This window comes from Nyctereutes procyonoides, unplaced genomic scaffold (assembly GCF_905146905.1).
Source record: "Nyctereutes procyonoides isolate TBG_1078 unplaced genomic scaffold, NYPRO_anot_genome, whole genome shotgun sequence".
NCBI lineage: Eukaryota > Metazoa > Chordata > Mammalia > Carnivora > Canidae > Nyctereutes > Nyctereutes procyonoides.
The window spans coordinates 54,980,255-55,268,612 of NW_026575125.1; the positions used below are offsets into that span (position 1 = coordinate 54,980,255).

General features: G+C 39.6%; 1 protein-coding gene and 1 pseudogene across 8 annotated transcripts; one reads left to right on the forward strand and one right to left on the reverse strand.

Moving 5' to 3' along the window:
• Positions 1 to 14,249: 14,249 nt before the first annotated feature.
• On the forward strand, positions 14,250 to 222,707 carry ARHGEF9 (Cdc42 guanine nucleotide exchange factor 9). Of its 8 annotated transcripts, none has more exons than XM_055338827.1 (11): positions 14,251 to 14,385; positions 91,685 to 91,864; positions 123,925 to 124,116; positions 151,653 to 151,832; positions 162,407 to 162,639; positions 168,289 to 168,418; positions 180,842 to 180,973; positions 190,367 to 190,610; positions 199,765 to 199,833; positions 219,399 to 219,558; positions 220,728 to 222,707. In XM_055338827.1, exons 1-11 carry the CDS (start codon positions 14,356 to 14,358, stop codon positions 220,780 to 220,782), a joined length of 1,605 nt encoding a protein of 534 aa, XP_055194802.1. In that variant the 5' UTR covers positions 14,251 to 14,355; the 3' UTR covers positions 220,783 to 222,707. The 8 variants fall into 8 exon arrangements, with proteins under 8 accessions (XP_055194807.1, XP_055194802.1, XP_055194806.1 ...); XM_055338828.1 differs by lacking the exon at positions 14,251 to 14,385 and adding an exon at positions 57,685 to 57,847; XM_055338829.1 differs by lacking the exon at positions 14,251 to 14,385 and adding an exon at positions 57,685 to 57,836.
• On the reverse strand, positions 112,574 to 113,829 carry LOC129518640 (lysine-rich nucleolar protein 1-like; annotated as a pseudogene).
• Positions 222,708 to 288,358: the final 65,651 nt, after the last annotated feature.

Sequence of the window (288,358 nt, forward strand, 5' to 3'; positions counted from 1 at the left end):
GGGTGAATGGGTGAGGGGCACTGAGGGGGGCACTTGACGGGATGAGCACTGGGTGTTATTCTGTATGTTGGCAAATTGAACACCAATAAAAATAAATTTATTATTAAAAAATAAATAATAAAATAAAATAAAATAAAATAAATAAAATAAAATAGGTTTTCCACTTTAGTGGTCCTTTTGTTTTATTTCGATCTAATCTTTGTTTTCAATTTCTGGTCTCTGACCTCGACAGAATCATCCAGGGTGAAATTTACTTAGCTTGTGGTTGATATTCTGGACTCAGCCTACTCATACAACCACTCTGCACTGAGAAAAATGACTAGAAGGAAGATGTCACCACAAAAGAAAATAGCAGAAACAGTACTCTCTGTCAAAGTACAGAATATGGATAGCAATTCGATGTCAGAAAGCCAATTCAGAAGCACAATTATAAAGCTACTGGTGGCTCTGGGAAAAAGCAAAAGGGATTCAAGAGACTTCATGACTGCAAAATTTAGATCTAATCAGTCTGAAATAAAAAATCAATTTAATGAGATGCAATACAAACTGGAGGTCCTAACAAAGAGAGTTAATGAGGTGGAAGAAAGAATGAGTGGCATAGAAGACAAGTTGATGGCAAGGAAGGAAGCTGGGGAAAAAAGCAGTAAACATTAACAAACCATGAGGAAAGGTTAAGGGAAATAAATGACAAACCCCAGAAGGAAGAATCTATGTATAATTGGGGTTCCAGAAAATGCTGAGAGGGTCAGAGGGCCAGAAAGCATAGTTGAACAAATCATAGCGGAGGATTTCCCTAACTTGGAGAGGGAAATGGGCATTCAGATCCAGGCTATAGAGAGTTTCCACCCCCCAAAATTAATAAAAACCGTTCAACACCTCAACATTCAATGGTGAAAACTAAAAATTCCAAAGATGAAGAGAAAATCCTTAAAGCCATGAGAGAGAAAAGATTCTTAACATATTCTCCCCATAGGGATAAATATCAGATTAACAGCAGACCTCTCCACAGAGACCTGGCAGGCCACAAAAGGCGGGAAGAATATATTCAGGGTCCTAAATGAGAAGAACATGCAGCCAAGAATACTTTGTCCAGCAAGGCTGTATTCAAAATACAAGCAGAGATAAAGAGCTTCCAAGATAGACAGAAACTGAAAGACTATGTGACCACCAAACCAGCTCTGCAAGAAATATTAAGGGGGAACCTATAAAACAAAGGGGAAACCCAAAGAAATAATCCACAAAAACAAGGACTGAATAGGTATCATGATGACACTAAATTCATATCTTTCAGTAGTAACTCTGAACGTGAATGGGCTAAATGATCCAATCAAAAGATGCAGGGTTTCAGACTGGATAAAAAAGCAAGACCCATCTATTTGCTGTCTATAGGAGACTCATTTTAGACCGAAGGACACCTACAGCCTGAAAATGAAAGGATGAAGAAATATTTACAATTCAAATGGTCCTCTAAAGAAAGCTGGGGTAGCAATCTTCATATCAGATAAATCAAAGTTTATCCTAAAGACTGTGGTAAGAGATGAATAGGGACACAATATCATACTTAAAGAGTCTATCTAGGGCAGCCCGGGTGGCTCAGTGGTTTAGCGCCACCTTTGGGCCAGGGAAATCCTGGAGACCCGGGATCGACTCCCACGTCAGGCTCCGTGCATGGAGCCTGCTTCTCCCTCTGCCTGGGTTTTGCCTCTCTCTCTCTCTCTCTCTCTCTCTCTCTGTCTCTCATGAGTAAACGAATAAAATCTTAAAAAAAATAAAATAAAAAATAAAAAAGCATAGAAAACTTACTATATTAAAAACAAAAGGGTATTTAACAAGAGGACCTAACAATCATGAATATTTATGCTCCTAATGAGGGAGCTGCCAGGTATATCAATTGATTAATAACCAAAGTAAAGACATACTTAGATTTTAATACACTAATAGTAGGAGACTTCAACACAGAAGTTTCTGTAAATGACATATATCCTAAGCACAACATCACTGAAGACACAAGAGCTTTAAATGATACACTAGACTAGAGGGATTTCACAGATATACACAGAACATTCCATCTGAATGCAACTGAATACACATTCTTCTCAAGTACACATGGAACTTTCTACAGAATAGACCACGTACTGGGTCAAAAATCAGGTCTCAACTAATACCAGAAGATTAGGATTGCCCCTGCATATTTTTCAGACCACAATGCCTTGAAACTAGAATTCAATTACAAGAAGAATATTGGAAGAAAATCAAACACTTGGAGGTTAAAGAGTATCTTGCTAAAAGATGAATGGGTCAATCAGGAAATTAGAGAAGAACTAAAAACATTCATGGAAACTAATGAAAATGAAGATACAACCATTCAAAATCTTTGGGATACAGCAAAAGCAGTCAGAGAGGGAATACACTGCAATATAAGCTTCCCTGAAAAAATTGGAAAAAAACTCAAATACACAAGCTAACCTCCCACCTAAAGGAACTGGAGAAAGAAAAGCAAGTAAAACCTACACCAGGAGAGGAGGGGCAAGATGGCGGAAGAGTAGGGTCCCCAAGTCACCTGTCCCCAACAAATTACCTAGATAACCTTCAAATCATCCTGAAAATCTACGAATTCGGCCTGAGATTTAAAGAGAGAACAGCTGGAATGCTACAGTGAGAAGAGTTCGCGCTTCTATCAAGGTAGGAAGACGGGGAAAAAGAAATAAAGAAACAAAAGGCCTCCGAGGGGGAGGAGCCCCGCGAGGAGCCGGGCTGAGGCCGGGGCGAGTGTCCCCAGGACAGGAGAGCCCCGCCCTGGAGGAGCAGGAGCTGCACCAACCTTCCAGGGCGGAAAGGTGCCCTCAGGGAGTTGGAGCAGGACCCAGGAGGGCGGGGATGCCCTCGGGCTCCCGGGGACACTAACAGACACCTGCGCCCCGGGAGAGTGCACCGAGCTCCCTAAGGGCTGCAGCGCGCAGGGGCGGGCCCGGAGCAGCTCGGAGGGACTCGGGAGCGCTCCACGGAGGGAGCTGCGGGGCGGGAGCGCGAATCCAACAGCGCAGGCCCCAGAGCACAGGGCGCCGGGACACAGCCCAGGATCCGGCCTCCCCCGGGACAGGCAGAGGCCGGGAGGGCCCAGGACAGCAAGGACACTCCTGCCCCGAGCTGAGCACATCACCAGCCCGCCCCGGAGCCTCCAGGCCCTGCAGACGGAGAGCCCCCGTAGTACCTGTGGAGGCTGAATCCAGGCTTCCAGAGTTGCCATAGCAACTGCGGCTGTTCCTCCTGGGGCCTCACGGGGCAGACATCAGCAGAGGCAAGGCAGGGGTCTGTAAGCAGGGACTCTGGCTCTAAAGGAGGCAGCTGTCATCCAGCTCCAACTTATTGTTACAAGGTAGGAATACTAGCCCAAGGCTACCGGATCTTCTGATGTTTTAAAAGAAGCTGGAATTCTGGGCATCCCCGGTGGCTCAGTGGTTTAGCGCCTCGTTCAGCCCAGGGCATGATCCTGGAGACCCAGGATTGAGTCCCACGTCGGGCTTCCTGCATGGAGCCTACTTCTCCCTCTGCCTATGTCTCTGCCTCTCTCTCTCTATCTCTGTGTCTCTCATGAATAAATAAATAATAAACAAAATCTTTAAAAAAAGCTGGAATTCTAGATTATTATATATATCCTTATTAAAATTATATATAATATAATATAATATAATATAATATAATATAATATAATAGTAGTTTAACATCCAACAAAATTAAAACACCATGATGGACTGTTAGCTAGATTTTCTGTTTACAGCCTCTGATGTAGTCTAGGCTTGTTTGTTTTTAGCAGCAGAGACTCTTTATGTAATCACAGTCTTACCTGAAAGCCTAATGTATTAAGCATATGAAAAGAAAACCACTCTGGTTGAAGTGGGGCCCAAAGATCTTCCCACTTAGCCTTCCCTATGCCCTATAAGGCAAGGAGTAGCCTCTGAAGGACCTTCCCTACATTCTATAGAAGCACAGGTCAAAAAGCATTGAGAAACTCTGACAAGACCATTTGACAGATGAAGAGACTGAGTGTCCTGTTCAAGGTCACACAGCAATTTAGCAGTCACCAGAATTCCAATCCAGTGCTCTTCTCATCTTGGCTCACTGACTTCTTTGCATGGTTCTCTAGCACAGCCTTCCATTGATGGAGGATTTACTCTATAGCATCTCTAGTAGGTACTCTTCCAGACTTGGATGACTTCAATGATGGGAAGCTCATCATTTGATAAAACTGGACATTAACAAGTGAATTTGGCTTGCCCAAGAATCATTAGGCAGATATATATTGTTTGTAAGTTCTGCAGGTCCTGAAATCTGCCCAAGTGTTTTAAGTAACACCTCAAACCAGATTTGGGTTAAATCTGCTCATCTAATTGAAACTCCTTAGGAAGTTATTTCAGCTCCTGCCTTTGTACTGAAAATAAGTAGTGGACTGAATAGCAAATTCCTTGGATAGACAGGAAGTCCTTTGAGGCTGAAGGCATGGCATGGGAAAAAGAGAAGAGAAAGCTAAAGAGGAAAGGGGTGACTGCTAGGAAAAGGGATGGGTGAGGTGAACTTGAAGTCATTTATACTAACTTGAGAGAAAAGAACCCATGGAGAGCTTAAAGGAAAAGAATAACTAATGGGTCCCTAACCATAGTAGAGGGAATATGATTTTCACTGTCTGGTCCCTATGATCAAGCTGAAGTGGCCCTGCAGGAAAGTTGTTGGGCCAAGGCCCTCTGCATTCCAAGTGGTACTTTCTGTAGCAGGCCACTAAGCAGCATCTCACTCTATTTCCACACTTTGCCTGTTGAGGCCTGAAGAAAGACATAGTATAGCTACCTCCTCCCTGTATTCCCCTGAGCTGCTTGGAGCTTGCTTCAAATGCCTGTAGGGTCTATTGAGTCTTTTCTCTGGCCTGGGTCTACAAGGCCAGATAGCTGCTTGGGCAATCTAGGGATAAGAAATTGTATTCCCAGGTGAATGACTGTCTTAGCTAATATCCTCACAGAGAAAATGGGAGTCCCTATGCCCAGCAAACCTTTTTCCCCAAATTAGGAACCCTGACTGTCCTCAACATCTTTGACTATTAATCTTCTACAGATGAAGATGTTTCTTATTCTTTTTTGGGCAAAGAAACTTATCTCAATGACTCCAACATAGTGACATTAGTTTGGTCTAGAGCTGGGCTTCTTACAATTTAATGTGCATGTAAATCATTGGGAATTTTGTGAAAATACTAATGCTAGTTAGTAGGTCTGAGGTGGGCCTTGGATTCTGCCTTTCTAATAAGTTCCCAGGTGATGCTACTGCTATTGGTCTGAGGCCCAAATTTTGAGTAGTAGCTAGGGGATAGATGACCTTAAGAATTCATCCAGCCAGATTTTACTTTTCAAAGTCTAAAATAGATTGCATTTAATCTATACATACTTTTACTATTACACTAACATCTTGCTTTAAATTCTTTCCTGTGTTAGCTTATTTGGAATGACATCTATCATGTTTCCCATTTCTTTATCTCCTGCCTTCACAACTCCCAGCTTCTTGGAAGCACATGCCATCTGCCTCTGCCACCCACTATATCTCTTCTTTTTGCTTCCATCTCCTGACATTCTTGCCCTGCCTGCTTCTCTGACATCATCTACCACCACTATATTATCCTCCACCACATTCTGCCATGCTGACCTTATTCTGTTCCTTGCACATATCAGTCTCATTGTCATCTCTGAACCTTTGCATTTGTCACTCCTTCATGTCTGGAATGCTCTTACCGTAGATTTTTGCATCACCGATTTCTTCCCATCATTCTGGTATCAACTCAGATGTCACTTCCTAAGAGAGGCCTTCCTTGGCTATTTGGGTAAAACAGTGTCTTTTTTTTTTAAAAAAGATTTATTTGTTTATTCATGAGAGACACAGAGAGAGGTAGATACATGGGCAGAGGGAGAAGCAGGCTCCCTGCGGGGATCCTGATGAGGGGCTTGATTCCAGGACCCCTGGATCACTACCTGAGCCAATGGCAGATGCTCAACTACTGAGCCACTCAGGCTCCCCAAACAGTGTCTTTCTTCCTCAGTTACCTTCTATTATATCAACTTATTTATTATTTTTGTAGCTATTCAATACCTAAAATTATTTATTGGTTTTGGATTCAATGTCTAAATCCCTTCATTAGAATATATGTTCCTTGAGGAAAGAGACTTAGTCTATCTTGTTCACTACTGTGTTCCCAGTACCTAGAAAGAACTTGGTAAATAGCAGGTATTTTATTTTTTTTCCTTTTTTTAAATAATAAATTTACTTTTTATTGGTGTTCAATTTGCCAACATACAGAATAACACCCAGTGCTCATCCCATCAAGTGCCCCCCTCAGTGCCTGTCACCCATTCACCTCCACCCCCCGCCCTCCTCCCCTTCCACCACCCCTAGTTCATTTCCCAGAGTTAGGAGTCTTTATGTTCTGTCTCCCTTTCTGATATTTCCCACACATTTCTTCTCCCTTCCCTTCTATTCCCTTTCACGATTATTTATATTCCCCAAATGAATGAGAACATTTAATGTTTGTCCTTCTCCGATTGACTTATTTCACTCAGCATAATACCCTCCAGTTCCATCCACGTTGAAGAAAATGGTGGGTATTTGTCATTTCTAATGGCTGAGTAATATTCCGTTGTATACATAAACCACATCTTCTTTATCCATTCATCTTATTTGCAAATGATGTATCAGATAAAGGTATTTTACACATAACTCTCGGCTGACAGATTGTCTTTCTGGACATTATTCCTCACTCATTGAAAACTTTAGCTCCTGGATCATCACTGTCTTCATCTTTCTTTTGTCTCTCTAACCTCAACACTCCCTATTAGATGGCCTATTCAACCCTGGCCTTGCTTTCAACAACCTGTTTCTTTACCTCAGTACAGTCAGAAAAATCCTGTGGTAATACCCTGGATTATGTCATAGTGTATGAATAACTGGATTTCCTCTAGAATCTTGATTTCAGAAATCTCTTATCTGATCACTGCTCTGTTCTTCGAGCTCACTTACTCTGTTACCTCTATTCCAACAATTCTTCTATACCATAAAGATCCATCATTAATCCCACTGTTCCGTTAAGCCGAGATCATTACTAATCATACCTCTTCCTGTAATCTTTTCTTCTCTGTCCAGCTTAGATCCCTTGGTCCATTAATATCACTTCCTTGAAAATATTTGCAACTCTATTGTCCATTTATTTTCTCATTGTATTTTTCTGGAAAATCTCCCCTAGATTCCACCCAACCACCTACCTTCTTTATGCCGGTGCTTGAGCAGCAGAATGGGCATGATAAAAGTCTCACATCTTGGGCTGATTGATTTTGCTTTGCCACTCAACAAGCCTTGGCACTCAACACTTCCTCCAAACCCTACTGTATGTCACTAACATGTTTGCTTTTCCATTCTCTCTAAGACAGTGGCTCTCAACCCTAGTTGCATATTTAGGATTATCTAAGGATCTTATAAAATCCTGATGCACAGGCAATACCTCACTCTTATTAAATCATAATTCTTGAAGGTGGGATTTATTTACTTATTTGTTTATTTTTTAAAAGATTTTATTTATTTATTCACGAGAGACACAGAGAAAGAGATAGAGGCAGAGACACAGGCAGAGGGAGAAGCAGGCCCCATGCAGGGAGCCTGATGTGGGACTTGATCCCCAGTCTCCAGGATCACACCCTGGGCTGAAGGTGGTGCTAAACCGCTGAGCCACCAGGGCTGCCCTATTTATTTATTTTAAATTATTTATTTATTTATTCATGAGAGACACGCAGAGAGAGGCAGAGACACGGCAGAGTGAAAGCAGGCTCCCTGCGGGCAGCCTGATGTGGGACTCGGATCTCAGGACCCCGGGATCACAACCTAAGCCAAAGGCAGATGCTCAGCCATTGAACCAAGTGTCCCTTGAAGGTGGGATTTAGACAGCAATGATTTATCAAAGCTCTCCTGGTGATTCAAGTGTGCAGCCAAGGTTGAGAAACACTGTTCTGAGAGGACTATTTCATACCTGTTCCTCTCTCTTATAACTTGCAATGACTCCTTCCATATTCCTCTCTCAACTTTGTCTCTTTATTGAAGAAACTGATAAGACTTTAGGCAAGTTCCCTCCTCTTTCATTCACTAAATCCATAGGCCCACTGGCATTTGTACCCTCACTCTCTCTGTCTTCCTTCCTGCTAGAGTGTAGGAGGTAGTCCTGTTTCTGTCAAGGGCAAATATTTTCTCTTATGCTCTGGACCCCATCCCCTCCTACCTTCTCAAGGACTTTGCTCCTGCAAGCATTCTCTTTGCTACACCCAATGCTTCTCAGACTTTGATGTACTTGCAGATCACTGGAGGATCTAGTTAAAATGCAGATTCAATAGGTTTGAGATGGGGCCTGAGGTTCTGCGTTTATAACAAGTGCCCAGGTGATGATGATGCTGTAGATCTGTAGAACATCCTTCAAATAGTGAGGTCTTATATTGTCAGCTCCTTCTCATTCCCATAATCATATAGGCATGCTCCTAACTATCTGTTAAAAGAAAAATTGCTTCCTTGATCTCATATACCCATTCAGATATTACCCTCTTCCTCTTATTCCTTTCAGAGCAAAACTTCTCAAAGAGTTCTCTATACTTGTCTCCACTTTACCTTCATTCACTTCCCCCCCATTCACTCTTCAAGTACTACAGAATGACTTCTGTTACCCTTGTTCTGATGAAGTTACTCTTGTTAAAGCTATCAATGGCAACCATGTCGCCTATACAATGGACGTATCTGTCATTATCCATTCAACTTCTCAGTTCCATTCCTCAAAACTTTTTTCACCTGAATGTTATTTCTTCTGGTTTTCTACCTCACTGACCACCACCTCTTGATCTCCATTTTTACCCTTCTTTTTCTATTCAACTTTAGTCTAATTGTTGGAGAGCCTCAAGACTTGCTTCAGGGCCCTTTTCTATTTATACTCTCTCCTGAGATGATCACATCCTGTTGTATGACCTTAAATACCATTTCTATGATGATGACTCCAAAATGTATGTCTCCAGGCAGATCTTCTCTTCTGAGCTCCAGGTTTGTATATTCAATTGTCTTTCTTAAATCTCCTCTAATATGACTAATGGACAGTTCACACTTCTTTATACATCCCAAATGGAAGTCTTGGTTTCTTCCCCTCCTCAAACCTGCACATATTCCACTCTTTCCACATCAGCAAATGGTGCCACCATCTACTCAGTTGTTTAAGTGAAAAACCTGGAGTCATCTATAATTCCTCTTTCCATTCCCTCACACTCCACGTTCAACCCATCACCAAGTTCTGATGTTTCTACATCTAAAATATAGCCTAAGGATATTTACCTCTGTCTGTCATCTTCATTGACCTTCCAGTCCATTTGCATCATCTCTCTCCTGAATGACTACAACTGCAACAGTTTCAACCCTTTGGCTCACCTTTAATCTGTTTACCACACAGCAATTTATGTTCAACAAGTTTAAATCAAATCTATTTATTCTCTTGCTCAAAATCACTCAGTTCCTTCCCCTCTGTTTCTGTTGTCCTCAGATTAAAATAAAAATTTTCTACTATGACTTTCAAAGCTTTATGTGACCTGTTTCCACCAAATTTGTCTCCTATAACTTTTTCCCCTTTCTCTCTAGGTTTCAGCCTCATTGTGCTTCTAATTCCTGGAACACTAAGCCCATTCAATCTTTGGACTTTTGGACTTTCTGTTTTCTGTGTCTAGAATACTTTCTCCCTACCTCTTTATTTGGCTGGCTCACTTTAAGCCTGCAGGCCTCAACTAACTGTCATCTCCTTGGAGAATTCTTCTTTATCTAAATTCTCCCCCCCACCCCGACTATCTTTTCACTTTCTTCCACAGTACTTATTACTTATCATCATCTGTATTGGCATATTTATTTATTTACCTTATTTAGTTATTTATTATTAAATTTATAAATTAATGAATAAGAATAGGTAGTGATCTATGTACTAAATAATACTTTTTTCAAGACAACATGGGTTATAGTGTAGATGTTAGCCATAGGCTCTCAATACTGGCAATATAATAGTTGTGTACTTGTAATTTTTATCCTTTTTTTACTATACCATTCCACTCTTGAGAATTAAGAGTCTGAGTTTTCAATCCAGCCCAGCCACTAACTTACTTTATAACTTTGGAAGTCCCTTTCATTTCTAGGAGCTATATTTTCTCATTTGTAAAATAAGAATGTTGGAGGAGAAATCTTAAAGATATTTGCCAGCTCGGATCTATGGATAAGTGATTGGTTAACACTATTATGGTAAATAATAATTAGTGTGTTCATTATATGGTTGGGGAACCTAAGATGTAAAGAAATTGGGTACTGTCCCAGGTTACTCATCAGTATTGATTTCAGTTCTTCACTCATCTCTGCACACAGGTAGGGACCAGTTTGGGCTGGTGCCTCTGGCCCTCAGAAGCCCGACTCTGAGCTCCTTGAATCACTATGGACTCAAAGAGAATGTGGTAGGCAGGGGACTTACCTAAGACTGTCTTTCTCCTTAAGCTACTCATGGCTGAAAAGAGGACAACATTTGGCACTTGTCCACTGGAGAGCTGGTGCCAGTCTAAGTATCAAATAGGCTTCTAGGAGATCACAGGGCTTCAGAGAAGTATGGGGCAAGGAGATTGTGGAAACCCTTTTCCAAATTTCTACTATTCTGTCCTGAATGTTTACTGGTTGCCAGACCCTGTGGTAAATGCTTTTTTCCCATGGATGAATTGATCAAATCTTATGAAGCAGGCACTATTATTATCCCTATTTTACAGATAAGGAAACTACCAAGATACAGGACATTAAATAACCTTCCCAAGTAAGTAGCAAAGCCAATAATTGAATCCAAGCAGTTCTGGCCCCAGAGTTCATACTCTTATCTACTACACTATATCATCTCTAACTGCTCATAGGTACACAAGGAATACTGGATTCAATAGCCTCTATGCCTCTGGGATCAACATTTATTCTTTTGAAAGAATTTCTAGGCACATACATTAACACAGGGTTGTCTGGTCTCAGGTTCCTTCTCCACTCTTCATCTACACACTAAATTTCTTAGGGTCCCTTATTGTCTCACTTCTTTTGTCCAATGGGAGACACTTGAGAGAGATTTGTGAGCAGGTGGAAGGGAGGTATTTTCTTTACTCCCCACCTCTATTGCTTCAGAGAGGTGTACTCTGGAAATGGTTGTATCTCCTACATGATTCCAGCATCTGTTTAACTATTCCTCCATTCATAGCTTCTGAACCATCAGGCCACCCACCCATGCTTTTAGCTTCCCTTTAGCACCGGTTTCTGGATTCTGGTAACATTATCTTTCTCATTATCCATCTATCCCTAGGGGTGGTAATAGTTTCCTGTGGTTGCTAAATGCTGACTTTCCTCACAATGCTCTGTTTGACTTTCTAGCTCTGCAGGCAAGATGTATTTCCTTCCTTCCTTCCAGGTAAGATCTAGGGTAGTTTCTATTTTCTTGACTGGATTATGATTGATATAGACAACTCCCATAATCCTAGACTACTCATTATCACATAAATTAGTTTATAATCCTTCAAAACATATATCACAATCTTTAATTATCTTGTTTGTTTACTATTTGTTGTTTACTTTTCCTCCACTCAAAATAGATTGTAAAGTCCATGAGGAAATTTGTCTTGCATATTGAGCATCTATCACAATGCTTGGTACATAGGGGTTCAATAATATTGTTGAATGAATGTATCCATCAAAAAAATCCAAGTTTTTATTGGATATCTCTTATGTGACAGTCACTATTGTAGGGAAATACTAAGTAAGTGATTCATTGTCCCTGACTTAAGAAAATACTTATAATTCCATTTAAATTACAAGACATAGGGATCCCTGGGTGGCGCAGCGGTTTAGCGCCTGACTTTAGCCCAGGGCGCGATCCTGGAGACCGGGGATCGAGTCCCACGTCTGGCTCCTGGTGCATGGAGCCTGCTTCTCCCTCTGCCTGTGTCTCTGCCTCTCTCTCTCTGTGACTATCATAAATAAATAAAAAAATTAAAAAAAGAAAAGAAAAAAATAAATTACAAGACATAGAAAAATGTACACATGACCAGTGTATTAGTTTGTCAGGGTTGTCATAACAAAGTACCAAAGACTGGGTACCTTAACTAACAGAAATTAATTTTCTCAAAATTCTGAAGGCTAGGAGTCCAAGATCAAGGTGGTCTCTTCTGAGGCCTCTCTCCTTGGCTTGCAGATGGCTACCTTCTTCCTTTCTTTTCATATGGTCTTTCCTCTGTACCTGTTTGAGTCCAAAATTCCTTTTTATAAGGACACCAGACATATTGGAAAAAGGTCTATCTTAGTAATCTTATTTTAGCTTTATTATCTCTTTAAAGATACTATTTCCAAATAAAATCACATTATGAGGCATTGGAAGTTCAGACTTCAGCATACAAATATTAGGGGGACACAATTCAGGCTGTAACAAGCAGTAAGTAAAAGATTATTTTCAATTGAGAGAGATAAAAGGTAGAGCTATAGGAATTAGACAAAAGATAATAAAACCAGGGCCTGGAATATTCCAGGAAAGCTTCCTAGAGGTGGTGTGCCTAGTGCTGTATCTTAAAGAAATCTAAGAGTGATAACAGCCGACTGGCCTGGTTGGCAGGGGAGGTAAATCCAAGAGGCTTAGTGTGATTGAAGGCTCAGAGATGAGAAAGTGAGGAGACAATTGTAGAATTACAAGACTATCAGCCTTGGGAGGAAGTTGAAAGGCTACCTAGGCTAAGCTCCCATTTGATTCAAGAATCCTTTGCCAAAGGACCATTCACCTTCTGCTTTGTATCCCTCCCAGGATTGAGTGCTTATCAAAGCAGCTGCTTAGATCTTTGGCCAGCTCTGTCTGGCCAAACACAATGGCTTGGATGAAATGGGGGAAAATCTGCTAGAACAGAGGAAAATAAATTTTGTGTGTAAAATGCCAGTGATGTCTTCATGCCAATCACCTTCAGGCACTTCTTTCTGCTGTCATATTTTAATTCCCTCTTGCTGAAGCTGCAACAATTGTTTTTGTAATCCCAATTTTGCCTGACCTGCCCTGTGGGTCAGGAGACTTGGATTCTTCTCTTGTTTAGCTGTACTACCTTAGGCAATGTTTTTCAATCTTTGGGCTTCAGTGTTTATGTGTGTAACAGGGGGATCATTAACATTCCCTGTCATGTTCTTCTTACAGGGTAATTGTAAGGACTATATGGGTTTGAATGTGACCAGCAATGTCAACATTCAGCAGCTGTAAGGGTGCCAGCCTGGATTGCACTGCCCAGATTTAGGGACATCATGAAGAGGCGGGTGGTTTCTCCGTTTGCCTGTTTTGCTGATGTTCTTTTGACTCATTCTCAGAAAAACAAGCAAATGGAAAATTCATCCATCAACAAGCTACCTTTCATATTCCTGAGGATGTGAAGGAGAATCCTGGAATGGTGTATATGTGCGTGCTCGCGCGCGTGCGCGGGGGGCGCGCGCGCACTTGCGTTAGCAAAAAGAGGCTTGGAAAGCTGCAAAGGGTAAAGTCAAGGCTTTATCTTTTTATGTGACCTTAGATAGGTCCCTTCCATCTTCTAAACCTCCATTTATTTATCTGTAAAATGAAGATACTAATGCCTATGTTCACAGAGTTGTTCTGAGAAGCGAAAGTAAAGAGGATGAAAGCCCCAAGAGTACACAATAGAAGAGAAGATCGGAGGGGAGTATGCAGAGGGAGGGCTGGGGGAAGGGAGGGAGGAGAGTATCGGCGTGGCTCCACTGGGGCAGGATCTTATTATTTCGGAGGTTGGCCCAACACCTCTGGCAACTTTGGAGGGGACTTTTCGCTGACTCGACACAATTGACACAACTGGGGAGCCCCACAATAAACAGCATCTAACTACAGCACGGGGAGGGGGTTCAGGCAGGAAGAGGTGGCCTCCGCCTTCTCCCGGGTGAAGGTCATTTACCCCCATCCTCTCCCTGCACCCCACCTCCCAGTTCTGAAGCCTTGGCTGGGGACAAAGGCAGTCGGTTGGGACCCTCCTCCTACGCTTCTCCCAGCCAAGCACCCCTGGAGCTGCAGGGCGGAGAGGCAGAGCCTGCCAGCTGGGATGGAACAACCTGACTGAAGGGGAGGTCCGGGGCGGAGGGGATTGGGCTTTAGGGCTGTGGAGGAGGGGAGGCGGAGGGGGCGCTAGGGCTTTCGCTTGATCCAGCCCTGCCAGCCCAGCCTGCCTGAGACAACCCGCGCCAGCCACCCAGGCCTCAGAGAAGACGGACTTCTCGGGCACCATGCAGTGGATAAGGGGCGGATCAGGAATGGTGAGTGCATATAACCCCAGTTTACCCTGCCTGAGCCTCAGTCCCCTAGCCCCATCCCAGCTCCTTCACCAGAGGCTCTGCAATGAGCCCCCTGGCTTCTGCTCACCGACCTCTCCGGCACTGCCCTTGAGACAGTAGCGAGCTTCCTGTGGCCATTTTAGGAGTCCTTGCTCACTCGCCTGCTGAAGAAAGACCCCTCCCATCCCCCTCCGCATTCCTACCTACCTTCCCCCATTGGGGTAGGGTGAGAGTGGGGGTCACCTGGAAGGTCAATGAGGCAAGGAAGGCTGGTAGAGGGTCTCTCTGGGAATAGTGAGGCTCGAAAGCGCCGGTGAGCTGGTATGGATTTGGGAGGGAGAGAGTAGTCAAAAAGCCTGGGATTGTGGAGAAGACAGTATTGGGAGAGCTTCATGGTCCCCTAAATAGGCTGCATGCACCCCTTCACCCTGGCCAGTCTCAGGGCTTGAGGGCCAGGGAGTGACTCTCAGGGAAGCTGCATAGGGGGGCCCTGGAGCCCTTCTTTGCCTGGGCTGGAGACATCCTGTACACACTTGGGATTTTGTAAAGGAGAGAGCTTCAGAAATCCTCATCTTGGAAATGGGTCTGAGCCCCATTCAGTTAGGAGAGCTCTTTCTCATCCCCACCCCCCATCAAGGAGTGTGTGCTTGTATGTGTGTTTAGTATTATCCTTCAACAATTCATTGTATGCTATGGTGCTCCCTTCTCCACCTGGAGACCTTGGAATGACTTCCCTTGAAGAGAGGAAGTGGTGGCTGCTTGTTGATGCCTTTCTGACTCAGCCAGGGGTAGCTCAAGTCTAGTCAGGGACTGGGGTCAGGGTGGGGGAGTGGGGGTTGTAGGAGGCAAGAGGGTCTTGGAGGGCAGTTGTGTTGGGTCAGCAGGCGCTGATGGCAACCCTAGCCCACACTTCTGCACTCCCAGTCACAACCCACAGCTCAAGGAAAGTAGCCTGAAGCAGTTGGGTAAAAACTGATGTTTAAATCTTTTTTGCTCCTGTTCTGGAAGGGAAGAGGAATTTGGTATGGATTAGGACTGTATTCAGAGGAGCTGTCCTCCTCCTTTCCTCCAGGTTTCCTTAGAATTCTGTTTCACTGATTCTTAAAGGCATCCAGTTTATATTCCTATATGCCAGAGCTTTGAGAGACTTTCTCAGACCTCTACTTCCCTGCGGTCCCATCGAAACTGTTTCAGATGTTTGTAGAACCAGAAAAGGTTACATCAGGAAAAGACCTTCAAGTCCTTGTCATCCATCCAGGAAACCTGCAACCCAGAGAATGGGAGAGACTTGCCCAGGGCCACACAGCTCCATGAAGGCAAAGCTGAGTCTAGCACAGGAGTCTTCTATCTCTTCATCATTGTCCCTCCCCACTGCTTCACAGAATCATCAGTTCAAATGGTGCTGAGAGGCAGAAAGAAACAAACAGTCATGATCTTGGGAAAGAATTTCTTTCAGGATGAACTAATGCCATGAAATTTGCCTGAAAAACAAAACAAAATATGACAGTCCTGGTATTTCTGGAAGATGAGTATGGGTGAGACCTCCCACCTCTTCTATATATATTTTAGTATAGGGGTCCAGAGCCACCCATTAAATTAATAGAGAAGATTAAAGCCACAGATTAAATTAATAGAGAAATCTGAAATTTTGCCAATTGTGTGTGAGAGAAAAGAGAGAGTAACAGAAACCTTGTAGAGACTATGAAATTAAAGATTGATTGATAGGGAATTCTTATAATATTTTTAGGGGATTTAAGTGGTGATAAAAGCATTTATTTAAAAATTTGCCAGAATTTAAGAAACTTTATTCTCATCTGGAGGCAAGAAACCTCTAGTCTTGGCCCTGCTACTGTTCTGATAGGAATGTTTGGAGACTTAGTTTTCTCACCTGTTAAATGGGGCTATTAATGATCACCAAAATTCATTGGAGGTCTGAGATTCTCAGATTCCTAGAAGTAAATGTTGGATAAAATGTAACTAGTGGCTCATTACGAAAAAAAATAGAGAATATTTATTTAGCCACCATTTTTTAATGAGGCCATTCTAAAGGTCTTTACTCTTTCATTTGCAAAGGGCCTGTAATTTATATTAGGCTTTTTATAATAGTGGGATTCCTTTTTAGAACATTTGATTGTTTTAACTGATTGCAAGTGTCACTTGCAAATGAAGGTCTTTGAACATAAAAAACACCAGTAGGGATTTTACAGAATAAGATTTATCTCAGTAGAGAGTGTCAAAAAAATTGTGAGTTCACTTTTGATGGTAAATTGTAGTATATTTATTCATAACTTCTTTTTTTAAAAAAGGTTTTATTTATTTGAGAAGGGGAGAGAGAGAGAGAGAGCATGAGAGTGCAAGAGCAGGGGAAGGGAGAAGACTCCCTGCTGAACTCTGTCCCAGGACCCCTGGATGCTGGGACTGTGATCTGAGCCAAAGGCAAAGGCTTAACTGAGCCACCCAGGCTCCCCTTATTCATAACTTCTGTTTACAATGTAATTTGTGCTAGGTTAAGCCTAGAGTGGAGAGAACTCTGGTCTCAGAGTCACAAGTCTGAGGTTGAACGCTGGTCTCAGAGTCACAAGCCTGGCTTTTATACTTCTCAGCTCTGAAACACTTGCCAATTGTCAAACTTTTTAAATCCTCGTCTATAAAATGGGTATAAAATAGCTTATTTCATAGGTGCTATTGAAGTTGTTAATTCATTAAAAAATAGAGTATCTACTATGAGTGCACTGATTTAAGTGCTGGGGAGACAGCAGTGAACAAAAACAAATCCCCCATTCTCATGGATCTTATATTCTGGGGGCTAGGAGCTCACTATACAATGACACAAATTAATATACAATATGGCAGGTGGTGCTAAGCACTAAAAAGAAAAAGAAAACCTGGCAAGAGAAGAGAGAGAAATAGGGGGTGGGATGATATATTAGACAGATGACTCAGAGCCTCTCTGATTAAGAGACATTGGCACAGAGATGTGTAGGAAATGAAGAAACAAGCTCTGTGCAGATATTTAGGAGGGTTCTAGGCATAAGAAACAGCCGAGGTGGGGGGGGGAGAGAGAGAGAGAGAGAGATTGAAGGAGCAAAACTGATTTGTTTAAGGAACAAGGAAGCCAGTTTCCCTGGGGCATTTAATCTGATTGAGATTGGGAGATTTTGGAAGGTTTGAACATGTAAGGGACATAATCTGATTTAAAATTAAACAGAATATAGTGGGGCAAAGGAAAAAGGTGTAAGGAGGCTCTTACAAGAGTCCAGGTTAGAGGTGATGGTAGTTTGGACAAGGGTAAAAGGGCTATACCTAGCATCATTTGCAGATAGTTTGTGTCTTTCTCCTTTCTGATCACCCATCTGTTTCTCATATGGTTGAGTGTGGGGGTAGAATGAACAAAGAATGGGTATATGTAGGCAAGGACATTTCACATCTAAGTCAATGATCAAATGATCTGCTTTGGGCTCCTGACCTCTGATGGGGCTAATTGAGGATTGGTTCTATGTGAATTACCAGTGAGCCAGTTCCTTGCTTTCTAGAATTCTGGACAATAAGATTAATTAGATTATTACTACTTTAGAGATCTAGTATACTTAGCATTTATGTGAGAGCTGAAATAACTAATTTTTTATACTCTCAGCTATTTGACAAAATTATTTTTAATAGTAATCTGTACTATTTATTATTATTATTATTTTATTTATGATAGTCATACAGAGAGAGAGAGGCAGAGACACAGGCAGAGGGAGAAGCAGGCTCCATGCACCGGAAGCCTGACGCGGGATTCGATCCCGGGTCTCCAGGATCGCGCCCTGGGCCAAAGGCAGGCGCCAAACCGCTGCGCCACCCAGAGATCCCTTTTGTTTTGTTTTTAATTTTAAAATAATTAGTAATGAAAAAGAGGAATGAACTTAAATTTAAAAGATATTTAAATTCAGTAACATCTCACATTTAACTGTAAATGTGCACTTACTGAACAAAAATAGTACACATTGCAGTTTGTATTGTTTTTGCTGTTTTAAATTTTAAGCATAAATAAAAATTGTAGTTGGTCAAATAGAATGGCAGAATTGAAGACACTTACATTCCGTTTCTTTGACTTTACAATATCTGTGCTATCATTGTTTACTTTGAGCCTACAATTTAAATGATGGAACATATATTACCAGAGGGATTGAAGCCATGAAACGCACCCAAAGCTACCTTAAATGATTTTAAAGCTTTGCAAGTGAAATGAACTGAAGAAACACCTGTAAAGTCTGTGTGTGTGTGTGTGTGGGGCAACTAAATCCACATCCATGTAAATACAGTGTTATTAAAGGATACGTAATACAAGATGCTGATTTAAACCTCAATAGTAATAACAATTGCTTAGAACTTTGACCAGTAAAAGGTTTTATTCAGGGAGGAATATTTTATTACTGACATTGTTTAAAATTGCTGGTTCATGGTGATAAGAAAATACTTTGACTTTTCATCTATAAAAAATCTCTATAGATAGCACACTCCTTCACTGCCTGCACTAAGGGTTGTTTACTTCTATTGTCACACCCTTGGTATGCCACTGCTTTGAAGAAGAATATGAAATCATGGGATAAATTTCATGCCAAATTTCATGTGACCTTTATAAAAGCCACATTGTTGGATTTGGTGGAAATCTCTGCATAGGCAAAATAAAATGGTCAATTTGTAAGTTTAATAGTTGACTTGAAATCAGAGAGGATAATCATTATATGGTTTCACTCATACAGGGAATATAAGAAATAGTGAAAGGGATTATAGGGGAAAGGAGGGAAAATGAGTGGGAAAAAATCAGAGAGAGTGACAAAACATGAGAGACTCCTAACTCTGGGAAACGAACAAGGGGTAGTAGAAGGGGAGGTGGGCAGGGAGATGGGGTGACTGGGTGATGGGCACTGAAGAGGGTACTTGATGGGATGAACATTGGGTGCTATACTATATGTTGGCAAGTCGAACTTTATATATAGTTGACTTGATTCTGCTATGAATCAGAGATATATCTACACAGGCTTAAAGCATACAGGTGTTATTCCACATAAAGGAAGTCAGGAGATAGGCATATTAGGGCCAGTATGGCAGCTTCATGAAGCGTTTATGAACTTCTCTGCTCTACCATCCCAGCATTTGGCTTTAATTGTTGAGGTTGCTTAATCCAAGATTGGTCCAAGATTGGTATGGAAGTTCCAGAACATCTGTTAACATCCACATTCTAAGAAACAGGAAGGTTAAAAGAAGAGGAAAAGGATTTGACCATCCTTTTTAAATAAATCTTCTTAAAGGTCTTATTTAATATTTCTACTTATGTCTCATTGGTCAGAATTGAGTTGCAAGGGAAACTTGGGAAAGTAGTCATGTAAACGGGTGACAATGTGTATAGCCAACAATCGGAGCAAGGTTTCTGATACCAAGGAAGAAAGAGAGAATGGGCTGTGGGGAGACAACCTGCAGTCATTGTCTCAGTTAACTCACATCTATGTATGCCAGTGTAAAAAATGCAAAATCTTAGGACTTGAATTTGGCTTTGGACTGTGGCCCATAGCTTGATGGATGTGGCCAGAGTAAAAATATTGCTATCAGTCTGGTGGAAGATCAATCAAGATGTGACATACCCTAGTCTTCCTTTGCTTCCTCCCAGTGACAGAGTCTTCTTATGAGACCAAATGAATGGTGAGATCTCCCACAGAAATGGGGAATGCAAAATGAGGACCAACGTTTAAGGAGGGGGTGGAATGAGGAGATGACAAGTACACTCTGAGCCATGTTGAGTGAGATGCTTGGACAGCCTTGTATGGGGCATATCCAATAGACAGTTGGTGATCTACGTATTGAGCTCAGAGGACTGGGAGGCATTAGTGACAGTTAAAGTTGTGACAGTAGATGAACTACTAAGTAGTTCAAAATGTAGTTCAGCCTGGGTAAATGAGAAATGAGAACAAAACTTGAGCTTTCTCCGTTTTTGAGGCGTTCTAACTTAAAGCAGACCCAGTTCACTCTGTTATCTATTTTCCAGAATTTCATGGCAAGTATAGTTTCAGGCTTTATCCATGTTGCATATGGGCTGCCTCAGCTATAATGTCCAAGCTGAGGATATTGGGAATAAAAATTTAGTCCAACACTTTAGATCAGGGGTCAGCAAACTACGGTTTGCCAGTCAAATCCAGCCTACAGGCTAAGAATGGTTTTTATATTTTTAATATAAAATATATTTTTTTATATTAAAATATATAGGCTGGAAAAAGATTGGACAAAAAAGAGTAATATCTTGTGACACATATATGAAATTATATGAAAATTTATATGAAATTCAAATCTCAGTGTCCATAAATTAAGTTTTATTGGAACATAGCCATGCCCATTCTGCCTTTATGATACAAAGACAGAGTTGAGCAGTTGTGACAGAGACCATATAGCCTGAAAAGCCTGCAATATTCACTATTTGACCCTTTACAGAAAAGGTTTGCAGACCCCTACCTGAATGCCCTAGAATTACCATGGCAGTGCCTCAAGGAAAGGAGATGGGCAGGGGCAGCCAGAAATTTGGGTCTCCTCCTTTTGATCTATGAAGAGTACCTGCATTTCTGCATCATATGTTGGATTGTTGCTTAAGGTTTTGGAAAAAAGTTTTGCTTGCTCTGCATTTCCCCCTTCCTGCTACAAAAAATGTGAATACTATTCATTTTATAGATTGAGAAAACTGAATGTCAGAGAGGGAGGGTGCTTGACACAAGACCACACAGCTACTCAGTAGTGGGAAATGGATCCACATATCTCAATTCGCAGTTAAGTATGCCTTCTGCAACCTTCATTACTAGGGGGCAAAGGAAGGGAAATTTACCTGTTATATGCCAGTTATACTAAATATAATCTCAATCAATCCTTTCATTAGCCCCTACAAAATGCTTTTTAATGTCAACATTTGTTAGTTTATAAGTTCATGTAACAAATATTTGCTGAGCACCTACCATGTGACAGGTACTCTTCTACTCAAGTCATTGGGGATACAGCAAGGAATGAAACAGAAAAATGTCTCTACCCTCTGGGAGTTCATTGCTTAGTTCATCTTAGAAACAGGGATAGAGAATTTAAGTACCTTGCTCAGAGTTAAAGAAAGGGCAGCATCAGATTTCAAATTAAGATCTGATTTAAAAAGCCTTATTCTTAAAAAAAAAAAGCCAGCTACAACCCATTCACCCCATCCCTCTATCCATCCTTCATCCACTCACTGATATACTTACTAATGCACATATCCATTTATTTGGTCCATCCATCCATTTATACATTTATCCAATGTATTTATTGGTTATTTATAAACTGCTAGGTGTGGGTAATATAGCAGGCAGAGTTCTCTAGCTTTCATCATTCAGTCTTGGTATTAGAAACATTGTATAATGTTTAGGAGCACCCACCCTGGAACCAGATTCCCTGCATTCAAATAATTGCTCTGGCCACTTATTGTCTGCATTGTCTTGGACAGCCTGCTTAACCCCTCAGGGTCTTCATTTTTAAAGTTGAGAAGATAATAGTACATCTCCATTTGAAAATGTTGTTGTGAGGATTAAATGAGTGAATGCATGTAAGATACTTTGAAAAATGCTTGGAGCAGAGTAAAAGCTATATAAATATTTATTGTTTTTATTTTTATATTCTCTTCAGAGCCAGAGCCCATCCCAATTGGCTTAGAACCACAGCTTCATTTGTTTGTGATTGCCACCTAATTGTATTCCATTCCTCAGGGTCCTTTCTAGCTAATCTGAAAAAGAAATTTATGTCAATACTTAATGACAACTCCTTCCCCATGTAATAGATGCATGACAAAATTTATTTATCCTGAATTGGTAATAAATGCACGTGGTGCAAAATTCAAAGAACGGGAAAGGATTGAGGTAAAAATTATGTCTTTATAAGTTTTTTTCCTGCCCCTGGTCTTCAGTTGCCCAGCCTAGAGACAGCTACTGTCATAAATTTCTTAGGTATTTGTATAGATATATCCTATGCCTCTACAAGCATTTACTTATGTACATAAACACACACACACACTCACACACACACACACTTTCTTTTCTTCATATAGTTAGTATATTCAGCAGTTCTGTGCTTACCTTTTTTAAACTAATAATATTCTTGGAGATTATTCCATATCAGTGAATGCAGACATGCCTTTTTTTTTGTATGGCTACATAGGATTCTATTGTGTCTTTTACTGATGGCCAATTAGTTTGTTTCCAGTCATTTGCCATGATAAACAATGCTGCAACGGATTTTAGCAGGCCATTTAAGAAAATGGATGTTTATCATGCCGCTACTTTTTCCGGGCACTATCGCAGGCTGAGGCATGGGATAGTCAAGACAAGGTGTGGACAGGGCTTCCTAGAATAGATAGTATTTAAGCTGTACTGTTAAGCCTTTCAGATAATAGAGTCGGCTTGGTGTGGAGAACAGGCATGGTAGATGAACCAAAAAGTATTCCCAGCAAAGGGAGCAACATTAGATAAAGAATTGAAGCATGAAAGGGTAAGTATGTTCTGGAAATACAATATGGGTGCTCTGGTGTGGCTGGATCCAGTAATTATGGCAAGGTGAACTGGGGCCACATCAAAAAAGCCCTTGAATCCTTGAATACCAGGCTCAAAAGCTTTTCCCTGTTAGAAAGGGCAATGACATAAGATTGAGTGGTAGAGGGTTCCTTTTGTAGTACAGATAGGATAAGAGGAGGGAAGAGGTTGCATTTGATAGCTAGAGGCAACACACCAACACACAAACACCACCCCCCATCCCACCACCACACACACACACAATATGTCCTAGCCCAAGCTGTCAGGCAGGAGAAGTTCCCTCTTACTTAGCCTTTTTGCTTTATTCAGGTCTTCAATTGATTGGATGGGAAGCATCTTTGGAGAGGACACTCTGCTTTATTCAGTCTATGAATTTAACTGTTAATCTCATTCAGAAACACCCAGAATAATGTTTGACCAAATATCTGGGTATCCTGTGGCCCAAGTTGATACATAAAATTAATCATCAGATAGCTTCACTTATCTTCTGAGGCTACTGTGAAAATCAGATGAATGAGTAGACAGAAAAGGGCTGTGTGAACTCTGCTATTCTCTACCCATATAGGGATTAATTAGTATTTCTGATGGGACAGAGGGATCCATAGTTGGGTGGGCAGAATATGATCTTTTCTTTTGACCTGAATTCAGACCTCAGAAGACCAGACCTAAATTTTTGCTGAGTGCTGTGAGATGCAGTAAGAATTTCATTCACAAGGAACATATCCCCCCACCCAAGCCTTAGGCTTCCTGAATTGTCTGCTTGAGGAGAAACTGAGAAAGGCCCCAAACACATGACATGATGAGAGGAACTTCTTAGGAGCTCATTGCTCGTCATGCTATTTTTGGTACTATTTTTGGTGTGTCTATGTGTGTGTTAGAACATGACTAGTTCTGCAAATGATTAAGCTGTTTGGTAATGGAAACCAGGCAGGGGTGGGGGGAAATAAATGCATTCAGCTAGGTTTAAGAAGCCTGATTGTCATGAGGAAATATTTTGCCAAAGAGCCTGCCTAGCATACCTAGGGAAGTGACATTATGTTGAGTCAACATGTAGAGATTTGAGGAAAGATCCTAACAACTTCGGATTACAATAAAGAATAAAGAAGGAGACAATGAGGTTTGTCGGGAGTTTGGGAGAGGCAGCAGGAATAGCATGTGCAAAGTCCTTGAGGTTGAAATAGTCTATGCTTGAGGGATAGAAAGAAGGCCAGTGTGACTGTAGCACAGGAAGAGAGGGGCAAGTGGCATGATAGGAAGCTATAGAGTTAGGCAGGGACCAGCTCACATAGGACCCTGTAGGCCTAAGGAGTTTGTAGGCCGTGGGAGAGTGTGCATTAGCTATCCTCAAAGGCAGCTATCCATGGTTGCATGGTTAATAGCACACACTCTGGAACTAGACTGCCCAGGTTCAAATTCTGACTCTGCTATTTCTTAGTTTTGTGACCATGAGCATGTTACCTAAACTTTCTGTGCCTTAGTTATGCCCTCTTAAAAATGGGGATAATAATGGTACTACTCATAGTATTATTATGAGGATTAAATAAATTAATATGCTCACAGTGTAGGTGACAGTGTTGGACACTGGCAAGGGCTATTTATTCTAAGTACGATAGGAAGCATTTGAAGCAGTGGAAAGATGTCGTTGATTTATTAATCTGAGAAGTTGACTTTTACAAACTCTTATAGACAGTGAATTGAGGAGGACAAAAGTGAAGATGTCAAGCTCAATTAAGAGACTGCTGCAGAAATGAAGTCAGTGAGATTGGGGAGAAGAGGGAAGACAACATCAGTTTTGGAGATAGAATCAATGGTAATTGCTGCTGGATTGATTGAAAGAGGTGTAGGACAGGAAAGAAAAAAAGAAGATGATCCTTAGATTTCTGGCTCTGCCACTGACTAGCTGTGTAATTATGGACAAGGGATTTAAACATTATAGTCTTCAATTTTTTTATATTTTAGTCAGGGTGTCCAGAGAAATAGTAGTAACAGGGTGTATGTGTGTTTGCGTGTGTGTGCATGTGTGTGTGTTTGTGTAGAGGGAGAGGGAGAGGGAGAGATATTTTAAGGAATTTGTTCATGTGAATATAGAGGTACAAGTCCAAAACCTGCAGAGTAGGCCAGCAAAGAAAGCTAAGAGTTGCAGTCTGAGTCCAAAGGCAGTCTGCTGGCAGAATTCCTTCTGGAATTCTTTGCTCTATTAAAAACCGTCAACTGATTAGATTAGTCCCACTTACATTATGAAATATAATCTGTTTATTCAAAGTCCACTGATTCAAGTGTTAATTTCATCAAAAAATACCTTTGCAGAAATATTCAGAATAATATTTGACCAAATATCTGGGCATCTTCATCCCCTCAAGTTGACACATAAAATTAACCATCATTCCTTATCTATGAAACTTGAATAATAGTAGTACCTGGTTATTGGTACTATTGTGAGGGTAAGATGATTTAATCTATGTAAAGCACTTGGTACAGTGTCTTTCACATAGCAAGGGCTCAATTAATGATAGCATTTATTATTTTAATACAATAATAATCCTTCACATTTGTTTGGTGTTTTGCATTTTCAAAGTACCTTCACTTATGTGAATTCATATAAGTCTCACAACAGTGTTTTATTTTAAAGTTGAGGAAACTAGGGGATTCCTGGGTGGTTTAGCAGTTTGGTGCCTGCCTTTGGCCCAGGGCATGGTCCTGGAGTCCCGGGATCGAGTCCCACATCGGGCTCCCTGCATGGGGCCTGCTTCTCCCTCTGCCTGTGTCTCTGCTTCTCTCTCTCTCTCTCTCTCTCTCTCTCTCTCTCTGTCTCCCATGAATAAATAAATTAATAATATTAAAAAAAAATAAAGTTGAGGAAACTAAACCTGGAAAAGATGAAATATCTTCTTCACACACCTCTCTCCAAATGGCAGCAGGACGAGAAATAGGTGTGTAACTTAATACTAACTCCTCAAGCATTACTCTTCCCACTTGCCAGAAATGGATATTTGCCTGGCCTCCTTCATTCCAGAGGTGAAGGGCACCAGTAATAGGATCATGAATGCAATAAGGCTTGAGAAAAATAGCTAATATTTACCAAGCCAGCATTCATTTTTGCCAGGCACTTTTCTAAGTGTTTTGCATGTGCATCTAATTTAATTTTTCCAGCCATTGTATGAGGTAGACACAATTCTGTGGGACTTTCAGCCCACATGCTGAGAATTAAAATAACTTTTTCTCCTTTCTCCCTCACCATTATATAGTCCAGGGATGGTATACTTTGTGTACATAGCAGAAACTCTGAATATTTATGGAATGGAAAAGTGTACTGATGAAGGAGTGAACCCCAGTTTACCTGTAGCTACCATGCCTGGAGCTAGCCCAAGAAAGGCATTTGTAGTAAATGTTCCCTTTGCCCAGGTAAGATATCTCTGAATCAGTCAGGCAGTAAAGTGAGGGCTGAATTGGTGAAATGAGAAACTTCAGAAGTCCTTCCTGGGAAAAATTAACTTCTCTGGATATTAGTTTACTCATATGCAAAATAGACCGTTCTCTCTGTGTCTCCTTGTCTCTGTCTCTCTCTTTCTACACACACACACACACACTTAATCATTCATTTATTCAGTAACATTCACTGAGCTTCTGCTATGTACCAGGCACTGTTCTAGGCACTGAATGGTGAACAAAACAAACAAAAATCCTGCCCCCATGGAATAAGGAAGATACATGCTTAGCAAATGATTACATAGTACATATTATGATAGTTCTAAGTACTAACAAGAAAAAATACAGCAGGAAAGGGGAATAAGTATATGTGTGAATGGTTAAAATTTTCAGTTTCTATTTCCTGCTGTACTTCTCTCAGAAGGTAGCCATGAGGTTTAAATACCATAAAAGACCACAGTACTTAGGAAGTTGTGAAATTCTATCTAAATGTAATTTGTAATTATTCTTGGAGGAATAATTTTCTCCTGGTCCTTATTGCTGTTTCCTTTTATGTCATCAGTGCAGCAAGAGTTCTGATCTGGAGGACAGGAAATTTGGGTTCTAGGCATGGCCCTGGCATGACAGTTTCTTAAAATCCCAAATGTATAGAACTTTACAGATTTTAAAGCACTTTTTCCAGAACTTGGTCTTGTGACTCTTAATCCTTTATTCTTTCCATTCTCCTAGGAAGTTGTGAGAGCTAGGTAGGGTAAGTTGCTTTCCCTCTGAGAAGCAAAATGTTCATCTTCTATAACATGGGAATGATTACTCCTCACCCCTTGACAGCCTTCTTGGGCTATTATGAGGTGAAAATCATATGATGGGGATAAAAGGGTATTATATGTCATAAAATAAGCCTGTAAAGGCAGGTCGCCAAGATTTGGAGAATTTCTACTCCTGCTAATGTGAATGGTATTGGACTTTGTAAACTGATTATATGTGTGGAGGGTGGAAAGTGAGACTTCAGGACTGAGTACCACTTACTTTCCTTTCTGAGAAGCTTCTAAGGATGGTGGGGGCATCACTGAACTTCAGAACCTCCTAGAAATAGGAACAATTACATGGGAACACTTGGCATCTTACAATGGAGTGGCAACTACTGGAAGGAGACCCCTTTTGCCCACTCTTCATTAGAGAGGTGGAAACCAGGACTCATCTTCTGATATTTAATATACAAATAACTCATGAAAAACAAACAAACAAACAAACAAGCCAAATACCTCATGGCCTTTAAAGACCTTCACTTGCCCTTTGCATGTGATCTCACCCAGAATGCTGTAGGTGGCTGTAAGGAGCCTTGCATAGGTAGAATCTCCATTTAATTTGCCCCGTAACTTTTACTATAAATAATTCTTCACATTTTATTTTATTTTAATTTGTATTTAAATTTTAGTTACTTAACATACATAACAATATTGTTTTCAGGAGTAGAATTCAGTGACTCATCACTTATATACAACACCCAGGGCTCATCGCAACAAGTGCCCTCTTCAATATTCATCACTCATCTACAGCATCCCTCACGCACCTCCCCCTGTCAACCCTCAGTTTGTTCTCTATCATTAAGAGGCTCTTATGGTTTGTTTCCCTCTCACCTTTTTGTTTATTTGTGTTTTTGCTCTTCTCAATATGGGCATCTGTTTTGCTTTTTAAGTTCCACATATGAGTGAAATCATATGGTATTTGTCTTTCTCTGACTGACTTAGTTCACTTAGCATGATACTCTCTAGCCCTATCCATATTGTTGCAAATGGCAAGACTTCATTCTTTTTGATGGCTGAGTAATATTCTACTATATACATATGTGTGTGTGTGTGTGTATGTGTATACACATCTTTATCTATTCATCAGTTGATGGACATTTGGGCTCCCTCCACAGTTTGGCTATTGTTGATAACACTGCTATAAACTTTAGGGTGCATGTATCCCTTTGAATCTGTATTATTGTATCCTTTTGTAGTCCAATTGCTGGATAGTAGGGTAGTTTTGTTTTTAAAATTTTGAGGAAACTCCCTACTGTTCACTGGAGTGGCTGCGCCAGTTTGCATTCACATGAACAGTGCAGGAGAGTACCCCTTTCTCTGCATCCTCACCAACATTTATTGTTTCTTGTGTTGTTAATTTTAGCCATCCTGACAGGTGTGACATGGTATCTCATGTCATAGCTTTGAATTATATTTCCCTGATGATGAGTGATTTTGAGTATCTTTTCATGTGTCTGTTAGCCATCTGGATGTCTTTTTTTGAAAATTGTCTATTCATGTCTTCTGCCCATCTGTTAACTGGATTATTGCTTTTTGGGTATTGATTTTGGTAAGTTCTTTATAGATTTTGGATACTAACCCTTATTAGATATGTCATTTGCAAATACCTTCTCCCATTCTGTAGGCTGCCTTTTGGTTTTGTTGATTGTTTCTTTGTCCAGTCCTGAAAGTTCATTTTTGCTTTTGTTTCCCTTGCTTCTTGTGATATGTTTAGAAAGAAGTTGCTATGGCTGAGGTTAAAGAGGTTGCTGACTGGGTTCTCCTTTAGGATCTTGATGACTTCTTTTTTCAACCATTTGAATTAATTTTTGTGTATGGTGTAAGTAAGTGGTCCAGTTTCATTCTTTTGCATGTTGCTGTCCAGTTTCCCAACACCATTTGTTGAAGAGAGTTTTTTCCATTGGTTATTCTTTCCTGCTGTGTCGAGATTAGTTGACCATACACTTCTGGGTACATTTCCGTGTTTTCTATTCTGTTTGATTGATCTATCTTTTTTTTTTAATTTTTTATTTATTTACGATAGTCAGAGAGAGAGAGAGAGAGAGAGAGAGAGAGAGAGAGAGGCAGAGACACAGGCAGAGGGAGAAGCAGGCTCCATGCACCGGGAGCCCGACGTGGGATTCCATCCCGGGTCTCCAGGATCGCGCCCTGAGCCAAAGGCAGGCGCCAAACCGCTGTGCCACCCAGGGATCCCTGATTGATCTCTTTGTCTTTTTTTGTGCCAGTATCATACTGTCTTGCATGACTACAGCTTTGTAATAAAGCTTGAAGTCAGCAATTGTGATGCTTCCAGCTTTACTTTTCTTTTTCAGTATTGATTTGGCTATTCAGGGTCTTTTGTGGATCCATACAAATTGTAGGATTGTTCATTCCAGCTCTGTGAAAAATGCTAGTGGTATTTTGAGAGGGATTGTATTAAATGTGTAGATTGCTTTGGGTAGTATAGACATTTTAATAGTGTTTTTTCTTCTAATCCATGAGCATGGAATGTCTTTCCATTTCTTTGTGTCCTCTTCAATTTCTTTCATAAGTGTTCTATAGTTTTCAGAGTATAGACCTTTTACTTTGGCTAAGTTTATTCTTAGGTATCTAGTTTTTGGTGTAATCGCAAATGAGATCAATTCCTTGATTTCTCTTTCTGCTACTTCATTATTGGTATACAGAAATGCAACATATTTCTGCATGTTAATTTATATCCTGTGACATTACTGAATTCATGTATTAGATCTAGCCAATTTTTGGTGGAATCTTCCAGTTTTTCAACATAGAGTATCGTGTCATCTGCAAATAGTGGAAGTTTGGTTTCTTTCTTGCCGATTTGGATGCCTTTTATTACTTTTTCTTGTCTGCTGAGGCTAAGACTTCCAGTACTATATTAAATAGTATTGATGAGAATGGAAACCCCATCTTATTCCTAACTGTAGAGGAAAAGCTGTCAGTTTGCAGATGAGCTGTGTGTCTTTCATATATGCTTTTTATGATGTTGAGGTATATTCTATCTATCCCTACTTTGTTGAGGGTTTCCATCAAGAATAGATGTTGTAATTTGTCAAATGCATTTTCTGCATCTATTGACAGGATCATATGTTCTCTTAGCCTTTCTTTTATTACTGTAGTGTATCATGTTGATTAATTTGGGAATATTGAACCAACCCTTCAGCCCAGGAATTAATCCCACTTGATCATGGTGAATAATTCTTTAAATGTACTGTTGAATTCGATTTGATAGTATTTTATTGAGTATTTTTGCATACATTTTCATCAGGGATATTGACCTGTAAGTCTGCTTTTTAGTCGGGTCTTTTGTCCAAATTTGTAATGAAGGTAATGCTGGCCTTACAGAATGAGTTTGGAAATTTTCCTTCCATTTCTATTTTATGGAACGGTTTAATAAGAACAGATATTAACTATTCTTTAAATGTCTCATAGAATTCCCCTGGAAAGCCATCTGGCCCAAGACTTTTGTTTTTTTGGGGGGAGATTGTTGATTGCTACTAACTCATTTTTTTTAAAAAACATTTCTCTTTTTTTAAATTTTTATTTATTTATGATAGTCACAGAGAGAGAGAGAGGCAGAGACACAGGCAGAGGGAGAAGCAGGCTCCATGCACAGGGAGCCCGATGTGGGATTCGATCCCGGGTCTCCAGGATCGCGCCCTGGGCCAAAGGCAGGCGCCAAACCGCTGCGCCACCCAGGAATCCCCTAACTCAATTTTTTTGCTGGTAATTGGTATGTTCAAATTTTCTATTTCTTCCTGTTTCAGTTTGGTATTTTGTACATTTCTATGAACTTGCCTATTTCTGCAGACTTATCAGTTTGGTGGCATATAATTTTTCCTAGTATTCTATTATAACTTTTATATTTCGTGGTGTTGATTGTAATCTCCCTGTTTCATTTGTGATTTTATCTATTTGGATCCTTTCTCTTCTTTTTGATAATCTGGATAGAGGTTTATCAATTTTATTAACTCTTTTGAAGAACCAGCTCTTAGTTTTGTTGACCTGTTCTACTGTTTTTTTTGTTGTTGTGCCTATAATTGTTTTTCTGCTCTAATCTTACTATTTCCCATCTTCTGCTGGCTCTAGGCTTTATTTGCTGTTCCTTTCTAGCTCCTTTAGGTGTAATCTTACATTGTGTGTTTGAGACTTTTCTTGCTTCTTGAGGTAGGCCTGTATTACAGTATACTTCCTTTTTCAGACTCACTCTTTTTGCTACATCCCAAAGGTTTTGGACTGTCGTGTTTGCAATTTCATCTGCTTCCATGTATTTTTTTAAAAAAAATTTAAATTAAAAACAATTTTTTTCTGTAATTTCCTGGTTTACCCATTCATTTTTTTTGTAGGATATTATTTATCCTCCATGTATTTGTGGTCTTTCCAGATTTTTTCTTGTGGTTGACTTCAAGATTCACAGAGTTGTGATCAGAAAAGATGCATGGCATGACTGATCTTTTTGAATTTGTTAAGGCTTGTTTTGTGATCTATTCCACATATACTTGAAAAGAGTGTGTATTCTGCTGTTTTAGGATGGAATGTTCTGAATGTGTCTGTTAAATCCATCTGTTCCAGTGTGTCATTCAAAGCCACTGTTTCCTTGTTGATTTTCTGTTTAGATTATCTGTCCATTGATGTAAGTGGGGTGTTAAAGGCCCTACTATCATTGTACTATTATCAGTTAGTTCCCTCATGTTTGTTATTCCCTCATGTTTTATATATTTGGGTGCTCCCATGTAGGGTACATAAATATTTACAATGGTTAGATCTTTTTAATGGCTAGACCGTTTAATTATGATATAATGCCACTTTTCATCTCTTGACACATCTGTGTTTTAAAATCTAGTTTGTATGTTGTAAGTTTGGGTACTCTAGCTTTCTTTTGACCTCCATTGGCATGATAGATCATTCTCCAGCCCCACACTTTCAATCTGCAGCTCTCTTTAGATTTAAAATGAGTCTTTTATATGCAACATATAGATAGATCTTGTTTTTTCTTTTTTCTCCATTCTGATACCCTGTGTCTTTTGATTAGAGCATTTTAGTCCATTTACTTTCAGAGTGATTATTGAAATGTATGAATTTAGTGCCATTGTATTACCTGTAGAGTAGGTGCTTCCAGTGATGTTCTCTGGTCCTTTCTAGTCTTTGTTGCTTTTGTTACTTCTTTTCTCCATTCAAAGAGTCCCCCTTAAAATTTCTTGCAGGGCTGGTTTAATGGTCACAAACTCCTTTAGTTTTTATTTGTCTGTGATACTCTTTATCTCTCCTTCAGTTGTGAATGACAGCCTTGCTAGATAAAGAATTCTTGGCTACATATTTTTGTCTGTACAGCATTTTGAATATATCATGCCACAGTCTACTGCCCTGCCATGTGTTTGTGGACAGATCTGCTGTGAATCTGATCTCTCTTCCCTTGTAGGTTAAGGACTTTATTCCCTTTCTGCTTTTGGAATTCTTTCCTTTGCTGTGTATTTTGTTAATTTGACTCTGATATGCCTTTGCAATGGTCGGCTTTTGCTGAATTTAATGGGAGTTCTCTGTGCGTCTTGAATTTTGATATGTATGTCCTTCCTCACATTAGGGAAGCTTTCAGCTGTAATTTTCTCAAATAAACCTTCTGCCACTTTTTCTCTTTCTTCATCTTCTGCGACTCCTATAGTACGAATGTTATTATGTTTTGATGTGTCACTGAGTTCCCAAAGTCTACCTTCATATTCTATTACCTTCCTCTCCCTCTTCTGTTCAGCCTCATTATTTTCTATAATATGTTTGCTTTCACTGGTTCGTTCCTCTTCATCCACCTTCATTTTTTTGGCCTCCACTTGGGATTTCATCTCAGTTGTAGCATTTTTAATTTCAGCCTGACAAGGTTTTAGTTCTTTTATCTCTGCAATAAAGTATTCTCTAATGTTTTCTATGCTTTCTTCAAGTCCAGCTAGTATAATTATAATTATTTTATTTATTTTTTTTAAATTTTTTTAAATTATAATTATTTTAAATTCTAGTTCATATATCTAACTTATATCTGTATCAATTAAATCCCTGGCCATTACTTCCCTGGCCATTAATTCTTTGTGTTCTTTTCTGGGGGTGGATTTCTCAGTCTCATCATTTTTTCCAGAAAAGAAAAGAGGAAAGAAAAAACAAACAAACAAACAAAAAAATCTAGATCCTGGGTGTGTTTTAGTCTGTTTATTGAAAGAATTTAAATCCAATAATAATAATAATATACAGAAAATTAAAATAAGCAAAAATATAGAAATTAAAAATTGTAACATAATTATTTGTTGTTATTCAATTAAGGAATTGAAAAATTAAGAAAAAAACTGAAAAAAATAATTAAGAAAATAAAAAATATATAAAAGTAAATAGGAAGGTATTTAGAGCTGAATCTTTGCATCACTCTATCATCAGTAGACTTGGTGTGACTGAGTTGTTTTTTCTGTTCTTCTGGGGGAAGGGCTTGTTGTGCTAATTCTCAGATGGACTTGCTATATTGGAAATGTCCCTCCAGGGTGCAGGAGGGCGTGGCTTGGCGTATGTGGCTCTGGCCTTCACTAGGTGATGCTGTTTTGCCCTATGAAGGCTTTCAGTGCTTATGAGCAGGATGAATGTGGCAGTCCCCAGCTCTCTAGCCCTGGTGCTGGGAGTTCATGCTTCCCACTCCTCAGGGAGCCCTTACAGAAGAGCAATCAGTCACCCTTGCTTATGTTCCAGTTTTTGTCAGAACCTTGTGTTCACCCTGCCTGTGTCCAGGCTTTTTTATCTCAGGTGCATGACTGAGCTTCAAACTTCCAAATTTTAGGGACTCCTATTGTGTGGACCCACAATAATCCTCTAGGGGAGGGTCTTGCCATGCTTTTTCAATTTGCCAGCCCATCCCAGTAAAGCAATTATGTGACCACACAGCAGTTCACAGTTTATGGTAAAACAGAGCAGAAAGCCAGCACGAAAACTTGTTATTCTCAGCTGGAATCTCCATTCCTATGCCTGGGAACAGCATGTTGGCACCACCCATTCTTCTTGCAACCCAAGGGATCCTCAGATCATGGTGTGAGTCCTGGGATTCTGCCCTGCTTTGCTGCATGAGTACTTTCAAGCCAGGCATGTCCCCCATGGTAGTGGACTTCTAAAAGTTTAGATTTTATGCTCTGCTCCATTATTACATTTGGTGGTAGCCTCCATAAGCAGGGCTCCCCCTGCCCCACCATAATACCCACAGTTATATCTCCCCCAAGCCAACTCTGCACCTCTTACCTTCCAAAAGGTGGTTGCTTTTCTATTTGTAGACTTGCATTCCAGGGATGAAACAAACTTAGTGTCCCCCTACCTCCTACACCCCCACCATCTAACTTCTCTAATTCTTCACATTTTTAAAAATATTTTTATTTATTTATTCATGAGACACACACACACAGAAAGAGAGAGAGAGAGAGAGAGAGAGAGAGAGAGAGGCAGAGACACAGGCAGAGGGAGAAGCAGGCTCCATGCAGGAGCCTGACGTGGGACTCAATCCCGGGTCTCCTGGATCACACCCTGGGCTGCAGGCGGCGCTAAACCACTGCACCACCGGAGCTGCCCAATTCTTCACATTTTAAATAAATTTTTATTCCACAGAGCACTTTCAGATCCTTTATTTCATTTTCTCCTTGGTAGGTAATATTTGTTTCTTCTCTTTATAGATGTGGAAACTGAAGCTCAAAGAATAAATTATTTGTCGAAAGTTAAGGGCAAAGATAGTATTCAAGCCCTCAGATTATAGTATTTGTTAGTATTTACTTAGCATTATTATGTACCAAGCATTGTCCTAATTGTTTTGTATGTATTCACTCTTTAAACCTTCATCAACAACTGTATGAATCTGTTTTTCACAGATGAGGAAACTAGGGTAGTGAGTATATGAGGCTTGCTCCAAGTGAAGGACATTATACCATTCTCTACATTTTCAAGATTAGAAAAGTAAACCTCAGAGACATTAAGTAGAGAGAGAGGGAAAGATGGCAGCAGAGTAGGAAGACCCTCGTCCCCCTTCATCAAAGGAATATAACTAGATAACAATTAAATCATTATAAATACCCCCAGAAATTGACTTGAAGACTGGTAGAACAAACTTCACAACTAAAGGTAGAGAACAGGCCACATCAAAGAAGGCAGGGAGTGCAGAGATGTGGAATGGGAGAAAAGCAGATCACGGCTACTGCAATGGGAGGGAGCTGCAGTTGCAGAGAAGGGCAAGAGACAGACTAGCACACAGGGGAGGACAAGGATGATGATTCATCATAGAAATTAGCTTGGAAACTGAGAGGGGCTGAATTTGGTCAGTTCTTGCAACCAGCAGGGCTTAAAATCTAGAGTTCTAACGGTCAATTGGTTGGCTTGGGGAGAGCCTGAAGGGCATTGGGGCTGCTCTTGGAGAGAAAACACTGCAGCTCACAGACATACAGCTTGAAAGCAGAAATTTGAAGAGAACCTGGGGCACGCAGTGGGGATATTATTTACTCATCTTGGAGTGTGTCCCAGAGAGCCAGTATTCACATAAAGACCCCTCTGGGAACAAAGGAACTCACCTGCACCACTTCCCTCCCTCACACCTTAGCAGGCACAGGGCCACCTGTGAGCACAGCACTGACACTCACTACTTAACTTGCTTACACCAAACCCCCTTCTCCCTCATATACTGGTTGAACTGCCCTTGCCAGTTACACTGGCCTCAGTCTCAGTGCAGGGGCCCTCTCCCCAAGAAGATCAGCCCAAAACCCTGCTTACACTGCATTTCCTGATGTGGGAGTTTGGCAGAGCCACGGTTCCAGTGGCAGTGGCAACAGGTCTCATCTCACAAGCAGACTAGAGCACACCTAGTTAAAACTCACCACATTTGGGCCACGGACCAAACACTGCCCATAACAGGCAAACAGAGCCTCTGCAGACACCTGGCCTGAAGGATAAAGTGGCCAGGACACAACAGCAGAGCACATGCAACATACATTGGAGACACTCTGGAAAGCATAGGCCCTGGGGAACAGGGAACACTACAGTTCAGGGCACTATAAGACTCTTGTTAATAAGGCCATTACCTTCAAGAAGAGGAGACTTACCTGCTTTTCCTAACACAGAGACTTAGACAAAATGAGAAGACAGAGGGATTTGTTCCAAATGAGAGAACAGGACAAGGCCATGGCCAGAGACCTAAGTGAAACAGATATAAATAACATGCCTGATGGAGAATTTAAAGTAATAATCACAAAGATGCTGGACTTAAGAAAACAGTGAGACCCATAACACAGAAATAAGGGAAAACATAGCAAAGATAAAGGGCTAAATAAACAAAATGAGAAACATGCTTGATGGAATAAACAGCAGGATGCAAAGAGCAGAGGAACAAATTAATGACCTAGAAGACAGAGTAATGGAAAGTAATCAAGCTGAGCAAAAGAGAAAAAAAATAATTATGCAAAATGAGAATAGACTTAGGAAACTCTGTGATTCCATGAAAGGTAATAGCATTCATTATAGGAGTTCCAGAAGGAGAAGAGAGAGAAAACAGGACAGAAAATTTATTTGAAAACAAAATACCTAAAAAATTCCCTAATCTGGGGAAGGAAACAGGTATCAGATGCAGAAGGCTAAGAGAACCCCCAACAAAATCAACAAAAGAAGATCCGTAGCAAGACATATTATACTTAAATTGTCAAAATATAGTCATAAAGACAAAAATTTAAAGCAGTAAGAACTGAACAGTTACATACAAAGGAAATCCCATAAGGTTATCAGGGGATTTTTCAGTAGAAACTTTCCAAGACAGAATGAGGTAGCATGATATATTCAAAATGCTGAATGGGAAAAATCTGCAGCTAAAAATAATTCTATCCAGTAAGGCTATCATTCAGAATAGAAGGAGAGAGATTTCCCCAGTCAAACAAAAACTAAAGGAGTTAATGACCACTAAAACAGTCCTACAAGAAATATTAAAATGGATCTCTGAGTGAAGGAAAGCCCAAAAGTAAAAGTATGAAGGTAGGAAATACTAAAGCAGCAAAAATGAATGTTTTTGTAAAATATCAGTCAAGGAACTCACAAAACAAAAAGATGTAAAATATGACACCATATACCTAAAACTTGGGGAGAGAGGAGTAAAGAATGGGTTCAAACTTAAGTGATTATCAACTTAATATAGACTGTTTCATGCAGAACAGGTTCTATACAAACTTAATGGTAACAATGTATCAAAAAAACAGTAAATATGGAAAGAATAAAGAGCAATAAATTCAAATATATGACTAGAGAAAAACAGCAAACCATAAGAGAAAGACAAGAAAGGATCAGAGAAAATCTTCAGAAACAACCGCAAAACAAGCACTAAAATGGCAACAAATGCATATCTACCAATAATTACTCTGAATGTAAATGGCTAAAGGCAATCTAAAGACATAGGATGTCAAAATGGATTAAAAAAAGACCTATCTATATGCTGCATATAAGAGACTCATTTTATAACCAAAGACACCTGAAGACTGAAAGTCAGGGGATGGAGAACCATCTATCATGCAAATGGATGTCAAAACAAAGCCATAGTAGCAATACTTATATCAGAAAAGATAGAATTTAGAACAAAGACAGTAACAAGAAACAAAAGAAGGCACTATGTAATAATAGAGGGATCAATCCAACAAGAAGATATAACGACTGTAAATATTTATGCACCCCACATGGGAGCACTCAAATATATAAAACAGTTAATAACAAACATGAGGGAACTAATTGATAATAATACAATGATAGTAGGGCCTTTAATACCCCACTTTCATCAATGGACAAATCATCTAAACAGAAAATCAACAAGGAAACAGTGGCTTTGAATGACACACTGGGACAGATGGATTTAACAGACATATTCAGAACATTCAATTCTAAAACAGCAGAAAACACATTCTTTTCGAGGGTATGTGGAATAGATCAAATATATGCCCACAAAACAAGCCTTAACAAATTCAGAAAGATCAAAGTTATACCATTAATCTTTTCTGATCACAATTCTGTGAAACTAGAAATCAACCACAAGAAAAAAATCTGGAAAGACCACAAATAGAGGGAGGTTAAATAAAATGCTACTAAACAATGAGTGGGGGATGCTTGTGTCACTCAGCAGTTAAGTGTCTGCCTTGGGCTCAGGGTGTGATCCTGGAAAGGAAACAAATCCCACATTGGGCTCCCCTCGGGGAGCCCGCTGCCTCTCTCTGTATGTCTCTCATAAATAAATAAATAAATAAATAAATAAATAAATAAATAAATAAAATTTCGAATGAATAAATAAATAAATAAATAAAATTTTAAAACAAACAATGAGTGGATCAACTAGGAAACAAAAGAATAAATTTAAAAAAATACATGGAAACAAATGAAAATGAAAATCAAACGGTCTAATGCCTTTTGGATGAAGCAAAAGTGGTTTTAAGAGGGAAATTTGTAGCAATACAGCTTTACCTCAAAAAGAAAGAAAAGTCTGAAATACACAACTTAACCTTATAGATCTAAAGGAGCTATAAAAAGAACAAGAAAACCTAAAACCAGGAGGAAAGAAATAAGTACTAGAGCAGAAATAAATAATATAGAAATTAAAAAAATAGAAGAGATCAATGAAACCTGGAATTGGTTCTTTTAAAAAAATCAATAAAATTGATAAACTCATACCCAGACTTATCAAGAAAAAAAGAGAAAGGACTCAAATAATATCACAAATGATAGAGGAGAAATAACAACACCACAGTAATACAATTATAAGAGAATATAATGAAAAATATACACCAAAAAATTGGACAACCTAGAAGAAATAAATAAATTCTTGAAAAAATATAACCTACCAAAACTGAAAGAAGAAGAAACAGTAAATTTGACCTTACTTATTACCAGCAAGGCAATTGAATCAGTAATCAAAAATCTCCCAACAAAGACAGGTCCAGGACCAGATGGCTTCCAAGTTGAATTCTACCAAACATTTATTTATTTATTTATTTATTTAAATAAATTAATTTTTTTTAAAGATTGATTTATTTACTTTATTATTTTTTTTTTGCTTATTTTATTTTATTTTTATTTTTATTTTTTTTATAAATTAATTTTTATTGGTGTTCAATTTACCAACATACAGAATAACACCCAGTGCTCATCCCGTCAAGTGTCCCCCTCAGTGCCCGTCACCCATTCACCCCCACCCCCCGCCCTCCTCCCCTTCCACCACCCCTAGTTCGTTTCTGAGTTAGGAGTCTTTATGTTCTGTCTCTCTGATATTTCCCACACATTTCTTCTCCCTTCCCTTATATTCCCTTTCACTATTATTCATATTCCCCAAATGAATGAGAACATACACTGTTTGTCCTTCTCCGATTGACTTACTTCACTCAGCATAATACCCTCCAGTTCCAACCACGTTGAAGCAAATGGTGGGTATTTGTCTTTTCTAATGGCTGAGTAATATTCCATTGTATGCATAAACCGAATCTTCTTTATACATTCATCTTTCGATGGACACCGAGGCTCCTTCCACAGTTTGGCTATCGTGGACATTGCTGCTAGAAACATCGGGGTGCAGGTGTCTCGGCGCTTCATTGCATCTGAATCTTTGGGGTAAATCCCTAACAGTGCAATTGCTGGGTCATAGGGCAGGTCTATTTGTAACTCTTTGAGGAACCTCCACACAGTTTTCCAGAGTGGCTGCACCAGTTCACATTCCCACCAAAAGTGTAAGAGGGTTCCCCTTTCTCCGCATCCTCTCCAACATTTGTTGTTTCCTGCCTTGTTAATTTTCCCCATTCTCACTGGGGTGAGGTGGTATCTCATTGTGGTTTTGATTTGTATTTCCCTGATGGCAAGTGATGCAGAGCATTTTCTCATGTGCATGTTGGCCATGTCTATGTCTTCCTCTGTGAGATTTCTGTTCATGTCTTTTGCCCATTTCATGATTGGATTGTCTGTTTCTTTGGTGTTGAGTTTAATAAGTTCTTTATAGATTTTGGAAACCAGCCCTTTATCTGATATGTCATTTGCAAATATCTTCTCCAATTCTTTAGGTTGTCTTTTAGTTTTGTTGACTGTAACCTTTGCTGTGCAAAACCTTCTTATCTTGATGAAGTCCCAATAGTTCATTTTTGCTTTTGTTTCTTTTGCCTTTGTGGATGTATCTTGCAATAAATTACTGTGGCCAAGTTCAAAAAGGGTGTTGCCTGTGTTCTCCTCTAGGATTTTGATGGAATCTTGTCTCACATTTAGATCTTTCATCCATTTTGAGTTTATCTTTGTGTATGGTGCAAGAGAGTGGTCTAGTTTCATTCTTCTGCATGTGAATGTCCAATTTTCCCAGCACCATTTATTGAAGAGACTGTCTTTCTTCCAGTGGATAGTCTTTCCTCCTTGTCGAATATTAGTTGACCATAAAGTTGAGCGTCCACTTCTGGGTTCTCTATTCTGTTCCATTGATCTATGTGTCTGTTTTTGTACCAGTACCACACTGTCTTGATGACCACAGCTTTGTAGTACAACCTGAAATCTGGCATTGTGATGCCCCCAGATATGGTTTTCTTTTTTAAAATTCCCCTGCCTATTCGGGGTCTTTTCTGATTCCACACAAATCTTAAAATAATTTGTTTTAACTCCCTGAAGAAAGTCCATGGTATTTTGATAGGGATTGCATTAAACGTGTAAATTGTCCTGGGTAACATTGACATTTTCACAATATTAATTCTGCCAATCCATGAGCATGGAATATTTTTCCATCTCTTTGTGTCTTCCTCAATTTCTTTCAGTTTTTAGGATATAGATCCTTTACCGCTTTGGTTAGGTTTATTCCTAGATATCTTACGCTTTTGGGTGCAATTGTAAATGGGATTCACTCCTTAATTTCTCTTTCTTCAGTCTCATTGTTAGTGTATAGAAATGACAATGACTTCTGGGCATTGATTTTGTATCCTGCCACACTGCCAAATTGCTGTATATGTTCTAGGAATCTTGGGGTGGAGGCTTTTGGGTTTTCTATGTAGAGTATCATGTCATCGGCAAAGAGGGAGAGTTTTACTTCTTCTTTGCCAATTTGAATGCCTTTAATGTCTTTTTGTTGTCTGATTGCTGAGGCTAGGACTTCCAATACTATATTGAATAGCAGTGGTGAGAGTGGACATCCCTGTCTTGTTCCTGATCTTAGGGGAAAGGCTCCCAGTGCTTCCCCATTGAGAATGATATTTGCTGTGGGCTTTTCGTAGATGGCTTTTAAGATGTCGAGGAAAGTTCCCTCTATCCCTACACTCTGAAGAGTTTTGATCAGGAATGGATGCTGTATTTTGTCAAATGCTTTCTCTGCATCTAATGAGAGGATCATATGGTGCTTGGTTTTTCTCTTGCTGATATGATGGATCACATTGATTGTTTTACGAGTGTTGAACCAGCCTTGTGTCCTGGGGATAAATCCTACTTGGTCATGGTGAATAATTTTCTTAATGTGTTGTTGGATCCTATTGGCTAGTATCTTGTTGAGAATTTTTGCATCTGTGTTCATCAGGGATATTGGTCTGTAATTCTCCCTTTTTGGTCGGGTCTTTGTCTGGTTTTGGAATTAAGGTGATGCTGGCCTCATAGAATGAATTTGGAAGTACTCCATCTCTTTCTATCTTTCCAAACAGCTTTAGTAGAATAGGTATGATTTCTTCTTTAAACGTTTGATAGAATTCCCCTGGGAAGCCATCTGGCCCTGGACTCTTGTGTCTTGGGAGGTTTTTGATGAGTGCTTCAATTTCCTCCCTAGTTACTGGCGTGTTCAGGTTTTCTATTTCTTCCTGTTCCAGTTTTGGTAGTTTGTGGCTTTCCAGGAATGCGTCCATTTCTTCTAGATTGCCTAATTTATTGGCGTAGAGCTGTTCATAATATGTTTTTAAAATCGTTTGTATTTCCTTGGTGCTGGTAGTGATCTCTCCTTTCTCATTCATGATTTTATTAATTTGAGTCTTCTCTCTCTTCTTTTTAATAAGGTTGGCTAATGGTTTATCTATCTTATTCATTCTTTCAAAGAACCAACTCCTGGTTCTGTTGATCTGTTCCACAGTTCTTCTGGTCTCAATTTCGTCGAGTTCTGCTCGAATTTTAATTAACACTCTTCTTCTGCTGGGCGTAGCGTCCATTTGCTGTTTTTCTCTAGCACCTTTATGTGTAAGGTTAGCTTTTGTATTTGAGTTCTTTCCAGTTTTTTTTAAATTTTTATTTATTTATGATAGGTACACAGTGTGAGAGAGAGAGGCAGAGACACAGGCAGAGGGAGAAGCAGGCTCCACACACCGGGAGCCCGACGTGGGACTCAATCCCGAGTCTCCAGGATCGCGCCCTGGGCCAAAGGCAGGCGCCAAACCGCTGCGCCACCCAGGGATCCCCTCTTTCCAGTTTTTGAATGGATGCTTGTATTGCGATGTATTTCCCCCTCAGGACTGCTTTTGCTGCATCCCAAAGATTTTGAACGGTTGTATCTTCATTCTCATTAGTTTCCATGAATGTTTTTAATTCTTCCTTAATTTCCTGGTTGACCCTTTCATCTTTTAGCAGGATGGTCCTTAACCTCCACGTGTTTGAGGTCCTTCCAAACTTCTTGTTGTGATTTAGTTCTAATTTCAAGGCGTTAAGGTCTGAGAGTATGCAGGGGACGATCCCAATCTTTTGGTATCGGTTCAGACCCGATTTGTGACCCAGTATGTGGTCTATTCTGGAGAAAGTTCCAGGTGGACTTGAGAAGAATGTGTATTCAGTTGAGTTTGGATGTAAAGTTCTGTAGATATCTGTGAAATCTATCTGGTCCAGTGTATCATTTAAAGCTCTCGTTTCTTTGGAGATGTTGTGCTTAGACGACCTATGGAGGGTAGAAAGAGCTATATTGAAGTCACCAAGTATAAGTGTATTATGATCTAATTATTTCTTCACTTTGGTTAATAGTTGGTTTAAGTATTTGGCAGCTCCCACATTCGGGGCATATGTATTGAGGATTGTTAAGTCCTCTTGTTGGATAGATCCTTTAAGTATGAGATAGTGTCCCTCTTCGTCTCTCACTGTAGTCTTCGGGGTAAATTTTAGTTTATCTGACATAAGGATGGCTACCCCTGCTTTCTTTTGAGAACCATTTGAATGGTAAATGGTTCTCCAACCTTTTATTTTCAGGCTGTAGGTGTCCTTCTGTCTAAAATGAGTCTCTTGTAGACAGCAAATAGATCGGTCCTGCTTTTTTATCCAGTCTGAAACCCTGCGCCTTTTGATGGGGTCATTAAGCCCGTTCACGTTCAGAGTTACTATTGACAGATATGGGTTTAGTGTCATCATGATATCTATTCAGTCCTTGTTTTGTGGATTGTTCCACTTAAGTTCTTCTTAAAGGGGAATTTTAAGAGTTCCCCTTAAAATTTCTTGCAGAGCTGGTTTGGAGATCACATATTCTTTCAGTTCCTGCCTGTCTTGGAAGCTCTTTATCTCTCCTTCCATTTTGAATGAGAGCCGTGCTGGATAAAGTATTCTTGGTTGCATGTTCTTCTCATTTAGGACCCTGAATATGTCCTGCCAGCCCTTTCTGGCCTGCCAGGTCTATGTGGAGAGGTCTGCTGTTAATTGGATATTTCTCCCCATATAAGTTAGGGATCCCTTGTCTCTTGCTGCTTTAAGGATCTTCTCTTTATCTTTGGAATTTGCAAGCTTCACTATTAAATGTCGAGGTGTTGAACGGTTTTTATTGATTTTAGGGGGGGATCTCTCTATTTCCTGAATCTGAATGCCTGTTTCCCTTCCCAGATTGGGAAAGTTTTCATCTAGGATTTGTTCAAATACATATTCTGGCCCTCTGTCCCTTTCAGGACCCTCGGGAACCCCAATTAAACGTAGGTTTTTCTTCCTCAGGCTGTCATTTATTTCCCTTAATCTGTCTTCACGGTCTTTTAATTGTATGTCTCTTTTTTCTTCAGTTTCCCTCTTTACCATCAACTTGTCTTCTGTCACTCACTCATTCTTCCACCTCGTTAACCCTCGTCGTTAGGATTTCTAGTTTGGATTGCATCTCATTCAATTGATTTTTAATTTCTGCCTGATTGGATCTAAATTCTGCAGTCATGAAGTCTCGTGAGTCCTTATTGCTTTTTTCTAGAGCCACCAGTAGCTGTATAATAGTGCTTCTGAATTGGCTTTCTGACATTGAATTGTAATCCAGATTTTGTAACTCTGTGGGAGAGAGGACTGTTTCTGAATCTTTCTTTTGAGGTGAGGTTTTCCTTCTAGTCAGTTTGCTCAGTGCAGAGTGGCCAAGAACAAGTTGTATTGGGAAAAGGAGAAAAAGAGAGAGACAGACGGAAAGAAAAGAGAAAAGAAAAAAGAAAAAGAATAAAAAAAGGAAAAAAGAGAAGAAAAAGAGAAAGAAAAAGAAAGAAAGGTGAGAAAAAAAGGGGTGGGGGAAGCAATCAGAATCAAAAAGAAAAAAAGAGAAAAAAAACACGTGGGAGTATCTTCTGATTCTGTATACTTTAAGTCCCTTGACTTCCCCTGGAACTGGTCCCTCTAGCTGGTCTTCTGGGGGAGGGGCCTGCTGTGCTGATTTTCACGTGTTAGCACTTGTGGGAGCTGCTCTGCCCCCTGCCTGGTGCAGGGCTCAGTGGGCGTTTTTTACCCCGTGAGGCCCCAGGAGGAACAGCCTCAGTGGCTATGGCAGCTCCGGAAACCTTGAGTCAGCTCCCACAGTAACTACGGGGCTCTCCGTTTGCAGGGCCTGGAGGCTCCGGGGCGGGGCCGCTGATCTGCTCAGCTCGGGGCAGGAGCGTCCTTGCTGTCCTGGGCCCTCCCGGCCTCTGCCTGTCCCGGGGGGAGGCCGGATCCTGGGCTGTGTCCCGGCGCCCTGTGCTCCGGGGACTGCGCTGTTGGATTTGCGCTCCCGGTCCCGCAGCCACCGCTCTGTGGAGCCGCCCGAGCCCCTCCGAGCTGCTCCCGGCCGCGTAGCCCCCTCCGCGAAGCCGCGCCCGAGTCCCTCCGAGCTGCTCCGGTCCCGCCGTGCGCGCTGCAGCCCTTAGGGAGCTCGGCGCACTTCCCGGGGCGCAGGTGTCTGTTAGTGTCCCAGGGAGCCCGAGGGCATCCCCGCCCTCCTGGGGTCCTGCTCTAACTCCCTGCGGGCGCCTTTCCGCCCGGGAAGGTTGGTGCAGCTCCTGCTTCTCGGGACGGGGCTCTCCTGTCCTGGGACACTCGCCCCGGCCTCAGCCCGGCTCCTCGGGGGGCCCCTTCCCCTTGGAGGCCTTTTGTTTCTTTATTTCTTTTTCTCCGTCTTCCTACCTTGATAGAAGGGCGAACTCTTCTCACTGTAGCATTCCAGCCGGTCTCTCTTTAAATGCCAGGCCGAATTCGTAGATTTTCAGGATGATTTGAAGGTTATCTAGGTAATTTGGTGGGGACAGGTGATTTGGGGTCCCTACTCTTCTGCCATCTTGCCCCTCCTCAATTTCTCTTCATTTTCTACCAAACATTTAAACAAGAGTTAATACCTATTCTTCTCAAAATATTCTAAAAAATAGAAAAGGAAGAAAAACCTCCAAATTCATTTTCTGAGGCCAGCATTACCCTGATACCAAAACCAGATAGAGACACCACTAAAAAAGAGAACTGTAGGTCAATATCGCTGTTGAACACAGATGCAAAAATCCTCAACAAGTATACACACACATACACACGCACACCCACACTAAAATATCATTCAGGCATAAAAAATAATGAAATATGGTCATTTGCAAGAAGATGGATGGAGCTAGAGAGTATAATGCTAAGTGCAATAAGAGAAATATAAATACCATATGATTTCACTTGTATGTGAAGTTTTTAAAATAAATGAGCAAAGGAAAAAGAGACAAACCCAGAAGTAGACTCCTAACTATGGAGAACCATTGATGGTTACCAGAGGAGAGGTTGATGGGGGGATGAGTTAAATAGGTGATGGGGATTACAGAGTGGATTTGTCATGATGAGCACCGGGTGATTTGTGGAATTGTTGAATCACTATGTTGTACAATCACTATGTTGAAGCTAATATAACACTGTATGTTAACTAACTAGGATTAACATAAAGACTTTTTTTAAAAAAAGGCATTAGGTATCTTGTTCCAGGTCACACAACCAGCAATTGTCAGAACTAAGGTAGAACCTCAGTAGGTTGGCTCTAGTGCCTGAGTTCTCAGCTGTCAAGCTATACTGATTCTAAGTCTAGGGCTCTTCCTGGCCTACTTAACTGAAGCAGAGAGTGAGGGGGGGAAGAGATGGAGTGAGAGGGGGAGGAAGGGAGACTATGAGCAAAGTCTCATGCTTAATTTGATGATGAGTGCTTTCTGTCATGACTGCCCAGTAGTTTACTGTTTAAATGAAGCCTATAGGTAAATAATTTGGAAATGGGGGTCATAGGGTACAGCTGGTTGAATGAGTCACGAGGCCCCAAAATGGAACTATCCAGAAGATCAGGCTCCAAAACTAAATACTGGGCCTATACTAAGGGAAGCATTCGCTGCCCATGCCAGTTTTGAATTGATGTATGATTGGCTGCCCCAGAAAGATCCTGAGCCCAATAGGAAAGCATTGTACTTCCTCTGAAGGGGCTTTTAGATCCTTGCTGCTCTTTTCCAACCAGTCCTTTCTACCCTGAGTACAGGCAGGTTGTCTGGTCCACTGGCTTACTTAAAATAGAACTGAAATAAGTCCCTTTGGCCTCTCTCCTCCTACAAAACAGGCCTGAAATAAATCCATGTAAAGGAACAGGAAGAAATTGCTATTCCTGGGTATTTATTCAAATATGTATTCAGTCTTTGGCCACATGAGGTCGGTATAGGCAGTGATTCCTGAGGGAAGGGCTTCGGGTGGTGGTTTAGAGTGGAGTATGTGCCAATTGGGAACAGAAAACCGAAGAGGTCTGAAATTCTAAGCCTATAATTGGAACTCTTATTCCCTTATGGAGGAGTACTAACTACCAAAGGCCTTTTGGTGGGGGAGGGGCAAAAGTTGATATTCACAGGCTGCAATAGAGAATATTTTCCATGACTACATCCTACATCCTAAAAACAGTTATGCCTTCATTCATTCATTCATTCATTCATTTATTCATTCATTTAGTTATTCAGTCATTAAAAAATATTTGTTGAATATCAAGTACTGCTCTATGTGCTAGAGATGTAGTAATATCAAAATGGTCTCTGCCTTCGTGGAGCTTACAGTTTATAAAGGGAGACAATAAATCAATAAGCAAATAATTATATAATTTCTCATATTGTGATAGGGCTAGAAAGAACATCATGATAATGGAATTTAATAGGATAGTGATGCAGTGGTATACTTTCAAAGAGGGTGGTCAGGTAAGGATTCCTTTTGAAAAGATGAAAGAGCTAAACTTACAGAGAGCTAGGAGAAAAGTCTTCAGGCAGAGTCAAATTTTTAACCCTATGTCTGATTCCCCCCCACCTAAAACTCCACCCCTCACAGCCAAACAATTCTGTGCATCCTTATTTAATTTAAGCAAATCACTCATCACCTTGTCCTCAGGTTACCCTACTTGGGACAAACTTCATGCCTTACACCTTTGGTAAGGCAGTTGAGATTTTAAACTAGTGCTTTATGTTAAGTTACAACTGAAACAAGTCATAGCCTTTTGACCTTTAAGGCAGTTAAGAGACTTGTTTGAGGTCACACAGATACCAAGAAGCAGAGGTTGGACTTATATCTGAAAGTTTTAACTTTTTATTCACTGCCTTTTTCACTTTGCCATGAGCTTCTCAAGGCATGCTGGGGACACAGCAGCACACATGAGCATCATACATTTTAGGTGAACATGAGCTCACAGGTAGTTCTTCTTAAGGACTAGTGTTTAGAATAAGGGAGATGATAATCCCTCTCCCCACTGTCACTCCCACGTGGATATGTGTTCTGAGGTATATTGGACAAACTGATGAGCAACCAGCCTGGAGAAAGTTGCATACCATGCCACAAGGAAGACCTTAAAGACATGGTCACATTTATCTTGGAGAGTAAGTCGTGTGTGTGTGTGTGTGTGTGTGTGTGTGTGTGTGTGCCTATGTATACAGGGGGTGGGTTGTTAAGGAAGAATCAGAGTTTGAACCCATGATAGATATTTTGAAACATTTTAAGAGGACTATTGTTTAGGACTTGGATTTTTTTGTATGGCTTAGAGGATAGTGTTCTAACAAATGGTTGAAACCAGCTCAAAACAAATAATGGCTTTGAAAGCTTCAGAGTGAGCTTCCTGTTACTGAAAATATTCCAGCAGTTGCTGGATAGAACTCATCAGAGCCAGTAGGCTTTGAAAATATATCTTACCTGTATGGCTAAGGGTAATTGATATAAATATTCTGAACCTTAGTTTCTTACTCTTTAAAATAGTGATAACAATTCCTTCTTTTCAGACTTCTGGGGAGGATTAAATAAAATGGTATGTTGAAAGTCCTAGCACCATGTGTGCCCAAAGTAGGTGTTTCCTCCTTCTTCTTCCATTCCCCCTACCTCATCACAAAATATAGAGAGGATTCCTATGTAGGGAGGTTGGGAGAAGATGACTTTTATTCCCTTTTTGAGTATTAAATTATATGATTCATTCTATAACCATCAACAATTTTATTCATTATTTGATTATGCTTAGGACACTTTACTGTATGACATGCAAATTATGTGTGTTTGTGACTATGTCTCCCACTAGACTATAAGCTTCCTAAGAGCATCTCTATACCCCCTCTGCTATCAGAATAAGTGCTTCTTGGGGCACCTGGCTGGCTCAGTAGTGCATGCAACTTTTGATCTCAGGGTCATGAATTTGAGCCCCACACTGGGACAGAATTTACTTAATAAAAACAAATTAATAATAATGAAAAAAGAATAAGTGTTTATTACATTTAACTGATTTTGGAGGAGCAGTGAAGCTAATTCTCTTAAATAGAGTGGACATGCACAAATATGCAAGAGTATTTAGTCATATAACTGGCCAAAACAATGAGCATACAGGATTCAATATCTTCAGACTGTCTGTGGCAAGCATTGGGGATTATTAGGGGGTTGGGGGGGGAGCTGAATGGCAATAAGTGAATAGCAGAGGGGTCAGGATAAAATTTGGAACTTTCCTTGGTTATGATTCCTAGAAGAGGTGTGACTTTGGGAACCATTTGAACCATGAGAGGCAAAAGACAACTAAGCATTGGCTTTTCCCTGAGATAAGGCAAAGATTTAAGACTTAGATATCTTGTACCTGGGAGGTAGACCACTGGGATTCAGATCAGAACACTGAAATGGTTTATTCCTGTGACCCAGGAGACATCTTGTCAGATGCTATGGGAAGATAGGACATGTATTATTTAGTGGCATTTATAAAGCACAGTGTCTCATTGTATAGGCTTTAGAGTCAGACTGCCTGAGTTTTCATCTGGGCTCCACCATTGACCAGCTATATTACTTTGGGCAAGTTATTTAACCACTGTGGCTCAGTTCCCTCATCTGTAAAATAAGAACAACAAATAGTATCTATCTCATAGGGTTTCTGTGAGAATTAAGAGTTAATATATGTAAAGGGTTTAGAATAGTGCCTGGTATAGAGTAACCACTTTCATTTTTTTAAATAATAAATTTGTTTTTTATTGGTGTTCAATTTGCCAACATACAGAATAACACCCAGTGCTCATCCCGTCAAGTGCCCCCTCAGTGCCCGTCACCCATTCACCCCCACCCCCCGCCCTCCTTTATAAGTGTTCATTATTACCTAATGAATGATCTTTAGATCTTGAGAAATATACTGGGTGCTTATAGTAATTTCGTGTGAGTTTTGGAGCATTTACATTCCAGACCAGCATTTACATGGAATGATTAGCTTCTCATCAGTGGTTGTGGTAGAAGTGGTGATAACATCTGGCTCAGAGAGATGCAAGAACTTTCTGCCAACTGAGATTGTCCCAGAGATGAATGGACTGTCTTAGGAGAGAAGAACCTCTTCATTGCTGTTGGTGTTAGAGTTTAGACTGGATAATTATTTAGTGGGGATATTGCAGGAGGGATTGAAGGATGGAAGTAGGATTTTGCTATACCCCAAATTCTGATTTCTTAGTACTTGTCATCAGAAGAGTTGGCTATGGGGTGGGGATGCTGCTGCTTGAAATACGGGAGACTCGTCTTTTTATTTTTTTAATTATGAGCAGCATTGGGTGGTGACTTCATTCAGAATGCTAACTGCACATGGATGGAGCTGGGATCAAGTGTCATGTACAATGGTCTGAAATCTCTCAAAAGTACTTTTGAGATTCAAGAAATAAGGATTTTGGTTTCTACTTTGCCAGAAATTAGCTGTGTAACCTTGGGTATGTTGCTTCCATTCTCTGGGCTTCAGTTTTCTAACCTAGAACCTAAGTGTTTAGACTAGGTTTTCTCTGCGGTTTCATCATGTCTTACTTTATATTCTTGGGAGATATGATTCTCTGAGTGGAAACAAGTGGATGAAGAAGACATCCATGCATTTAGCAAATGTTTATTAAGCATCTGCTAAGGGTTAGGCAGTGTGCTGGGCTTGGGAGAGAAAGCAGTGAACAAGACAGGAGTGGTCTCTGCCCTTTTGGCTCCAAAGTCCGGTGCAAGATACAAACAAGAAAAAAAATTACAATACAGTTTAATAAATGTTCTAAGAGGGTAAAATGCAGGATCCTGTATGATCCAGAATAATTTTGAAAGAAGACTATCAGAGAAAGTCTTCTGGAGGAGGTGGCATTTGAGTTGAGTTTTGAGATGGGAGCTGGGGAAGGATACCAGCAGTTGTGTAGCTCTCGAGGCAAGAGAACCTGATAGTTATGAGAACTATGGTAGGCTCTGTTTAGCTAGCTGGAGAGTGGAGAATGAGAGGGCATTGATGAAAGCTGAGGTTAGAAAGACAAAAAGACACCAGATTGGCAAGGTTCAGAATTTGTCATAAAGGCAGTTGGGAGCTATGGAAGGCCTTTAAGCAAAGAAGTTATGTAAGTCAGGTTTCAGCTGCAGAAATTAAATAATTCTAGTTATTCTCAGCAGAAAGAGTCCTAATACAGAAAATCAGGTGCTTCTAAAATTGGTAGAAGGGTGGCAGGGGCAACCTTTAGACTAGGCTTCCAGGAATAACTCCCAGAATACCAGGGAAGATGTTTTCTGTGCCATAAACAGCAAGGTGAGGCATCAGGGGCTTTGGAAACATCACCTTATCTGAAGTCTAGGAATCAAGAATTTGCCACTGCCTTAACTATTGACTAGAGTATCATTATGCCTTCTAGATCCTCACTGAGAAAAAATAAAGATAAAAACAAAAACAAACAAAATAAAATAAAATCATCCCATTCTCTGGTTCCTCAAATACACAAGGCCAGTGACCAGACACTGGGGCCTATGGAAAAGTAACATGGCTGCAGAAAACCCTAAAATCTCCATCACTGCTTGCCAACAGAAGCAGCAGAAATATGACTTTTGCGTCATTACCTACTTCCAAATATTGTGCGAGTGCATATGATTACCAGAAATAAATCACATCCAGAACGCTGGATGCAAAGGAGCCTGATAAATGACAGGCTGTTGTAGGTTTTTGGTTTTAAGCTTTTCAGCAATATAGAAAGGAAGGCTAGAAGGAGGGTGGCATGGATCCTAAGCAACCAACCTACAGTATCCACCATAGGATTGATAAGAGTAGAACTGTTTTTGATAATTTGGGCAGGAGAGTAGAGGCTGAATTGGGGGGAGAGAGCAGCACAAAAGACCAAGTAATGGATGTTAATGGAATCAGAGATGATGAGGAACTGATTAAAAATACCAGTAGCAGGGAGACAGAGGAAGGACACATGAGAGAGATTAAAGAGGAAGAGAATTACCAGGACTTAGAGGACTGCTTGGCCAGAAGCAAGATGAATGAGAAGCAAGACTTAGGGACATCTCCTAGTTTTTTTTTTTTTTTTTTCAAGGAGACGTTCTTACAAGACAGGGAACTCAGGGGAAAGAGGAAGCTGGCAGGGATGGGAGATTTCAATTTTAGACTTATTAAATTTGAGGTTCTTGTGACATATTCAGGAAGAGATATCCAGAAGGCAGTTGGAAAATCATCTCTGGAATTCAAGAGAGCTACCTGGGACTCATCAGAAAAGAACTGTTAGCTGTATGCAGGCAATGGCTTTGTTTCCTCTGGTGTTCAGTACTTTGTTGAAAGGAGGTGCACCAGTGTGTAATGTAGGTGATAATTCAAACTTTGGGAATGGATGGGTCCACCATTCAATGCAAGTGCGGAATGCGAAGAAAAGGGGACTGAGATTAGAAGAACCCTGAGAGATCATGGTTCATCATCAGTGACTGAATGAAGAAGAACCCAGACAGGAAGTATAGATTATATAACCAGACAGGTCATGTGGATGGTGTTGTCATGGCAAAGGGAGCATTTCAGAAAGGAGAAAGGCATTAATTGATTCAAGAGGGAGAGAAGTCAGGGAAAATAAAAATGGAAAATTAGCTATGCCATTTAGTAACAAGTTGGTTATTTGTTTATATTCACGAGAAATTCTAGTTTTTTATGAGATGATGTGAGTGAAAGCCAGGCTGCAGTGGATTGAAGAGTCAGTAGACAATGAAGTGGAGATAGGATACAACTGCACTTTCAAAGGCAAGGAGAACAAGAAACAATAAGTGTTGGCAAGGATGTGGAGAAAGAGGAAACCTCTTGGTCTGTTGGTAGGAATACAAACTGGTGCAGCCACTACCGAAAACAGTATGGAGATTCCTCAAAAAGTTAAAAATAGAATTACCCTACATTCCAGCAATTGCACTACTAGGTATTTACCCAAAGAATACAAAAATGCTAATCCAAAGGGAAACATGCACCCCAATGTTTATAGCAGCATTATCTACAATAGCCAAATTATGGAAATAGCCTGTGTCCATTGACTGATCAATGGATAAAGATGTGATATAATGTGATATATTTTGTTAAGCAAATTGAGTCAGAGAAAAACAAATACCATATATTTTCATTCACATGTGGAATTTAAGAAACAAGTGAACAAAGGGAAAAAAAGAGAGAGAGGCAAACCAGGAACCCAACCTTAACTATGTGGAATAAACCAAGGATCACCAGAGGGGAGGGGTGGTGGGTGGAGGGACAGGTTAAGTATGTGATGGGGAATAAGGAGTGAACTTGTGATGAGCACTCTGTGATGTATGGAAGTGTTTAATCGCTATATTGTACAGCTGAAACTAATATTACAGTATACGTTAATGAACTGGAATTCAAATAAAACCTTAAAAAAAAGAAACAAAGGCAAGAAGAAAGAGTCTAGTTGCTTACGATATGGTACTGTCCTGATCACTAGTACCTGTCTTAACATAATCTAGCAGAGTAGCTTTCAAATTATTTAGACATTACCTGCTATAAGAAATACATCTTATGGGGCCCTTGGGGGGCTCAGTTGGTTAAGCATCTGACTTGGGCTCAGGTTATGATCTCAGAGTCCTGGAATTGAGCCCCATGTTGGGCTCCATGCTCAGTGGGTAGTCTGCTTCTCCTTTTCCCCCTGACCCTCCCCCAACTTGTGCTGTCTAATAAAAAAAATCTTTAAAAAATAAATTTGACATCACAGTCTAGCACATTTATATTTATATATAAATGAAACAAAAGCCTCATTAAACTTTAATTATATGGACATTTCATATAAATGGCATCATACAAAAGTCTTTTGTGTCTGGCTTTTTTACTTATAATATTTTCAAAGTTCATCTATATTGTTGCAATAATAGTACTCCAGTCCTTTTTATGGCTGAATAATAATCCATCATATGACTATTACCACATTTGTTAATCCATTCACCAGTTGATGGACATTTGAGTTTTTTCCATCTTTTGGCTATTGTGAGTAATGCTATTATGAATGTTCATACACAAGATTTTGTGTGGACATTTTTTTTCACTTCTCTTAAGTATATACATAGAAGTGGAATATAACCCTATGCTTAACTTTTTGAGGAACTACCAGACTGTTTTCCAAAGTGGCTTCAACATTTTGCATTTTGACCAGCAGTATTATGAAGGTTCTGATTTCTTCACATCCAGCTTTTTTATTATAACCATTCTTGGGGTACCTTATTACAAATATTGTTATAGTAAATATCCTGCATTTGCATTTCCTGCATTTGATTTGCATTCTTCTGATGGCTAATATGTTGAGCATCTTTCCCTGTGCTTATTGACCATTTCTTTGGAAAATGTTATTGAGAACCTTTGCCAACTTTTTAATTGGGTTATTCTTTTTATAATTGATTTGTAAGAGCTTTTTATATATTCTAGGTACAAATTTCTTATCAGATATGTAATTTCCAAATGTTTTCTTCCATTCTGTGGGTTGTCTTTTCATACTTTGGATAGTATCCTTTGAAGCACAATTTTTTTAAAAAAAGATTTTATTTATTCATTAGAGACAAGAGAGAGAGAGAGAGAGAGAGAGAGAGAGAGAGGCAGAGACACAGGCAGAGGGAGAAGCAGGCTCCATGCAGGGAGCCTGATGTGGGACTTGATCCCAGGACTCCGGGATCACAGCCTGGGCTGAAGGCAGGTGCTAAACTGCTGAGCCACCCAGGGATCCCCTGAAGGACAAAAGTTTTTAACGTTGATGAAGTCCAATTTATATATTTTGTTGTTGTTGCTTGTGTTTTTCATGTCATATCTAAGAAACCATTGCCAGGGGATCCCTGGGTGGCGCAGCGGTTTGGCGCCTGCCTTTGGCCCAGGGCCCGATCCTGGAGACTCGGGATCGAATCCCACATCAGGCTCCTGGTGCATGGAGCCTGCTTCTCCCTCTGCCTGTGTCTCTGCCTCTCTCTCTCTCTGTGTGTGACTATCATAAATAAATAAAAATTTAAAAAAAATTAAAAAAAAAAAAAGAAACCATTGCCAAATTCAAGGTCACAAGGATTATTCCTATTGCCCCCATTTTGTTAAACTTTGCCACAATATCGTTATAACAGCTAAGCAATTAATAGTTATTCCTATTAAGTGTTCAGTCTGTTCAAATTTCCAGTTGTTTCTTGAATATCACAAATGTGTGTGTGTGTGCACAAGCACACAGACACACAAAGTTCCATCTGAGTCAAACTTTTGTTTATTTGTTAAAAATTCAGGTTGTTGGTCCTGTATTTAATTTTTTTCTGTACCTCCATATGCAGTTTAATATGCAGTTTAATATGTTTTTCTGTCCTCTGTGTGTTCCATAAATTGATAATTGATCTAGAAGCTTGATCTGATTCAGGGTTTTATGTTTGTTTTGGCATGAGTCATTCATAGATGGTGTTATAAACCCAAAACTTTGAAGTTGGGACTTCTTTGGGTTTTATTCTGTCTTGTAGGGCTAGGAGCCATTTTGTTTATGACCTGCATTCATTCAGAATTTTGAGTCATCTAGTTAAGATGGGTGACTGTTCTAGCCTCAACTATTTCTAGAGAATAAATAGCAATTCTCATTCCTCTTAGAGTCGATGGTATTCTAGGAGTTCCAGAATTTAATTTGTTCTATTCCTGGCTAATCTATTTTCTGCCTCCCTCCACAAATATCTATCTGTTCACTTTTACAGTCCTAGGATGTAAGAGGAAGACGGGCCCTTAGAGATCTGTATAAGGGAGTCTTGGGTTTTTGAGGGCCCTGAAGCCTGTTGAAATTGCATATATTTTTTCTGAGGTGAGGTTTCAGAGGTTTCACTGAATTTTCAAGTAGGTCTAAGTCCTCATGTGACAGAAGGGAGATGGAGGCTAAGAGAGGGGAAAAGAGTTGCTGAAAGTCATAAAGCAAGCTTGAAGTAGGGCTGGAAATAAATCTGAAAACTTTCTGTCTTCTAGTCCAGGGCTTTTTCCCTAGTTCCAGACACAGGGTCAAGATACAGAGTACAGCAGTGATTTCAGGCATATTACAAATTTTGTAGAGGCTGTTTCAACTGCGAAGTTGGCTTCTCTTCATAGTACCCAGTTTGTTGAAGAATGTGAACAGTCATAGTCTAAAGAAGCCATAAAAAGGAAAGGAAATTGACCTGCAAGTACAGGGGTCTCAGAGAAAGCCAAACAGAATTGGATTTTGGATAACTTGTAGTCTTTCCTTGTGGTTCTGTGACAGCAATGTTTTTTTGAATGTGTGTGTATAGCTAATTATGAGTTGCCTGCAAATACTTAGGGAGTGGCCAAAGAAACCTTTGCTTTCTCCTTGGCCCAGACTCCAAAAAAACTGGGTGCTAAGGCATGGCTCCTCCCCACATACCTATCCCTTTTTTCCCATTCCTTGTCCCTCTTCTTCAACCTTTTTTCCCTTATTTTCCTTCATCCTTCTCTTTCTTCACCTATCCCCTATCTCATCTCCATCCTTACCTTTTTTCCTTCTCTTTTCCCCTGCTTTCCATAGTCTTCCCTTTATTCCTCCTTCCCTCCCTCCTTGTCACGCCCTCTCCTTTCCTCCCACTTTTGTGCGCACCCTCCCTTTTCCTCTCCCAGTGTCTCTGTCAACCCACTCCCAACAAGCTCCCCACACCCACGTTAGAGCCAGCCATCATTAGCTCGCGCTAGTGGGTCGGGGCAGGGGAAGCTTTAGTTCTCTGATTGGCTGACTGCGCTAGCACGCCAGCTGAAGTCCCGCCCCACCCAGCGAGTAAACGCGCGACTATAGCATCAGCTATTGGCCGAGGGAACTGTCAGCAGCTCCGGCCGCGCCCCACGCAGGCGCCCACAGTCACTAGGTGAATAAAAACACCGCCTACAGGCTGGGGGGTGGGGAGAGGAGAGGGAGAGAGCCAGCGAGGCAGGATTTAAATGAGAGGCTGGTAGCTGGGACCCCCGCGGAGAGAGCAAGCAAGCAAGCAGGCTAGAAAAACGAAGGAGCTAGGAAAGCGAGCGACCTAGAGGGTGTAGGGGAGACCGAGACTGACCTGTAGCCAGGCAGGTGGACAGACGCACGTCCGGACAGACAACCGAGCCAGCGCCGGAGAACCTCGCACTGGTTCCTCCCGCCTTTCCCTTTGAAAGCCAGAATTTTGCCTTTTCCTTGGCGCCCGAGAGAGAATGCTGGACTCTGCTGACTTCAGCGCGAGCTAAGATTTCTCAGCTAGGGAAGAAAGATCAGCTTAATCCTGAGGAGGGAGAAAGCAATCTCCCCTGTCCCCATCCCCCCACCCCATACCAAACTCGGGCGCCAAACCCAGCCCTTCCCCAACCCTCAGACTTCCTCCTCTCCTTTCTAGCATGGTGGCTGTATGGACAGTCTGACAGAACAGAGACTGACATCTCCCAATCTGCCGGCCCCCCACTTGGAACACTACAGTGTTCTGCATTGCACCATGACCCTGGATGTGCAAACTGTAGTTGTTTTTGCCGTGATTGTAGTCCTCCTGCTTGTCAATGTCATACTCATGTTTTTCCTGGGAACGCGCTGAATGGAGACCAGCTTCCTGAGCTGTTGCGAACTCTCGCTTTGATTTCATCCCGAGACCACCGAGAATAAAAAAGAGACAGAGACAGGGAAAGAAAGGGAAAGAGCAAGAATTTTTACTCAGGGGGGAAAACGTTTTGAGCTTCAACATGGCCTCGCTGTGATATGTATGACGTTGGTATATTATCTCTCCCTAAATCTTTTGTCATGTCTTGTCTTTTAAATATGCCTGTGAATGTAGTTGCTTATTGCTTGAGTAAAATTGTTGATGAAGAAATGCATTCTATTTAAGTCTGCATGTGTGTGCATTCTCCATCTATGTGACGTTCATGGAGCAAGATCTGCATCCTTAACAGTGGCCTTGCTGTTTGTGTTTTGTCAATTCATTTTCTTGAAAGCTACCTTTAAATTCCATCAGGAAATTCTGGTCAAAAATTGTCTCTTGCCATCGGGAGTGAATTTGGGTTTGTTTTTGGACAAGGATTGTTGTGGGAAGAGCGTGATGGATTTTTGACATTTTAGGAAAGAGTCCTACATTGGATGTTAAGAGGAAAAAAATTGATACAAAGAATGAGTTTAGGGAAAATGGTTCTTTAGTTTCTAATGAGAAGTGAGAATTTGAGAAGTGATATAGTGGGGTGCATTGAGCTGGCAGTTGGTGATTGTCCTTTGACTCAATTTGCTGTCCATGGTTCAATTCATAGTTTCCAATTTGGAAAAAAGCCACCTTTAAAAACATTTTTTAAGGCATTAAATGTCAGTTTCTTTGGAATTATGGACTGAGACATAGAAGCCTTCTCTGATCTTTATGAATTGGCAAGACGAGACACTGACAAGAGCTGTTTGGGTTCTTTTTCCCAAAGAAGATTGTACCCCTGGATTTGAGTTTGTGGATTTTCTCTGTGTGTCCTCTAACAAACAACAAAAGCTAACTCTTTACCCACCTTGGGAATAATAGTATTTGTATATGCCTCTTTTGGATAATCTTATTTGCAATGATGTTCCTGAACTGCATTTAAAATAGAATTTGCTAGTGCTAATGAGAAAGTGGTGGGTTTTGTTTGCTTCCTTGTTCTTTAAAGATCAGAGGTCTCTCTAATTGAAAGATTTCCATAATAAAATGAAAGTATGTATCATGCTAAATTAAGAGTTTTGAGAACTCCTCCCCACATCCCCCCCAAAATCTGGATGGAATGGGATGAGAGCTGGGGAAAACATGATTTAGAAACAACATTCAATTTTGACATATATTTGCTTGTCTGTATTAGATGATAGTGGTGGTGGTTGCTGTCATTATTGCTATTATTTTTATTTTTCTCTTTTTGCTGAGAAAGCGCCTTTGGAAAAGCCAGGAAAAGATTATCTCTGCTGCCAATGTGCATGATATTTATTATCCCCCTACCCCCATCCGCTAATTGGCAGGTATTCTCATTCTGTGTTTACCTGACTTGAAATAGTGCTGTTTCTGGCCCATGTAGCAATGAATCAGGTGCATACAGTCTACATGCATGTTTCCCCTACACCCGTGTGGGTGGCTGCTCATGTGTGATGTACAAATCTGCCTGCATTGTGCTGTCAAGTTCCATGTCCTGTTGTTCAGTTTCTTTGGAAATGATTATGAAGGGAAGGGAACTGTGAAGGGAGCTCTTGAAATTGTCCTGATCTCAGAACCCAGAGAGGATTATTTAATGGTCTCAGAAGAGGTTTTGAGCCCCAGGGTGTGCTCTTGGCTCTGTGTGGGTAAAAGACTTAAAGACTTTTTTTTTTTAAATTCTATTGGTACCATGGTATAAGCATGATCTGGGAAGTTTGGTGGTATTGATTCTTGTTATTTACTCTTTGGTTCTTTTGTTGGGAGTGGGGCTGGATTGAACTGAACTTGTTTCTTTGCAAAGAGAATCTTGTGATCCCCCGTCCCACTACATACCCTTACCTCCAGAGATATTCTATAAAGTAAGCTTTTATTTTGGTTGGGCACTTTGTTTAGAGACATGTTGGACTAGAAAATATCTAGGCTGATCAGCTACATACTTGGGTTCTCTCTTTTGAGTAGTTATTTTACCTTGAGCATTTTTTTCCTTCTCAATGTGTTTGGGGTTCCCTATAACATTGGCACTTGGGGATGGTTGGACTAGGTGACCTCCAGGTTATTGCATTCAATGATTTTGGGAGCCCATAGGCACTTGAAATCAGAGGAAGATGAACTGGAAAGAACAAGTAAAAAAGAAAATGAAATATTAATCAATGAGTGATGGGGAGGGGGAAGAATACCTGGTTGCTGGTATCTGGAGAAATTTAAATTGTACCTAAGAGACTTTTTTTTATCTAGCTATGTGGGAAGAAAACTGGACTACAACAATGGAATGCTTTTTGCTTTTTTTCCCCTTTAAGGTGACAAGGGTTCTCTAAGGCTAGTCTTTGAGCCAGGTTTGTGGCAAAGTAGTGTCATGAAATGCCACAACCTTCGTCTCTGAGTGCCTGACAGACCCTTGGCAGAGAAACTTTGGAAATGTATGTGTGTAGGATATGTGGCAGTATGTTTGTGGGTGTGTATGCACACCCTTCTGTGTGTATGGAGAGGAGAGGGTGCACACTCTTGAATGTGGGTAGGGGTTGGTTGTGCTAAGAATGAGGAAAAGCAGCAGGGCATGCATTGAGTGTTCCATAGTTCTGAATGGCCTCCTTGTGCTAGGGCCTATAAAGATTTGACTGGCACCAGAATGGATGGGTATTTTCCCTACAATACTTTGCCCCCACCGCACAACCCCTTAGGCTAAAGGGGTTGCTTGACTGAGCCTTTCCATCTGTAATTTAACTGACAAAATGGGTAAGCATTTTTCAAATTAACTTATCTATAAGTAAATAAGGGGATGTTGCTAGCCAGATGGCAGGCCACCCAAGAGCAGCTAAAAGGGAGTTTGGGAAGTAGAGAACCAAAGTTGGCAGTGTGACTTTTTACTTGTGTGAATCCTAAAGGTTTGGCATTTCTCCTTCAGACTTGTGAGGATATGCAAAAAGAAAAGAGTGGGAGAAAATGAAAAATGCATCCCAGAGGAGTGGAAGGAACCTTCTACATTTTAACTTTTTATTCTTCCCTCTCCTTTCTTCATTTATTCTCCCCTCTGATAACAGCCTCCTCTAGCCTGCCCCCATCCCTGCTCAAAGTGGGCGGGTGGTGGGAGAAGGAGGAGTAGGAAGAGAAGAGGATTTTTCATCTCTGATTGTCCCAACTTTTCCCAAGTTTCTAGCTTCCTTTCCTCCTCTCTGACCTCCTTGGATAATGGATAAGCTTTTGCTTTTAGGACAAAATTCCAGCTCAGAAATTTTCCCTCCCCGCTCTCCTCCTGGGGATTCAAGAACAGCCCTTTATCAGTATCCTAGCAACCTCCTACGTCACTCAGCTCCTGCCGAGCTCCAGAGCCCACCCTTTAAAGGCCCAGGCAGGAAGGCCTCTGGAGAAAGGGCGCTGGAGCCTATAAAGACTTGGAGAGATGCTTTTGGGGAAGTGGACAAAGAAAAAGCAAGAGCCTCATTGCCTGCAAGTGCCTAGAAAACATATCCACAGAAGGCATACAGAGCCTAGCCTCATTCCAGCCATGGGGACTGTTTATTGGAAAATTCCTGGGTTCAAATTCCTTTCTCCTTTCCTCCAAACGGCTTCTTAAGATTGACTGAATCATTTCACAGTCGAGCTTTAATGCAAAGAAGTCTGTAGACCCTGAAAAATATTTTTTTCACTCTGACTTTTGGCTGAGGCAGGGAGGAGGTGAAGGGATAGTATGGTGGGGGAATAAACTGAGCAGTGCTTTCCCCCCATTGGTGGGGGTAGGAAGCAGTTGCCTAGTTTGCCCCAATTTTGTTTGTGGCTTAGGGAACCCTGCCCAGGCAGACTGCAGTGTGGAATTTGGGGGATTTTGTTTCTATGTCAGTGGTCTCTGAGTAGTTTCCAAATGGGAAGGCTGGGCAAATTAGGAAGGCCATTTTGATTGTGGGCCTGGTGAACAGGTCTTGGGCCTTGGCTGATTCTCTCATTCACTTGTGTGGGTGATTAAGTTTTTAGGGAGTTGAGAGATCCCAGTGAGCCTCTTCTGCCCTGTGGTGAGGCCCAGATTGAGAGTGCCTGGCTATGACTAGAGAGCACAGTCTCACAGTTGCAGGAATGGAGCCAAGCCATGTCTTCCTGGCCTTTGTCTGTTATTGTGGCCCCTGCTCCCTTTGGCTTGTGGAGTGTTTGCTCTGGACAAGGACATAATTGAGAATTGAAACTATCCTCCCAAATTAACTATGTCCTCAGAAGATCTTACACAAAGCTTCTGGATCCAGCCCTAGGAGCTTTGCCCCAAGAAGTGGGATGGATGCAAGGAATCTTATACTCTATAGCCCTTAGTTCTAGTTCTGCAACTTGTTCTAGGCAAGCTGAGGCTCTGGCTTTCTAAGAATCCTTGATCAAAGCTAGTTCTTCTGATATCTGCCCAGAGTGTCTCCTGTCATTAGGTGGGTCTAGCTCTCAAGAACATTTAGTTAAACATGCTTTACCCTGGCACCAAAGCACAATATGGCTATTAAGGGAAAAGGGCCTAGAGGATAGAGAAGACTTGGGATACAGTCCAGTAATAATAGTACTAGTAATCCCTTGTCAGTGCATGAGTCTGTGGAGCTTACATAGCAAGTTCACGTCTTTTCTAAATTTTGTGCATCACATCAGCCTTGTGAAGTGTATAAGGGATGATTGTTATTTCCTGCTTTACAGATGAGGTAAATAAAGGTCAGAGACTTTGGTGGGATGCCTTTCAAATAGAGAGTGGGGAGAGTCAGAGTTGATCATTCCCAGCTAGTGTGAAGCTGAATGAAGTCAGGTGGAGAGGGAGGTGTGTGAGTCACTTCTGAAGTCATACTAGCTTCCTCAGCTTACTCACATTTTTAGTTCTTTTTCATACTTTTCATTCTTAGAGCAATTTTGCACAGAATTCCATATTCAGTAAAATGGTTTTTTTTAAATCTTGAATATATATAAAAGAGTTCCCTTTAGTCTTATGAAAACTCAATATTTTGGATCTTTAAAGAGAAAGGCAGTGTGTATTGGTGAAGCCTAAAATACAGAATGTTTTGAAGGAATTGCAGTTTTCATACAATTGTCTTTCCTTTCAAAGTAACTCTTATTTTTCTATATTTCTTTAAAAATATGCTGCCCACAACTGATTATGCTACTCCAGGGGCTACTTGATCAGGATTAAGTACAAAGGGACTTTGATCTGTCTGTGAAATATCTAATAATGTTGCCTTCTACTGGTTCTCAACCCTCCCTGAACATTCAGATCAGTTGGGGGGTTTTTAAATATCCATGCCAGTTCCTCACTCTGAGAAATTCTGATTTAATTGGTGTAGGATAGGTCTCTGGCAGCTTTTTCCCCCCTAAATTAAAAATTTAAGGCTCCCCAGAGTCATGCAGTCAGCATTAAGAACCACTATATTACCTTTTTGGACTATAGGCTGAAACGCTTTGCTGTCTAGTCCAGGCTTCTATTCTGTTGTGGAATTGGGTTTTTGAGGGTTTTTTTGAGCCATATTCATTAAATTTTATTTTGTTTGGTTAGTCAATTCTAGCTTCTTATGGGCTTTAAATTTTTTTCTTTATACTGTGCAACAAATTAACAGTCCCTTCTAGTATTGCATCAGTTAAATTTTATTTCATTTGGTTGGCCCATGTTTTTTTTTGGGGGGGGAGGGTTAATTACTTTTTCTTTATGCCATGAAACAAATTAGCAGTTTCTTCTAGCATTGCATTGTTTGGAAACTGAATAAGTATAATCTGAATTATTGATCCAAAGAAATGTTCAATATGTTGGAGTTAATTTCACCCAGAGTCCCGTCTTGGAGTTACAGTCTGTTAATTTTGTATATATCTGGTCAGCAAGTGCAGAATCCACTGGATTTTACCATCATTTATCCTACTGATGTGTTAATGAGGATAATGTGGCATGAGAGATTTGCTGTATGCTCTGTAGACATCAAGTGTATACTAGGTTAATAGTAATCATCTACCAAACCAATGACCTCATCAGAAAAAGGAGTATGAGTCAGTTGGCATGTTAATCCTGGTAAATCCTATTGCAGGCTCCAGAATTCCCTATTTTCTTTCAGTACCCAGAAACTATATGTTTCTTTTCTTTTTTTTTTTTTAAACTGTGTTTCTTAACTGGGCCCAGGATTTGCTGAGGGCTAGTGCACACAACTGTAGATTCTGTGTACCATCAGTTTGTTTTCCCCTTTTTGGAAAAACAGGACATCATAGATGTAGCTTTAAAACAATATAATTGGTTTTCAAAAAGTTCAAGAAAATGTTTGTGCATGTTTCCCTTTGTTGGCGGAATTGTTTCTATTAACCAGTGGTTCTCAACCTTGGCTACACATTGGAATCACCTGAGAAGTTAACAATACTAACAATTCACAGAATCTCTTGGGGAGATCTGATGAGGCCTTGGCATCAATATTTTTTAAAAGCTCTGTGAGGTGACAGGAATACATCCAGGGATGAGAATGACTGCTATGTTGAAAGGAAATGTCAGATCAGCCTGAATCTAGCTTATCACACATGTGAATAGGCAGACTTTGCAGATGGTGAGATTTTATTCTAGGATTGTGGAGGCCTTGACAAATTTGAGGGACTCGTACCCAGTCTGAAAAGGACTCAACCCTAAAGAGTGAGTAGTCTGGGGACCTTTTTGGATTTAAAATTGTCAGCCATGAGATTGTTTGAACCATTCAGGAAAAAGTCCCTGTGCATTTGCTTTAATAGTGGGGGAGATTCTGTTCATTTGCTGGGTGACCTTGGGTAAATTACTTCTCCCCTCTAAAATTTGGATTCCTCATCTGCAAATAAGGCTAGGAGGATTAGATAGCTTCACAGATTTCTTCTGGCTCTAATGACATATGCTTACTTTGTAATTAATAAAAATTATCAAAATGATTAAGAATATTTTTATTCAAAACCGGCAGGTAATCCAAAGATCCCTTTTAGCAGACTTGGAATATATAAGGTAATTTTGGGGGTATTAGACTTACCTTCCTTTTTTTTTTTTTTAGACTTGCCTTCCTAATTGTATTTGGCTCTGTTCTTATGTTGAATCCACTCCTCATTATAATGACGTGGAAACTGAGGCCTAGTGGGGAAGGGCCTTGATCAAGTTCTGGCAGCAAGGTTGGAACAGAGCTATAGCTATGCCTGGCATCCAGGGGTTCTAAGACCATTTCCAGTGTTTTTATTTCCTACTGAAGGTCTGCCTTCCATACACTATGTCTCTGCTATAGATGCATAACTTGCCCTCTTCTCTGCTACCAACTCTTGACCTTGATGCTCAAAGACCAAATGGCCAATTTTTGTCAGGGGGAAACTAGCACAGAAGAATGATAAGGGCAAGAAAGAACTTACCTCAAACACACCCTTCCCTTAATATTTCCTTTTCCTCCAGGTTGGCCCTTTCCCCCTTTCTCCTAAGCTTCCTGAACTGCCTCTTATAGATAAAAGATTAAGTGTTTTACTCAAGATCACACAGTTCAGAAAGTGGTAGATCTTGACCTAGAACCCAGGACTCTTGATACCACATCCTGCACTTCTTCTAGCTTAGTCTGCATAGTGGACCCTGGTCATAATGCGGTCATGACTCAGAACTGAAAGGGTTCCACTAATAGAGAGGGAAACTCAGGAGGAAGCTTAGAAGGTAAGTTCAAGAGTGGATTTAATGAGGAGTGGATTCAACAGAATAACCATGTTCTCAAATGAAATTTGAGCCAGAAACTTCTATATAGAACAGGAAAAAGCAGAACTAATATGGTTGAAATGGGCCTAGGGACAGAGGTGGAAGACAGAGTCTTGAGGTAATCATCTTGCCAGTGCAGACCTTAGTTACTAGGGAAATTGGGATTAAGAGAGTAGGGATGGCCCTGCTCAGTGCAGACAGACTGCTTGGAAGATAGGACAGCTTTGGTGGGGTGGAGAGGGTTCTTTCATTTAAGTGGCCAGCATTCACAGAGAATCACAGAGAGACAGAGATAAGAATGCCTTGGAGATCTGCAACATGCCTCCCTTTCCCTTTTCTATTTCCTATTTTATAAGTGAGAAAACTAAGGCACTGAAGGGAAAAGGGACTTGTCCAAGGTTTCAGTGATGGGCATGGGTTCCTGACTCCTCAAATCAAGCCTTTATCCTCTGTAACCTGCTACCTCTGTTATAGGGTGCTGGCTCAGGGCTCTTTTGGCTGGATCAGAGACCTGAATAACCTCTCAAATCTGGCTGGAGAAAGCAAGCTGACAGAGAAACTGGGAAAACAGTAGTATTATATAACCTCCTGGAGGAGAGCAGGCCTGTCAGTAGCCCTTGGGGTACCAGGCAGTGAGATGAGGAACGAGGAATCATAGAATTTCCTGCAGACAACATTAGTTCTCCTGAGCAGGGGAGCCCTAGATGCAGCTCTGTTCTGTGCAACCATCCACCCTCAGGGCCCAGAAGAGGCCAGCACTGCATATCCATAGCCAGCTCTGGGACTAGTTCTGGCAGCTCTGGTCTCTGCCTGCCTGCCTTCATTAGAGGAGGGGGAGCCATGCACCTCCATGCCCAGCTGGCTGCAGGAAGGATGTGCTAAGAGCCCACCCTCCACCCCCTCAGAATGTGGTGCCTAAAAACAGCAGCTACTTTTAGCTGTACCTCCCACAGCCTCTCCTCCACCCACTCTCTTCCTTCCTCCTCCCTCTGTGAACCCTTCTGGTTGGCAGGAGGGCTGGGCAGTAGTGGGTGCTTTGGCATTGGGAAAGAGGCAGGCAGGAGGGAGCCAGGCATCCCTAGGAGAGGCTGTGGTAGACCTAGTATAAAGGGAGGGCTCAGAACAAAGGCAAAATTATGCTTAGGGCCCAAAGGGAGTAGAAGGACTTCTTAATTTCCTTTGGATCTTGCAACCAGCGAGGTGTTTGTCTTAAGAATCTAGGTTGAATTGCACAGGAGGGCTCAGGAAGATTTATTGCACAGAATGCACATAGACACTTTCTGTACTTGGATTTAGAGAAAGGCAACTGGAGCTAGTGATGCTCACTTGATTCTTGACTCTCCCTCTTGAACATTGTCTTACACTGATCATTGGGTTTTACAAATTATCTTGCTTGATCTCTGTGGCCCTGTGAAGTTGGAAAGGCAGGGATTATCATTTTACAGATGAGAAAAATGAGGCTCAAAGAGTTATTATCATGTAACTGATCTGGGTTCAAACTCTGGAAGTTAGTGCCATTTAAAGTCATTCCAGACAGCTGTATCTTCTAGAAAAGAAGTATTGCAGCTGTTCTGAATCTAATTCCCTCATTGTGGAAGCTGGAAAACTAGGCCCAGAAAGAGAAGGGACTTGCCCAAGGAAACACAGTATGTTTGTAGTAGTACTAGAACTAGAACGTTGCCTAGCAAGGATGTGAGTTTCTGGGCCTGTGACTTACAAGCTGCTCTTGACTTTCAGGGATGGTGAAGGAAACCTGTGTGGTGTGATGGGAAGCAAAGGGTGACTGAACTAGTAAACTGTCATATTTTAGCTCTGTGTCCTTGGACAAGGTACTTAGATTCTTTGAGTTAGTTTTTTTTTTTTTTCTGTTAATTGGTGCTGAAAATCCCCGAGAACTCTCTGGGGCAGAAATCTGTGTGACTGCTATAATGGAGGGAACTGACACTCAGTAGGTCCTTTTTAAAGGTTTGTTAATGAAAGACATACACATAAATTAAGAGGGGCTTGCAAAGATGAACTTAGTTACTGGGTGACCTTGAACAAATACCATTGTATTTTTGCCTTATTTCTCCATCACAGCATGAAGGACTCTATTTTACTTCCCTCACTTAAAAGTATAAAAGTCCTATGACCTGGCACATGTCTTAGGTCCTTGGTGGATAGCTGGAATTTTTTTTATAGGAAGCTTTCTTTTATTTACCCTCAGCTCCATCTCCCCCACTAGGCCACACACATATTGCTATGAATAGCAGACTGGCTTTCTCTCTCCCTGTCTCCTGCAAAACTAAAAGAGGAGCTTGGAAGAAAGCCAGAATTAGCTGTGTTTTTATTTAGTGCCTTCTCAAGTCCATCAAATCAAAACCATCTAGGCACTTGGCAATTAAAAATCAATTCTTGGCCCCTAAGTCCTTGGCTAGGATTTATGATGAGCAGGAGTGGGTTCTCATGATATGATTAAGATTTGTTTTAGAAATTGTAGGCTTCTCGCAAACGACCTACTTAGAACAAATAAACACTCTTCACCATTGTCTGCATCATTTTGTTTGGAAGATTCTTATTGCTCCAGGGGGCAGAGCAAGAAGGTAAGAACTATTGTATAGTCCTGCCACATTGTCCTTTCTCCACAACCGTATAAAGTGAGCAAGGCCAGGATTATGTCCCATTTTATGGCTAAGGAAATTGAAACTCAGAGAATTGCTCATATTGACTCAGATCAGTGCTGCCTCTTAAAAGCAGAGGTGTGCAAGGAAGAGCTTAGCATGTAGTTAACTGTTATCAATCCACCCATACCAAGTGGTCTTGGGCAAGGAGATTGTTCTAAAGATGCCTTTTGCACTTTGATTCTATCTAGGTCTTATTATAAAAGCTAGTCAGTAGCAGATAAAACCAGACAGATGCCACTAGATAATTTTGGCTAGGTTGGCATTGAACTAATTGGCAATTCAGATACATCTATTTGACCTATGGTATGTCCACTCAAAAATCATATCATCCAGGAATGCATGAGAGGCCTTGCCAAATGCAGAAGTGTGGCCATAGATGCTATGGTCCTTCATGTTCAGTTTGGAGGTTTTCTTTCTGTGAGGTATATTTGGGAGGTATATGGAATACACGTGTGGAGTACACTTTCACACTGACATGCTTGGAGCATACACATTTAGTTAACCATGGGATATACTCATACTTGGACATACTCCATACAGGCATGGTATACACACAAAGACAAACATGATGCGTTCTTATGTAAATTTGTATGTGTAGACATGCATGCATGCATGCATATAAAACACAACTACACACCCAAATATACATAGGGCATGCTGAGATGCACATTTAGATATGTTCTACTCCCAAGACATACACTCCTATCCCTGAGATGCACTTTTAAGGACTTACTTGGACAAACCACCCTCTCCCCATGAGACACATTTGAACACACCTGTGGTACACATCCCGGTGGGACACACGCTGATCCAGAACATATGCTGACCCTTAGGCCAACTTGCTGTCCCAGCTTTCCAACTGGGCACAAAGGGCACTGGCCTCATCTGATGGGCCTTTATCAGTTTGCTCTGGCTTTCCTTTCCTTTATCCCTGAAATCAGGCTTCAGAGGGCAGTGAGCTCAGGAATAAAATGAATACAAGATGGCATGTGTTATAGCAGGCTCTTCAAGGCAAAAGAAAATTTATAACTAAGCCCTCAGATGTTGAGCTAATAAGCAGATGGAGGAGAACAGAGAAGATAAATTGTTACTGATCAATTAAGAAAACTTGAGCCTGCTCCTCTATCCCCCAATCTACTTACAAACCATCATGGAATAATATAATTATGAATAATGTCCTAGAAAACCTAAAGTGACTGAATATTAAACTTCATTTTTTTGGGAGTAAAGTAACAATTTACACCAGAGCAAGTATATCTAAGTTATGGGTGGGATGATGTGAGAGGAAGTGGTGGGATGCATAAGGGGAGTGCAGAGGCCCAACTTCTCCTGAGTCAGTGGTGGGTAGAGAGAACAACCACATTCTTTTTTTAAAACTTTTATTTGCATTTATTTTATGCAGAATTTACTATTTACTCTCAGACCATAAGTTTTTGTTTCTTCCATTTCTTCTGGGATATCTTTTTCTTCTGTGCAACCTCTTCTTCTGGTTTAAGAACAATCTTCTCTTTTTCAGTAAGGATCATCTCAATGTGTCATGGAAAGCTCATGTATGGGTTAATCTGACTGTGAGCCCTATAATTTCTATGCCACATCTTAGGGGGGTTGTTTACCTAGGTATGCTCAATGACCAGAGAATCTGCATCTAAGCCCTTAAGTTCAGCATTACTATCTGCATTTTTAAGCATGTGCAGTTAAAATTCAGTACTCTTTTTGGGCCACTGGCCCTGTGTCCAGCCCCTCTGTTTGACCTGGACCCCCCTACCAAGTCAATCACTGTAGTGAGTGGCATCCTTCAGATACTTGGTGACTTTTCAGATATGCATATCCTTGATGGCCTGGGCAGTTTCATGTGTGTTCTTGAAGTGAACACAAATATTTGAACGTCTTGCTTTGCATGATTTTGTAGGGTTTTCTGGGTCAAAAGAATAGTGAACCATTTTCAGAGATCACCTCAGGCCTCTTGAATAGCCACTTTCTTAATGACCACAGCCCTACCCCTAGGCCATAACAGCTTGAGCCATCTGGCCCCACTAATGAGGACCTGCTATTTTTAGAGGTTCTCAAGCTGGAAACCAGGTCAGGATGTCCTGGGGAGGCCTTTCTGGCCTTTAGTAACCAAAGGCTGGAACTGGAAAGAGAGAACCCTAGACTGGGTCTGGATTGAAGGGCATGAAGCAATGAAACAGGTGGTTAGAGTGTGCCAGGTCTGCTGTGGCAGACTTCAAAGCAGTATCCTCAGAGCTTCTTGGGCAGGATACTGTTGACTGTGACAGGCTTATGCTCATTTCTCAACTTTGGACTTAAGATCAAGAAACATGAATTCATTTACTATTCTGCAGCTTAGGGTCTACCTCAGTCAGGTTTCCCTCCTCTGTCTGGGTCTTATTTGATCTATGGGCAAAATAGCCAGTATATCCCTCAGATGCTTGCAAGACTCATATAGACTAAGAGTTGAGAAAATGCTTTGCAGATATACTTATTCTTCAGCCACAAAGTTGTACCCCCATCCTTAATCTAGTGTCAATGCCCATGAACAACCAGGCCTGACTCCTATCACAGTAGCCATAGAAAGAAAAGTGAGTCATGGGAAGGAAACCTCATGGTATTGGGTTGGGCAAAGCTATGCTGGGATCACTCTTACCCTTACAGACGCCTTTCAATGCTGGGCCAAACTTTCCCCAGAAATCAGGTTTGCAACATTTAGGTGATCATATAGTTTTGGCTCCTCAGGAACCCTATAGGCAGTGAGGAAAAGTGGAGAACATCAGGAGCAAGGACTTCTTCCTAAACTAGGAAAAGCAAGGTCAGACCACCTATACCTGCCACCTGCCAGAGGAAGCAACTTGGAATGGCAGTTCTGACCCTGAGAGAGTATATTATTTCATTTTATGCTCAGGGTCATTTCACCTGCTTTGTTTAAGGGAGTGGGTCAGGAACTACAATATGTAGCTCAAGTTCAGGTTTTTCCTTACCCTATACATTGTGGGCAAAGTTCTAAGGCTCAGTTCTCTGGTCTGTAAAATGGGCTTACATGTAAATCTTAGGATTCTTGGGTGCAAGAATTCATTATGGCAAAGGATGTGGAACATGCCTTGTAAAATGTGTTGCTCCTGTTTGGATTGTTAAGAATCCATCCAGGTCATTATTACAGATAGTTTAGGTAATTCAGGAGCTTGTCTTTGCTTTATTTCTCACTCCTTCCCTCTACTCTTCTTTTTAATCAGTATTGGCTCCACTTTACAGTTGGGGATACTGAGGTCCAGAGAAGGGAGGGACCAGCCTGAGGATATAGGAATAGGCAGTGGTGGATTCAGGATTAGAAACAATGCTTTCAGATCTGTTCAGTGTTCCTTCTATAGTCCCAAGTTACTAGCCAGAATTACAGTGCCAAAGGAAGCTGCTGGTGGCAGCTTAAGTTAATATGTATTAAAAACTTAGGTTTATCTCTGACACATAGCAAGAAAATGGGGTGCTACTTGGGGCCTACCCTTCCCAGCAGTGCCCTGCTTGCCCATGAGAGGCACACTGACTGACCTTTCATCCTTTCTACGGCAGCTCACATCCTACTCGTCTCCTGTATGTTGGAAGTGGTGAAGCATTGGAGAAGATTCTAAGCTATATTGTAAGAGGCAATTGTTCTGCCCACTTAAGCTACTTCAGAAGGGTCCCTGAAAACACTTGATCCACCTTGGCTACCTCCACCTTCTCATAGCTTCCTGGGTATAGAAGCTTTGTGTGGCTGACCTGCATAAGGGTTTAGGTCAAAAGGTTATCTGAGAAAATGTTTGAGGGCCTTGATCTGTGGAGTATTTTACCAATTCTTGAGGGATAAGATAGAGGAAATCCAAGAACCAAAGCTGGGAGAGTCCCTTGAGACCATCTTGGCTGATTCTCACCTGGCCTTGATGTAGATTAAATCTCAGCTGAGCTGACTTTTTCTCACTTAGTGTGTTCTTCCTTGTACACCACAGACTCTTGAGGTGGGCCAGATTTCCTGGAGCCTTTCTAGCTTGTTTATTTTTGCCTTTCTGAGCCCTGGAGAGATACACTGAGACTGAGTGGTGAGAGGAAGGATATGGAATAATTTGTGGAGCTCATGCATTGGGTGTTAGACACTGGGGAAGATGGCCTTTTGTGTCCTTCTTCATCTGTCCTGCCACTACTTATTTTCTTATGGCCCCCTGATTGGCTTAGGGAGCTTAACTGAAAGTGTTGTTTTTCACTTGTGATGCTAAAACCTATTGGATGACTATGGTATTGTCTGGGGGATTAGACAGTTTCTAGAGTGGGGAAACTAGAGGAAAAATGAGAGACACCTTCTGTTCTTCATGTTTGAGAGTTTAAAGAGGTGGCTAGGGAAGGCTGAACTGCCGAAGTCCTGCCAAGAAGCAGCCACACAGTTTCCCCAGCCCTCTTGACCTTCTCCGATTGACTTACTTCACTCAGCATAATACCCTCCAGTTCCATCCACGTTGAAGCAAACGGGGGGTATTTGTTGTTTCTAATAAAATAAGATACTTTCTCAGGGTCAGAACTTCCATTCCAAGTTGCTTCCTCTGGCAGATGGCAGGTATAGGTATAGGTCTGACCTTGCTTTTCCTAGTTTAGGAAGAAGTCCTTGCTCCTGATGTCCTCCACTTTTCCTCACTGCCTATAGGGTTCCTGAAGAGCCAAAACTATATGATCACCTAAATGTTGCAAACTTGATTTCTGGGAAAAGTTTGGCCCAGCATTGAAAAGCATCTGTAAGGGTAAGAGTGATCCCAGCATAGCTTTGCCCAACCTATTTTATTTTTGAATAAGAAATACATTCACATGATCAAAATCTAAACGATGTAAGTGGGTGCACAGTGAAATACTTCCCTCCTGCTCCTTCCCTCCAACCATTGGCTTCCTCTGCATAGGCATCCAGGGAGTCCTTCCACAGAAATGTTCTATGGATATATAAGCATATATGTATATATTCACTTTTCTCTTTTTATGGTAATATATACACTGTTATATGCCTTGCTATATCATGGAGGTTCTTTGATCCTGTGGGGCATGAGGACGTGCTGTGGAGAGCAGAGATTAAGAGCACTGGTTCTTTTTTTTTTTTTTTAAAGATTTTACTTATTTACTCATGAGAGACACAGAGAGAGGCAGAGACGCAGGCAGAGGGAGAAACTGGCTCCCTGCAGGGAACTTGATGTGAAACTTGATCCAGGACCCCAGGATCACGCCCTGAGCTAAAGGCAGACGCTCAACCACTGAGCCACCCAGGCAGCCCAAGAGCACTGGTTCCAAAGTCAAATTACTTGGGTTTTCATTCTGGCTCTCTGTGACCTTCAGCAATCACTTCATCTCTTCACACCTTGGTTTCTTCATTTTCAAAATGGGGATCAAATAAGTTAGTATATGTAAAAACTTAGATTTACCTCTGACACATAGAAGCACTCAGCCATTTTTTTTATTAGAAGAAAAACATTTTTTGTACTGTGAGTTGGAAGATCTAGGTTCTCTTCTGGCCTCCTCTCCTGGGATAGTTGAATGAATTCCTTTGTCTAAGCCTGTTTTTTCTTTCTTTCTTTCTTTCTTTCTTTCTTTCTTTCTTTCTTTCTTTCAGTAGTGAAACCACTTTATTAATAGCCACTTATTTTGCTGTAGGGTTCATATAAATGAACATGCATGTGCCATGGGTGATGGAAACCACAATCATGTGGGAAGAACAAGTAGAAAAGGCTTTTTTTTCTTTTTTCTCTGCTGGATAGATGGAAATCCTAAAATTGTTTTGATAATATAAGATAGAATTACACACATAAGGGTCAAACTGAGGGTCAGCACAGCACAGATTAAAACAGCCTGTTCCATGGGCCATGTGTCTGAACATGATACCTTCAGGAGGGGAGCAGCATCACAGAGAGAATGATCAATGAAATGGGAGTCACAGAATTTCAGATTTAGCCCCAGAATAACTGGGAAGATTATGACCAACAATCCAGCCAACCAACAGCAAAAAATATGAATTCTGCAGACTCTGCTGCTCATGATGGTTATATAATGCAGGGGCTTGCAAATGGCCACATAGCAGTCATAGGACATGGCAACCAGCAGAAAAAATTCTGTTACAGCAAAGAAGTCAATAAAAAACACTTGGATGACACAAGCATTATAGGTGATGACCTTGTTACCTGTTGCTATGTTATACAAGTACCTGGGAATACAGGCAGTTGTGAATGAGATCTAGGAAGGAAACATTTTGTGAAAAATGGTACATGGGTGTTTTAAGGTGAAGATCCACAAAAGTGAGTATGATGATGGTCAGATTTCCAGTTACATTCAGTGTGTAGGTGAGAAATAGAATAAAATCAGAACTTGTAGCTTAGGGTCATCTGTCAGTCCCAGGAGAATAAATGTTGTTATGGTATAGTTTTTCTTTTTTTTTGTATATTTTTTTATTAGAGTTCAATTTGCCAACATATAGCATAATATCCAGTGCTCATCCCGTCAAGTGCCCCCCTCAGTGCCCATCACCTAGTCACCCCAACCCCTGCTCACCTCCCTTTCCACCACCCCTTGTTCGTTTCCCAGAGTTAGGAGTCTCTCATGTTCTGTCACCCTCACTGATATTCCCACTCATTTTTCTCCTTTCTCCTTTATTCCCTTTCACTATTTTTTATATTCCCCAAATGAATGAGACCATATAATGTTTGTCCTTCTCTGCTTGACTTACTTCACTCAGCATAATACCCTCCAGTTCCATCCACATTGAAGCAAATGGTGGGTATTTGTCGTTTCTAATGGCTGAGTAATATTCCATTATATATATATCCCACATCTTCTTTATCCATTCATCTTTCGATGGACACCGAGGCTCCTTCCACAGTTTGGCTATTGTGGACATTGCTTCTATAAACATTGGGATAGATGTTATTATATTATTTAGGTGTCCTGCCGTTTCACTGCATCTGTATCTTTGAGGTAAATCAAAGTGCAATTGCTGGGTCATAGGGCAGTTCTCTTTTTAACTCTTTGAGGAACCTCCACACAGTTTTCCAGAGTGGCTGTACCAGTTCACATTCCCACCAACAGTACAAGAGGGTTCCCCTTTCTCTACATGCTCTCCAACATTTGTTGTTTTCTGTCTTGTTAATTTTCACCATTCTCACTGGTGTGAGGTCGTATCTAATTGTGGTTTTGATTTGTATTTCCCCGGTGGCAAGTGATGCAGAGCATTTTCTCATGTGCTTGTTGGCCTGCTTTCTTATCTTTAAAATTAAGGTCTTATTCTTACTCTGCTTATCTTCCAGAGCTGCTAGGAGGACACAGTGAGCTTATGAATGTGAAATGATGTGAAAGCAACTTAGAAACTGTAATGTGCTAAGCACATGGAAATGGTGCTGCTTATTCTTTTCATAGAAACTACTTTTGATGTGGGACACCTGAGTGGCCCAGTGGTTGAGCATCTGCCTTCAGCTCACGGCATGATCCTGGAATCCTGGGATTGAGTCCCACACTGGGCTCTTTGCGTGGAGCATGCTTCTCCCTCTGCCTGTGTCTCTGTCATTCTCTGTCTCTCTGTCTGTCATGAATAAATAAATACAATCTTAAAAAAAAGAAACTACTTTGGATGACTTGAACTCAATGGCCTGAGCTGGATGGAGAAGGCATTGCCCTTTCTTCTGGAAGTAGAACACAAAGGCCATCCCTGAGCTGGAGCTCTATTCTGAGTGGAGGTGGTTCATGGTAAAAATTCAAGAGTCAAGTTTTGTCTTTGACCTTTTTATCTCAATGCATACCTCTTCTGACTTCCTTGTTTCCATGTTTTGTTTTGTTTGCCTCCCTTCTATTCCCTTTACCTCCCCTCTGTCTCTTGTCAAAACTTGCTTTATTTTATTTTATTAAAAAATTTTAATTTATATTCTATTTAGTTAACATATAGTGTAATATTGGTTTCAGGAGTAGAATTTAGTGATTCATCACTTACATATAATATCCAATGCTTATCATAACAGGTGCCCTCCTTAATACCCATCACCCATTTAGCCTATCCCCCAAACACGTCCATATCAACCCTCAGTTTGTTCTCTATCATTAAGAGTCTCTTGTGGTTTGCTTTCCTCTTTCTCTCTCTCTTTTTTCCCCTTCCCATATGTTCATCTGTTTTATTTCTTGAATTCCACATGAGAGTGAAATCATATGGTATTTGTCTTTCTCTCACTGACTTATTTCACTTAGCATAATACAATCTAGCTCCATCTATTTCATTGTAAATGGCAAGATTTCATTTCTTTTGATGGCTGAGTAATATTCCTGTGTGTGTGTGTGTACCACATCTTTTTTTAATAAATTAATTTTTATTGGTGTTCAATTTACCAACATACAGAATAACACCCAGTGCTCATCCCGTCAACATCTTCTTTATCCACTCATCAGTTGATGGATATTTGGGCTCTCTCCATAGTTTGGTTATTGTGGACATTGCTGCTATAAACATCAGGGTGCATTTACCCCTTCAAATGTGGATATTTGTATCCTTTTGGTAAATACCTAATAGCGCAATTGCTTGGTCATAGGGTCTAAAAATCTAAAATCTTTTAGATTTTTGAGGAACCTCCATACTCTTTTCCAGAGTGGCTGCACCAGTTTGCAATGCCACCAATACTGTAAATGGTTTCCCCTTTCTCTGTGTCCTCCCCAACATCTGTTGTTTCCTGGATGGTTAATTTTAGTCATTCTGACAGATATGAGGTGGTATTTCATTGTGGTTTTGATTTGTATTTCCTTGATGATGAGTGATTTTGAGCATCTTTTCATGTGTCTGTTAGCCCTCTGGTTGTCTTCTTTGGAAAAATGTCTATTCATGTCTTCTGCCCATTTTTATATGTTTTTTTGGGTGTTGAGTTTATGAAGTTCTTCATAGATTTTGGATACTCACCCTTTATCATATATGTCATTTGCAAATATTTTCTTCAATTTCATAGGCTGCCTTTTAGTTTTGTCGATTGTCTCTTTCACTGTGTAGAAGATTTTTATCTTGATAAAATTAGAAGAGTTCATTTTTGCTTTTGTTACCCTTGCCTCTGGAGATGTATATAGTAACAAGTTGCTATGGCCAGTGCCAAAGAGGTTGCTGTCTATGCTCTCCTCTAGATTGTGATGTTTTCCTTTCTCACATTTAGATCTTTCATTCATTTTGAAATAAATTTTGTGTATAGTGTAAGAAAGTAGTACAGTTTCATTCTTCTGCATGTTGCTGTCCAGTTTTTGCCAACACCATTTGCTGATAAGAGAGTCTTTTTTCCATTGAATATTCTCTCCTGCCCTGTTGAAGATTAGTTGACCATACACTTGTGGGTCCATTTCTGTGTTTTTTATTCTGTTCAATCGATATGTCTGTTTTTGTGCCATACCATACTATCTTGATGATTACAGCTTTGTAATATGGCTTGAAGACCAAAATCACGTTGCCTCCAACTTTTCTTTTCTTTTTCTGTATTGCTTTGGCTATTTGGGGTCTTAAGTGGTTCCATACAAATCTTAGGATTGTTTGTTCTAGCTCCATGAAAAATTCTGATAATATTTCGATAGGGATTGCATTAAATGTGTAGATTGCTTTGGGTAGTATAGACATTTTAACAATGTTTTCTCTCCCAATCCATGAGCATAGACTGTCTTTCCATTTCTTTGTGACCTTTTTAAATTTCTTTCATCAATGTTTTATAGTTTTCAGAGTACATGTCTTTTATATCTTTGGTTAGGTTTATTCCTATGTATATTTTTGTTTTTGGTGCAATTGCAAATGGGATTGATACCTTGATTTCTTTTTCTGGTGCTTCATTATTGGTATATAGAAATTCAAGAGATTCTCTATGTTGGTTTTATATTCAGTAATTTTGCTGAATTCATGTATTAGATCTAGCAGTGTTTTGGTGGAGCCTTTCAGATTTTCTACATAAGAGTGTCATGTCATTTGTGAATAGTAAAAGTTAGACTTCTTTCTTGCCAATTTGGATACTTTTTATTTCTTTTTGTTGTCTGTTTGCTGAGGCCATGACTTCCAGCAGTATGTTAAATAATTATGGTGAGAGTGGGCATCCCTGTCTTGTTCCTGACAGTAGAGGAAAAGCTCTTAGTTTTTCCCCATTGAGAATGACATTAACTGTGGGTCTTTCATATACTGCGTTTATGGTGTTGAGGTATGTTCTGTCAATACCTACTTTGTTGAAGGTTTTTTTTTTTAATCGTTTTTAAAGCTTTTATTTATTTATTCATGACAGAGAGGTAGAGACACAGGCAGAGAAAGAAGCAGGCTCCATGCAGGGAGCCTGACATGGGACTCGATCCCGGGGCTCCAGGATAACACCCCAGGCCGAAGGTGGCGCCAAACCACTGGGCCACCTGGGCTGCCCTGTTGAAGGTTTTTTAAATCAAGAATGGATCCTGTATTTTGCCAAATGCATTTTCTGCATCTGTTGAGAGGATCATATGGTTCTTATCCTTTCTTTTATTAGTGTGAAACCTGCTTTTAGAAGCAAGGCAACAGCATCTTTCAAAGATGACCCCAACTTTCATTTGAGGTAACCTAATCCAAGTAGCTCAGAGAGAATCTAGATCTGCCCAAGTTCATACCACAAATCAGTAACCAAACCAGCCCTGGAGTCCATTCTTCTCATACCATTGTTTTTTCACTAGCATTTGCATTTTATTTTGTTTTAATTTAAAAAAAAATTAAATATTTTATTTATTTATTCATGAGAGACAGAGAGAGAGAGAGGCAGAGACATAGGCAGAAGGAGAAGCAGGCTCCATGCAGGGAGCCTGATGTAGGACTCGATCCTGGGACTCCAGGATCACGGCCTGAGCCGAAGGCAGACACTTAACCACTGAGCCACCCAGGCATCCCGCATTTGCATTTTAGTATGAATTTAAATTTGAAATTCCTTAGGAAAGATATTTGGTGGTGAGAGAAATTCTGCAAGTGTCTGTGTTTAGCCTTCAAAGTGAGGTGTTCTTACCCCTTAATTAACAGGGTCAGACTTTTATGGAGCCCTGGGAGGTAGGAGAGGCAGTAATTGTTATAGTACTGAAGGGGTGATATCTGTAGAGCAGAGGGAGGAAAGAGGACAAGAAAATGTCTAAAACAGTGATCTTCAAAGTGAAGCTAAGGGGAAAGCATGAGAAGTTCTTTATATATTAAATTGCTAATCTCATTACTTAATCTCTATTTTTGTGTAAATTTTATTTAAAAAATAGTAAATTAGTAGTAATTTAGAAACTGGGATAGGTATTCCTTTTTTTTACCAATTGATGATTTTTTTTACCCAAAATAATTGACAACTATCTTTCTGAAATACTGTAGGCTTGGTTTCTAATCTTGGCTCTGCCATTGACTAGATTTACTTGTTAGGTAACTTCTCCTCACTGGAACCTCAGTTTTCTTATCTGTAAAATGTTGGACTGAACTAGGTGTGCTAGTTCTTGAGAATCTCCAGTCCTGAGCTTCTCTAAGTATAAGAATCCACCATCAGGGTCTTGAACCTGGGATAGAGTCAAGAAGCATAGGTTCAAATTCTAGCACTGTACTGGATGCTTTGTCCCTCATTTAGTTGCCCTGGGCCTTCCCTTCTCTGCCCTCATCTCCTTCACCTAGCCCAGACAGATAAAAGGTGTCTTACTTAAGCTTGGCTGACCTACTTGAAATTCTGTTGTTATAAGCAGAACTACTTTTCCTTCAGACAAAGACCCAATGCCATCCCTCACAGGCCTTGAGGGTGGGTCTGATTGTGCTTCTCATGTGTCCTCTTTGACAGCCTCAATTTAGATGTATCCCTTTGTTTGAAGGGAAGCCAACTCAGCCATTCAATCTCCGGGGCCTGATCTAGTGGCTGTTCCCTGAATACCACTGCCATCCACTGATCCAGTATTTACCATGTATGCTGGGAACCCCGGATTGTGCTAGGCTTTGCTATAAACATGGCTCATCTCTGAACAGGAAGAACTGCTGACAGGGACCAAAGGCACTGCATAGTGCCTTGGCCAATGTCTTTTCTCTCACTGTGAACCAACAGGCAGAGGGAAATCAATAAGCCACTGGAAACTATCTTCCCCTTTCTGATGGGCTGTTTAAATGCAGATTTCCTTTCTGGATTGTAAGCACTCCCCAGGAGATAATTACATTGTCTTTGGAAAGGCTCAGAACCTTTGTAAACCTGTGTCCTTGGTGGACATGCTTAGTAGACTTCAAGGTGGTTTAAATTGATTGAAATATATGTATTTTTTCTTTTGTTCTCTAGATAAAGGAACAGGTCAAAATGCTCCTATAAATTCTGTTTCTGTTCTCATCATCTTAGAGCAGATGGTCATGTTTAAAGACCACATTAGAACCATTAGTTCTAACCTATCTCCTCCTCTGCTCCTCCCCCCACCTACAGCCCTCCTTCCCCTACAATATTTTAACACGACATCTGTCAAATGGATAAAAAATGACTTTCCTTTATTCGTTTTGCCTTGCCCACCCACCCTCTGGCTGTGGTGTTGATGAGTATAGAACTATGCATGTGGGAGGCATGGAGGACAGATTCTTCATGTGGTTCTAGTCCCCTCCCCCTCCCCTTCTGTAAACCTAGAGAAGCCCCACCCCCACTTCTCCAGAAAGTCCAAGGCTGGCCTTCAAGTCACAATCCAGGAAAAGTTAAGGATCCCAGGGTTGGTCCCAGTAGAACCACATGAAGAAATTCAAGAATCCAGATGCAGATTCCTAGATAGGTCTAGGTCACCTCAGGGACTGGGGGCTCTTTGAGCTCCCCACCTCTTCCCTAGGTTTGGCCTGGCCATCTCTCAAGGTTTGAAGGCAACAAAGAGACTCCAGTGGGTGGCTGGAAATTAGTACTCACAGCAAGTCCAAGAAGCAGCTCACAATGCCCAGGACAGGAGTATTTTGGAGATGGAGCCCAAGCTGACTCAAGAGACAGGTGGGGTCAGAGTAACCTCCAGTTTGGAATGGTATGCTTCTGTCTCAACTCATGGAGAGAGCATTCCTGAGTCATTCTCTATTTGTTTTACTAATAATTTGTCTCTTAGAATATTAGAGTCTGACTTGAATAGACTGAGCACAGCTCTTGGAAATTGCTTCTAGACTATAGGATAGAGACATGCTGTAAGGATTTTTTTCATTAGGGCCACTAGGGCTAAAGGTCAGGGCAGGGGCCAGAGTAGAGGTACAAGAGAACAGGTACAGATAGCCTCTCAAGGCAGACTGAGAAGATCCTCCTGAACAAACTACTGTAACTGCTTAACCTGCCTGGAATCTAATACAAGGAGAAGCCAGGAGACAGAGTTTCAGAAATTCTGGTTTCCTCGAAATGATCCAGCGCAGTAAGATGAAATTCTTGTATTTCAGACTCTGGTTCTAGTAAGTTTAAGATGCTTGGTTTCAATATGATGTATGATTCAGGATCACTTGGGCTGCTTTTTTAAGAAGTCTGTGGTGATTTTGAGCAGCAGGTCTGTGGACCACACATTGAAAGACTAGTCTAATGGATCGGAGACATCTGGGTAATGCCAAAAGATCCTAGAATAACTTGACAGTAACTATTATTTCCAGTATTTTGGACATTCAGGGTAATGTTTATCATGTTGGGAGATGCTCTGGGTGGGAGACTTCTCTAGCCAACAGAATCATGGTTGGTTGGTGGTCCAGAAACATGTCTTTTCCATGATCTGCCCAATCCTTGACCTATTTGGCTGCATTTTCTCTAAAGGACTTAATTCTTCAACAAGACCAGACTCTTAACATCATGAACTTTGGGGCAGTAGCTAGGTCTCACTTTACTAACTCCTGGGCCTGTTAGGTTGAGCTAGTGGCTGAGTTTCATGTCAGAAGAGTCCATTGCGAAGGTCCAGACCAAGCAAATAACTCCCCTTCTTTCATATATGTTTGGTCACTATTATAGCTAAGATCACATGTAGCTTCTTTGGAAGAGCTACAGAAAGGTGTAGCCTTTTGTTATTAGTCTATAATGAATGAGGAAAATGTCCTTCATACCTTAGGAAGCTCATCTAGGATTCCCAAACTTTTAGGTTCTGGCTTATTTTTTTTTATGATAGTTACACACACACACACACACACACACAGAGAGAGAGAGAGAGAGAGAGAGAGAGAGAGAGAGGCAGAGACACAGGCAGAGACACAGGCAGAGGGAGAAGCAGGCTCCATGCACCGGGAGCCCGACGTGGGACTCGATCCCGGGTCTCCAGGATCACGCCCTGGGCCAAAGGCAGGCGCCAAACCGCTGCGCCACCCAGGGATCCCTAGGTTCTGGCTTATGACCAAAGTATATATTGGCCTTTGGTTCAGGTGATACATTTTGCTGACCTGACCCTCATCTAGGCCCACCTTTCTAAATCAAGCCAGTCCAGCTAGGTTTTGTGTCTGTCAGGTGTTACTGAAACTAACCATAGATATTTTATTTTAAAAGATACTTTATTTTATTAAAGTGAAAAATGGATGGTACGATGGGACATTGAAGGAAGCCAATGTCCAAATCACATGAACAAAGTAGGGAAAAAATGATCATGTCATGAAAAGATGATATTTGCATACTTCCTTTCAGTACATTTAGAGCCATAATCACTTAAATTCATTAATTATTATGCTCAGAAACGAAATTATTTAGTGGGTGATAGCAACACCCAGATTAAAGCCAAAATCAACTTGACGGGATGAGCACTGGGTGTTATTCTATATGTTGGCAAAGTGAACACCAATAAAAAATAAATTAAAAAAAAAAGCCAAAATCAGCCAGGTGTGAACTATTAAGTCATCAGGGAAAAAAACCAATTGGAATTTAAAAAATATTCATAGTGGTGTTTTTCTTACTGGGAATCTTTTCTCTTTTCCTTGATGACCATCAAGCACCTGTGTACATCTTCAGCAAAAACCAGCAGCCCACCCCACAAACCACCTGGCCATAAATCCTGTCAACAACAGACTGTTCTATAGGCCACCTGGTACATATTTTGTAAATAATTTTCTTAGCCCCATAGTATGTTCTGAGACCTGACAGAGATGCTAATTCTGTTGTTGTGATCTGCCTCAGAACTTGCCTTATTTTAAGGCTTAGACTGTAGAGGCTAAAAACAGTGCTGTTCATTATGAATTAAGCAGATTGTTTAGATCTACTGTTCACAAGTGTATACTCTGGTTGTTTGGAGAATAACACTCTGGTTGACAACTTGAATAAATCCATATTGCCTTATTTTCTTTTTATCCTACTTAGAAATTAGTGAAAGAGGCAAAGGGAGAAAGGATACAATCTAGTCATCAGGTGAGGGATTAATGAACAGGCAAGTCAAGATCACACAACTAAGAAGGGGCAGCCTAGTTCCAGTGTTCCTGTACTTAACCATGGATATAACTTTGGGTAAATCAGAGGCACAGAAGTAGGAGTATATCTGCCTGCAAGAGAATCCATTGGCCAGAGTGGAAGGTCCTTGCCAGGGTCAAGATAAGGGCTGGATCCATAGGCGGGGCTTTGCAAGACTGACAGGAGAGAGTTGTTGAGGCTTCTTGAGTGTGGATAGTTTCACAAGCAAAGAAGTTCTGAGAAATGCATCATTAAGGAGTTGCTTGGTAGCAGGAAGGCCAATTGGGATACAACTTAGGTGATAAGGGCTGGACCTAGGATGGGAGGTTGGATATAGAAGGTCATATCTGAGAGACATCTGGAAGGAAAAATCAGCAAGCCAAGAAGAGGTATCAGAAATGGGAAAATTTAGGAAGGAGGGGAATGGGGGTATATGATGAGTTTTACATATGTTTTATTGGAGGTGATAGCAGGCCATCCAGTGAAATGAAGAGCAGGAAGTTTGAAATATGAAAGTGGAGGTAAGAGAGCTGATGTCATGAGGAAAATGATTTGTCTGACTTTTAGTCAAGAGCTAAAGTGGTTTCTCAGCTTTCCCAGCCAGTCTGACTAGCCTGTCACCAGCAATGCCTGAATGAGTTATATTCAGGAAGGGGCTAGTTAGCTCCAAGTTCTCATTTTCCTAAGAGCAGTAAAAGCATCCTATCATGCACACAGGAGGGTAAGAAAAAATATGCTGTAATAATGAAATATCTGTCCTTTGAGAAGCTGAAATGCTAGCCTCAATAGAAAGCTAGAAGTGGAAGCAAATTAAGAGGTTGTCTGTCTGGTTCAAGTCTGTAACTTGACTAATAAAGAAACCGAGACAGGTAAAGGATTTGCCCAAGATCATTCAATGAGCAGAGCTTCTTCCAATAGCCAGTCTTTGCTGCACATCATGGTGCCTCCTAGCTGTTGTTGGAACAGCCCAGGTCACACCTTTCCAGAAGTGGGGGAGATTATTGTCCTTGAACACTTTGAGCAATATAGCCAGAATCTGTTTATAAGACTGCATTAAAAAGGCTATTCAGGAGAGAGAATAAAATCCCATCCTATTTTAGATGTGCTTAAAAGGAACAAAGGAAAGGATTTTGCTCTTGTCCATGCCTAGCTGTTGAGGGAGGGGACCTTCTGAGAGGATGGGGCAGGTACCAATGGAGAAAACCGTTTAGAGGCAAAAAAAATGCCTCAAGTACCTTCTTATCCTCCTGTGAAACTTCTCAGAAGGAAGGTCCAACTCAGCTACCTTCATGGCAATTGACACATTTGCTATTCTGCCCAACATATGTTTATTTTTTAATGTTTTCTGCTACTCCTTGCCATTAAAACTCTAATATTTCTGGTAGTCACCTAGGCTAATTAAATAACTATTTAGGGGTGGTACTGTTCAGCTAGAGGGCAAAAGCAAAAAATGGAAGACAAGTGCTATGTCTCTGGATAACCTGGGATCCCAGGGTTTTTTCTATGTTTGCAAGGCCTGGCATTATGCATACTCCTTACATGACCCAGAGTATCCTTTCTCAGACTTACCAACCACTGAGGAAGACTTTGAGGATCGTCAGGGAGCCCAACTTACAGGGTAACATGGGAATCTCTGGGAATAATGAGGCACCAAGAGAGTCAAGGGTGAAACCTAGACTATGAAGGTCCTCCAGGGCAGTGATTCACCAAGTGTGTCTTTGAACCAGCAGCATAGGCATCACCTGGAAACTTCTACTTAAGACCAATGAATTGGGGCACCTGGGAGGGTCAGTCAGTTAAACATCTGCCTTCAGCTCAGGTCATGATCCTGATCGCAGGGTGCTGGGATTGAGCCTCATATTTGGCTTCCTGCTCAGTGCGGAGCTTGCTTCTTCCTCTCCCTCTGCCACTACCCCCAGCTCATGCTTTGCTGTCTCGATCTCTCTCTCTCTCTCTCTCTCTCTCTCTCTCTCTCAAATAAATAAATAAAAATCTTTCTTTTTAAAAGGCCAACTGAATCAGAAACTCAAACTTGGAGGTCTAGTAATATATGTTTTAACAAGCCTTCCAGAGGTTGAGAACTACTACTCAAGATCATTCACAGGATGTGCTGATATGCCTGGAAAGAGAAACCAGCTGGGAGCCTTCTCTCTCTGCCTTCTTGTGGGTGACTGGCAAAAGCAAAGCTATACAGTAAGGCCTACTAAAGATTCAAATCTGCTCTACCACCTGTAACTGAATGACTGTGAGCTACTTGGTTAATGCCACAGGTTATCTTCAGTTAAAAAATAGGGTTATTAATGTTTACCTTGGAGAGTTAGAGATTGAGATCACAAAGTCCCTTGCCCAGTGCTTAATACATGTTTTTTTAAGATTTTTATTTATTTATTCATGAGATACACACACACAGAGGCAGAGACACAGGCAGAGGGAGAAGCAGGCTCCACGCAGGGAGCCCAATGGGGGACTCGATACAGGGGCTCCAGGATCACGCCCTGTGCTGAAGGCAGGCACTAAACCGCTGGGCCACCCAGGGATCCCCCTAACATATGTTTTCAACAAATATGTTTATTCCTCCCTCCGTCCTTTTCTTCCTCCCTGTTTTACTTTTTTTGTCACTTCTTCCCTGCCTTTTTTCCTTCCACCTAAAAGGGCCCCCAGCCTACTCCAAGTTAGCTGTAGACACATGCCACATTGTTGACAAGAGACCAGGCTTAGAAGTCAGTCTCTTAGAGGTCAGTGCCTCTAGGGTGTGGTGGTCATATTTCCAGGGTAAAAATCAGGAAACATGGGTCTGATAACAGATGTATCTACTTGTAGTATCGATGGGATAGAATGTTTGAAATTAGGATTATCCTGGGAAACCTAGACAAAAATAAATAGGATATCATCTTTTAAGAAATATATTATGACTCTTCCCCCTCCCCATCTTCTTATTCATGTCCAAAAAGGTCTTTGGTGTACGGGTGCAGAACACTGTGTGTCCCACTCACTGGCAAGTCTGAGCAAGAGCCAACCTATATTTGGTGCTATACCTGAAATGTCCTGGGGATTAGGAATTATTCTGTTAGAAGTCATACCAGCACTTTCCCAAGGCCGGGAGCTATTGGGGTACCTATTTCTTGGCTTTATATTGGGCTTGTAGGATGAAGGGTGGGGATAATTGGGAAATTTAAGGCTTTTGCTTAGGGGAGGAATATAAACTAGTTTAAGATATAAAGAATTTAACCCCTGATATAGCCACTCTCAAATGGCCTTTTCTTGGCTTTCTTCCTTTTATAGCTCTGTACCATTCAATAATATCAGCTCCAGCTACCTAAAACTCTTGTCCTTCACCTTTGCAAGATTACACTCCGTGGTGTCCTACTTATGTACCAAAAGCTTCATTTTGGGTTGTTTCTCTGGCTTCTCTTCTCTTCCTGACCTCTCATTGTTGTTGTTTCCCTAGGTTTTGGGTCTTCTTTCTTAGCACTTTGTTCCAGGGCAAACTTCCTTTATTTCCACAATTTCTGGGCCATTGATTCCAAAACCTATACAACTATCTCTCCTGACATATCTTGAACTTCAAATATGCCTTCATGTCCTTCTGGCCCCCTATATTCAACACATTGAAGAGAAAATTTGTCACCTCTTTTTACCCTCCCAAATGAGCATTTCTTTGTGTAGTTTACCCTCATGCTTTAATCATCACACTTTGACTTGAAACACCTCCTCCACCCCTAAATCAACTTTGATTTCTTCCTTTTCCTCAAATTAAATTTTAGAGCCTTCAAACAGAACTCCTGCCTACCTTTCAAGCTTTCCTTCCCACACCCCAAGCCCCTCTTCCCAGCCCTTTCCAAACTCTATTACCTCTTTGCTATCAAATTACCTGTAGTCCTTACCTTTGAGAACTTTTGTAGTCTCACTCCTCATTTCTCTGCCTCAAATGCCTCTATCTGTTACAATCCTACCCATTTTTTAAGATCTATCTTCAGTGTCCCACACAATCATTCTAGAGCCCAATAGGCACATATATTACTCCCTTCCTCTGAAGCCTTGTACTAGGCCAACATATACTAAGCGCTGCAGTAGGCACTGCATATCTAGTGCTCAGTTTACCCTCTCTACAACCCTGAGGCAGGTATTATCCCCATTTTGTCTATAAAGAAACTGAAGCCCAGGGTTGTATAGCTTGAAACTATTGTCCTTGGCTTCTGTGATATTGCACTTCTCGGTATCCTGATTACATGCTGAAAGTTCCTTTTTGGTTTGTTTCTCTGGCTCTTCCTTTCCTCACCTCCCATTGTCACTGTTACTTTCTAAGGTAGAAAAGCCAAGAATTGAAGCTAGTTTTGCTTGTCTTAACCATATTTGCATATTGCTTGAAAGACATTCACTGTTGGTTCTTGAAGGGTCTTTGATCTTCAGTTGTGGACTGTGTCTGAATCACAGTAAGAAGACTCCTGTATATAGATAGTGGGGGTCACTGAATGAGTGTTGGATGGAAAATGGATGAGCAAAGTGCATATTTATTTTAAAAACCATAACAAGTTAAGTCAATCCTGTACAAAAAAAGGGAGATTTGAGACCAATTTCAAACCCAGATTTAATTCACTGTTAAAACAATCCAGAGGATGGGTGAGTAGTATCCCCTTATTCCTGCTTCTGTTTGTGATTGAAGAGCACAGGAGCCCCATACAACTCCTTCTCTCGTGTATTAGCCCTTCTTTCATGTCTGCACACATATCCATCAAGTCTAGGTTTAGTATATTAAAATGGAAACAGGTAGATATGTAGAATTATCCATGTTTAACAGGTAAAGAAACTGATCCGGGATGCCTGGGTGGCTCAGCAGTTTGACATCTGCCTTCGGCCCAGGGCATGATCCTGGAGACCCGGGATTGAGTCCCACGTCGGGCTCCCTGCATGGAGCCTGCTTCTCTCTCTCTGCCTGTGTCTCTGCCTCTCTCTCTGTATCTCTCATGAATAAATAAATAAAATCTTTAAAAAAAATAAAGAAACTGACCCAATGGCACCATAGTTTATAAGAGCAGATACTCTAAAGCCATACTGTAGCTTCATTTGAATTATATCTTTAATACTTACTTTCTATGTAAATTTGGGAAAATTATTTAATCTCTCTGAGCTTCAGTATCCTTATCTATAAGATAGGAATAATAATATTATTTCCTCAAAGGGCTTCTGTGAGGCTTTAATGGATTAATGTGTGTAAAGTGCTTGGAATAGTGCCTGACATAGAGCAATACTCTATATTGACTAATATCATCATCATTATCATTACACCTTTAGCAAGTAGCAGAGGAAGGTCTTAAATCCAAGTGTTCTTTTCTACCTTCTCTATCTATGATGTTACTTTGGGGGAACAGTGGTCCAGGAAGCTGGCCATCGTATGACTGTAGGCAAGTTACTCCTGCTATATCATACCTGATCTATAGAATGAAGGCTTATGGGTGATGGTCTTTGAAATGCTGTCCAATTCTTACTGTCTTTGATTCTATGTAGGCCCTGACAATAGGTTTACAATTGGTTTATGACCACTGGATCCTAGATTGGCCTTGTCTAGTGTATAGCTGGGCTCTGTGATCTGAGGGCCCAGGCAGGTCAGCTGGACTAAATGGGGACACGAGTGAGCCAACTGCTCTTGAGAAAAGCTGAACATAAAATTGCTAAAAAGATGACTGTACTGTAGAAAGAGCACAGACAGTGAAATCAGCCAGACCTGGGCCTAGAGTACCTCAGACAGCATCACAGGTAGCATCATGAGCAGAGGATTGGTAATTGATATTAAAATATGCTTGACCTTTGGTAAAAAGTCGAGGATATAGATTTAAGCCATAAGCCTTCATGGTGTTGTGAGTTGGGGCTGTATATTCTTTTTTTAAGATTTTATTTATTTATTCATGAGAGACACAGGCAGAGGGAGAAGCAGGCTCCACGCAGGGAGCCCGACGTGGGACTCCATTCCGGGTCTCCAGGATCATGCCCTGGGCTGAAGGCAGCGCTAAACCACTGAGCAACCCAGGCTGCCCGGGGCTGTATATTCTTATTGAACTCTAACAACACCAGCTGGAACATATCTGTCAGGAGAGGGAGATTTTCTTTATGGAGATTTATTTTATTGAGACCAGTAACCAGCAATTCTCCACTGAGGCCAGAACAAGAAGAAATTGACTTTTAGTGCAATTGGAAGAAAGCAATTTCAACATAAAAAAAAATCTCATAGACAGGGCCACTGGTGGGCTAAAGGTGGCTGTCCATATCTCCTTCTCTGTAGTTCCCTATGAATAGGAGTCATCTGCTTTGTAATATTAGGGATGGAGTTCTATGAATTCAGTATAGCTAATGAGTAGACATTGGTAGTATCATGGGTGTTAGAGCATATGCAGTCAGAAGGCCAGGCTCCATAATTTTTTATTTGTATGACTGGACAAAGGACAGGTCACCTCTCTGAGCCTCAGTTCCCTTATCTTTAAAATGTGGGTAATAGGGCAGCCTGGGTGGCTCAGCGGTTTAGCACTGCCTTCAGCCCAGTGTGTGATCCTAGAGACCTGGGATCGAGTCCCATGTCGGGCTCCCTGCATGGAGCCTGCTTCTTCTTCTGCCTGTGTCTCTGCCTCTCTCTCTCTCTCTCTGTCTCTCATGAATAAATAAATAAAATCTTTGAAAAATATATGGGTAATAGTGAGATGTAGTCATTCAGTAAGGATTAAGTGATACAGTAGATATGAATATATTTTTGTAAATAGTGAAGCATGAGGTCATTGAAAGGGGTGTTATAAAAGCCCTGTTGGAAATCTTGTTTGCATCCATGGTGCGGAGCTCCCAGTATGCCTTACCTGACCAACAGAATGACTTAACTAAGTCAAATTCAGTATGGGGTGTATTTTCCTATGTATGTAATGTGTTATGTGTTAATTTCATGACCATAGGGTTATTCTTCAGTTGGTATATTGAAAGGCAGACCTATGTGAGAGGATGCATGTTACATATTCTGTCTCTGTTGTCTTTGAACTGTTGCCTTTGGTCTTGTGGAGCTACAGTTACCTTGGGGAATCAGTCCTTCATCAAAGCAGACTGATGGAAAAGTTGACTTCTAGACAACATATTCAGAAATTTAGTTCTAAGGGAAAAGTTCTTAAATCTTTTGCCTCGACAGGCCATATGTTCTCTGTTCTGGGATCTGTTTCTCTAAATGCTAGGAAGATTGATGGCCTATATAGGCTGGAACCAATTGGGGAAAAAGGAAAACGAACAACACAGGGGTCAGGATGGCACCCAGAAAGAGACAGACTATTCCCCCACCCTTATCCTTATCACTATGCTTAGGCGAATGTTATGAGTGTGTGTGTGTGTGTGTGTGTGTGTGTGTGTGTGACATGGCACTGGGATAGATGTCTTCCTGTTGTTGTGTGTAGCCCAGTCCTGCTGGTCACAAAGTTTAATGACCAGGGTTAAGGTCTTTGCACAGCCCCTGCCTTGCTGGGTGATCCTGAGCTCACTCTTTAACTTCCTTATGGCTCAGTTATGCCATCTATCAAATGCAGGATTCAACCTAGACTCCATATGTATCTCACAGGGTGGTGGTAAAAAAATCACTGAGTAAATCTGTGCCAAGGTTGAGTAAGGCATCACAGAAAGCCATATTCTTTCATACCCATGACTTCTCTGGATGGCATAATGTGTGGGTGAGAAAAAGAGTCTGCAGTACTGGAGTCCATTGTGTGTGAGGAATGCCATGGTCTGTAACCCTTTGGGGGTGGGGTACAGTGGTGTTAAATAATGTAACACCAATTCTCAATTGGTCATTTCCAACGAGGAGGAGAAAAAGGGGAGGAACACAGAGAATTTAGAACAAATATTTTTGAGCTTCATTTTAGCTTTTGATTTCAACCTCTTCATCCATTCCAGACCTAGGACTGCCTTGAAGCACCAAGGGAAGATGCACTGGAACCTTCTTTCTTCTCTGGGGAAGGAGCTTATGAGTAGGAATAAAAGCATGAGGCCTGTGTAGTCCATATTCACATTCTGGGTCATCCCACCCACTGGCTAATGGAAAGTTGACAAGTATTGTTTGTCTTGTGGTCCAGTGGAGCTTGTGCTCCCAGTGCCATCTCCCTCTCCCCAGCCCTTCACCACTAATATGTCAGCTTTTCCATAAATAGTAGAGTTGTGTGGGTGGGGTAAAGTGCAAGTAAGGTAGCCAGCTGTGTGGACTGAACACATTCTCATTTTGTCTCCTAAGCTGATCACTGGAGATTCCATCGTTAGTGCTGAGGCAGTATGGGATCACGTCACCATGGCCAACCGGGAGTTGGCATTTAAAGCTGGCGACGTCATCAAAGTCTTGGATGCTTCCAACAAGGATTGGTGGTGGGGCCAGATCGACGATGAGGAGGGATGGTTTCCTGCCAGCTTTGTGAGGGTGAGTGTCAGCCTTCACTCTCCTCTCCTGTCTCCTTGGCTACCTGCCCATGGCTTTCCCCTCACCAGCCTCTGTTTTTCTGCTCATTTCTCTTCCGGTGGCTCCTCTCACATTCCCCCTACCTTTTTTTGTTTTTGTCTTTTACCCAGGACTTAGGCCTTCTTTAATCTTTTCCCTTCTAATTTTGAGTCTTTTCTTTTCTTTTTTTTCCCCCTTATTTAATTTAACAATCCCCATATTCTGCCTCCTGACTCTGACGTGTTGTGACTTTGTACAAATCAGTTCCCTTTTGGTCTGGATGGTTTTTGAAGACTCTTTTAACTCTATATTGCTTTGAACTTACTTTTCTTATCTCTTTTCTTTTATTACTTTCCTTGTCTCCCCTTTTTTGTTCTTTCTTTTTATAGATCCCTCTCTTTCCTTCCCCTCCTTATTCCTCTGTCTGCTTTGCCTTCTTTCTCTTATTAGGGAAGTATGAACACCCCTGTGTGTTGTCTTCAGATGTTAATGTATGAGTGTGGGCTCCCTACCCTCTAGGGGCTACAGTTTACTGACTGCAGATCTTACTTTGAGTCAGGTAACTGGGATCTAAAATGTGTTGAGGGTTGGGAAGCGGGCAGCTTGATGCTTGTAAGACCTTGGCCCTTTTGACAGTGCACCATGAAGAACCTAGCCCCTAATAGAAGGGGCGCTTGAGAAAAGGTTACTTAGCAATTTCTGCTCCCTCTGGGTCACCAATTGGCAGGATGCTATGATGTAAGAGCACTGGCCTGGTGTGATTTTTCCCCCATTCACAAAATGGTATTGATAATTCTTTCATGCCAGTGGATATCACAGTGAATGAAATAATTCACATGGTGGCAACTTTGGCAGTAGAAGTACCAAAGCTATATCAGGATGTTTTATGATCATCTTTACTATAGCCTATCACCTTTTGTTAGTTTATTCTGTAAGATATCTGATGTCCAACAAAAGATCAGATTGGTTTGGGCTCTTGGAAGATGAAAGCCCACAAGACTTCAATGATGACATTGTGACATAATTGAAGGAGCAGGTTATTCCCGGAATTAGACAACTCAAAGTGCAATTTCAGCTTTACTATTTCCCAACTCCATTGCTTTTGGCAAAATTTTCAATTTCCTGAACTTTGATTTCATCATCTGAAAAATAAGGATAACAGAATTTTTATGATGATTAAATGAGATCACACAAAGGAGTAAAGTGATTAGCACAGTTCTTGCCACACAGTGAGTACTTGGCAAATGATAACTTGTTTTATCACCATCATTATCCTCCTCATGGTCACTGTCACCAGCGTATTAGCCCCAAAAGATCTTAATGGTTAAAAGAGACTTCCTTCCTTGGAGGGCTGTAAACCCAGAAAACACTGTTATCTGGTTGGAATGATTTAGATGAAGACAGTATTCAAAAGCAGAGAAGTAAACAAAATGATTTCTAATCCTCTGATCCTGAGAATCTCCAAATGAAATATCCAATCCTTTTTCTTCTATCTGTATGACATCTTCCATCAGAGTCTTCAAATTCTAAATTTTAGATAGTTAACATACAGCACAATATTGGTTTTAGGACTAGAATTCAGTGACTTATAACTTATATACAACACCCAGGGATCATCACAATAAGTGCCTTCTTCAATATTCATTACTCATCTAGACCATCTCTCACACACCTCCTCCCCATCAACCTTCAGTTTGTCTCTATCATAAAGAGACTCTTATGGTTTGTTTCCCTCTCATCTTTTTGTTTGTTTGTTTTTCCCCTTCTCATATGGCCATATGTTTCGTTTTTTAAGTTCCACATATGAGTGAAATCATATGGTATTTGTCTTTCTCTGACTGATTTATTTCACATAGCATGATACCCTCTAGCCCTATCCACATCATTGCAAATGGCAAGATTTCACTTTTTGTAGCTGAGTAGTATGCTGTTTACACACACACACACACACACACGCACGTACACACACCACATCCTCTTTATCCATTCATAATTTGATGGACATTTGAGCTCTCTCCATAGTTTAGCTGTTGTTGATAATGCTGCTATAAACATCAGGGTGCATGTATCCCTTTCAATCACTGATTTTGTATCCTTTTGGTTACTATCTACCACTGCATCTGAATTATAGGGTAGTTCCTCTATTTTTGAGGACCTCCTTACTGTTTTCCAGAATGGCTGTACCAGTTTGCATTCCTATCAACAATGCAAGAGGTTTCCTCTTTCTCTACATCCTTCCCAACACCTGTGATTTCCTGTATTGTTAATTTTAGCCATTCTGACAGGTGTGAGATGATATCATATTGTAGTTTTGATTTGTATTTCTCTGATAATCAGTGATATTGAGCATCTTTTCATGTGTCTGTTTGCCATCTGTATGTCTTTGGGAAAATGTCCATTCCTGTCTTCTGATAATTTTTTAATTGGATTATTTGTTGTTTGGGTGTTCAATTTTATAAGTTCTTTATATATTTTGTATACTAACCCTTTATCAGATATGTCATTTGAAAATATCTTCTCCCAACCCTACAAGTCACCTTTTAGTTTTGTTGATTGTTTCCTTTGCTATGCAGAAGCCTTTTATTTTGATGAAGTCCTGATAGTTTATTTTTACTTTTGTAGGAAACCCAGATTCTTTCTTCAGTTATGCTATTAAATGTGCAACTTGAGCAGTTTCTTATACATCTTTGAAACTCCGTTTTCTTCCTTGTAAACTGGGGATAATTGAGTCTTGTGAAAATCCTTTGTGACCTGTGGTATGTTGGTTTCCTATAATTAGGAATTTTGATACCATTTTGGCTGCTTTACAAGAAATTGCTAGTTGTGTCTTCTACACAGTCAAATATCTGCCTCTCCTATTGTTCAGACTTTTATTCTGTGTGTGTGTGTATGTGTGTGTATGTGTGCATTCATGTGTGTTCTCAGATTTTCTTCCTTCTGAACTTGGGATAAAGCTTCACAAGAACATTGCAGGAGTTGATGTACCTTACTAGCAGTTGATTAGGTTATGTAAATTACAGCTTGCTGAACATTGGTCCCCATATCTAGCTGTTGACATCTCCAGCTGCTATTCTGGGCTGATTTCCTCCCTGGGAGCTGAAAGCAGACTGCTGGCATATGAAAGTACTAGATGTAGCAGATCCCACCCCTGTGGTAGTCATCCTTTTATAAGTTGTTCCCTAATCTCACATCATTCAGGCTTTTTTAATTTGTCACTGTGTAAAATGCAGCTTTGTTTCTGACTCTGAGCCATGGCCTGGGGAGGACTTATTGCCCACTGAGGGCAGGATAAGTACAGGACACGTGAAGTCTGTGTGATAAAGCATGGTTTGGGTCAGAAAGTAAAGAGCCCATTCAGATGCCATCAGCATATATTTTCCTTGTTTCCTCAAATTCTAGATTTATCTGGTTTCTGGGCAGACTTGAGGCAGAAGATGAAAGGATGAGCTAATCAGGTCATTATTGTCATTCCTTGCAATTGTACAGATCAGATGTCACAGAAATAAAACTCCTGTTATAGGGAAGCTCACTGTTTCAGAGTGTTACTTGGATTTTAATTATGTAGAGTCTCTTGGCTACATTTTGGGAAGGATTTTCACTTGTATGAAAGCCTACACTCATAGTAGATTTACAGCTGAAAAGACTTATCTTGGTCAGCAGTGGCCAACTTAAATGTTTATAAGGTCTAGGCCACTAATTTATTTGAGTAAAGCAATTTGAGACTAGGGTATGTCTGGTTCTGCATCCAGTTGGAAAATCTATGCAATCTAAAGTGAACAAAAGTAATTTGGATGGTGCTTATTGGTGAGGTAGGGTTTAAGAAGAAGGAAAGTCTAGTAGCTTGATATCTTCCAGTTTTTTTCAAGAAAATCCAGAAATTGGATCTTATGTAAAAATCTCCATATTTTTTAAATGTTGACCAGTGATTCACTTTTTTTAAAGAAACACTCTGAGGGACAAATGAAACATATCTGTAGTCTAAATTGTCTCTCCAAGTCCCAGCTTGTGACCAGTGATCAGCCCAAGCTCCTCATTGTATAAATTTTGAGGAGACATAAATCCAGAGAATGGAAGTGACTTGCTTACTTATGTAGAGAATTGGTGACAAAGGCAGCACTTGAACCTAGACCTCCTGAATCTTAAGATGGTTAAAATCTTTGTCTAATAAGTACAATGTCTGGGCTTCCTCTCATGTAATTCCTATCATTTTTTCCCCATGGATGGACCATAATTTCCTGTTTCTTTGTATGCCTTGTAATTTTTTTGTTGTTGAAACTGAGCATTTTAAACATTAGAGTGTGGTAACCCTAGGAATCAGATTCTTCATCTTCCCCAGGGTTTGCTATTGTTGGTTGTGGAGGGCTGTCATTGTCTTTTCACTTAATGTCCCGTTCCAGGCTAATGGCAGCAGTGTTTTGCTTTCTCGTGATTAGTTCATTTATGCCAGCCCTTATTTGTCCACTCCAGCTTCAAATGAATATAGGACTTCAGCTTTAACCATCTATGTAGATAGTCTTATTTGTGGCCCTAGAGGTGAATCATTATAGGATCTGTGAGTTGAGGTTAACATTAGCAGGAAGGACCTTTCACCCTAGATTATAGAGATAAATCTTTTCCATAGTAGAATTTCAAATGGCATTATTAATACTTATATGCATTCACATAATCCATTTTAATGGCATCTCACTATGTACATGTTTTGGATGAGATCATCAGTGTATCCTTTGGCTAATCGGAAAGGTTTTTTTTTTTTTTTAATATGGAGCCATCTTCAGCTCAGAGAAAATCTTAAATCTTGTTGTTGTTGCCTGACCTAGGTGATTTCCAAATTCAAGTCTCTCTTAGAATCACCCAAATTTAAAGCAACCTTTAAGATAATATGATGTGTACTGTAGCCATCAGGCAGGATTTATAACCTAATCACCTGGAACTTCTGAGAACTGGCCAGCAGTTGTCAGGAAAACCTGAACTACTTTTCTACTTCCTTGTTTAAAGCTGATAACCCTTATACTGTAGTCTAAGCTAATTTCTTGAAATATGTTGCTTTTTGCAGTAGGCAAATGCAGTAGGCAAATTTAAGAGTTGGCACCAGTAGAAGACACTTTGTATTGTTCTCTTGGTGGTGGATCTTTCCTTCTGAGGCCCAGTTGTTGATCCATGAAATGAATCAGTGATTTGATTGGCTACCTGAGTTGAAGGCTGTGATCTGGGACCTGTGGCTTGTTTTTTCTATCTGTAGCCAATCCCCAGGGTTCATTTGAAGATTACCTTGGGCCTCCCTAGTAAAATGTCTAATCTGCCTTAGTGGTCTTCATCACCTGAGGAAAGAAAGACCATGATTGATTGAGTGCTCTTTGGGAAGTATGAAATTTTGGAAAATAATGATAATTGTATATATAATTTTCTTTTTCAACAGTATAGATATCATTATGAGTCAGAGTAAACCTCTTTTTCTCCTCATGGCTTCTCATTGATAGTACTATAAATATCTCCTTGCCAGTACTTACTAAGCACCAAACAAAAGTGACTATCTAGCACTTAGCACAGCTGCCTTCTTGAGCCAGGTAGACAAGGGCTAAAGCTATCTGGTATCTTGAAAGGACTCTTTCCAGGTATTCTGCCCTGCTTATTGGAGGATCGCCAGAGAAACCATACTTAGAAACCCATGGGTTTCTCTTCTTGTTTTAAGAAGTGAGTCTTCTTGAAGAACCTTGATTTGGGATGCCTTAGTGTTGAATGAAAAAAATTGTTGTTTTCTGTTCCGAGAATGGATTTAATTCCTCAAGTTAACACAGGGTACTAATTTCTGGAGGACATGAAGGCTGAATGCAAATCTCTAGGATATCAGTCATGAGACAAAGGGTTCTGGGGGCTCAGTCCTTATGTGGACTATTCCTATTAGAGATCCAGCCATGAGAGTCTGACATCTAAATATATATAGGTGCCATATCCTTTTAGAGACATGTAGGGTACCATTGCCATTCAGAGTATCTGGATAAAGCAATGTATATGAGAGCTTTAAGCAAGAAGGCTGGACTGATCAATTGAACGTGTCAGTCCTTAAAGGACATAACCATCTTCCCCTTTTCTTGACTAAGACTGGTACTCAGACCCAGGGATACTTGAATTACAGGCTGACTTTTGCTAAGTCTTTTGTCTTAGAGAAGCCAAGAGGGTAGGTAGATGATGCTAAGAGGACAAGAGAGGGAAATGAATAGGGAGCTTTAGGCAGAAAATATGCTAGCCTTTTGAGGTTGAATGGTTCTTCTCTATTGGAAATATGCCGCGTAGGCATAACAAAGATCAGTTTGTATGTGTTGAGTAGGGGGCATTCTCTGTAGAGGAATAGGGAATGGTGGAGTTCCTGGGGATGGAGAGAGAAAACATTAGACAGATTATCGTGCAGAAAGAGCACAGTGAAAGTAGCAGGAACATTGGGCTGAGAACTCCGAGACTTGATTTGAAGGGCTAGCTCTGCTGCCAATTCTCTGGGGAATGTCAGGCAGGGACCTTTCCTTTCCTGGGCCTCAGTGTCTCAACTGACAATTCAAGGAGTTGGACCAGGTGGTTTCTAAAGGCCCTATCTGCACCAGTCTGAAGTTCTTTCATGATTCTAGAATCAGGATTACCTGCGTTTACCATTCTGCATCCACTGAGAACAGTACATTCAAATTGATTTGATGGAACTGCCCAGTGGAGCAGGAAGGATTTGGCTCAACACTACAGTTGTTGAGTAGAGGGTAGGGACCATTGACACATTAATAGGTAACAACTTATCGCCAGGCGATGAGGTTGTTTCTGTGAGGTACTAACCACTTGGTACTTCATGGGAAGGTGCCACAAGGTGGCATGATGAAACAATTCAGCCCAGAAATGGCCTTCCTGTACTTTGAGCATCCAGACCCTAAGTTAAAAGACAGTTTCTCTTGATCTCTGCCAAAGTTACCACATCCACTAAGTAGGAAACTTCCAGAGGTGTAAATATCTAGGTTCCAAGCTCACCTCCTTATATATGCCTCTCCTACTGTCTCTCTGAAGCCAGGATGCTCTTTATTAGGAATCATAGACTTCCGTTTATAATTACAACTTTGTTTTAGGATACAGACCCCTTGAGAGAAAATAAGTGAGTATTAACTTTAGCCTATTAACCTATTAAGTCTGAAGTATATATAAATGATTGATATCAAACCTTTGCCTGAGAATGATTTGGAGGGGGGAAGGGACCATGAGAGAAGCAAGGAAAGGAAGTAAGCAAAGAAAAAAAGAAAAAAGGTAGATATAAATAAAAAGGTTCACAAAGACACCATGGGAAGGGAGGGGTGTAAGCATATACACTTCCCCAGCACCTCCATTTCGATGGGGCTGGCTCACCCTCCATAGGGACTGGCTCCTAAGGCTCTGTGCCCCTTAGGAAGTACTTGAAATTCTTGAAGACTGGCTTGAGAGAATACTGACTTTACATCTTATATCCAGTGCTTGTGAGTGGTGTGATCTTCAGCATAGTTCTTCATAGCTTTGAACCTTTAATTTTTCTCACCTGTAAGATGGGGATATTGAGCCCTGCTTTTTCTCAAATATCAGACCCTGACATTTGAAAAGCATGCTACAGGTTGATATAGTCTTTCCCAACATGGCCTTGATTTACCCTCTCTCATATACAGAATTCTAAGTTTAGCAGAATAGGGCAGAGGGGTGCAAACTCTGGTTACAGCTGATTACTAGAGCACAGAGATCTAGTATTAGAGACCTAAGCTACTTAGAATAGGACCTGGAACCTGGGCTTCTTGGGGCTCACAGTCCAATGCCTTTGCCGTTCCCCAGGACCACTGTGGGGCTCAAAAGATCTACTTGGTGTGAAATGAGGTTAGCAATCCTGAGGTCTATGCCCCCACAAGAGATTATACTTCTTCCCTTGAAACAGAAGCTTGAAAGTTTGGTTGGCTTTCTTGAGAGGGAGAGACCACAAAGAAGGCAAAGGATCAGGTCAGTGCAGAAGACAGCCACCCAGGAAAGGAGTGCCACTGGTACTGTCAGGGCCATGAAATCATGATGGTTTGGCCCTGGCAGTTCTCTTTTGGTTCCTTCTTGTCCTGAAGTTCTAGTTCCGAGATGTCAGGGTTATTAGCTCTCTCATAATGGCATGTTTCTCTCCTAGTCTGGGGCCAAAAGTACCCCTGGCTAAACCATACAAAATCCGGGCTTGTCAGTAACATTGCCTAGGCTGCTGGTCTCCAGGCCTCTTTATGACTCTACAAGGGCCAGCCTCTACCTTTCCTGATCCCCTGAGAGAGATCTGGACACACCTTAGATAGACCTCAGCTATGAAATCTCCAAGTCTACCAAGTTCAGCTTTATGTCTACTTTCTTATCTTCCCTTCCCACCCTTGGGCCCTTGGTCTTAACCACTCCCCAGTCATTGAGATAACTAGTTTCCCAGGTCACTGCATCCAGTCAAGTGATATACTTTCCTATGTGAATACCAAAATTGGGTGTGGACTGAGTTAGCACAGCAGTATGCCAGAACAAAGGGTCAGCACTAAATCTCTGTCAATCTCAAAGATCTAGAATTTTAATCCCTGGACAGCACTTACTGGTTTAAATTGGGGCATCTCCTGAGAATTCTTGAATTTCCTAACTGACCCAGAACACACAATAGTCATAAGATGCCATTCCAAGGAGTTATATCATAAAGAGACACCTTAGCAAACAATATTCTTCCCTTTGGCCTTTATTACTTTTCCAAAAGCTTTAGTTCTAGCCTATACTTGCTCCATTTCTCTTTCTTTAAAAAATGATTGATTGATTGATTGATTTCAGAAAGTGAGAGAGACTCTCAAGCAGATACCATGCTGAGCACAGAGCCTTACTGGGGCTTGATCTCATGACCCTGAGATCAGGACCTAAGCTGAAATCAAGAGTCAGATGCTTACCAACTGAGATACCTGACCATCCCTTCTCTTTCTTGACTGGGGGAGATTAGAGACTATTCCTTGCCTGTCCCCAACCTGCATCCCCAAATACAATCTTTCACCTCTGGAACAGAAATAACTAGAGCTCACAGGTCAATCCACTCAGCTTAATTTCTGTTTCTTCGCAGAAAACATTAGACTGCACATTAGGCTGTTTTTGGATGAGGTATGATGGAATTGAGAGGGAGACTGGGAGTAGCGTTTTCTATAACAGCATATCTAAAGTGGTACCAGGCCTAGGTACTTCCCCCTTGATCCTTCTTATAGGAATGGTACTACAGAAGGCAAAACAGAAGTCTCCTTCAAGTGCAGATGATTTCTTGAGAGGTAGAAGGAATGCCTCTCCTACATCATAAATGGCCAGTTCTCTGTTTCACTTTTGATTTTCTCCCTTTCTGCTGAGAAAATATGCAGCTATACAAGGAAAAATCTATTTGGGGTGATTGGAGCTCAGAGTTCTTTGTTAAAATGTAGTTAAAGATAACATTTGGGAGATCTAACTTTCCTGACTACTTCCTTTCCACCACTAGCACTTCACAATCACCCACATTACCACCCATCCACTGACCCCTGTCCAGCAGCAGAAGATGTAGAAGGTGAATCTGCCCCTTAACAGATAACACATAACAGATTACTAAACAAAATTACTGCACCAGCTTTTTTTTGTCTTGTTAAGTACAAGATAGAAACTAAACAGATAACAGGGAGAGGGGTAAGTAATGGGAGAGCAGAGCCCAAGGGAGAAAGGAGGGAAGGAATGGGAGGAGGAGAGGAAGAGGGGAGTTCTCTCCTCTGGAAGGACTTTCATCACTCACCATTTTTATCATCACTACCAATTGCTTAGAGAGCCCCTTCTTATATGTGCACTCTCCGTGGCTTTAGCATGCTCAATTAAAAGAAGTATTTTTTCAACCTGGAATCCCATACTGTCATTACTTTTACTAGCTAAACAGATGTCTTAATGGAGAAGCCTGTTTTGTTATGATAGTTCCTTTCATTACCTAGTGGCTTTCTTTAAACTTTTATGGATCACTTGACCTGTCCTATCTCATGAAAGCCTCTGGTCACCAGCATTTCTCATCCCCATTGCAGAAAGAGGATGAGAGAACTGAGGCCTCAAAATGGGATATAGTTTACCTAAGGTTATATAGCAAATTAGAATTGCGGAGCATAACCAAATCTCTAATTTAGCCCTTCTGGTTGTTTAGCTCAATGTTTTTTCTTTGACTTCCACTAGGTTGCTTACTAGGAGTTCTTGCTGTTTGAAGATGCTTAGAAACAGGCTTTAAAAAATAGGATGAATATTACTACAATCTCACTTGTGTTAATAATATGTCTTGTGGACCTTTTTTTTTTTTTTTTTTAAATTTTTTTTTTAATTTATTTATGATAGTCACAGAGAGAGAGAGAGAGAGAGAGGCAGAGACACAGGCAGAGGGAGAAGCAGGCTCCATGCACCGGGAGCCCGATGTGGGATTCGATCCCAGATCTCCAGGATCGTGCCCCGGGCCAAAGGCAGGCGCCAAACCGCTGCGCCACCCAGGGATCCCTCTTGTGGACCTTTTATTTGCCTCCATGGATTATCATACAGAGGCTTCAGCATTGATGTTATCAGTATGTTGTTTGTATTCATGCTCTAGGTATCATTCCTTGTGATTGCCCATGGGCCCTGCTTAATGAAAGAAATTCTGGCTGAAGTTTGTGTTTGACTGGACTTGAATTGGATTCAGCCAAAAGATCTGTGAACAGTGGTTGTTGACTTATACAGCCAGGACATTTTAGGGCTTAGGTAGATTTTAAAATTCATCTATTGTGGTTCCATACAAATTTTAGGATTCTTTGTTCTAGCTCTGTGAAAAATGCTGGTGGTATTTTAATAGGGATTACATTAAATATGTAGCTTGCTTTGAGTAATAGAGACATTTTAACAATATTCCTTCGTTTAATCCATGAGCACATCTTTCCATTTTTTGGTGTGTCCTCTTCAATTTTTCCATTAGTGTTTTATAGCTTTCATAGTACAGGCCTTTCACCTCTTTGGTTGGGTTTATTCCTAGGTATCTTATAGTTGTTAGTGCAATTGTGAATAGGAATTCCTTGAATTCTCTTCCTGCTGCTTCATTATTGGTGTATAGAAATGCAACGGATTTCTGTACATTGATTTTGTATCCTACTAATTTACTAACTTCATGTATTAGTTTTAGCAATTTTTTGGTGGAATGTTTTGAGTTTTCTATATAGAATATCATGTCATCTGCAAATAGTGAAAGTTTCATTTCTTCCTTACTGATTTGGATGCATTTTATTTCTTTTTGTTTCCTCATTGCTGTGGTTAGGACTTCTAGTATTATGTTAAATAACAGTGGTGGAAGTGGACATCCCTGTCTTATTCCTGACTATAGAGGAAAAGTTCTCAGTTTTCCCCCATTGGGGATGATATTAGCTGTGGACTTCTCATATATGGCCTTTATTATATTGAGATATGTTCCCTCTAGCCCTACTTTGCTGACGAATTTTATCATGAATGAATGTTGTACTTTGTTAAATGCTTTTTCCGCATCTATTGAAATGATCATATGATTCTTATTCTTTCTTTTATTAATGTGCTGTATAACATTGATTTGTGAATACTGAACCACCCTTGCAACCCAGGAATAAACCTACTTGATCATGCTGGATTATTTTTAAAAATACATTGTTGGATTCAAATTGTTGTATCTTATTGAGAATTTCTGCATCCTAACAATCCAAAAATTTGTATGGAACCACAAGACTCTGAATAGTCAAAGCTACCTTGAAAAAGCAAAGCAAAGCTGAAGGTACACAATTCCAGACTTTAAGTTGTATTATAAAGCTGTAGTGATCAAAAGTTTGGTAATGACACAGAACCAGGCACAGACCCATACAGTCAAAGATGAACCACTAATTGCAGGTGGCTCATGGCATTGCCCCCGATGGCGATAAGTGTACATTTCAGTTGATGATTTGAAAGGCCTTCAGGTTTTAGGGGTGTTTCCCTTCAAGAATGGAATTAGAGACCAGTGGATGGGAAGAAACTCCCTTAAAGACACTCTCACCTGAATAAAGGACTTTCCACTAATGAAATTGCACTGTTGATCCCATCTCATGGGGAAAGGCAATCTGTGGGCAGCCAGGCTTGAACATTAGTTTGCTAAGATTTGTGTTCATTGCCCCTCTTCTTTCTCCACATACCAAGGAAGTATAGATGAGAAGCACTATCAGCTGGTTTGAAAATTCAACTTCAAAGTGATTCACATCCTGCCTTTCTTGGCAGAAGTCAGACTTATTAATATACCTAGATTCCAATACTGGCTTTTCTACTAACTTGCTGTGTGATCCTGAGCTAATTGCTCATCCTCTCTGTTGTTGTTGTTGTTTTTAATCTCAAATAAGATGTAACTAGAATAGATAGCATCTGAGAGTGAGAAGAGTCTTAGAAAACATCGAGTCCAATTTCTGACTTTATAGATGATGAAGGTAAGTTTTAAAGGAGGAGAAGCGACTTAACCTCTGATTCCAGAAGTCTTTAGACTCTAAATTCTAAGCAACTCATGCAATAGTGTGGAGAGCCAATATTAGACCCACAGAGACAACCTGGCCCAGCAGGTTCAGATTCTTCCTCAGATGTGCCTGCCAATAATGAAGATGGAGCCTGAACAAAGCCTTCAGAAGCCCGTTCATTTCCCTTGAACACGTCTCTGCCGTCAGGCCGTGCAGGGTGAGGAGGAAAGATAATGCAGTTGCATCCAATTCTCTCCCCAGCTGATAAAGAAGACACTGGTGACAGGGATCAGCAGCCAATGTGGCATGTGGATGGGTAGAAAGAGTTTCCATCTTCCTAAGCCAGACAGCTCTGGTACTACTGAGTGGTGAGCTGCATTCAATTCTGGGTTATTTAATAGAGGCAGCAGGTAAGTGTGGGAGAGGGAAGTGTGGGTGAGAGAGGAACAAATAGTAGAGAGCACCCCACTATCAGGAATCTAGGGTTCACCTGACCTAGCAAATTGTGGCTCTGGGAGGAACAGGATGTTCCTGTGTCCTCCAACTCCTATGTACAGAGAAATATCTTAATAAATACTTTTGGAGTCAAACTGGAAAAAAAAAGTTTGGTAATGACAAAAATAGATAAATAGATGAATAGAACAGAATAGAAAACCAGGAAATGAGCCCACAACTATATGGTCAATGTTTGACAAAACAGGAAAGTATATCCAATGGGAAAGACAGTCTCTTCAATAAATGGTGCTGGGAAAACTGGGCAGCAACATGCAAAGAAAGAAACTTGACCACGTCTTACACCATACACAAAAATAAATTCAAAATGGGTTAAAGACCTAAATGTGAGACATGAAACTGTAAAGTCCTGGAGGAGAATACAGGCAGGAACCTCTTTGACGTAGCCTGGAGTAACTTCTTTCTACATATGTCTCCTGAGAGAAGGGAAACAAAAGTAAAAATAACCCATTGGGATTTCATCAAAATAAAAAGCTTCTGTGCAGTGAAGGAAGCAATCCATAAAACTAAAAGGCAACCTATAGAACAGGAGATATTGTAAGTGACCTATTCTTAATTAATTAATTAATTTTTAATTTAAATCCTAGTTAGTTGACATACAGTTCAATATTGGTTTCAGGAGTAGATTCAGTGATTCATCATTTATATATAACACCCAGTGCTCCTCATAACAAGTGCCCTCCTTAATACCTATCAACCATGTATCCCATCCCTGACCTACCTCCCTCCATCAACCCTCAGTTGACTTTTTATACATAATAGCCTTTCATGATTTATTTCCCTTTCTCTTTTTCATCCCTTCATAAATTCATCCATTTCGTTTCTTAAATTTCATTTATGAGTGAAATCATATGGTATTTGTCTTTCTCTGATTGACATATTTTGCTTAGCATAATACATTCTAGCCCCATCCATGTTGTAACAAATGGCAAGATTTCATTCTTTGTGATGGATAATATTTCAGTGTGTGTGTGCGTGTGTGTGTGTGTGTGTGTGTGTGTATCTTCTTTATCCATTCATTCATCAGTTGATGGGCATTTGGACTCTCCATAGTTTGGCTATTGTTGATAATGCTGCTATAAACATCAGGGTGCATGTACCCCTTTGAATGTGTATTCTTGAATCCTTTGGATAAATACCTAGTAGTTGAAACTGTTGGATCAGAGGGTAGTTCTATTTGTTAGCTTTTTGAGGGACCAACACACTGTTCTCCAGAGTGGCTGCATCAGTTTGCATTCCCATCAACAGTTCAAGAGGTTTCTCCTTTCTCCACATCCTCCCCAACACCTATTGTCTCTTGTATTATTGATTTTAGCCACTCTGATAGGTATGATGGTAATATCTCATTGTAATTTTGATTTGTTTCCACGATTATCAATAATGTTGAACATCATCTCATGTATGTGTTGGCCATCTGGATGTTTTCTTTGGAAAAATGTCTAATTATGTCTTCTGACCATTTCTTAACTAGATTATGCAAATGACATATCTGACAAAGGGTTAGTATCTAAAATCTGTAAAGAACTTACAAAACTTGGGATCCCTGGGTGGCGCAGCGGTTTAGCGCCTGCCTTTGGCCCAGGGCGCGATCCTGGAGACCCGGGATCGAATCCCACGTCGGGCTCCCGGTGCATGGAGCCTGCTTCTCCCTCTGCCTGTGTCTCTGCCTCTCTCTCTCTCTCTCTCTCTCTCTCTCTGTGTGACTATCATAAATAAATAAAAAAAAAAAAATTAAAAAAAAAAAAAAAAAAAGAACTTACAAAACTTAACACCCAAAACAACTTTATCCTATCCCTCAATATCTGCTTCCTGCTACTCCAACATGTATATAGCTAGACAGAGGCCATTTGACCAGTAAAAGCTTCTGTTTCTCTTATTCAGTCACTTGTATGAGGACATGGGCTATAGGGAAGCCTGAATAGGCTGATACTGCCAGGCTTACAAAACTAATAGAAATGGTGTTGCAACTAATGAGTCTGCTGAATATGCAATTGAAACGGCGTACTGCTACTCTGGCTTCTACCAACAGTCATAACATTACTGGGGCTATATATCAGAGAGGGTGGGTCTTTGTACTTCTATATTTATTTTTTTTAATAAATTAATTTTTATTGGTGTTCAATTTACCAACATACAGAATAACACCCAGTGCTCATCCCGTCAAGTGTCCCCTCAGTGCCCGTCACCCATTCACCCCCACCCCCCGCCCTCCTCCCCCTCCACCACCCCTAGTTCATTTCCCAGAGTTAGAAGTCTTTATGTTCTGTCTCCCTTTCTGATATTTCCCACACATTTCTTCTCCCTTCCCTTATATTCCCTTTCACTATTATTCATATTCCCCAAATGAATGAGAACATACACTGTCCTTCTCCGATTGACTTAACTTCACTCAGCATAATACCCTCCAGTTCCATCCACGTTGAAGCAAATGGTGGGTATTTGTCGTTTCTAATGGCTGAGTAATATTCCATTGTATACATAAACCACATCTTCTTTATCCATTCATCTTTCGATGGGCACTGAGGCTCCTTCCACAGTTTGGCTATTGTGGACATAGCTGCTAGAAACATCGGGGTGCAGGTGTCCCGGCGTTTCATTGCATCTGAATCTTTGGGGTGAGAATGGAGAAAATTAACAAGGCAGGAAACAACAAATGTTGGAGAGGATGCGGAGAAAAGGGAACCCTCTTACACTGTTGGTGGGAATGTACTTCTATATTTGGATAGCTTAACTAGAAGTCTTCTTTTTCTTTTAGCCCATACAAAATGCAAATAAAGGAGATGCAGAATGAACTTTTAAAGTTCCTGGCAGTCAATTATTATGTATATATCTCTACATGAAAATATTCGTTTTCTGCCACCTCCCCCCAAGAACACAATATCCTATACGTAATATTGTGAAGTAAATCCTGGGTAATTTGATAAAATTTGACCCAACTGTTATTTTTGTGACTATTTGACTAATATAAACCTAAATTTTATCAAGGTCTAAGCAGGCGATAGGCCCATGCAAACCAACTAAAAGGAGAAGACTTAGGTGTAATATGGAGCATAATTTGTTTCAGAGACATTTAGTGGGTTTTTTTTGTAACAATTATACATTATAGATTGGAATAGATATTTGAATATATACATATCAAATATGTATACCACTGAAAGTATTTGAAACATGGGTGTTTGCTTAATTTGACTTGAAATATTTTTTCAACATTTAAAAAATTATTTATTTTTGACAAATAAAATTATATGTATTTAAGGTGTACAATATGATGTCTTGGTATATGTATACACTGTGAAATTATTATCACAAACTAACATATCCATCACTTCCCATAGCTAACTATTGTTATTACTTTTTATGATGAGAGCACTTGAGTTCTAATTCTCCCCACAAGTATACAATATATTATTATTACCTATACCCAATATGCTACATGCTAGATCTCCAGAATTTATTTATCTTATAACTAAAAGTTAGTACTCTTAGATCAATATCTTCCCTTTTCCCTGATAACCATCATTCTACTTCCTAGTACTATGAGTTTGACTTTTTTTTATATACCATATGTAAGTTAGATCAAGTAATATATTTATCTTTCTGTATCTGGCTTATTTCACTTAGCTCAATACCTTATAGGTTCAACCATGTTGTTGCAAATGACTCTGTTCACTTTTTTTTTAAAAAGATTGAGTAATATTTCATTATTAATATATATACTATAATATATATATATGTTGTTTCCCTATCCTGACTATTATGAATAAAGCTTTAGTGAACATGGGAATATAGAATTCTATTTGAAATAGTGATTTTATATACTTTGGATATGTACTGAGAAGTAGAATTGCTGGATCATATAATAGTTCTACTTTTGATTTTTTTTGAGGTACCTCCAAACTGTTTTCCATAATGACTGTACCAATTTACATTCCTACCCATAGTTCACAAGGGTTCACTTTTCTCCACATTCTTACTAATTTGTTATCTTTTGACTGTTTGATTAGCTATACCCTACATGGATAAGGTAATATCTCATTATTGTTTTGATTTCCATTGTCATTAGAAAAGATATTTAATATGATTTCAATCTTTTTAAATTGGTTAAGACTTGTTTTATGGCCTGACAACACATGGTATATCCTGGAGGGTGTTCCACAAGCACTTAAGGAGAATGTGTATTCTGTTGCTGTTGGATGGAATCTTCTGTGTATGTCCATTAGATACATCTGGTCTAAAGTGTAGTTTAGGTCCAGTGTTTCCCTATTGATTTTTTGTTGGATGATCTGTAAATTGCTGAAATGGGATATTGAAGTCCCCTACTATTAATATATTACTATTTCTCCCTTCAGATCTGTTAATATTTGCTTTATATATTTAGGTGCCTTGGGTGCACATGTATTTACTGTTATTATTCCTCTTTATGTATTGACTTCCTTATGATTATATGACTACCTTTTTATCTCTTATAGCTTTTGACTACTAAACTTTTTTTTTCTGATATAAGTATAGCTACTCCTACTCTCTTTTGGTTTCCATTTTCATGGAATATCTTTTTCCATTAACTTTACTTTAAGCCTGTACATATCCTTTTGTTCTTTTACTTTTTAAATTCAAGTATAATTAACAGTGTTATATTAGTTTCAGGTGTACAATATAATTCAAAAATTCTGTATATTTATTAGTGTTCATCAAGATAAGTGTATTCTTGAGGTGCCTGGGTGGCTCAGTTGGTTAAGCCTCCAACTCTTGATTGCAGCTCAGGTCATGAACTCAGGGTCCTGAGAGCAATCCCTCTCTCCCTCTCCTCCTTCCCCACCTCTGTTCTCAACACCTGCATGTGTGTGTACATGCTCTCTCTCTAAAAAAAAAGCTAAGTATATTCTTAAGCCCTGTTATCTATCTCATAGATAACATACCCACCTCTCCTCTAGCAATCAGCAATTTATTCTGTGTATTCAAGAGCCTATTTTTGTTTGTCTTTTTTCCTTGTTTTTTTTTTTTCATTTGTTTTGTTCCTTAAATTCCTGAATAGATAATTCTAAAGAAGACATACTAATGGCTAATATACTAATGGCATGAAAAGATGTTCAACATCTCTAATCATCAGGGAAATGTAAATTAAAACCACAATGAGATATTACTTTACACCTGTCTGAATGGCTAAATTCAACAACACTAGAAATAAGTGTTGGCAAGGATGTGGAGACAAAGGAACCCCTTGTACAGTGTTGGTGGAATGCAAATTTGTGCAGCCATTGTGGAAAACAGTATGGAAGGTTTTCTCTTGCTCTCTTCCTTTATGATTTGATGATTTCCCATACTTGTATGTTTTGGTTCCTCTTTATCTTTTGTTTATCTACTATAGGTTTTTGTTCTATTGTTACCATGAGGCTAACATAAAACATCTTAAGAGTTTTTACCAGTCTACTTTAAGCTGATAACAACTTAGGTTTGTCCAAATACAAAAACTCAACACTTTTACCTCCACACACATCTTATGTTTTTTATGTCATTTCTTACATCTTTTCTTTTTTAAAGTTTTTATTTAAGTTCCAGTTAATTAACATACAGTGTAATATTAGTTCAGGTGTACAATATAGTGATTCAACACTTCCTTACATCTTTTTATATTGTGTATCCATTCACAAAATATTCTAGCTATGGTTATTTATAATTTGTCCTTTAGGCTTTATACTAGAATTAAGTGATTTATATACCACCATATCACAGTATTAGAGTATTCTTAGTTTGACTACATATTTACTTTTATTAGTGAGTTTTATACTTTGATATAATTTTGTATTAGTAGTCAGCATCCTTTCTTTACAGCTTGAAGAATTCCCTTTAGCATTCCTTGTAAGACAGTTCTACTAGTGGTGAACTTCAGCTTTTACTTACCTGGGAATGTCTTTTTCTCTCTTTCAATTGTTTTTGATGGCTTTGCTGTGTAAAGTATTTTTGGTTGGCAGTATTTTTCTTTCAGTAATTTGAATAAAGCGTCCGTCCCACTTCCCTGGTCTGCAAGGTTTCTGCTGAGAAATCCACTGATAGCCTTATGGGGGTTCTTTTGTATGTGATGAGCTCCTTTTCTCTTGCTGCTTTCAAGATTCTCTCTTTGTCTTTGATTTTTGACATTTAAAAAATATTTTATTTTTTTATTTGAGACAAAGAGAGAGATAACATGAGCTATGGGGAGGAGTAAAGGGAGAGAGAGAATCAAACTCCCCACTGAGCAGGGAGCCCAACTCAGGGCCAACTCAGGGCCCAACCCTGGGTCCTGGGATCATGACCTGATCCCAAGGCAGATGTTTAACCAACTGAGCCACCCAGATGGCCATGACTTTTTATATTTTTATTGTAATGTTTCTCAATGAAGTCTTTGGATTGAACCTGATTGGGAATCTGTCAGCTTCATGTACCTGGATGTCCAAATCTTTCCTGGGAAGTTTTCAGCCATTGTTTCTTTAAATAAGCTTTCCTCAAGAGACATCTAGTTCCTATCCTCAGCACATTTTGAACACTTTTGTTTTCAATTTTTTTAATTTTTAAAAATGTACTTAGAGAGAAGGGAAGAGAAAGAGGAAGAGGAAGAGAATATCAAGTAGACTCCCCACTGACCACAGAGCCTGACATGAGGCTCAATCTCATGACCCTGAGCTCATGAACTGAGCCAAAATCAAGTGTCAGACACTCAACTGACTGAGCCACCCAGGCACCCCACTGTCATCAAGTTTTTCATGCATGCCAATCTGTTAGCTATAAAATATCATCTTGTTCTGGTATTACTTTACATTTTTAATATTTCTGAACAGATTGAACATATTTTGATATGTTTATTAATCATAATTTCTTATCTGCAAAGTGTGTCTCAAGTTTTTCTCATTTTTTCCTAATGTGTTGTTGGTCATTCTTTCATTTATAAAGACCTTTATAATTTTGAAAACTAATCATTTGTGCAAACATCTCCTGACACCTAATGTCTGGCTTGTCTTTCACTTTATCTATGCTACCTTTTTAGAGAGAAGTTCCTACATAAAGTGGTCAAATTTATTAATTTCTTTCTTGTTTGTGATAATTTTTGTTTCTTGTTTAAGAAATTTTATCTCAGGCTATAAAGTCATTCTTCTAAGTTGTGTTTTGAAAGCTTTTATAGCTCTGGTTTTAATTTTAAGTATTTAATCCCTTGGGAATTTATTATATATGGGGTGAGAAAAGGATCTGATTTTATTTCCTCCGTTTATTAAACATCTTCTTTTTTTTTTTTGAGTGAACCCAGGCAATTTTATTACTTCATCCCTGAACCTCAGTTTCCTCATCAGTAAGATGGGGATAATAGAACCTATTTCATAATTACTAACTACATTAATGCAAGGGAAACACAGTATGCTTAGTATGTACCTGGCACATACTAAGCACTCGCAAATCCAGCTATTATTTATATATGCTGATGTCTTCAAACAGGGATGGGATCTTAATACAGAAAATAGGAGGTGTCAGCCACTCATATGTTCTCTTGGCTTCTGAAACATGAGCTCCCTGACCCCAGTTCATCCAAGCACATGGGCATAGTTTTCCTTAATCTCTGCAGAGGTGTGATTTGAACAGTTGTCAGATGGCTTCCAACTGCATAACTGAATAATAAAAGCAATTTTGGCTGTTTTGAAGAACTAGACAGTAGACTTTAATCTTAAAACTTGATGGACTTGGAAGCATTCCTGTCAATATAAAAGATTTTGTCTGGAGTGGAGGAGAAGCCGAGGCCAGCACCATGCTTGTACTTCCAGCTCATGGCCTGATCATAGTCCTGCTGCAGGTTCTGCTGCAGGGTGTCAGCTGCCTTCTTGTTGAGAGCCATGTTGGGCCTTCCAATTGTGTTAGGGGGTGGCTGAATGAAGGGGACATGTTTTTAAAGCCACCCATAAGTTTGAGAAATTTCAATTTCTGTTCCTTGTTTTCAAAACCAGCAGTATCCCACTGGCCAAACTGAGTTCCCTACTCTACATGTGCCTCATCCATGTTGCCTTTCTTTTCCAACACCACTTCTAAGTCTGTGTCAGGCTCCTCTTCCCAAGATTCTCCTGCTACTCTTCTCTTTCCCCTTCTTCTTTTTATTCCTCTTCAGAGCTGGTTCCTCAATCCCTGGCTGCTCTGTCTTTTTCTTGGACTTCATTTTCTTCTTTGCAGGGGGTTTGGGGTTATATCCTATTGGGATATATTCTGGAGCCTCAATTTTGACTAGCTTCTTACTTCCTTTCCTAGGGCTTCTCTCTACGGACTTGGAGCACTCAAGGTGCCCTGGAGAAGTATCTCCCTTCTGGTAGATTTTTTTTCTTCTTCATCTTCACATTGCATTCTCTGGGCTCCCCTGCTTTCATTTCTGCCCTGAGGTTGCCTGCTCCTCACCATCCTACCCCACTGAACAAGTGTATAGAGCATCCCCAAACTCACAGAACCAAGCATCCTTGGCTGAGGAGGCTGTAGCCTCCTGGGCCTTTTTCTCCTTCTTGTGTTTTTTGGGTTTCTTGCCAACTCTGGTCACCTCCTCGTCCTCTCTGGGGTCTGGGGAGGTCTTCACTCTTGAGGCAGGGGGCATGGCCAGAGGCCGTAAGGACTTTCTCTTCTTTTTCTTCTCCCCACCTTGGAACTCAGATGAACCAAGAGCCTGCTTCCTCTGTCCATACAGCACGTAACACAGTCTCAGGTTCTAGGCACTCCTCACAGAGGGTGCTGTGGCCCTTCTTTTTCTTCACTAGAGGCATCTCAGATGCCTGCTCTAGGACCACACCCTTTGAGGGGGATGTGGCTCTTGTGGAACAGATCTCACTGAAATAATTCTCATTGTTTAAAACTGAGTATTGAGTCTCTGGTTCTTTGACCACCTTCTTCTTCTTTTTCTCTGGGAGACCCAAGGCCCAGGTCTCCTTTGTGGGTTTTGGTGATCATTTCTGTAGGCCAATCTTCCCGGCCTCCACGTGAAAGCCCATATTCTTATTTTCTCAATAATTTGCAATAATTTTGTGAATCACATTCTCTCTTTTTCAAAAGATTTATTTATTTATTTATTTATTTATTTATTTATTTATTTAAGAGGGGAAGAGAGGGAGAGGAAGAGCAAACAGAGGGAGAGGGAGAAGCAGACTCCCCACTTAGTAGGGAGCTCAATGTGGGACTCAATCCGAGGAACCCACGATTGTGACCTGAGCCAATGCCAGATACTTATCTGACTGAGCTACCCAGGTGCCCCCCATGGATCATATTTTTTGAATTTCTGGTACTTTGTAATTGGTCCCATTGGCTTATCTTCATTACTATATTTTTATTAATTCTTTGTAAGTCTCTTCACTTTAATTTTTTTCAGGCATGACTTGGCTATTCTTTTCTCTTTCTTTCTTTCTTTCTTTCTTTTTCTTTCTTCTTTCTTCTTTCTTTTTACTTATTTGTATACATTTTATAAGTGTTCCAAAGTTCCTATTGAGATTTTGGTTGGAATAAATGTAGTCACTAGATCAAGTTAAGGAGAATTGAGAATTTTATAATATAGAGGCTAGCAAAAAGCATGGTTTCAATCTCCATTATTTCAATTTCAATGTCTTTCCAAAAAGGTTATTAATTTTCTTCACAAAGAGTTTGTGCGTACTTTCTTAGGTTTACTTTTAGGATTATATATTTCATAATTATAAATGATATCTTTGTAAAATCATATTTTTCCCTAGATGATATCTGTTAAGTTATAGAAACTCTGTTGACTTTTCTATATTGATCTGGCATCTTCCAACTTTACCAAAGGCATCTAGTTTTGTTGGATAGGAAGAATTATGTCATCTATTAAGTATTTTACTATATCCACTCCCATTCTGGCTTGAGCACTCTCACTTTAGGATGCCTTATCACAGGCAAAGGATGTCAATATCCCTAACCCAGACTAAGTCTCCTTTAATGTGAACTATTTAGACTCTGCCTGTCAAGGAAATGGCATTTGGAATGTGAGAGATTTATGAAAATTACAAGGCAATTACAAAAATACTTCCTAAATAAATACCTTTCCTGGCTAGAGAGAACAATTTTTCCCAGATGCCATGTTTCCATGTGGATCTCAGGCAGATGGTGTAAACTTAGAGGATAATAATAATAATAACAGCTAATATTTGACTCTGTGCCAACGGCTGTTATAAGGGTTTCATATGTATTACCTTGTTTAATCTTCATAACAGCCCTCATGAAGTAGATTGATATTATTCTCTATATTTTATAGCTGAGGAAACAGGATCATAGATATTAAGTAACTTACTCTACATCACTCAGCAAAGCAATCTGTAGAGTCAGGATTTGAACCCAGGCTCTGAAGTCTATACTCTTCAACACTGTCATAGATTGTCTCTCTTAATTTTGGCCTGAGTCTCAAGACTTTTGCTTGAATCCTGTTTCTCGTTCACTGTGAGGCATCCCTCTCTGTTCTTGGATTTCTCATCTAGAATGTAGGACTAATAAAGATATAAGATATATTTGTCTGCCTTGCAGGGTTGTTTTGAAACAGGAAGACACTGTTCTTGAACTAGGCTTTCAGAAAAGCCAGAAACAATGGAAGAATGTTAGAAAACTGTAGGGAAGGTCCTCTTGTACAGAAGGTGGAAGGCAGCCATTAGAAGGAATAAGTAGAATGTATTGGAATGATCAGCAAAAGTGGCCTGACTGATGTTACTGGTCTTTATTAGGGAGGAGTAGAATTTATGGGCTAGGCCCATTCTAACATGTTTGTAACCATGAATGCTGAGACAGGATATCTACACAGGTCTTGTCTTGTATTTTATTTTATCTTTTCCTTTTCTGTCCTGTTTTTCTTTCTTTCTTTCTTTCTTTCTTTCTTTCTTTCTTTCTTTCTTTCTTTCTTTCTTCTTCTTCTTCTTCTTCTTTCTTTCTTTCTTTCTTTCTTTCTTTCTTTCTTCCTTTTTCTTTTTTCTTTCTTCTTTCTTTCTTTCCTTCTTTTTGTTAGCAGCCTTATTATAATGATCTTTCATGTAATTAGTGACAGTTATTAAATCTCTCTCTTGAAGAGAAAAGAATGTTTTCTGTGCTTGATTATACATGCCATGTTGTTTGGATTTGTGCCAGAGAGGAATATAAAATGTTTCCTGGCATGCATGCTCAGAAATCTATAAGCATACCAGATTCTCCTGGAAGCTGGGACTGAGGCTCCAAACCAGAGGAGGGTATATGTACGCAAGAAGTGGGAGCTGTGCCTACAGCATACCAGGTTTCTTTCAGTTCCCCACATCTACTTTTATAGCCACTTTGCCATTGCTTAACTGTTGTGGCAGAGAAGGGTGTTTCAGTGACCTGTATCATAGGAAAAGTTCATTTCCTCCAATCCCATTCTCTTTATTTTTTTTATTGAAGTTTGATTTGCCAACGTATAGTATGACACCTAGTGCTCATACTATTCTCTTGTCTGTATTTTGCCCTTTTGCTGAGATTTTTGGCTGGTGCCTTCATAAAACAGAGGCACATTAGAGGGCCCTGCTTATGATTAGAGTTATCTGAAAAAGGAAGGGGCTGCCTTGGGAAAAAGCAATCTCATCACTTGTTGTATTCAAGCAGAAGGGCTGGGCAATTGCTGGCAGCAGATGTTGTCTAGAAAGTTTTTGTGCTGATTAGGGGCAGGGAGTATTATGGACTGGATGACCTGCTATTTCCTTTATAACTCTGATTTGACGTCTCTGAGATTAAATTATTTAATGGGACTGGCAATAACCGTTCACTTTCTCAGAGGATAGCTCACTTTTTTTTTTTTTTCTCTCTGGCTGACTGAATTTGACCTTTGAAGATACTGAGGTGACATTTAGACAATATTGCTTATTCCTTCCCTTCTCAGAAAAATCATACTGCTTGAGCCAGGGGTAGGCTGACTTTCTGTGACACTGCTTAAGCCCCTGTTGAATTCTTCATGGATGCCAAGGCATCACGCTGGGATCTGAGAGAGCTGGATATTTATGGCACCCCTCCTTTAAGAATTGCTAAACCACTTGCAGGGATAGGCTACTAAAGATGTTGAAGTGTGTACCAAGGGATGAATTAGCATGAGTTTAACATGTGGAACAATGAATGAATTGTAGTGGAACAATGAATTTCTCTGTATTATCTGTATAGGTATATAAATACATGAGGGAAAGTTAGCAAAAATTATACAAATCAATTTATAACCATAATTTCCTTATGAAAGGTAGAAATAACTAGGATGAGGTGTAGTCAAAGGAGAACTTTCACCTTATCTAGACTAGTCTACCTTTTTATTTTTTATAGAGATATATCACATATGCCAAAAACTTACCATTTTAAAGTGTACAATTTAGTAGGTTTTAGTATAGTTGACCCTTGAACAACATGGGTTTAAAACAGTATAGGTCCACTTATACATGGGATTTTTAAGATAAATATAGTACAATACTGTCAATATACTTTTTATGCTTTTCTTATTTTTTCTCTAGCTTACTTAATTGTAAGGATATAGTATAGTAGATGATACATACAAAATACAAAATGTGTGTTAATTAACTGTTTATGTTATGGGTAAGGATTCTGGTCAATAGTAGGCTATTAATAGTTGTTTCATTTTTTAAAAGATTTTATGTATTTATTCGTGAGAGAGAGAGAGAGGGAAAGGGAGAGGCAGAGACAGAAGCAGGCTCCCACAAGGAGCCCAATGTGGCACTCGATCCTGGATCCTGGGATCAGGACCTGAGCTGAAGGCAGACACTCAACTCACTGAACCATCTAGGCATCCCAATAGTTCAGTTTTAGAGTCAAAAATTATACACAGATATTTTTACTATTTGGGAAGTTGGCACCCCAACATCTATGTTGTTCAAGGGTCAACTGTATATTCATTGTGCAACAATCACCACTATTTTTTCCAGAACATTTTCTTCACTCCCCAAAAATAACTCTGCAACCATTAGCACTAACTCCCCATTTACCCCTCTCCCAAGCCCCAGGAAACCACTAATCTGTTTTCTGTCTTTATGGATTTGTCTATTTGGGTTATTTCATATAAATGGTGTATATAATATGTGGTTTGAATAAATAAATAACATCTTTAAAAAAGGTTATTTGTGTGTCTGGCTTCATTTACTTAGCATGCTGTTTCTGAGATTTATCCATATTGTATCTTATTCCTTTGTATTGCTAAATAGTATTCTGTGTTTCTGTGTATGTGTGTGTGTGTGTTCACATACAAACCACATTCTGATTTATCAATTTATCAGTTGAAGTTTTGGATTGTTTTCACATTTTGGCCATTATGAGTAATGCTGCTATGAACATGTGTATACCAGTTTTTGTGTGAACATGTATTTTCAGTTCCCTTGACTATATACCTAGGAGAACTGCTGGGTTACATTATATGGTAACTACACATTTAAATTTTTGAGAAATTGCCAAAATGTTTTCCACAGTAGTTTTACCAATTTACACTCTTACCAGTAGTCTATGAGGGTTCCAATTTCTTCATATCCTCATTAACACATGATATTGTCTTTTTTTTATTATAGCCTTCTAATTGAGTGTGAAGTGATATCTCATTGTGATTTAGATTTGTATTTCACTGGTAGCTAATGGTGTTGAGCATCTTTACATGTGTTTATTGGCCATTTATATATCTTCTTTGGAAAAATGCTCAGTTGCTTTGCCCATTTTTTTAAAATTTTTATTTATTTATGATAGTCAGAGACAGAGAGAGGCAGAGACACAGGCAGAGGGAGAAGCAGGCTCATGCACCGGGAGCCCGACGTGGGATTCGATCCCGGGTCTCCAGGATCGCGCCCTGGGCCAAAGGCAGGTGCCAAACCGCTGCGCCACCCAGGGATCCCAGCTTTGCCCATTTTTAAGTGGATTATTTTCCTTTTTGTTGTTGAGTTCTTTATATTCTGGATACTAGATCCTTACCAGATATTGTATATGCAAATATTTTCTTTCATTCTAGGCATTGTTTCACTTTCTTGATGCTATCATTTGTAAAGCAAAGTTTTTAATTTTAATAAAGTCTATTGTTTTCCTTTGGTTGCTTGTGTTTCAGGTGTCATATGCAAGAAACTATTGCCTAATCCAAGGTCACAAAAATATGCTTCTGTGTTTACTCTGACATATTTTATGATTTTAGCTTTTACATTTAGGTCTTTAATCCATTTTGAGTTAATTTTCATATATAGTGTGAGGTATGGGTCCAAGTTTATTCTTTTGCATGTGGATATCCAGTTTTCCCCACACACCATTTATTGAAAAGACTGTAAGGTTCCCCTTTGAATTGTTTTGACACCTTTGAAAAATATCAATTTAGTGTAAATATTGAGTATTTCTGTACTCTCATTTATTTCGTTGATCTTTATATCTGTTCTTGTGCCACTACTACATTCCCTTGGTTACTAAAGACTAATAGTAAGTTTTGGAATCAAGAAGTGTGAGTCCTCCAACTTTGTTTTTTTTCAAAATTGTTTTGGTTATTCGGGGTCTTTTGAATTTCAGTATGACGTTTAGAATCATCATGTTAATTTCTGCAAGCTGAGAGGTTTGATAGGGATTATGTTTAATCTGAATCAGTTTGCATAATAATACCATCTTAACTATATTAAATTTTTTAATCCATGAACATGAGACATCTTTTTATTTAGTTAGGTCTTATTTACTTTCTTTCAACACTGTTTTGCAATGTTCAGTGTACAAGTCTTACACTTCTCTTGTAAAATGTAATCTTGAGGAATTTTTTCTTTGTGATGCTACTTAATTGGGATTGTTTTCTTAATTTTATTTTCAGAAAAACAATTGACTTTTGTATATTGATTTTGTATCCTGTAACATTGCTGAATTCATTTATTAATTATAATAGGATTTGTGTGTATATTTCTGTGTACGTGTTCTTTAGGAATATATATATATGATTTTATATATATATATATATATATATAAAATCATGTCATATGTGAATAGTGTTAATTTTTCTTTTCTGAATGCTTTTTTCTCCAATTGTGCTAGCCCTCAGTATAGATGTTGCATGGAAGTGATCTTTGTTCTTGATTGTAGGATGAAAGCATTGAGTCTTTTACCATTAATTATACATTAATTAAGGATGTTCCATAAATTTCTATCAGCTATTTGAGAAACTTTCTTCCTATTCCTAATTTATTGAGTGTTTTCTATTTTTTTTTAACCATGAGAAGGTATTGGATTTTGCCAAATGCTTTTTTTTGTCTATTGAAATGATTATGGTTTTTCAAACCTTTTTTGCATTAATAATTATATATTACATTGACTGATTCTCATATGTTGAACCAATCTTGCATTCTTGGCATGAATTCCATCTGGTAAGGTGGATTTTTTAAAAAATATATATCTTACTGGATTTGGTTTGCAGATATTTTATTGAGAATTTCTGCATTTCTATTTTTTGAAAGTTTGTGAAAGATTGATTCTTTAAATGTTTGGTGGACTTCGTGAGTCATGCCAACTGATCCTGGCTTTTTATTTTCTTTTTCCCATGGAAGAAGTTTTTAATTAGTCTTTACTTGCCATAGGTCTATTCAGGTTGGCTATTTCTTCTTCAATTATTTTCTGTAGTTTTTATGATTCTAGGAATTTACTGATTTCATTGGGTTATCTAATTTTGACATACCATTGTGCATAGCATTCTCTTTAATCCTTTTTATTTTAAAAAAATATTTTATTTATTTATGAGAGAGAGAGAGGCAGAGACACAGGCAGAGGGAGAAGCAGGCTCCATGTAGTGAGCCTGACGTGGGACTCGACCCCGGGTCTCCAGGATCATATCCTGGGCTGAAGGTGGCGCTAAACCGCTGAGCCACCCAGGCTGCCCTCTTTAATCCTTTTTAAAAATTTTGTTAGACTGGCAGTAGTATTTACTCTTTTATTCCTAATTGTAATAATTTGAGTCTTCTCCTTTTTCTCTGTTTTCACTTTTTACAAAGCAAAAGTATTCCTGTATCTATTATGTAACATAAAAAATAGAAAAAAGGAAGATACATAAAAAATAGAAAAGTATATTAAAATGGGGATCTTGGTAGGTTGGTAATTCCCTGGCATTATTTTTCCTGTATGTGCCCAGGTTTCTTCATCAGGAAGTTGAAATGTTGGTTCATTTTTGCTGAAGTGGTTGAAATTCTCTGTACTCTATTTTTTGCATGATCAAGTGTGGGATTAAAAAGACCATAGTTGGGAATATTTGTCGACAGAAAATAGACCAGTTTGGGAGAAACCAAGTATTCCTGAAGGACAGAGTAGAAACTAAGGATGGAAATGCAAATTGAAGCCAGATTATGGTAATGTTTGAATTTCAGGGTAAAAGATTTGGACTTGGTAATGGGTAACTATTGAGGATTTTGGAGTGTGAGAGTAGCCATCAAAGTTATAGCCAAGGGGATCCCTGGGTGGCTCAGTGGTTTAACGCCTGCCTTTGGCCCAGGGCGTGATCCTGGAGTCCCGGGATCGAGTCCCACGTTGGGCTCCTGGCATGGAGCCTGTTTCTCCCTCCTCCTGTGTCTCTGCCTCTCTCTCTCTCTCTGTCTGTCTATCATAAATAAATAAATAAATAAATAAATAAATAAATAAATAAATAAATCTTTTTTAAAAAAAGTTATAGTCAAGGAAATTGGCCTGATAGTGGTATACGGGAGGTAATTAGAGCTGGGAGATAACCTATGGGAATCATCTAGGGAGTGGAGGCCATGACAATGAGAATGGAATAGGAAGAGATGAGAACCAGAGATATTCTTTGATTTGGAAAGGACTCCCTGGAACCAATGAGGCAGGAGAGAGGTGGGAGGTGTTAATAGCTCATCCTTGTGTCTCTAATAGAGGTGAAGTAAAGAATAGATACAAAATAGGTTTTTGTTCAATTGAGTTACATTAACCCAGCTTTGCTTTGAGTTCAATAAAGGCTGAAGAAAATAGTCTTCAAGTACTCTGAGAGGATTTCCTGGAATGTCTTCCAACTTGCCACGCTCTAGACATTGCCTGTCTGGACCCTACCCCCACAGATATCTTGTGCTCCTTCCTACTGGAACTGTTCCAGAGAGTCATCTCATTCCAGTTATCCAAAAGCCAGTATTTTGAATTGACTCGTCTTAAACTCCTGAGAAAAAAATAAATGTTTTGTTTCATTTTAAATCTCTTAAAGACTTGCCTATGGAACCCTTTTTATAGCAAAGTTTAGCTTGCTATATGAAAATCTGGGAAAAGCTAATGAATTATTACAGGATGAGGCCTTCATTGTTTCACATATATGACATCATGTATATGTTATGCTTCCTTCAATGCCTTAGAATCACCTTTTTGAACAGATCTGTTCCTTGATTAATCATCCCTTATCATTGTCTATTGCTGGTATTAAAGAGCAACTGTTAACATATTGAAGACACAAAGTTGACCTTTGAAAGATGGAAAGAGATTTCCAATAGAACATTTGGAGGATGATAGGTTCTGAATGGAGATGGATTTTTGCACATTTGGCTGTGTATGAAAATTTATTAAAAAGAGATGAGACCTAATTGCTTTGGCCTGTGGCAAATAAGTAGACTATATTGCTGGTGACATTTCTAGGTTTGTTGGGTGATAACCATACCCCTCATCCTCTGTGAAGCAAAAAGAGGGGAGAATACACAGAGTTGAGAAATAACTACTGTTCCTTTAGCTCCATCCCAAAGCCTCTGACCTCCTAAGGCCACTCACCAACAGGCCTTTCTGATGGCAAAAATAGTGTTGCATCTAAATTGATTGATCTCAGCTTCTTGAGGCAGGAAAATGGAAAAAGCTGGGGGTGGGTATGGAAGGGAAAGATGGATTGTTGATTAAAACTGTTAGACAACTCTTTAGCTCTTTGGCTAATTCCCCTGGCAGATTTTACCACTCTTCCTAAGGTTCCACCCTTCCTTTTTTTCCTGACCCTCTCTCCTTCCTCCTTCCTAGGACCAGGGTGAAATGAGCCATCTTCCTGATGTAAGCCATCATTATAGATACAGAAACATCTCACTCAGCCTCCCCAAAGGACGTTTTCCTGCATCCCTTTGCCTTTATGTGTTAGAATGTATAGTTTCAACATTTACCAACTGCACCCATTTCTAATGATTTTGATAATTCTCAGCTCACCTAAGCCCAAGCCCTTCTTTACTCTTTTCCTGTTTTCCTTAGAACCAGAGGTATAAAGATGCTAGTACAGTGGTTAAGACGTAGGCTTTGAAGTCAGACCACCTGGTTCCTATCCTGGTTCTTCTGCTTTCCTAACTGAGTGACTTGGGACAAATTCCTTAATTTTTCTGAGCCTCATTATTCTCTTACATCAAATAGAGGTAATAATGGTACATGCCTAGCAGGACTGAGTAATACAGTTCATTGAAAGCTCTTGGCATAGCGGTTGCTATATTAAGTGTTCAATCAGCTGTTGCTGTTATGTGGTATGGAAATATTCTGTCATCTTTACTCCAACTTTGTAGATGTAGAGATCATTACATACCCGAGGCATTTTATAGTAAAATTTTAATAATTATTTGTACATATTTTGATGTAAATAAACACTGAAGGTCCTGTTTTCAGGATACTCACACCAGTATTCAACTTTGGTCTCCATGCTCATAGGTGTTGTGTTTGATCCAGCTGTGACATATACCCAAGATATATAGCTTAGTCTTTTTTTCTTTTTGATGTAGCTGGGCTACCTAGATATGTTCAAGCATGAATGAGTTCTGTTTGCCATAACTCTTCTCTGAAATCTTAGACATCTTAGCCTCTCAGATATGATTTAGTTGTATCCTTCTCCATCCTCCATTTTACAGATATGTCATGAGAGGCCTAGAGAAGATTAAATTCCTGCATAAAGCCAGCAAGTCACCCTAAAGCCAAGCCTGGCATTCAATTTACAGGGGCCTCTGGTTGAATGTTCTCTGAATACTTGAAGAATTTAGTTTATCATTTTTCTACTTGACTAGAAAATTTTCAAAGAAGAAAACTACTCTATTATTATTCTTTTGCCTGCTTCCACAGCTCTGGGTGAACCAGGAGGATGGGGTGGAGGAAGGGCCCAGTGATGTGCAGAATGGGCACCTGGACCCCAACTCAGACTGCCTCTGTCTGGGCCGGCCACTACAGAACCGGGACCAGATGCGAGCCAATGTCATCAATGAGATCATGAGCACTGAACGTCATTACATCAAGCACCTCAAGGACATTTGTGAGGTAGGCCCAGCTGTGATAGTATATGTGGGGGTATCCAGGGTGGGGTAGAGGGCATTTTCATGAAGAACCAACAACTCTCCTGAGCTGTACCTGTGACAATCCCAAGATATTGGAAAGAGCAGCTGGACTGGCCTCCTACATTCTGCTAAGTGGGTGAAACAGCTCCGTTGGAGCTTCTCAGTCCTTATATCAGTTTCTCTCTTTCCTTAACTTTTCTCTTTCATTTTTATATTCCTTCTCTCTCTATCTCTCCCTGATTCCATCCCCCATCTTTTCTTCCTTGAATCTCTACCCTTATCCTATTGGCTTCTGATTTGGTTGTTACCACACCATGTAAAGGCCTGACCTCATTCATTAAAGCAAATCACTTCTTCCTACAGCTTGTGGTTCACAAACTTGAATGTGCACTAAAGTTCCTGGAGTGGCTTGTTAAACATACAAATTCCAGCCCCTTCTGCCTCCCAAAGTTGTGAAATCTCAGTCTGGGTAAACTACAGGCATCTCTATATTTAACAGGCATTCCTGGTGAAACTGATGTTATTGGTCTATCTTCTTTCACTTGAAGAACACTGGTTTTAGGTTTGAGCAGAAAAGAGCTTAGGGGAGGAATCTATAGGAGATAAAGACTGAGTGGACAATTCTAAGCTCCTTCAGTATATGCCACTTAGCTCCCCAGGAGCTGTGGCTCCACATTCCCTAACTCCATCTCTTCCATGTCTCTATCCTGAGTAAGGAGAGAGCCCTTTTTCTCATTCTCTCTTGAGCTCATGGGACTAGTTGACATTTTCAAAAGGCATTTTACTAAACAATAACATGGGAATACCAATGGGAAATAGCAGAAAGCATGTTTCTAAAAGATTCTTTCTCTCTCTCTCTCTCTCCCTCTTACACACACACACACACACACACACACACACTAGCATTCTACTTGACTCAGAGAAAACTCTACTTTGAATATGTTTATATTTTTTCCAGATGAGGGGTCAGGTCCTACTTTCTGTTCTTTAAGTGCTATTGAAGCCAGGGCCCACTCTGGAATCAATAGTATAGCTTTAAAACTTTTTAAAGTTCTTGTTTCTTTAGAATATTGTTACCCAATAGAACTTCCTATAGTGATAAAGTACATCTGCATTCTCCAACAGAGTAGCCACTAGCCAGCCATCTGTGGTTACTGAGTGGTTGAGATATGGCTAGTATGATTGAAAAATGGGATGGAGTTTTTTTTGTTTTTATTTTTTTAATTTGAGTTCAATTAGCCAACATATAGTACATCAGTATTTTCAGATGTAGTGTCCAATAATTTATCAGCTGGATATAACAGTGCACATCACATCACATGCCTTCCTTAATGTCCCTCATCCAATTACCACATTCCCCCACCCACCTTTCTTCCAGCAACCTTCAATTTGTTTCCTATAGTTAAAAGTCTCTCATGGTTTGTCTTTCTCTCTGATGACTTCCCATTCAGTTTTCCCTCCCTTCCCCTATGAGAATGCAACCTGGTACAGCTACTCTGGAAAACAGTATGGAAATTCCTCAAGAAGTTAAAAATAGAGCTACTCTATAACCCAGCAATTGCACTACTAGATATTTACCCCAAAGATACAAATGTGATCCAAAGGGGCACCTGCACCCCAATGTTCATAGCAACAATGTCCACAAAAGCCAAACTATGGAAAGAGCCAAGAAAAAAAAATAATAAAAAAAGGAAGAAGCTGAGATGTCCATCGACAGATGATGGAGATATATATACATACACACACACACACACACACACACACACAATGGAATAGTACTCAGCCATCAGAAAGGATGAATACTTACCATTTACATCAGTGTGGATGAAACTGGAGGATATTATGCTAAGTGAAATAAGTCAGTCAGAGAAAGACAATTATAATATGGTTTCACTCATATGTGGAATATAAGAGAAATGGAATTTTAAATTTAATAGACATGTGACTAAATGGCACCCACGTTGGACAGTGCAGATCTAGAAAGACCAAGGCCAAGGATTATGGGCCTTAACTTTCTTTACCTCAACTCATTTTTTCATCCCTTCCAGGAAGGTTAAACATTATCCCCACTACCCCATCCATGAGGCAATAAAGTAGAGTGGAAAAAACAAGGGCTGTAGGTATGTGGAATGCTGACTTAGTCACGTAGGCACACTGTGGCCTTGAACTTGCCCCTTAACTCCTCTAAATTTTGATTTTTCTATTTTGTCCAGTGGGCTTCAGTATACCAAACTCTTAAGTTTGTTAATGAAATTAAGTAAATATATTTGTAAAAAGTTAGTTTTCCTTTTTTTCCTTTTTCATCTATTCACCCATCCATCCATGTCTCTCTTTATCTTTTCCTCTTCCTTACCTCCATACAAATGGCTAAATATTACCCTCTGAAATGTGCTATGTGGCATTGGACATCAAACGACTAATGTCATTCATTCAGCAAACATATAATAGAGTTGTCAAGCTCCATGCCAGCATTGGACATAGCTCCTACCCTCAAAGTGTTCTGCTCTGGCCTAGCATCTGAATCACCTGAGAGTTTGTTAGAAATTCAGGATCTTTAGCTCCACTCCAGATTTAATAAGTACAATTCTGCATTTTAACACGGTTCCTATTTGACTTATATTATATATTAAAGTTTGAGTAGCACTACTGTAAAATGGTAGGTGTCTTATAATGTCATAAGGTCTATAATATAAGTATAGTCTGTTCTTTACCTTGCAGCTGAGGGTTGCTATCAAGATCTAAGTTGGAAAACAAAAAAAGATCTAAGTTGGGTCATATCACTCCTCTGCTCAAAACCATCTGATGGCTAACAATCTCTCCTTGAATAAGAGCCAAATTCTTAAAAAAAAAAAAGAGCCAAATACTTACTATTATTTACAAAGTTCTGTGTAATCAACCTATTCTTACCTCTATGACTTCATTTCCTTCACCTTTCCCACATTCTGTCCCCACTCCAAATAGTCGTGGCCTCTTGCTGTTTGTAAAAAATGTCTGGCATGCCCCTCACCACAGATTTTGCATTGGTTTTTCTGTCTAGAACAGTCCTGCCCCATATATCTTCATGGCTCCAATCTTCACCTCTTTCATGTCTTTACTCATATATCACCTTCTCCTTGATATCTTCCCTGACTTTTCTACTTAAAATTGACTGTCTCCCCCTCTTTCCTGCTTTATTTTCCTCTATTTTACTTTTTGCTATCTGACATATTACATGTTTTGCTTATATGTTTTCTTTACTGTTCTTCTCCCCACTAGAATGTAAATTCCATGAAGGGTAGGGGATTTTACTTGTTAATTTACTGATATATCTCTAATACCTAGCACAATGGTACATGCTCAATAAATATCATTGAAAGTCAGAATTAAATTCAAATGCTAACATGCACATATTAACTTTAGCAAAGTACATTCACATGTGATTTGATTTTCAGATGGGGTAGAGGTATTAGTATTATTCCCATTTTCTAGATTAATAGACTTGAGTCTCTAAGAAACAAAATTACCTTCTCAGCATTCTTTCAGACACTGGCCAAGTGAGAGTCCCTTAGTCTTAGAAGGATCGCTGGTCTCAACTCCCAAACATCTTGGCCTCTTCTTACAGGGCACAAGCTCAGGACACCAATAGAAGAATTCATCAATCTAGAAGAGGGAGTGTTATGTCCCTGCTTTAAGAACTTGCCCAATCCAGCCAAACCAAGTAAAGCTTTGTTAGTGATCTTCTGGTTCCATATTTCTCAATTATTCTTGGTACTGAAGTTAGGGGTTTAAATGGGAAGAATATCTTTGTCCTATCCTGCAACCACCGTGTCAGAAGGTGTAGCTAGGAAAAAAAGGATGGAGAAATCTGTGTTTAGCTGGACCAGAAGACAGTATTTTAGCCCAGGATTGTGGCACCTCTAAATCAAAATATGTTTTAACATAGAGAATACCAGACTCAGAATTGAGTCCCAGGTTTAGGAACCATCTTGGTCACTGATGAAAGGTGAATGATTTCCATCATGGGCCTTGTTTCCCAATGGTTATTTTTTGTTGTTGCTATTTAATTTTTTATTTTTTATTTTTTATTTTTTTTGGCAGTTGTGGCGATTTATTTTTTTAAATAAATTTATTTTTTATTGGTGTTCAATTTACTAACATACAGAATAACACCCAGTGCTCATCCTGTCAAGTGCCCCCATCAGTGCCCGTCACCTAGTCACCCCCACCCACCTCCCTTTCCACCACCCCTTGTTCATTTCCCAGAGTTAGGAGTCTCTCATGTTCTGTCTCCCTTTCTGATATTTCCCACTCATTTCTTCTCATTTCCCCTTTATTCCTTTTCACTATTTTTTATATTCCCCAAATGAATGAGACCATATAATGTTTGTCCTTCTCCAATTGACTTATTTCACTCAGCATAATACCCTCCACTTCCATCCACGTCGAAGAAAAAGTTGGGTATTTCTTGTTTCCTAAAGTTCTTTTTTTTAATTTTTATTTATTTATGATAGTCACAGAGAGAGAAAGAGAGAGAGGCAGAGACATAGGCAGAGGGAGAAGCAGGCTCCATGCACCGGGAGCCCGATGTGGGATTCGATCCCGGGTCTCCAGGATCGCGCCCTGGGCCAAAGGCATGCGCCAAACCGCTGCGCCACCCAGGGATCCCTATTTCTTGTTTCTAATGGCTGAGTAATATTCCATTGTATACATAGACCACATCTTCTTTACCCATTCATCTTTCGATGGACACCGAAGCTCCTTAGACAGTTTGGCTATTGTGGACATTGCTGCTAGAAACATCGGGGTGCAGGTGTCCCGGCGTTTCACTGCATCTGCATCTTTGGGGTAAATCCCCAGCAGTGCAATTGTTGGGTCGTAGGGCATATCTATTTTTAACTCTTTGAGGAACCTCCACACAGTTTTCCAGAGTGGCTGCACCAGTTCACATTCCCACCAACAGTGCAAGAGGGTTCCCCTTTCTCCGCATCCTCTCCAACATTTGTGGTTTCCTGCCTTGTTAATTTTCCCCATTCTCACTGGTGTGAGGTGGTATCTCATTGTGGTTTTGCTTTGTATTTCCCTGATGGCCAGTGATGCAGAGCATTTTCTCATGTGCTTGTTGGCCATGTCTATGTCTTCCTCTGTGAGATTTCTGTTCATGTCTTTTGCCCATTTCATGATTGAATTGTTGTTTCTTTGCTGTGGAGTTTAATAAGTTCTTTAGAGATCTTGGATAATAGTCCTTTTTCTGATACGTCATTTGCAAATATCTTCTCCCTTTCTGTAGGTTGTCTTTGAGTCTTATTGACTGTTTCTTTTGCTGTGTAAAAGCTTCTTATCTTGATGAAGTCCCAATAGTTTATTTTTGCTTTTGTTTCTCTTGCCTTCATGGATGTATCTTGCAAGAAGTTGCTGTGGCCAAGTTCAAAAAGGGTGTTGCCTGTGTTCTTCTCTAGGATTTTGATGGAATCTTGTCTCACATGTAGATCTTTCATCCATTTTGAGTTTATCTTTGTGTATGGTGCAAGAGAGTGGTCTAGTTTCATTCTTCTGCATGTGGATGTCCAATTTTCCTAGCACCATTTATTGAAGTGACTGTCTTTTTTCTAGTGGATAGTCTTTCCTCCTTTGTCAAATATTAGTTGACCATAAAGTTGAGGGTCCACTTCTGGATTCTCTATTCTGTTCCATTGATCTATGTGTCTGTTTTTGTGCCAGTCACACACTGTCTTCATAACCACAGCTTTGTAGTACAACCTGAAATCTGGCATTGTGATGCCCCCAGCTATGGTTTTCTTTTTTAATATTCCCCTGGCTATTCGTGGTCTTTTCTGATTCCACACAAAACTTAAAGATAATTTGTTCCAACTCTCTGAAGAAAGTCCATGGTATTTTGATAGGGATGCATTAAATGTGTAAATTGCCCTGGGTAACATTGACATTTTCGGAATATTAATTCTGCCAATTCATGATCATGGAATATTTTTCCATCTCTTTGTGTCTTCCTCAATTTCTTTCTGAAGTGTTCTATAGTTTTTAGGGTATAGATCCTTTACCTCTTTGGTTAGGTTTACTCCTAGGTATCTTATGCTTTTGGGTGCAATTGTAAATGGGATTGACTCCTGCATTTCTCTTCTTCAGTTTCATTGTTAGTCTATAGAAATGCCACTGACTTCTGGGCATTGATTTTGTATCCTGCCACACTGCCAAATTGCTGTATGGGTTCTAGCAATCTTGGGGTGGAGGCTTTTGGGTTTTCTATGTAGAGTATCATGTCATCGGTGAAGAGGGAGAGTTTGACTTCTTCTTTGCCAATTTGTATTCCTTTTATTTCTTTTTGATTCCTGATTGCCGAGGCTAGGTTGAATAGCAGTGGTGAGAGTAGACATCCCTGTCTTGTTCCTGATCTAGGGGAAAGGCTCCCAGTGTTTCCCCATTGAGAATGATATTTGCTGTGGGCTTTTCATAGATGGCTTTTAAGATGCTGAGGAAATGTTCCCTCTGTCCCTACACTCTGAAGAGTTTTGATCAGGAATGGATGCTGTATTTTGTCAAATGCTTTCCCTGCATCTAATGAGAGGATCATATGGTTCTTGTTTTTTTTCTTGCTGATATGATCAATCACATTGATTGTTTTACGAGTGTTGAACCAGCCTTGCATCCTGGGGATAAATCCCACTTGGTCATGGTGAATAATCTTCTTAATGTATTGTTGGATCCTATTGGGTAGTATCTTGTTGAGAATTTTTGCATCCATGTTCATCAGGGATATTGGTCTATAATTCTCCTTTTTGGTGGGGTCTTTGTCTGGTTTTATAATTAAGGTGATGCTGGCCTCATAGAACGAATTTCGAGGTATTCCATCTCTTTCCATCTTTCCAAACAGCTATGGTAGAATAGGTATGGTTTCTTCTTTAAACGTTTGATAGAATTCCCCCCAGGAAGCCATCTGGCCCTGGACTTTTGTGTCTCTGGAGGTTTTTGATGACTGCTTCAATTTCCTCCCTGGTTATTGGCCTGTTCAGGTTTTCTATTTCTTCCTTTTCCAGTTTTGGTAGGTTGCGGTTTTTCAGAAATGCGTCCATTTCTTCTAGATTGCCTAATTTATTGGCATATAGCTGCTCCTAATATATTTTTAAAATTGTTTGTATTTCCTTGGTGTTGGTGGTGATCTTTCCTTTCTCATTCATAATTTTATTAATTTGAGTCTTTTCTCTCTACTTTTTAATAATTTTCGCTAATGGTTTATCTATCTTATTAATTATTTCAAAGAACCAACTCCTGGTCTTGTTGATCTGTTCCAGAGTTTTTCTGGTCTCTATTTCATTGAGTTCTGGTCAAATCTTTATTAACTCTCTTCTTCTGCTGGGTGTAGGATCTATTTGCTGTTTTTTCTCCAGCTCCTTTAGGTTCAAGGTTAGTTTTGTATTTGTGTTCTTTCCAGTTTTTGGATGGATGCTTGTTTTGCGATGTATTTTCCCCTCAGGACTGCTTTTACTGTATCCCAAAGGTTTTGAATGGTTGTATCTTCTTTCTCATTAATTTCCATGAATTTTTTTAATTCTTCTCTAATTTCCTGGTTGACCCTTTCATCTTTTAGCAGGATGGTCCTTAACCTCCACGTGCTTGAAATCCTTCCAAACTTCTTCTTTTTTTAAATTTTTTAATAAATTAATTTTTTTGGTGTTCAATTTACCAACATACAGAATAACACCCAGTGCTCATCCCATCAAGTGTCCCCTCAGTGCCCGTCACCCATTCACCCCCACCCCCGCCCTCCTCCCCTTCCACCACCCCTAGTTTGTTTCCCAGAGTTAGGAGTCTTTGTGTTCTGTCTCCCTTTCTGATATTTCCCACACATTTCTTCTCCCTTCCCTTATATTCCCTTTCACTATTATTCATATTCCCCAAATGAATGAGAACATATACTGTCCAAACTTCTTCTTGTGATTTAATTCTAATTTCAAAGCATTATGGTCTGAAAATATGCAGGGGAGTTTCTGAACTTTAAATGATTGGATTGGAAGATTTGCTCTTTAAGTGCTCTGTGGATCTTATTTTCTATGATTCTGTACAATCTCAATATTTCTTACTAAAGAAAGCCGTGGTAGTGATCCAGGTTACTTTTGCATATTCTTTTTTAATTTAAATTTAATTAGCCAACGTATAGTACATACTTAGTTTCAGATCTCATGTTCAATAATTTATCAATTGCTTATAACACCCAGTGATCATCACATCAGGTGCCCACCATTTTTTTATAAATTTATTTTTATTGGTGTTCAATTTGCCAACATATAGAATAGTACCCAGTGCTCATCCCATCAAGTGCCCCCCTCAGTGCCTGTCACCCAGTCACCCCCACCCCCCACCCACCTCCCCTTCCACCACCCCTAGTTCGTTTCCCAGAGTTAGGAGTCTCTCATGTTCTGTCTCCCTTTCCATCAGGTGCCCTCCTTAATGCCCATCACTCAATTACCTCATCACCCCCCCACATCTCCCTTCCAGCAACCCTCAGTTTGTTTCCTATAGTTAAAAGTTTCTAATGGCTTTTCTCCCTCTCTGATGGATTTCCCATTCAGTTCTCCCAAACTTAACTCTGTGGTCCTCTACTCTCTTTCTTATATTCTACATATGAGTAAATCCATATGATAATTGTTTTTCTCTGACTGATTTATTTCACTTAGCATAATATCCCCCAATTCCACCCACATCAATATAAATGACATTCTGATAACTGCGTAATGTTTCATTTTATATATACATGTGTGTGTGTGTATTGCTGCTATGAACATTGGGGTACAGGTGCCCCTTTGGATCATTATATTTGTATCTTTGGGGTAAATTCCCTGTAGTGTATAATTGGTGGGTCATAGGGTAGCTCTATTTTTAACTTCTTGAGGAACCTACATACCGTTTTCCAAAGTAGCTGTACAAGATTGCATTCCTACCAGTAGTGTAAGACTGTTCTCCTTCCTCTGCATCCTTGCCAGCATTTGTTGTTTCCTTCGTTGTTAATTTTAGCCATTCTGTTATAAGGTGGTATCTCATTGTTGTTTTGATTTGCATTTCCCTGATGCCAAGTGATGTGGAGCATTTTTTCATGTGTCTGTTGCCCATTTGTATGTCTTCTATGGAGAAAGTTTTGTCCATGTCTTCTACCCATTTTGTGATTGGATTATTTGGTTTATTGGTGTTGAGTTTAATAAGCCCTTTATAGATCTTGGATATTAGCCCTTTATCTGATACGTCACTTGCAAATATCTTCTCCCATTCTGTAGGGTGCCTTTTAGTTTTGTTGACTGATTCCTTTGCTGTGCTGAAGCTTTTTATCTTGATGAAATCCCAATAGTTAATTTTTGCTTTTGTTTGCCTTGTATTTTTAGGTGTGTCTAGTAAGAGGTTGCTGTGGCTGAGTTTGAAGAGGTTGTTGCCTGTGTTCTCCTCTAGGAGTTTCGTGAAGTCCTGTCTCACATTTATGTCTTTCTTCCATTTTGAGTTTATCTTTCTATATGGTGTATGAGAATGGTCCAGTTTCATTCTTCTGCATGTGGCTGTTCATCTTCCCAACACCATTTGTTGAGAAGACTGTCTTTTTATCATTGGTTATTGTTTCCTGATTTTTCAATATTTGTTGACCAATATAGTTAAGGGCCCATTTCTGGGTTCTCTATTCTGTTCCATTGATCTGAGTGTCTGTTTTTGTGTCAGTACCATACTGTTTTTATGATTATAGCTTTTAATATAGCTTGAAGTCTGGCATCATGATCCCACCAGCGTTGGTTTTCTTTTTTCAGCATTACTTTGGTTATTCAGGGTCTTCTCTGGTTTCATACAAATTTTTGGATTATTTTTTCCAGCTCTGTGAAAATGTTGATAGTATTTTGATAAGGATTGCATTGAATGTATAGATTGCTTTGGGTAGCATAGACATTTCAACAATATTTATTCTTCCAATCCATGATGGATTATTTTTCCATTTCACTGTGCCTTCCTCAATTTCTTTCATAAGTGTTCTGTAGTTTTTAGAGTATGGATCCTTTGCCTCTTTGGTTAAATTTATTCCCAGGTATCGTGTGGGTTTTGGTGCAATTACAAATGTGTTCGATTCCTTAAATTCTCTTTCTTCTGTCTCCTTGTTAGTGTATAGAAATGCAACTGGCCTCTGTGCATTGATTTTATATCCTGCCAGTTTGTTGAATTCCTGTATGAGTTCTCACAATTTAGCGGTAGAGTATTTTGGATTTTCCCCATAAAGTATCATGTCATCTGCCAACAGTAAGAGTTTGACTTCTTTGCCTATTGAATGCCTTTTATTTCTTTTTTTTTAATTTTTATTTATTTATGATAGTCACAGGGAGAGAGAGAGAGAGAGAGAGAGAGAGAGAGAGAGGCAGAGACACAGGCAGAGGGAGAAGCAGGCTCCATGCACCAGGAGCCCGATGTGGGATTCAATCCCAGGTCTCCAGGATCGCGCCCTGGGCCAAAGGCAGCCAAACCACTGTGCCACCCAGGGATCCCCGAATGCCTTTTATTTCTTTTTGTTGTCTGATTGCTGAGGCTAGGACTTCCAGTACCATGATGAACAACAGTGGTGAGAGTGGACATCCCTCTCATGTTCCTGACCTTAGGAGCAAGGCTCTCAATTTTTCCCCATTGATGATGATATTCATTGTGGGTCTTTCTTATATGGCTTTTATGATGTTGAGATATGTTCCCTCTATTCCTATACTGTGGAGAGGTTTAATCAAGAAAGGATGCAGTCATTTGTCAAATGTTTTCTCTGCATCAATTGAGAGGATCTTATGGTTCTTGTCCTTTCGTTTATTAGTGTGCTGTATCATCTTGGATGATTTGTGAGTGTTGAACCACCCTTGCAGCCCAGGAATAAGTCCCACTTGGTTGTGGTGAATAATCCTTTAAGATACTGTTGGAGCCTATTGGCTAGTATCTTGGTGACAATTTTTGCATTCATGTTCATCAGGAATATAGGTCTGTAATTCTCCTTTTTGATGGAATCTTTGTCTGGTTTTGGGATCAACGTAATGTTGGCCTTATAGAATTATTTTGGAAAGTTTCCTTCCTTTTCTATTTTTTGAAGCAGCTTCAGAATAGGTTTTATTTGTTTTTAAATAGTTGGTAGAATTCCCCTGGGAAGCCATCTGAGCTTGGACTCTTGTTTTTTTGGGGGAGGGAGGGAGGGTTTTGGTTACTGCTTCAGTTTCCTTGATTCTTATGAGTCTGATAAAATTTTCTCTTTTTTTTTCGGTTTCAGTTTTGGTGGTTTATAAGTTTCTAGGAATGCATAGATTTCTTCCAGGTTGCCTAATTTGTTGGCATTATAGTTGCTCATAATATGTTCTTAAAATTGTTTGTATTTCCTTGGGGTTGGTTGTGATCTCTCCTCTTTCATTCACGATTTTATTTATTTGGGTCCTTTTTCTTTTCTTTATTATGAATCTGGCTAGGGATTTTTCAATCTTTTTAATTCTTTCAAAGAACCAGGTCCTAGTTTCCTTGATTTGTTTTACTGTGGTTTCTATTACATTCCTTTCTGCTCTAAGCTAATAATAAATAACCTTTATTATTTTTCTTCTCCTCCTTGTGTTAGGCTTTATTTGCTTTTCTTTCTCCAGTTCCTTTAGGTATAAGGATGGAACTGGAGGATATTATGCTGAGTGAAATAAGTCAATTGGAGAAGGACAAACATTATATGGTCTCACTCATTTGGGGAATATAAAAAATAGTAAAAGGGATTATAGGGGAAAGGAGAGAAAATGAGTGAAAATATCAGTGAAGGTGATAGACCATGAGAGACACCTAACTCTGGGAAACAAACAAGGGATAGTGGAATGGGAGGTGGGCAGGGGGTTGGGGTGACTGGGTGACGGGCATTGAGGGGGGCACTTGACGGGATGAGCACTGGGTGTTATGCTATATGTTGACAAATTGAACTCCAATAAAAAAATCTAAAAAAGTTAGCTAGTGTAATTGAGATTTTTCTAATTTTTTAGAATGTCTTGTATTGCAATGTACTTCCCTCTTAGTATCACCTTTGCTATATCCCAAAGGTCTTGAAAAGTTTTGTTTTTATTTTCATTTGTTTCCATGAAATATTTAAAATTCTTCTTTAATTTCCTGGTTGACCCATTCATTCTATTTAACCTCCACGTGTTAGCTTTCTTTTCAACTTTCCTCTGGTGATTGAGTTCAAGTTTCAAAGGATTGTGGTCCGAAAATATGCAGGGAATAATACCAATCATTTGGTACCAGTTGAGACTTGATTTGTGACCCTGTATGTCATCTATTCTGGAGAATGTTCCTTGTGCACTTGTGAAGAATGTATTCTGTTGCTTTAGGATGGAATGTTCTGTATATATCTTTGAAGTCCTTCTGGTCCAGTATGTCACTTAAATCCCTGTTTGTTTATTGATATTCTGCTTAGATTATCTGTCCATTGCTATGAGTGGGGTGTTAAATTCCCCTACTATTATTGTATTATTATCTGTGTTTCTTTAATTTGGTTATTAATTGGTTTTTATAATTGGCTGCTCCCAAGTTAGAAGCATAAATACTTAGAGTTACCAGATATTCTTGTTGGAGAGACCCTTTAAGTATGATTCAGTTTCCCTCTTCATCCCTTACTACAGTCTTCAGTTCAAAATATAATTTGTCTGATATGAGGATTTCTACCACCACTTTCTTTTGAGGTTCATTAGCATGATAAATTGTTCTCCACCCTCTCACTTTCAATCTGGAGGTGTCTTTAGGTCTAAAATGAGTCTCTTGTAGACAGCATTTGGATGGGTCTTTCATTTTTATACAATGATACCCTATATCTTTATATTGGAGCATTTAACCCATTTTCATTCAAGGTAACTATTGAAAGATATGAGTTTAGTTACATTGTAACACCTGTAAAGTCCCTCTTCCTACAGATTGTCTCTGTTTCTTTCTGGTTTATGTTACCTTTGGGCATCTCTTTACTTACAGGATCCCTCTTAATCTTTCTTACATCTTTCTTACAGGGCTGGCTTGGTGGTCACATATTCTTTCAGTTTCTGTCTTTCCTGGAACCTCTTTATCTCTCCTTCCATTCTGAATGACAGCCTTGCTGGATAAAGTATTCTTGGCTGCAAATCATGCCAGCCCTTTCTGGCCTGCCAGGTCTCTCTGGATGGGTTTGTTGCCAGTCTAATGTTCTTACTTCTGTCGATTAAGCACCTCTTGTCTTGACCTGCTTTCAGGATTTTGTTTACCTCTGAAATTTGCAATCTTCACTATTATATGTTGTGGTATTGATATATTGATATATTTTTATTGATTTGGGGAGGGATCCTCTCTACTTCTTATACACGAATGCTTCTTCCCTTCTCTGGATTAGGGAAGTTTTTAGCTATGATTTGCTCAAATATACCTTTGTCCCTTTCTCTCTCTTTCTTCCCCATCGAGGACCCTGATAATTCTTAATATTGTTTTGTTTTATGGCGTCATTGATTTCTCAAAGCCTCCTCTCATTATCCATTACTTGTTTTTCTCTCTTTTGCTTAGCTTCCTTCCTTCCCATCAGCTTGTCTTCTATTTCACTGTCACTTTCTTCTGCCTTATTTATCCTAGCTTTTAGAACATCCAATTTAGACTGCATCTCAGAGTGTGTTTAATATTGGCCTGATTATATTTCATTTCTGCACTAATAGATTCTGTAGTGTCTTTTAGGCTTTTTTCAAGCCTAGGTAGTAACTTTATTATTGTTATCTGGAACTCCAGCTGTGACATCTTGTTTCTATCCATATCATTCAGATCTGTGGCAGAGAGTATTACCTCTGGTTCTTCCTTTTGTTGTGAATTCCTCCTTTTAGTCATTTTTCCTAGAGAAGAATGGAAGGAGGAGAGAACATAATCTCCCAGGTGGACAAAATAGTGTGATCCATTTGCTCCTGAATGTGTTTTGGTCTGTGTCTTAGAGGATACTAAATACCAAAATTGTAAAGAAGGCAAAAGATATATATATATATATATATATATATATATATATATATATATATATATATATATAATTTAATACAACAAAAGGAAGCCAAAATGAAGCATATATCTATAAAATGTAAATAGAAACAATGAAAGTTTTTTTAAAAAGGCTTAAAAACAAAAGTTGATAAACTAGTTAAAAGTGGAATAAAGAAAAAGAAATGGAAAATTTATACTGAAAGATAAACAAATCATAAGAAAAAAACTCAAATTCTATATACTATTTTCCCCTAGTGCTAGAGTTTTACAGTCCTCTTTAGTCCTTAACCTTGCTGTTCACCTGTTTTCCAGCTGCCTTCAGGGGAGGGGCCTGCTATGCTGATTCACAGGTGTCCTTGCCTGGGTTTAATTGCACTGCCCCTTGTCAGAGAGCCATGCTCAATGTAAACTGGTTGCTCTGTGTGACTTTTGTTCCCTGAAGGCTTTCAATGCCTCTTTAGAGGGTGAAAATACAAATGGCCACACCCAGATCTCCAGTCCTGGAGTTAAAAGTCAGGTGTGTGCTAAATTCTGCAGACTCCTGTGGTGTGTGCCCACACAAATCCTCCCTGAGGGAAGGCTAAGTGTAGCCTATTTGTGTACTTTATAGGGCCATGACACAGAGAGTGTTTGCCTGATCTTGCACGTACCCACTCTGCCCCTCCTAGAGAAAGGCAGAAGGTAGCCCTGTTTCTGTCCTTTATTGAGCCCTGACACAGAAAGTGTTTGCCCATGCAAACATGCATCATACATGCACCCACTTTGCTCTTCCAGGGGAAAGGCAGAGGGTTGCTTCGTTCCAGTCCTTTTCAGGGCCCCAACATGGAGAGCAGTTACCCAATGGGGCCATGGTTTGCAGTTTATGGCAAACAGACCTGAGAGGCCCCTCCCAGGCATGCTGTCAGAAACCTGTTTTCCTGATCTAGTGCTGGGGAACTCTGTTGGCTCATGCACCTCTGTTGTTTTTGTGCCTCTGGGGATCTTGAGACCCCACTGTCCCTACTGGGATTCTGCCCTGCTTCACCACTGATCATCTTTCAGGCAAGGTAGTCTCTCACTGGAACAGATTTCTAAAGATTCCAATTTTGAATTCCAAACCTTATCACTTTACAGTAGCTGGCTATGCAGGCTCTCTCCTCTGTCATATGTCTTCTGATATAGCCCCAGTTTCACTTCTTCCTGCCTTGCAAAAAGTGGTCACTTTTCTATTTGTTTAATTCCATTCATTCTTTTCTTACATCCCAGGTTGAATTCATAGGTATTCAGGATGATTTGATAGTTATCTAGCTAAATTCAAGGGACTAGATGAAACGAGGTCCCCTACTCTTCTGCCATCTTGCCTCCCTCTCTAAGTGCTTTTGCATTTTCTGCTTACTCAGGCATGAGTGTGTTAACATCAGGCATGAATGTGTTCACATGGTGTAATCTACTCATTTTGTAAATTAAGAGAGACCTCCCAATACTTTCCACTCTTGTGCTTTTCAGAAGGAAATGGGAGACACTGCATTCAGTATAAAAAAGGGTCACATGTATTAAAAACTATACATACATATATATTTATTTTTATATATCCACTAATCTATAGTAATATTTGTGGCATATATGATTAAATGCGATATATATAATATAATTTATAATGTAATTATAATATTATAGATTATAAATACCATATATATTACATATATATTTTCTCCTGGGAACAGAAAATACTTTACAAACATTTAAGTTACGAGACCTTCATTTGACAAATGAGAAAATAGGAAATAAAGTATTATTTATCAAAGTCATTCAGTGAGGCCTGTAAGGTAAAAGATCTTTTGAATGAGTTCTTTGCAAAAATGACATTTTTCTTTCTAAATCTAGACAGTGGGATAAAATAGCCTTGATTCAGTTCCAGGTCACCTTGAAAAGTGATTGGTGGTATTGTCTCTGGTAACCTTAGAACTCATAGTATTTTTAAAAATTTTTTATTTATTTATCCATGAGAGACAAAGAGAGAGGCAGAGACATAGGCAGAGGGATAAGCAGGCTCCCTGCAGGGGGCCCTATGAGGTACTTGACTCTGGGACTCCGGGATCATGCCCTGAGCTGAAGGCAGATGCTCAGCCACTGAACCACCCAGTCGTCCCTAGAACTCATAGTATAATCAGGGAAACTGAGACAGCAAAGTAAGGAGATATTAAGATTCTTTGTAAAGTTGCCTAGTAATGTCTCTATTAAGGAAGATAATCTCAGTCATCCCGTAGCTGTGAAATAAAATGTTCTCAAATGCCTCCAGAGAAGCTGGACTAGTCTTCCTCAGTCATTAGTATTAGTGTCTCATATCCTACACCCTTAAAAAATTCTTCCTTAGGTCTAATTGAGTTTAACATGCTACAGCTTCAAGTTATTTCCATTTAATATGCTTAAGTCTGGGGTTATTCATTTGGGTTTTCCTTTCTGTGAATTACCTATCCTGATGCTTCTCAATTGTCTCTTCATCTGTGTACATATAGGAAATAACACATTGTAAAATGGTAATGTTTGTATAGCATAGTAAGATATAGGGATATGGCAGCTTAGCAACTTGAAGTGACCATCCCAGGGTTTTCTGGATACCCTATGCCCTCCCTATTCATCTGATATCACCTGGACACCCCAGGCCCTGTTCCTATCCTTTGCCCATTCTCCTATAGTTTTATATATATATATATATATATATATATATATATATATATATATATATATAGCCCTGTTTAGTCCTTAACCTTGCTGTATTTATATATATTGTAAAATATTGTATATATACATATATTTTTTTGCTGACTTACAGTATTTCCTCATATATTCCAGTTATTAATCCCTTGTCAGTTTTCCATGTTGCAATATCTTCTTCCTGCTACTCTCTTGTTTTTTAATTGTCTTATTTCATTTGAAGAAAGGATTCCCTGGCCCAAAAAAATGAAAAAAAAGAAAAGAAAAGAAAACCTACCAGTATAAACATTCTGCTTCTAATTTAGCTTTTTTCATCATTAGATGAAAAGAGCTAGTCATTTTGCAGTTATTCAACATATATTTATTGGACATCAGCTATATTCCAGGTACTGTTAAACTCTGGGATACAGCCATAAACAGAATAACCATGATCATAATCCTCTAATTTTCTTAAAATTATTTTCAACATGTTTATCAAGTCCCCCGTCAGTCCTCTCTGGCTTCCACACAAAACAATGTATGAAATCTCTGGAAATTCAGAGCTGAAAGGGGCCCCAGAAATCTTTTCTGTTAATTTTAGAGACAGAGACAGTGAGGTCCAGATTTGTACAGGCCTTCCCCTAAAGGACTTCCCAAACCCTAGGTAACCTGGAGGTTCTTTGGTCCGTTTTACTTCCCTGTAGTCTTTGGGATCTTCCCTGGAGGTAATGGCTGTGGTTTGTATCCCATTATCAAGGCACTAATTTTAGCTCAATGCACTAGATCTAGCCTTTTAGATTAACTCTTGTGGATTTAAGAACAGAGTGAAATAGGCAGGCAACCTTCCTTGACTGTTACTATAGCAATTCCAGGACTAATTTATACCAATTGTTACTAATTTGATAAACTCCCATAGTCCTTTTAATTAATATGTGGTCTGCCTTCTCACCCATGCCTACTTTACTCCTAGAAGGCAGAAGTGAAGCTCCCAGATATTGCCTCTGTTCAGTCAGTTCACACTACTGCCATATCACCCTATTCTTTCCTACCATTCAGTGGGGTAGCATCTGATAGCATTAGAAGCATGACTGACAGTAACAACCACAGACCCCCTTTTGTTCCTTCTGCCTTGTGTTTCTCAGGCCCCTGTCTATCCTGCTTATTCCTCTCTGACTCTGTACTATTTTCTTCAGTTTCTTCTTTTTTAAATGATTTTATTTATTTATTCATGAGAGACAGAGAAGCAGAAACATAGGCAGAGGGAGAAGCAGGCTCCCCGTGGAGAGCCTGATGCGGGACTCCATCCCAGGTCTCCGGGTTCACACCCTGAGCTGAAGGCAGACACTCAGCCACTCGCTGAGCCACCTAAGTGCCCCTTCAGTTTCTTCTGAAAACAGGGCTCATGATTGAATGCTGCTTTCCTGCATTGGTATAACATCTTCCTATCATTTCTCTCATTCTATCCTCTCAGTCTGGTTTTTTTTTTCCCTCCAACATAAACTGGTTATTAGGTTTTTTGGCAGTCACATTCCACTGCCAACTCATCTTAAGTTTACATACCCTAAAAAATGAGTGAATGAGAAGAAACAAGTACTGATTGACTCCTAAGCCAAGCATTTTTTCACCACTGCTGTGGAAAATGTAATATAGTCACCAGGTCAGCCAAAGGAAGAGGATGAAAAATAAAAGCAAGACTCTAGGGACTAGTGATCTCTCCTGGCCATTCTTTTCTCAGAATCCTAGATAGTTGTGTTGGGTAGGGGCTAAAGATGACATTTTGGGGTTCTCTGACTACTCCCATAGTCTTATGTCCTATTTCCTTGATAAGGTCAGTTTATGTTTGTAGTCCCTTAAGCAAGTCATGTATCTTAAACACTAGGGCTGGAGACTTTTGAGAAAATATTGGATTTTCCCTCTTTCCTTGATAATATTGTTCTCAAGGCAGACTTCTTGAGATTACAATCTTGACATTTACTCACAAAGACCTTTTCCCCCATTTTTAATCATAAAAACATTAGAGGAAGTTCAAAAATAGGAAAACAGACCGTCATAATTCAAATATAACAAAACTGTCTGCATTTTTTATAATTGCTTAAAATCTGTCTATGTGTATATGTATTTACAGAGTTATAATTATGGTGACATACCATTTGTTTTCTGCTCTTTAATGTTATTTAATTTAGAACTATTTCAAGTTTCTAGAGTGTTTTTTGAAAGTTTTTATTTACATCCCAGCTAGTTTACATGTAGTATAATTTAAGTTTCAGTTGTACAATATATTGAATAAACACTTCCATACAACACCTGGTACTCATCAGAACAAGTGCATTCCTTAATCCCCACCACATATTTAACCCATTGCCCTACCCACTGTTCTTCTGGTAACCATCAGTTTGTTCTGTGTAGTTATAAATCTGTTTCTTGGTTTGCCTCTTTTTTTTCCCCTTTGCTCATTTTTTTCAGTTGGTTTCTTAAATTCCACATATGAATGAAATCATATGGTATTTGTATTTCTCTGAATATTTCACATAGCATAATACTCTCTAGCTCTATTCACATTGTTGCAAATGGCAATATTTCATTCTTTTATGGCTGAGTAATTTCCCATTGTATATATGCATAGCACATCTTTATGCATTTATCAGTTGATGAACACTTGGACTGTTTTCATAATGCTTCTATAAACCTAGGGGTGTATGTATCCCTTTGAGTTAGTATTCTTGTATTTTTCGTGGTAAATACCTACTAGTGCAATTGCTGGATTGTAGAGTAGTTCTATTTTTAACTTTCTGAGGAACCTCCATACTGTATTCCACAGTGGCAACACCAGTTTGAATCCCCAGCAGCATTGTAAGAGGGTTTCCCTTTTTCCATATCCTTGCCAACACTTGTTATTTCTTGTGTTTTACCATTCTAATAGGTGTGAGGTGATATCTCATTGCAGTTTTAATTTGTATTTCTGTGGTGGTCAGTGATTTTCAACATCTTTTCATGTAATCTGTTGGCCATCTGGATGTCTTAGAAAAATATCTATTCATAGCTTCTGCCCATTTTTAAGCTGAATTATTTATTTTTTTGGGTGCTGGGTAATATAAGTTATTTATATATTTTGGATACTAACCCTTTATGAGATATGTCATTTGCAAACATCTCCCATTCTGTAGGTTGCCTTTTAGTTTTGTTGATTGTTTCCTTCACTGTACAGAATCTTGTTATTTTGAGGAAGTCCAAACAGCTGATCTTTACTTTTGTTTCCTTTTTCTCAAAAGGGACATATCTAGAAGAAGTTGCAATGGCCAATGTCAAAGAGGTTATTTATTGCCTGTGTTCTCCTCTAGAATTTTGATGGTTTCAGATCTCACATTTAGACTTTAATCCATTTTGAATTTATTTTTGTAAATGGTGTAAGAAAGTGGTCCAGTTTCATTCTTTTGCATGTTGCTGTCCGATTTTCAGTACCATTTGTTAAAGAGATTGGCTTTCCGATTGAATATTCTTTCCTGCTTTGTTGAAGATAAATTGACCATTTAGGTTCATTTCTAGGTTTTCTGTTCTGTTCCATTGATCTATTTGTTTATTTTTGTGCTAGAAATATACTGTGTTGATCATTACTGCTTTGCAGTATAACCTGAAGTCTGGAATTGTGATGCTTTTCTTTTTCAAGATTGCTTTGGCTATTTAGGGTCTTTTGTGGTTCCATAGAAATTTTAAGATTGTTGGCTCTAGCTCTGTGAAAAATGCTGATGGTATATTGTTAGGGATTGCATTATACGTGTAAGTTGCTTTAGGTAATAAAGACATTTTAACAATTTTTTCTTCTAATTTGTGAGCATGGAATGTCTTTGCATTTCTTTGTGTCATCTTCAATTTCTTTCACAAGTGTTTTATAGTTTTCAGAGTACAAGTCTTTCCCCTCTTTGGTTAGGTTTAATCCTAGGTATCTTATGGTTTAAGTAATTGTAAATGGGATTGATTCCTTCATTTCTCATTCTGGTGCTTTATTACTGGTGTAGATAAATGCAACAGATTTCTGTACATTGATTTTATATTCTACAACTTTATTGAATTTCTCTATCAGTTCTAGTAATTTTTTGGTAGAGTTTTTAGGGTTTTCTGTTAGAGTATCATGTCATCTGCAAGTACTAAAAGTTTGACTTCTTCCTTGCTGATTTGGATGCCTGCTATTTCTTTTTGTTGTCTGATTTCTGTGTCTAGGATGTCCAATAGTATGATAATAACAGTGGTGAGAGTAGGCATCTCTCTCTTATTTCTGACTGTAGAGGGAAAGCTCTCAGTTTTTCTCCATTGAGATGATAATTTAGCTGTGGATTTTTCATATATGAACTTTATTATGTTGAGGTATGTTCTCTTTATTCTTACTTTGTTGAGGGATTTTACCATGAATGGATGTTGTACTTTGTCAAATGCTTTCTCTGCAGCTATTGAATTGATCATATGATCTTGACCTTTCTTTTATTAATGTGGTATAATTATATTATATATATATGTATTACATGATTACACGTAATCATTATATGATTGATTTGCAAATATTGAACCACTCTTGCAACCCAGGAATAAATCCCCCTTGATTCTGCTGAATGAATCAACTTTTTAAATATATTGTTGGATTTAGTTTGCTAGTGTTTTGTTAAGAATTTTGCGTCCATGTTCATCAGGGATATTGGCCTACAGTTCTCTTTTTTAGTAGAATCTTTATCTAGTTTTGTTGTCAGGGTAATGCTGACTTCATAAAATGAATATAGAAGTTTCCTTCCTTTTATATTTTTTGGAATAGTTTGAAAAGTATAGTTTTTAAGTCCTCTTTAAATGTTTAGTAGGCTTTGCCTGTGAAGCCATCTGATCTTGGGCTTTTGTTCTTTGGGATATTTTTAATACTGATTCAATTTTTTTTGTATATTATTAGGCTGTTCAGGTTTTCTATTTCTCAATGTTTCAGTTTTGGTAGTTTATATGTTTTCAGGAATTTATTCTTTCTTTCCCCAAGTTTTCTGATTTGTTGGCATTTAGTTTTTCATAATATTCTCTTATACTTGTTTGTATCTCTGTGATGTTGGTTGTTATTTCTCCTCTCTCATTTGTGATTTTATTTATTTGAGTCATGTCCTTTTTCTTTCTGATGAGTCTGGCTAGAGTTTTATCAATTTTATTAATTTTTTCAAAGAACCAGCTTCTGATTTCATTGATATGTTCTATTGTTTTAAGAATCTATATCATTATTTTCTGATCTAACCTTTGTTATTTCCTTTATCTGTTGACTTTAGGATTCATTTGTTGTCCCTTTTCTAGCTCCTTTAGATGTAAGGTTACATTGTTCATTTCAGATTTTTCTTTCTGCTTAAGGTAGGCATGTATTGCTCTATACCTCCTTCTTAGGGCCACTTTTTCTGCATTCCAAAGGTTTTAGACCACTGTGGTTTCATTGTCATTTGTTTCCATGTATTTTTTTTAATTTCTTCTTTGATTTCCAGAGAATATTCCATAGGTACCTGAAAAGAATGTGTAGTCTGCTGTTTTAGAATGGAATATTCTCATTCTATCTGTTAAGTCTATCTGTTCCAGTATATCATTCAAAGGCAATTCCTTGTTGATTTTCTGCTTAGAAGATTTGTCCATTGCTATGAATGGGGCATTTAAACTCCCGTAATATTATTTTATAATTATCAATTAGTTCATTTGTGTTTGTTATTGTTTTATATTATTTGGGTTTGCCCATGTTGGAAGCATAAATATTTACAATTGTATCTTCTGGATTGTCTCATTTATTTTATATGGTGTTCTTCTTTGTCTCTTGTTAACATTCTTTGTTTTAAAGTTCAGTCTGAAAAAAAATTAAAAAAAATAAAGTTCAGTCTGTCCAGTAAAACTATTGCTATTCTGGCTTTCCTTTGGCATACATTTGTATGGTAAATGTTTCTCCGTCCCCTCACTTTCAATCTACAGGTATCCTTAGGTCTAAAATGAGTCTCTTGTAGGCAACATATATATAGGTCTTATTTTTATAATCCATTCTGACACTATGTATGTTTTGATTGGAACATTTAGTCCATTTACATGCAAATTAATTTTGGTAGGTATGTATTCACTGCCATTTTTTATTAGTTTCAGAGATAGAATCCAGTGATTAACCAATTGCACATAACACCCAGTTCTCATCACATCAAATGCCCTCTTTCATGCCCACCACCCAATTACCACATCTCTCTACCCACCTCTCCTCCATCAGCCTACAGTTTATTTCCCATAAGTAACAGTCACTAAAAGTTTGCCTCCCTCTCTGTTTTCATCTTATTTTCTTTTTCCTTCCCTTCACCTACATTCATCTGTTTTTTTACTTAAATTTCACATATGAGTGAAATTATATGGTATTTGTTTTTTTTGACTGACTTATTCCACTTAGCATAATAGCCCCTAAATCCATTCACATCATTGCACAGGGCAAGATTTCATTCTTTTTGATGGCTAAATAATATTCCACTGTAAATATCTGCCACATCTTCTTTGCCATTCATTTGTTGATGGGCGTCTGGCTCTTTCCGTATTTTGGCTATTGTGGACATTGCTGCTATAAACATTGAGATGTATATGCCCCTTGGAAACAATATATTCATACTCTGAATAAATACCTACTAGTACAATTGCTAGGTAGCTCTATTTTTAACTTTTTGAAGAAGCTCCATATTTTTTTCCAGAGTGGCTGCATCAGTTTGCACTCCCACCAACAGTGTAGGAGCATTCCTCTTTCTCTGAACCCTCCCCAACATCTGTTGTTTCTTGACTTGTTCATTTTAGCCATTCTGACTGGTGCGAGGTGATGTCTCATTGTGGTTTTGATTTGTATTTCCCAGATGCTAAATGATGTCGAATATTTTTTCATGTGTCTGTTGGCCAGGTTTTCTTTGGAGAAATATCTGTTCATGTCTTCTGCCCTTTTCTTGACTGGATTTTTTAAAATTTTTTTGCGTGTTGAGTTTCATAAGTTCTTTATACATTTTGGATACTAGCCCTTAATCTGATAAAACATCTGTGAATACCATCCCCCATTCTGCACATTGACTTTTAGTTTTGTTAACTGTTTCCTTTGTTGTGCAAAAGCATTTTATCTTGATGAAGTCCCAATAGTTCATTTTTGCTTTCGTTTCCCTTGCCCCTGGAGACATGTCTAGCGAGGTGTTGCTGTGACTGAGGTCAAAGAGATTGCTGCTTGTGTTCTCCTCTAGGATTTTGATGGATTCCTGTCTCACATTCAGGTCTTTCATCCATTTAAAATTTTTTTTTATTGGAGTTCAATTTGCCAACATATAGCATAGCACCCAGTGCTCATCCTGCCAAGTGCCCCCTTCAGTGCTCATCACCCAGTCACCCCAACCCCCGGCCCACCTCCCTTTCCACTAACCCTTGTTCATTTCCCAGAGTTAGGTGTCTCTCATGTTTTGTCACCCTAACTGATATTTTCACTCATTTTCTCTCCTTTCCCTTTATTCCCTTTCACTAATTTTTATATTCCCCAAATGAATGAGACCATATAATGTTTGTCCTTCTCCGATTGACTTATTTCACTCAGCATAATACCTCCAGTTCCATCCACGTCAAAGCAAATGGTGGGTATTTGTCATTTCTAATGGCTGAGTAATATTCCATTGTATACATAGACCACAACTTCTTTATCCATTCATCTTTCGATGGACACCAAGGCTCCTTCCACAATTTGGCTATTGTGGACATGGCTGCTATAAACATCGGGGTGCAGGTGTCCCGGTGTTTCACTGCATCTGTATCTTTAGGGTAAATCCCATGCAGTGCAATTGTTGGGTCCTAGGGCAGATCTATTTTTAACTCTTTGAGGAACCTCCACACAGTTTTCTAGAGTGGCTGCACCAGTTCACATTCCCACCAACAGTGCAGGAGGGTTCCCCTTTCTCCACATCCTCTCCAACATTTGTGGTTTCCTGCCTTGTTAATTTTCCCCATTATCACTGGTGTGAGGTGGTATCTCATTGTGGTTTTGATTTGTAGTTCCCTGATGGCCATGATGTGGAGCATTTTCTCATGTGCTTGTTGGCCATGTCTATGTCTTCCTGTGTGAAATTTCTGTTCATGTCTTTTGCACAGTTCATGGTTGGATTGCTTGTTTCTTTGCTGTTGAGTTTAATAAGTTCTTTATAGATCTTGGATACTCGCCCTTTATTTGATAGTTCCTTTGCAATTATCTTCTCCCATTCTGTAGGTTGTCTTTTAGTTTTGTTGACTGTTTCTTTTGCTGTGCAGAAGCTTCTTATCTTGATGAAGTCCCAATAATTCATTTTTCCTTTTGTTTCCCTTGCCATCATAGATGTATCTTGCAAGAAGTTACTGTGGCCACGTTCAAAAAGGGTGTTGCCTGTGTTCTTCTCTAGGATTTTGATGGAATCTTGTCTCACATTTATATCTTTCATCCATTTTTAGTTTCTCTTTGTGTATGATGTAAGAGAATGGTCTACTTTCATTCTTCTGCTTGTGGATGTCCAATTTTCCCAGCACCATTCTTTCATCCATTTTGAATTTATTTTTGTGTCTGGTATAAGAAAGTGGTCCAGTTTCTTTCTTCTGCATGTGTCCAATTTTCCCAACACTGTTGGGAGACTTCTAATCATATTTAAAGCTATTAAATTAGCTTTTAAGAAAAACAGTTGACAGAATACTGTAGGGTCTCCCCGTCCTATGGACAGTTACATTTCTCCTCATATATCGCTCATATTCCCTTGCTACAATACATATACTCTAAGAGAAAGAAAATGATGTTCTTGATAATGGCAATAAACAGCATATTTAGGGAATTAAGAAGCTGCACTGACATCTCTATCAGTTCTTTCTTTACCAGAACCCACTCTTTTCTTTCTTCTTCATTTCTGTTATATTCCATAGCAATGCTGAGTTCTAACATCCCTCCTATATTTTGGGGATGTGATGCTAATTTGTTATTTCCCTGAGATCTCTCAAATAGGAGCAGTGAACAAAACTAAGTATTTTTTTAACTTACTTCTCAGGGATTGAATGAGCTCTCCAGCCTGGCTTCTTATGTCTTCCAATGTGGTTAGCAACCAATACCTACTACTTATCCAGAAATGACGTGCTGATGTGACATTGTTACCAATTTTTTTCCAGCTGTGCTCACAGGCTTATCTTAGGGAGGAAAATTGGGAGTGGGATTAGGAAATCTATCTCTCTTCGCCTAGTGTCAAGATGGAAATGTTCCTGCTAGATTATATGTTCCCTTCTCCACTATAGCTGATACACTTCTAAAGGTGATAGGGTGAGAGAGAGAAAGAGAGATGGAGTATGGAGACAGAAGCATGGAAACCCTGGGAGTTACATATTAGGCAGGGAGTTTATTCTTCTATCCTTAGTCAAAGAATGCTTTCTAGGGAGGCAGAGTTTGGGGAGCTACTATAGTAAAGGGAGTATCATTTAGGGTATTCTGGAAATAGAAGGCATCTTCTTCCTGGTCAGGAATTGGATATGAATGAATATAGGACATCTTGAGCATGTCAATCAAAGAAAACAGTAGTCATTAGTTAAATGCCAATGCAGGCACAGACTATTAATTTACACATTGTTGAAAGACACTTAGTATTTGATGGCTGAATTGGAGGGTGAGAAGTGAGATTTTGCTAGGTGTTGATAAATGGCTTTGAAGCAAGGGATGAGGATGCCTAGAGTAATGGTTCCATTGGAAGTTATATTAAGAGGAGACCAAGTGGAGGAATAGACAGTTGTTAACCCATCACTACAATGTTCCTTATTAAGGCCTCAACACTTAAGGTGTTACAAAAATTATATTTCACTTTTAGATGAAAGCAAACAACCATAATTTAGTCTTACCAAGAATATTGTCATGTGCTAATGATTTCTAATGAATACGGTGGCCATTAAAAATTTATATCAGTTGGTTCAGAATGGAATGATGATGGCTGGTCTTTCTGTCTCTCTCTCTTTCTCTCTCTTTTTCTCTTTCTATCTGTCTCTTTCTCCTCTTTTCTCTTTCTTTCTTCTTTCCTTCCTTCCTTTCTTTCCCTCCCTTCCCTTTTTTTATTTCCTTCCTTCCCTTCCTTTCCTTTCTTCTTTCCCTGACTTACAGTGTGCCCTGAGTCTGGTTATATAATCTTAGTAGTCTCATATCAGATCAAGAATATCTTTCATTGATTCTACTCTTTCATCAGTGACTAGCTGTATTAATTCATCTGTTTATTCATGAATGTGTCCTGAGCACTTACTATGTTAAAAACACCATGCCTGGGCATTTGTGGACTTGTTGGCCAAGCTTATCCAAATGGTCTTTGCAGTCAGCTATCTTATATGGTTAAGACATTGTCTTTAAGGAATTTTTAGGCTTCATTAATTCATATTCCCTTTTGGGAATTTTTCCTGACTTGGCTTGTTTCCAAATTGTTGTCAATGTTATTAATACATTTTGGATTGGTCCTATAAGAAATGGGAACTTTTGAGATTGTGAATGGATCCAGCTAAATAAATATTGACTAAAAGGAGTAAAAATGCTTGTGCTTAATCAGCTTCTGAGAAAGGGCCCTATGACTTTTGCGTTCTTTTTCACAGAGAATGCTGGGGAAAGCTTTATACTCTGGATTCTGCATCTCAAGAACTTTGCTTATGATCCAGCTTTCCTAATTACTCACTGGTAGAGTGACTTACTTCTCTCAACCTTAATTTTCTTATATGAAAAATAGAAATGATTATTTCCTATTTCATAAAATATTAATGAACTTTCTTAGGGCTTAATAAATGATAAAGCCCTCATGGAGTCAGGAACATCCTCATCCTGGACTTTACCTTTGTATGCAGGGCTACCTGAAGCAATGCCGGAAGAGAAGGGACATGTTCAGTGATGAGCAACTGAAGGTGATCTTTGGAAACATTGAAGACATCTATAGGTTTCAGATGGGCTTCGTAAGAGACCTGGAAAAACAGTACAACAATGATGATCCCCACCTCAGTGAGATAGGACCCTGCTTCCTGGAGCACGTAAGCATCTTCCCCCTTGGGAAGGGTTTTGAGAGGAGTTAGGAAAAAAAAATGGAAGGAGTGTTTGAACTGTCTGGTCCCGCCCAGTTTTTTGTCCTGTGGTGGAGGAATAGATTCCTATAACCCTGATGAAACCTCCTTGCCAAGGTATGAGAAATTAGGAAGGGTACTGTGATTTGGCCTAGGACTCTTTACCATTGTCTTCCCTTTTTTCACTCCTTCAAGAAAGCTACCAGTAGGGTTTTCTTCATTTTCTTTTTTCTGTACCTGTTAGGTTCAGTTTCTCTAGGAACCATTGTTTTGCAAAAGGCTCTGAACATATTCACTGCATGGAAAATCTAAGAATCTAAGAAATGTAGTCAGCATTAAAGTAGGCCCCTTCAAGGTATTTAGAAGAGAGCAATAAGGTAGAGGAAGTGACAAATGTAGGAAAAGGGACCTTGTGACCTAGAGGAAGGAACACTAGGAAACAGCCAAGCAAGGATTTGAGTCCTGTGTCTGTAATGATTGTTTAGGTAATTTTGGGTAAATCCCTTACCTTCTTTGTGCTTCCTTATCTGGAATACAAGAAGGTTTCATTGTACACTTCTGTGGTTCTCTATCTTTTGGGTCTCATTCCCAGATGAGTTAGTTGTTCTGACAACTCTTCTCCTCCTTTGTATAAAGTATGTAAAGGTAATATGTGCTCATGGTACGAAATTCAAATGACACAGAAAAGGTGCAACTTAGGAGTAAATCTTTTTTTAAAAGGTTTTATTTATTTATTCATGAAAGACACACACAGTGAGAGAGGCACAGACACAGGCAGAGGGAGAAACAGGCTCCATGCAGGGATTCCGACGTGGGACTCAATCCTGGGTCTCCAGGATCATACCCTAGGCTGAAGGCGTCGCTAAACCACTGAGCCACCGGGCTGCCCAGAAGTAAATCTTTTTGCAAATTCCCCCTAAGGGATATTTGTTGGGGGACTGTCCCTAAGACCACTCTTATATTAGGTGATTACCTAGAAGGACTCACAGGAATCAGCATATAGTCATACTCATGGTTATGATTTATTATAGCTAAAGGATGCAAAGCAAAATCAGCAAAAGGAAAAGACACATGGTGAAAAGTCTGAAGGAAACTAGTGATAAGCTTCCAAGACACCTCTCCCAGTGAAGTCACATAGGATACATTCAATTCCCCTTACAATGAGTTGTAACAACACATGTGAAATGTTTTCTATCAGAGAAACTCATTAGGGAATTAGTAACCAAGTTTTTTTATGGGGGACTGTTCATGTAGGCATGCTCTGCCTAGAATATACCAAAGTTCCAGACTCCCGGAAGGGAAGCAGGTGTTCAGCATAAATCACATTGTGTATACAAACTGTGTAGACACAGTGAACCAGTCTTGTCAGGGAATGGTAAGAACCCTCCTGAGATCCAAGTTCAAAGATACCAGCTAACAACCAACCTTCCAAGCAGGTCTTTCTAAGAATAGTAGTCTTAGGCCTAATTAATTAGCTTTTTCTGCACAGTGTTTAAAACGGTTCAGCCATTTCAGAAAGCACCTGGGTGATATTTATCAAAGCTAAACATATGTATGACATAGTGTTTCCATACAGAGGTTCATGAGGGAACATTTGCAAGGCTGTTAATTGCATAGTAATCTTGTTTGTGGTGGAGTGCAATTAGAAGCAATTTAGGTATTTACCACCAGAGGATGAATAAGAAACATATAGAGTATGCTTACTATGGGGTATTGTGTTGCAAGAAGCAACAGACTAGATATATGTAGTTATAGTAACAAATAATAGACTAGATGTATGTAACTTATAGCAATATGTATTGATATCATAAACAATAATTATTGGGAAAGTAGAATATAGAATAGTGGTTCTCTGCCTTGTGCATGATAGTGTGTTTAACAGCATTCATGTACTCTACCCACTGAAGGCCTGTAGTACCCCAACACCACTGAATTGTGACAACCAAAAATGTCTCCAGACAATATCAAATGTCCCCTGGGGGACAAAAAGTACCATTGATCTGTTGAAATGATCACATGCTTTTTTACCCCTTAATCTATTAAAGCTGAAAATTTGCATTAATTTTTTTATGTTAAATGAGCATTATATTGCTGGAATAAAGCCTACCTAATCATGGTACATTATCATTTTTTTTACATGTTATTTTGCCTTTTTAAAAAATTTGATGGTTTACCCTTTTCTTATTCAGTTCTACAATGTCATTTTTCTCAGCTTTGTTTAGGTGTAATTTACATACAGTAAGATTGACCAATTTTTAGTTTATAATTTGATGAATTTTAACAAATGTATATAGTTGTATAACTACCATATAATCAAGATACATAATATTTCTATCATTTCAATAGGCTTTCTTATTCTCCCTCTGAAGCCGATCCCTGCTTTCACTCCTGGCCCTTGCTAAATACTGAGGGCCATAATAATTTTACCATAATTTTACTTTTTCTGCAGTGTCATATAAATGGAATAATATAGTAATAGTCTTTGTATTTAGCTTCTTTTACTTAACAGAATGCCTTTGATATCATCCATGGTGTTCTATGTATCAGTAGTTGGTTCTTTTTTATTACTTAGTAATATTCCATTTTATGAATATATCACCCATTCACTAGTGCATTCCAAGATATCTGGGTTGTTTACTAGGTTGTTTGCATCTGGGGTATTACTACATGGTAATAGTTTCATGGTAGTTTGTTTGTTTCTTTGTTTTTGTTTTTGTTTTTTGCCATTCTAATAGGTATGTAGTGGTATTTCCTTGTAATTTTAATTTGTATTTCCCTAATGGCCAATAATGTTGAGCATTTTTTCATGTACTTAATTCCCATCTGTATAAAATCTTTGGTGAAATATCTGTTCATGTCTTTTTTCCACTTCTAAGTAGGTTGTTTATTTTCTTATTGTTCAGTTTTGAGAAATTTTTAATTTGTCATTCCTAAGTTATTGGTCAGATATGTGATTTGCAAAGATTTTTCTCCCAGTTTGTGGCTTAGCCTTTAATTTTCTTAACACTGTTTTGAATAGCATAAACTTTTAATTTTGTTAAAATTCAATTTATCATTTTTTTCTTTAATGGTTCATGTGTTTTGGGTCTTATTTAAGAAAATTTTGCCTAACCCAAGGTCACCAGATTTTATCCTGTTTTCTTATAGAAATTGTGTAGTTTTGTTTACTATATAGGTCTATGATTTTATTTTCAGGTAAATTTGGCTCTTATTTTGTACCATATATAAAAATTACTTTATTTGTTAATTTGTTTTCAGACGTATATCTAGTTGTTCCAGCACCACTTATGAAAAAACTTAGCTCCTACATTGAATTACTTGGACACGTTGATCAAAAGTCAATCATATATGTGGGTGTTTATTTTTAGGGACATTATTGTGTTCCAGTGACATATGTGGGTATTCATATTCAAATACCATACTGTTATTTCTTGTTGCTATTTTTTATTGAGATATAATTGACATATAACATTAGTTTCAGGTGTACAACATAATGATTTGATATTTGCATATATTGCAAAATGATTACGAAAAATATGATCACAATAAGGCCAGCTAGCATCTATCACCATACATAGGTAAAAAAAAATTTTTTTCTCATGTTGCCTTGATTAATGTAGCTTCATAGCAAGTCTTGAAAGCAGGTAGTTTAAGTGCTCCAAATTCATTCTAATTCAAAATAATTTTGGCTATTATACGTGATTTGTATTTCTATAGAAATTCATCCCATCAAAGGTTGTAATATTTTCTCTTCTTTTTTTTTTTTTAAGTAGGCTCCACATTGTGGAGCCTGATGTGGGACTTGAACACATGAGCCTGAGATCGAGATCTGAGCTGAGGTCAAGAGTCAGACACTTAACCGACTGAGCCACCTAGGCACCTTGTTCTCTTATCTTTATTGTAACTATAGGAGATGATGGATGTTATCCTATTACAGAGTCATTTCACAACATATATAAATCAAACCATCATGGTGTATACCTTAAACTATTACAGTGATGTATGTCCATTTTTTTCTCAGTAAAACTGGGGTGGGGGGAATCAGCTTGTTAAGTTCTACCAAAAAACAAACAAGGAAAAAAAAACAAAAAAACACTGCTGCCATTTTGATTAGGATAGAATTAAATCTGTAGACCAATTTTGGGAAAATTTATAGACTTTCAGCTCTATGACCAAATATCTAAGTTTTCTACAATTTCTTCTAGCATTATTTCTAGTCTTCATTGTATAAATATTGCCGTTATTTTTAAAAAATTATTTCTAGGTGGGTTTTTTTGCTGCTACTATAAATGTATTTTTATTTCAATTTCCTATAGTTTGTTGCTGTGATAGCTAAATACAATTGATTCTTGTGTATTGATGTTGAATCCTGACACATTACTGAATTTAATAATTGGTTATAATATTTTTTGTAGATTCCTTAGGATTCTATATACTTATAATCATATGTTATTTCTGAACAGTTTATTTCTCCACTTTGCTTGTTTTTTTTAATTTTTAAGAATCGTTGACACACAATGCTACATTAGTTTTTATTTCTTCATATACAATCTATATGCCTTCTCTTTCCTTTTCATGTCTTATTGCACTAGTCAAATGGTAAAAAGCAAGCATCTTTTGTTCTGTACTTGATCTTAGGGGCAAGCATTCCATATTTCAGCCTTGAGAATGATATTAGCTTTAGGATTTTCATAGTTGGCCCTTATCATATTGGGAACATTTCTTTCTAATCATAATTTACTGGTGGTTTTTTATCATATATGATTTTTTTCAAATGCTTGTGTATCTACTGAAATGATTATATGACTTTTCATTTTAATATTTTTTTAATAATAAATTTATTTTTTATTGGTGTTCAATTTGCCAACATACAGAATAACACCCAGTGCTCATCCCGTCAAGTGCCCCCCTCAGTGCCCGTCACCCATTCACCCCCACCCCCCGCCCTCCTCCCTCCCACCACCTCTAGTTCATTTCCCAGAGTTAGGAGTCTTTATGTTCTGTCTCCCTTTCTGATATTTCCTACCCATTTCTAATATGTTAATGGACAGCAACATGCAGTAGAATGAAACTGGACTACTTTCTCACACCGTACACTAAAGTTAATTCAAAATGGATGAAAGGCCTAAATGTGAGAAAGGAAACAATCAGGCAGCAACCTCTGTCATTGGCCAAAGCAACTTGTTACTATACTCATCTCTGGAGGCAAGGGTACCAAGGCAAAAATGAACTCTTGAAACCTTATCAAGATAAAAATCTTCTGAACAGTGAATGAAACAATCAACAAAACTAAAAGGCAACCTTTGGAATAGGAGAAGATATTTGTAAATAACAGATCTGATATGAAAGATCTTATCTATAAAGAACTTATAAAAATCTATAAAGAACTAGAAAGAACTTATCAAACTCAATACCTAAAAAAATTAATCCAGTTAAAAATTGGCAGATGACATTAATAGACATTTTTCCAAAGAATACATACAGGGATCCCTGGGTGGCGCAGCGGTTTGGTGCCTGCCTTTGGCCCAGGGCGCGATCCTGGAGACCCGTGATCGAATCCCACATCGGGCTCCCGGTGCATGGAGCCTGCTTCTCCCTCTGCCTGTGTCTCTGCCTCTCTCTCTCTCTCTCTCTCTCTCTCTCTCTCTGTGATTATCATAAATAAATAAAAATTAAAAAGAAAACAAAGAATACATACAGATGGCTAGCAGATAAGAGATGTTCATCATCTCCCATCATCAGGGAGGTATAAATCAAAACTACGAGATATCACCTTACACCTTCCAGAATAGCTAAAAGTAAACATAAGATACAACAGATGTTATCAAGGGTGTAGAAACAGGGAAACTTATACTGTTGGTGGGAATGCAAACTGGTGTAGCCACTCTGGAAAACAGTATGGAAATTCCTCAAAATGTTAAAAATAGAACTACCCCAGGATCCAGCAGTTGTACTACTAGGTATTTTCCCAAAGTTTACATTAATACTAATTAAGATAGATACATGTCCCTGATGTTTATAGCAGCATTATCACTACTAGCCAAATTATGGAAAGAGCCTAAATATCCATTGACTGATGAATGGATAAATAAGTGAGATGATGATAGATAGATAGATGATAGATGATAGATAGATAGATAGATAGATAGATAGATAGATAGGTAACTCAGCCATAAGAAAGAATGAAATCTTGCCATTTGCAATGACATGGATGGAGCTAGAGAGTATTATTCTATGTGAAATAATTAGTCAGATAAAGACAAATACCATATGATTTCACCTATATGTGGAATTTAAGGAACAAAACAGATGAACAGAGAGGGGAAAAGAGAGAGGCAAAATATAAAGTTGATTCTTTTAACTATAGAGGACAAACTGAGGGTTGGTGGAGGAGAAGTGGGTGATGGAATGTGTTAAGTGGGTGATGGGTATTAAGGAGGGCACTTGTGATGAGCACTGGGTGTTGTATTTAAGTGATGAATTCCTGAGTCCTATTCATGAAGCTAATATTACACAGTATGTTAACTAACTGGAATTTAAATAAAAGCTTGGAAGAAAAAAAAACTTAGAATTTCTTAAAAAAAAAGATAGAAAGTTATTCAAGCTCAAGTGAGGACAGCAGCCCAGAATACACAGTCTTAATATGGAAGAAAGTGCTCCAGAAAAGGAGTATTTAATACAGGGGTATATATAGCTTTTTGTTACATTAAGTCACAAATCATCATGATGAAGGACATTTCAGAAGGTTACAAATGTTATCTTATGCTTTTAGTATATGCAAGGTTGCAGGTTTCAGAGCTATGGAAATGGAACTAAGAAAATTTTTACTCTTATCTTTAGTTTGAAATGTTTCTTTTTTGTTATTTGCTACAAAGTAGATGTACAGTCTGTGCTCAGCACAGATATAGAGCCCACACTTTGAAGTTTGGTGAAGTCATTCTGACCATGATAAAAGTATAGCTTCCCTGGGAGCCCAGGAGCAAGATCCACAAACATTGAAAATTGAACATTTCCTTTATAACTAGACAAGAAAGAACAAACAAAATCCAAAACCAGCAGAAGTAAGGAAATAATAAAGATGAAAGCAGAAATAGATGGTATAGAAACTAAAAAAAAATCAGTAGAACAGATCAGTGAAACCAGGAGCTAGTTCTTTGAAAAGATCAACAAAATTGATAAACCTTTAGCCAGATGAGACAGAGAGAGAGAAGGGAGAAAGAGAGAACTACAGGTCAATCAATATTCCTGATGAACATGGGGCGCCTGGGTGACTCAGTGGTTGAGCATCTGCCCTCGGCCCAGGGTGTGATCCTGGAGTCCTGGGATGGGGTCCTGTCTTGGGCTCCCCGCGTGAAGCCTGCTTTTCTCTCTGCCTGTGTCTCTGCCTCTCTCTCTATGTGTCTCTCATGAATAAATAAGTAAAATATTTTAAAAATATATTCCGGATGAACATACATGCAAAAATACTCAACAAAATATCAGCAAAGCAAATCCAACAATGTTTTAGAAATCATTTACCACAATCAAGTCGGATTTATTCCCAGAAAGCAAGGGTGGTTCTATATTCAAAAATCAGTCAACATCATATATCACATCAGTAATACAAAGGATCAATAAGACATATGATCATTTCAATAGATGCAGAAAAAGTGTTTGACGAAGTACAACATCTAGTCATGATAAAAGCCTTCAACAAAGTAGGTTTAGAGGAAATATATTTCAGCATAATAGAAGCCACATTTGAAAAACCCACAGTCAACATCATACTCACTGGGAAGAAACTGAGAGCTTTCTTCCTAAGGTCAGTAACAAAATAAAGATGTGCTCTTTCACACTTTTATTCAACATATTACTGATTCCCTAGCTACAGCAGTTAAACAACAAAAAGAAATAAAAGGCTTCCAAATAGATAAGGAAGAAGTTAAACTTTCCCTATTTTTAGATAACATGATACTCTATATAGAAAACCTGAAAGACTCCACCAAATACCTGCTAGAACTTATAAATGAATTCAGTGAAGTTGCAAAATGTAAAATCAATGTGCAGAAATCTGTTATTATTTTTATATACTAATAATGAAGAGGCAGAAAGAGAAATTTTAAAAAATCCTATTTATAATTGTACCAAAATTAGATAGCTAGGAGTAAACCTAACCAAAGAGGTGAAAGACCTATACTTTCAAAACTATAAAACACCAATGAAAGAAATTGAAGATGACACAAGGAAATGCAAAAACATTCCATGCTCATGGGTTGGAAGAATGACTATTGTTAAAATGTCTCTACTACCCAAAGCAATCTACATATTTAATGCAATCCATATGAAAATCCAATAGCATTTTTCTTTCAACTAGAAAAAAAAACCTGAAATACATATGGAACCACAAAAGACCTCAAATAGCTAAAACAATTTTGAACAAACAAAGCAAAGCTGGAGCTATCACAATTCCAGACTACACATTATACTACAACATGATAGTAATCAAAATAGTGTGGCACTATCACAAACATAGACACATTGATCAATGGAACAGACTAGAAAACCCAGAAATAAGCCCATAATGATATGTTCAGTTAACCTTTGACAAAGCAGGAAAGAATATCTAATGGGAAAAAGTCTCTTAAACAAATGGTTTTGGGAAAACTGGTCAACTACATGCAAAACTATGAAACTAGACCACTTCCTACACCATAGACACAAAAAACAAATTAAAAATGGATTAAGGGCGGGGGGTGGGGGTGACTGGGTGGCGGGCACTGAGGGGGGCACTTGACGGGATGAGCACTGGGTGTTATTCTGTATGTTGGCAAAATGAACACCAATAAAAAATAAATTTATTATTTTTTAAAAAAGGACCTAACTGTGTAACAGGAATCCATCAAAGTCCTAGAGGATAACACAGGCAGTAATGTCCCCAACATCAGCCATAGTAACATTTTTCTAAGTATGTCCCCTGAGGCAAGGGAAACAAAGCAAAAATAAACTATTGGGACTATATCAAAATAAAAAGCTTCTGCACAGCTAAGGAAACAGTCAACAAAATAAAAGGCAACCTACTGAATGGAAGAAGATATTTGCAAATGACATATCTGATAAAGGGTTAATGTCCAAATTATATAAAAAACTGATACAACTCATCACCTCAAAAACCAAATAATTCAATTTAAAAATGGGCAGAATACATGAACAGATATTTCTGCAGAGAAGACATACAGATGGCCAACAGACAAATGAGAGGATGCTCAACATCACTTATCCTCAGGGAAATGTAAATCATAACTACAACGAGATACCATCTCACTTCTGTCAGAATGGCTAAAATAACACAAGAAACAACAGGTGCTGGCTAGGATGCTGAGAAAAAGTAACCCTCTTGCACTTTTGGTGGGAATGTGAACTGGTGCAGCTACTGTGGAAGCAGTATGGAGGTTCCTCAAAAATTTAAAATTGAACTACCCTATGATCCAGTAATCACACTACCAGGTATTTGCCCAGAAATTCTAAAAACATTAATTCAAAAGGATACATGCACCCCCTACATTTATAGTAGCATTATTTACAATAGCCAAGATATGGAAGCATCCCAAATGTCCATCAGTAGATGAATGGATATGGGACACCTGGGTGGCTCAGCGGTTAAGCGTCTGCCTTCAGCTCAGGATGTAATCCTGGAGTCCCAGGATCGAGTTTCCACATCAGGATCCCTGTATGGAGCCTGCTTCTCCCTCTGCCTATGTCTCTGCCTCTCTCTCTCTGTGTGTCTCTCAGGAATAAATAAATAAAATCTTAAAAAAAATAGATGAATGAATAGAGAATATGTGGTGTATAATACACGCAGATACACAGACACACACTGGAATATTATTTATCTGTAAAAATAATGAAATTTTGTCACTTACAAAACATGGATAGAGATGGAGGATACAATGCTAAGCAAAATACAATATTTCACTCATATATGAAATTTAAGAAACAAAACAAATGAGCAATAGTAAAAAATAAAGGAGAGAGATAAACTAAAAAACAGACTCTTACCTATAGAGAACAAATTGATGGTTACCAAAGGAGAGAGGTGGGTGGGTGAATTGGTTGAAATAGGTGTGGGGATTAGGAAGTACACTTGTGATGAGCACTGGGTCATCAACTGGAATTGTTGAATCGCTATACTGTACACCTGAAACTAATATAATGCTATATATTAACCAACTGGAATTAAAATAAAAACTTAAAAAAATAAAAATAAAATCCAATGCCAAAGTTTTATTACTGTAGTGTCTTCACTTTTGTCAAGAGCAGTGTTCTGTCATGACTCTTCTTTTATGGAATTTCATTACAATTCCTACGTATTTTTTCTATACAAATGTTTAAAGTTTGTCTACTTCCCAAATAATTCCTCTGTTTTATTATTAAACTATGAATCGATTTAGGAAAATTGACATTGTTTCCCATATTAGGAGAGGATCTGTTTTTTTCATTTCTCCAAAACTTCTTTTGGAATTCTCAGTAGACTTTTTTTTTTCTCTCCATTTTTCCTGTGCTCATAGCAAGATGGATTCTGGATATACTCTGAGTATTGTAACAACCACCTGGATGCCTGCATGGAACTCTCCAAACTTATGAAGGACAGCCGCTACCAGCACTTCTTTGAGGCCTGTCGCCTCTTGCAGCAAATGATTGACATTGCTATCGATGGTTTCCTTTTGACTCCAGTACAGAAGATCTGCAAATATCCCTTACAACTGGCTGAACTCCTCAAGTATACTGCCCAGGACCATAGGTAAAAGATAGAGGGAAACAGGAGTTAGAACCTCATCTACATGTTGGTCTTTATTAAAGATACATGTCCTTTAGCCTTTTCTGAGCCTCTGTTAACTTATCTGCACAATGGGATGGTGATATATTTTTGATTACCTCACAGGGTTATTGTGTGTATAAAGCAAAGGAATGCTTGTGAGAGTTTCTTATAAAGCTGGGAATCACTATGCACAAAAAGTCACTATGCAACATCATTACTGCAAAACTTACACCCTGCCTTCAGGGAGCTTAACTGGGTTCTTAGTTCTGAGTTTAGCTAAGTGAAACAATCCAGATGGAGTAATTTTTCAGCTGTCTATTCTGCACTGTTCGATAGATTCAATATCCTAATAACAGCCTACATAACTTGTATTTACTTTAGACTTTTTCTGCAAGGCTATAGCCCTGTTATTCTTCAGTCTTCTCCACCCTCCTCTGCATCATCCCAAATGTACCTTCCCTTTATACTCAAAGCATGACTAGGGAATAAACAGACTTGAAACTTCTCCTCGAATTTTTTTAAATTGTTCAGTGTTTTAACGAAAACCAACCCAAAAATGGTCAAGAAGGTTATCTCTCTCTGAATGGAAATGATCTACCAGGAAATGAGCCTACCAGTAAGGCATATGCTGAGAATCATCTCCAACAATAAGTGAACCACCTCCCACTCTTTCACATGCTTTACTTTATGAGCTAGAACCCTCATCATTTTTATTTATTTTTTTATTTTTTTTAATTTTTTTTTATTTATTTATGATAGTCACACAGTGAGAGAGAGAGGCAGAGACACAGGCAGAGGGAGAAGCAGGCTCCATGCACCGGGAGCCCGACGTGGGACTCGATCCCGGGTCCCCAGGATCGCGCCCTGGGCCAAAGGCAAGCGCCAAACCGCTGCGCCACCCAGGGATCCCTATTTTTATTTTTTAAAAGATTTTTATTTATTCGTGAGAGACACAGAGAGTTCTGCCTCTATTTCCCTCATCATTTTTATAGCCTTCTTTAATTAGTATTAAATCCCTGATCTTAGACTTACTAGTTCAGCTCTCTTCCTGACTGAACCTTCCAAGAAGAAAGAAGACCTTTGTCCAGTTTCCCTTAAGCTTTCTGCCTAATTCTCATTAGGCCCACTTCCTACTTTCACTTGGCTCCATTGTGTGGTTTCCTCAGAGCTGACTTCCAGACCTAGTTGTGTAAGGCCAATTGTATTAGCCAGTTTGTTTTGTTTATGCTAATCTCAAGGCCAATCCCTGAGTTCATTTTTAAGTTGATGCTGTTTCTTTAGCAAACCATGGTTATGTGCTTCACTAGTTCTAGAGCCTTGGGCAAATTTATGATTTGAATCCAAATGTGGTAGCACTTGATTCTCCTTTTGTGTAATACCACCAGTGATAGCTCTGCCTGCCATGCTGTGTTGGCTATGAGGGAGGCAGGTAGTGAAGGCCCCACAAAAGGGGATTCTGTTCCCTCCTCTCTGAGTCTGGGCAATGCTGGGCATACTCATTGGACATGAAATTTGGAGGCGACTAAATGTTATTTTAGAAGACTTAATACAGGGGCACCTGAGTGGTGATTCAGTGGTGAAGCGTCTGCCTCAGCTCAAGTCATGATCCCAGAACCCTGGGATCGAGCCCTACATCAGGCTCCCTGAGCCTGCTTCTCCCTCTCCCTCTGCCTGCCACTCCCCTTGCTTGTGAACACTCTCTCTCTGCCAAATAAGTAAATAAAATATTTTTTAAAAAGATTTTATTTTTATTTGTTCATGAGAGACACACATAGAGAGAGAGGCAGAGACATAGGTAGAGGGAGAAGCAGGCTCCATGCAGGGAACCTGATGTGGGACTCAATCCTGGGACTTCAGGATCACATCCTGGACTGAAGGCAGGTGTTAAACCACTGAGCCACCCAGGGATCCCTAAATAAAATCTTTTTTTTAAAAGAAGACTTAATACAGACCATTGCTAGAACTGAGCCCCAAATTTTCTAAGGATACAGTTTCTTGTGAGAGCTAATAGGACAATGAAGAACTCCCACTTAAAATAGAATATTTTAAAAACAAAGATGGAAAATATTTATGGCACTTAAAATGGAAAGCCCTTAAAAGAAAGTCTTTGAGTCAGACTTCCTCATTTTATGGCTAGAAAGACTGAGACGCAGAAAGCAAGTCTGTGTGACAAAGCAGGGATGCAAAGTGTGGACAGTGGCCTGTGAACCTAACTTTGTAAAAAGCCATCCAGGGAATTTTCATGCCCAAGAAGGTTTATGAACCATTGTACTAACCAGTCTGTAAGGCCTCTTCCAGTTCTGCCCGCCTATGATGTCATGAGCCTAAATGACCTCCACGGTTATACTTCATGGTGCTAAGTGACCAGAAGTGATCACGATTATACCTAAATCTCAGAGTAGCAACCTTCTGACCAATGGTTTTTAAATCAGGATATCCAAAGAATGGTTCTCAAATTTTTTTATATTACAGCTCATCTCTCACCTACTCCTGAGTATCTATTCATGGAACCTAGCAGGAGGCTCTAAAAATCATACTTGTGGGCTGATTATATTAATAGGTAAATTATATATTATACAATTGCTTTTAAGAGCCCCAGAAAGACCATTTTCAAAGCATAGCCCAAAACTATGTGTTTCTTTTTTTAAAATTTAAATTCAATTTACCAACATATAGTACATTATTACTTTCAGATGTAGTTTTCAATAATTCATCAGTTGTTTATAACACCTAGTGCTAATCCTATCACTATGTGATTTTCTTAAGCTAAAGCAACCCCAGGACTTTATTGGGTTTAGTTGGAGCCAGTAAGATAGGATATCTACCTGTGATTTGCCATCCCTGTGGTCCTTCATGCTGTGATTGGAACTGCTGCCTCAAGGTCTTCTTGTGCTCTGGGTCCCTGGTCCCCTCACTTTCTACCACCTGGGCTCCAGGGACCTGAGAGAGTGGTTCAGGCATTAGCAGGATACATGAATACCTGTCCCCCAGGCCATGGGGCACCTCTTTTGACAGGCCTCAGGGAGCTATATTAAGATGACAGCTCCTGCGATGCATGTCAGAGTAGCTTGGATTTGAAGTCATTTAGAGGTTGCTGTCATTCTGAAGGCTTAGTCAGATAGATGTTCAGACAAGTAAGTATGAAATGCAAGCAGTCAGAGTGGCCTCTAAGGGAGAAGATTAGATGGATGGAGAACAATAAATGGATAATAATACTGCCTTTGCTTACAGAAGGGTGATGTGTCCCCACCCTACCTTCCAACCTTTCTTAAGCTGACAGGAAGGAAGACTCTATCTGAGAAGGAGGGTAGCTGATATATCTGGAACAAGACAGTCTTGGCTCAGTAGATCTTATCAAGGGGCTGGGCTCAGACCCCATCTGAAGGCCTGGGGGCTCTGAACAGGGTTTAGGTGAGACCACAACTATTCACTTCTCTCACCCACCCTTTTTTTTGTATATGTTTTTATTGGAGTTCGATTTGCCAACATATAACATAACACCCAGTGCTCATCCCGTCAAGTGCCCCCCTCAGTGCCCATCACCCAGTCACCCCATCCCCCCTTTCCACTACCCCTTGTTCGTTTCCCAGAGTTAGGGGTCTCCTATTCTGTCACCCTCACTGATATTTCCCACTCATTTTCTCTCCTTTCCCCTTTATTCCCTTTCACTATTTTTTATATTCCCCAAAAGAATGAAGCCATATAATGATTGTCCTTCTTCATTTGACTTACTTCACTCAGCATAATACCCTCCAGTTCCATCCATGTTGAAGCAAATGGTGGGTATTCATTGTTTCTAGTGGCTGAGTAATATTCCATTGTATACATATACCACATCTTCTTTATACATTCATCTTTTGATGGACACCAAGGCTCCTTCCACAGTTTGGCTATTGTGGACATTGCTGCTATAAACATTGAGGTGCAGGTGTCTTGGCTTTTCACTGCATCTAGACAGCAAATTTTAAAGAGACTTAGGAAGCATTAGTCAACCATGAGTTCAACATAAGTCAGAAGTTGGATCCAGAAGAAAAACTTGTAATAGCTAACATTTATTAAGGCTAAGAATAAATAAATAAATCAGAATAAATAAATAAGAGGTTTTTTTAAACAAAGTTGTCTTGAGACAGAATAAAATTGTTAGTGAGCGTCACTGGAGGTGATAAAATTTAGTTATATTTGAAGACTGATCTGGCAAGTGTTTAGAGAACACAAGGAGGCCAACTAAGAGGAGGTGCTACATGGTGTCTGACCTGTCAGTTAGAACTAACTTCCCTGTCCCTATGATTGGTCAACAAAACTATACTTCAATGTATTAGGAAAGAAAAAGACAGTTGCCATGTATCTTTGTTTTTCATCCTTTCTTCTTTCTAATTCATGCTGGGACAGTGACCAATTTACTAACCACTAAGCCTGAAAAGTTCAACTTAGAAAAAGTTCAACTTTTCTAAGGAAAGGTTAGTTAAGAATGAATCATAATTCATTCTCTTGGCCTCTTGGTCTATTGTAGCTCCACTAAATGACTGGGATCTCACTTTCAATCTGCCTTTCACAGGAACCATTTGATTGGAAATCAGATCAGATAAGCAGAAAAAACTGGGCAAGATGGTATAACCTTCAACAAGTAGGGAATCCAAAGTCCCAGGAAACTGCCTAAAATTTGCACTTCCGGGACTAGATGTTTTGAGAGGCAAACTATGTGGTGTCTATACTAGAGAAATGTTTGATTTGTATTGATAATACTACTAACATTTACTATAGGCCAATAGTAAAACAGTTTATGTGGATGATTATACCCTCAACAAACCTCCTATAATTTTCCTCATTTCACATATGAAGGAACTGAGTCATTGAGAGAATCAGTGAGACTTACCCAAGGCCACTAATCAGTTTTGTCACACTTTGGGTTTGAGCCCAAAGAGTGTGGATCCAGAATCTGTTCTTAACCACTGTATTATATCCTATCCCTATATCATACTGGAGATAAGGAGTGGATATTATTTCACAGTGACTTTGGGCAGAGTTCTCTAGAAATAAATGGTAGAAGGCATGGTAAGGCTCTGGACCATGCCATGTAGAAGGTTCCCTTCTTGATTACTGGCTGGTTGTATCAGATTAGACACAAAAATAATGCTATAAAAAAACATAAGGGTCTATTTCCATTTCACATGAAAAAAAGTCTGTAGTTGGGCAGTCTATATCTACTATAGTAGTCCTATGGTCATCAGAGAGTTGGGCTCCTTCCAATTTTCTGTTATCCTATCCCAAGGAGTAGGGACCTTTTTCTTATGGTCCAAGATGGCTGCTAGAACTTCAACCATTACATCTACGTTCCAGGCATCAGGATTGAGTAAGGGCCAAAGAAGCGTATGCTACCTTCCTTAAAGGAGGTTTCTGAAAATCTCTGCTCAAAATTTCTATTTACATGTCACTGTACTAATCACATAGGTATTCCTTAATGTAAAGGAAGATAGGAAATATAATCTTTTACTCCATGTGGTATGGGTTACACCTGAAAATCAGGGCTCTGTTACTATGTAGGAAGAGAAGAATGGATGCTATGGTTGGCATCCAACATATTGTTTTTCTAACATATTGATTCATCCAACTTGTACTTTTGTGTCTTCACAGTGACTACAGATATGTGGCAGCTGCTCTGGCTGTCATGAGAAATGTGACTCAGCAGATCAATGAACGCAAGCGGCGTTTGGAGAATATTGATAAGATTGCCCAGTGGCAGGCATCTGTCCTAGACTGGGAGGTAGGATCCTTACCAACAGGGGTACTGGGAAGTCTGAATAACTTAGCTAGAATATCACATCTTAGTCAAAAATGAAATTGAAAGAGCAGCAGAAAGGATGTAGATTAGAGCCAAGGCAAAACGTTCTACTAATGGGAGGCATTGTGTACTTGAATAGCTTTTTAAGAAGGTTAGAGAAATCTTTGAGGCAACACTTCATTAAAAAAGGTTCATCTCTCTGGATGATGCCAGGAAAAAAATGGATTGACTCAATAGACTTTCAAGCCTCTTTCCACTCCTGGAGTTTTATCACCATTAGATGAACACTTGAATAAGAAATAGTATATACTAATTCACTCCCAGACACAGAATATAAAGTTGGTTCTATGGTGCAGGCCAACCAACATACTTCTTTTTACATTGGTAAGATTACCCTGACACATTTACTAGGTCTACCCAAGCTTGCACACTTGAGGTCAAAGTCATCACTCCTTCCCAATCGAAAGACTAAATTCTGCTTTTTATCATCTGCTTATAAAAATAATTCCTGACAGCCTCCTATTTCATTGGAAACAGCCATGACTTCTCTGAACTAAGAAAGTCTTTAGTGAGTAAAGTCACTAAAGTGTTCCTTTCCTAAGATACTCACTTGCAGAAGATATATACAACCTAACAAATAAATATAGCTATTGCTTCTATAATGCCACTACTCTGTTGAGGTTCTTGGGTTTCTGTTCGATAGAAATAGCTGTGAATTATAAGGCCCCACAGGTATATGTGTTGAGTACACCATTTAGCATTTGTTTCTTGTGCCCACCAAGAGAACCAGGGGTCACAGTATTTCACATTTATCTCTCAGACCCACATAGTGAAATCTGACAGTGTACAGGCTAACATAACCAAGATGAGAAAGGCTGATCATGTTACCAGGGAGAGTGTGGCAACCTTAAGCTTCATAGTCACAGTGTAGAAGTTGAGCCAGTTCTCTATTTCACTTATCTCAACTTAGGTATCGTTCCCTGTGATTGAGAGGTAGTATCTCCCTAATATTTCAAGCAGTTTAGCACATTCTTTTTTTTAATTTTTATTTATTTATGATAGTCACATAGAGAGAGAGAGAGAGAGAGAGAGAGAGAGAGAGAGACAGGCAGAGACATAGGCAGAGGGAGAAGCAGGCTCCATGCACCGGGAGCCCGACGTGGGATTCAATCCCGGGTCTCCAGGATCGCGCCCTGGGCCAAAAGCAGGCGCCAAACTGCTGCTCCACCCAGAGATCCCCAGCACATTCTTTTTTTAAGATTATATTTATTTATTCATGAGAGACACACACAGAGAGAGACAGAGACATAGGCAGAGGGAGAAGCAGGCTCACTTTGGGGGACTGATGCAGGACTCGATCTGGGATCACAACCTGAGCCAAAGGCAGATGCTCAACCCCTGAACCACCTGCGCATCCCAGTTTAGCACATTCTAAAAAGATTAAGCATCATTCTTCTTTTAAAGATTTTATTTATTTATTCATGAGAGACAGAGAGAGAGAGAGAGAGGCAGAGACACAGGCATAGGGAGAAGCAGGCTCCACACAGGGAGCCCAATGTGGGATTTGATCCTGGGTCCCCAGGATCAAGCCCTGGGCCAAGGCGGCACTAAACCGCTGAGCCACCTGGGATGCCCAGCACCATTCTTGCAAACAGCTATTTTACCAAAATCTAGAAAAAAATCATCTTTCCTTGTTTCTACTACTTCTGATCTTTCTTAATGTAAAAATGACTGGAAAAGACCAAAATTCTGAGTTTTTGCTATACTTTTTAGTCTTAATTGAAGGATAATGTCCCCATAAGAAAACAGCAGTGATTGTTTGAGATGAAGAGAGAAGAATGCATCTATATTAAGAGATTCTGTTGCTCATAAGAGGAAACCAACACTGGCCCAAACTTATTAGGGAATCATGGTTCCTCCTTCCCTTGTGTCTGGCTTACTTTGTCCAGTTGCCTGATCAGAAGCAGAAGGCTGGACCAAATCACCTCTAGCAAGCCCATCAACTCTAAGGCACTCTGAAATTGTGGCTGATTAGCAGGCCCCTTTCTCTCTACCCCTGCAGGGTTCTCTGTAAAAGGAGGTACCCAGCAGTAGTTGTCTTCATATTCCCTGGAACATCTTTCCTCTTCTCAATGCCTAGATCTTCTAATTCCTCTATATCCTCTGGGCTTCCAGTCATTGAAGCTGGAGCCATAGAGGACCAACATTTTTGAAATTCCTTGGCCTATCCAGGGAGTCTCATTAATACCAAACTCGAAAGCACTGAACTATGATTTAAAGACTCAGCACCTAAAACGGAATTTCAGGTGTGTTTCTCTGGACATGGGGAGGTAGGAAACAAAAAGGCAATTTTGAGCCAGGATTGATGGGAGAACAGTTACTCTCTGCCTCCTTTGTTAGCATGATTGATTGGTCTTCTAATCTCAACCAAGCCCATATGTACAACCCTGACACCTTGCTGCTTGGTGAAGCCCTTCTTTGTCTAGTTTGGTAAGAAGAAAAATTCCTCATGGTTCCCTTTTCAGACTCTGGGGTCACTGTGGAACTTACTAGCTCTAGAAGAGTTGTCTTCTTGGAAGCTTTTCTCCAGCAAATCCTGATGGGTACATTTCAGAGTACAGACCTAAAGTGTCATGTTTGTCATATCTAGTCTTCAAGACTTCTAGAATGTCAGTCACCAGGGCTTTTAAGGGACTACCCTTCCCATCAACAATTCTGGCCATGGTCATGCAAATGTGCATGTATACACCTGCGTGCACGTGTGCGCACGTACACACACACATACTCGTTATAACGATAGTGAAAGTCTGAGAAGTTTATTCCTTACCAAGACCATGAAGCTCAAATTTTAATCTGATTTCCAGGTTCTCTCTGTGGTATTCTTTTCACTGCTGCACAACATCTTCTTTAAACCTTCTGCTTCCCACAGCCCATTTTCTTTTCTTTGTGATACTACAGGGACTTGTTTTGGCAGTAAAGGCAGTAAAGTCCATATCTAAGCAAGGCAGCAAGACTTCCTTTGGGGGAGTATCCAAATCCTAGTATGACTAGAGGTTGTTGAATGCTAGAGGACCACCCCCCAGAAGGCAATAGGATATGTCCACTCCATGGCTTGCTAGCTATTGACATAAGTGGCCAAACCTTACTGGTTCCCTGGTATAGGTTCTCTGTATGTTCTACCTGTCCAAGCAGTTGCACAAGCAGAGAGAGGTCCTGCCAGCTTGCTGAGGGCTGCTTTGGACAAGCCTTGCAAATCAAGAAAAATGATTTCTTTCCCTCCCCTAGATGTTTGAACAAATACAGTGGTTTTCAAAGCATCTACATAATAATTTAAGCTTAATTTGTCAAACTAAAAAGAAGAGTCATAGGGGAAATCTTCAGAGCTTAATCTCCTTTGAAGAGGAATTGTGAAAGACGGTTGAGGGTTGATAGCATACAGGTAATTGGTACCTACTCAATAATTCAGAACATCTTGCTAGAGATTAGGAAGCCTTGTATTATATTCAGACCTGACCCTGCCTCAATTAATTCCATAAATATTCCGGGATTTTTTTTTCAACTCCAGTTATCATCCCTGTTCCCTGCCCCCCTATGAGGACTGGACTTCATGAAGTACCTCCTCTGTCCTACCACCTAGGATTCCTAAAAAAATACATGGATGAGTGAAAGTATCACCCACACCTCTAAGTAATAATCAGTACATTAGAGCATCTTAGGGGAACAATAGGGAGAAGAGCCTGTTCCCATGGACTATAATTTCAGGGAAATTTACATTTCTAATTTCTCTGATGCTGATGTTTGATTGAGCTGTCACATTGCTGCCCTTCACACTCATTAGATCCACTTGAAAGAAAGGGATAAGGACTATATTCCTGGCAGCTTCCTTTTAACCTTTTTTTCCCTTGGAGATTTTTATCAGGAGCCCAAATTTGCTGCTCATGTTTAAGAATTTGACTATATATGATTGTGGTGGTACCCCTCCCATAACAGCCTGCTTGTGTAATACCCAAAAACCTGCAAAAACATCTATTTAAGAGCTAAAGTACCTTCCCTTCCCTTCCCTTCCCTTCCCTTCTTCCCCTTCCCTTTCCCCTTCCCCTTCCTCTATTCCTTCCCTTCTTGGTGGAGTTATGTGTGCCAAGTACTTAAAATAAGAATGTTCCTGACTGGTACAGTGGTTATAACTTTAAAAGTAATCCTAAAAGCAAATCATCTTAGCCAAGTTTCTTTGGCATTGGCCTGTTTTTATGGCTTTTATTCACTTTATACATATTCAAAATGGACTGTGGCACATATTTCTGTCCTGCCTCAGGGTGGGACATGGCAGACTGGTACCATTCTCAGCTTCCCATGCGTCTAACAGGAAAGCCCACACAAATTCCTCACCCTGAGAGCTTGCTCTCCCAGAAGTTCTGTGTTAGTATGTGGGCCCCGCAGAAATGAATGGTTACTCAAGTTCCAAGGTACCCCTGAAATGGAGTCTGAAATCACAGTAGTATCTCTGAGCTTTATTTTTGAGGTTATATTATTAAAAAAATATTTCTACTGAGCTCCCCTTTTCCTTCTCACCCCATAGACTGCAAAAAGTGGTATTCTCAAGAATGCCATTTCCAGCTACTCCTCTCTTTGGCCCATTGCCATGTCTAGGCTGTTGTGATTATTTCTAGGAAGATGCAGGGAACTCCATCTCTAATCTTGACTTGAAACTTTTGGGTACAAGGCTGAGATATTAACATGGAGTATCAGGGCTAGGACCTTGGAGATCATCCTCATATACCACATTTAACATCTGGAAAAACTGGAAAAGTTTGGTAGAGGCAAGATGGTGGAAGCGTAGGGTCCCAAGTCACCTGTTCCCACCAACTTACCTAGATAACTTTCAAATCATCCTGAAAACCTATGAATTCGGTCTGAGATTTAAAGAGAGAACAGCTGGCATGCTACAGTGAGAAGAGTTTGCGCTTCTATCAAGGTAGGAAGATGGAAAAAAAATAAAGAAATAAAAAATCATCCAAGGGGGAGGGGCCCCCGTGAGGATCCGGGCTAAGGCTGGGGGCAAGTGCCCCCAGGACAGGAAAGCCCAGGCCTGGAGAAGCAGGAGCTTTACCAATCTTCCCGGATGGAAAGGCACCTGCAGGGAGCTCAGGCAGGATCCCAGGAGAGGCAGGGATGCCCTCAGGCTCCCAGGGGCACTAACAGTGGAACTGTGCCCCAGGGGAGAGCATGCCACACAGTGCGGGCCTAGCTCCCTAAAGGGCTGTAGCCCACGCCCGGCAGGGCCCGGGAGCAGCTCAGGTGGCAGCTCAGGCGGCGGCTACATGGAGGGGGCTGCCGGCCCCCCAGAGGACGATTACAGTGGTGCAGGCCCCAGAGCCCAGGGTGCCAAGGACACAACCCAGGATCCGGCACTCCCCCCGGGACAGGCAGAGAGCAGGAGGACACAGGACAGCAAGGGTGCTCCTGCTTCTGGGTAGCCCCTACCTATGCAGATCGGCACTCCCCGCCCCCCGGAGCATCCAGGCCCCTGCAGACTGACAGCTCTGGTAGTTGCTATGGGAGCTGACTCCAGAGTTGGAGAGCTGGCCGCCACCACTGTTGTTCCTCCTAGTGTCACCTTGTACCTGGGACTGAGCAGGGGACTCACAGGAAAAACAGCTCCCACTGAGCCCTGCCCCTGGCAGGGGGCTGGGCAGCTCCCCCAGGTACACACACCTGAGAATCAACACAGCAGGCCCCACCCTCAGAGCACCAGCTAGAAGGACAGGATAAAAACAAGTTATTGACCAAGCAGCGCTGGAAAAGTTCCAGGGGAAATCAAGGGATTTACAGTATATACAATCAGAGGATACCCCCCTTGTTTCTTGTTTTCTATTTGTTCCCCCCTTTTCTTCTTTTTTCCCCTTTTTTCTTTTTCTCCTTTTTCCAGTACAACTTGTTTTTCACCACTCTACACTAAGCAAAATGACTAGAAGGAAACACCACAAAAGAAAGAATCAGAAACAGTACTGTCTCCTACAGAGTTACAAAATTTGGATTTCACTTCCATGTCAGAAAGCCAATTCAGAAGCACTATTATAAAGCTACTTGTGGCTCTAGAAAAAAGCAAAATGGATTCAAGAGACTTCATGACTGCAGAAATTTAGATCTAATTAGGCCAAAATTAAAAATCAACTAAATGAAATACAATCCAAATGGGAGGTCCTAACGATGAGGGTTAATGAGGTAGAAGAAGGAGTGAGTGACATAGAAGACAAGTTGATAGGAAGGAAGGAAACTAAGGAAAAAAGAGAAAAACAATTAAAAGATCATGAGGATAGGATAAGGGAAATAAAGGACAGCCTGAGAAGGAAAAATCTACGTTTAATTGGGGTTCCTGAGGGTGCCGAAAGGGACAGAGGTCCAGAAACTGTATTTGAACAAACTGTAGCTGAGAACTTCCCTAACTTGGGAAGGGAAAAAGGCATTCAAATCCAGGAGATAGATCCCCTCCTGACATCAATAAAAACCGCTCAACACCTCGACATTTAATAGTGAAATTTGCAAATTCCAAGATAAAGAGAAGATCCTTAAAGCAGCAAGAGACAAGAGATCCCTAACATTTATGGGGAGAAGTATCAGAATAACAGCAGACCTCTCCACACAGACCAGGCAGGCCAGAAAGGGCTGCCAGGATATATTCAGGGTCCTATATGAGAAGAACATGCAGCCAAGAATACTTTATCCTGCAAGGCTCTCATTCAGAATAGGAGAGATAAAAAACTTTCAAGATAGGCAGAAACTGCAAGAATATGTGACCACCAAACCGGCTCTGCAAGAAATATTAAGGTGGACCCTGTAAAAGAAAGAGAAAGTCCAAGGAAACAATCCACAAAAACAGGAACTGAATAGGTATCATGATGACACTAAACTCATATCTTTCAATAGTAACTCTGAACATGAATGGGCTTAATGACCCCATCATAAAACACAGGGTTTCAGACTAGATAGAAGAGCAAGACGCATCTATTTTGACTACAAGAGACTCATTTTAGACATAAGGACACCTACAGCCTGAAAATATAAGGTTGGAGAACCATTTACCATTCAAATGGTCCTCAAAAGAAAGCAGGGGTAGCCATCCTTATACCAGATAAATTAAAGTTTATCCCAAAGACTGTAGTAAGACATGAAGAGGGACGCTATATAATACTTAAATGATCTATCTAACAAGAGGACCTAACAATCATCAATATTTATGCCCCGAATGTGGGAGCTGCCAAGTATATCAATCAATTAATAAGACATACTTAGATAATAATACACTTCTACTTGGTGAGTTGAATATGGCACTTTCTACAATCGACAGGACTTCTAAGCCCAACATCTTCAAAGAAACAAGAGCTTTAAATGATACACTGGACTAGATGGATTTCACAGATATTACAGAACTTTACATCCAAACGCAACTGAATGCACATTCTTCTGAAGTGCATATGGAACTTTCTCCAGAATAGACCACATACTGGGTCACAAATCAGGTCTAAACCTATACCAAGTATTGGGATGGTACCCTGCATATTTTCAGACCATAATGCTTTGAAAGTAGAACTCAAATCGGAAGAAGTAGTTTGGAAGAATTTCAAACACGTGGAGGTTAAGGACCATCCTGCTCAAAGACGAAAGGGTAGACCAGGAAATTAGGGAAGAATTAAAAAGATTCATGGAAACTAATGAGAATGAAGATACAACTGTTCAAAATCTGTGGCATACAGCAAAAGCAGTCCTGAGGGAGAAATACATCACAATACAAGCATCCATCCAAAAACTGGAAAGAACTCAAATACAAAAGCTAACTCGCACCTAAAGGAGCTGGAAAAAAAAACAGCAAATAGATCCTACACCCAGCAGAAGAAGAGTTAATAAAGATTTGAGCAGAACTCAATGAAATAGAGACCAGAAGAACTGTGGAACAGATTAACAAAACCAGCAGTTGGTTCTTTGAAAGAATTAATAAGATAGATAAACCATTAGCCAGAATTATTAAAAGGAAGACAGAAAAGACTCAAATTAATAAAATCATGAATGAGAAAGGAGAGATCACCACCAATACCAAGGAAATACAAACAATCTTAAAAACTTATTATGAGCAGCTATACGCCAATAAATAAGGCAATCTAGAAGAAATGGACACATTTCTGGAAAACCACAAACTACCAAAACTGGAACTAGAAGAAATAGAAAATCTGAAGAGGCCAATAACCAGGGAGGAAATTGAAGCAGTCATCAAAAACCTCCCAAGACACAAAAGTCCAGGGCCAGATGGCTTCCCAGGGGAATTCTTTCAAACGTTTAAAGAAGAAATCATACCTATTCTACTAAAGCTGTTCAGAAAGATAGAAAGAGATGGAGTACTTCCAAACTGGTTCTATGAGGCCAGCATCACCTTAATTCCAAAACCAGACAGAGACCCCACCAAAAAGGAGAATTATAGACCAATATCCCTGATGAACACAGATGCAAAAATTCTCAACAAACACTAGCCAATAGGATCCAACAGTACATTAAGAAGATTATTCATCATGCCCATGTGGGAAATATCCCCGGGATGCAAGGCTCGTTCAACAGTCGTAAAGCAATCAATGTGATTGATCATATCAGCAAGAGAAAAAACAAGAACCATATGATCTTCTCAATAGATGCAGAGAAAGCTTTTGACAAAAGACAGCATCCATTCCTGATTAAAACTCTTCAGAGTGGAGGGATAGAGGGAACATTCCTCAGCATCTTAAAAGCCATCTACGAAAAGCCCACATCAAATATCATTCTCAATGGGGAAGCACTGGGAGCCTTTCCCCTAGATCAGGAACAAGACAGGGATGTCTACTCTCACCACTGCTATTCAACATAGTACTAGAAACCCTAGCCTCAGCAATCAGGCAACAAAAAGAAATAAAAGGCATTCAAATTGGCAAAGAAGAAGTCAAAGTCTACCTCTTTGCAGATGACATGATACTATACTTAGAAAACTCAAAAGTCTCCACCCCAAGATTGCTAGAACTCATGCAGCAATTCAGCAGTGTGGCAGGATACAAAATCAATGCCCAGAAGTCAGTAGCTTTTCTATACACTAAGAATGAGACTGAAGGAACAGAAATTATGGAGTCAATCCCATTTACAATTGCACCGAAAAGCATAAGAACGCCAGGAATAATCCTAACCAAAGAAGTAAAGGATCTATACCCTAAAAACTACAGAACATTTCTGAAAGAAATTGAGGAAGACACAAAGAGATGGAAAAATATTCCATGCTCATGGATTGGAAGAATTAATATTGTGAAAATGTTTATGCTACCCAGGGCAATTTACTCATTTAATGCAATTCCTATCAAAATACCATGGACTTTCTTCAGAGAGTTGGAACAAATCGCCTTAAGATTTGTGTGGAATCAGAAAAGACCCTGAATAGCCAGGGGAATATTTAAAAAGAAAACCAGAGCTGTGGGCATCACAGTGCCAGATTTCTTGTGGTACTACAAAGCTGTGGTCATGAAGACAGTGTGTTACAGGCACAAAATCAGACACATTGATCAATGGAGCACAATAGAGAATACAGAAGTGGATCCTCAACTTTATGGTCAACTAGTATTTGACAAAGCAGGAAATACTATCCACTGGAAATAGGGCAGTCTCTTCAATAAATGGTGCTGGGAAAACTGGACAGCCACGTGTAGAAGAATGAAACTAGACTATTGTCTTACACCATATACAAAGATAAACTCAAAATGGATGAAAGATCTAAATGTGAGACAAGATTCCATCAAAATCCTAGAGGAGAGCACAGGCAACACCCTTTTTGAGCTTGGCCACAGTAACTTCTTGCAAGATACATCCATGAAGGCAAGAGAAATAAAGGCAAAAATGAATTATTGGGACTTCATCAAGATAAAAAGCCTCTGCACAGCAGAAGTAACAGTCAAAACTCAAAGACAACCTACAGAATTCAGAAGATATTTGCAAATGACGTATCAGATAAAGGGCTAGTTTCGAAGATCTATAAAGAACTTACTAAACTCAACGGCTAAGAAAGAAACAATCCAATCATGAAATGGGCAAAATACATGAACAGAAATCTCACAGAGGGAGACATAGACATGGCCAACACACATATGAGAAAATGCTCTGCATCACTTGCCATCAGGGAAATACAAATCAAAACCACAATGAGATACCACCTCACACCAGTGAGAATGGGGAAAATTAACAAGGCAGGAAACCACAAATGTTGGAGAGGATGCGGAGAAAGGGGAACCCTCTTGCACTGTTGGTGGGAATGTGAACTGGTGCAGCCACTCTGGAAAACTGTGTGGAGATTCCTCACAGAGTTAAAAATAGATCTGCCCTATGACCCAGCAATTGCACTGCTGGGGATTTATCCAAAAGATACAGATGCAGTGAAGCACCGGGACACCTGCACCCCAATGTTTATAGCAGCAATGTCCACAATAGTCAAACTGTGGAAGGAGCCTCGGTGTCCATCAAAAGATGAATGGATAAAGAAGATGTGGTATATGTATGCAATGGAGTATTACTCAGCCATTAGAGACGTCAAATACCCACTATTTCCTTCGATGTGGAAGGACCTGGCAGGTATTATGCTGAGTGAAATAACCCAATCAGAAAAGGACAAACATTACATGGTCTCATTCATTTGGGGAATATAAAAATTAGTTAAAGGGAATAAAGGGAAAGGAGAGAAAATGAGTGAAAATATCAGTGAGGGTGACAAAACCTGAGAGTCACCTAACTCTGGGAAATGAACAAGGGGTAGTGGAAGGGCAAGTGAGCGGGAGGTTGGGGATACTGGGTGATGGGCAACAAGGGGGGCACTTGGCTGGATGAGTCCTGTATGTCATGCTATATGCTGGCAAATTGAACTCCAATAAAAAAATTAAAATTAGAATTAAAATAACATCTGGAAAAACTGAGACCCAGAGACAGGAAGGGACCAACTAGCCTAGAGACAACATAATGTAGTGGCAAGAGTGAGTATACATACTTTCTGGAGCCACAGAATTGGGTCTGTGTTATGGATATCAATATAATGAGCTGGATGATCTTAGCTGATCATTTGACATCTCTCTACCTTGCGCTATAAAATGAGAGTAAGAGTATCTACCTCCCAGTATTCTTGTGTGTCTCAGAAGAGATAGAGTGAAAGTATATAGCACAATGTCTGATGCATATAGGTGCTAATATATTTTTTAGAGAGGAGGAGAGGGGTGGCAGAGGGAGAGAGAGAATCTCAAACAGACTCACAACACGGGACCCAGTCTTACAGCCCTGAGAACATGATCTGAGCCAAAATTAAGAGTCAGATGCTCAACTGACTGAGCCACCCAGGCACCCCTATAGGTGCTAATTTTAATTCTCCTGAGTCTTAGACCACTGATTTTTATCCCTATCTTCATATAGATTCTGGAACACACAGCCCTGTGTCCAGGGCTTTGGTGTGGTTTGCCTCCTGTTCCATGAATTTTGTGCACACCTACATTAGTTTCCTCCACTAACCATAAGCTCCTTGAGAACAGGGGCCAAGTCTGGCTTGGCATATCACATACATCCCCACATATCTGTGACCTAGCAGAGTTACTGTGAAAAGGAGGCCTTGGTAACTCTGTAGAATTGAATTAGCTAGTCAGATATGTTCGTACTTTTTTTGTCTGAGTATGTAGCAAGGAGAGGAAGTAGTCTCAGGCTATGAATTACAGACCAAAGAATCATGTAGTTGTGAAGTTTCCTATTTAATCAATATATTTTAGTGAACTGAGAGGAGAAGAAAAAATTCAAGAGAGTGAATATATTCTCTTTTTCTCCCTCAATCATTATCTCCTTCTTGCTCTCCCTTGTCCCCTTTTTTACTCATTTGGGAAGCTGAGAGACTTCTATTATTTGCTTGGGTTTACTCTTCAGGTATAAAAAAGGGACTAAGAGATGAGATCTGGGATGAAGGACTGATACAGAAAGAGAAAAATCATAGAGAAAAGTGAGGAAGGGAGAGAGAGAGAGAGAGAGAGAGAGAGAGAGAGAGAGAGAGAATGAGAATGAGAATGAATATAAGAATGAACCTCATAGAACCAGAATGAGCCTTGGTGCTTGTAGGAGGCTAAAGAGAAGCTAGCATAGAGACTATAGCAGTCCTGGGTGGTAGGGTTCATTTGGCCTGAGAGTAAACAAGACCATGAGTCTTTCCAGCTCACAGAGCCTTTTAAGGATTCCCAGGAGTCCTTCTCTCTATCCTTCTTTCCCCACCTGGCCTTTTCTGTACTCCTCCTGCCCCAGTATATACCCAGCTTTAGGTGCTTCCAGGCAGGTGACACGGCAATCCCTCCTGCCTGGCTGCCTCTCACTATCACATGTTCTTCCCAGGGTGAGGACATCCTAGACAGGAGCTCGGAGCTGATCTACACTGGGGAAATGGCCTGGATCTACCAGCCCTATGGCCGCAACCAGCAGCGGGTCTTCTTCCTGTTTGACCACCAGATGGTCCTCTGCAAGAAGGTAACCCCAAACTCTTCTTTCCTGAGGGAGATGGGTACCTCAGGAACATCAGCCCCTCCCTCTCCATCATTCCCAATTCCCAATGAGGTAGTTATTATAGTAGATGGGAAAAGATGCCAGTGGCTTCTAATTTTGTGATCCATTCTTAAACTTTTGCTGATTTCCCTCTTTGTCAATTTTCTTTTAAAAAAAATCTAGAATAAGACTCTTTGTTCTCTTTCTTCTTGTCTCCCACGAAGGCTGTCTCTACTATGCATCTCATTGCCCTGTTATTTTAGTTATGTATGTGTTTTGTTATTTTCTTCCTGAGATGATTACACTGGAAATTATTTTGCTGCTTTGGAAAATTTTTCCTTTTTTTTCCTTTCCTTTTTTTCTGAGGAAGAGTGGAGATCCCCTTTCCTCTCTCCTCAGTCACCCACTAATGTTCCTACAGCTCTGAAGCTGTCCCAAACAGCTTTTTCCCTGTATCCTTTGTTTTTAATTATACCAGTCTAGACATACTCTGTTGTCCTATGTGTCACAACTACTAGTTATTTATGTTGGTTTAATTGTATTCTGGGAGGATCAGGAACTAAATAGAGTATAATAATGCTGGAGAGAAAACTTCTCCTATTCCAGGAACTTTGGGCTTTTATGCCATTTTTTCTTGCATTAATGACCCAGACTTCGAGGATGTACCATTTGGGACTCAGAAATGCAACAATAGCAACAGAGATTGGGGATGGAGCAGAAAAGAGATGGGGATTTGAAACCAGAACACCTGAGTCCTAGACTCTACTCTCTCTAACCTTGAACCAGTTTTTTTAAGGTCAAGGTCATGTCCTTATTTTCCTAAGTACCAAATCAGGCTGATGATAGAATTCATCTCTGGAGGCTTTGAGGAGGAATACCTGAGGTAGTGGGAAACAGTGAAGTATAGTGTTAAGAGCATGGCTTCTAGGGCCAGACAAAAGGCCACCAATTACCTTTTTTTCCATGAGCTATGTGACCGTGGGGAAATTTTCTGTGTCTAATATCATCTCATTTGCAAAATGGAAATCATAATGGTATCTACATAGAAGAGAGGTTGTGAGAGTTAAATGAAACAATACAGTTGCAGTGCCTGGCACACAGTAAGTACTTAGTAAACGTTAGCAATGGATTTTATTGCTGTATATTTGGTGTTACTATTCATTCATTCAGCAAATCTTTATTGGGAGACAGTATATACAGTGGTTAAACAAGCACAGATTTTAGAGCCAGATAGTCTGGATTCAAAGCCCAACTCAACCATTTGGTAGCTTTTGTTCCTGAGTAAGATTCTTAACTGTTTTATGTCTATAATTCCTCATAAAATGGGATTATAATAGTACCTACCTTGTAGGATTGTTGGGAAGATTATTTAAGTTAATAAATGCAAAGCATTTAGCTGCCAAGGGATGAATGCATAAAGAAAATGTGACACACAACACATACACTCATGCACACACAGACATACACACACTGAGGAATATTATTCAGCCTTAAAAAAAGAGTAGCTCCTGTCATTTGTGACAATATGGATGAACCTGGAGGACATTATGCTAAATAAAATAAAATAGAGAAAGGCAAATACCATATGATTTCACTTTCTTGTGGAATCTAAATCAGTTGAAGTCATAAAGGCAAAGAATAGAATGGTGGTTTCCAAGGACTGGTGGGGATTTGGGGAAATGGAGACATACTGGTTAAAGGGTGAAAACTTTTCATTATGCAAAATAAGTAAGTTTTGGAGAGCAAATGCACAATATGATGCCAATAGCTAACAATACTGTATTGTATACTTGAAATTTGCTAAGAAATTAGAACTTAAGTGTTCTCATCACAAAAATAAGTAACCGTGTGAGATGATATATATGTTAATTATCTTGATTGTGGTGATGATTTCACAATGTATACATATATCAAATATCACATTATATGCTTTAAATATATATAATCTTTATTTGTCAATTATACCTCAGTAAAGCTGGGTGGGCGGAAATCCAAAGCATTTGGAATAGTGCCTAGCATATGATAAATGCTAAGAGTCAATTGTTGCCATTGTTGTTGCTGTTATTATTTTTTTGTTTATTTTATTCATGAGGGACACAGAGAGAAGGTAGAGACATAGGCAGAGGGAGAAGCAGGCTCCCTGCAGGGAGCCCAATGCTGGATTCGATCCCGGAACCCAGGGATCACGCCCTGAGCCGAAGGCAGATGCTCAACTGCTGAGCCACCCAGACGTCCTCTTATTATTTTGTTATTATGAAGGTACTCTAGATGCTGGAATGCAATAATGAGAAACATAAGCCCAGTCCTAGCCCCATGTGCCTTTCTCAGGCTCTGTAGAGAAAACTCATGGTGCTCAAGGCTAGGAGTGGGCAGTAACTAGGGTGCCTCTTTAAAGAGGAAAGACTTTAAAGGGGATCCCTGGGTGGCTCAGCGGTTTGGCTCCTGCCTTTGGCCCAGGGCACGATCCTGGAGTCCCGGGATCGAGTCCCGCGTCGGGCTCCCGGCATGGAGCCTGCTTCTCCCTCCTCCTGTGTCTCTGCCTCTCTTTCTCTCTATGTCTATCATAAATAAATAAACAAATCTTTAAAAAAAAATAAAGAGGAAAGACTTTACTGACTAGGGAGTGAGACAGGCTGCAGTCCTTAAGAGTTACATTCCCCCAGATTGCAGCATCTGTCATTTATACAGAATGTTTTACAGTGTCTTAATAACTGACTCTCATGTTCTGTCACCTTCTCTGATATTTCCCACTCATTTTCTCTCCTTTCCCCTTTAACATGACAGACTCCTAACTCTGGGAAATGAATAAGGAGTAGTGGAAGGGTAGGTGGGTGGGGGGATGGGGTGACGGGGTGACTGGGTGACGGGCACTGAGGGGTCACTTGATGGGATGAGCACTGGGTGTTATACTATATGTTGGCAAATCGAACTCCAATAAAAAAAATAAAAATATTAATAAACCCCATGACTACCCAGTAAGGCCAAATTCAATTATCTCCCAGATGTTTGAATTATGCAATGTCAGAAACTGGAGTAGGCTCCTTGCTGGATCCCTGGCTAGGCTCAGTGCTTGTCTGCAGACTGCCAGGAACTTTCTGGAGAAGCACTAGTTCCCTTAATATCCTCCAAATTGGGTGGTTGGAAGAAAAAAGAAAGAAGGTTAGCATGCTATTAGAAACTAACCCATGTATGCAGGGAACTTGTGATGACCCAAATAGCATCTGTGGTGAGTACCTATTCACCGTGTCCCTATGAAAGCACTTAGACCACCATTACCAAGTGGCATTTGGGCAGCTTGGTCCCAAAAGGACCTCAGGCAACCAGGGCTGTAGAGGACTTTGTCCCCTTGCCATGTGCAGAAGCTGAGCAGAGAAACTTCTGAGGCTTTGCCAGCTGTCTTTCCTTGGACAGCCCCTGAGTAAGGCAGGAGCAAGGAAGGTGCACTACTGGGCACAGCTTCAGTAGACTGAAGATAGACTATAAACTGTGAAACAGAACTAATGTAACTCAGCAGTGTGGTGACTGAGTTTAAATTGGGTAATGGTCTTCATTATCAGTGCTAGCATTCAGAAAAGGGAAACTGCAATGACTTGAGGTAGAAGATGCAGTCAGGAAAGACTTCTTTGAGGAGGAAGAATGTGTAAATTTGACTTTGAAGGCTAGAATGATTGGAATAGAAAGCATTGTTGGGGCAGAGAGAACATATTAGTGTGAGCCTAAGTATAGATGTGTGACCGCTGCCTCCCTGAAAAGGTATATGGAATTTCCAAGGACATAGAACTAGCTATGTAAATTTTAAAATATTCAGTTACTTTTGCTTTGATTTATTTTTGTCACAATATTTAACTTATTTTGAAAGTTTAAATGTACTAAAGGAGGCAGTGAGATTTTTAGGTTCATTAAAGGAGTTTTAAAAGCCTACAAAAAATTAGTCTGGGACCAAGAAAGCTCAGCACCACATTTATCAGATAAGGCTGGCCTCATGACTTGGAAACTGCATGTTTAGATTTGAGCTTTACAACCATTTTACAAGGTAAGGATTACTTGTCTAGTTTCATAGTCGAGAAAATTGGGGTTCAGAGAGATAAAATGGCTCGCCCAAGACCACAGCTGGTAGGAGTTTGTATAACTCACACTCTTTCTGTGCATGTTGCATGCTGCTTTGTGGCCTTAGCTACCATTTCTGATGGGGTTTTTTGAACAGTAGGTCATTCTTAATCATTCCTATTCTATCACATCCCTAAACTTGGCTTTATAACCAATCTGGTACCTGAAAACTCACATTCAACCCTCTGGAGAGCTAGAAAGAGTAGGCAAAGGGAGAACCTTAATGATATATTTCTCTAGTCCTGTTCCCCTACCACAGAGGCAGAATTCTCTCAAGTTTCTTGTTATCCTTAAATATCTAAAGAAACAATAGGAGTTTCAGTTGATGCTTTTAATTTAGCTCTAAGATCATGTATATCCTTTCCAGTTTTTGGAAACTAGTTAGTACCAGTTTTGAACCTACTGTAGTAGTTTTGAACCTACTGTTCAAAAAGGTTTTGAAGGCTGACAATGATTATAATACACTAACTTAGAGTCAAAAGAAGCTACAGGTAATGCTGGCAGGCTGGGTTCAAGGACCCAAAGGGGGTCCTGCAGGACCATCAAGAGCATTCTTGGCTTCATGAAGGATAGAAATAAAACGTGAGCCTGCAGGAGGTGAAAGCAGAGTTTACTGAAAATACAGAGAGAGCAGATACAGACAGTGTCTGGGAAACTCAGAAAGGAAAGGAGGGAGTCTCATCTTAGTTCAAGGTTGGGGGGCGGGTAAAAAAAGGTCTGGGGGGTTTTACTGAGGATGATAGTCTGTTATATGTGTCCCCATAGTCTTCTAGGTACTAGTTTGAACAAAGATGAGGGCCTAGGTATTATTCCTTGGAACCAGGGGATCTTGGCATTGAGATACGTAGCTACTATTGTGCAGAATATGCACATGATAGCTTTGTCTAGTCATTCTCACCTGATCTCTCCTTAGATGTTACCTATTCTAGAAAAATCATTAAGTCCTGTCCCTTATAAGGAGGACATATGCTGCTTGCATTATAAGACATATGTGTAAGGTGAGGTGGGGGTGCAGTTCCTAGCAAGAATAGAAGCAGGAAAAGAAAAAAAAACAGATTTCTATGGAGCCTTTCTGTTTCTCTGTCTCATAAGCTGAAGCTAGGAACAGTGGGAGGTTAAGGCTGCCTATTCTAGTTAGATAGATGGGCATCCACCTATTAGCTATGTGATCCAGACCTGGCTTCCCAGTTCTCTGTGTATTTGTATTAAGTATTTTAAGTCCAGTTTCAGGCCTTTATGAGATCAAACTAGATCACATCAATCCATTCTCCTTTGCTTGTCCTGATTTTGTAGTTAGACTGACAAGGCCCACTTTTTATGCATATATCTCAAAGTATTCCTGAGGATTGTGGAAGTCAGTGCATGGGAACTACCCCATCCTTTTGGCCAGGATTGAGCTTGTCCATTTCGAGCATGCTAAAAGGAACCTAGGCTCTGAATCAGGCTTGGAGAAACATTGGCCTACTCTATAGAGTTGACCTTTTTCTCTCCTGTGAACTTGATGCCAGGGGCACCCAAAAGATCAGAACCCATCTGTACTCACAACCTACTTATATGCATAATTATTATGGAAGGAAAAGAATAATGTAGAGGTTTAATTCAACAACACCTGTATTTCACAACCTGGAGGTTAGAGATTGATAGAGCAATGTTGGAAATTCTTAAAGACAGCCTTCCCCAGACATACCAAAAAGCTCAGTTTACCAGTGTGAAGAGTTAGGTTTTCTTTTTTTTTTTTTAAATTTTTATTTATTTATGATAGTCACACAGAGAGAGAGAGAGGCAGAGACACAGGCAGAGGGAGAAGCAGGCTCCATGCACCGGGAGCCCGACATGGGATTCGATCCCGGGTCTCCAGGCTCGCGCCCTGGGCCAAAGGCAGGCGCCAAACTGCTGCGCCACCCAGGGATCCCAAGAGTTAGGTTTTCAAAGGCAAATTCTTTGCAAGTAGCCTGCAGCTGAGAACAGACGCATGCAAGGCAATTCAGCAGAATGGGAATAGTTTAACCAAACTGTATAATGTTAATAAAAACTAGTGAACATTTCTGATTCTGTGAAATTATCTAAAAGGCCAAATATAAGAAGAAGGGAGGTAGAGTTGGTCAGAATGAGTTGGCTAGTAGAAGACATCTATTAGGATGCGGCTCATGGGACCTTCTTGGCCAGTCTCAGCCATACCACAGGTCCCAACAGTAGATGTGTGTCATGAGCATGCTATGAAGGTATACACATGAGTTGAATCTTTCCACAATGTCAGCTTTATTCAATCATAAAGCTAAGTTAATCACAATTATAAAGCAGGTTCAGGATTCCAAACTCAATGATATTTTGCCATATGATTAAACTTGGCTTCTTACACAGCACACAGAGCAGGACATAAGACAAACCACATGACAGGGTAACAGAAGAGTATAGGAAGTTAATGAACCAAACTCAAAGTTAGTCTATGGGTATGCAGTTGAGATAAGACCTCAGTCCAATCCAGGTCAGCTCTTAGCACTTACTGCTTATTATGTTCAAGTAGGGAAAGATCTCAGTTCTGTTCATAGATCAATCAGAGCTTTCAGTGGCAGTTGCATTTTTGAAGTGGTCAGACTTATATAGAGGTTATATCTGAGGAGTCTGACAGTTTGCTACCAAAATCCTCCCCCTTTTAAAGGGATTCAATTGGTCTAGAGCCCCTGCATACCTCCTCTGGTTCTGCTTATTATCAGTTCTGGGGTGTCAGCTGATGCTGGTCCCAGCGATATCTCATAATTGCAGTACCTTTAACTTGTGCAATTGCTTGACACAGGCTCCTGCTTGACACGAGAGACTCCACTTTGCTCTCTACGATGTGCTCTCAGGAAGGAGTCGAGGACAGTGCTAAGAGGAGGAGGGACTGGAAGACCACTCTGAGAGATAGCTACCTATCAGACCTTATATTCCACAGGTCCACGGGTCATTTCATCCATCCCTCTGGTTTTCCTTTTTTTTATTTGACGTTCAAAAAGATACAAAAATAATACGGCACATACGTATTTATTATCCAACATAAGAAATAATTCATTACAAATACATTCTTCCTCTTCTCACTCTCTGCTCCTTCCCTTCCTTTTCCTTCCTTCCATTTTCCCATTCTCATCTCTGTATGCTCTTGAATTTGGCATGTGTCATTGTCATATTTTTGGTATAATTTCTGTACATATGTATGCATCCCTAAACACTATGTGGCATTTCTTTGTAGGTTTTTTAAACTCATATAAGTGGAATAGATATAGATGAGATAAAGCTGTATAGAAAAGAAACCAGAGGAGTGATGAGCATGGAATTTAAGGTTGCTGTGGCATCATAGCTTTTATTTTTTTAAATTGTTTAAAATTTTTTATTTTATTTAAATTCAACCAACAGTATAATATTAGTTTCAGAGGTAGAGTTCAGTGATTCATCAGTTGCATATAACACCCAGTGCTGGGATGCCTGGGTGGCTCAGTGATTGAGCATCTGCCTTCAGCTCAGGGCCTGATCCCAGGGTCCTGGGATTGAGTCCCACATTAGGCTCTCTATAGGGAGCCTGCTTTTCCTCCAGCCTATGTCTCTGCCTCTCTCTTTGTGTCTCTCATAAATAAATAAATAAAAATCTTTAAAAAAAACACCCAGTGCTCAATACATCATATGCCCTCCTTAATGCCTATCACCTACTTACCCCATCTTCCCACCCACCTCCCCTCTACCAACCCTCAAATTGTTTCCTATACTTAGTCTTTGATGGTTTGTCTCCCTCTCTGATTTCATCTTATTTGCTTTTTTCCTCCTTTCTTCAATGATCATCTGTTTTGTTTCTTAAATTCCACATGAGTGAAATCATATAATTGTCTTTCTCTGATTGACTTATTTTGCCTAGCATAATACCCTCTGGTTCCATCCACATCATTGCAAATGGTGAAATTTCTTTTTTGATGGCTAATAGTCCATTCTTTATCCATTCAACTGTCCATGGACATCAGGTCTCTTTCCATAGTTTGGCTATTGTGGGCATTACTGCGATAAACATAGGGGTGCATGTGCCCCTTCAGATCACTGTGTTTGTATCCTTTGTGTAATTACCTAGCAGTGCAATTGCTGGGTCATAGGGTAGCTCTATTTTTAACTTTTTGAGGAATTTCCATACTGTATTCCAGAGTAGGTGTACCAGCTTGTGTTCCTACCAGCAGTGTAAGAGTGTTCCCCTTTCTCTTCATCCTCGCCAACATTTGTTGTTTGTTCATTTTAGCCTTCTGACTGGTGTGAAGTGGTATCTCATTGTGGTTTTGATTTGTATTTCTCTGATGCCAAGTGATGTGGAGTATTTTCTCATGTGTCTGTTGGCCATTTTGAATGTCTTCTTTGGAGAAATGTCTGTTCAGCATGATACCTTTTAAATTGGGTGGCAGGTTCACCAAGCTTAATATAGTATTAAAAATAAGTAAGTAAATAAATAGAGAAATAAGAGTACCTTGTGTGGACTAGTGATGAGTGTCTCATGGACTGAGAGTTAGTATTAATCCAATTCTGTATACCAGAGAGTAAAACAGCAATGATAGAAGATAGGCAATATATTGTTTGTATATTGCCTATCTGGCCTATACTATTTGTATATTTGTATATTCAACTACAACTTTTATTTTTCTCATGCAATAAGATTTGTGAGATTCATTCAAGTCAATATATGAAGCATTTTTTTAATTCCTACACCTATTTCTCCTACCAGACTAAGCCTTCTCCAAAGTTCCCTAGAGTGCTAAGTGTTCAGCTCTTTCAATATAACCATTCCTAGCCAGCAGCCTGTGGCCATCTTAATACTCTTACCACTCATCTCCACTCTGATATGTAGGTCTCACTAGCCTGCTTAAATTCCCAAGTACACTCTAGGCAAACACCCAGCTTATTTCATCCTTCTAGAAGTCTTGCAAATATTTTGGAAAAGAAAAGGCCCATGCTAGCAATGATTGTGTGGCTTACTGCTTCCTTTTTCCCATATATGTATCTTACAAACACATATAAAGATTGATGCTGGGGTCTGAGACAGGGTCTTTGGATGTAGGACAAAGACTTTCTCTATGAGCATCTAGTTAACCAACCTATCAATGTCATACTGCTAAGCTAACCTGCCTAAATTTGACCAAACTAACCTCTGTTGGTACTCCAAAACAATGGCAGTCTTAGCGTCTTGCTGAGCCCATGAGCCAACTCTTATGGCACCTACTCTGCACATCTCTACAGTAAAAAAGCCTTTTCTTCCTTCCTACATAGGATCTGATCCGAAGAGACATCCTGTACTACAAAGGCCGCATTGACATGGATAAATATGAGGTAGTTGACATTGAAGATGGCAGAGATGATGATTTTAATGTCAGCATGAAAAATGCCTTCAAGCTTCACAACAAGGAAACTGAGGAGATACATCTATTCTTTGCCAAAAAGCTGGAGGAGAAGATACGCTGGCTCAGAGCTTTCAGAGAAGAGAGGAAAATGGTACAGGAAGATGAAAAAATTGGTAAGTGATCTAAGAGGAGAAAGAAGAATATGGTTATGAAGAACATAGAGGATTTGAATTAGTCTTCATTTTTCTAGAAGCAGAGGGGATATTTCTGGTGCAAACTGACCTAATCCACTTTGGTGGTTTCCTATTATTAGGTCCTTTTCAGCAGATACCAGTAGTCTTTACTAATCAGAGTTAGGTAAGAGTTATAATTTGGCTTCCCTTACAGCCTCATAACTAGATAAGACTATTACACTGGAAACAAACTTTAATATCATTTTTCCTAAACATATAAACATTTATTAACAAACAAACACAAAAGCAATCATACAACCTGTTCTGTAATCTCAGTGAAGTCCTAGTTTTATTCTTAGATACATGGCTGTATCTTCTGTAGAGAGGTTAGTCAAGGAAGAGTTGCTGATATTATAGCAACATAATTCAACTAACTTTCTTGTTAGAGTCTGGTGACAAAATCCTTTAAGGGATAGGACATACCACTTGTTTTCAGTCTTGAGTTTAAGGCTTCCTTCTGAAGGGTAAAGGCTATAGGGCTCATTGGAATTTTATAACCAGGTCTGGTGAGGGCTAAAGAGCATTTAGGACATTTGTGGCTAGTACACATCTTGAATAACATTCATTTTTACCAATGAAAATTCATTTTAAACATGTGTTAGGCTAATTAGGCCTCCTGCATTAAAGTGACTGAACTGCTGGGAGTAGTGGCTTTTGGAGCAAAGACTTCTGAGTGTTTAATGTGTTAACAAATCACCTCTTGAGTGTGTATGCCAGATTAAGGCACTTCATATGTTAACTAAATGTCCCTAGAACATAGATTAAAATTAATGTGCATGTATATATCAACTCTCTGTATGAAAGCATTTAAAAATAAGTTACAGAAAATATAACTGGCTCTAAAACTATGATCATTTGCATGATTCAGAATCACACTAAACCATATTTTTTTTGGCTTTAAAAAGGTTGTTCCCCTTTGCCAGGGGGTATATAACTGGCAGAGAGATTTTTTCATGCTGCTTTCTAACTGGGATTTAGGTGCCATAGACTATAGTTTTGTGGTTTACAAAGTATCATCTGGTCTGTTGCTCACAGTGCTGTCATTCCAGCATAAAAATACCAAACAGCCAGGCTTTGTAATTCCCTGAGAAGACAGAGTTCCTGTTTTTGCTCCACTTGAAATGAGAGTAGTATTTTATATTAAAACATTTGTATGCTCAAGCTGGTAGAAACTGCCTCTAGAGAAGGACAAACAGTGTATGTTCTCACTCATTTGGGGAATATGAATAATAGTGAAGGGGAATATAAGGGAAGGGAGAAGAAATGTGTGGGAGATATCAGAAAGGGACACAGAACATAAAGACTTCTAACTCTGGGAAATGAACTAGGGGTGGCGGAAGGGGAGGAGGGCGGGGGGTGGGGGTGAATGGGTGACGGGCACGGAGGGGGACACGACGGGATGAGCACTGGGTGTTATTCTGTATGTTGGTAAATTGAACACCAATAAAAATTAATTTATATAAAAAAAATAAAAGAAAAGAAAAAAAGAAAGAAACTGCCTCTAGAAAAATGGGCCTACTCATTGAGTCCTAGTGCAAATGGATTCTTCTCTCTTTCAGTGTTGGGGATTTAAATGGTTAAGAGATAAAGAAGAATGATCAAAAAGACACATCTTAGTCTAATGCTAGTCCCTGCCTCAGGTTTGGGGTATAGTGCACATTAATAATTCACTTTGAGTCCCATTGAAGCCAGATTGCTTTTAGCAAAAGGGCACTGCGATGGAACATGGTGTACAGTGGTACAGAAATGCTACTGGGTTGCTTCTCTCAGTGGTAGGCAGAAGCAGCCTCTGATACCACCTAGATTATTAGACCTATTAAAGGAATTGTCTTAGTATGCTTTATGCAGACCCTAGATCAACTAGAAGATCCCCACCATTTTTTTCTGGTTCCAGTATAATATTTCCCACACAATTCCCTAATAACCTGTAACTTTAAGAATCTGCTTCTAATAGAAAAGCTTCCAGAAATTACATTTTTAAAAACATTTTGCTTAGTTTTTTAAAAGATTTTATTTATTTATTCATGAGAGACAGAGGGAGAGAGAGAGAGGCAGAGACACAGGCAGAGGGAGAAGTAGTCTCCATGCAGGGAGCCCAATGCAGGACTCGATCCCGGGACTCCAGTATCACGCCCTGGGCCAAAGGCAGGTGCCAAAACTCTGAGCCACCCAGGCATCCCTGAATTTTGCTTAGTTTTCATTTAAATTCCATTTAGTTAACGTACAGTGCAATATTAATTTCAGGTGTAAAATTGAATTATTTAACACCTATACACAGTGCCTGGTGCTCACTGCAGTAACTGTACTCCTAATCTCCATCACCTATTTAACGCCTCTGCCAGACCACTTCCCCTCTGGTAATAATTGATTTGATCTCTATAATTAGTCTTTTTTGGTTTGCCTCTCTACTTCTTTCCCCTATGATCATTTGTTTCTTAAATTCCACATATGAATGAAATCATATGGTATTTGTCTTTCTCTGACAAACTTATTTTGCTTAGCATAATACTCTCTAGTTCAATCTGTGATGTGGTACACACACACACACACACAGGAATATTACTCAGCCATGAAAAATAATGAAATCTTGCTATTTGCAAGGACATAGATGGATCTATAAAAATACCTTCTGACAGATCTATGTTATCTCTTCTAAAACATTAAGTTTTTTTCTAATTATAATACTTTTTATTATAGGAAATTTGGGGGGGAAACACAGAAAAATTAAAAAGAAAACTAAAAATCACATAGGATTTACTCTACCCAGAGAGAACATTTGTAAATGTTTGATATTTTTCCATCTAAATAAAAAAAACCCTAGGACTAAGGTGGTTGAATCATTCTTTCTGTCTCCTCCATTCTCTACCTCCCTATGATGAACAGTTCTAATATTACATCCTCATTTTGCATGTACAATCATATCATTAGGATTTCCCTAAATCATTCATTTTAAAATTTTTCTCATTGTATTTATTTATTTTTTTAAATTTTTATTTATTTATGATAGTCACACAGAGAGAGATAGAGAGGCAGAGACATAGGCAGAGGGAGAAGCAGGCTCCATGCACCGAGAGCCCAACGTGGGATTCGATCCTAGGTCTCCAGGATCGCGCCCTGGGCCAAAGGCAGGCGCTAAACCGCTGCGCCACCCAGGGATCCCTTCTCATTGTATTTAAATTCAATTAATTAACATATAGTATATGATTAGTTTCAGAGGTAGAATTTAGTGATTCATCAGTTACATATACACCGAGTTCTCATTCCATCAAGTGCCCTCCTTAATGCCCATCCCCCAGTTACCCCATCTCCCCACCCACCTCCCTTCCAGCAACCCTCAGCTTGTTTCTAAGAATCTTTTATGGTTTGTCTCCCTAATTTCATCTCATTTTATGTTTCCTCCCTTCCCTATCCCTAGGTGCATCTGTTTTGTTTCTCACATTCCATATATGAGTGAAATCCTATGGTATTTGTCTTTCTCTGGTTGACTTCTTTACCTTAGCATAATATACTCTAGTTCCATCCACATCATTGCAAATGGTAACATTTCATCCTTTCTGATGGCTGAGTAATATTCCATTATATATACTGCCTCTTCTTTATCCATTCATCTATTGGTGGACATCTTGTCTCTTTCTATAGCTTGGCTATTGTGAACATTGCTGCTATAAACATTGGGGTGCCCCTTTGAATCACTATGTTTATATCTTTTAGATAAATGTGTTGTAGTATAATTGCTGGGTTATAGAGTAGCTCAATTTTTAACTTTTTGAGGAACCTTCATACTGCTTTCCAGAGTGGCTGCATCAGCTTGTGTTCCCACCAGCAGTGAAAGAGTGGTCCCCTTTCTCTGCATCCTTGTCAACACTTGTTGTTTCCTGACTTGTTCGTTTTAGCCATTCTGACTGATATGAGGTGGTACCTCACTGTGGTTTTAACTTGTATTTCCCTGATGCCAAATGATGTGGAACATTTTCTCATGTGTCTGTTGGCCATTTGTATGCCTTCTTTGGAGAAATGTCTGTTCATGTCTTCTGCCCATTTCTTGACTGGATTTTTTGTTTTTTGAGTGTTGAGTTTGATAAGTTCTCTATAGATTTTGAATACTAGCCCATTATCTGATATGGCATTTGCTAATATCTTCTCTCATTCTGTAGGTTCCCTTTTAGTTTTGTTGACTATTTCCTTGGTGTGCAAAAGCTTTTTTTTCTTTTTGCAAAAAATTTTATCTTGATGAAGTCCCAATAATTAAGTTTTGCTCTTGCTTCTCTTGCCTTTGAAGATATGTCTAGCAAGGAGTTGCTGCAGCTGAAGTCAAAGAGGTTGCTGCTGTATTCTTCTCTAGGATTTTGATGGATTCTTGTCTCACATTTAGATCTTTAATCCATTTTGACTTTATTTGTGTGTGTATGGTATAAGAAAAATGGTCCATTTTCATTCTTCTGCATGTGGTTATCCAATTTCCCCTAACCATTTGTTGAAGAGACTATCTTTTTTTCCACTGGATATCCTTTCCTTTTTTGTCAAAGATTAGTTGACCATAGAGTTGAGGGTCCATTTCTGGGTTCTCTATTCTGTTCCATTGATCTGTGTGTCTGTTTTTGTGCCAGTACCATACTGTCTTGATGACTAGAGCTTTGTAATACAGCTTGAAGTCTGGAATTTGTGATTCCACCAGCTTTGGTTTTCTCTTTCAACATTCCTCTGAGGTCTTTTCTGATTCTATACAAATTTTAGGAATATTTGTTACAGCTTTATAAAAATGCTGATGGTGTTTTTATAGAGATTGCATTAAATGTGTAAATTGCTTTGAGTAGCATACACATTTCAACAATATTTGTTCTTCCAATCCATGAACATGGAATATTTTTCCATTTCTTTGTGTCTTTCTCAATTTCTCTCATAAGTGTTCTGTAGTTTTTAGAATACAGACCCTTTACCTCTTTAGTTAGGTTTATTCTTGTGTTTTCTGGTGCAATTGTAAATGGGTTCCATTCCTTAATTACTCTTCTGACAAAAGGAGAATTAAAGCCCAATATCCTTGATCAACATGGATGCAGAAATTCTCACCAAATACTAACAAATATCTAATAGTATTTTAAAAGAATTATTCACCATGACCAAGTAGGATTTATTCCTGGCTTGCAAGGGTGGTTCAACTTCTGCAAATAAACCAATGTGGTATACCACATTAATCAAAGTAAGTACAAGAACCATATGATTCTCTCAATAGATGCTGAAAAAGCATTTGACAAAATACAGCATCCTTTCTTGATTAAAATTCTCTGCAGTGTAAGGATAGAGGGAACATACCTCAATATGATAAAAGCCATATATGAAAGACAGTGAATATCATCCTCAACTAGAGAGCATTTCCTCCAAGGTCAGGAACACAACAGAGATGTCTACTCTAACCACTGCTGTTCAACATAGTGCTGGAAGTCCTAGACAACAAAAAGAGATAAAAGACATCCAAATCAGAAAAATAAGTCAAACTTTCACTCTTCTCAGATGACATGATACTCTATGTTGATCACACAAATGACTGTACCCAAAAATTGCTAGAAGTCATACAGGAATTCATCAAAGTGGATGATATAATGCACAGAAGTCAGTTGCTTCTCTATACCCTAAATCACTTAATATTTTTTAAAAGATTTATTTATTTATTAATGAGAGACACAGAGAGAGAGAGAGGCAGAGACACAGGCAGAGGGAGAAGCAGGTTCCATGCAGGGAGCCTGACATGGGACTTGATCCCGGGTCTCCAGGATCAGGCTCTGGGCTGAAGGTGGCACTAAACCACCGAGCCACCCAGTCCACCCTCACTTAATATGTTTAATCATCATTTTTATGGCTATTATATAAATTTACCATAATTTTTTTCTTTATTTTTACTTTTTAATGATAAAATAAATATATGATTATAATAACCATTTGAACACATACCAAAATATAATAAATTTAGCATTATTTTCCCTTCACTATCACTCCTATGCTATGTGAGATAATTAGTATAGGTGTGGTGTATCTATTTCCATACTTGTGTTCATATAAACCTTTATACAGATAAGACTTTTAAAAAAACTTTTCTACTTACAAAAATTATACCAATCATATTACTTTATAACTCATTTTTAAACTTAATTTATCATAAGTAACTCTTCAGGTGAAGAATATAGTATTTAACTAAAACTCCTTCTATCAGTCAGGATTCAACCAGAGAAGTACAACTCATAGAAGATGTATTAAGAGATTTATTATAAGGAATTGGCTTATGTGATTACAAAATCTGGCTAAGCAACTCCAAAATCTATGGAGCAGACAGGTGGAATGCAAAATCGTGGGCAGGCTCAAACTCTTGAGCACAGTCCAAAGCTGTCATCTATAGGCAGGAAGATCATGAGAAGGATGGGACTCCACGTACATGGGCTAAAGCTGAAGAAGAATTTCTTCTCTTTTGTAGGTAGATCTCAATCCTGTTTTTTTAAGTGGTAGAAACACCATGAACCCTATACGCTTCACACATTTTTAAGTGCATAATATAGTAATATTAACCATAGGCTCAATGTTATAAAGCAGATATATAGAACTTATTCATACCATGTATAAATGGAACTAGAGTTTTGATAGGATTGCTTTGAATTTGTAGATGGCTTTCAGCAGAATGGATATTTTAACAATATTGTCTTCTAGTACAAAAACAAACAAACAAACAAAGCCTAAAGACCAATATCCCCAATGAACGCATATGAAAAAGTCCTTAAGAAAACAGCAACAAACAGAACTCAGCAACACAATACAAGGATCATACACTGTAACTAAGTCCGATTTGTCCCTGGGATGCAAGGATGACTTAACATATGCGAATCAATTAATGTGATACACCACACTAATTGAATGAAAGATAGAAATCACATGATCAGGGGATCCCTGGGTGGCTCAGCAGTTTAGCGCCTGCCTTTGACCCAGGGCGTGATCCTGGAGTTCCAGGATCGAGTCCCACATCGGGCTCCCTGCATAGAGCCTGCTTCTCCCTCTGCCTATGTCTCTGCCCCTCCCCTCTCTCTCTGTGTGTTTCTCATGAATAAATAAAATCTTAAAAAAAAAGAAATCACATGATCATATCTACAGATGCAGAAAAAGGATTTGACATTACTTCTCATTCTTTCATGATAAAAAACTCACAACAAGCTACTATGTATACAAGAAATTTACCTGAATATAATAAAGGCCATATATGAAAGGGCCCACAGCTAACATCATACTCAAGGGAGAAAAACTGAAAGCTTTTTCTCTTATAACAATGACAAGACAAGGATGCCCATTTCACCACTTCTATTCAACATTGTAGTGGAAGGCCAACCAGAGAAAATTAGACAAGAAAAAAATAAAAGCACCCAAATGGGAAAGGAAGAAGTGAAGTTATTTCTGTTTGTAGATGATATCATTTTATATATAGACAACCTTAAAGACTCCACAGAAAATTTTTTTTCTAATAAATGAATTCAGTGAAGTTGAAGAATATGAAATTAACATGCAAAAATCAGTTGTGTTTCTATACACTAACATAAACTATCTGAAAAAGAAATTAAGCAAATAGTCCTAAGTATAATCACATCCAAAAAGGGTGGGGGATGGATTTCTTTATTCTTAGGAATAAACTTAACCAAGGACGTAAAAGACTTGTACACTCAAAAATGTAAAACCTTGCTGAAAGAAATTAAAGAGCACATAAATAAATAGCTTTTGTATTGTTAAAATGTCCATTTTACCCAATGCCAGCTATAGATTCAATGTGGTCTTATCAAAACTCCAATGGAATTTTTTACAGAAATAGAAATAACAATCCTAAAATTCACAAAAGATCCATCATGGGTAAAGATATTTGAGAGACAGGAACAAAGCTAGAGGTATCACACTTCTTGATTCAAAATGTATTACAAAGCTACATTAATTAAAACAGTATATTACTGGCATAAAGATGGGATATAGATGGATGGAATAGGATAGAAAGCCTAGAAATAAACCCACACATATACAGTCAACATATCTTTGACAAGGGTACCAAGAATACAGAATTGGGAAAGGATGGTTTCTTCGATAGATAGTGCTGAGAAAATTGTATATCCATATGCAAAAGAATGAAATTGAATTCCTACTTTATACTGTACATGAAAATAACTCAAAATGTATTAAAGATTTAATTGTATGACCCCAAACTGTAAAACTCCTAGAAGAAAATAGAGGGAAAGAGCTTCTTGGCATGGATATTGGAAATGATTTTTTGGATATGACACCAAAAGCATAGTCAAAGCAAAATTACAGCAAAATAAAATGCTTCAGCACAGCAATGGAACAGAATGAAAAGGCAACCTATGGCATCAGATAAAATATTTGCAAATGATATATTTGATAGGAGGTTAATTTCCAAAATATATAAGTAACTCCTACAACTCAATAGTGAAATATCAAATAACTTAATTTTAAAATTGGACAAATGACTTGGACAGTTCAGTACCTTTTGCTTTTTGATTTTTTTCTTCCTTTTGAAACTTTTCTTTACAAAAATTTCTTGTAATCTCTTATCTTTTGACTCATTATTTTCTTCTATGTTTTTGCCTTTGGTTGTGAAATATTTTTCCACTTCACACCATTACTTTATTCATGACTCTTCATTGAACAGTCTCTTAACTCATGTTTTCATTTTTTTTTGCCTCTGTATATTGTGAAATTCATTTTTGTAACTAAATATTTGTTCAAATTTCTCACCATTTATTTATTTGCTTTTCAAAACTTTTGTTATATCTTGCCAAAATTACTCTTTCAGGGATCCCTGGGTGGCGCAGCTGTTTGGCACCTGCCTTTGGCCCAGGGCGCGATCCTGGAGACCCGGGATCGAATCCCACGTCAGGCTCCCGGTGCATGGAGCCTGCTTCTCCCTCTGCCTGTGTCTCTGCCTCTCTCTCTCTCTGTATGACTATCGTAAATAAATAAAAAAAAATCAAAATTACTCTTTCAGAAAAGTTGTACTAATCTATACATTTAAGAAAGCTGTGTTTTTTTTATAACAGAGTCATGTATTTCTATGTTATAGGCTTTGAAATTTCTGAAAACCAGAAGAGGCAGGCTGCAATGACTGTGAGAAAAGTCCCTAAACAAAAAGGTAAAGCTGCCTTTAACTACCACCACTCCACCAGCCCCACTTTCTCTATTTGTGAGACTGGGAAGCCATAAACTATGTGACTATATATACCCAGGTTTGTTTCCAGGCTGAAGTTCGCTTGGGGTGATGGGGATTGTCTGGGTTTCCAGGTATTCCTGATGACATGTGGCAAATGGTCTTAAAGACATAAGGCTTAGCCATTAGAAATGATGAATACCCACCATTTGCTTCGACGTGGATGGAACTGGAGGGTATTATGCTGAGTGAAGTAAGTCAATCGGAGAAGGACAATCATTATATGGTTTCACTCATACAGGGAATATAAAACATAGTGAAAGGGATTATAAGGGAAAGGAAAGAAAATGAGTGGGAAGAATCAGAGAGGGTGACAAAACATGAGAGACTCCTAACTCTGGGAAACGAACAAGGGGTAGTGGAAGGGGAGGTGGGTAGGGAGATGGGGTGACTGGGTGACAGGCACTGAGGTGGGCACTTGACAGGATGAGCACTGGGTGTTATACTATATGTTAGCAAATCGAACTCCAATTAAAAAATATATACAAAAAATTAAAAAATTAAATTAAAAAATAAATTCATTTTTAAAAAGACATAAGGCTTAGGAGTAAATAGTGTAAGGTAGTTATGTCTACAGATAGTTCTTGGTAGTGGAAAGGGAGGTGGGCGGGGGCTTGGGGTAACTGGGTGATGGGCACTGAGGGGGGCACTTGGTGGGATGAGCACTGAGTGTTATGCTATACGCTGGCAAATTGAGCTCCAATAAAAAAATTTTAAAAAAATTGGACTTCAGAGATCAATAAGCTTCCATAAAAAAATAAATAGTTCTTTAGGTACAGGAAAAATATAGAATTTCTGTTTCTTTTCATTTTAACGTGAGAGAGAGAGAAAGAAACTAAACTTTATTCACAATGTAGAGACAGATGGACAATAATAACTGTGTATATTTTTTAATAAGTGCTTTTGGAATATGTATACAATTTTCTTTGATTTGTTTGGGGGCATTTGCAAGACCAGGAGTTCCAAATCAGAATGGAGAACTTCAAACTGAACCAAGGCAGAAGATTCAGATATTCATTCTCTTTTTCTGAACCACAAACTAAAGTACTTAAAAAAGGAAACTAGGGGTATCTGGGTGGCTCAGTTGAGTGTCTGATTCTTGATTTTGGCTCAGGTCATGATCCTCAGGGTCATGAAATTGAGCCCCACTTTGGGCCCCATGCTGGGTGTGGAGCCTGCTTAAAATTCTTTCTTCCCCTCTGCCCCTCCTCTTCCAACCCTCCTCATGGGCACACACTGGCACTCTCACTTTCTAAAAAAAAAAGGAAAACACTTTAAGATATTTGAGAGACAGGAACAAAGCTAGAGGTATCACACTTCTTGATTCAAAATGTGAATATGAATCAAGAAGTGTGATTTGAATATGAAATGAAGCTTTATTTTCTCATTTTCATAAACTAGACAAAATTAAAATGCTTAGTTGAACAATGGGGAGTAACTACCCTTTGTTTACTTATGAGCATATTCAGTACCAGTCATTTTATATAAGTTCTTTAATTTCATTTTTATGGTACATCTTTAAGGTAGACATTATTAGACTCATTTTCCAGATGAAGAAACAAGATCTTTGAAGTGAAGTGATTATGAACTTAACTCATCTTTATTCCAAGTCCACTGTTCTTCCCTCATCATCTCAGGGCTCTGCTGATTCTCTATGCTGGGAGAAAACAGCTTGCTTTTTTGTCTCACCTCAATTACTGACAAATGCTTCTATTACTGACAGCCACTGTCATTTTTCTCCAGGGGTAAGTGATTTTAATGAGACCTCACTTTTCCCAGGCCCTTCTGCTTTCTCCGTAGGTTCTTTGGTTCAGAATGAGTCACCATACAAAATGATTAGATTCAAGTTGCCTGAAATTCCAGTGGCCACATAAAGCATCCTTAATTATTCCCAAATGAAGCTCCTTTTCACTAAAGAGCTATATGCCTGTGAATATCTGATTTCCAATTAAACAGTGTGCCTAGCTGGGCCCTCCCTGGCTAGACATACCTTCCTTTTAACTGCTTATTGTTTCTTGTCCTTGGGAGGCACTCACTGGTTCTTTCCCTTATTATGGAGATGTGATTATCTTCAGATAGAGAATTAAAGGCAATCACTCCTAACCTCTTGGGAGTGAAAATATGAGAGTCAGTGTTAGAAAGTTATCTGGGGTTAATGTCAGTGAAGATATGGTCTGTATGAGTAGGGGAACCCTGGGAGAGACTGTGCCCATTCCTTAGAGATATAAATAGAACAGAACTCCAGCCAGCTGGGGAGTCCTCAGGCTATAAAGAAGCTACTGGCCTAGTGGCCTGTTTCCTGGAGGTTCTTAACCCTTTAGCTTCTCTTACTATGATTCTCTCCACTGTCCTTACAACACTGACCTTCATGATGGGATGGGACTCCTTGATATCAGCATAGGTTCCCCCTAGCCTATCTGAGGCTGGCTGGTTTTTTCACTATGAATTCTTAAAGCAAAGGAACATCCATAAAACAACAAATCAGAAAACAGTCCGGCTCACTCATACCAAGCCTTTGCATCAGGTTCCTTTTCTACCCTGTGTAGTCAAAAGGCTATTCCCTTCAAGTCCTCTCTTATTCCAAGTGTTTAAGCACTTGTTCACCTGAACAGCTTTCCACCTTTAACAACAACTCTAAAGTTTTCAAAAAAACTCATTTAGTTTCAAATCTCCCAAAATTCCTTCATATCTTCTCTATTATTTCTATTTCTAATTTTCAAGACTCTCCTAGTCCAGGATTGTAATGACTGATATATATTGAGACTCAGGGCAACTATACATGTGGAAGCAATAGTCAAACTTAGGAATTCAATGGTTATATTATGTACATGGGAAGACAAAGAAGGGAATTCTTTTAGATACCCATTAAAGCCAGTTTCCTTAACCCTTCCAGTGACTGCTTCCTGGAAATGATGGGAGCATTGTTGTTAAGATTTCTCTAAGGCAGATATAATTGGATAGGTAATTATTTTAGTGTCCCCTTACAACCCCATCTATAATGCCATGGGACCTTATCAACTCAGTATACTACTCTGGAGAAGGGGAAGCCTGGGTGTAAGATAAACAAAGAGGACAAAGTCCTAGCTCCAATGAAGGCATTTTTACTTTATGCTTACCTTTTATACTGTCTTGATTTTAAGAATTGATGTATAACTTCTTGGAATTTGAATACTAATTCCTGATCTATCAACCTATTTCAGTCTGTCATCATGGAGCTCCCTAGAGCCATGAACACAGCTCCCATCTCCAGAAGCTATGGGACCATCTCAAAATCAAATGAATATCCTAAATTAACTAAAATCTTGAAAAAGAAGAGTAAAATTGAAGTAATCAGTCCTGATTTTAACACAAATTATATGGCTACAATAACCAAGACTGTGGTATTGGCAGAAGGATAGACATATTTTACCAGTGGAAGAGAACAGAGGAACTAAAAATAGGCCTACACAAATATGCCCAACTAATTTTTGATAAAGATGCAAAAGAAATATAGTGGATGAGGGTAACCTTTCCACCAAATGCTTCAGCTATAGACCAAAAATAAAAAACTTCAACCTAAACTCACACCCTACAAAAATTAACTCAAAATGGATAATGGGCTTAAATTTAAAGCTACAAAAATGTTTTTTAAAGGAGAAAATCTCCAGCATCTAGGGCTAGGCAAGAAGTTCTTAGACTTGACACCAAAAGCTTTGAACCATGAAATGAAAAATTGATACAATGGACCTCATTAAAATAGACAGTTTTGCTCTATGAAAGACCATGTGAAGAGGATAAAAAGACAAGCCACAGACTAGGAAAAAATATTTGCAAACCATGTATCTGACAGAACACTACTATCTAGAATGTATAAAGAACTCTAAAAACTCAGCAATAAAAAAACTGTATGATCCAATTAGAAACAGGGCAAAAGACAGATATTTTACTGAGAGGATTATATGAATGGCAGTTAAACACATGAAAAGATGTTCAACATTTTTAATCAGTGGAGAAATGCAAATAAAAACCACAGTGAGATATCAGTACATACCTATTAAAAAGACTAAAATAAAAAATGGTGACAACATGGAATGCTGACAAGGGAGTAGAGGAACCAAATCATTTATACCTTGCTAGTGAGAATGTTAAATGGTACAGCCACTCTGGAAAATAGTATTGTGGTTTCTTAAGCCACAAAACATACAACTACCATATAACCCAGCAATTATACTCCTGGGCAGTTTTCCCAGAAAAATGAAAACTTACTTTCACACATACATCAAGAAAACCCTCTATATGTTAACTAACTTGAATTTAAGTGAAATCTTGGAGAAAAATAAAAACTCCAAACAAATGTTTATAGCAGCTTTGTTCATAATAGCCCAAACTGGAAACATGTCAGATATCTTTCAGTGAGTGAGTAATTATGGTCTATCCATACCATGGAATATTACTCATGAATAAAAAGGAGCCAACTATTGGTACATTCGGCAACCTGGGTGAATCTCCAAGGAATTTTGCTGAATAGGAAAAGTCAATCCCCAAAGATTATATATATGGTATGACTCCATTTATATAACATTCTTGAAATGATGTCATTTAGTAATGTGGAACAGATTAGTGATTGCCAGTGGTTAAAAAAGGTCAGGAGAAAAGTAAATGTGGTTATGGAAGAATAACAAGAATGATTTTGTGATATAGAAATGTTCTATCTCTTGTCTGTGTCCTATAACAATGTTAATAATCTGCTTGTAATATTGTACTACAGTTTTGCAAAATATTATCATTGAAGAAACTGAGTAAAGGCTACAAAGCATATCTCTATTATTTCGTACAACTGCATGTAAATCTACAATACTCACAAAATAAAAAGCTTAATTGAGAAATTAAAATGACCACTTCCCAAATTTTCTCCCTAATATTTTCATATCATTTGTTGGTACCCAGTACCCTCATATTTTTGACACTTAACCACCTTTGGAAATTGCCCATTAGAGGACATCATCAAAATGGCAGAATAGTTTTCTACTGTCTTCCCTCTAAAAAACATTGGTTTTGACAGTCACCCACAGATGCATGTGCTTTTGTGAAAGTTCAAAAGTCCAGGAGAAAAGTTCCAGAGCACCCATGGAGAAAAAAAATCCATGACTAGGTGCATGGAAAAAATATGCCAATCAATAAACACTAGAGGAAGTGAATGCTTTTTTCAAATGCAAAGAGCAATTCAAGACAACAAGGAACATGAAAAATTAAGGAAACATGACATCACCAAAGGAACACAACTTTCTAGAAACTGACCCCCAAAGACATGGAGATATGCAATTTTTTTCCAGTAAACATTTCAAGATAGTTGTTTTAAGTTCAGTGAGTTACAAGGAAGCAGAGAGAGACAATTCAGCAGTCAGAAAAACAATACACAAAACAAGAAATTTAACAGAGAGTAGAAATAATAAAAAAGAATCAAACAGAAATTATAGAGCTGAAGAATATAACAAATGAAATAGAAAAAAATGCAATAGAAAACATTAACAACAGATTGAACAAGCAGAAGAAAGAATTTGTGAAGGCAAAACTGGTCATTTGAAATTGTCCAGAGTAGAAGGAAAAAAATTAAGAAGTGGAGAAAAGCCTATGTGAGTTCTGAGATAAAATTAAGAGAGAATATCTATAAAATATTGAAGTCCCAGAAGAAGCAAAGAGGGGGAAAGGAGAAGAATGCTTATTTAAAGAAATGACAGCTGAAAAATTTCCAATTCTGGATGGGTATTTAAATATTCAGCTTCATGAAGCTCATTGGTTTCCAAACAATTTCAACCCAAATGATCTTCTTCAAGATACATTATAATTAAAACTGTCCAAAATCAAAGACAAATAGAAAATATTAAAAGTAGCAAGAGAAAAACAATCATCAAATACAAGGGAACCCACATAAAACTATTCAAAGGTTTCTCAGCAGGAACCTAGTGGACTAGGAGAGAGTGGGATGTTATATAGTCAAAGTTCTGAAAGAAGAAAACTGTCAGCCAAAATACTATACCCAGGAAAGCTGTCCATTAGAAATGAAGGAGAGAGAAAAACTTTCCCAGAGAGAGAAAATGAGAGAGAGAGAGTTCATTACCATTAGACTTGTCTTACAAGAAATGCTGAAAGGAGTTTTTAAAGCTTAAATGAAAGGATGCTAATTAGTAACATGAAAACATATGAAAATATAAACACACAGGTAAAACAAGTATATAATCTAATTCAGAATATTCTAATATGGTGATGTATTAGTTACTTATACCTATCAAGGGTAAGGTATGAATGGATTAAAAATAACTATAGCTACAATAATTTATTAATGGATAATAATAAAAAGATGGAAATCGTGACATCAAAACATAATATGTGGGGTTGGGGATTAAAAAGGTAGAGTTTTATTGTGCATTAAAGTTAATTTGTTATTAGCATAAAATAGACTATTGTAACTATAAGGTGTTTGATGTAAGCCTCACTGTAACAACAAAGCAGACACCTAGACCTACAAAAAAAAAAGACATGAATCAAAGCATACCTTTGGAAAACCATCGAAGATAGCAAAAGAGGAAGAGAAGGACAAAAGAGCTATAAAACAAAGTAATAAGATGACAATAGAAAGTCCTTACCTATTAACAATTTTTTTCTGCAGTTTATTTATTTTTTATTTAAATTCAGGTTAGTTAACATGTAGTGTAGTATTGTTTCAGGAGTAGAATTTAGTGATTCATCACTTATATATACCACCCAGTGCTTATCCCAACAAGTGCCTTCCTTAATGCTCATCACTCATTTAGCCCATCCCCCACCTGCCTCCCCTCCAGGACATAAATGAATTCAATTCCCTTATCAACATGCATAGAATGGCTGAGTGAATAAAAATACAAGACACAACTATACATTGCCTACAAAGGTCTAAGTTCATCTTTGAGGATACACATAGCCTCAAAATTAACGTATGGGAAAAGATATTCCATGCAAGTGGAAGCCAAGAGAGAGAAAGGGTAACTATTCTTATATCAGATAAACAGAATATAAGTCAAAAACTGTCACAAGAAACATAGAAGGTCATCATATAATGATAAAGGGATAATTTATCAAGATATACATGTACCCAAAACATAAATATATAAATTAAATATATATGCACCAAATATGGAGCACCTAAATATATTAAGCAAATATAAATATATCTGAAGGAAGGAACAGAAATATAATTAAAGCAACAATTGATGGGATGAACACTGAGTGTTATACTATATGTTGGCAAATCAAACTTCAATATAAAAAAGAAATATAATTAAGGCAATGATTGATAGAGCACCTAGACAAAAAAAATGATTAAGAAAATGTTGGACTGGAAATATATTTATTTTTTTTCAACTTACTTGAATCACTGTATTAATGTGCGCAAACACTATTATACATTCATTCAACAATTTGTTAACTATGTATTGACATTTTTCTTTTTTTTTTTTATAAATTAATTTTTATTGGTGTTCAATTTACCAACATACAGAATAACACCCAGTGCTCATCCCGTCAAGTGTCTCCCTCCGTGCCCGTCACCCATTCACCCCCAGCCCCCACCCTCCTCCCCTTCCACCACCCCAGTTCATTTCCCAGAGTTAGAAGTCTTTATGTTCTGTGTCCCATTCTGATATCTCCCACACATTTATTTTTTTAAAGATTTTATTTATTCGAGAGAAAGAGTAAGGGAGAGAATGAGCAGAGGGGGAGGGGCAAAGGGAGAGGGAGAAGCAGACTCCCCTCTAAGTAGGGAGCTCAACATGGGGCTCAAACGAAGAATGTTGAGATCATGACCTGAGTGGAAAGCAAATACTTAACTGACTGAGCCATACAGGTGCCAATGGACTAGAAATATATTTAGACCAATTTGGACGGACTTTATTTATTTATTTATTTATTTATTTATTTTTAAGTTTTTTTTATAAAAACAGGCTTTAAAAATATTTTATTTATTTATTCATGAGCAAGAGAGAGAGAGAAAGAGGCAGAGACACAGGCAGAGGGAGAAGCAGGCTCCATTCAGGGAGCCTGACATGGGACTCGATCCCGGGACTCCAGGATCAGGCCCTGGGCTGAAGGCCATGCTAAACCACTGAGCCACCTGGACTACCCAATTTGGATCATATTTAGACCTAAAAGACATACAAGAATCATGCCATCCAATAGCAGCAGCTCTTTTCTCAAGTACAAATGGAACATGTTCTAGGGTAGTATATGTTAGGTCACAAAACAAGTCTTAGCAAATTTAAGAAGACTGAAATCATGTCAAGTATCATTCACCACAATGGTATGAAACGAAATCATTAACAGGAGGAAAACTGGAAAGTTCACAAATATGTGGAAATTAACACATTCCTGAACAACCAATGAATCAAAGAAGAAATCAAAAAGAAAAATAAAAATAAGATCTTGAGATAAATGAAAATGAAAACACAACATAACAAGTTATTGGATATAGCAAAATCAGTTCTAGGAGGGAAGTTTATAGCTATAAAGCCTACACAAAGAAAAAATTGAAATAAGCAACCTAACTTTACATTTCAAGGAACAAGAAAAAGAAGAAAATTTAAGGCCAAAGTTAACAGGAGAAAGGAAATAAAGATCAGAGGAGAAATAGAGACCAGAAAAACAATAGAAAAGATAAATTAAGAGCTGGCATTTGAAAAGATAAACGAAATTGAGAAACCTTTACTAAAAAAGAAAGAGAAGACTCAAATAAATAAAATCAGAAATTAAATAGGAGATATTGTATATGATACCACAGAAATAGAATCATGAAGATGACAAGTGTATACTGTGAACAAGTATACACTAACAAATTGGATGACCTAGAAGAAATGAATAATTTCCAAAAAACATAAAATGTACCAAGATTGAACCATGAAGGTAGAAAATCTAGCCATACCAAAGATGAGTTAAAAAAAAAAAAAAGATTGCTAAGCAGAAACATCCCAACAAAGAAAAGCCCAAGAATAGTTTCACTAGTGAGTTGTACCAAGTATTTAAAGAATTAATGCCAATCCTTCTCAAACTCTTCAAAAAATTAAAGAGAAGAGTACATTCCCAAACTCTTTTTATGAAATCAGCATTACACTGACATCAAATCCAGATAAGGACACTACAGGGAAAGAAAACCACAGGACAATATTTCTGATGCAAAAGTTCTTAACAAAATACTGGCTAACCAAATGCAAGAGCACATTAAAAGGATCATACAGCATCATTAAGAGGCATTCATTACTGAGATACAAGGATGGGTTAACATATGCAAATAAAAAATGTAATATGCCACATTAATAGAAAGATAAAAATATAATCTCAATAGATGCTAAAAAAAGTATTTGACAGAATTCAACATCTTTTCATGATAAAAATCTCATTAAATTAGGTATAGAAGGAACTACCTCAATATAATAAAGGCAATATATAGAAAATCTACAGCTAATATCATATTTAATGGTAAAAGTTTAAAAGCTATTATTCTAATATGAGAACACAGTGGTGCCAGATCTCACCACTCCTATGCAAAATAGTACTAGAAGTCTTAAGCAGAGAGCAATCAGGTAAGAAAAAGAAGGAAATGGTATCCAAATCAGAAAGAAGGAAGTGAAATTGATTATGTTTGACTATGACAAGATTTTACATACTTGAGAGCATCTACAAAACACCCACAGCTAACACAATGCTTAGTGATGAGAGACTGATGCTTTTCCCCTAAGATCAGGAACAAGGCAAGGATGTCCAGTCTCATCACCTCTATTCAACATTGTTCTGGAGGTTCTGGCCAAGGCAGTTAGGCAAGAAATAGAAACGAGAGGCATTCAGTTTGGAAAGGAAGAGGTAAATTTTATCTCTATTTGCAGATAACACAATCTTACATATAGAAAACTCTACAGAATACACACACACACAAATACACACACACCACAATTAGAGTTAATAAATGAATGCAGCAAAGTTTCAGGATATAAGACCACTATATAAAATTTAATTTTATTTCTATATACTTACAAAAACAATCTCAAAATTAAGAAAATCCATTTATAATAACATTAACAAAATACTTAGCAATAAATTTAATAAAACAAGTATAAAACTTATTCTCTGTACACTACAAGACATTATTGAAATATATTTAAAAAGCTCTACATAGCAAAACATCTGATGTTCATGGATTATAAGACTCAATGTTGGGATCCCTGGGTGGCGCAGCGGTTTGGTGCCTGCCTTTGGCCCAGGGCGCGATCCTGGAGAACCGGGATCGAATCCCACGTCAGGCTCCCGGTGCATGGAGCCTGCTTCTCCCTCTCCCTATGTCTCTGCCTCTCTCTCTGTGTGTGTGTGTGACTATCATAAATAAAAAATTAAAAAGGAAAAGACTCAATGTTGCCAAGATAGCAGTATTCCCCAAATTGATCTATAGATTCAAGATAGTCCTTCGATCACAGTCAACATCTTTGTAGAAACTGACCAGTTGATTATTTTTAGTTTTTTATTTGAGTATTGTTGAAGCACAATGTTACATTAGTTTCAGGTGTACAACATAGTGATTCAATTTCTCTATACATTATGCTGTGCTCACCACAAGTATAGCTGTCATATGTCACCATACAACCCTATTATAATATAATTACTGTATTCCCTATTCTGTGCCATGACTTATTCATTCCATAACTGGAAACCTGTATCTCCCATTTCCCTTTACCCATTTTGCCTACCCCCTTTCCTCTGGTAACCATCATTTCTCTGTTTCTATAGGTTTCTTTTTGATTCTTTACTCATTTTGATTCTACTTTTGATTTCTTTACTCATTTGGTTTCTTTTTAGATTCCAAATAAGAGTAAAATTATATGGTATTTGTCTTTCTCAGTCTGACTTATTTCGCTTAGCATAATACCCTCTAGGTTCACCCATGTTGTTGCAAATGTCGAGATCTCATCCCTTCACTGGGTGTTGTTCTGTATGTTGGCAAATTGAACACCAATAAAAAATAAATTTATTATTAATAAAAAAAGATCTCATCCCCTTTATTCTATTCTATATATATATCACATCTTCCTTATCCGTTCTTCTATTGATGGACATTTAGGTTGCTTCCATATCTTGGCTATTGTGAACAGTATTGCAGTAAATATAGGGATGCATATATTGTTCTTAATTAGTGTTTTTATTTTCTTTTGTTCAATATCCAATTATTGGGTAATATAATATTTCTATTTTGGATTTTTTGAGGAAATTCCATACTGTTTTCTACAGTCACTGTACCAATTTACATTACCACCAACAGAGCACAAGAGTTCCTTTTTCTCGACATTCTGACAATTACTAGTTATTTTTTGGTCTTTTGTACATTAGCCATTCTCACAGTTGTAAGGTGATATCTCATAGTCGGTTTTATTTGCATTTTCCTAATGACTAGTGATATTGAGCATCACTTCATGTGTCTGTTGGCCACCTGGATATCTTCTTTAGAAAAACTGAAAAGCTGATTTTAAAATTCACATGGAATTGCAAGGGATCCAGAATGGCTAAAACAATCTTGAAAAGGAAGAACAAAGCAGGAGCATGTACTTCCAGGTTTCAAAGTGTGATCCTCAGACCAACAGCATCAGTAACATGTGAGAATGTTTTGGAAATGCAAATTCTCAGGCCCTTCCCCAGATCTACAATAGGTGATTCTGATACAGACTCAAGTATGAGAGTCATAACTAGCTTGGACTGCAAATTAGATTAACTATACAAGATGAATTTAATCTGCTTTCTCAACTTCCCCCATTCTCTGGATACTTATTTTCTTCTTAACACACAGAAGATAAAAAGAAAGACAAAAACATATTGATGGAGAGGATATATGAAGCTCTATTTCCTAATTAGAAAGAACTCCCTTTCCACTTTCCACTTTGGATTTATCTGTTCTGACCAGTCATTTTGAATGGAACCTGTGGCTGGTCTAACTTGATTTGCACTTGATACTTATTTGTGTAATGGCTTGTTGCTACTGGCAAAACATTCAGCGCACAAAACTATACATTTAGAATACAGTGTGAATAAACATTTGAACAGAATTTAAGTTTCATTACACCTGCCATGGTGTAATGCTCTTATTTCAGTTCCAGTTTTGAAGACTCAGGGAAGGCAAATAGGTTTCAGAAAATGAAAGAGAGAGAAAGAAAGAAGAAAGAGAAAGAAAGAAAGAAAGAAAGAAAGAAAGAAAGAAAGAAAGAAAGAAAGAAAGAAAGAAAAGGAAAGAAAGAAAGAAGAAAGAAAAAGAAGAAAGAAAAGAAAGGAAGAAAGAAAAAGAAAGAAAAGAAAAGAAGGAAGGAAAGAAAGAAAAAGGAAGAAAGAAAGAAGAAAGAAAGAAAAAGAAAGAAAGAAAGAAAGAAAGAAAGAAAGAAAGAAAGAAAGAAAGAAAGAAAGAAAAAGAAAGAAAGAAAGAGGAGGGGAGAGATATATTCCCCATCTGGCAGTTAAGACAAGAGAGCTAAATTAGTCAGAAGTTTTATAGCAAGGAGAACAGAGAAATATAGTGCTCAAGCACAATTAAGGTGTAAAACCCTCACTGGGGGATAAGTGGGCTAGGGAATAGCAGGGCTGGCTGAAGGCCTGGAATGAGAGGCCAGGGATTTGAGGGAAGTCGGTGGGAGAAGCCCAGAGGGCAAATCAGGGCTAAGGGCTCAAGCCTTAGGACCAATGGCATGGACTACTAAAGGGCTAGAGTTGGCACTCATGGGAAAAAAAGAAAAGATTTTGTATGTAGAAAATCTTAAAGACTACCAAAAAACTGTTAGATTTAATCAATGAATTTAGTAAGGTTTCAGGATGCAAAGTCAACATACAAAACTCATTAGCATCTATACACCAACAATGAGCTATTCAAAAAAACAAAATAAAACAGTCCATTTATAATAGTATCAAAAATGATAAAATGCTTAGAAATAAATCTAGCCAAGCAGGTGAAAGATGTATTTGCTGAAAACTCTAAGACTTTTATGAAAAATAAAAAAGGAAGATATCCTGTGCCTCTGGATTAGAAAAATTAATATCATTAAAATGACTGTACTGACAAAACCATCTATAGTTTCTGTGCATTTCCTATCAAGGTTCTAATGACATTTTTTCCAGAAATAAGAAAAACAATTCTGAAATTTATATGGAACCATAAAAGACTCTAAAGAGCCAAAGTAATCTTGAGAAAGAACAAAGCTGGAACCATCACACTTTCTGGCTTCAAAATATATTACAGATCTATGGTAACCATATAGTTTAGCACTTGGAAAAATACAAAGACCAATAGAAAAGAATCTAGATCCCAGAAATAAACCCATGCATATACAATCAAGTAAAATCTGACAAGGGAGCCACAAATATTCAATAAAGGGTAATCTCTTCAATAACTGGTTCTGGGTAGATAGTCACCTGCAGAAGGGTGAACTAGACCTCTATGTTACATCACCCATAAAAATTAACTCAAAATGGCTTAAAGACTTAAATATAAATCTTAGTATCTTCAATTGCTATAAGAAAATATGGAAAAATCTTCTTGACATTGGTTTTGGCAATGAATTATTGGACAAGGCACATAAAGCACAAATAACAAAAGAAAAACTAGTGGAATCACATCAAATTTAAAGGTTCTGCACAGCAAAAATCAACGAAATAAAAAAGCAACCTATGGAATGGGAAAAATACTTGCAAACTACATATGTGATAAGGAGTTAATATCCAAAATATTAAAGGAATTCATACTACTCAATAGCAAAAACCCACAAATAATCCAATTAAAAAAGAGACAAAGGATTTGAATAGATACTTTTCCAAAGAAAATATTCAAATGTCCAACAAGTACATGAAAAGTTGCTCAACATCACTAATCATCAGGAAATGCAAATAAAAAGCACAATGAGATAACACTTCATACCTGTTAGAATGCCTATCAAAAGACAAACAATAACAAGGACTGACAAGGATATGGAGAGAAAGGAACCCCTGTATACTGTGGGAATGTACATTGGTACAACCAATATGGAAAACAGTATGGAGGTTCATAAAAAATTAATATGATCCAGCAATTCCAGTTTAGGGTATATATCTAAAGGAAATGAAATCACTGTCTTAAAGAAATATCTGCTCCCTATGTTCACTGCAGCATTACTCACATTAGCCAAGACATGGAAACAACCTAAATGTCCTTTAGCAGACAAATGGATAAAATAAATGTATATAAAGTACACACTCACGGAATATTATTCAGTCATAAAAGAAGGAAATCCTGCCTTTTGCCACATCATGAATGAACCTGAAAGGTATTATGTTAAGTTAAATAATTCAGAGAAAGACAAATACTGTATGATCTCACTTATATGTGAAATGTAATAAAATTGAATTCATAGAGAACAGATTGGTGGTTGCCAGATGCAAGAGGGTATGTAGTGGGAGAAATGGGTAAAGGTAGTCAAAGGGTACAGGCTTATAAAATAAGTGTATAGCATGGTCACTAAAGTTAATAATACTGTATTGTAAGTTTGAAAGTTTCTAAGAGAGATCTTAAAAGTTCTCATCAAAAGAAAAAATATATAACTATGTGAGGTGGTAGATGTTAAATAACCTTAATGTGATTATCATCCTGTAGTGTATATATACATCAACTCATTATGTTGCATACCTTAATCATATCCGATGTAATACGTGTATTTTACCTCAATAAAACTAATGGACAAAAAGGAAATACAAAATCTGAGCAGCTCAGTGAGACTAAGACGACTGAATTAGCAATCAAAAACCTCACGAAAAGAAAAGCTTAGGACCAGATGGTTTCACTAGTGAATTCTATGAAAGATTTAAAGAAGAATTAATACCACTTCTTCTCAAACTCTTCCTAAAAACCTGAAAAGAACACTTTCAAACTCATTTTATGAGGCGAGGATTACACTGACACTAGTTCCAGATTAAGACATATAAGACAATATAGGTCAATATTTCTGATAAATATGATGCAAAAATTCTCAAGAAAATGCTAGCAAACCAAATTCAGCAGCACATTAAAGGATCATACACCATCATCTAGTGGGATTCATCTCTAGGAAGCAGAGACATATGCAAATCAATAAATGTGATGCACAACATTAACACATATAAGATAAAATCACATTTCTATAGATACAATAAAAGCATCTGACAAAATTCAACATATTTTCATGATTAAAATTCTCAGTAAATTTGTATATAAGGAACGTACTTCAACGTAATCAATGCGTTATATGACAAGCCTACCACTATTAACAAGCATGCTCAATGGTGAATGGCTGAAAGCTTTTCCTCTAATATCAGTAACAAGACAGGGATGCCAACTCTCACCACTTTTACTTAATGTACTGCTGGAAGTCCTATCCAGAGCAATCAGGCAAGAAAAAGAAATAAAAGAAAGGAAGAAGCAAAATTGTCCGTTTGGAGCTGATATGATTTGTTTTAGGAAAAATCTAGAAACTCTCCTAAGAGATAATATTAGAATACTATAATAATAATGGAATTCAATAATGTTTCAGGATACAAAATACAAAAATTACTTGTTTCAATAACAATGAACATTGAAAAGAGAAATTAAGAGACACTCCCATTTACAATAGTACAGAATAGGATAAAGTGCTTAGGAATATATTTAACTTCGGCGGTTAAAAATCTATACACTGAAAGCTATTAGAAATTTATAAAAGAAATTGAAGAAAACACAAATAAATGGAATAATATTCTGTATTTATGGATTGTAAGAATTAATATCGTGAAAATGCCCTTACTACTCAAAGCCATCTGTAGATTTATTGTAATCCCTATCTAAAATTCCATGGAGAATCAAAAGACCAATTATATCCATTCATCCTTCGATGGACACCAAGGCTTCTTCCACAGTTTGGCTATTGTGGACATTGCTGCTATAAACATCAGGGTGCAGGTGGATGAATGGATAAAGAAGATGTGGTCTATGTATACAATGGAATATTACTCAACCATTAGAAATGACAAATACCCACCATTTGCTTCGACGTGGATGGAACTGGAGGGTAGGTATTATGCTGAGTGAAATAAGTCAATCAGAGAAGGACAAACATTATATGGTCTCGTTCATTTGGGGAATATAAAAAATAGTGAAAGGGAATAAAGGGGAAAGGAGAGAAAATGAGTGGGAAATATCAGAGAGGGAGACAGAACATGAGAGACTACTAACTCTGGGAAACGAACAAGGGGTGGTGGAAAGGGAGGTCGGCGAGGTCGGTGAGGGGTGGGGGTGACTGAGTGATGGGTACCGAGGGGGGCACTTGATGGGATGAGCACTGGGTGTTATGTTATATGTTGGCAAATTGAACTCCAATTAAAAAAAAAGACCAATTATAAACCCATAGTTAACTAATATTTATCAGGAGGTCAGGAATACTCAGTGGGGAAAGGATAGCCTCTTTTATAAATGATATTGGGAAAATTGGATTTTCACATGCAAAGGAATGTATTGGACTCCTGTCTTACACTGCTCAGAAAAATTAACTCAAAATGAATTAAAGATTTAAGTGTAAGACCTAACACCATAAAAATCCTAAAAGAAAATATAGGGAAAATACTCCTTGATGTGATTTTGGCAACAAGTTTTTTAATATGACACCAAAAGCATGACCAAAATAAAAAAACTGGGATTACATCAAACGAAAAAGCCTTCTGCACAGAAAAAAAAAATCAACAAAATAAAAAGGCGACCTACAGAATGAGAGAAAATATTGGCAAACATGTATCAGATAAGGGATTAATATTCAAAATTTATGAGCAACACATACAACTCAACTACAAACTACAAAAAAATAGTTCAGTAAAAAATGGGCAAATGACCTGAATAGATGTTTCTCCAAATAAAACATGCAAATGCCCATGTAAATGTTCTACAAGTGTAAAAAAAAAAAGATGTTCAGTATTACCAATCATCAGAACAATGTAAATCAAAACCATGAGAGGTTATATTTGTTAGAGTGGCTGCTATCAAAAAAAGAGAGATAACAAGTGCTGGTGAGGATTTGGAGAAAAAGGAGCCCTTGGACACTGATGGTAGGAATATAAATTTGTAAGGTACTATGAAAACAGTATGGAGAGTCCCCAAAAAGTTGAAAATAGAGTGGTCATCTGATCCAGCAATTCCACTTCTAGTGTATATGGAAAGAAAATGAAATCAAGATCCCAAAGAGATGTCTGCACCCTCATGTTCATTGCAGCATTATTCACAATAGCCAAGACAATGAACAACTGATATATCCTTCAGCAGATGAATGGATAATATATATGTTACATATACAATAGAATATTATTCAGCCATAAAAATAAGGAAATATTACCATTTATGGAAACATGGATGGACTTTGAGGGCATCATACTATGTGAAATAAGTAAAACAAAAATACAAATACTATATGATTTCATTTATATTGGAATATTAAAAAAGCAAAATTATAGAAACGGAAAGTAGATGGTAGTTGCCAGGGCCTGGGATGGGGGAAGTATAAAGATGTTGGTCAAAGGGCACAAACTTTAGTTGCCAGATGAGGAATTCGGGGAATATAATGTACAGCACAGTGACTATAGTTAATATTTTAACTTGGGAGTTGCTAAGAGAGTAGTTCTTAAATGCTCTTACCACACACAAAAAAGGTTATTTTGTGAAGTGATGGATATACTAACTTTATTGTAGTAATCATCTTGGAATATATATGTGTATCAAATCATCACATTGTACACCTTAAACTTATAGAATGTTACTTATCAATTATATCTCAATAAATCTGGAAAACAAAAGTAAGATCTAAAACAAAGCAAAAACAATATTAGCTTTTAAAAAAGAACTCATTGCTTCCTACTTAAGTGCCAATGGCTGACAATGGCTCAATATGATACTACTTCTAGGATAATGGGATCAAGTCATCAAACAGAGGCAAACAAAGAAGCTGTAATGTTGAAATTTCAGACATTAGCCAGCAGTTGAGGAAGCTATTTGGGAGCAGCAGAGAGGTCTTCATTGCATTCTGAATCATATGCTGTATGCAATTATGCTCTGAATATAGGTTAGGATTAAACTTTAAATTCAGCCCCTCCACCCTGGAATCTTCTATTCACATGGATTTTGCTTTGAAGCTTGCAAATATTTCTATGAAAGTTGTAGTCATTGAATTGTCCCCTTTGAATGGTCACAAATATATTCCAAGTCTTCCTTGTGTTACATGAATCATATTTTCTTTGCTTTCTTTCTAATCTACCAAATGTGACTTTCATATTAAATATGGTTTCATCACTACAATCTGAGGTAGAGTACACTTGTACCTTGCCTTTTAGAAAACCATTTCCCAACTGAAGACCTGCTTTGAAGTCACTAGTTCTTAACTTGGCTTCTTTGACACTTCTAGGGGAGTTGAGGAGGGAGAAAACCAAATTGCTTTGAAATTAAATGGAAAGCATTGGGTGATTTGCAGGAACGTCTGGCATAATGGATTATGGTCTCTTGGGGTGCCTGGGTGGTACAGTCAATTGAGCATCTGAGTCTTGGCTTTGGCTCAGGTCATGATCTCAGGGTCATGGGATTGAGCCCTGCGTTGGGATCCCTGCTCAGCTTGGAGTCTACTTAAGTTTCTCTCTCCCTGTCCTTTTGGCCCTCCTCCTGCCCCCTCCTTAAACAAATAAGTAAATATTTTTAAGATTTTGTTTTATTTATTTTTTTATAGATTTTATTTATTTATTCATAAGAGACACAGAGAGAGAAAGGCAGAGACACAGGCAGAGAGAGAAGCAGGATCCATGCAGGGAGCCTGATGTGGGACTCGATTTCAGGATTCCAGTATTACACCCTGGGCCGACGGGAGGCGCTCAACTGCTGAGCCACCCAGGCGTCCATAAATAAGTAAATCTTAAGAAAAAAAGAATGAGAAATCAAATAATGTGGATTCTAGGGACGTCTGGGTGGCTCAACAGTTGAGTGTCTCCCTTTGGTTCAGGGTATGATCCCAGTCAGGGTATTGAGTCCCACATCGGGCTCCCTGTGAGGAGTCTGCTTCTTCCTCTGTCAATGTCTCTGCTTCTCTCTGTGTCTCTCAGGAATAAATAAATAAAATCTTTTAAAACAGAAAAAAATGTGGATTCTATCCTTTGCTTTATGACCTTAGATATGACATTTCACCACAGGTCTCAGTGTCCTCATCTGTAAAATGGCTGATGACACCAAAGCTTCTCAGTAATGTCTGAGTAGGTGGGAAAGTGTGTGTTGTTGTATTAGTCACCATACCATTCCAAAATCTGTTAAGGAATTGCAGTTCTTCCTTTGGATGATTTTCAATTCCAGTTCATACTCTCTAAATAGGCTGCCTTTAATTGTCTGCTCAAAGTGGTCACTGGATGATTTGGGAAACCACTTAACTTATACTCTCCATTTGATCTCCCATCTATTCTAGGTGTCAACTCTGCCCGCTCAATTCCTCCTTCCTACCCACCACCGCAGGACCCGTTAAACCAGGGCCAGTACCTGGTCCCGGATGGCATCGCTCAGTCGCAGGTCTTTGAGTTCACCGAACCCAAGCGCAGCCAGTCACCATTCTGGCAAAATTTCAGCAGGTTAACCCCCTTCAAAAAATAATACCTACAGGGAGGCAGATAATTTTAAAATAAAGTAAATAAAATTATATTTATAGATGGACAATTTTTTGGAGAAGCACTGTTGAAATTTATATATATATAAATATATATATCTACATATATATATATTTATATATAGAGAGACACATATACACACACAGACCCTTGAGTATACACAAACACACACGTACACATACACACACACACACACACACACACACACAGAAGGACCAAAAAAAGTTTTGTTTGTTTGGGGAAGTGAAATCTGTAGTTGGTAGGAAGAGGTACCAATGACTTCTAAATATGTGATCCCTTCTTAAAAGTTTTCTGTTCTTACCCTGTCCCCCTCCCCTTTATTTTCAGAAACTGACATTTCTATGTGTTCCTTTTCTTGTTGAGATAATCTCTTTGCACACCTGTGAGTGATTCACTGACTTGTCATTATTATTATCATAGATGTGTTTGTATTGTTTTTTTCTTTCCTAATGATACTGATGCTGATAACTTTTGAATATACTTTAATGTGATGGAGTTTGGGAATTTGAATGTTTTTCCTTTTCCTTTTCAATGGGTAAGGGAGGATTCTCCTTTCTCTTTCTCTTCTCCCTCAGCTGACCACCTGTAAATGTTTCTGCAGTCCGGCATTTGCCCTAGACAGCCTTTTCCCTGCATCTTCCGTCCTCAGTTGTGCCAGTCTAGACATGCTCTGTTGTGCCCTGTGACATAACTGCTTGATATTTCTATTGCTTTCACTGTGTTTTAGGTGTTGTAGAGGGATCAAAACCAAACAGAATCAAGGGAGAGTCAGATTATAATAATGCTGGAGAGGACTTCTGTTCAGGGAACATTCTGCATTTGGGCTCTTCTAGCACTGGGGGTTCCCATGTTGTAGCACTGCTGGATCATGAGTAGTTTTATATCTGGGACTTAGTTTGAGCTAATTATTATCTTCTTCAAGCTGCTTTGGTTATGGTGTTCCTTGTAGGCCTCTCCCTCCCCTAACCTAAAAGATCTGAGCTTGAAGCAAAGGGGCTGAGACTCTGCTTCTCGGGGGAGGGATTCAACTGCCTAGCACCAAGTAGGCTTAAAATTGGAGGTCCCCACTGAAATTATTTCAGGGGCCTGGTCATCCCTGCTTCCATTTTCAGATTACAGGTGGCATTTCTTGGAGTCTATGAAGGGGTCAAGACAGAGCACACCTGATCAAGATCATCAGCTGCCTTCAAATTATTGACCTGGACAGGATCCAAGGCTGACCATAACCTCTTAAAGGAAAGAACAGGAATGGGCATGGAAAGAGGCAGCCCTAGCCCAAGATATATACCTGCAGTTCCTACCACTCCAGTTATATGAAATTTCCCCTATTGTTAACAGATTGCATGGACAGTCTTCCGTGACTCCTGCCTTTTCCTCTCCCTGTTGTCCTTCATTCTCCTATTCTCCTGGCACAGGAAAATTACTGCTATTAGCATAGTTAAAGAACTTCTGTCACTCTAAGAAAGCCCTATGTCCAACATTCTCCCATCCCAGGACATTTGAAGTAAGTAAGTGAGGAGCCCAGTGAGGCTTCCCTATGGAGAAAAGATCTGAGGTAGAGACACTACCCTCAGGCTCATATTTTGCAGGCTTTATACTTAGGAAAAACTAACTTCTCCCACTAAAAGGCAGGGTCCCTATGGGTGCAAGAGTACCTGTTCTTCCTCCCCACATAGCCCTTTAGGTGGGCAGACCTTGAACAGCAAGAATAATGGAGTACAAAGGAGTAAGAATGGGCCCTACTATGAAGAACCACTCTAGTGAGGAATCTGGAAATTTTGAGTCTGTTCTGGACCCCAGGAGAAAACTGTCATGAAAGGACTTCAGCTTACTGAGCAGCAGCCATGGCTACATGAAGCCCTCAGCACAGCTAACTTGATTGCTGCTCTATGCCTCCTGACCCAGACCAGGCCCTGCCCAGCCTAGGAATTATTCCTCTTTGGGAATCAAATTACAAGCTCTTTATGCTGCCATTCCACCACATTCAAATCAGACTTGTGGAGTAAGTCAAGGGTAAGCCTGAGCTGGGCAGAGGGCTGGGGCTCGGGACTGGCCACAACTGCTCAGCAAATGACCCAGCTACTTAAGCCTCCCTTGGCAAGGAACCTGGTACCCAGTGCCTAAGCTAAAATGGTCTCCCTGGCAAACAGCATGTGTTTCAGTAACTGTGTAGGCCTCCCTTAAGTATACATCCTTTTCCTACTTTCCGTTCCTCTCCACTAGGCTTAATCTTGACGTTTTTCTCCAGGGACTAGGAATAAACCAAGAGCGGATGGTTGGCCAAGTCCCTGGGCCTACAGCATCTCTTAGCCAAGCCTCCTTGTCCTCCCTCCATTCCCTTCCCCCTGAGCCTGTGACCAGAGCTCCAGGATCAGGGATGTTACCTCTTGCCACCCACCTCTCATCTACCCAAACCACTGGCCTCACCAGATACCAAGAACTTGTGAAAACAACAAGAGATCAGTTCACCATTGGTTGGAGTATTCCCCAGCCTATGGCAGCAAAGCAGACCAGTGACCAACAGCCCCAAGGGGAGCCCTATTACCTGGGATCAGGGTCCAGGTCTATTCTGTGCCCCACAGCAGTGCTATCCCCAAGAATTCTGTAAATCTCTTCTATGTGTGCATGGCCCCCAAGCTCCCCTTTCCTCAACTCAATGAGGCCTGGATTTGCTCTCCAAAAGGCTTTGCTAGTGTATTTTTTGGGCCCTGCTGTGGGATGCTCCTAACACAGAAATCTAACTCCTCTTTCTCCCTCTATCCTCTTCTCTCTGTGTGTATAAATCTAATGGATTTATCAACGACAGTGACAAGAGAGTTCTAACAATTCTAGTGTGAAGCCAAATAGTGATCTTTTAGTGCTTTGGGGCTGGGGTGGGCTGGGGTGGATGGATGGGTAACAGTGATTTTGATTACCCCTGCTGCTCTGCATTTGCCAGTTTATTATTTTGTTTCTTCCGAATGTTTGACGCTGTCAAACAAGTGTCAAAGTTGTGTGTTTAAAAAAATGTTTATCAACAAAACTATGATGTTGTAATGACACAAAGCCTTATGAAAATATTTATGGAGTTCAATAAAAGAAGTAAAAAGACACTTCCAGGCAGAGTTTTCTTGCCTCTCTCTCTCTCTCTCTCTCTCTGTGTGTGTGTGTGTGTGTGTGTGTGTGTGTGTTACTAGTTGCAAAATAAAGAGAATTTTCCTGATGAGGGACAGCTTATCTCAACCTAATCTTGGCCTGCCAGCCCTGCTGTTACATTGTCAGGCATCTCATGGGATGTCTGTGACCTTCCATGTCCTTTCTGGAAGAGTGGTCCATAAGAAACAAGTTTGATCCTATAACCAGGGGCACTTCAAATGTCTTTATACATGGGACTGTTCTTCATATCACCTGTCCCTTGAGGACCTATTCCTGACTCCATTCCTTTTCCTTATAGCTACAAGTCCAATACCTGCCCTGGGCACTCAGAGGAGCTTAAAAGCTGCTTTTTGAATCTAGACAGAGGCCATATCATATTCTGGTTCCGTCTTCTCAGAGGTAGACACATTCCTTATCCAACCCCCAAAGTCAGTGTAGTGACCTTACTGTTTTATTCATCATGGTGTTGCCTACAAATAGATGCTCCTTGCTGCCCACAAGGCCCCCATGTGGTGTCTTATCCTATGCATCAGAGATGCAATACTGGGTTCGTTCTGGCACTGCCTCACCTGTCTCCAGAGTGACTAAACACTAACTCTAATTACTTATTTCCTAAAAGGGACCAGGTAATTGTTCCAAACTACAGAGTTAGGAGGAAGAGCAAGTATTCTACCTCTGGGTTAGAGTATGAGCCCTGTCTATCTAGGATGAAAGGATGCCCCTAATCCTAGATTTGGAGAAAGTAATTATTAAAACATCTCCTTCAATAAAATTTACTCTCCATTTCTTGACTCTCTCATAAGCTAACCACTTTCTCTACTACTCACACTTTCTCTTTTCCATGTAGTCTGCAGTCTTTTTTCATCAAACTCAGAACACTCAGTTCTCGCCAGTCCCTGCTCCATCTTGCCAGTTCTGAGCCTCATCAGCTTCCAAAGGTGAATTTCAATTATTGCCTCTGCTCTGAGTATTCCCTAAACTGCCTTCTGATGGTCCTAGAATGGAGGATGGGGAGACAAATTCTGAGGGTTGTACACTTTAGGATGCAGCTAATTCTCTCCTAAGGTACCTAAAATAAAGCATGTCTCATCAGCAGAAGATTTATTTCTGAAAGTCCCATACGGTCCACATGATCATCCATATTCTTTATTACCATGAAGAATGGCTCTATGACTTACAAGCTAAGAGCATTTACCCACTTAACTGCCATCAGTTTTATTACAGAGCACCTTATGTTGACTGTTGACAGTGCTGCTATGTTCACTGATGGAAGTTCCACTTGCCTAATTGAGTTTCCATTTTTTAATATTTTTTATTGAAGTTTAATTTGCCAACATATACTATAACACCCATTACTCATCCCATCAAGTATACTCCTCAGTGCCCATTACCAAGTTAAACCATCCCACTCCCCACCTCCCCTTCCACTACCCTTTGTTCGTTTCCCAGAGTTAGGAGTCTCTCATGTTCTGTCACCCTCTCTAATTTTTCCTTCTCATTCTCCTTTCCCCTATAATCCTTTTTATTATTTCTTCTATTCCTCATATGAGTGAAACCATATGATGATTGTCTTTCTCGGATTGACTTACTTCACTCTACATAATACCTTCCAGTTCCATCCACGTCAAAGAAAATGGTGGGTATTCGTCCTTTCTAATGACTAATATCGCAATATATATATATATATATATATATATATATATATATATATATATATGACGTATATGTATGTTATACGCACAACACATATATATATGTGTGTGTTGTATGTTATACGCACAACACATATATATATGTGTGTGTTGTATGTTATACACAACACATGTATATATATATATACACATACACACACAAACACACATCTCCCTTATTCATTCATCTGTCTAAGCACATAGTGGATCCTTCCTCAGTTTGGCTACTGTGAACATTGCTGCTATGAACATTGCAGGTGTCCTGGTTTTTCAATACATCTGTATATTTGGGGTAAATACCCAATACTGCAATTGCTGGGTCATAGGATAGCTCTATTTTTAACTTTTTGAGGAATGTCCACGTAGTTTTCCAGAGTGCTTGCACCAGTCTGCATTCCCACCAAGAGTGCAAGAGAGTTCCCCCTTCTCCACATCTTGACCAACATTTGTTTCCTGTCTTGTTAATTGTCCTCACCTGTGTGAGGTGCTATCTCATTGTGCTTTTGATTTGTATTTCCCTGATAACAAGTGACATGGAGCATTTTCTCATGAGCTTGTTGGCCATGTGTATATCTTCTTTGGTGAAACTAAAGTTCTTGTCTTTTGCCCTTTCAGGATTGGATTGTTTTGTTTCTTGGGTGTTGAGTTTCATAAGTTCTTTATAGATATTGGAAACTAGCCCTTTATCTGATATGTCATTTGCAAATATCTTCTCACATTCTTTAGGTTGTCTTTTGGTTTTGTTGACTGTTTCTTTTGCTGTACAAAAGCTTTTTATCTTAAGTCCCAATAGATCATTTTTGCTTTTGTTTCAATTGCCTTCATAGATGTATTTTAAAAGAAGTTGCTGTGGCCGTTAAAAAGGCTGTAGCCTGAGTTCTCCTCTAGGATTTTGATAGATTCTTGTCTCACGTTTAGAGCTTTCATCCACTTTGAGTTTATCTTTCTGTATGATATAAGAGAATGCTAGTTTCATTTGTCTGCACATGACTGTCCAAATTTCCCAGCACCATTTATTGAAGAGACTGTCCTTTTTCCAATGGATATAAATTTTCTATTTTTTTTACCTTTTTTAAAAATCTTTTTTATTGTTCAATTTGCCAACATATAGCATAATACCCAATGCTCAACCCGCTAAGTGCCATCCCCAGACCCATCACACAGTCACCACAACCACCCGCCCACCTCCCTTTCCACTACCCCTTGTTCGTTTCCCAGAGTTAGGTGTCTTTCATGTTTTGTCACCCTCATGATATTTTCACTCATTTTCTCTCCTTTCCCTTTATTCCCTTTCATAAATTTTTATATTCCCCAGATGAATGAGACCATATAATGTTTTTCCTTTTCCAATTGACTTATTTCACTCAGCATAACACCCTTCAGTTCCATCCACCTCGAAGCAAATGGTGGGTATTTGTTGTTTCTAATGGCTGAGTAATATTCCATTGTATACATATACCACATCTTTTTTTTATTTTTAATATTTTTATTTTATTTTTTTAATAAATTAATTTTTATTGGTGTTCAATTTACCAACATACAGAATAACACCCAGTGCTCATCCCAACAAGTGTCCCCTCAGTGCCCGTCACCCATTCACCCCCACCCCCCGCCCTCCTCCCCTTCCACCACCCTAGTTAATTTCCCAGAGTTAGGAGTCTTTGTGTTCTGTCTCCCTTTCTGATATTTCCCACACATTTCTTCTCCCTTCCCTTATATTCCCTTTCACTATTATTCATATTCCCCAAATGAATGAGAACGTACAATGTTTGTTCTTCTCCAATTGACTTACTTCACTCAGCATAATACCATCCAGTTCCATCCACGTTGAAGCAAATGGTGGGTATTTGTCGTTTCTAATGGCTGAGTAATATTCCATTGTATACATAAACCACATCTTCTTTATCCATTCATCTTTTGATGGACAGCGAGGCTCCTTCCACAGTTTGGCTACTGTGGACATTGCAGCTAGAAACATCGGGGTGCAGGTGTCCTGGCGTTTCATTGCATCGGAATCTTTGGGGTAAATCCCTAACAGTGCAATTGCTGGGTCGTAGGGCAGATCTATTTTTAACTCTTTGAGGAACCTCCACACAGTTTTCCAGAGTGGCTGCACCAGTTCACATTCCCACCAACAGTGTAAGAGGGTTCCCTTTTCTCCGCATCCTCTCCAACATTTGTTGTTTCCTGCCTTGTTAATATTCCCCATTCTCACTGGGGTGAGGTGGTATCTCATTGTGGTTTTGATTTGTATTTCCCTGATGGCAAGTGATGCAGAGCATTTTCTCATGTGCATGTTGACCATGTCTATGTCTTCCTCTGTGAGATTTCTCTTCATGTCTTTTGCCCATTTCAGGATTGGATTGTTTGTTTCTTTGCTGTTGAGTTTAATAAGTTCTTTATAGATTTTGGAAACTAGCCCTTTATCTGATATGTTATTTGCAAATATCTTCTCCCATTCTGTAGGTTGTCTTTGAGGTTTGTTGACTGTATCCTTTGCTGTGCAAAAGCTTCTTATCTTCATGAAGTCCCAATAGTTCATTTTTGCTTTTGATTCTTTTGCTATCGTGGATGTATCTTGCAAGAAGTTACTGTGGCCGAGTTCAAAAAGGGTGTTGCCTGTGTTCTCCTCTAGGATTTTGATGGTATCTTGTCTCACATTTAGATCTTTCATCCATTTTGAGTTTATCTTTGTGTATGGTGCAAGAGACTGGTCTAGTTTCATTCTTCTGCATGTGGATGTCCAATTTTCCCAGCACCATTTATTGAAGAGACTGTCTTTCTTCCAGTGGATAGTCTTTCCTCCTTTATCAAATATTAGTTGACCATAAAGTTCAGGGTCCACTTCTGGGTTCTCTATTCTGTTCCACTGATCTATGTGTCTGTTTTTGTGCCAGTACCACACTGTCTTGATGACCACAGCTTTGTAGTACAACCAAATATGGCATTGTGATGCCCCCAGATATGGTTTTCTTTTTTAAAATTCCCCTGCCTATTCGGGGTCTTTTCTGATTCCACACAAATCTTAAAATAATTTGTTCTAACTCCCTGAAGAAAGTCCATGGTATTTTGATAGGGATTGCATTAAACGTGTAAATTGCCCTGGGTAACATTGACATTTTCACAATATGACTTCTGCCAATCCATGAGCATGGAATATTTTTCCATCTCTTTGTGTCTTCCTCAATTTCTTTCAGAAGTGTTCTATAGTTTTTAGGGTATAGATCCTATACTTCTTCAGTTAGGTTTATTCCTAGGTATCTTATGCTTTTGGGTGCAATTGTAAATGGGATAGACTCCTTAATTTCTCTTTCTTCAGTCTCATTGTTAGTGTATAGGAATGCCATTGATTTCTGGGCATTGATTTTGTATCCTGCCACACTACCAAATTGCTGTATGAGTTCTAGCAATCTTGGGGTGGAGGCTTTTGGGTTTTCTATGTAGAGTATCATGTCATCGGCGAAGAGGGAGAGTTTGACTTCTTTTTGCCAATTTGAATGCCTTTAATGGCTTTTTGTTGTCTGATTGCTGAGGCTAGGACTTCCAGTACTATGTTGAATAGCAGTGGTGAGAGTGGACATCCCTGTCTTGTTCCTGATCTTAGGGGAAAGGCTCCCAGTGCTTCCCCATTGAGAATGATATTTGCTGTGGGCTTTTCGTAGATGGCTTTTAAGATGTCGGGGAAAGTTCCCTCTATCCCTACACTCTGAATAGTTTTGATCAGGAATGGATGCTGTATTTTGTCAAATGCTTTCTCTGCATCTAATGAGAGGATCATATGGTTCTTGGTTTTTCTCTTGCTGATATGATGAATCACATTGATTGTTTTACGAGTGTTGAACCAGCCTTGTGTCCCGCGGATAAATCCTACTTGGTCGTGGTGAATAATTTTCTTAATGTGTTGTTGGATCCTATTGGCTAGTATCTTGTTGAGAATTTTTGCATCCATGTTCATCAGGGATATTGGTCTGTAATTCTCCTTTTTGGTGGGGTCTTTGTCTGGTTTTGGAATTAAGGTGATGCTGGCCTCATAGAATGAATTTGGAAGTACTCCATCTCTTTCTATCTTTCCAAACAGCTTTAGTAGAATAGGTATGATTTCTTCTTTAAACGTTTGATAGAATTCCCCTGGGAAGCCATCTGGCCCTGGACTCTTGTGTCTTGGGAAGTTTTTGATGACTGCTTCAATTTCCTCCCTGGTTATTGGCCTGTTTAGGTTTTCTATTTATTCCTGCTCCAGTTTTGATACTTTGTGGCTTTCCAGGAATGCGTCCATTTCTTCTAGATTGCCTAATTTATTGGTGTAGATCTGTTCATAATATGTTTTTAAAATCGTTTGTATTTCCTTGGTGTTGGTAGTGATCTCTCCTTTCTCATTCATGGTTTTATTAATTTGAGTCTTCTCTCTCTTCTTTTTAATAAGGTTGGCTAATGGTTTATCTATCTTATTCATTCTTTCAAAGAACCAACTCCTGGTTCTATTGATCTGTTCCACAGTTCTTCTGGTCTCAATTTCGTTGAGTTCTGCTCGAATTTTAATTAACTCTCTTCTTCTGCTGGGTGTCTGGTACATTTCCTGTTTTTTCTCTAGCTCCTTTATGTGTAAGGTTAGCTTTTGTATTTGAGTTCTTTCCAGTTTTTGAATGGATGCTTGTATTGTGATGTATTTCCCCCTCAGGACTGCGCTTGCTGCATCCCAAGGATTTTGAACACTTGTATCTTCATTCTCATTAGTTTCCATGAATCTTTTTAATTCTTCCTTAATTTCCTGGTTGACCCTTTTATCTTTTAGCAGGATGGTCCTTAACCTCCACGTGTTTGAGGTCCTTCCAAACTTCTTGTTGTGATTTAGTTCTAATTTCAAGGCGTTATGGTCTGAGAATATGCAGGGGACGATCCCAATCTTTTGGTATCGGTTCAGACCCGATTTGTGACCCAGTATGTGGTCTATTCTGGAGAAAGTTCCATGTGCACTTGAGAAGAATGTGTATTCAGTTGAGTTTGGATGTAAAGTTCTGTATATATCTGTGAAATCTATCTGGTCCAGTGTATCATTTAAAGCTCTCGTTTCTTTGGAGATGTTGTGCTGAGAAGACCTATCGAGGGTAGAAAGAGCTAGATTGAAGTCACCAAGTATAAGTGTATTATTATCTAAGTATTTCTTCACTTTGGTTAATAATTCGTTTAAGTATTTGGCAGCTCCCACATTCGGGGCATATATATTGAGGATTGTTAAGTCCTCTTGTTGGATAGATCCTTTAAGTATGATATAGTGTCCCTCTTCATCTCTCACTACAGTCTTCGGGGTAAATTTTAGTTTATCTGATATAAGGATGGCTACCCCTGCTTTCTTTTGAGAACCATTTGAATGGTAAATGGTTCTCCAATCTTTTATTTTCAGGTTGTATGTGTCCTTCTGTCTAAAATGAGTCTCTTGTAGACAGCAAATAGATGGGTCCTGCTTTTTTATCCAGTCTGAAACCCTGCGCCTTTTGATGGGGTCATTGAGCCCGTTTATGTTCACAGTTACTATTGACAGATATGAGTTTAGTGTCATCATGATATCTATTTAGTCCTTGTTTTTGTGGATTGTTCCACTGAACTTCTTCTTAAAGGGAAATTTTAAGAGTCCCCCTTAAAATTTCTTGTAGAGCTGGTTTGGAGGTCACGTATTCTTTCAGTTCCTGCCTGTCTTGGAAGCTCTTTATCTGTCCTTCCATTTTGAATGAGAGCCTTGCTGGATAAAGTATTCTTGGTTGCATGTTTTTCTCATTTAGGACCCTGAATATATCCTGCCAGCCCTTTCTGGCCTGCCACGTCTCTGTGGAGAGGTCTGCTGTTACGCTAATATTCCTCCCCATGAAAGTCAGGGACTTCTTGTCTCTTGCTGCTTTAAGGATCTTCTCTTTATCTTTGGAATTTGCAAGCTTCACTATTAAATGTCGAGGTGTTGAATGCTTTTTATTGATTTTAGGGGGATCTCTCTATTTCCTGGATCTGAATGCCTGTTTTCCTTCCCAGATTGGGAAAGTTTTCAGCTAGGATTTGTTCAAATACATATTCTGGCCCTCTGTCCCTTTCAGCGCCCTCGGGAACCCCAATTAAACGTAGGTTTTTCTTCCTTAGACAGTCATTTATTTGCCTTAATCTGTCTTCATGGTCCCTTAATTGATTGTCTCTTTTTTCCTCAGTTTCCCTCTTTGCCATTAACTTGTCTTCTATGTCACTCACTCGTTCTTCCACCTCATTAACCCTCGTCGTTAGGACTTCTAGTTTGGATTGCATCTCATTCAATTGATTTTTAATTTCTGCCTGCTTGGATCTAAATTCTGCAGTCATGAAGTCTCGTGAGTCCTTAATGCTTTTTTCTAGAGCCACCAGTAGCTGTAGAATAGTGCTTCTGAATTGGCTTTCTGACATTGAAGTGTAATCCAGATTTTGTAACTCTGTGGGAGAGAGGGCTGTTTCTGATTCTTTCTTTTGAGGTGAGGTTTTCCTTCTAGTCATTTTGCTCAGTGCAGAGTGGCCAAAAACAAGTTGTTTTGGCAAAAGGAGAAAAAGAGAGAAGGAAAGAAAAGAGAAAAAGAAAAAAGAAAAAGAAGAAAAAGAAAGGAAAAAAGAGAAGAAAAGGAGAAAGAAAAAGAAAGGTGAAACAGAAAAAAAAGGGGGGTGGAGGAAGCAATCAGAAATCAAAAAGAAAAAAAAAAACAAAAGACACGGGCGAGTATCTTCTGATTCTGTATACTTTAAGTCCCTTGACTTCCCCTGGAACTGGTACCTCTAGCTGGTCTTCTGGGGGAGGGGCCTGCTGTGCTGATTTTCAGGTGTTAGCACTTGGGGGAGCTGCTCTGCCTCCTGCCTGCTGCAGGGCTCAGTGGGGGTTGTTTACCCCGTGAGGCCCCAGGAGGAACAGCCACAGTGGCTATGGCAGCTCTGGAAACCTGGATTCAGCCCCCGTAGTAACTACGGGGCTCTCCATCTGCAGGGCCTGGAGGCTCCGGGGCGGGGCCGCTGATCTGCTCAGCTCCGGGCAGGAGCGTCCTTGCCGTCCTGGACCCTCCCGGCCTCTGCCTGTCCCGGGGGAGGCCGGATTCTGGGCTGTGTCCCGGCGCCCAGTGCTGCGGAGCCTGCGCTGTTGGATTCGCGCTCCCGGTCGCGCAGCCGCCACTTGCGGAGCTGCTCAAGCCCCTCCGAGCTGCTCCCGGCCGCGCAGCCCCCTCCTCGGAGCCGCGGCCGAGCCCCGCTGAGCTGCTTGCTCCGTGTCCCGCTGTGCGCGCTGCAGCCCTTAGGGAGCTCGGTGCATTCTCCTGGGCGCGCAGGTGTCTGTTAGTGTCCCAAGGAGCCCGATGGCATCCCCGCCCTCCTGGGGTCCTGCTCTAACTCCCTGCGGGCGCCTTTCCGCCTGGGAAGATTGGTGCAGCTCCTGCTTCTCCGGGACGGGGCTCTCCTGTCCTGGGGACACTCGCCCTGGCCTCAGCCCGGCTCCTCGCGGGGCCCCTCCCCCTCGGAGGCCTTTTGTTTCTTTATTTCTTTTTTCCCTTCTTCTTACCTTGATAGAAGCGCAAACTCTTCTCACTGTAGCATTCCAGCTGGTCTCTCTTTAAATCTCAGGCCGAATTTGTAGATTTTCAGGATGATTTGAAGGTTATCTAGGTAATTTGGTGGGGACAGGTGATTTTGGGACCCTACTCTTCTGCCATCTTGCCCCTCCCTCCACATCTTCTTTATCCATTCATCTTTCAATGGACACCGAGGCTCCTTCCACAGTTTGGCTATTGTGGACAATTGCTGCTATAAACATTGGAGTCCAGGCGTTGCAGCGTTTCACTGCATCTGTATCTCTGGGGTAAAACCCCAGCAGTGCAATTGTATACATAAACCACATCTTCTTTATCCATTCATCTTTCGATTTGTGTTTCCCTAATCGCAAATGATGCGAGCATTTTCTCATGTGCTTGTTGGCCATGTCTATATCTTCCTCTGTGAAATCTCTGTTCATGTCCTTTGCCAATTTCATCATTGGATTGTTTGTTTCTTTGCTGATGAGTTTAATAAGTTCTTTATAGATCTTAGATACTAGCCCTTTATCTGATATGTCATTTGCAAATATCTTCTCACATTCTGTAGGTTGTCTTTGAGTCTTGTTGACTTTCTTTTGCTGTGCAACAGCTTTTTATCTTGACAAAGTCTCAATAATTCCTTTTTGCTTTTGTTTCCCTTACCTTTATGGATGTATCTTGCAAGAAGTTGCTGTGGCCAAGTTCAAAAAGGCTTTTGCTTGTGTTCTCCTCGAGGATTTTGATGGAATCTTGTCTCATATTCAGATCTTTCATCCATTTTGAGTTTATCTTTGTGTAAGGTGTAATAGAATGGTCTAGTTTCATTCTTCTGCATGTGGATATCCAGTCTTCCCAGCACCATTGACTGAAGAGACTGTCTTTTTTCCAGTGCATAGTCTTTCCTCCTTTGTGGAATATTAGTTGGCCATAAAGTTGAGGGTCCACTTCTGGATTCTCTATTCTGTTCCGTGATCTATTTGTCTGTTTTTGTGCCAGTACCACACTGTCTTGATGACCACAGCTTTCTAGTACAACCTGAAATCTGGCACTATGGTACCCCCGGCTATGGTTTTCTTTTTTTAATATTCCCCTAGCTATTCAGGGCCTTTTCTGGTTCCACACAAATCTCAAGATTATTTATTCCAACTCTCTGAAGAAAGTCCATGGTGTTTTGATATGGATTGCATTCAATGTGTAAATTGCCCTGGGTAGCATAGACATTTTCACAATATTAATTCTTCCAATCCATGAGCATGGAATGTTTTTCCTTCTCTTTGTGACTTCTCAATTTCTTTCAGAAGTTTTCTGTAGATTTTAGGGTACAGATGTTTTACTCTTTGGTTTGGTTTATTCCTCGGTATCTTATGCTTTTGAGTGTGATTTTAAATGGGATTGACTCCTTCATTTCTCTCTCTTCAGTATCATTGTGAGTGTATAGAAATGCCACTGATTTCGTATCTTGTTCAGAATTTTTGCATCTGTGTTCAACAGGGATATTGATCTATAATTTTCCATTTTGGTGGGGTCTTTGTCTGCTTTTGGAATTAAGGTGATGCTGGCCTCATCGAACGAGTTTGGGAGTACTCCATCTCTTTCTATCTTTCTGAACAGCTTTAGTAGAATAGGTATGGTTTCTTCTTTTATTTTTTTTATAAGTTTTTTTTTCTCCCACCTTCTTCTTTTTTTTTATGATAGTCACAGAGAGAGAGAGAGAGAGAGAGAGAGAGAGAGGCAGAGACACAGGCAGAGGGAGAAGCAGGCTCCATGCACCGGGAGCCCGACGTGGGATTCGATCCCGGATCTCCAGGATCGCGCCCTGGGTCAAAGGCAGGCGCCAAACCGCTGCGCCACCCAGGGATCCCTGGTTTCTTCTTTTAACATTTGATAGAATTCCCCAGGGAAGCCATCTGACCCTGGACTTTGTGTCTTGGGAGGTTTTGGATGACTGCTTCAATTTCCTCCCTGGTTATCAGCCTGTTCAGGTTTTCTATCTCTTCCTTTCCATTTTGGTAGTTTCTGGTTTTTCAGAAATGCGTCCATTTCTTCTAGATTACCTAATTTATTGGCGTACAGCTGTTCATAATAAGTTTTTAAAATTGTTTGTATTTCCTTGGTTTTGGTGGTGATCTCTCCTTTCTTATTCATGATTTTATTAATACGAGTCTTTTCTCTCTTCTTTTTAATAATTCTGGCTAATGATTTATCTATCTTATTAATTCTTTCAAAGAACCATCTCTTGGTTTTCTTGATTTGTTCCACAGCTCTTCTGGTCTCTATTACATTGAGTTCTGCTGGAATCTTTCTTTACTGTATTCTTCTGCTGGTGGAAGGTTTTATTTGCTGTTCCTTCTCCAGCTCCTTTAGGTGCAAGGTTAGCTTTTGTATTTGAGTTTTTTCCAGTTTTTGTATGGATGCTTGTATTGCAATGTATTTCCCACTGAGGACTGCTTTTGCTGCATCCCAAAGATTTTGAACGGTTGTATCTTCATTCTCATTGTTTTCCAGGAATCTTTTTAATTCTTCTCTAATTTCCTGGTTGATCCTTTCATCTTTTAGCAGGATGGTCTTTAACCTCCATGTGTTTGAAATACTTCCAAACTTAGTCTTGTGGTTTAGTTCTAGTTTCATAATATTGTGGTCTGAAAATATGCAAGGGACAATCCCAATGTTTTGGTATCAGTTGAGACATGATTTGTGACCCAGTGTTTGGTCTTTTTGGAGAAAGCTCCATGCGCACTTGAGAAGAATGTGTATTCAGTTGCATTTGGATGTAAAGTTCTGTAAATATCTGTGAAATCCATCTGGTCCACTGTATCATTTAAATCTTTTTCTTTGGACATGTTGTGGTTAGAAGTTCTGTCATTTGCAGAAATCTTCATGTTAAAGTCTCCCACTATTAGTGTATTATCTAAGTATGTCTTTACTTTGGTTATTAATTGATTGTTATACTTGGCAGCTCTCACATTAGGGCCATAAATATTCATGAGTGTTAGGTCCTCTTGTTGGCTAGATCCTTTAAGTATGATATAATGTCCCTGTTCTCTTACTACAGTCTTTGGGATAAACTTTAATGTATCTGATATGAGGATGGCTAACCCTGCTGTCTTTTGAGGACCATTTGAATGGTAAGTGGTTCTCAAACCATTCATTATCAGGCTCTAGGTATCCTTAGCTCTAAAATGAGTCTCTTGTAGACAGCAAATAGGTGGGTCTTGCTTTTTTATCCAGTCTAAAACCCTACGCCTTTTGATGGGTTCATTAAGCCCATTCATGTTCAGAGTTACTATTGAAAGTTATTAATTTAGTGCCATCATGATACCTATTCAGTCCCTGTTTTTGTGGATTGTTTCCTTGGAATTCCTCTTTCTTTTACAGGGTCCCCCTTAATATTTCTTGCAGAGCTGGTTTGGTGGTCACAGATTCAGTTTCTGCCTATCTTGGAAGCTCTTTATCTCTCCTTCTATTCTGAATGAGATTTTGCTGGATAAAGTATTCTTGGCTGCAGGTTCTTCTCATTTAGGACCCTGAATATATCCTGCCAGCCATTTCTGGCCTGCCTGGTGTCTGTGAAGTGGTCTGCTGTTAATCTAATACTTCTCCCCATAAATATTAGTGATCTCTTGTCTCTTGCTGCTTTAAGAATCTTCTCTTTATCTTTGGAATTTGCAAGTTTCACTATTTAATGTCAGGATGTTGAATGGTGTTTATTGATTTTAGGTGGGGGGGAATCTCTCTCCTGATTTGAATGCCTGTTTGCCTTCCCATGTTAGGGACGTTCTCAGCTATGATATGTTCAAATACACTTTCTGGTCCTTGTCCCTTTTGGCGTCCTCTGGAACCCCAATTAAATGTAGATTTTTCCTTCTGAGACTGTCATTTATTTCCCTTAACCTTTCCTCATGATCTTTTGTTTTTCTCTTTTTTCCTCAGCTTCTTTCCTTGCCATCAACTTGTCTTCTATGTCACTCACTCATTCTTTTACCTCGTTATCCCTCATCATAGGACATCCTGTTTGGATTGCATCTCATTTAATTGATTTTTAATTTTGGCCTGAATAGATCTAAATTCTGCAATCATGAAGTCTATTGAATGCTTTATGCTTTTTTCTAGAGCCACCAGTAGCTTTATAATTGTGCTTCTGAATTGGCTTTCTGACACTGAAGTGTAATCCAAATTCTGTAACTCTGTGGGAGAGTGTACTGTTTCTGATTCTTTCTTTGTGGTGAGTTCTTCCTTCTAGTCATTTTGCTTAGTGCAGAGTGGATAAAAACAAGTTGTACTGGAAAAAGGAGAAAAAGAGAAAAGGGGGGGTGAACAAACAAAAGACAAAAAACAAGAGGGGTATCCTCTGATTCTATATACTATCAATCCCTAATTTCTCCTGGAACTTTCCAGCGCTCTTTGGTCAAGAACTTAACTTGCTCTTCCACTGTCCTTCCAGCTGGTGTTCTTGGGGAGGGTCCTGCTGTGCTGATTCTCAGGTGTGTGCACCTGGCAGAGCTGCCCTGTCCCCTGCCAGGTGCATGGATCAGTGGGAGCTGTTTATCCTGTGATGCCCCTGCTCCCTGGTGGCTGTGCTCAGTCCCAGGTACAAGGTGATACCAGGAGGACCAACGACAGTGGCAGTGGCCAGCTCTCCAGCTCTAGAGTCAGGTCCAGCAGTAACTAATGCAGTCTCCCATTCCATAGGGGCTTGGATGCTCTTGCTGCCCTGTGTCCTCCCGGCCTCTGCCTGTCCCAGGGGGAGTGCCGGATCTTGAGCTATGTCCCCCAGCGCCCTGGACTTCGGGGCCTGCACCACTGGAATCGCGCTCCTCGGACAACGCAGACCCTCCGCACGGAGCCACCGCCTGAGCCGCAGCCTGAGCTGCTCCCAGGGTACCCCGGGGCACGCGCTCCAGCCGTTTAGGGAGCTCGGCCAGTGGTGTGTGGCATGCTCTCCCCTTGGGGTGCATTTCCTCTGTTAGTGCCCCTGGGAGCCTGATGGCATCACTGCCCCACCTGGGATCCTGCGGCTCCTCACGAGGCCTCCTCCCCCTTGGATGCTTTTTTATTTTTTTTTCCATCTTCCTACCTTGATAGAAGCAAAAACTCTTCTCCCTCGAGTGTTCCAGCTGTTCTCTCTTTAAATCTCAGGCCGAATTAACAGGTTTTCAGGATGATTTGAAATGTACCTAGGTAAGTTAGTGGGGACAGGTGACTTGGGGACCCTACTCTTCAGCCATCTTGCCCCGCCTCCCTCCAACTCCAGTGGATATTCTTTCCTGCTTTGTTGAATATTACTGAATCATAGAGATGAGGGCCCATTTCTGGATTCTCTATTTTGTTCCATTGATCTATATGTCTGTTTCTGTGCCAATACCACACTGTCTTGATGATCACAGCTTTGTAGTACAACTTGAAATATGGCATTGTGATGCACCTGGCTTTGGTTTTCTTTTTCAATACTCCCTGGCTATTCGGGGTGTTTTCTGGATCCACAAAAATCTTTTTTTTTTGGTTCCACAAAAATCTTAGGATTATGTGTTACAATTCTGAAGAAAGTCCATAGTATTTTTATAGTGATTGCATTGAATCTGTAAAATTCCCTGGGTAGCATAGACATTTTCACAATATTAATTCTTCCAATCCATGAGCATGGAATATTTGTCCATCTCTTTGAGACTTCCTCAATTACTTTCAGAAGTGTTCTGTAGCTTTTAGGGTATAGATCATTTACCTCTGTGGTTTGGTTTCCTCCTAGGCATCTTATGCTTTTGGGTGCAATTGTAAATGGGATTGACTCCTTAATTTCTCTTTCTTTAGTCTCATTGTTAGTGTATAGAAATGCCACTGATTTCTGAGCATTGACTTTCCATCCTGCGGCATTGCTATATGAGTTCTAGCAATCTTGGGGTGGAGTCTTTTTGGTTTTCTATGTTCATGATCATGTCATCTGTGAAGAGGGAGAGTTTGACTTCTTCTTTGCCAATTTGAATGCCTTTCATTTCATTTTGTTGTCTGATTGCTGAGGCTAGGACTTCTAGTACTATGTTGAATAGCAGTGGTGAGAGTGGACATCCCTGTCTTGTTACTGATTTTAGGGGACACTTAGGCTCTCAGTGCTTCCCCATTGAGAATGATATTTGCTGTGGGCTTTTCACAGATGGCTTTTACGATTCTTAGGAATGTTCCCTCTATCCCTATACTCTGAAGAGTTTTGATCAGAAATGGTTGCTTTCTTTTGTCAAATGCTTTCTCTGCATCTATTGAGAGTATCATATGGTTCTTGTTTTTTCTCTTGTTGATAAGCTCTATCATGTTGATTGTTTACCGAGTGTTGAATCACCCTTGTATCGTAGGGAAAATCCCATTTGGTCATGGTGAATAATCTCCTTAATGTACTTTTGGATCCTTATTAGGTAGTATCTTGTTGAGAATTTTTGCATCTGTGTTCATCAGGGATATTGGTCTATAATTCTCCTTTTAGGTGGGGTCTTTGTCTGGTTTTGGAATTAAGGTGATGCTGTCCTCATAAAAGGAGTTTGGAAGTATTCTGTCCCTTTCTACCCTTCAGAACAGCTTTAGTAGAATAGGCATTATTTCTTCTTCTTCTTTTTGTTTCTTTTTTTTTTTTGGTCTTATGTTTCATATTATTTCTTCTTTAAATGTTTAATAGAATTTCCCTGGGAAGCTATCTGACCTTGGACTTTTGTGTCTTGGGAGGTTTTTGATGACTGCTTCAATTTCCTCCCTGATTATTGGCCTGTTCAGGTTTTCTATTTTTTCTTGTTCCAGTTTTGGTAACTTGTAGTTTTCCAGAAATGCATCCATTTCTTCTAGATTGCCTCATTTTTTGGTGAATAGCTGCTCATAATATGTTTTTAAAATTGTTTGTATTTCCATGGTATTGGTGGTGATCTCTCCTCTTTCATTCATGATTTTATTAATTTGAGTCTTTTCTCTCTTCTTTATAGTAAGGCTGGCTAATGGTTTGTCTATCTTATTAATTCTTTCAAAGAACCAATTCCTGGTTTTGTTAATCTGTTCTACAGTTCTTCCTGTCTCTGTTTCATTGAGTTCTGCTCAAATCTTTATTAATCTCTCTTCCTTTGCCTGGTGTAGGTTTTATTTGCTGTTCTTTCTCCAGTTCCTTTAGTTGCAAGGTTAGCTTGTGTATTTGAGTGTTTTCCAATTTTTTGAGGGATTCTTCTATTTATTGCAGTGTATTTCTCTCTTAGGACAACTTTTGCTGTTTCCCAAAGACCTTGAACAGTTGTATCTTCATTTTCATTAGTTTCCAGGCATATTTTTTATTCTTCTCTAATTTCCTGGTTGATACACTCATCTTTTAGTAGGATGCTCTTTTACCTCCACATGTTTGAATTTCTTCCAAATTTCTTCTTGTGATTGAGTTCTAGTTCCAAAGTACTATGGCCTGAAAATAAGCAGGATGGGACAATCCATATCTTTTTGTATCATTGAGACCTGATTTGTGACCCAGTATGTGGTCTATTCTGGAGAAAGTTCCATGTGCACTTGAGCAGAATGTGTATTTAGTTGCATTCAGATGCAAAGTTCTGTATATGGCTGTGAAATCCATCTGTCCAGTGTATCATTTAATGCCCTTGTTTCTTTGTTGATGTTGTCCTTAGAATATCTGTCATTTGCACAAAGTGCTGTGTTGAAGTCTACTACTATTAGTGTATTCTTATCTAAGTTTGTGTTTACTTTGGTCATTAATTGATTGATATACTTGGCAGCTTCCACATTTGGGGCATAAATATTCATAATTGTTAGGTCTTCTTGTTGGATATACCCTTTAAGTATGATACAGTGTCTCTCTTCATCTCTTACTAGTGTTTGGGATAAACTTTAATGTATCTGATAGGATTGCTACCCCAGCTTTCTTTTGAGGACCATTTGAATGGTAAATTGATCTCCACCCTTTCATTTTCAGACTGGAGGTGTTCTTAGGTCTAAAAATAGTCTCTTGTAGACAGCAAATAGATGGGTCTTGCTTTTTTATCCAGTCCAATATGCTGTATCTTTTGACGGGATCATTTCGCTCATTCATGTTCAGAGTAACCATTGAAGGATATTAATTCAGTGTCATCATAATACCTATTCAGTCCCTGTTTTTGTGGATTATTTCTTTGGGTTTCCTCTTTCTTTTACTGGGTCCCCTTTAATGTTTCTTTTAGAGGTGGTTTGGTGGTCACATATTCCTCAGTTTCTGCCTATCTTGGAAGCTCTTTATCTCTCCTTCTATTGTGAATGAGAGCCTTTCTGCATTTAGTATTCTTGGCTGCATGTTCTTCTAATTTAGTACCTTGAATATATCCTGCCAGCTCTTTCTGACCTGCCATATCTCTGGAGAGGTCTGCTGTTAGTCTAATATCTGCCCATATAAATTAGGAATGTCTTGTCTCTTGATGCTTTAATGATTTTCTCTTTATCTTTGGAATTTGCGAGTTTCACTATTATATGTTGAGGTGTTCAATGGTTTTTATTTATATTGGGGCAGGGACCTCTGTATCTCCTGGATCTGAATGCCTATTTCCCTCCCCAAATAAGGGAAATCCTCAGCTATGATTTGTTCAAATATGCTTTCTGGCCCTCTGTCCATCTTGGCGATTTCTGCAACCCCAATTATACATAAATTCTTCCTTCTGAAGCAATTAGTTAGTTCCATTAACCTTTCCTCATGGTCTTTTAATTGTTTTTCTCTTTTTTTCCTCAGCTTCCTTCCTTGCCATCAACTTGTATTCTATGGCACTCATTCTTTCTTCCACCTCATTAACCCTCATTGTTAGTACCTCCAGTGTGGATTGCACCTCATTTAATTGTTTTTTCATTTCTGCCTGATTAGATGTAAATTCTATAGTCATGAAGTCTCTTGATTCCTTTATGCTTTTTTTCCAGAGCCACCAGTACCTTTATAATTGTGCTTCTGAATAGCTTTCTGACATCGAATTATAATCCAAATTCTGTAACTGTGGCAGAGAATACTGTCTCTGATTCTTTCTTTGTGGTGAGTTCTTCCTTCTAGTCATTTTGTTCAGTGGAGAGTGTCTGTATGAACGGGCTGATCAAGAATATCAACCATGACCTAAGTAAATTCCACCCTAGATGATTCTGATGAGGTCAAAGACCAGAAAATGAAAACAAAGATCAGGGGGAGGGGCAAGATGGCGGAAGAGCAGGGTCCCCAAATCACCTGTCCCCACCAAATTACCTAGATAACCTTCAAACCATCCTGAAAATTTACGAATTCGGCCTGAGATGTAAAGAGAGACCAGCTGGAATGCTACAGTGAGAAGAGTCCGCGCTTCTATCAAGGTAGGAAGACGGGGAAAAAGAAAGAAACAAAAGGCCTCCGAGGGGGAGGGGCCCCGCGAGGAGCCGGGCTGAGGCCGGGGCGAGTGTCCCCAGGACAGGAGAGCCCCGTCCCGGAGAAGCAGGAGCTGCACCAACCTTCCCGGGCGGAAAGGGGCTCGCAGGGAGTTAGAGCAAGACCCAGGAGAGCGGGGATGCCCTCAGGCTCCCGGGGACACTAACAGACACCTGCGAGCGCAGGAGAGTGCTCCGAGCTCCCTAAGGGCTGCAGCGCACACGGCGGGACCGGAGCAGCTCGGAGGGGCTCGGGAGCGGCTCCAGGGAGGAAGCTGCAGGGCGGGAGCGCGAATCCAACAGCGCAGGCCCCGGAGCACAGGGCACCGGGACACAGCCCAGGATCCGGCCTCCCCCTGGGACAGGCAGAGGCCGGGAGGGCCCAGGACAGCAAGGACGCTCCTGCCCCGAGCTGAGCAGATCAGCGGCCCCGCCCCGGAGCCTCCAGGCCCTGCAGACGGAGAACCGAGAGCCCCGAGCCCCGTAGTTCCTGCGGAGGCTAAATCCAGGCTTCCAGAGCTGCCATAGCAACTGCTGCTGTTCCTCCTGGGGCCCCACGGGGTAAACAACCCCCGCTGAGCCCAGCAGCAGGCAGGGGCAGAGCAGCTCCCCCAAGTGCTAACACCTGAAAATCAGCACAGCAGGCCCCTTCCCCCAGAAGACCAGCTAGACGGACCAGTGATACTCCCCCGTGTTCCAATACAACTTGTTTTTGGCCACTCTGCACTGAGCAAAATGACTAGAAGGAAAACCTCACCTCAAAAGAAAGAATCAGAAACAGCCCTCTCTCCCACAGAGTTACAAAATCTGGATTACACTTCAATGTCAAAAAGCCAATTCAGAAGCACTATTCTACAGCTACTGGTGGCTCTAGAAAAAAGCATTAAGGACTCACGAGACTTCATGACTGCAGAATTTAGATCCAAGCAGGCAGAAATTAAAAATCAATTGAATGAGATGCAATCCAAACTAGAAGTCCTAACGACGAGGGTTAATGAGGTGGAAGAACGGGTGAGTGACATAGAAGACAAGTTAATGGCAAAGAGGGAAACTGAGGATAAAAGAGACAATCAATTAAGGGACCATGAAGACAGATTAAGGCAAATAAATGACTGTCTAAGGAAGAAAAACCTACGTTTAATTGGGGTTCCCGAGGGCGCTGAAAGGGACAGAGGGCCAGAATATGTATTTGAACAAATCCTAGCTGAAAACTTTCCCAATCTGGGAAGGGAAACAGGCATTCAGATCCAGGAAATAGAGAGATCCCCCCCTAAAATCAATAAAAACCGTTCAACACCTCGACATTTTATAGTGAAGCTTGCAAATTCCAAAGATAAAGAGAAGATCCTTAAAGCAGCAAGAGACAAGAAGTCCCTGACTTTCATGGGGAGGAATATTAGGGTAACAGCAGACCTCTCCACAGAGACGTGGCAGGCCAGAAAGGGCTGGCAGGATATATTCAGGGTCCTAAATGAGAAGAACCTGCAACCAAGAATACTTTATCCAGCAAGGCTCTCATTCAAAATGGAAGGAGAGATAAAGAGCTTCCAAGACAGGCAGGAACTGAAAGAATATGTGACCTCCAAACCAGCTCTGCAAGAAATTTTAAGGGGGACTCTTAAAACTCCCCTTTAAGAAGAAGTTCAGTGGAACAATCCACAAAAACAAGGACTAAATAGATATCATGATGACACTAAACTCATATCTGTCAATAGTAACTCTGAACGTGAATGGCCTTAATTACCCCATCAAAAGGCGCAGGGTTTCAGACTGGATAAAAAAGCAGGACCCATCTATTTGCTGTCTACAAGAGACTCATTTTAGACAGAAGGACACCTACAACCTGAAAATAAAAGGTTGAAGAACCATTTACCATTCAAATGGTTCTCAAAATATACCCTAAAAACTATAGAACACTTCTGAAAGAAATTGAGGAAGACACAAAGAGATGGAAAAATATTCCATGCTCATGGATTGGCAGAATTAATATTGTGAAAATGTCAATGTTACCCAGGGCAATTTACACGTATAATGCAATCCCTATCAAAATACCATGGACTTTCTTCAGAGATTTAGAACAAATTATTTTAAGATTTCTGTGGAATCAGAAAAGACCCCAAACAACCAGGGGAATTTTAAAAAAAGAAAACCATATCTGGGGGCATCACAATGCCAGATTTCAGGTTGTACTACAAAGCTGTGGTCATCAAGACAGTGTGGTACTGGCACAAAAACAGACATATAGATCAATGGAACAGAACAGAGAACCCAGAAGTGGACCCTGAACTTTATGCTCAACTAATATACGATAAAGGAGGAAAGACGATCCACTGGAAGAAAGACAGTCTCTTCAATAAATGGTGCTGGGAAAATTGGACATCCACATGCAGAAGAATGAAACTGGACCACTCTCTTGCACCATACACAAAGATAAACTCAAAATAGATGAAAGATCTAAATGTGAGACAAGATTCCATCAAAATCCCAGAGGAGAACTCAGGCAACACCCTTTTTGAACTTGGCCACAGTAACCGGAGAACAAACAGTGTATGTTCTCATTCATTTGGGGAATATGAATAATAGTGAAAGGGAATATAAGGGAAGGGAGAAGAAATGTGTGAGAAATATCAGAAAGGGAGACAGAACATAAAGACTTCTAACTCTGGGAAATGAACTAGGGGTGGTGGAGGGGGAGGAGGGCAGGGGGTGGGGGTGAATGGGTGACGGGCACTGAGGGGTACACTTGACGGGATGAGCACTGGGTGTTATTCTGTATGTTGGTAAATTGAACACCAATAAAAATTAATTTATAAAAAAAAAAGAAAACAAAGATCAGAAGAAATTAAAACAGAAGGACCAATAAAGTGAAAAACAAATTTTAAAACAAAGTAGTAAAAAATAAAAGTCCAAGAATCCCAAATTAGAAGAAAAAAAGAAGAAAGAAGAGAAAAATACCCAAAGTAAAGAGAAAAAAAGAGAAGAAAAAAATTGGGACTGGGAGATGGTGGTGGTAAAGATATTATAGTGGAGGGACACTATATTCTATCTGAGGGGTCATAGAGGGTGATCCTCTTGGTCCTGAGTGCATTACGTTCTGTATGTTAGAAGATGCTCACTCCCAAATTTATATAAGCCAACAATACTTGTAGAAAGCCCCACCATTGACCATCAGAATATAAACGAGTTAAAAGTGGGTGGCATAATGGGAATGAATTGAGAGTGTAATCTCACAGAATAACCAGCATGGTATACCACTTGGTTATGGGTGCGTGCTGGTAATGTTTTAGAAGGTATTAACTTCTGCCATTGTAGAACAAAATGAGACAGAGAAAACAAAAGACACAAAACAAAAAAAATATCTCGTATATCTCCCAAAATTAAATTGAGTACATTGAAGGGAATATAGAAGTGGAAAATATCTAAGACATGTAATTTTAGAAATATGAAAGTCAAATGGGAAGAAACTTAAAAATGAAGAGGTGGTAAAATATTGTAGTTAAGGTGGGAAGAGAAAAATATTGGAAATTTTTAGTCTGATATAAAAATGAGTTGTACTGGAAAGGGGGGGGGAGAGATACTCTGTAGTTCTATATACTATAGATCCCATGACTTTTCCTGGAGCTTTCCAGCGCTGCTTGGTCAAGAACTTGCTATTCCCCTGTTCTTCCAGCTGGTCTTCTGTGGGAGGGGTCTGCTGTGTTGACTCTCATGTGTGGGTACATGGGTCAAGCTGCCCTGTGCCCTGTAAGTGCCAAGCTCAATGCTAGCTGTTCATCCTGTTAGGCCTTTGTTCTCTGGCATCCTTGCCTCTCCCAGGCACAAGGTGCAACAAGGAGGATAAACAACAATGGCAGCGGCCAGATTTCCAGCTCTGGAGTCAGCTCCCCACTAATAACTAAAGCTGTTTCCCGGTTCTCACTGGTCTAGATGCTCCTGGGGTGTGCGAGGGAGTACTGATCTGCACAGCTTGCAGGGTGCCCAGTGGCAGGAGAGTTCTTGCTGTCCTGTGCACTCCCTGCTTCTGCCCATCCTAGGGAGAAGGCAGGATAGTGGGCTTTGCTTGTAGACGCCCTGGGATCTGGGGCCCTGTGCTCCTGGAATTGCGCTCCCCAGATGCGGAGCTCCAGAAGGCAGCAGGACACAGACACCTCAATCTGGAACCAGTCCGCCTAACCAGCTAGCTTTCTCCCAAAAGCCCTGCAGGCTGGCACACCAGCCCACAGTTTGTGGCACGCATCCCCCCGGGGCACACTTCCTCTATTAATTAGTGACTCCGGGAAACTGGAGGCTTCACTGCCCCTCCTGCGATTCTGCCCAATTTCCCTGCTAAGCGCTTTTCCTTCCAGGAAGAATATGCTTCAGGTTTTTAAATCAGGCTTCTCCGGGGCTGGGCTTTCCTGTCCGGGAGGCTTTTGCTGACAGGCTTTAGCCTGGCTCTTTGCAGTGCCCCTCCCCGGCTTGATTCTTTTTATTTTATTTTTTTCCACTTTTCTACCTTGTTAGAACTGAAAACTCTTCTTTCTGTAGCATTCCAGCTGTTCTCTCTTTAAATCTCAGGTCAAATTCGTAGGTGTTCAGGATGATTTGAAAGTTACCTATGTAAGTTGAGGGGACCAGGTTAGTTGAGGACCTCTACTCTTCTGCCATCTTGCCCTCGGTCAGAGGGTATATTTAAAGTATCATTTTTAGGAGGATTTTAAAAGGTAGGGACTTAGCCCATCCAAGAACATTGATCAAGGATGATGGCTTGTTATTCTACATGCCACAGGATCTTCTGGGGGTCTCAGGGGTGGAGAGAAAGACCTATGGTATGCCAAAATGGCCAAAACTAGATTGGAGAAAGGAGATTCTTCCCAGATTACAGGAAAGGCTTCTTCCCAGAATAAGTCATCCCTGACCTATCTGTATCCTGGGAAGGCTCCTGCCAGGTGTGAACGAGGAGGCTAATAGCTTGTTTGTATATAGTAATCCTCCTATTTTCAAAGACCTTATCATATATAAGGTCTAATGTAATCCTCTTGACAACTATTTGGCAATGGGATTATTAACCACATGTCACAGAATCAAAGCCGGAGGCTCATTTGATATGACTAGTCAAGGTTCTCCAGCTTCTGAGTATGCATCACCTGAATCTCACCCCAATTCAAATTGATCTTAGAGCTGCTTGTTCTCAGAGTGTTTCTGGGGGCTGCACGGATTGGGGAAAGGCTGGAGGCAAAAATATGAAATAATCTGATACTGACATGTGAATGAGTATTACTCCTGTAGTCTCTTTGAGAGCCCTTTTAAGTTTTCTAATACAGACCCCCAACATGTGAATGTAGCCATTCGTCCTTTTGTCTGTAGTACCAAGAGCAAGTGGGATAAGGACCAAGGCTTTTGCTTACTTCATTGTTTCAGTCACTGAAGCCATCACTGTGCTGCCTGGCCCACTTAGCTTTTGGGCTTTTTGGGATTTCCTTTATTCATGTTGACCTGATAACTACTGGCTCCCAGAGACTCCAGTCCTAAAATATGGGGCTGATGAGGTAGATCTTATGTGCCCAGGCCATTACCTGCCAGGCCCAATGTAGCAAAATGAGACTTCGTAGCATTCCCCCCTGCCAAATCCCACGACCTGCAGGACTATAGTTCAGCCTGATCATAGATAGATTAGACCAATTGGGTTTGCAACACAGCTGAAGAGGGATGTTTGGTGGTAAGTTTCATGTTACCCTGGAAGCACACTATTCTGGTTTCATCTCTCCCATTTCTGTCTTGGGCTGTGACCTACTTTTCCAGGTGTCTCACAGAGACCATTTTCTTATATGGTTGAGAAAAAGGTGGGAGGAAGGATGGTACATGGGTATGCAGTAGGCTTGTGTTAGAAACCTCTATCATGAGTGAGTGACATAGAAGACAAGTTGATGGCAAGGAAGGAAACTGAGGAAAAAAGAGAAAAACAATTAAAAGATCATGAGGATAGGTTAAGGGAAATAAATGACAGAAGGAAGGAAGATTTTTCTCAGAAGGAAAAATCTATGTTTAATTGGGGTTCCTGAGGGTGTTGAAAGGGATAGAAACCTCTATCATTTCGAGTTAGGTCACTAATAGGTCATTTAAGGCTATGGCCATCTCCCCAACAACCATGCTTCTCCACAGATCTCTCAACCAGCTGAATTATAAGATTCAACCCACATATCCTGAGTATATAATCTGGGACAGACCTTGTAGTAGATATACTAGGGATACCAAGATGACTAAAAAAGTCTCTATCCATTGTCACTCAGAGTTTAGTCAGAACATATAAGCATGGATCATAACAGGGATATATGGGGGCCTGGAAGCACTCAGAGAATGACATGGCTAATTCTGATTGAGTAGATCTTTGTAACCAGTCAGGATAAATTTGATTATGCTGCAGAAACAGATATTCTTAAAATCTCAACAGCTTAACATACAAGAATTTATTTCTTGCCCATGCAAATCTTTCTGTAGGTCCAGGTAAATCTCCAAATCAGCTATTTGCTATGGATAGTACCCAGTCTGGCCTGCTTCTTTCTTACTACACCCCCATCTTAACATATACTTCCGTAATTACCACAACTAGAGAAAAAGCCCTAGAGTGTTTCCCACTTACACTTAAATTCTCTATTCTTGCTTCCAGTCACAAACTAAAGGGCCAGAACTCATCACATGGCCTCATCCAACTTCAAGGGAACAGGAAACCATAAAAGTCCTGTAAGTTCAGAGGAACAGGAGAACTAGATATGGATGAACATTAGAAACCCCTTCCAAAGAAGGAAAGGTTTGATGTAGGCCTCAGAAGACAGGGAAAATTCTACCATGTAGTAAAGCTTAGAGTAACTGAGAAGCTAGAGGGATCAGTCTATACAAGATCATCCTTTTGACACCAATTGCAAGGCAAGTGCATGAGTCCCCAAGACCACACTTAGGTTAGATAATTCACTAGAAAGACTCACAGAACTGTTATATTCATGGTTTATAAAACCTATAGGGTGCAGATTAAAATCAATTAAGAGAAAAAATCAGACAGGGCTGAGTTGAAGAAAGTACCAAATGGAGAGCTTTAGTTGTCTTTTCCCTGTGGACTTGAAACAGTGTTACTTTTTTGACACCAATATATGACAATTTGCATGGAGTATTGCTAGGAAGAGAATTTCACCCAAGCTTCTAGATATTTTATTGGGATTCCATCATTGCCCTTGTGTCTGATATCAGGCTCCAGTCTTCTTCAAGAAGTGAGCTTATGCCAGGTAACCCAGAGCCCCACCCTAAATCACATTGTTAGACTGTCAGGTGACCCAAGACTCCCAAACAAAAACACCCCTATCAGACCCTACATTCCAAAGGCTTAGAGATTACCTTCCAGAAGCTGTGGGTAAAGGCTGAACCTCTCTTTAAGCAAAATCTATTTACACACGTGTGGAAAATTTATGGGGCAGTGAGTAGAAAAAGGAATGATGGTATTTCAAGTGAAGGGAATGATATGATTAAAATCCTGGAAGATTAAGTCACATTAAGTAAGAGGAAAGAAAGAAAGACACATTTAGACAAAAGGAAAGAAAAAAATAGCGGCATTAGCTGAGAGTGACATAGCATCAGGACATCCATCTTTGTATCCCAGAAATCTCATTAAGAAAGTGGTAGTGTTGAAGCAAGGCAATGCACTAAAATTGTTTTCAAACTGCAGAGTGATAGTATCAGTTTAGTTGAGTATGACCAGCATTTTAAAAAAATGAAATAATAGGCTTGAATGGAATAGAATAGAAAAGAATAGAGTGTTGCAGGTACAAAAAAAGCATTTAGGTATGCCTGGGTGACTCAGTGGTTGAGTGCCTGCCTTTGACCCAGTGTGTGATCCTAGAATCCCAGGATCGAGTCCCACATCAGGCTCCATGCATGGAGTCTGCTTCTCTCTCTGCCTATATCTCTGCCTCTCTTTCTGTGTCTCTCATGAATAAATAAATAAAATAATTTTTTAAAAAAGCATTTAGTGTTTTAAATTTAAAATGTATGTGTAGTGGGTACAATATTAAAGGTTTTATTTAAATAGTAGATTGTGAAAAAGAATGTTTTGGAAAAACTGGTGTAGAGCCAGACTTGCCTCAGTTCCGATCCTAGCTCTACTGTGTGTTGGCTTTCGGTAAGTTACTCAATTATTTCATGCCTCAGTTTCCCTTTGTAAAATAGGGATTATAATAGTATTTCTCTGTGACTGAAAAACTGATTGTATACTGAAAGGATACTTTTATCCTTTCTTATTTGCAACTTGAACCCCAATTTTGTTTGAAACAACAATGTGCTCAGTTATGTACCATTTTTCCAGCTTCTCCTACAAGAGGTATCCATATAGCCAACATCTGATAAGGAAATATAAAAGAAAGTCTGCTGGTAAGGGGCTAGTTTCTGATAAATATTTTTGCTCTCCTGATAAAGGGGAGAAATATTGCTGGCACCAATACTTCTATTCTTCTCCCTACTTTGAATGTAGATATGATGCCTGGAACTATGAAAGCCACCTGTGAACATGAAATAACAAGCATGAGGCTAAAGGCCTATGCTAAGGCTGGTAGTAAGGAAAAATGGGAACAGAGTAGGTCCCTGATGATATCAGTAAACCACAGAAACAAGCAGCAACCACCTATCACTGAACTGTTGCTGTGTGAAAAATAAAAAAAGAAATTCCAATTTAATGAAGTCAGAGTTAGATGATTTTTCTGTTACTTGAGGTCAAAAGAATTTCTGACCTTCATAAGGATTTGTTATTAGGATAAAATAAGTTAATACATGTCAAGCATCTACAATAGCTCAATAAAATGAAGGCTATTATTATTACACTAAATAACTATTAGTTTCAAGGGAGGAAAAAAGGGAAGGAGGTTTTCTAAGATCACATTTCCTTCTGTAAACTGAAGGTGGTGACTCAAAGGCTGCGAGAGCCCTGTCCAGCTTCCTGTGCCCTGGAAGGAGAGAAAATGGTCCAGAGGAATCTTGAGAATTTTATTCTATTCTTTTTGGACTGAAAGCCAAAAAAATTCATTGAGGCTGGAAGCCCAACACAGCTGAGACAGGGGACCTTTCCTGGGCTCTTCTGCTGTTCTCAGTTCTGAGAAATAAAAAAGAGCTCATCACATCTGGCACTCATCTGGACTTTATATCTACCCAGAAAAAAAGATTGAGACCAATTCCTTTCCTTAGTAAAGTGTAAATATCTATAAAATGGAAACCACTCTTATTATTTTATAGGTAACTAGGTACTTCTTTTCCTCCTGAGGAAATCCCTAAGAGAAAGAGCTCAAGCTCGTAACCCTTCAAAGTCCCTCATTGACCTTACCTGTACCTATCCTTTTCCCTACCCGCATAAGAGACATAGTCCCAACCTCCCTGTACACAGCAGTACCAGAGAATCTTCTGCTTCCACTTAGGCCCGGGTGGCCCATTTAGGAATAAGCCAATGGTCAGGGTGAAACACACAAGATTATTCATGGGGAATACAGAAGAAAATATTAAGTCTTCTCTATTATCTAAAAATTAATAGAAACTTAACCTGTCCCAATATGGGTTATCAGTAGTACACGATTAATATTTATAATACATACACTTATATTGGGAAAGTGTGCTCAGAAATGTTTTACTAATGGAATGCATGATCCAAAAGGTGAGACAGCACTGGGCCATATTTAAGATTTATTGAACACAGGGATGCCTGGGTGACTCAGCAGTTTAGCACCTGCCTTTGGCGCAGGGCATGATCCCAGAGTCCTGGGATCAAGTCCCGTGTCAGGCTCCCTGCATGGAGCCTGCTTCTCCCTCTGCCTATGTCTCTGCCTCTCTCTCTCTCTCTCTCTCTCTCTCTCTCTCTCTGTGTGTGTGTGTGTGTGTCTCTAGTGAATAAATAAATAAAATATTTTTTTATAAAAAAAGATTAAATGTGCTGACGGTTGCACAATTCTGTGATTATACTAAAAAGCACTCACTTGTATACTTTTTAACGGATGAATTTTGTTATGTAATTTATATTTTGATAAAGCAGTTACAAACAAAAAAGAGGGAGACCTTAACGCTTTCTTGCTTTTACAGCTATTGGAGAATTCTTCAACATAGCTCTCCAAATTTGCTTCAAGGAGAAATCCCTGTACCAGTGCCCCCATGCCCAGGACTTTTCTTATCAACCCTCTCTTGTCTTTCCTGCTATCAGGGGTTCATAGCCCCATCCTACTAAATTTGTCCCCTGGAGAGATGTGAAGGTGGAAAAGGGGCTGCCCATTCATAAAAATCCCTGGTAGCAAGCCTACCAATCACAGACCCAACTGTGGAACCATCAGCAGCCACAAGATGGAGTTATAGCCTCATGATCATGATCCTGGAGGAAATTCTATTAGATAGGAGAAGGTTTTTACCTGCCAAAACCAGGTGATTTGTCTTAAAGTAGCTCAATGAGCTACAAGAGAACATGGAGAGACAACCAAATGAAACCAGGGACAATATATATAACGAAAATGCGGAAATTGATAAGGAAAGAGGAACCATAAAAACGAACAAAACAGAAATCCTGGAGCTGAAGAATACAATGAGGGAACTGAAAAACTGCAATACAGAGTTTCAACAGGAGACACAGTCATTCAGGAGAAAGAATTACTAGACTCACTCTAAGATAAGTCGTTTGAAATTATCCACTCAGAGGAACAAATAGAAAAAGCTCAGGAAAAAGAGTGAGGAAAGTTTATTTGACCTATGGGACACCATAAAGTTAATTTATATATGCATTATGAGGGTCCCAAAAGGAGCAGGGAACTAGAATTCAAAAGTGTATTTATATGAATAATCATTAAAAACAGATCCATGATTCCAAAAGAGCCCAAAAATACACTGAATATTAAGAGGTTTTCACTGATAAATAATATAATGAAGGGACTCCTGTGGCTTAGCAGTTGAGCGTCTGCCTTCCAGTCAGGGTGTGATCCTGGAGTCCCTGGATGAGTCCCACATCAGGCTCCCTGCATGAAGCCTGCTTCACACTATGCCTCTCTCTCTGCCTGTGTCTCTTGCCTATCTCTCTCTCTCATGAATAAATAAAATCTTTTTTTATAATAAATTTATTTTTATTGGTGTTCAATTTGCCAACATACAGAATAACACCCAATGTTCATCCCATCAAGTGCCCCCCTCAGTGCCTGTCACCCATTCACCCCCAGCCCCCGCCCTCCTCCCCTTCCACTACCCCTAGTTCGTTTCCCAGAGTTAGGAGTCTTTATGTTCTGTCTCCCTTTCTGATATTTCCCACACATTTCTTCTCCCTTCCCTTATATTCCCTTTCACTATTATTCATATTCCCCAAATGAATGAGAACATACAATGTTTGTCCTTCTCCGATTGACTTACTTCATTCAGCATAATACCCTCCAGTTCCATCCACGTTGAAGCAAATGGTGCGTATTTGTCGTTTCTAATGGCTGAGTAATATTCCATTGTATACATAAACCACATCTTCTTTATCCATTCATCTTTCAATGGACACCGAGGCTCCTTCCACAGTTTGGCTATTGTGGACATTGCTGCTAGAAACATCGGGTGCGGGTGTCCCGGCATTTCATTGCATCTGTATCTTTGGGGTAAATCCCCAACAGTGCAATTGCTGGGTCGTAGGGCAAGTCTATTTTTAACTCTTTGAGGAACCTCCACACAGTTTTCCAGAGTGGCTGCACCAGTTCACATTCCCACCAACAGTGCAAGAGGGTTCCCCTTTCTCCACATCCACTCCAACATTTGTTGTTTCCTGCCTTGTTAATTTTCCCCATTCTCACTGGTGTGAGGTGGGATCTCATTGTGGTTTTGATTTGTATTTCCCTGATGGCAAGTGATGCAGAGCATTTTCTCATGTGCATGTTGGCCATGTCTATGTCTTCCTCTGTGAGATTTCTCTTCATGTCTTTTGCCCATTTCATGATTGGATTGTTTGTTTCTTTGGTGTTGAGTTTAATAAGTTCTTTATAGATCTTGGAAACTAGCCCTTTATCTGATAGGTCATTTGCAAATATCTTATCCCATTCTGTAGGTTGTCTTTTAGTTTTGTTGAGTGTATCCTTTGCTGTGCAAAAGCTTCTTATCTTGATGAAGTCCCAATGGTTCATTTTTGCTTTTGTTTCTTTTGCCTTCATGGATGTATCTTGCAAGAAGTTACTGTGGCCGAGTTCAAAAAGGGTGCTACCTGTGTTCTCCTCTAGGATTTTGATGGAATCTTGTCTCACATTTAGATCTTTCATCCAAATAAATAATATCTTAAAAAATAATATAATGAAAGTTAAAAATCAAAACAAAGGGAGGGCCACTCAGTTGCTCAGTCAGTTAAGCATCTTCTTTTGGTTCAGGTCATGATCACAGTATCCAAGGATGGAGCCCTACGTTAAGCCCCTCACTCAACAGGGAGTCTACTTCTCCATCTGCCCTTCCCCCCTACTTGTGCTCTCTCTCTCTCATTTCCTTCGTTCTGTCACAAATAGATAATAAAATCATTAAAAAAAAAACAAAAGAAAGAAACATTTGTAAAACAGCAAGGGTTAAATGCTTGTCACATATACAACTCATCAAGCTACAGAGGGAATTCTTAGCAGAAACCCTGAAAGCTAAGGAGTATGAAAAATATATTTAAGTACTGGAAGAACTTTCTGACCTAAAATACTATACCTATCAAGTCTGCATTTCAAAGACGAAGAAGAAATAAAGACTTTCTTTTTTTTGTATATATATATATATATATATATATATATATTAGGAGTTCAATTTGCCAACATGTAGTATAACACCCAGTGCTCATCTCGTCAGGTTGCCCTCCTCAGAGTCCATCAAACATTCACCTCGTCCCCTCCCCCAACTCCCCTTCCACTACCCCTTGTTCATTTCCCAGTTATGAGTCTCTCATGTTCTGGCACATTCTCTGATATTTCCCATTCATTTTCCCTTTCCCCTATAGTCCCTATCGCTATTTTTTATGTTCCCTGTATGAGTGAAACCATATGATGATTGCCCTTCTCCATTGACTTAATTCACTCAGCATACTACCCTCCAGTTCTATTCACATTGAAGCAAATGGTGGGTATTCATCATTTCTAATGGTTGAGTAATATTCCTTTCTATGTATACACCACATCTTTATCCATTCATCTTTCCATGGACACCGAGGTTCCTTCCACAGTTTGGCTATTGTGGACATTGCTGCTATAAACATTAGGGTGTAAGTGTCTTGGCTTCTCACTGTATCTGTATCATTGGGGTAAATCCCCAGCAGTGCAACTGCTGGGTCATAGGGTATCTCTATATTTAACTCACTGAGGAAACTCCAGAGTTGTCCAGAGTCTTTTGCCCATTTCATGATTGGATTGTTTCTTTCTTTGCTGCTGAGTTTAATAACTACTTAATACATCTTAGAGATTAGACCTTTATGTCATTTGCAAATATCTTCTCCCATTCTTTAGGTTGTATTTTAGTTTTGTTGACTATTTTTGCTGTGCAAAAGATTTTTATCTGATTAAGTCCCAATAGTTCATTTTTGCTTCGTTTCCCTTGCCTTGATAGGGGTATCTTGCAAGAGGTTGCTGTGGCCAAGTTCAAAAGGGATGTTGCCTGTGCCTGTGCTCTCCTCTAGGATTTTGATGGAATCTTGTCTCACATTCAAATCTTTCATCCATTTTGAGTTTATCTTTGTGTATGGTGTAAAAGAATGATTCAGTCTTATGCACATGGCTGTCCAATTTTCCCAGCACCATTTATTGAAAAGACTATCCTTTTTCCAGTAGATAGTCTTTCATCCTTTGTCGAATATTAGTTGACCATAGAGTTGAGGGCCATTTCTGAATTCTCTATTCTGTTCCATTGATCTATGTGTCTTGTTTTGGTCCAGTACCACACTGTCTTGATGATCACAGCTTTATAGTACAACCTGAAATCCGGCATTGTGATGCCCCCGGCTCTGGTTTCCTTTTTCAATACTCCACTGGCTATTCAGAGTCTTTTCTGATTCCACACAAATTGTAAGACTATTTGTTCCAACTCTTTGAAGAAAGTCCACGGTATTTTGATAGCAATTACATTGAACGTGTAAATTGCCCTGCGTAGCATTGACATTTTCACAATATTAATTCTTCCAATCCATGAGCATGGAATATTTTTCCATCTCTTTGTGTCTTCCTAAATTTCTTTCAGAGGTGTTCTGTAGTTTTTAGGGTATAGATCCTTTATATCTTTGGTTAGGTTTATTCCTAGGTATCCTATGCTTTTGGGTGAAATTATAAATGGGATTCACTCCTTAATTTCTCTTTCTTCAGTCTCATTGTTAGTGTATAGAAATGCCACTGATTTCTGAGCATTGATTTTCTATCCTGCCGCATTGCTATATGAGTTCTAGCAATCTTGGGGTGGAGTCTTTTGGGTTTTCTATGTACAGTATCATGTCATCTACAGAGAGGGAGAGTTTGACTTCTTCCTTGCCAATTTGAATGCCTTTTATTTCTTTTTGTTGTCTGATTGCTGGGGCTAGGACTACTAGTACTATGTTGAATAGCATTGGTGAGAGTGGACATTCCTGTCATCTTCCTGATCTTAGGGAAAACGTTCTCAGTGTTTCCCCATTGAGAATATTTGCTGTGAGCTTTTCATAGATGGCTTTTAAGATGCTGAGGAATGTTCCCTCTACCCCTACACTCTGAAGAGTTGTGATCGGGAATGGATGCTGTATTTTGTCAAATGTTTTTTCTGCATCTCTTGAGGGGATCACATGGTTCTTGTTTTTGCTCTTGTTGATATGATCTCTAATGTTGATGATTTTACGAGTGTTGAATCACTACTCTGGCATCCTGGGGATGAATCCCACTTGGTCATGGTCAATAATCTTAATGTACTATTGGATCCTATTGGCTAGTATCTTGTTGAGAATTTTTGCATCCATGATCATCAGGGATATTGGTCTATAATTCTCCTTTTTGGTGGAGTCTTTGTCTGGTTTTGGAATCAAAGTGATGCTGGCGTCCCCCTTAATATATCTTGCAGAGCTGGTTTGGTGGTTACAGATTCTGTCAGTTTCTGCCTATCTTGGAAGCTCTTGTTCTCTCCTTCTATTCCTAATGACAGCCTTGCTGGATATATTATTCTTGGCTGCATGTTCTTCTCATTTAGTACCCCGAATATATACTGCAAACCCTTTCTGGCCTGCTATGTCTCTGTGGAGAGGTCTGCTGTTAATCTAATACTTCTCCCCCATATAAGTTAGGGATCTCTTTTCTCTGACTGCTTTAAGGATTTTCTTTTTATCTTTGGAATTTTCAAGTTTCACTATTAAATGTGAGGTTTGAATGGTTTTTATTGATTTTCAGGGGGGACCTCTCTGTCTCCTGGATCTGAATACCAGTTTCCATCGCAAAATTAGGGAAGTTCTCAGCTATGATTTGTTCAAATAACTTTTCTTGCCCTCTGTCCCTCTCGGCACTCTCTGAAACCCCAATTAAGTGTAGATTTTCCCTTCCGAGGCTATCATTCATTTCCCTTAACCTTTCCTCATGGTCTTTTTTTAAAGATTTTATTTATTTATTCATGTGAGACAGAGAGAGAGACAGAGACATAGGCAGAGGGAGAAGCAGGCTCCATGCAGGGAGCCTGATGTGGGACTCGACTCCAGATCTGCAGGGTCAGGCTCTAGGCCAAAGGCAGCGCTAAACCGCTGAGCCACCGTGGCTGCCCTCATCATGGTCTTTTTCTTGTTTTTCTCTTTTTTTCCTCAGCTTTCTTCCTTGCCATCAACTTGTCTTCTATGTCACTCACTCTTTATTTTACCTCATTAACCCTTGTCTTTAGGACCTCCAGTTTGGATTTCATCTCATTTAATTGATTTTTAATTTTGGCCTGATTTGATCCAAATTCTGCAGTCATGGAGTCTCTTGATTCCTTTTTGCTTTTTTCCAGAGACACCAGTAGCTTTATAATTGTGCTTCTGAATTGGCTTTCTGACATTGAATTGTAATCCATATTCTGTACTTACTCTGTGCCATAGAATACTGTTTCTGATTCTTTCCTTTGTGGTGAGTTCTTCCTTCTAGTCATTTTTCTCATTGTAAATTGGCTGTATGAGCAGGCTGAGTCCAGAATATCAACCACAACCTAAGTAAATTTCACCCTAGATGATTCTGCTGAGGTCAGTGACAAGACATTGAAAACAATGATCAGAATGAAATAAAAGGACCACCAAAGTGAAAAAAATTTTAAAAGAAAGCAGTAAAAACATATGGCCAAGAATCCCAAAGAAGAAAGAAAAAAATAGAGAGGGGAAAAAGAAGAGAAAAAAGGAAAAGTAAATAGGAAAAAAGAAGAAAAAAGAAAAGAAAAGGAGAAGAAAAAAGGGGAATACTGGGAGATGGTGGTGGGAAAGAAGTTATAGTGAAGTGAGAATGTAGTCTACCTTAGGGTTCCTAGAGGGTGATCCCCTTGGTATATTAAGTTCTGTCTGTTTGAACATGCTCAGTCCAAAATTTATATAAACCAAAAATACTTGTAGACAGCCCCACCAAAACATAAATGAGATAAAAGAGGGAGGCAGAATGGGAATGAGGAATCTCATAGAATGAATCAGCACAGTATACCACTTGGTTCTGGGTGCATGCTGGTCATGTTTAAGAAGGTATGAACTTCTGCCATTGTAGAACAAAATGAAGCAGAGAAAACAAAAAACACAAACAAAAAATAATGTCTTGTATATCTCCCCAAATTAAGCTGAGTATGTTGAAGGGAATGTAGAAGTGAAAATATATCTAGTATCTGTAATTGTAGAAATATGAATGTCAAAAAGGAAGAATCTTAAAAATGTAGAGATTCTAAAATATTGTAGTTAAGGTGGGAAAAGAAAAAAATTTGGAAATTTTTAGTCTGATATAAAAACAAGTTATACTGGCAAAAGGAAGAAAAAATAGGAGGGGTATCCTCTATTTCTATATACTGTAAATCAAGCTCCCCTGGAGCTTTCCAGCACTGCTTGGTCAAGAACTTTCTCTTCCCCTGTTCTTCCAGCTGCTTTTCTGGGGAAGGAGCCCCTGTGCTGTTTCTCAGGTGTGTGTACCTGGTGGACCTGCCCCAATCCCTGTCAGGTGCTGGGCTCACTGGGAGCTGTTTACCCCATGAGGCCTCAGTTCCCTGGAGGTCCCGCCCCTCCCAGGCACAAGGTGAGACAACGAGGAAAAACAACAATGGTGAGGGCCAGATTTCCAGCTCTGGAGTCAGCTCCCCCTAGCAACTGATAGAGTCTCCCAGTCAGCACTGGCCTAGATACTCCTGGGGCAGTCCCGGGTGCACTGATCTGCACAGCTTGCAGGGTGCCCAGCGGCAGGAGAGTCCTTTCTGTCCTGTGCCCTCCTTGCCTCTGCCTGTCCCGGGGGTAATGCAGGATCACAGTCTGTGTCTGCTCGGTGCCACGGATCCGGAGCCCTCTGCTGCTGGAATCACACTCCTGGGGCGTTGTGGCTCCTGAAGGCAACAGGACACAGACACCTCCATCTGGAGCCTCCAGCCTGACCTACCAGCTTCTCCTAGATGCCCGGTCAGGAGCACTCCAGCCCTTTCCTGAGATCAGCCCTCGGTTTGTGGTGTGCTTTCCCCTGGGGCGCACTTCCTCTATTAGTGACTCCGGGAAACTGGAGGGTTCACTGCCCCTTCTGCGATTCTGCTGGATTTCCCTGATAAGCGCCTTTCCATCTGGGAAGAATCCGGTGTGGATTTTTTAAAGATGAATGAATAAAGAAGATATTGTGTGTGTGTGTGTATATATATATATATGAAAAATTGTGTATACACACACACACACACACACACACAATGGAAAAATTCTCAGCCATTAGAAACGACAAATACCCACCATTTGCTTAAACATGGATAGAACTGTAGGGTATCATGCAAAGTGAAGTAAGTCAATCAGAGGACAAACATATGGTCTCATTCATTTGGGGAATATAAAAAAATAGTGAAAGGGAACAGGGAAAAGGAGAGAAAATGAGTGAAAATATCAGTGAAGGTGATAGAACATGAGAGACTCCTAACTCTGGGAAACAAACAAGGGGTAGTGGAAAGGGAGGTGGGCGGGGGGATGGGGTGACTGGTTGACGGGCACTGAGGGGTCACTTGACGGGATGAGCACTGGGTGTTATGCTATATGCTGGGAAATTGAACTCCTATAAAAATATACAAAAAAAGTGTTCCAACTTTTCCAGGGCTGGGCTTCCCCGTCCTAGCCTTAGCCCAGCTCCTCATGGTGCCCTTCCCCCACTTGATTCTTTTTTATTTTTTTCTGCCTTCCTACCTTGTTAGAAGTGAAAACCCTTCTCTCTGTAGTGTTGCCGTTGTTCTCTCTCTAAATTGCATGTCGAATTTGTAGGTTTTCAAGATGGTTTGAAAGTTATCTAGGAAAGTTGGTGGGGCCAGTTTGAGGACCCCTACTCCTCCACCATCTTGCCCCACCCCCAAAAAGACTTTTTCAAAGAAAAACTGGCTTATATGGCTTGCAATAAATGGTAAAAACAATTCTTTAAATTTAAATGAAAAGAGACTAATGAGCAACATGAAACATATGAAAGGATAAAACTCACTAGCAAAGGTAAATATATAGTCAAATTCAAAATTATCTAATACTGGTACATAAATCATTTTCAACTCAAGTATAATAAAAAAATAAAATTATTAAAATAACTATAGCAACACTAACTTGTTAATAGATACATCATATAAGAAGATGTAAACTGTGACAAAAATAACAAAATTTGGGGGAGAATTACAGTGTAGACTTTTTGTACTTTATTAAATTTGTTAATAGCTTAATTATACTCATAACTACAGCATATTTTATGAGAGTCTCATAGTAATTAAAAAGCAAAAACCTATAGTAGAAACACAAAGGAAAAGGAATCAAAACATAGCACTACAAAAAAATCAACAAATCACAAAAGAAAATACATCAAGAAAGGGAGAAAAGAATAAAGTACAAAACAAAAAAAAATTAAGATGATAGCTAGGAAGTTGAGATGGCTGAGAATTAAGGGGACCCTGGACTTTTCTCAATCCTTGAACACAGCTGTATTGAGGTCAGATCACTTTGAACACCCAAGAAATTGATCTGAGGATTGGAAAAAGGATCTCTGTGGCTGGAGGGAGACAGTGTGGCAGGTGTGAGGCCCAGGGAAATGAATTGGGAGAGGGAAAAACTGCCTGGCTATGGGGGGTGGCGAGAAAACCCTTTCTGGGGGAAAAAGGGAGAAAGAAAGAGACTTTGAGAGGTTTTGAGAGACTATAATGTCAGGTTCACACCAGCAGAAGCCCTCTCAGACCACAGACTGGGGAGACAGGGGAACTATTTTTTGCAAACAGTGGGTGTAGCTCAAACTCTGAGGTTTTAGAAGCCATGACTTTCACAGAGCAGAGCTGCAGTGTCTACTCCCAAGGAGAAAGAGAGCTCTGGACCAGGAGTGTGCACAAAGTGCTGTGGGGATCTCCTGGGTCACAATGGGAGAGATCATTCCCCTTCCTGGAATACATTTGGAAGGGGGTATATTGCCTTTCCAAGGATGAAAGAACCTGCAGGCACCAGCAAATGGCCTTTCATTGGCTCAGGAAAAAGTTATGTGCAGAGGGTGGATAACCTAGTTGCTGCTTTTCATGGTGCCACACAATAGATTACACAGACCTGCAGTGGTGGGACTGATTTTTTGGGACACAGGGCACTAGTCAGAGTGTAGGAGGTCTCTAATCTTGAGGAGGAAGTGGATCTAAATGGTGCCAGCTCCTTTGACATTTGGAATTTTTTTAAATATTTTTTTTATTTATGATAGTCACAGAGAGAGAGAGAGACAGAGAGAGAGAGAGAGAGAGAGAGAGAGAGAGAGGCAGAGACACAGGCAGAGGGAGAAGCAGGCTCCATGCACCGGGAGCCTGACGTGGGATTCGATCCCGGGTCTCCAGGATCACGCCCTGGGCCAAAGGCAGGCGCTAAACCGCTGGCCACCCAGGGATCCCGACATTTGGAATTTTGAATCCCAGCCTTGCCAAAGATAAAATTCAGGAAAACTATAGTGTTGGGCATGCTGATGGCCCTTGATTTTCTGTGAGGACTTCCTGAAGCCCTGGACGTATGAGATACCCTGTCCTGGAACAATGGTGGTGTGGCGCTATTTTATCCTCATTACCAACACTGTCTCACTTAAGAGAGTAACGCAGTAGCCCCTAGTGGAGGTGGGAGACACTTATATCAAATTCTGTATCCCTGCACTTGGCAAGTGCTTCTTCACCTGGGCAAGATTGACTCTGAGACAGCACAGTAGGCCTCTCACCCAAAAGAGCAACAAAGGCAGCACCCTATATGTACCAAGTCTACTGATCATACAGTGCTTCAAAGCATCCCCTTCAGATCTGGTGAAATATGACCAGGATGCATTTTTTTTCTCCTTCTATTTTTTCTTTCATTCCTTTTTAAATTGGAATCAAGCTTATAGGTTTTTTTGTTTGTCTATTAGTTTGTTTTATCATTTTCTTTTCTCTTTCTGTTTTTGGACCAGGATTCTTTTTTCTTTTATTTTATTTTTTCCTCTCATTTGCTTTGGAATAAGGCTGATACTTTTTTTGATTGTTTGCTTTTTTTTCATTCTTTATCCTTTTATCTTTTTTTTGGGGGGGAGGCTTTTTAATTCCTTCTTTTTTTTGAGGATTTTTTCAGCAAGCAAATTAAAGCACACCTGGATAAAGATCCAAATGCTCACCACTGAAAACAAGGAGGAGCTTTGCCGAGGTCTGACCAGTGGGAAAGAGCACCCAAAACACAACAGTAGAGTGCACACAGCTTACACCAGAAACACTTCCTGAAATAACTGGCCCTAGGAAGTGTATAACCTCTTTTTAATATAACATTACACTAAGGTGCAAAAATAGAACAAGCTCTGATAACATGCAAAAGATAGAAACTCAGCCAAAATGATGAAAGGGAGTAATCCTCCCTAGAAGAAAAGTCAGGAAGATATCACCACCAGGGACTTCCTGGAAATGGATATAAACAATACATCTGAACAACAATTTACATCAATAATTATAAGACTACTAGCTGTACTTGAAAAAGAAAAGCATAGGAGACACTAAAAGAAACCCTTGCTATAGAGATAAAAGACCCAAAAACTAATCAGGCTGAAATAAAAAATGCTATAACTGAGATACAAAACAGAGTGGTTATAATCACAATGAGGACTGAAGAAGCAGAGGAAAGAATACATGATAGATAAAAATATGGAAAGTAATTAAGCTGAAAAGGGAAAGAAACCTATTACCTCATCAAAGCAAACTTAGGGAACTCAGTGATTCCATAAAGCAAAATAATATCCATATCATTGGAGTCTCAGAAGAAGATCAGAAAAGGAGGCAGAAGACATATTTGAATAAATTATAGCTGAGAACTTCCCCAATCTGAGGAAGGAATTAGTAATTCAAGTCCAAGAAGCACAGAGAACTCCCTCAATATCAACAAATACCCAAATCAACACCAAAGTATATCATAGAAACTTGCAAAATATAAAGACAGAATTCTGAAGAGAGCTAGGGTAAAAAGGCTCTTAACTTACAAGGGTAGACACATGAGGTTAGCAGCAAATCTGTCCATTGCAGGTCAAAAAAAGGCTGGAATTATATATTCAGTGTGCTAAACGGGAAAAATATGGAGCCAAGACAACTTTGTCCAGCAAGGTTGTCATTCAGAATACAAGAGAGAAAGAATTTCCAAGACTCCAAAATATAAACAAACAAACAAACAAACAAATAAAGGAGTTCATGAAAACTAAACCAGTACTGCAAGAAATATTAAATGGGACACATTGAGTGGAAAGAAGAAATCAAAAGTAACAAAGACTAGAAAGGAACAGAGACAATCTGAAGGAATAGTGACTTTACAGGTAATAAATTGGCAAAAAATTCATACCTATCAACAATTATCTGAATATAAATGGGCCTAGTGCTCCAATCAGAAGACATAGGGTATCCGAATGAATTTAAAAAAATAACAAGACCCATTGTGTCAATACACGGCTTACAAGAGATTCATTTTAGATCCAAAGACACCTTCAGATTATAAGTGAAGGGTTGGAGAACCACTTATCATGCTAATGGATATCAAAAAAAAAAAAAACTGGAGTAGCATCCTTACATCAAACACACTAGATTTTAAACCAAAGACTGTAATAAGAGATGACGAAGGACACTATATCATAATAAAGAAATCAATCCAAAAAGAACATCTAAAAATTATAACAATTTATGTCCCCAACGTGGGAGCAATTATATAAATCAATTAATAATAAACTTAAAGAAACTCATTGATGACAATACAGTAATAGTGGAAGACTTTAATATCTCATTCATAGCAATGGCCAGATGATTAAGCAGATCTACAAGGAAACAAGATGACTCACTGGACCATATGAACATAGCAGAAATATTCAGAGCACTTGATCCTAAAGCAGCATATACATTCTTTTTTAGTACACATGGAATATTCTCCAGAGTATATCAAATACTGGATCACAAATTGTGACACAATGAGTACAGAAATTTTGAGATCATGCCAAGCGTATTTTCAGACCACAAATATACAAAACTTGAAGTCAACCACAAGAAAAAATGTGGAAGAATCACAAATCTATGGAGATTAAAGAATATCCTACAAAAGAATGAATAGGTTAATCAGGATATTAAAGAATAACTTAAAAATGCATAGAAGCAGGTCGAGACAAGATGGTAGAAGAGCAGGGGTCCTCAGTTCATCTGGTCCCACAAAATTACCTAGATAACTTTCAAAACATCATGAACACCTACGAATTTAAGCTGAGATATAAAAACAGCTGGAATGCTACAGGGAGAAAAGTTTCTGCTTCCAACAAGGTAGGAAGGAGGGAAAATTTAAAAAAATAAATCAACTGTAGGAGGGGAACCTTGACAAGCTGGGTGACAATGGAGCTGCTAAAGCCTCTGGGGAATGAAAACCCAGCCCTGGACAAGGAGGAACTTTAAAATTCTTCACCTGAGTCTTCCCTGAGGGAAAAATGCTTATCAGGGAAATAAGGCAGAATCGCAGGAGGGGCAGTGAAGTCTCAAGATTCCTGGGGACACTGTAAGAGTAGTGGCACCTGGGAGAAAGCTCACCACAAACCTCAGTCTAATCTTGGTAAAGGGTTAGAGCACTGCAACCCTCTGGGAATTTGGGAGAAGCCAGACAGTTATGTGGGTCAGCTCCAGAGCGCCCTTTACCCTAGAGCCCAGCAATGAATGGAGGTGGCTGTCTTCCATTCTCTTTAGAAGAAGCTGTCCCTGGGAGCAGATATCCAGTGGTGCAGGACCCTGGATCTGAGGGCATCAAACCAGACAAAGCTGGCTATCCTCCATTCCCCCTGGGAGAGGCAGAATAGAGGAAGGCAAAGGAAAGTGGGAACTCTCCTGCCACTGGCCACCTGGCAAGCTGTGCAGATCAGTGCATCCTCACCTGCCACCAGGAACATCTAGGCCAGTGTGCACTGGGAGATTGTCGTTAGATACTTGTGGGGAGCTCGACTCCAGAATTGGAAATCTGGTCACTGCTAATTTTTATTTTTTTCTTCTTTTCACCTTTCATCTGGGAAAGTTGTGGCTAATGGGGAATAGAGTCCTTACGGGATAAACAGCTAACACTGAGCCCAGCTCCTGGCAAGAGGCAAGGCATCTCCACCCAGGCACAGACATCTGAGAATAAATGCAGCAGATCCTTCTGCCGGATGAACTGCTGGAAGAACAAGAAAAAGCAAGTTTCCTGAACAAGCAGCACTGGAAAGTTCCGGGAATGAAGGAAAATAGTATATAGAACTAGAGGTCTTTTTTTTATTACTTGTTTATATATCAAGTTAAAAATTTACAATATTTTTTCTCTTTTCCAGGTTTAACTACAATATATTGCTAACTCTTTGTTTTTAAAATTTTAACTTTTTTAGCTATTCCTTTTTGACTTTCATATTTCTAAAATTACATATCTTACATGTATTTTTAACTTTGGATTCCCTTCAACATATTCAATTTAATTTTGGTAGATATATGAGTTATGGAGTTTTATTTTCGTTTTTTCTGTCTCCTTTTGTTTTGCAATGGTGAAAATTAGTACCTTCTAAGACATGGACTGAAATACACCCAGAACCAAGTGGAACACCTTATTAGTTCATTGTGTGAGACTATATACTCTCTTCTTTCCCATTCTTCCCCCTTTTTTATCTTGTTTATGTTTTTCAGGTTGATGTTGGGTATTTATATAAGTATTTCTGGTTTATATAAATTCGGAAGTGAGCATCTTCTAACATACAGAACAAAATAAACTCAGAACCAAGAGGATCACCCTCTAAGTCCCCTCTGTGAGACTATATTCTCTCTCCACCATCAATTCCTCACCACCACCACCACAACCAGACCATTTTTGCCCTCTTCTTTGTTTTTGGTGTTTTAATGTTACTATTTAGATTTAATTTTTTCATGTCAGTGATCTTTTTCTTTTTTTTGTTCTGTTTTTTTTTTCTTTTATTTTCTGTTCTCTGACCTTAGAATCATCTAGGGTGTATTTTACTTAGGATATGGTAGATATTTTTGACTCAGCTCACTCATACAGCAACTCTTCACTGGACAAAATGACTAGAAGGAAAAATTCACCACAAAAGAAAGCACTGGAATCAATAATGTTTGCCATAGCGTTACTGAACATGGATTTAACTAAAATGTCAGAAACTCAATTCAGAAGTACACATATAAAATTACTGGTGGACCTGGAAAAAAAGCGTAAAGGACTCTAGAGACTCTGTTACTGCATAATTGAGATCTAATCAGGCCAAAATTACAAATAATTTAACTAAGTTGCTGTCCAAACTGGATGCTCTAACTTCTAGGGTTAAGGAGGTGGAAGAGAGAGTGAATGACATAGAAGACAACTTCATAGGAAGGAAGCAGAGGGAAAAAGAAAAAAAAACAATTAAGAATCCCCAAGGAAAGGCTTAGGGAACTAAATGACAGCTTGAGAAGGAAAAATATGCGTATAATTGGGATTCCAGGAGAAGCTGAGTGAAAGAGGACCACAATGTATATTTGAACAAGTCACACCTGAGAGCTTCCCTAATAAGGAAAGAATACAGTCATTCAGATCCAAAAGATAGAGAGAACTGCCTCCCCCCAAAATAAAACAGTTCAACACTTTGCTATTTAATAGTGAAAATAGCACATTTCAAAGATAAACAAAAAATTCTTAAAGCAGCTTGAGACCAGAGATTTTTCACTTATATAGGGAGAAATATCAGATTAACAGCAGACCTCTCCACAGAGACCTGGCAGGCCAGAAAGTGCTGGCATACAGGGTACTAAAAGAGAAAAACATGCACCCAAGAATATTATATCCAGCAAAGCTATCATTAAGAATAGAAGGAGAGGGCGGCCCCGGTGGCTCAGTGGTTTGGTGCCACCTTCGGCCTAGGGTGTGACCCTGGGGACCTGGGGTCGAGTCCCGCGTCGGGCTCCCTGCATGGAGCCTGCTTCTCCCTCAGCCTGTGTCCCTGTGTCTCGGCCTCTCTCTGTCTCTGTGTCCCTCATGAATAAATAAATAAAATTTTTTAAAAAAAGAATAGAAGGAGAGAGAAAGGGCTTCCAGGATAGACAGAAACTTAAAGAATATGTGACCACAAAACCAGCTCTGCAAGAACTATTAAGGGGACCCTGTAAAAGAGAGGGAGCCCAAAGAAATAATCCACAAAAACAGGGACTGTAAAGGTAAAACAATGACATTATATTCATATCTTTCAATAGTTACTCTGATCATGAATGAGCTAAATGATCCCATCAAAATATGCAGGCTATCAGACTGGGTAAAAAAGCAAGACTCATCTATATTCTATCTAGAAGAGACTCATTTTAGACCTAAGGACATCTCCAGCCAGAAAATGATGGGGTGGATTTACCACTCAAATGGTCTTCAAAAGAAAGCTGGGGTAGCAATCTTCATATCAGATAAATTAGAGTTTATACCAAAGACTGTAATGATAGATGAAGAGGGAAACTATATCATACTTAAAGGGTCTGTCCAATAAGAAGGCCTAAAAAATATCACAAGAGAAACAAGGGCTTTGAATTATATCCTGTACCAAACAGATGTCACAGATATGTACAGAATATTCCATCCTAATGAAACTGAAGACACTTTCTTCTCAATTGCACATGGAACTTTCTCCAGAATAGTACACATACTGGGTCAAAAATCAGGTTTCATCCCATGCAAAAAGCAGTGGGACTGTCCCTGCATATTATCAAACCACAATGCTTTGAAACTAGAATTCAATTACAAAAATAAATTTGGAAGAAACTCAAACACATAGAGGTTAAAAAGCATCCTATTATGCTTTTAAAGATGAATGGATGGATATTAGAGAAGAATAAAAAACATTCCTGGGAATTATGAAAATGAAAATACAGCCATTCAAACTCCTTGGGATATACTAAAGCAACTCTAAGAGTGAAATACATTGCAATACAAGCCTCCCACAAAAAATCGGAAAAAAAAACTCAAATACACAAGCTAACCTTGCACCTAAAGGGATTGGAGAAAGAACAGCATATAAAGTCTAAACCAAACAGAAGAGAGATAATAAAGATTAGAGCAGAAGTCAATGAAATGGAGACCAGAAAAATTGTAGAACAAATCAACAAAACCAGGATTTTGTTCTTTGAATGAATTATTAAGATAGGAGGAGGAGGGGCAAGATTGCGGAAGAGTAGGGTCCCAAAATCACCTGTCCCCACCAAATTACCTAGATAACCTTCAAATCATCCTGAAAATCCACGAATTCGGCCTGAGATTTAAAGAGAGACCAGCTGGAATGCTACAGTGAGAAGAGTTCGCGCTTCTGTCAAGGTTGGAAGACGGGGGGGGGGGGGGGGGGGGGAGAATTAAAGAAACAAAAGGCATCCAAGGGGGAGGGGCCTCCTGAGGAGCCGGGCTAAGGCCGGGCGAGTGTCCCCAGGACAGGAAAGCCCCGTCCCAAAGAAGCAGGAGCTTCACCAATCTTCCCGGGCAGAAAGGCACCCGCAGGGAGTTAGAGCAGGACCCCAGGAAGGGCGGGGATGCTCTCAGGCTCCCTGGGACACTAACAGAGCAACTGCCCACTGGGGAGAATGCGCCGAGCTCCCTAAAGGGCTGCAGCACGTGCATAAGCATTGACCCTGGAGCAGCTCAGAGGGGCTCCGGCGGCGGCTCCGCGGAGAGGGTACTGCGCAACCCGGGAGATGATCAGGGGCGGCTCCGGCAGAGGAAGAGGCTCCACACAAAGCGGGCTGCGCCACCAGGAGCGCAAATGCAACAGCGCAGGCCTGGGAGCACTGGGCGACGGGGACACAGCCCAGGATCCGGCCACCCCCCAGGACAGGCAGAGGCCAGGAGGGCCCAGGACAGCAAGGACGCTCCTGCCCCAAGCTGAGCAGATCAGCGGCCCCGCCCCCGGAGCATCCAGGCCCTGCAGACTGAGACCTCTGTAGTTACTGCGGGAGCTGAATCCAGGGCTCCAGAGCTGGCCGCCGCCACTGGGGTTGTTCCTCCAGGGGCCTCACGGGGTAAACAACCCCCCATGAGCCCTGCACCAGGCAGGCGGCAGAGCACCTCTCCCAAGTGCTAACACCTGAAAATCAGCACAACAGGCCCCTCCCCCAGAAGACCAACTAGATGGACCAGTTCCAGGGGAAGTCAAGGGACTTAAGGTATACAGAATAAGAAGATACTCCCGCGTGTTTTTTTTTTCTTTTTGATTTCTGTTTGCTTCCCCCACCCTTTTATTCCTTTCTTTCTTTTTCTTTTTCTTCTCTTTTTTCTTTTTTCTTCCTTTTTCCTTTTTTCTTTTTCTCTTTTCTTTCCTTCTTTCCCTCCTTTCTTTTTCTCCTTTACCCAATACAACTTGTTTTTGGCCACTCTGCACTGAGCAAAATGACTAGAAGGAAAACCTCACCTCAAAAGAAAGAATCAGAAACAGTCCTCTCTCTCCCACAGAGTTACAAAATCTGGATTACAATTCAATGTCAGAAAGCCAATTCAGAAGCACTATTATAAAGCTACTGGTGGCTCTAGAAAAAAGCCTAAAGGACTCAAAAGACTTCATGACTGCAGAATTTAGATCTAATCAAACAGAAATTAAAAATCAATTGAATGAGATGCAATCCAAACTAGAAATCCTAATTATGAGGGTGAACAGGGTGGAAGAACGAGTGACATAGAAGACAAGTTGATGGCAAAGAGGGAAACTGGGGAAAAAAGAGACAAACAATTAAAAGACCATGAGGATAGATTAAGGGAAATAAACGACAACCTGAGGAAGAAAAGCCTACGTTTAACTGGGAATCCCGAGGGCGCCAAAAGGGACAGAGGGCCAGAATATGTATTTGAACAAATCATAGCTGAAAACTTTCCTAATCTGGGACAGGAAACAGGCATTCTGATCCAGGAAATAGAGAGATTCCCCCCCCCCTGAAAATCAATAAAAACCATTGAACACCTCGACATTTAATAGTGAAGCTTGCAAATTCCAAAGATAAAGAGAAGATCCTTAAAGCAGCAAGAGACAAGAAATCCCTGACTTTTATGGGGAGGAGTATTAGCGTAACAGCAGACCTCGCCACAGAGACCTGGCAGGCCAGTAAGGGGTGGCAGGATGTATTCAGGGTCCTAAATGAGAAGAAAATGCAACCAAGAATACTTTATCCAGCAAGGCTCTCATTCAAAATGGAAGGAGAGATAAAGAGCTTCCAAGACAGGGAGGAACTCAAAGAATATGTGACCTCCAAACCACCTCTGCAAGAAATTTTAAGGGGGACTCTTAAAATTCCCCTTTAAGAAGAAGTCCAGTGGAACGATCCACAAAAACAAGGACTGAATAGATATCATGATGACACTAAACTCATATCTTTCAATAGTAACTCTGAACGTAAATGGGCTTAATGACCCCATCAAAAGGCGCAGGGTTTCAGACTGGATAAAAAAGCCGGAACCATCTATTTGCTGTCTACAAGAGACTCATTTTAGACAGAAGGACACCTACAGCCTGAAAATAAAAGGTTGGAGAACCATTTACCATTCAAATGGTCCTCAAAAGAAAGCAGGGGTAGCCATCCTTATATCAGATAAACTAAAATTTACCCCGAAGACTGTAGTGAGAGTGGAAGAGGGACACTATCTCATACTTCAAGGATCTATCCAACAAGAGGACTTAACAATCCTCAATATATATGCCCCGAATGTGGGAGCTGCCAAATATTTAAATCAATTAATAACCAAAGTGAAGAAATACTTAGACAATAATACACTTATACTTGGTGAGTTCAATCTAGCGCTTTCTAAATTCAATAAGTCTTCTAAACACAACATCTCCAAACAAAAGAGAGCTTTATTTTTTTTATTTTTTTTATTCATGATAGGCACACAGTGAGAGAGAGAGGCAGAGACACAGGCAGAGGGAGAAGCAAGCTCCATGCACCGAGAGCACGCGTGGGATTCGATCCCGGGTCTCCAGGATCACGCCCCGGGCCAAAGGCAGGCGCTAAACCGCTGCGCCACCCAGGGATCCCAAAATGAGAGCTTTAAATGATACACTGGACCAGATGGAATTCACAGATATCTACAGAACTTTACATCCAAACTCAACTGAATACACATTCTTCTCAAGTGCACATAGAACTTTCTCCAGAATAGACCACATACTGGGTCAGAAATCGGGTCTGACCGATACCAAAAGATTGGGATCGTCCCCTGCATATTCTCAGACCATAATGCCTTGAAATTAGAACTCAATCACAACAAGAAGTTTGGAAGGACCTCAAACACGTAGAGGTTAAGGACCATCCTGCTAAAAGATGAAAGGGTCAACCAGGAAATTAAGGAAGAATTAAAAAGATTCATAGAAACGAATGAGAGGGATCCCTGGGTGGCGCAGCGGTTTGGCGCCTGCCTTTGGCCCAGGGCGCGATCCTGGAGACCCGGGATCGAATCCCACGTCGGGCTCCCGGTGCATGGAGCCTGCTTCTCTCTCTGCCTGTGTCTCTGCCTCTCTCTCTCTATCTGTGTGTGACTATCATAAAAAAAATAAAAAAAAGAAACTAATGAGAATGAAGATACAACCGTTCAAAATCTTTGGGATGCAGCAAAAGCAGTCCTGAGGGGGAAATACATCGCAATACAAGCATCCACTCAAAAACTGGAAAGAACTCAAATACAAAAGTTAACCTTACACCTAAAGGAGCTGGAGAAAAAACAGCAAATAGATCCTACACCCAGAAGAAGAAGAGAGTTAATAAAGATTTGAGCAGAACTCAACAAAATCGAGACCAGAAGAACTGTGGAACAGATAAACAAAACCAGGGGTTGGTTCCTTGAAAGAATTAATAAGATAGATAAACCATTAGCCAGCCTTATTAAAAAGAAGAGAGAGAAGACTCAAATTAATAAAATCATGAATGAGAAAGGAGAGATCACTACCAACACCAAGGAAATACAAACGATTTTAAAAACATATTATGAACAGCTCTACGCCAACAAATTAGGCAATCTAGAAGAAATGGACGCATTCCTGGAAAACCACAAACTACCAAAACAAGAACAGGAAGAAATAGAAAACCTGAACAGGCCAATAACCAGCGAGGAAATTGAAGCAGTCATCAAAAACCTCCCAAGACACAAAAGTCCAGATGGCTTTCCTGGGGAATTCTATCAAACGTTTAAAGAAGAAACCATACCTATACTACTAAAGCTGTTTGGAAAGATAGAAAGAGATGGAGTACTTCCGAATTCATTCTATGAGGCCAGCATCACCTTAATTCCAAAACCAGACAAAGATTCCATCAAAAAGGAGAATTACAGACCAATATCCCTGATGAATATGGATGCAAACATTCTCAACAAGACTCGCCAATAGAATCCAAGAGTACATTAAGAAAATTATTCACCATGACCAAGTAGGATTTATCCCCGGGACACGAGGCTGGTTCGACACTCGTAAAACAATCAGTGTGATTCGTCATATCAGTAAGAGAAAAAGCAAGAACCATATGATCCTCTTATTAGATGCAGAGAAAGCATTTGACACAATACAACATCAATTCCTGATCAAAAGTCTTCAGAGTGTAGGGATAGAGGGAACATATCCTCAACATCTTAAAAGCCATCTACGAAAAGCCCACAGCAAATATAATTCTCAATTGGGAATCGCTGGGAACCTTTCCCCTAAGATTAGGAACAAGTCATTGATGTCCACTCTCACTAGTGCTATTCAACATAGTACTGGAAGTCCTAGCCTCAGCAATTAGAAAACAAAAAGACATTAAAGGCATTAAAATTGGCAAGGAAGAAGTCAAACTCTCCGTCTTCGCCGATGACATGATACTCTACATAGAAAACCCAAAAGCCTCCACCCCAAGATTGCTAGAACTCATACAGCAATTTGGTAGCGTGGCAGGATACAAAATCAATGCCCAGAAGTCAATGGCATTTCTATACACTAACAATGAGACTGAAGAAGAGAAATTAAGGAGTCAATCCCATTTACAATTGCACCCAAAAGCATAAGATACTTAGGAATAAACCTAACCAAAGAGGTAAAGGATGTATACCCTAAAAACTATAGAACACTTCTGAAAGAAATTGAGGAATACACAAAGAGATGGAAAAATATTCCATGCTCATGGATTGGAAGAATCAACATTGTGAAAATGTCAATGTTGCCCAGGGCAATTTACACGTTTAATGCAATTCCTATCAAAATATCATGGACTATCTTCAGATAGTTTGAACAAATTATTTTAAGATTTGTGTGGAATCAGAAAAGACCCCGAATAGGCAGGGGAATTTTAAAAAAGAAAACCATATCTGGGGGCATCACAATGCCAGATTTCAGTTTGGACTACAAAGCTGTGGCGATCAGGACACTGTGGTACTGGCACAAAAACAGACACATAGATCAATGGAACAGAATAGAGAACCCAGAAGTGGACTCTGAACTTTATGGTCAACTAATGTTCGATAAAGGAGGAAAGACTATCCATTGGAAGAAAGACAGTCTCTTCAATAAATGGTGCTGGAAAATTGGACATCCACATGCAGAAGAATGAAGCTAGACCATTCTCTTTCACCATACACAAAGAGAAACTCAAAATGGATGAAAGATCTAAATGTGAGACAAGATTCCATCAAAATCCTAGAGGAGAACACAGGCAACACCCTTTTTGAACTCGGCCACAGTAACTTCTTGCAAGATACATCCACAAAGGCAAAAGAAACAAAAGCAAAAATGAACTATTGGGATGTCATCAAGATAAGAAGCTTTTGCACAGCAAAGGATACAGTCAACAAAACTAAAAGACAACCTACGGAATGGGAGAAGATATTTGCAAATGACCTATCAGATAAAGGGCTAGTTTCCAAGATCTATAAAGAACTTATTAAACTCAACACCAAAGAAACAAACAATGCAATCATAAAATGGGCAAAAGACATGAAGATAAATCTCACAGAGGAAGACATAGACGTGGCCAACACGCACATGAGAAAATGCTCTGCATCACTTGCCATCAGGGAAATACAAATCAAAAGCACAATGAGATACCACCTCACACCAGTGAGAATGGGGAAAAATAACAAGGCAGGAAACAACAAATGTTGGAGATGATGTGGAGAAAAGGGAACACTCCTGCACTGTATGTGGGAATGTGAACTGGTGCAGCCACTCTGGAAAACTGTGTTCCTCAGAGTTAAAAATAGACCTGCCCTATGACCCAGCAATTGCACTGTTGGGGATTTACCCCAAAGATACAGATGCAATGAAACGCCAGGACACCTGCAGCCCGATATTTCTAGCAGCAATGTCCCCAATAGCCAAACTGTGGAACAGCCTCGGTGTCCATCGAAAGATGAATGGATAAAGAAGTTGTGATTTATGTATACAGTGGAATATTACTCAGCCATTAGAAACGACAAATACCCACCATTTGCTTCAACGTGGATGGAACTGGGGTATTATGCTGAGTGAAGTAAGTCAATCGGAGAAGGACAAACTTTATATATTCTCATTCATTTGGGGAATATAAATAGTAATGAAAGGGAATATAAAGGAAGGGAGAAGAAGTGTGTGGGAAATATCAGAAAGGGAGACAGAACATAATGAATCCTAACTCTGGGAAAGGAACTAGGGGTGGTGGAAGGGGAGGAGGGCGGGGGGTGGGGGTGAATGGGTGACGGGCACTGATGGGGACACTTGACGGGATGAGCACTGGGTGTTATTCTGTAAGTTGGCAAATTGAACACGAATAAAAAATAAATTTATTATTAAAAAAAGAATTATTAAGATAGATAAAACCATAGCCAGCCATATTAAAAGGAAAGAAAGGCTAAAATTAATAAATTCTCAAAAGAAAAAGGAGACATCACAACCAATACCAAGGAAATACAAACCATTTTAAATATGTATTATGAACAAAAAAATTAGGCAATCTAAGAAGAAATGGATGCATTTCTGGAAACTCACAAATTACCAAAATTGGAACAGGAAAAAATAAAAATCCTGAAGAGGCCAATAACCAAGGAGGAAATTGAAGTGGTTGTCAAAAACCTCCTAAGACACAAAAGTCCAGGGCCAGATGGCTTTCCAGGGGAATTCTACCAAACGTTTAAAGAAGAAATAATACCTATCTACTAAAGCTGTTTCAAAGAATGGAAAGGTAGGGAATATTTCCAAACTCATTTTATGAGACCAGTATTACCTTGATCCCAAAACCAGACAAAGACCCCAACAAAAAAAAGGAATATACCAATATCCCTGATGAACACTGATGCAAAAATTCTCAACAAGGACCATAGGATCCTACCGGACATTAAGAGGATAATTCACCATGACCAAGTGGAATGTATCCCCATGATGCAAGCGTGGTTCAACACTCCTAAAACAATCAACATGAGAGATTACATCAATAAATGATAAAACAAGAAACATATGATCCTCTCAATAGATGCAGAGAAAGCATTTGACAAAATACAGCATCCATTCCTGATCAAAACTCTTCAGAGTGTAGGGATAGAGGGAAAATTCCTCAATATCATGAAAGCCATTTATGAAAAGCCCACAGCAAATATCATTCTCCATGGGGAAAACTGAGAGCCCTTCCCCTAGGATCAAAAACACAACAGGGATGTCCCCTCTCACTACTGTTATTCGACATAGTACTAAAAATCCCAGCCTTGAGAAGCGGGGTGGAGGAGTAGGGGTCCTCAACTTACCTAGATAATTTTCAAACCATCCTGAAAACCTAGAATTCGACCTGATGTTTAAAGAGAGAACAGCTAGAACATGATGGAGAGAAAGGTATTCACTTCTAGAAAGCTAGGGAGGCAGAAAATATAAAATAAAAAATAATCAACTGGGGAGGGGCACCACACGGAGCCGGCTAAAGCCTGGTGGCAAAAGCTTCTGCAATAGGAAAGCCCAGCCCTAGAGAAGGAGGAACTTTAAAAAATCCCCACCGGATTCGTCCCATATGGAAAAGCGCTTAGCAGGGAAATTGGGCTGAATCACTGGAGGGATAGTGAAGCCTCCAGTTTCCCAGAATCACTAATACAGGAAGTGCACCTGGGGAAAAGTGAACAACAAACCTGGTTCAATCTAGGTAAAGGTCTGGCACACACACTCAGCAGGGCACCTGGGAAAAGCCAGTGGATTAGGTGGGTGGCTCTGGATGGAGGTGTCTGTGTCCTGCTGCCTTCGGGAGCCAGGCACCCCAGGATTGTGATTCCAACAGCACAAGACCCCAGATCTCAGGGCTCCAAGCGGACACAGTCCACAATCCTGCACCACCCCCCCACTCCCCGCCCCGGACAGGCAGAAGCTGGGAGAGCACAGGATGACGAGAACTCTCTTGCCAATGAGCGCCCTGCAAGCTGTGTAGATCAGCGCACCCATGACTGCCCCAGGAGCATCTAGGCCAGTGCAGAGTGGGAGACTGTGTTAATTACTAGTGGGGAGCTGACTCCAGAGCTGGAAATCTGGCCGCCGCCATTGTTGTTATTCCTCCTTGTTTCACGTTGTGCCTGGGAGAGGAGGGGCCACTAGGGAACAGAGGCCTCACAGGGTAAACAGCTCCCACTGAGCCCAGCTCCCAGTAGGGGGTGGGGCATCGCTGCCCAGGCACAGACCCCTGAGAATCAGCAGAGCAGAACCATGCTCCCAGAAGATCAGATAAAAGAAGAGGGGAAGAGCAAGTTCTTGGCCAAACAGGGCTGGAGAGCTCCAAGGGAATTTGAGGGCTTTACAGTATATAGAACCAGAGGGTATCTCTCCTTTTTCCCCCTTTTTTCTGTGCAACTCGTTTTTATATCAGACTATAACTTTTCAATATTTTTTCTCTTTATCCACCTTAACAGCAATATTTTACCACTTCTTCATTTTTAAGATTCTTCCTTTTTGACTTTCACTCTTCTACATTTACAAGTCTTAAATATATTTTCCACTTATAGATTCCCTTCAACGTAATCTATTTTTGGGAGATATACAAGATATGTTTTTTTTGTCTGTATGTGTGTGTGTGTGCGCGTGTGTGTTGTTTTCTCTACTTCATTTTGTTCTATGATGGCAGAAGTTAATACCTTCTAAAACATGACCAGCATGCACCCATAACCAAGTGGTATATCATGCTGGTTCATTCTATGAGATCATATTCTCTCTGCATTCCCTTTCTGCCCAACTCTGTTACTCTGTTATCTGATGTTTTGGTGGTGGATGATGGGGCTCTCTACAATTTTTTCTGGTTTATATAAATTTGGAACTGAGCATCTTCTAACATATAGAACTTAATATACTCAGAACCAAGAGGATCAGTCTCTAGGACCCCTCAGGTAGACTACATTCTCCCTCTGCTATAACTTCATCACCACCATAATGTCCCAACACCCCCCTTTTTCTCTTCTATTTTTTTCTTTTTTCTTTTTTCCTGTTTATTTTGCTTTCTTTATCTTCATTTTTTTCTAATTCATTGCGATTTTTGCCCTTTTATTTTATACTACATTGCTTTGCAATTTGTTTTTCACGTTAGTGGTCCTTTTGTTTTATTTTGTTCTGATCTTTGTTTTTATTTTCTGGTCTCTGACCTTGTCAGAATCATCTAGGGTGAAATTTCCAAAGGTCATGGTTGATATTCTTGACTCAGCCAGCGCATGCAGCCACTCTCCACTGAGCAAAATGACTACAAAGAAGAACTCACCACAAAAGAATCAGAAGCAGTACTCTCTGACAGAGATTGACAGAGATCAAATTGGGATACAATTTGATGTCAGAAAGCTAATTCATAAGCACAATTATAAAGCACTGGTGTCTCTGGAAAAAAGCATAAAGGAATAAACAGACTTGATGACTGCAGAATTTAGATCCAATCAGGCCAAAATAAAAAATCAATTAAATGAGATGCAATCAATCTGGAGGTCCTAACGACAGGGGATAATGAGGTAGAGAAGAAAGAGGGAGTGACATAGAAGACAAGTTGATGGCAAGGAAGAAAGTTGAGGAAAAAAGAGAAAAACAATTAAAAGACCATGAAGAAAGGTTAAGGGAAATAAATGATAGCCTCAGAAGGAAAAATCTTGTATAATTGGGGCTCCAGAGAGCACTGAGAGGGATAGAGGGCCAGAACGAATATTTGAACAAATTATATCTGAGAACTTCCCTAATTTGGGGAGGGAAACAGGCATTCAGATCCAAGAGATAGAGAGTTCCCCCCCTCCAAAAAAAGCAATAAAATGGTTCAACAGCTGGACATTTAATAGTGAAACTTGCAAATTCCAAAAATAAAGACGAAATTCTTAAAACAGTGAGAGACACAAGACCCCTAACTTATATCATAAAAACTATTAGATTAACAGCAGACCTCTCCACAGAGAACTGGCAGGCCAGAAAGGGCTGGCAGGATATATTCAGGGACCTAAAGGACAAGAACATGCAGCCAACAATACTTTATCCAACAAGGCTCTCATTCAGAATAGGAAAGAGAAAGAGCTTCCAAGAAAGGCAGAAACTGAAAGATTATGTGACCACAAAACCAGCTCTGCATGAAATAGTAAGGAGGAGCATATAAAAGAAGGAGGAAACTGAAAGAAATAATGGACAAAAACAGGGACTGAATAAGTATTATGATGACCCTAAATTCATATCTTTCAATAGTAACTCTGAACGTGAATGGGCTAAATGATCCCATCAAAAGACGCAGGGTTTCAGACTGGATAAAAAAGCAAGACCAATCCATTTGCTGCCTACAAGAGACTCATTTTAGACATAAGGACACCACCAGTCTGAAAATGAAAGGGTGGAGAATCATTAACCATTCAAATGGTCCTCAAAAGTAAGCAGGGGTAGCCATCCTCATATCAGATACATTAGTTTATTCCAAAGACTTTAGTAAAAGATGAAGAGGGATAGTATATCACACCTAATGGATCTATCTAACAGGAGGACATAACAATCATTAATATTTATGCCCCTAATGTGGGAGCTGCCAAGTATATCAATCAAATAATAATGAAAGTAAACACATACTTAGAAAATAATACACTGAGGAGGCAAGATGGCAGAAGAGTAGGGTCCCCAGTCAACTGTCCCCACCAACTTAGCTAGATAACTTTCAAATCATCCTGAAAACTTATGAATTTGGTCTGAGATTTAAAGAGAGAACAGCTGGAATGCTACAGTGAGAAGAAATTGTGCTTCTATCAAGGTAGGAAGACAGAAAAAAAAATAAAGAAATAAAAAGCATCCAAGGAGGAGGGGGCCCCCACCAGGAGCCGGGCCAGGCCCTGCAGTGAGTGACCCCAGGACAGGAAAGCACAGGCCAAGAGAAGCACGAGCTCTACCAAACTTCCCGGACGGAAAGGCGCTTCCAAGAGACCTCGGGCACACGCCAGGAGGGGCAGGGATGCCCTCAGGCTCCCAGGGGCACTAAGAGAGGAAGTACACCCCAGGGGAGAGTGCACCACACACTGCAGGCCGAGCTCAATAATGGCCTGCAGAACGTGCCCGGTGGGACCCAGGAGTAGTTGGGGTGGCCACTCAGGTGGCGGCTACGCCGAGGGGGCTGCGCCCCCAAGAGCACGATTCTAGCGGTGCAGGTCCCGGAACCCAGGGCGCTGGGGGACACAGCCGAAGATCTGGTGCTCCCCCCAGGACAGGCAAAGGCTTGGGAAGACACAGGACAGAAAGGAATCCAGGCCCCTGCGGAACGGGAGCTGCAGTATTTAGAGAGGGAGCTGACTCTAGAGCTGGAGAGCTGGCCGCCGCCACTGTTAATCTTCCTGGTGTTACCTTGTACCTGGGACTCAGCAGGGGCCTCACAGGACAAACAGCTCCCAATGAGCCCTGCATCTGGCAGGGGGCAAGTCAGCTCCCCCAGGTGCACACACCTGAGAATCAAAACAGCAGGAACCTCCCCCAAAAGACCAGCTGGAAGGACAGGAGAAAAGCAAGTTATTTACCAAGCAGCACTGGAAAGTTCCAGGGGAAGTCGAAGGATTTACAGTATATAAAATCAGAGGATACTCCCCCGTGTTTTTTGTTTTCTGTTTGCTTCCACCCCCCTTTGTTTTTCTCTCTCCTTTCCTCCCTTTTCCAGTACGACTTGTAATTGGCCACTCTGCACTGAGCAAAATGACTATAAGGAAAAACTCACCACAAAAGAAAGAATCAGAAACAGTCCTCTCTCACACAGAGTTAAAAAATTTGGATTACAATTCAATCTCAGAAAGCCAATTCAGAAACACAATTATAACGTGTCTGGTGGCTCTAAAAAAAAGCATAAAGGATTCAAGAGACTTCATAACTGCAGAATTTAGATCTAATCATGCCAAAATTAAAAATCAATTAAATAAGATGCAATCCAAACTGGAGGTCCTAAAGATGAGGGTTAATGAGGTAGAAGAAGGAGTGAGTGACATAGAAGACAAGTTAATGGCAAGGTAGGAAACTGAGGAAAAAAAATAGAAAAACAATTAAAAGATCATGAGGACAGGTTAAGGGAAATAAATGACAGCCTCAGAAGGAAAAATCTACATTTAATTGGCATTCCCGAGGGCACCAAAAGGGACAGAGATCCAGAATGTGTATTTGAACAAACCATAGCTGAGAACTTCCCTAACTTGGGAAGGGAAACAGGAATTCAGATCCAGAAGATAGAGAGATCCCCCCCAACATCAATAAAAACTGCTCAACACCTTGATATTTAATACTGAAACTTGCAAATTCTAAAGATAAAGAGAAGATTCTTAATGCAGCAAGAGACAAGAAATTCCTAACTTTATGGGGAGAAGCATTAGGATAACAGCAGACCACTCTACAGAGACCTGGCAGGCCAGAAAGGGCTGGCAGGATATATTCAGGGTCCTAAATGAGAAGATCATGCAGCCAAGAATACTTTATCCAGTAGGCTCTCATTCAGAATTGAAGGAGAGATAAAGAGCTTCCAAGATAGGCAGAAACTGAAAGAATATGTGACCACCAAACCAGCTCTGCAAGAAATCTTAAGGGGGACTCTAAAAGAAAGAGGAATTCCAAGGAAACAATCCACAAAACCGGGGACTGAATAGGTATCATGATGACACTAAATTCATATCTTTCAATAGTAACTCTGAACGTCAATGGGCTTAATGACCCCATCATAAAACACAGGGTTTCAGACTAGATAGAAGAGCAAGACCCATCTATTTTTACTACGAGAGACTTATTTTAGACATAAGAACACCTACAGCCTGAAAATAAAAGGTTGAAGAACCATTTACCATTCAAATGGTCCTTAAAAGAAAGCAGGGTTAGCCATCCTTATATCAGATAAATTAAAATTTACCCAAAAAACTATAGTAAGAGATGAAGAGGGACACTATATCATATTTAAAGGATCTATCCAACAAGAGGTCCTAACAAACATCAATATTTATGCCCCAAATGTAGGAACTGCCAAGTATATCAATCAATTAATAACCAGAGTTAAGACATACTTAGATAATAATACACTTATACTTGGTGACTTCAATGTAGCACTTTCTACAATCGACAGATTCTCTAAGCACAACATCTCCAAAGAAGCAATAGCTTTAAAAGATACACTGGATCAGATGGATCACAGATATTTGCAGAACCTTACATCAAAATGCAACTGAATACACATTCTTCTCAAGTGCAGATGTAACTTTCTCCAGAATAGACCACAGACTGGGTCACAAATCAGGTCGTAAATGATACCAAAAGATGGGATCGTCACCTGCATATATTGAGAACATACTGCTTTGAAATTAGAACTCAATCACAAGAAGAAGTTTGGAAGGATTTCAAACATGGGGAGGTTAAGGACCATTCTGCTCAAAGATGAAAGGGTAAACCAGGGAATTAGGGAAGAATTAAAAAGATTCATGGAAACTAATGAGAATGAAGATACAACCACTCAAAATCTTTGGGATACAGCAAAAGGAGTCCTGAGGGAGAAATGCATCACAATACAAGCATCCATCCAAAAACTGGAAAGAACTCAGATACAAAAGCTAACCTTGCCCCTAATGGACCTGGAGAAAAAAACAGCAAATAGATCCTATACCCAGCAGAAGAAGAGAGTTAATAAAGATTCGAGCAGAACTCAATGAAATAGAGACCAGAAGAACTGTGGAACAGATTAACAAACCAGGAGTTGGTTCTTTGAAAGAATTAATAAGATAGATAAACCATTAGCCAGCCTTATTAAAAAGAATAGAGAAAAGACTCAAATTAATAAAATCATGAATGAGAAAGGAGAAATCACCACCAATACCAAGGAAAATATGAACTATCTTAAAAACTTATTATGAGCAGTTATACACCAATAAATTCCCCAATCTACACAAAATAGATGCATTTCTGGAAAACCAGAAAATACCAAAACTGGATCGGAACAGGAAGAAATAGAAAACCTGAACAGGCCAATAATTAGGGAGGAAACTGAATCAGTCATCAAAAACCTCCCGAGACACAGAAGTCTGGGGCCAGATGGTTTCTCAGGGGAATTCTATCAAATGTTTAAAGAAGATACCATACCTATTCTACTAAAGCTGTTTGGAAACATAGAAAGAGATCGTCCAAACTCGTTCTATGAGGCCAGCATCAACTTCATTCCAAAACCAGTCAAAGACTCCACCACAAAGGAGAAGTATAGACCAATATCCCTGATGAACATGGATGCAAAATTTCTCAACAAGATACTAGCCAATAGGATCCAACAATACATTAAGAAGATTATTCACCATGACCAAGTGGGATTCATCCCTGGGATGCAAGGCTGGTTCAACACTCGTAAAGCAATCAATGTGATTGATCATATCAGCAAGTGAAAGAACAAGAACCGTATGATCCTCTCAATAGATGCAGAGAAAGCATTTGACAAAATACGGCATCCATTCCTGATCAAAGCTCTTCAGAGTGTAGGGATAGAGTGAACATTCCTCAGCATCTAAAACACCATCTATGTAAAGCCCACAGCAAATATCATTCTCAATGGGGAAACACTGGGAGCCTTTCCCCTAAGATCAGGAACAACACGTGGATGATGTCCACTCTCACCACTGCTCTTCAAAATAATACTAGAAGTCCTAGCCTCAGCAATCAGGCAACAAAAAGAAATAAAAGGAATTCAAATTGACAAAGAAGTCAACCTCTCCCTCTTCCCAGATGACATGATACAGTACGTAGAAAACCCAAAGGGCTCCACGCCAGGATTCCTAGAACTCATTCAGCAGTTCATCAGTGTGGCAGGATTCAAAACCAATGCCCAGAAATCAATGGCATTTCGGGATCCCTGGGTGGCGCAGCGGTTTGGCGCTTGCCTTTGGCCCGGGGCGCTATCCTGGAGACCCGGGATCGAGTCCCCCGTCAGGATCCCGGTGCATGGAACCTGCTTCTCCCTCTGCCTGTGTCTCTGCCTCTCTCTCTCTATCTCTCTATGACTATCATAAATAAATAAATTTTTTTAAAAAAATCAATGGCATTTCTATACACTCACAATGAGACTGAAGAAAGAGAAATGAAGGAGTCAATCCCATTTACAATTGCACCAAAAAGCATAAGATACCTAGGAATAAACCTAACCAAAGAGGTAAAGGATCTATACCCTTAAAACTACAGAGCACTTCTGAAAGAGATCAAGATAGACACAAAGAGACAGAAAAATATTCCATGCTCATGGATTGGAAGAATTAATATTGTGAAAATGTCAATGTTATCTAGCGCAATTTACATATTTAATGCAAGCCCTAACAAAATACCATGGACTTTCTTCAGAGAGTTGGTACAAATCATCTTAAGATTTGTGTGGAATCAGAAAGACCTTGAATAGCCAGGGGAATATTAAAAAAGAAAACCGTAGCTGAGGGCATCACAATGCTGGATTTCAGGGTGTACTACAAAGCTGTGGTCATGAAGACAGTGTAGTATTGGCACAAAAACAGACACATAGATAAATGGAACAAAATAGAGAATCCAGAAGTGGACCCTCAACTTTATGGTCAATTAATATTTGTCAAAGGAGAAAAGACTATCCCTGGAAAAAAATACAGTCTCTTCAATTTATTGCCCGGAAAATTGGACATCCACATGCAGAAGAATGAAACTAGACCATTCTCTTACACCATACACAAAGATAAACTCAAAATGGATGAAATATCTAAATATGAGACAAGATTCCATCAAAATCCTAGAGGAGAACACACGCAACACCCTTTTTGAATTTGGCCACAGTAACTTCTTGCAAGATACATTCATGAAGGCAAGAGAAACAATGGCAAAAATGAACTATTAGGACCTCATCAAGATAAGAAGCTTTTGCACAGCAATAGAAACAGTCAACTAAAGAAACCCTGCGGAATGTGAGAAGATATTTGTAAATGACCTATCAGAAAAAGGGCTAGTATCCAAGATCTCAAAAGAACTTATTAAACTCAACAGCAAAGAAACAAACAATCCAATCATGAAATGGGCAAAAGTCATGAATAGAAATTTCACAGAGGAAGACACAGACATGGCCAACAAGCACGTGAGAAAATGCTCTGCCTCACTTGCCATCAGGCAAATACAGATCAAAACCACAATGAGATATCACCTCACACCAGTGAGTTTGGTGAAAATTCACAAGACAGGAAACAACGAACATTGGATAGGATGTTGAGAAAGGGGAACCCTCTTGCACTGTTGGTGGGAATGTGAACTGGTACAGCCACTCTGGAAAACCGTGTGGAGTTCCTCAAAGATCTGCCCTACGAGCCAGCAATTGCACTGCTGGGGATTTACCCCAAAGATACAGATGCAGTGAAATGCCGGGACACCTGCACCCCGATGTTTATAGCAGCAATGTCCACAATAGCCAAACTGTGGAAGGAGCCCAGGTGTCCATCGAAAGATGAATGGATAAAGAAGATGTGGTGTATATATATATATACAATGGAATATTACTAAGCCATTAGAAATGACACATACTCCCTATTTGCTTCGATGTGGAGGGTCCTGGAGGGTATTATGCTGAGTGAAATAACTCAATTGGAAAAGGAGAAACATTATATCATCTCATTCATTCAGGGAATATAAAAATTTGTGAAAGGGAATAAAGGGAAAGGAGAGAAAATGAGTGAAAATATCAGTGAGGGTGACAAAACATGAGAGACACCTAACTCTTTGAAATGAACAAGGGGTAGTGGAAGGGGAAGTGGGTGCAGGGTTGGGGTGACTGGGTGATGGGCACTGAGGGGGGCACTTGGCGGTATGAGCCCTCCGTGTTATTCTCTAGGTTGGCAAATTTAACTCTGCTAAAGAAAAATTAAAAAAACAAGAACCCAAAGTAACATAACAAATAAAGAGACAATGGCAGTATTTGAACTCAAGAAAAAAAAAACACAAAGAATCACGAGGGAAAAGCATGAACAATAACAGACCAATAATTGGACATCCTAGAAGAAATTTGTACATTCCTAGTGATACACACCCTACCAAACAGAATCATGAAGAAACAGAAAAACATAAGCAGGCCAATCAGTACTAAAATGATTAAATCAGTAAGAAATATCTGCCCAGCAGGAAAAAAATCCCACCAACAGATAGTTTCACTGGTTAATTTTTTTTATAAATATATTCTTTATTGGTGTTCAATTTGCCAACATATAGAATAACACCCAGTGCTCATCCCATCAAGTGCTCACCTCTTCACTGGTTAATTTTACCAAAAACTTGAAGTATAGTTAATGCCCAATTTTCTCAATCTCTTAAAAAAATTGCAGAGGAAGTGAAATTTAAATCATTTTATGAATTCACCTTTATTCTGATAGCAACGTAAGAGATGAAAACCCCAGAAAATAAAATTATAGTCCAACGTTACTGATGAATGTAGATGGAGATATTCTGATCAAAACAAGAGCAAAGTAAATGTCAAAAACACACTTTAAAAATCTACATGATGATCATATGAAATTTATTCCTGAGGTGCAAAGTTATTTGAAGATTAAAAAAATCAATAAAGGATTTGTAACCTTTTCTTTTTTAAGTTTTATTCATTTATTCATGACAGACACAGAAGGAGAAAGGCAAGGACATAGGTAAAGGGAGAAGCAGGCTCCTCACAGGGAGCCTGAGGCGGGACTGGATTCCAGATCCCAGGATCATGCCCTGAGCCTAAGTCAGATGTTCAACTGCTGAGCCACCCAGGCATCCCAAGGACTTGTAACTTGAACATGGTGGCAGAGTAGGCAGACCCTAGGCTTGTCTCATCCCTTGAACACAGTTATCTTTCTATGAAATCATTCTGAATACTGAAGAAATTGATCTGAGAACTGACAGAAGAAACTGCAGAAGTAGAGAGAAGAGAAGAAGCCACATTGAGGAAGGTAGGAAGTTTGAAGTCATCGTTTGGAGGAGAAATGGAACCTGAGAGATGCTGAGGGGTTGGAGCTCTGGTCCCAGAGAAAGATGAGAGAGAAAAGAGCACATAAGGAGAACACTTTCCCAAGGACATTGCTGGGTAAATGAGAAAGATTGAATTTCATGAGTTTTGTAGCCTGCGGGGCTCAAAGACTGAAGTTTTAAAGGTTAGTGGGCTTGTCTGGGATAGAATTCATAGGGGGATGCATTACTCTTGGAGAGGAGGCTGGCAAACAATTCTGGAGCAGATGGTGTGATCTGAGGATTGTTGAAGGTGCATGGGGGAAAGATTTTTCACTCCTCTTGGAGTGCATCTCTGAGAGGTGGTGTTCATAGAGACACTGCTCCAGGGACAAAAGAGCCAGCAAGTGCCATTTTCCTTCCTTACCTCTCAGCATAGGCACAGAGATACTTGCTGCATGTGGATAACCTGGACACTGGCTGCTTAGCCTCTTTACTTCGATTCCAGAACCTTGTGCCTTGTTGCAATTGCCCATCTTGATCAAACTTGCATCAGTCCCAGCATGCCGAGACCCTCCCCCAGAAGACCAATCCAGGCCCACAGCACAGCACTTCCCTAATGTTTGGAGTTTTAAAAGTCAGCAGGCTTAGATAGGGTAGAGCCCAAAGAGCACTGTGCTGCTTTAGGCATGAAAGCAATCAGAAATCTCACAGAGGAAGACATAGACGTGGCCAACATGCACATGAGAAAATGCTCTGCATCACTTGCCATCAGGGAAATACAAATCAAAACCACAATGAGATACCACCTCACACCAGTTTGAATGGGGAAAATTAACAAGGCAGAAAACCACAAATGTTGGAGACGATGTGGAGAAAAGGGAACACTCTTACACTGTTGGTGGCAATGTGAACTGGTGCAGCCACTCTGGAAAACTGTGTAGAGGTTCCTCAAAGAGTTAAAAATAGACCTGCCCTATGACCCAGCAATTGCACTGTTGGGGATTTACCCCAAAGATACAGATGCAATGAAACGCCGGGACACCCACAACCCAATGTTTCTAGCAGCAATGTCCACAAGAGCCAAACTGTGGAAGGAGCCTCGGTGTCCATCGAAAGATGAATGGATAAAGAAGCTATGGTTTATGTATACAATGGAATATTACTCAGCCATTAGAAATGACAAATATCCACCATTTGCTTCATTGTGGATGGAACTGGAGGGTATTATGCTGAGTTAAGTAAGTCAATCGGAGAAGGACAAACATTATATGCTCTCATTCATTTGGGGAATATAAATAATCGTGAAAGGGAATAGAAGGGAAAGGAGAAGAAATGTGTGGGACATATCAGAAAGGGAGACAGAACATAAAGACTCCTAACTCTCGGAAATGAACTAGGGGTGGTGGAAGGGGCGGAGAGCGGGGCATGAGGGTGAATGGGTGATGGGCACTGAGGTGGGCACTTGACGGGATGAGCACGGGGTGTTATTCTGTATGTTAGTAAATTGAACACCAAAAAAAATAAATTTATTATAAAAAAAAGACCTCCCAAGAGAGAAAAGTCCAGGGCAGATGGCTTCCCTGGCTAATTCTATCAAACGTTTAAAGAAGAAACCATACTTATTTTACTAAAGCAATTTGGAAAGATAGAAAGAGATGTGGATAGCCACATGCAAAAAAATAAAACTGGACCATTCTCTTACACCATACACAAAGATAAACTCAAAATGGATGAAAGATCTAAATGTGAGACAAGATTCCATCAAAATCCTAGAGGAGAACACAGGCAACACCCTTTTTGAACTCGGCCACAGTAACTTCTTGCAAGGTACATCCACGAAGGCAAAAGAAACAAAGGCAAAAATGAACTATTGAGACTTCATCACGATAAGAAGCTTTTGCACAGCAAAGGATACAGTCAACAAAACTAAAAGACAACCTACAGAATGGGAGAAGATATTTATAAATGACAGATAAAGGGCTAGTTTCCA

Excerpts from the sequence above, each read along its gene's own strand:
- ARHGEF9 (XM_055338827.1), top strand. The coding sequence starts at position 14,356 with ATGCAGTGGATAAGGGGCGGATCAGGAATG. Across the intron at positions 14,386-91,684 it reads TAAGGGGCGGATCAGGAATG|CTGATCACTGGAGATTCCAT; the intron begins GTGAGTGCATAT and ends TTGTCTCCTAAG. Across the intron at positions 162,640-168,288 it reads TATACTGCCCAGGACCATAG|TGACTACAGATATGTGGCAG; the intron begins GTAAAAGATAGA and ends GTGTCTTCACAG.